Source organism: Oncorhynchus clarkii, chromosome 10 (genome assembly GCF_045791955.1).
Source record: "Oncorhynchus clarkii lewisi isolate Uvic-CL-2024 chromosome 10, UVic_Ocla_1.0, whole genome shotgun sequence".
NCBI lineage: Eukaryota > Metazoa > Chordata > Actinopteri > Salmoniformes > Salmonidae > Oncorhynchus > Oncorhynchus clarkii.
Genome location: NC_092156.1, coordinates 62,869,858 through 63,158,215, shown reverse-complemented (window position 1 = coordinate 63,158,215; position 288,358 = coordinate 62,869,858). Strand labels below are relative to the sequence as shown.

Below are 288,358 nucleotides of genomic sequence, written 5' to 3'. Positions count from 1 at the left end.
TTTGTTGCTTTGAAAACTACACATATGGCTGATCCCATTTAACTCCCTTTGTCTTCAAACTGTTTTTTCAAATCAGCACCCAGTTGTGTGTTACTGGTGGGGGAGGCGTCATGTTCTTAAATGTGTGGTGACACACACATGCATCTCTCCATCTCCCACGCTGTGTGATCCTATGAAACCCTTTTGAGAAAGTGAGAGAACGAGAGCGAGCGAGAGAGAGAATATCTATTTCACTTGCTTTGGCAATGGAAACATACTGTATGATTCCCATGCCAATAACGCCCTTTGAATTGAATTGAATGAGAGAGAGGTGCAAGCTCAGGCCAGGGTGCCCCACTCCCATAACACCCGCATCACCCCAGCCCTAACCCCCAGCACCATACACCTGCCCTAACACCATTTATCAATTCCAAACGACCACCATTACCAGATAAAAACCTGCCCTCGGTCCCGGCACCACGTAAATGAACATCCCAATGATCAAAAGCCTGTAATCAGGATAACAGGAGCAGCTGTGGTATCAACCCATTTAAACCCTGCTACATTTCCTTCAGATCACATTCTCACAGAGGTGAAAATCATCTGATAAATACAATATTCAAAGCCTGTATTAATTACACATTTTTGGTGAAATGCTAATGCTGTGTGTGTGTGTGTGTGTGTGTGTGTGTGTGTGTGTGTGTGTGTGTGTGTGTGTGTGTGTGTGTGTGTGTGTGTGTGTGTGTGTGTGTGTGTGTGTGTGTGTGTGTGTGTGTGTGTGTGTGTGTGTGTGTGTGTGTGTGTGTGTGTGTGTGTGTTAGTGTGTGCGGCGTTTAATTCTGCGAGAAGCGTGAATATGATTTTTTGTGGTCTAATTTTAAAGCATTGAGTGTTTATTTCCTGGCTGCAAAGCTGGTTAGCCTTGGGACGAGGATTAACAGGAAGTGGTGTTGAGTTAAACATGAAAAACAACATTGGCCTGAATTTGTTCTATGAAAGAGAGAGTGAAGAGAGTTTGTAACTCTTTGATTGGAGTTTCCTGTGGTGATCATCTGGTCAAGTGAAGCTCTTGGGCAGTACAAGCCATTCAGAGTGTTACGTTGATCCCTCAGCCACGTTTGCAACAACCCAAATCTTATTCCCTCCACATATAAGATGTTATTTGATAATACTTTGCAGTTTAAATATGCGCCACCTCCATTTTTGTCATTTTTGGCCAACCTACAAAGTTCATAACAAGACTGTAAAACATTTTCCAACACCTTGACCAACATGGAAGTTCAGAAATTACACAAATGTACAAACGGCTACGTGGATAAGCTTTATCCAACAACAGAAATGTGCTTCTTTTTCCGGCAATCTTCCACTCATCACAATGACACACGACTTTGACACAGCAACTAAACTAATCTCCCACCCTTCCCCCCCCTTCCCCCCCCCCCCCCATCCAGGCATCCTGTACAAGGGCAACGGGGAGAACGTGTTCATCTCCCAGCAGCCCCCAGTGATCAGCAGCATCATGGGTAACGGCCGGCGCCGCAGCATCTCGTGCCCCAGCTGTAACGGCCAGGCGGAGGGCAACAAGCTGCTGGCCCCCGTGGCGCTGGCCTGTGGCGCCGACGGGAGCCTCTTCGTCGGGGACTTCAACTACATCAGACGCATCTTCCCCTCTGGGAACGTCACCAGTGTCATGGAGCTCAGGTAAGGATGGAGAGAGAGGGGGAAAAACAGCCTATTTGTTGTACTTTTCTTTTAGTCTGAGGGAGGGAGGGAAGGAGGGAAGGAAGGAGGGATTGAAGCAGTGGAGCTCAGGTTGCCAGGCCCCCAAACAATGGTTTGGGGAAGGGAGATGGGCAGGAGAATTCAGTGATGGCTGGCTGAATGACACAAGAGCTACCACCTGATACACACACATTGATTTGTTTCACACTCACTACATGTGGAGTGTGATCAGTGGTATCTGGCCATTTACAATGATGGGATACAGAGATGTTATGGAAGGCAGACACACACACACACACAGCCTCTCCTCTAACCTGGTCTGTAGGACATTTTAGCCCTGTTATGAACACTCACTGCTCATAAATTACCTTCTCACATTTTCCCCTGATGAAATATATCCATTGTCTCTCTCAATCTCTCTCTAATTCAAATTCAAATTGAGACTTTATTGGCATGAAATACAGTTTGTTGATATTGCCAAAGCAGTATAGTGGTAGGCTACAGCATTTCAGTAAATACAGTACAATGCAATGAGGATAATGAAATACAGTTCATTTCAACAGTAATAATAACAATAGTACATATGATCATGTACAGAAGTACAACACTAGTGCTCTCTCTCTCTCTCTCTCTCTCTCTCTCTCTCTCTCTCACGCACTTTTTCTCTCTCTCTCTCTCTCTCTCACACACACACTTTCTCTCTCACACACTTTCTCTCTCTCTCTCTCTCTCTCTCTCACACTCTTTCTCTCGCTCTCTCACACACTCTCTCTCTCTCTCTCTCCCCTACTCTCTCTCTCTCTCTCCCCAACTCTCTCTCTCTCTCTGTCTCTCTCACTCACTCACCCACTCACTCACTCACTCACTCACTTACTCTCTCTCTCTCTCTCTCTCTCTCTCTCTCTCTCTCAGCACACAGTAATGTACCCAGGCTTAACTCAATTTCATTATTGGCTTGGTGGATAATGCCCAGTCCTGTAAATGAAATTTACTAATTCGAAAAAGTGTGTGTGTGTGTGCGCGCGTGCTTATGCACATGTGTATTATAAATGAAAAGTCACTCTGCAGCGTTGGCATATACAGTAATACCAGCCTCCTGGCTAGTCACCGGAGGTGCTAACGCTGTTGTTTAGGCCCTGCCTCTTCATTGTCTGGAACACAATCAATAGGCCATTATGAGCCTGTTACCCTGGAGCCTGTTACAAGTGTGGAACGCTAATGCTAGCTCCCAGGTGAATCATTCATGGTTTCCTTCTCTCTGGTTAAGACTTGTGGCAGGGGGGGGGGACTGCTGCTTAGAGCTGCCACTGCTCAACAACTGTGATGGCTGTGTGTGTGTGTGGGGGGGGGGGGGGGGGGGGTCTAACGCTCTGACTGTATATATGTACTGTATGTTAATGTGTCTTTGTGTATGAGTATTTGTGTACAGCTGTGTGTGTGTGTGTGTGTGTGTGTGTGTGTGTGTGTGTGTGTGTGTGTGTGTGTGTGTGTGTGTGTGTGTGTGTGTGTGTGTGTGTGTGTGTGTGTGTGTGTGTGTGTGTGTGTGTGTGTGTGTGTGTGTGTGTGTGTGTGTGTGTGTGTGTGTGTGTGTTCTCCATCCTGATTAATCAACACTCTTCTGTTAACTCTCTCTTTCTGTGTGTTCTCCGTCCTGACTAATCAACACTCTTCTGTTATCTCTCTCTTTCTGTGTGTTCTCCATGCTGACTAACCAACACTCTTCTGATATCTCTCTCTTTCTGTGTGTTCTCCATCCTGACTAATCAACACTCTTCTGTTATCTCTCTCTTTCTGTGTGTTCTCCATCCTGACTAATCAACACTCTTCTGTTATCTCTCTCTTTCTGTGTGTTCTCCATCCTGACTAATCAACACTCTTCTGTTATCTCTCTCTTTCTGTGTGTTCTCCATCCTGACTAATCAACACTCTTCTGTTATCTCTCTCTTTCTGTGTGTTCTCCATCCTGACTAATAAACACTCTTCTGTTATCTCTCTCTTTCTGTGTGTTCTCCATCCTGACTAACCAACACTCTTCTGTTATCTCTCTCTTTCTGTGTGTTCTCCATCCTGACTAATCAACACTCTTCTGTTATCTCTCTCTTTCTGTGTGTTCTCCATCCTGACTAATCAACACTCTTCTGTTATCTCTCTCTTTCTGTGTGTTCTCCATCCTGACTAATCAACACTTCTGTTATCTCTCTTTCTGTGTGTTCTCCATCCTGACTAATCAACACTCTTCTGTTATCTCTCTCTTTTTTCTCTCTTTCTTGTTCCCTTTTGCTTCTGCTCCTCTAAGAAATAAAGATTTCAGACATAGGTAAGCCTCAGTAACAATATAACCATGTACCACAGATCCATACCAGTCTTGTTTCCCTCTCTCTCTGTCCCCTGTGTAAACCCTAGTGGCAGCTCGTCCATAGAATACAGTCGCTCTCTTTACATAAAGGCTTTGGAGGGATTTCAGAATCATTCTAGCGGATTGGCCGACATCAGCTCTCAGCGAATCGGACTCCTTTATCTACCTACAAACCCGCTGGAACCATCCAGAACCCCCTAGTCATTTGTGAAGAACATTGTAAAAGACAACTTAACACTTTTTTAAAACCGCTAACTAACAACAACAACATTTTGAAGGGTTTTGAGTTCTGTATTGTACGGTTGGGGCCCTTTGAATCAACTGGAGTGAGGACAAGACCCAGGGTCAAGTCTAGATGGAAAGGAGAGGAGGAACTATGGTGCTGTTCACAGGAGAGAGGAGAGGAGGAACTATTGTGCTGTTCAGAGGAGAGGAGAGGGGCAACTATGGTGCTGTTCAGAGGAGAGGAGAGGGGGAACTATGGTGCTGTTCAGAGGAGGGAGGAGAGGAGGAACTATGGTACTGTTCAGAGGAGAGGAGAGGGGGAACTATGGTGCTGTTCAGAGGAGGGAGGAGAGGAGGAACTATGGTGCTGTTCACAGGAGAGAGGAGAGGAGGAACTATTGTGCTGTTCAGAGGAGAGGAGAGGGGGAACTATGGTGCTGTTCAGAGGAGAGGAGAGGGGGAACTATGGTGCTGTTCAGAGGAGGGAGGAGAGGAGGAACTATGGTGCTGTTCAGAGGAGAGGAGAGGGGCAACTATGGTGCTGTTCAGAGGAGGGAGGAGAGGAGGAACTATGGTGCTGTTCACAGGAGAGAGGAGAGGGGGAACTATGGTGCTGTTCAGAGGAGGGAGGAGAGGAGGAACTATGGTGCTGTTCACAGGAGAGAGGAGAGGAGGAACTATTGTGCTGTTCAGAGGAGAGGAGAGGGGCAACTATGGTGCTGTTCAGAGGAGAGGAGAGGGGGAACTATGGTGCTGTTCAGAGGAGGGAGGAGAGGAGGAACTATGGTGCTGTTCAGAGGAGAGGAGAGGGGCAACTATGGTGCTGTTCAGAGGAGGGAGGAGAGGAGGAACTATGGTGCTGTTCAGAGGAGAGGAGAGGGGCAACTATGGTGCTGTTCAGAGGAGGGAGGAGAGGAGGAACTATGGTGCTGTTCAGAGGAGAGGAGAGTGGGAACTATGGTGCTGTTCAGAGGAGAGGAGAGGAGAGGAGAGGAGAGGAGAGGAGAGGAGAGGAGAGGAGAGGTGCTCTCTGTGTTCCTAACTATAAAAAGGAGAGGGGTGGGATATCTGGAAAATGATCAGAGGGGATGAAGAACATTCCTTCATGATGATAATGTAGCCATGGGGAATAACTGGGCCTGGGAATATAGTTTCAGTAATGGTGAAAATAGAAACACATCCCCAGCACACTCCTTTAAAAAAAACAGTGGGTTAACTGCCTGTTCAGGGGCAGAACGACAGATTCGTACCTTGTCAGCTCGGGGGTTTGAACTTGCAACCTTCCGGTTACTAATCAAACGCTCTAACCACTAGGCTACCCTGCCGCGCCACACCCACACCCACACACGCACACGCCCCACATCCTTCATTCCTCAATACTTCAGGGTAACAATAATAATGTTACATTTGGGGCCATTCATTTGTGAGGCGTCCTAATGCATCATAGAGACTCCTTTAGTGTCAGACACACACACACACACACACACACACACGGTACAGACAGACACACACACACGGTACAGACAGACACACACACACACACACACACACACACACACACACACACACACACACACACACACGGTACAGACAGACACACACACACAGACGTCTCGCTCCGTTTGGGAGGGTTGTTAAGACTAGTGTTATTGCCCCTGTTCCGTCAAGCTTTGTAAACTGAAGGAGTATCCAAAAACACACACACATTAACACATACATTTTATATCATTCAATGTTGTTTGTCTTTTGAGGTGCAGCTTCTTATTATCTGTGTTTGCCTCTGTGTAAATCCTCCTGGTCTTTATCCCTCAGCAACAAAGAATCACCTGCCTCGTGTCATATTTGTTAAAGAAATGTAAAAATTCACCTCAATATGGAGGAGTGGGGGTGTCTGTCTCCCTGATGTTTTACTCCTGCTCAAAGCAACACTCTTTCGTAACCGTTCTCGCTCTGACTGAGGAATCGCTGACGTCAGATTCATATTCAAAGCCAAGCCTCTGCGTTCGCTACTTCCCAGAATGTTTTCCTGTCTACTTTTACCTGGAAGTGAAGTGGGCACTAGGAGAATAGTGGAGTGTCAGTGAGAGCAAAGTGCAAAGACAGTCAAATGCTCCAAAAGTAGACTTTCCTCCAATGTAAAAAAAAAATATATATATATATACATTCTTCTGTTTATCTTGGATCCCCTGGGCTGAAGCCTGAAGTGCACATGTTTTTTCCCTGGATAAACCAGACATATTGCTCTCTCTCAATTTAATTTTCAATTCAAAGCGCTTTATTGGCATGGGAAACAAATGTTTACATTGCCAAAGTAAGTGAAATAGATAGTAAACAAAAGTGAAATGAACAATAAAAATTGAACAGTAAACATTACACTCACAGACGTTCCAAAAGAAGAAAGACATTAAAAATGTCATATTATGTTTATATACCGTGTCTCTCTCTCTGTATCTCTCGGTCTCTCTCCCTCTCGATCTCTCTAGTGATGAGTGTGTCATTAGAAACAGCCAGCCTGTCCTTGGCGTGAGGTGTCTGGGTCCTTCCCCCTATTTTAAGCCGTCTTAATTGACGCCTGTTGATCAGTTGTTGACTTTCATCAACCCCTATGACAACCGCCGGCGCCCAGCTCACCAAGCAGGCGATGATGGAGCGAATGTGACAGGTTACTGGGCATCATTAGGAGCGCGTCAGACGATAGTGATCGGCAGTCGCATCGCGTTAGGTTCACCCCGGCTGAGGCCATATGCCACTGTGGAACCGTGTGCCCCCTCCTCTAACACCTCTAGTATGATGTGCCACAGGCACAAAATGGACGCTGCCCTCTCATCCTCCCTCTGGTCTTTCACAACACGACTGCAGCAGCCTGATCCCCTCTGTCATTTTCAGTGTCCTTTTGTGTTCATTTGTTTAATTTCCTTGTCGGGTGGTTCGGTATCTCTATGTGAAGTGTGGATGTCGAGTTCTGTGGGGTCACTATTTCACTGTCCCTAACTGTCGCCTCTTCCTCCACTTTGGTTTCCGTAGCAACAACCCGGCCCACCGGTACTACCTGGCGACGGACCCGGTTACGGGGCAGCTGTACGTGTCAGACACCAACTCCCGCCGTATCTACCGTCCCAAGGTCCTGACGGGCACCAAGGAGCTGATCCAGAACGGAGAGGTGGTGGCTGGTACCGGGGAGCAGTGTCCCCCCTTCGACGAGGCACGCTGCGGGGACGGGGGCAAGGCCACAGAGGCCCTCCTCATGGGACCCAAAGGTAGGATGACAGAGGAATAAACACACACACACACACTGCCAAAATTGGTGAAAATTGGTACAGACAAAATTATTGACGTAATACATTCACAGAGAAACACACAACTACACAGGACATTGATGCAGACACCAACAAAAACGCACACACACACACACACACACACATATTATATGGTCTGGTAATATAATTCATGCACAGTTCCCTGTAGAGAAAAACAGACCAACCCTTGGTAAAAGGCACTCTTCCCCCGCAAGCTTCCGTCCCCATTATACTTCCATTATGCTACCATTATGCTACCATTATGCTACCATTATGCTACCATGGCATTAGAACACAACCACACAGACTCAGACTGACAGAAACTTCCCACATACTGTTGGACTGTAGCATCGCTTAGTATGGCCTCCAACACTCTGCTTCAGACAGTCTGTCAGTCTGTCTGTCCCGCCGCACCAGCCAGCCCCCATAAAACCTGTCTGTAACCCACAGGTATGACTATCACACACACACACACCGGTGATAATGAGGTGAGAGGTGGCTGAGCAGTAGCTGGGAGATTTTGGCAGGCACAAGCTTTTAGTCTGGATTTTAATGGAGATACACACATTATCTCTCTCTCTCTCTCACACACACACACACACACACACACACACACACAGCTGCCTGTTAAACCGCAGTTAGAGAGCGAGTCGGAAGACCATTAGTAGGGCGGGAACGTGTGAGAGAGGGAAAGAGAGAGTAGAGAAATGCAAATAAATGTTAGCGAGCCATCGCTAGCAGCAGATGGCTTCGAGAGAGAGAGGGATGGAGAGAAGAGAGAGCGAGAGTGTTTTCATTTCCAACATGCCGCCTCTCAGCCTTGCCACTCCTCTCCTATTCTCCCTTCTTTTCATCCCACCCTCTCCACTCAGCATCTCTTAACACCTCCTCCCTCTCTTCTCTCATTCTTTCTCTCTTCTCTCCTACCTCCCTCTTCCTCCTCTCATCCATCCTCCTCCTCTCATCCCATCCTCCTCTCCTCTTCCTCCTCTCATCCCATCCTCCTCCCCTCTTCATCTGTCTCTCCTTTGATTAGCTTGCAGGTCATGATGGAATGCGGCAAGGGGTTTTAACACCCCTCCTCTCCCATTCCTTCTATCTGTCCTCCCCACCCCTCTTTCCCCCCTCCTCCTCCCCCTCCCTACAGGATCAGCAGTGCAGCAGGTACACACACCGCCTCAGGAGCTCGAACCCTCCTCAGATACACACACAGGAGAAAGGGGGAGAGAAGTTGCTTTTAGCCGCTGTTGTCGCAACCATAGCAACAGTCGGTTTCTCATCCATTTGGATGTGAAGTGAAGATGAACTAACCCCCCTGCTCCTCCCTCCCATCCCTCCTTCCATCCTTCCCACCCACCAGAAACATGGGTGCTTTCTTCCCTTCCTCCTCTCTTCTAGGCTCCCGTCCCCCAAATATTCTATTGTTCTTATTTTGGGGTGGTTTTAAAATGCAGAGGTGGCGCTGAAAATTGATTATTTTCCCTCCTCCCTTCCTCTTCTGCCCTGTGAAATAATTCACTACTAGACATCAAAATGTGAATTATTCACAGGGTGCTTCCTTCTGCAGTGACCTGAAAAATGCCCAAGCCACACTCATACACACACACTCATACACACGAACACGTTGTACATACACAGGCTGGTAGGTGCTGTGTGCGCGCGCATGCGTGTGCATGGGTGTGTGTGTGTATGTGCGTATAGTATGTCTGTGTGAATGTGCACGTTAACCCTGTTTGCTTCTACTCCAGGTATTACGGTAGATGGGAACAAGTACATCTACTTCTACTAAATCTCCTTCCTTTCCCTCTGTCCCGCTACTCCAGGTATTACGGTAGATAAGAACGGGTACATCTACTTCGTAGACGGGACCATGATCAGGAAGGTAGATCGTAACGGGATCATCTCCACCCTGTTGGGCTCCAACGACCTCACCTCAGCACGACCCCTGACCTGTGACACCAGCATGCACATCAGACAGGTGGGTCACATGCACACAGGGACATCCACCTGAACACGAACACACACCAAACCCCCAGTGTTTGCTGGACTCACTTTATCTTAATGGCGGCCCTGAGTCATCGTTCAGAGCCATACATATACCAACATGGTTCTGTCACCCTTACTATATAAAGCACTTTGAAACCATCAAAGTGCTAATTTGGCAATATATACTCAGTCCATATAGACTCTGTGTTGTAGACTGTAGTAGATGGTGTGACTGGCTAGTATTGACAGGGGTGTTGTCTCATCTGAGAGAACCAGCCAGTGTGTGTTGTGTTCTCCCCTACTGAGTGGCCGTGCCCCCTATTAAAGGCCTTAAGCTCCCCCTGCTGGCCGCTCGCTATACCCCAAACCTGCCCCCAGTCAACCGACACAGCTGAACTCTGCCCTATAGCGTAGGGTACAGGGCCAGGGTTGGGGACGATTCCATTTCAATTCAACCAATTCAGGAAGTAAACTGAAATTACACAATGAGAAAAGTTTCATTTTGACTATAAAACTTCAATTAATAGCCTGGGTGTTTATTTGCTTAAACAACTAAAAACAGCAGGTGCTTATTGGAGACAGGCTTTAATTTGAGTCTATTTCCTTAGTGCACACAGCTTTTATTTGACTCTATTTCCTTAGTGCACACAGCTTTTATTTGACTCTATTTCCTTAGTGCACACAGCTTTTATTTGAGTCTATTTCCTTAGTGCACACAGCTTTTATTTGACTCTATTTCCTTAGTGCACACAGCTTTTATTTGAGTCTATTTCCTTAGTGCACACAGCTTTTATTTGAGTCTATTTCCTTAGTGCACACAGCTTTTATTTGAGTCTATTTCCTTAGTGCACACAGCTTTTGCTCATTTGCACGTTTCCTGCACTAATGTGTTTTATCATTTACACACTATGTCACGTTTCTTTGGTCTCATTATACCTAAAAAAAAATAACGTTCAAGACTTTTCCTTGTGCATTTTCGTTGGTTCTGGCGATTTCTAGGGCTCTGTACTCTCGAAGCTCTTGTCTGTTTTTGTGCTTGCCAGTTAGCTAGCAGTTCTCAGCTGTTAGCAGCCAATGGCTAGCAGTTTCTTATTGGCAATATAAAGTGATGATTATCGTAATTTTTCAAGTCATTACTGAATTATTCAATGTAACAAATCAAACATTAAACCTTGTAAACAATTCATGGTAATTCATGGTAACCTCATAAACAATTCATGGTAATTCATGGTAACCTCATAAACAATTTATGGTAATTCATGGTAATTCATGGTAACCTCATAAACAATTCATGGTAATTCATGGTTATTCATGATAACCTCATAAACAATTCATGGTAATTCATGGTAACCTCATAAACAATTCATGGTAATTCATGGTAACCTCATAAACAATTCATTCAGACCCGGCGTTTATTTGAACCAGGCTTGTATTTGCTGAAATGTGTGCAGTTGCTCAGCTATTAAAAGGGACAGGTTATAATTTGAAACTCAGCGTCTAATTGAAGTTCTACAGTTGTTCACTTCCTGAATTGCCAAATTGAAATGGAACTGACCCCAACCCCAGACAGCACTATGGCCCTCAGCCTCAGCTCATTCTAAGGGCCAAATCCAACTCCAGATATTTCAGGGTCCGGTTTGGATCTCACTTTATTGTTGAAAGACAGGAATCATCTGAGGATTATGAGGGAATAGGATGTGTCAATCATAATACTGTTCCTGAAAGTGGCCTCCCCTATTGGAGGTTTTACTAGGCGCTTCTCCTGGATTATCCAATCAGAATGGGCTATTTTGAGCTTTAGGGAAGCACTGAAGTGGGTTATCTTGAGTGATAGGCTACTAATGGTGCTGTCTAGATGGTGGTAGTTTCGTTGATGTTTGTTGCCAAACTGAGAGCCCAAGAGAATGTCCGTTTTCTGACTGACAGTACATTGACAGTGTGCTGAACTAATGTAATGCATAACCAGTGTGGGCAAGTCAGGTATTTGTTGTGTTGTCTCTTGAGTCCCCTGTGCCTACCACTGCTAGCTAGATCAGTGTGTGTGTGTGTGTGTGTGTGTGTGTGTGTGTGTGTGTGTGTGTGTGTGTGTGTGTGTGTGTGTGTGTGTGTGTGTGTGTGTGTGTGTGTGTGTGTGTGTGTGTGTGTGTGTGTGTGTGTGTGTGTGTGTGTGTGCCCTGAGCTATCCCTATATCAGTCCTCGCTATACCTCACTTCCTCCGATTCCCCGACAGATTCGCTCAGATCATTCCTCTCCATCTCTCCATCCCTCTCTTCCTTTCTTCTTTGGACTCACTCCTCCTCCTTCCCATCCTCTTCTCCTCTGCACGGTCACAATCACAGAGCGAGGGAGAGAGTCCCCAGTGACAAAGAGAGAGAGAAACACAGAGTTGAGTTATTCAGAGAGGAACATATATGCAGTACCCATGGGTCCGGGGGGAAGAATGGGGAAGAGACACAGTGTAGCGCAGCCAGCCAGGGAGGGAGAAGAAGTATGGTTTCGTCCCAAATGGCACCTTATTCCCTAGATAGTGCACTAAATAGGGAACAGGGTGCCATTCGGGAAGCAGCCTGGGACTCAATGGAGCAAAAACAAACCGAAGACAGCTCTGTGTCAGTTAAAACAGGCAGCAGAAACACATCCACGCGTTACACTGCAACTTCCAACCACTGTCACCTCAACATGGCGGGGGTATGAAATAAAATGTTCCCATACACATACTGTACTGTAGAGAGGTGAGTCCCCGACATCTCTTGCCTCAGTGCTTTCAAGGCTATAACACTCTCTCTCTCTCCAGCTCTCTCTCTCTCCAGCTCTCTCTCTCCAGCTCTCTCTCTCCAACTCTCTCTCTCCAACTCTCTCTCTCCAACTCTCTCCCTCCAGCTCTCTCTCTCTCCAGCTCTCTCTCTCCAGCTCTCTCTCTCCAGCTCTCTCTCTCCAACTCTCTCTCTCCAGCTCTCTCTCTCTCTCCCTCCAGCTCTCTCTCTCTAACTCTCTCTCTCCAACTCTCTCTCTCCAGCTCTCTCTCTCAACTCTCTCTCTCCAACTCTCTCCCTCCAGGTCTCTCTCTAGCTCTCTCTCTCCAGCTCTCTCTCTCCAGCTCTCTCTCTCCAGATCTCTCTCTCCAACTCTCTCTATCCAACTCTCTCTCTCCAGCTCTCTCTCTCCAGCTCTCTCTCTCCAGCTCTCTCTCTCTAACTCTCTCTCTCCAGCTCTCTCTCTCTAGCTCTCTCTCTCCAGCTCTCTCTCTCTAACTCTCTCTCTCCAACTCTCTCTCTCCAGGAGCTATGTTGAGAAGTTGACGATTGAACTCCGCCATGCACTGCAGTGGCTTCCAACTGATGTTTTTGTGCATCTGAATAGACAGGAACGCTCTGTTGTCATTTCATTTTCCTCAACTTTCCTCCACTTCCATTTCCACAGGGGGGAAAAGCAGGGGTTAAGTATTTGTAGCACTTTGAGAGGTGAAGGAAGAAACACAGTCTGTCTTCCAGTCACTGCATGGTACCAAATAGTGGCTCTTTATAGTGCAGCTTTAGCCATGTATAATGTATGGCCTGTAACTGGCAGGGAAGAGCTTTCATGTGGTCAAGCAGAAGGCTAAAAGCGTCATTACCTTTTAATGGTCCTCTGCTGAGGTGCTTAACCTGCCAGGTCACTTAGGGTCGGGGGTGGGGTGAAGACGACAGGTCCCTAAACTACCGCTGTGCCCGGAGCTCTACAACACTAATGGTGCAGAAGTGTGTGTGTTTTGGGAGGGCGGGCTGGGGGGCGGGAGTGTGTATGTGTGTTCTCTTCATATCATCTGTACCATCACATTTTGTCCGCCTGCATACCCTGCTCCTCTACAGGTAGAAAGAGAATGAGAGAGAAGTCTCGTTTAGACAATAAAGCTTCAGCGTTTACGTCTCTCTTTCTCTCTCCTCTTTGTTTTGCCAGCAGAGAGTTGCTTCCCTCAGGCGATGAGCGAACGCATCAATTCGCAGTGTGTGTGTGTGTGTGTGTGTGTGTGTGTGTGTGTCTTAAAATATAGTAAATGACCCGGTGGCTGATTTAAATTGAATCAGAGTGAAGCACACAATGTATAAGTCCTGAGAAGTAAAGGATCCTTCTTCATCAGTGTCACAGCCAGACGCTCAGAGGGGGAGAGGGGGGTAGAGGAGTGGAAGGAGGGGGTAGAGGGGTGGAAGGAGGGGGGGTAGAGGAGTGGAAGGAGGAGGTAGAGGGGTGGAAGGAGGGGGTAGAGTGGTGGAAAGAGGGGGTAGAGGGGTGGAAGGAGGGGGTAGAGGAGTAGAAAGAGGGGGTAGAGGTGTGGAAGGACGGGGTAGAGGGGTGGAAGGAGGGGGTAGAGGGGTGGAAAGAGGTGGTAGAGGGGTGAAAGGACGGGGTAGAGGGGTGGAAGGAGGGGTAGAGGGGTGGAAAGAGGGGGTAGAGGGGTGGAAGGAGGGGGTAGAGGGGTGAAAGGACGGGGTAGAGGGGTGGAAGGAGGGGGTAGAGTGGTGGAAGGAGGGGGTAGAGTGGTGGAAAGAGGGGGTAGAGGGAGGGGGTAGAGGAGTAGAAGGAGGGGGTAGAGGGGTGGAAGGACGGGGTAGAGGGGTGGAAGGAGGGGGTAGAGGGGTGGAAGGAGGGGGTAGAGGGGTGGAAGGAGGGGGTAGAGGGTTGGAAGGAGGGGGTAGAGGGGTGGAAGGAGGGGGTAGAGGGTTGGAAGGAGGGGGTAGAGGGTTGGAAGGACGGGGTAGAGGGGGGTGGAAGGACGGGGTAGAGGGGGGTAGAGGAGTGGAAGGAGGGGGTAGAGGGGTGGAAGGAGGGGGTAGAGGGGAGAAAGGACGGGGTAGAGGGGGGTAGAGGGGTGGAAGGGGGGGGTAGAGGGGTGGATGGAAGGTGTAGAGGGGTGGAAGGAGGGGGTAGAGGAGTGGAAGGAGGGGGTAGAGTGGGGCCAGAGGGGTGCAAAGCAGCACTAGACTCACATCTCATCTGTTCTGTGTTTGTGGGTTGATTTGTTTGTTTCTGTCATCTTTACGGAACTTTTGCGGATAGTTTTCACCCCTTCAGGCTAATAAAGGTTCTGTTTTATTTATTTTTCTTCTCCTTTAAGTGGATGTAAATTGTTTACGGTACGCTCTACGTGGCCGACCTGGGCAACATCCGCATCCGCGCCGTCCGCCGCAACCAACCGCCGTCGGGCTCCGCCGTGTCCGGCCCGGGCTCCTTCGAGGTGGCCTCGCCGTCGTCCCAGGAGCTCTACGTGTTTGATTCCAACGGAACCCACCAGTTCACCATGTCTCTCGTCACCGGGGACTACAAGTACAACTTCAGCTATAGCAACGAGGAGGACGTTACAGCGGTGACGGATAGTAGTGGCAACACCTTGAGGATCCGCCGCGACCCCAACCGGATGCCGGTGCGGATCGTTGCCCCGGACAACCAGGTGATCTGGCTGACAATCGGGACCAATGGCGGGTTGAAGACACTGACGGCCCAGGGACAGGAGCTGGTGCTGTTCACCTACCACGGCAACAGTGGGCTGCTCGCCACCAAGACCATACAGATAGGATGGACCACCTTCTATGAGTAAGTAGTACTTACTGACCAGCAAAGACTTGGTGCTCCATTCTGACTGACTGACTGACTATCTGACTGACTATCTCACTAACTATCTGACTGACTATCTGACTGACTATCTGATTGACTATCTGACTGACTATTTGACTATCTGACTATTTGACTATCTGACTGACTATCTGACTGACTATCTAACTGACTATCTGACTGACTGACTGACTGACTATCTGACTGACTGACTATCTGACTGACTATCTGATTGACTGACTATCTGACTGATTATCTGATTGACTATCTGACTTGGCTATCTGAATGGCTATCTGACTGACTATCTGACTTGACCATCCGACTGGCTATCTGAATGGCTATCTGACTGACTATCTGACTGACTATCTGACTGACTATCTGATTGACTATTTGACTATTTGACTATCTGACTGACTATCTGATTGACTGACTATCTGATTGACTATCTGACTGACTATCTGACTAGCCGATTGACTATCTGACTGACGGGCTATCTGACTGACTATCTGACTTGGCTATCTGACTTGGCTATCTGACTTGGCTATCTGACTGGCTATCTGACTGACTATCTGACTGGCTATCTGACTGGCTATCTGACTGACTATCTGACTGACTATATGACTGACTATCTGACTGACTATCTGATTGACTATATGACTGACTATCTAACTGACTATATGACTGACTATATGACTGACTATCTAACTGACTATCTGACTGACTATATGACTGACTATATGACTGACTATCTGACTGATTCTATGACTGACTATCTAACTGACTATATGACTGACTATCTAACTGACTATATGACTGACTATCTGACTGACTATATGACTGACTATATGACTGACTATCTGACTGACTATATGACTGACTATCTGACTGACTATATGACTGACTATCTGACTGACTATATGACTGACTATATGACTGACTATATGACTGACTATATGACTGACTATCTAACTGACTATATGACTGACTATATGACTGACTATCTGACTGACTATATGACTGACTATCTGACTGACTATATGACTGACTATCTGACTGACTGACTATCTGATTGACTGACTATCTGATTGACTATCTGATTGACTGACTATCTGACTGATTATCTGATTGACTATCTGACTTGGCTATCTGAATGGCTATCTGACTGACTATCTGACTTGACCATCCGACTGGCTATCTGAATGGCTATCTGAATGAATATCTGATTGACTATCTGGCTATCTGACTGGCTATCTGACTGACTATCTGACTGACTATCTGACTGACTATCTGATTGACTATTTGACTATTTGACTATCTGACTGACTATCTGATTGACTGACTATCTGATTGACTATCTGACTGACTATCTGACTAGCCGATTGACTATCTGACTGACGGGCTATCTGACTGACTATCTGACTGACTATCTGACTTGGCTATCTGACTTGGCTATCTGACTTGGCTATCTGACTGGCTATCTGAATGACTATCTGACTGACTATTTGACTGGCTATCTGACTGGCTATCTGACTGACTATCTGACTGACTATATGACTGACTATCTGACTGACTATCTGATTGACTATATGACTGACTATCTAACTGACTATATGACTGACTATATGACTGACTATCTAACTGACTATCTGACTGACTATATGACTGACTATATGACTGACTATCTGACTGATTCTATGACTGACTATCTAACTGACTATATGACTGACTATCTAACTGACTATATGACTGACTATCTGACTGACTATATGACTGACTATATGACTGACTATCTGACTGACTATATGACTGACTATCTGACTGACTATATGACTGACTATCTGACTGACTATATGACTGACTATCTGACTGACTATATGACTGACTATATGACTGACTATCTAACTGACTATATGACTGACTATATGACTGACTATCTGACTGACTATATGACTGACTATATGACTGACTATATGACTGACTATCTGACTGACTGACTATCTGACTGACTATCTGATTGACTGACTATCTGATTGACTATCTGATTGACTGACTATCTGACTGATTATCTGATTGACTATCTGACTTGGCTATCTGAATGGCTATCTGACTGACTATCTGACTTGACCATCCGACTGGCTATCTGAATGGCTATCTGAATGAATATCTGATTGACTATCTGGCTATCTGACTGGCTATCTGACTGGCTATCTGACTGACTATCTGACTGACTATCTGACTGACTATCTGATTGACTATTTGACTATTTGACTATCTGACTGACTATCTGATTGACTATCTGACTGACTATCTGACTAGCCGATTGACTATCTGACTGACGGGCTATCTGACTGACTATCTGACTTACTATCTGACTTGGCTATCTGACTTGGCTATCTGACTTGGCTATCTGACTGGCTATCTGACTGGCTATCTGAATGACTATCTGACTGACTATCTGACTGGCTATCTGACTGGCTATCTGACTGACTATCTGACTGACTATATGACTGACTATCTGACTGACTATCTGATTGACTATATGACTGACTATCTAACTGACTATATGACTGACTATATGACTGACTATATGACTGACTATCTGACTGATTCTATGACTGACTATCTAACTGACTATCTAACTGACTATATGACTGACTATCTGACTGACTATATGACTGACTATATGACTGACTATATGACTGACTATATGACTGACTATCTGACTGACTATATGACTGACTATCTGACTGACTATATGACTGACTATATGACTGACTATCTGACTGACTATATGACTGACTATCTGACTGACTATATGACTGACTATCTGACTGACTATCTGACTGACTATATGACTGACTATCTGACTGACTATATGACTGACTATCTGACTGACTATATGACTGACTATATGACTGACTATATGACTGACTATCTAACTGACTATCTAACTGACTATATGACTGACTATCTGACTGACTATATGACTGACTATATGACTGACTATATGACTGACTATATGACTGACTATATGACTGACTATCTGACTGACTATATGACTGACTATATGACTGACTATCTGACTGACTATATGACTGACTATCTGACTGACTATATGACTGACTATCTGACTGACTATATGACTGACTATATGACTGACTATCTGACTGCCCCACTGTTTTTCTTTGAGAACGCTGCTATAAGAGAAGTCTATCTCCCTCTGATGTACCCTCAGACTGTGTAAGGAAGTGTCAGTGTCCCCATTGTTGTGAGTGTCCCTTGTCCCTTAAGTCCTAACTCTTACAACACGAAGATGTCCTTCATCATCCTATATCTTCTAGTGATTGGCTGTGTGTATACTATAGAGCCAGCAGCCATCTTTTCTGCACTTCCATCTGATCAGTATTAGTAAGGCAGGGGCTGAACAATGCCTGCTCAGCAAAACCCTGTGACACACACACATACACACACACACTCCCTCCCATACACACACATACACACACACCACACAACTCAGGGGAAATCTTTATATAAAACTTTCCGTTCCGTTTCACCTTGTGCTTGCACCACGTTCCAACACATGGAGGAATAGTTGTAAATTATGCAGTGTGTGTGTGTGTCATGCTTGGAGGGGAGCTCATCTGGGAGCCACACCCACTGTCACCATGGAGGAAATATGTAAAAATGGAGGGAGAGAGGGAAAGAGAGAACAGAGGGAGGAGAGAGAGAAGAGTGCGAGACAGAGAGAGTCATAAAGTGCTTGTTACTCCCAGAGCAGACATACACCAGCAGACACAGGGCTGTCACTACATCTCTCGCTAAATGTGATAGTAGGCTAGCACGCACGCACGCACGCACACACACACACACACACACACACACACACACACACACACACACACACACACACACACACACGCTGACACTGACACTGACTCCAGGCACCAAAATAGACTCCCAGCCATAATGGGACAGCAGAGGCCCTAGTCAGCTAGGCCAGTGTGATCATTCAGCTTCTATAGCCCCAAACTTTTACCACAGAGCCCTTGCCAAAAAGACTGCCTCTGAGTCTGAACCCAAACCCTGACCCCTATCCCCTCGTACAAACCAGCAGCCATTCATACATCGTCCCCACTGTAGAACTACAGTATCCTTAAATACATGTACAAAAACAAACAAATGTTTCCTGATCTTTCTCTCGGATATAGGAGAGACACTTCAAAACAAACAAATCTGTTCCATGTAGTGAATCTGTTATTCTCCCCTCTCTCTCTCTCCCTCTGTCTTCTCCCCTCTCTATCCCTCCCTCTGTATTCTCCTCTCTCTCTCTCTCTCTCCCCCTCTGTCTTCTCCCCTCTCTCTCTCTCTCCCTCTGTCTTCTCCCCTCTCGTTCCCTCTGTATTCTCCCCTCGCTCTCTTTCTCTGTATTCTCCCCTCGCTCTCTTTCTCTGTCTTCTCCCCTCTCTCTCCCTCTGTCTTCTCTCTCCCTCCCTCTCTCTCCTCTGTATTATCCCCTCACTCTCTTTCTCTGTCTTCTCCCCTCTCTCTCCCTCTGTCTTCTCTCTCCCTCCCTATGTCTCTCTCCCCTCTCTCTCCCTCTGTCTTCTCCCTTCTCTCTCTCTCTCTCCCTCTGCTTTCTCCCCTCTCTCTCCCTCTTTCTTCTCCCCTTCCTCTCCCTCTCTCTGTCTTCTCTCCTCTCCCTTTCTCTGTCTTCTCCCCTCTTTCTCTGTCTTCTCCCCTCTCTTTCACTCTCTCTGTCTTCTCTCCTCTCTCTCTCTTCTCCCCTCTCTCTCCCTTTCTCTGTCTTCTCTCCTCTCTCTCTCTTCTCCCCTCTCTATATCTCCCTCTCTCTGTCTTCTCTCCTCTCTCTCTTCTCCCCTCTCTCTCCCTCTCTCTGTCTTCTCCCCACTTTCTCTGTTTTCTCCCCTCTCTCTCCCTTTCTCTGTCTTCTCTCCTCTCTCTCTCTTCTCCCCTCTCTCTGTCTTCTCTCCTCTCTCTCTCTTCTCCCCTCTCTCTCTCTCCCTCTCTCTGTCTTCTCTCTCTCTTCTCCCCTCTCTCCCTCTCTCTGTCTTCTCTCCTCTCTCTATCTTCTCTCCTCTCTATCTCTCTGTCTTCTCTCCTCTCTCTATCTTCTCTCCTCTCTCTCTCTCTCTCTCTGTCTTCTCCCCTCTCTCTCCTTCTCTTCTTCCCCTATATTTTGTTCTTTCTTTCTTTCTCCCCTCCAGTTATGACAGTGAAGGTCGTCTAACCAACGTGACGTTCCCTACGGGGGTGGTGACCAACCTGCACGGGGACATGACCGGGGCCATCACGGTGGACATTGAGACGTCCGGCCGCGACGAGGACGTCAGCATCACCACTAACCTCTCCTCCATCGACTCCTTCTACACTCTGGTCCAGGGTAAGTAGAGGTGGGGAGGTGTGTGTGTGTGTGTGTGTCTGTGTGTGTGTCTGTGTGTCTGTGTGTGTGTCTGTGTGTGTGTGTGTGTGTGTCTCAACTTTGTGAATACCAGTCATGAATTTTAATGAGCCACATTGATAACCAACAGCATTGATTAGTTGAACGTCAACACAATACTAATGACTTCACCAATTACTCAATGGGCATTAATCCCTGATCCCCTTTCATTATTAAAGAGGTCATAAAATAAAGACAGCTCAGAGATCAATATACTTAATCATACAACAGTAACTGTCTGTTTGTAGACAGAGGAGTGGAGTGGAGAGGAGAAAAGAGGACAGGGGAGGAGAAGAGCAGAGGAGAAGAGAGGAGATAAAATAAGAGGAGAAGAGAGGATAGGAAATGATAGGAGAGGAAAGGAGAGGAAATGACAGGAGAGGTGGAGAGCAGAGGAGAGGAGAGGAGAGGAGTGCAGAGGAGAGGAGATGAGAGGAAAGGACAGGAGGAGAGCAGAGGAGAGGAAATTAGATTAGAGGAAAGGAGAGGAGAGGAGGAGAGCAGAGGATAGGAAAGGAGAAGAGAAAGGAGGAGAGAGGATAGGAGGAGAAAGGAGAGGAGGAGAGCAGAGGAGAGGAGAGGAGATGAGAGGAAAGGAGAGGAGAGGAAAGGACAGGAGAGGAGGAGAGGAAAGGATAGAATAGGAGCAGAAAGGAGAGGAGAGGAGGAGAGCAGAGGAGATGAGAGGAGGAGAGCAAAGGAGAGGAGAGGAAAGGACAGGAGAGGAGGAGAGAGGAGAGGATAGGAAAGGAGAGGATAGGAAAGGAAAGGATAGGAGGAGAAAGGAGAGGAGAGGATAGGAGGAGAAAGGAGAGGAGGAGTGCAGAGGAGAGGAGATGAGAGGAAAGGACAGGAGAGGAGGAGAGGAAATGAGATTAGAGGAAAGGAGAGGAGAGGAGGAGAGCAGATGATAGGAGAGGAGAAAGGAGAGGAGAGGATAGGATAGGAGGAGAAAGGAGAGGAGGAGAGCAGAGGAGAGGAGAGGAGATGAGAGGAAAGGAGAGGAGAGGAAAGGACAGGAGAGGAGGAGAGGAAAGGAGAGGAGAGGAAAGGATAGAATAGGAGGGGAGGGGAGAGGAGGAGAGCAAAGGAGAGGAGAGGAAAGGACAGGAAAGGAGGAGAGAGGACAGGAGAGGAGGGGAGCAGAGGAGATGAGGAGAGGAGAGGAAAGAAGAGGACTGGAGAAGAAAGGACAGGAGAGGAGGAGAGGAGAGGAGATGAGAGGAGAGGAGAGGAGAGGAGAGGAGAGGAGAGGAGAGGAGAGGAGAGGAGAGGAGAGGAGAGGAGAGGAAAGAAGAGGAGAGGAAAGAAGAGGAGAGGAGAAGAAAGGACAGGAGAGGAGAGGAGAGGAGAGGAGAGGAGATGAGAGGAGAGGGGCCTTGAAGGGTTCTATCAATGCAGACCCAACATAGGAATCTTCCATCCTTTATAAAACAGAAGGGGGAATGGGGTTCTCAAATCTGAAATCAGATGTTTCTTATTTAAGCAATAAGGTCCGAGGGGGTGTGGTATACGACCAATATACCACGGCTATACCACGCTGTTCTTATGCATGACGCAACGTGGAGTGCCTGGATACAACCCTTAGCCGTGGTATATTGGCAATGTACCACAAACCCCAAGGTGCCTTATTGCTATTGTAAACTGGTTACCAACGTAATTAGAGCAGTAAAAATACATGTTTTGTCGTACCCGTGGTATACGGTCTGATATACCTCGGCTGTCAGCCAATCAACATTCAACCACCCAGTTTCTATTCTTTATTATTGTCTTCATGGAATTAAACTTTCTCTCCACCACAGACCAACTAAGGAACAGCTACCAGGTGGGCTACGACCACTCTCTGAGGGTGATCTATGCCAACGGGATGGACACACACTACCAGACGGAGCCCCACATCCTGGCGGGCGCTGCCAACCCCACGGTGGCACGGAGGAACATGACGCTGCCCGGGGAGAACGGGCAGAACCTGGTGGAGTGGCGCTTCCGCAAAGAGCAGACCCGGGGGAAAGTCATCGTGTTCGGAAGGAAGCTCAGGGTGAGAAGGGAGTTTGATGGAGAGTGGCGGCCATTTTAGTTTGATTTTTGTTTTGTTTAAACTGCAAAGTCAATTAGCTATATCGTCAAAATATAAGCGGTAAATGAGGTATTTTGTCTTGATTTAGGGTTAGGCATAAGGCTTATGAGAGGAGCGGCCATTTTGTTTTGTAGGCAGATGTGGAGGTTGGGGGTTTCTTTTTTCCTTTTTTGGCTGTAGCAGCTTGGCACCTTTCACACACTTCCCAGCAGGCATAGCTGATTAAAACATCATTACTATCTGTCTAGGGCAGGGGTGTCAAAGTCAAATGGACGGAGGGCCAAATAAAAAAATCAGCTACAAGACGAGGGCCGGACTGTTCGAATGTTCATTGAAAAATTTTTAAATGACGCATATAGTCTAGTGAACCTAATTGAACCTACTGAAAACCTAACAAATATATTACAATATGATCAGATAAATAAAGCAATAATTTCTTATGGCTCTGTCAGTAATCTTTAATTTTCAACAGACACAAAAGACAAATTTCCTTTATATAAATATCCCCATAACATGAACATTAAATGAAAGAAACCGGTATTCAAGGCACCATCAGTAGACTATATTTTCTATTTTAGCAAAAGTGGGCTAAATTTACTTCAAAGAAAAAACAATAATAGCAATTTTCTATCATCCACTCAACTGAAATATTTTTAAAATATAATTGGATTGAAATACAAAAAAATAAAGTGCAAAAATCTATTAATCAAAAACAACACTTTGTTTAAGGAGAAGTAACATGCAGTGAAAACAAATATTACATTTTAACTTTTAAACTTGAACTGAGTAAAAACTCTAAATATGTGATTGCACAGTAATGTTCACTTGTTTGAGGTTGAGGGTGATACTTGGTGGTGTCCCATCTTTTCCACAAGTTCATCAATGTTCGGGGTAAGGCTCTGAGCTGAAGAAATCCTCAGAATTGAGTGGAGGTGTTCAGCAGTAAGTCGACTTCTGTGTGATGTTTTGTTCAGGTTCATCAAAGAAAACAGTTGTTCACACAGGTATGTGCTGCCAAACATAGACAACGTTTGAGCAGCCTGGATGCGCAGCTGGGGCATTGTGCCGGGGAGGAAACGGGCGAACTCCGCAGCACCCACTGCCGCATATTTTGCCCTCAGTGCATCATTGCATTGGAGGTCAATCAACTCCATTTGGAGGTTTGGTGGTGAGCTTTCCACGTCAACAGCAAATGGGTTACCGAGCAGTTCCAACCTGCTTTTTTGTGCTTCAAAGTCAGCAAATCGGCGTCGAAAGTCAGCGGCAAGCATACCTATTTTATCAGCCAACTGTGTGCTCGGGAACGCACTGGTAGAGAGCTTCTCTTTCATGGTCTGGCAGCTGGGAAAGTGGCTCAAATTTTCTTTCCGCATCTGCGTCTCCCACAGAGTCAGTTTGGTTTTAAATGCCTTCACTGTACTGTACATATCAGAGATGACACGATCCCGACCCTGCAGCTGCAAGTTTATTGCATTCAGATGACTCGTAATGTCACACAGAAAAGCCATTTCACACAGAAACATTTCGTCTCGGAGTTGTGTTGTGTCTTTCCCTTTGCTGTCCAAGAACAGACAAATCTCCTCACGAAGCTCGAAACATCTTTGAAGCACCTTTCCCTGGCTTAGCCATCGCACCTCTGTGTGATAAGGCAAATCACCATGCTCCGTTTCTAACTCCGTCAGAAATGCCTTGAACTGGCGGTGATTCAAACCTTTGGCTCTGATAAAGTTAACTGTGCGCGTGATGATGCTCATTACATGCTCCATTTTCAAGGCTTTACCGCACAACGCTTCCTGGTGTATGATACAATGATAAGCTGTCAGCTCACCTGTCGCGTTTTCCTCTTGCATCTTTTCCCGTATCTTCGCCACCAGTCCGCTCCTGTGTCCACACATCGCAGGTGCTCCGTCGGTTGTCAAACCCACGAGTTTTTCCCAAGGCAGCTCCATCTCATTTACACATCTTGACACCTCTTCATACAAATCATGCCCCGTAGTTGTGCCATGCATAGGACGTAAAGCCAAAAACTCCTCTGTCACGCTTAGGTTGGAGTCCACTCCGCGGATGAAAATTGACAACTGGGCAATGTCAGAAATGTCGGTGCTCTCATCCACAGCCAAGGAATATGCAATAAAATCTTTTCCCTTTTTCACAAGCTGCTCTTTTAGATTGATGGACAACTGGTCTACTCTCTCGGCAATGGTGTTTCTGCTCAGACTCACATTTAAAAAGAGTTGCCTTTTTTCTGGGCAAACTTCGTCACAAACTTTAATCATGCAGTTTTTGATGAAATCCCCCTCCGTAAATGGCCGGGCTGATTTAGCGATCTCTTCTGCCAAAATAAAACTGGCCTTGACAGTTGCGTCCGCGTGTGTGTCCGCGTGTTTCGTTTCATAATGTCGTCTCAGATTATACTCTTTCAGTACCGCCACACTTTCTCCACACAGAAGACACACAGGTTTTCCAGCTACCTTCGTGAACATATACTCCGACTCCCACCTTGTTTGAAACCCCCGGTTCTCAGTATCCACCTTCCGTTTTGCCATTTTTGATGGGTATCTGAAAGTTAATTTTACTGTGATGCTGACGACTGCTGTGCCAATAAATATTGAAATGAAGCAGCCTACTGCTCGGTGCGTCACCTTTGCATTGTGGGAAATGTAGTATTGGTGCGTGTAAAAGATCTGCGGGCTGCCGGCTTGCTGCGGGCCGGTTCTAATAATAAATCAAGATCATCCCAGGGGCCGTAAAAAACCTTCTTGCGGGCCGGATGTGGCCCGCGGGCCTTGACTCTGACATATGTGGTCTAGGGGTTTCTTATGTGGATTCTAACAGTTGGGGTTTCACAGCCTCTCTCTTCCCTCTGAGATGATTTAGTCAGATCTTTGGCTGCCACTTCCTTCTCGTTTTTACCATGACATCATTCAAACATAGGCTACAATATAGGACGGGTCTTGGTCGAGGTTTGGTGCTAACTACGATATGGATTTAACCACTGCAAGGGAGTGAGACAAATTAGTGACAGTTTGTCAGTGGTTAGCGAGGGACGACGATGCTTTATTGCCGCAACGTTTTGTCTCCTCCAACATCAAAGACAATATCTGAAAGTCATTACCATTTACCCAACACAGGAAAAGGTGTACTTTTGTTTCCCTGCTGACTCGTCAAGGGTTAATTCCCTAATTCCCATATCTGATGCCTCCTGTATGTGAACTAAAGCTGATGGGACACACACATGGATGGGACACACACGACACAAACACACACGTCCTGCTACATCTAATGGTGGGGTTGCATATTCTGAGCCGTTCCCTCTGTCAGAGAAGAGGGCTGGTCTCCAAGGTATTACCCACTCCTCCTTCCAGTGTCTGTCTTCATCTCTCTCTCCAAAGACTGCTCTCTGTATGTCCCAAATGGCACCCTATTCCCTATACAGTGCACTACTTTTGACCAAGACCCATAGGGACACTGTACATGCACTATGTAGAGAATAGGGTGGCATTTGGGACTCATCCCATTTCTGTCTGGATCTCAGCCTCCTCGTCTCATTACTGAAGAATGTCCAGGAGGAATCAGGGGCCTTCGCTTACAAAAAACACATGAAGGCCATATTGACATCCTTCCGCTGTTTTCTTTCCCTCTTTCTTATTTCTTGTTCCCTCTTTTTTCTCGCAACATGAAAACCTGAAGGGGGGGAGCGGGCAGGTAGGCTAGGTGGGTGTCCCCACGGCATCCATCCCAGCAGGAAATGACATGCTTTCTTATGGGAAATAAATTGAGGCCGGGGTCACGTTCTGTTGGCTAGTATTTCGGTGTGTCTCGGCGGCATTCCGAAGGCCCCTGTCATCTTCAAATGAGTCTCAGCTCCCAATAGGCTGAGAGAGAGACTCTGCATGGTTACCATCACCATATTATTCTTATTCTCACTCTCTCGCTCTCTCTCTCATTCTCTCTGTCTCTCCACCTCGCTGAATTCCTAGGGGGGGTAATTTATGAAAGCAGTCAAAAGCAAGAGTTTGAACACACGCCAGCCAGTCTCTCACTTTAATGAAACTCCCTTCACAAAAACGGCTAATCGAATGCTAATAATCCCTTAAATGAATTTAGTGTCGGTCTTGAGAATCGATCACGGTAAACAGCGGTTTAAACAAACAGTGGGGTCATTGGGAGGCGATAAATAGCGGTTCTGGGTCGGGAATTGACTTTGAAAGCCGGTTCAGTTCACAGTTTCATCATTTCTCCTCTTGTGTTTGTTAGCTTTTTGTTTTAAAAGTTCAACAATCTGTCCGCATGTAAATAAAGTGGAAATAATGTATTGTTAATAAACATTACTACTTAGACTGCAAACCTTTTTATTGGATTTGTACAATATTTAAGTTAAAACTGTCCAACCCTTCTTCTTTTCTTTCAAGGTGAACGGCAGAAACCTTCTCTCGGTGGATTACGACCGAACTCTCCGGACAGAAAAGATCTACGACGACCACAGGAAGTTCCTGCTGAAGATCGTGTATGACACCCAGGGCCACCCTACTCTGTGGGTCCCCAGCAGTAAGCTGCTGTCAGTCAACCTTACCTACTCCAGCACGGGGCAGGTGACCAGCCTACAGAGGGGTCCCACCACAGAGAGGGTGGAGTACGATGGTCAAGGGAGGATTGTGTCCCGAGTGTTCGCCGATGGAAAGACCTGGAGTTTTACATACCTGGATAAGGTAGGAACTAGAGGAAGGATGATCAGCTAGATTCAGCCGCGGGCCAATTATTTTCTGGACCGGATGGTCAGGGGGCCGGAACATAATTCCAAATGATTTGTCGACAAATTGATCGCAAGAAGCCCAAACAGATATAATGTTTGACTAAAACATAATCATTTCAAACCTTGCCTAGATTTATATACGAACACGCTCTCTATTATACGTGGGAATACTTGGGAACAGATTTCTTAAATTAAAATCACTTGGAGCCGATTTCCTGGTGTTTTTACTCTCTTTTATGTCCAACAATAAATAAAACAATTAGAAAATTGCTCAGAAAACGTGCTGCCAGTTGGGGAACGTGCTGCCAGTTGGGGAACGTGCTGCCAGTTGGGGAACGTGCTGCCAGTTGGGGAACGTGCTGCCAGTTGGGGAACGTGCTGCCAGTTGAAAAACTCACATCCACATACGCATACACACACTCTGGTGCCATGATCAGCAACACCAGCAAACACCCCATATTGACAATGCAAAAACATTGTGAAAAAGTAGTTGAGGACTTAGTGTGAATGCACTTGCATCACCGATCAATTGCATTCCAACTGGTGTTTTGGTGAGTAGCTGAACCGATATGGTCAATGTCAAACGCAGCGCCACTTTGTTTACTGTCAAAATGTCCCTCTTAAACTCCACTCCGCTGTGTGCTGAAGAGCAGTGTTCCTACACCCTGGCATTACAGCGTCAGCTGCTAACTACACCGTGAGTCTCCCCTATGAACGCCCAGTAAGCTTTACCCACACACACAAACACAACCACTTTCTGTCCCTCTTTAACCATAGACGAGCTGTTCAAATCTGTAAAGACCGGTGCATCTCCTGCTATAAAAGGATTAGTGGTGGGGATAGTCGTCTATTTTCATTGTCAGCACAAAAAACACAAGGTTATTTTCTGAAGATGAAAACAGTGGAAAATAAAAAAAGCCACTAAAGTCATTGAAGGCCCCCTTGAAAGCTATGAGTGTCAAAACAGAAAAGATGCTTTGAAAAATATACAAGGGAGTCTGCACAGGCTCTATAAAAGGACCATATTCCCTTTAGGTAGTAAGGGATATATAAAGAGAGGGGAGAGGAGGTGGTGGGGGGGGGGGAGAGAGAGAGAGAGAGAGAGAGAGAGAGAGAGCAACAGCAGGAAGATAAAATAGACATTGTTTGTGGATGCTAGTGTACAGAGTGATGGCTTAAGAGGGACTAGTGAAGACCAGAGTTATGGAAACGAGACCCAGGGGAGAGGAGGAGGCTGGAGCCGGGATTTAGACAGCATGGGGAGGCCACAGGGACACAACACAGAGAGAACAGAGAGAGAGAAAGATGGAGAGTACAGAAGGAGAGAGATAGAGAAAGAGTGATAGACGGTGGGACAGAGAGCGAGAGAGAGGGTGGGACAGAGAGAGAGATAGAGAAAGAGTGATAGACGGTGGGACAGAGAGAGAGAGAGAGGGTGGGACAGAGAGAGAGATAGAGATCCCAAGCTAATTCCCCAGAGTAGCAGAAACTTTTCTCCGTTCTCACTTCCAGGACAAGCTGTAGAGACGATCCCAGAGGTTACGTTTACATAATGACAAATAAACTACACTGAACAAAAATGTAAACGTAAAGTATTGGTCCCATGTTTCATCAGCTGAAATAAAGGATCCCAGAAATGTTGTCCCACAACACAATGCCACAGATGTCCCAATTCGAGGTAGCGTGCATTTGGCATTCTGACTTCAGGAATATCCACCTGAGCTGTTGCCAGGGAATTGAATGTTCATTTCTCTACCATAAGCTTCCTCTAACGTTGTTTTAGAGACTTTGGCAGTACGTTCAACCAGCCTCACAAACGCAGACCATGTGTGTGGCGTCGTGTGGGCTGGCGGTTTGCTGATGTTAACGTTGTGAACATAGTACCCCGTGGTGGCGGTGGGGTTATGCTATGGGCAGGCATAAACTAGATATAACGAACACAATTGCATTTTATCGATGCAAATTTGAATGCACAGAGATACCGTGATGAGATCCTGAGGCCCATTGTCGTGCCATTCATCTGCCGCCATCACCTCCATGTTTCAGCATGATAATGCACGGGCCCATGTCGCAAGGATCTGTACACAATTCCTGGAAGCTGAAAATGTCCCAGTTCGTCCATGGCCCGCATATTCACCAGACATGTGGGACAGCATTCCACAGGCCACAGTCAACAGCCTGATCAACTCTATGCGAAGGAGATGTGTCACGCTGCACGAGGCAAATGGTGGTCACAGCAGATACTGACTGGTTTTCTGATCTACGACCAAACATAATTTAGGTCGTAAGGTATTTGTGACCAACATATGCATATCTGTTTTCCCAGTCATGTAAAATCCATAGATTAGGGCCTAATTAATGTATTTCAATTGACTGATTTCCTCATATGACTGTAACTCAGTAAAATATTTCAGTTCAGTATAAGTTTGAAATAGGGCTGGACACCGCCCACCCACCCGGTGGTTGCCTGCCGGCCAAGAGCTCTGGTAGAGTGACCAGCAAGAGACATATCCCTGGCCAAACATATGTTGCCACAGTAGCCACACACACACACACACTCACACACACATAGACACAATCACACACACACACAGTGAAACAGACAGACAAACATACACAGGGACACAAACACAGTGCCTGGGGAGCTTGTGTTAATGTCTGTCCATGTATGACAGACAAGGTGAAGGATCCTCCAGGCAGACTCCCTCTTTAGAGAGAGAGAGAGAGATAGAGAGAGAGAGAGACATGCAAACAAACCAACACAGCCAGAGATGCATATCAGAATCCTGGAGGGACTGGAGTGAAGTTGTTGTTGTTATTGACTCACTAAGATGCTCTCTGCTCATCTATTCTGAGCCTTACCTTCCTACTTCCTACTTATGGGCCTCATTCTTCGGTAAAAAATGTTGTTGAAATCACGACCAACCATCCGCTAACTAGCATAGCGACTGCGTCCCAAATGGCAGCTGATTCCCTATGTAGTGCAGTACTTTTAGCCACAGCCCCATGGGCCCCGGTCAAAAGTATTGCACTACATAGGGAACAGGGTGCCATTTCAGACGTAACCATCCACTTCCACTCTCCCCCCCGCCGCTATGCAAAGTAGCTAATTACCTGCTGTTTGGCTAAGTGATTGTGACTTCCACTGGTGCCTACCTTTATGAGATTAGTAGGTAGACCCTACACTACTCCACACATACACACACACACACACACACACACATGGGCGGAGAAGAAAGGAGAGGAGTGCTAGTAAATGCCAATAATTACGGAACACTTTAGAATTAATGCAGTGAAGTGCATTTAACAGAGTTCTGCGTTTAGAGACTGGGAGGGAGGGAGGTCAAGGGTAACTCAATTAAAATAAAGAAAATCTTTCAGGAAAGGGAATGTTAATTCCTGGTTTAGCGCTCCATTTGAATTTGTAATGTACATTAGAGTTAATAAATTCTTATTTCTCTCATCCTTTTCTCCCATTCCTCTCCCTTCCCTTATTCTCCTTTCTTCTTCTCTCTTCCCTTTCTCCCATTCCTCTCCCATCCCTCATTCTCCTTTCTTCTTCTCTCTTCCCTTTCTCCCATTCCTCTCCCATCCCTCATTCTCCTTTCTTCTTCTCTCTTCCCTTTCTCCCATTCCTCTCCCATCTCTCATTCTCCTTTCTTCTTCTCTCTTCCTTTTCTCCCATTCCTCTCCCATCCCTCATTCTCTTTTCTTCTTCTCTCTTCCTTTTCTCCCATCACTCTCCCTCCACCTCCGTCCTCCTCCCTCCAGTCCATGGTGCTCCTGCTCCACAGCCAGCGTCAGTACATCTTTGACTACGACCTGTTGGACCGCCTGTCTGCTGTCACCATGCCTTCGGTGGCCCGTCACACCATGCAGACCATCCGCTCCCTGGGCTACTATCGCAACATTTACAACCCCCCGGAGAGCAACGCCTCGGTCACCGTCGACTACAGCGAAGACGGACAGCTCCTCAGAGTGGCCCACCTAGGGACAGGTCAGACCACTGTCAGAGCTGCTACGGTTGTGTTGTGTGTTGAGTGTGTCTAACGTCCTTGTCTCGTCTGTCATCAAGTACATTTTGTATTTTTTATTATCACAAAAAAAAGAGAACATTTTCAGAAAGTTTAGGAAAACTTCACCTGAAACTGTATTGCCATTCAACAAATATTGCTAGGAATTGATGTTGGTGTTGTACACAGAATAACCGCCCACTTCTACATCAACAGGTCGTAGAATTCTCTACAAGTACCGACGACAGAACAAAATGGCGGAGATCTTGTATGATTCTACGAGGGTTAGCTTCACCTACGACGAGACAGCCGGTGTGCTGAAGACGGTGAACCTCCAGAGCGAAGGGTTCATCTGTTCCATCCGGTACCGGCAGATTGGACCGTTGGTGGACCGGCAGATCTTCCGGTTCAGTGAGGACGGCATGGTGAACGCGCGGTTTGATTATACCTACGACAACAGCTTCCGGGTCACCAGCATGCAGGCTGTCATCAACGAGACGCCGCTGCCCATCGACCTCTACCAGTTTGACGACATCTCCGGGAAGGTGAGGTTCTTCAATTTCGTCTAAAACCTTATTTTTTTTTAAATGTATTTTATTATCCCTTTCTCTCTCCAATTTCGTGGTATTCAATTAGTAGTTACAGTCTTGTCTCATCACTGCAACACCCGTACGGACTCGGGTGAGGCCCGTTCATCCTCCGAAACATAACCTAACCAAACCGCGCTGCTTCTTGACGCAATGTCTGTCCACTTAACCCGGAAGCCAGCCGCACCAATGTGTCGGAAGAAACACCATGCACCTGGCAACCGTGTCAGCGTGCACTGCGCCCGGCCCGCCACAGGAGTCGCAAGTGCACGATTGGACAAAGACATCCCTGCCAAGGACATCCCTGACATCCCCTCTCCTAACCCAAACGACACTGGGCCACCCCATGGGTCTCCCGGTCGTGGCCGGCTGCGACAGAGCCTGGACTCAAACCTAGAATCTCTAGTGACACAGCTAGCACTGTGATGCAGTGTCTTAGGCCACTGCGCCACTTAGGAGGCCCAGTTAAAACCTTTTAAAACCTTTCTGATGGAGTAAGACATTGATAAGTTACATTTCTCAAGAATCAATGTCTATATTTAGTTTATATAAAAGTCCAAAAATGTATGTAGACATAATTTGATTTATATCTTTATTCTCTTTTATTCTCTCACACATTTCATTATTTTACTAAAAGTGTGTTTGTGATTTAAATGCTCTTTAATTAAATAAAATTTGATTTGATTTGAAGGTGGAACAATTCGGAAAGTTCGGTGTGATCTACTACGACATCAACCAGATCATCTCCACGGCCGTCATGACCTACACCAAGCACTTCGACGTCCATGGGCGGATCAAGGAGATCCAGTACGAGATCTTCAGATCCCTCATGTACTGGATCACCATCCAGTATGACAACATGGGCCGGGTAACCAAACGCGAGATCAAGATCGGACCGTTTGCCAACACGACCAAGTATGGTTACGAGTACGACGTGGACGGTCAGCTCCAGACGGTCTACCTCAACGAGAAGATGATGTGGCGCTACAACTACGACCTGAACGGCAACCTCCACCTGCTCAACCCGGGTAACAGCGCCCGGCTCACCCCGCTACGCTACGACCTCCGAGACCGCATCACGCGGCTCGGGGACGTCCAGTACCGGTTGGACGATGACGGGTTCCTGAGACAGAGAGGAGCTGAGATCTTTGAGTACAACTCCAAGGGCCTTCTGGAACGCGTCTACAGCAAAGGCAACAGGTTAGTTGGACGATTGGTGACCGTACCGGACTGTACCATCCATACCCCACTGTAAACATACACCCAACTTGGATTTAATTTGTATTGTGTTGTTTGCTGATAATTCTTGTATGTTTTAAATGTCTAAATTGCTTCAAATAATTCATCCTTCACTGCTATTAATACTCTGTAATGTTTCCTAATTGTAAAATCTCTCTCCCTCCCTCCCTCCCTCCCTCCCTCCCTCCCTCCCTCCCTCCCTCCCTCCCTCCCTCCCTCCCTCCCTCCCTCCCTCCCTCCCTTCCCCCAACAGTTGGACCATCCAGTACCGCTATGATGGGTTGGGCCGCCGTGTGGCCTCCAGAACCAGCCTAGGCCAGCACCTGCAGTTCTTCTATGCAGACCTGAACTACCCGACCAGGATCACTCACGTCTACAACCACAGCAGCTCAGAGATCACATCTCTCTACTACGACCTGCAGGGACACCTCTTCGCCATGGAGATCAGTAGCGGAGAGGAGTTCTATATCGCCTGTGACAACACCGGAACCCCTCTAGCAGTGTTCAGTAGTAATGGGCTTCTTCTGAAGCAGGTAAGGTTTCAGACCAGTTGGAAAGGCCTCATGTACAGTCCCCGATCCTCTATGTGTTGTTACTTGGATTAAATCGAATAAAAGCTAGTCTAAATCTAAAAGTATGTAAATCTACATATCCAGCGAGGTGATCGTTATTCAATGTGTTTCATGATTCTTTTCCAGGTGCAGTACACAGCCTACGGCGAGGTCTACTTTGACTCCAACCCTGACTTTGTCCTGGTGATCGGCTTCCACGGGGGTCTCTACGATCCTTTGACGCGCCTGCTGCATTTCGGGGACCGGGACTATGACATCCCGGCAGGGCGCTGGACCACCCCAGACATCGGGACGTGGACGAGAGTCGGGAAAGACCCGGCGCCGTTCAACCTGTACATGTTCCGGAACAACAACCCTGTCAGCAAAGTTCACGAGGTCAAGGAGTACGTCACAGGTGGGAGACGGTGAATTCACTCTAGTTGACTGCTTGTAGCTTTATGTAAGACATGAACCTTCTAGATGGTTTATAGGAGGACGAGTATGTCACAAATGGAGTACATCACAGATAAGAGGCTGTGATGCGACCTATAATGCACTCTGATTTACTCCCTATAGCTTAGCCAAGCAGATACAAACCAATGTACTGCAATGCACAGAACCATGGTCTCATTATATTTGTCTGGCACCTTGCCATGTAGAACGGTAAGGCCTGTTATGGCAATACAGTAGGGACACGTTGTCATTGCATGATGACCATAGATAAACAGTCTATTGTGAATAGACTATTAGTATGAATATTTTATGGCTGTGAACTTTAGTAATTGTCTAGCGGTGGCATATCACCTCATTGCTATGCATCACCATGATATTGCTATTGTTTTCAGCAGTTACCCTTTCCACATGATTATAGTTCTGGCTAAACATGAAAGGTATGACTCGAAATTACTATTTTCCCCTCGGGACATTCCAGTTTGTCCTATCCTAATCTGAAACATTGGGACATCAAATCAAATCAAATCAAATGTATTTATATAGCCCTTCGTACATCAGCTGATATCTCAAAGTGCTGTACAGAAACCCAGCCTAAAACCCCAAACAGCAAGCAATGCAGGTGTTGAAGCAGGTTGGCTAGGAAAAACTCCCTAGAAAAGCCAAAACCTAGGAAGAAACCTAGAGAGGAACCAGGCTAACAGGCAAAATTATTCAGCCCCCTTAAGTTAATACTTTGTAGCGCCACCTTTTGCTGCGATTACAGCTGTAAGTCGCTTGGGGTATGAGACTATCACAGTGCAGGTGCATTTATACGGAGACTTGATTACACACAGGTGGATTGTATTTATCATCATTAGTCATTTAGGTCAACATTGGATCATTCAGAGATCCTCACTGAACTTCTGGAGAGAGTTTGCTGCACTGAAAGTAAAGGGGCTTTATAATTTTGCACGCCCAATTTTTCAGTTTTTGATTTGTTAAAAAAGTTTGAAATATCCAATAAATGTCGTTCCACTTCATGATTGTGTCCCACTTGTTGTTGATTCTTCACAAAAAAATACAGTTTTATATCTTTATGTTTGAAGCCTGAAATGTGGCAAAAGGTCGCAAAGTTCAAGGGGGCCGAATACTTTCGCAAGGCACTGTAACAAAAGCATGGATTAATGTTTCTGCATCATTTTTGGACAGAAAGTTTCTAATTTTTGCAATGTTACGTAGATGGAAAAATGCTGTCCTTGAAACAGTCTTGATATGTTCGTCAAAAGAGAGATCAGGGACATAATATCCCTCAGGGGCCTATTCTCTCATGGTCACAATGTAATTCACTTTTCCATGGTTACAGATGTCAATATCTGGCTGGTGACGTTTGGGTTCCACCTTCACAACGCCATCCCCGGGTTCCCCATCCCCAAGTTTGATCTCACACAGCCGTCCCTGGAGATGAAGAAGAGCCAGCTCTGGGACGACCTGCCGGTATGTAGTATCCCTCCGCCTTCCTACCTCCCTTCTTCCACCCATCCATCCTCCCCTATCCCTCCCTTCCGCTTACTTACTCTATATCGCCGGTATCATACTATCTGCCTCTCTCTGGGGTTAATTTACCCTCTATCTCCACTGTCATATCCCTCCGCCTCATTCTGGTTTATTACAACATCCCGGTATGACGTATGCCTCCGCCTTCCTCCCTCTAGTCTAGTTTATTTACCCTATCTCTACTGTCATATCCCTCCACCTCTTTCTGGGATTTATTAACCTTAGCTTGTTATCTCCACTCTCATTTCCGTACTGTGGTTGTACTGAGAAACTGAACCTACGACCACAATCTCACAGCACAGCTGGCTGGAAGACCAACCAACCCACCGTGTTGATTTAGCTTGTTAAGACACACTGCCAGTGAAGAAGAGACAAACAATGTTCAGGGTGGTCCACAGTTCACCCATGGCTACAAAGTACAGAGAAGTCACAGACACACACACAGACACACACACATACACACCAATTATACCGCAGCTGAATCATCCTCTGGTTTGTCTTTAAATAAAGTCATTATACACACGTATTTGAAGTGCAAATGAGTCCCTTATTGGTTTAACTACGTTGCCATGACTGTCGCTTCTACTTCTTCTCTCTGTGTGAAATGAACAAGCTATGCTGTTGCTCCTCCCAAACCCAACAATCCCATATTTATTTTTTTTTAAACTAAGCTTGGATCTGGAAAAACTACTTTTTTGTTGTCGTTGCAATTGGGGTTTTTCTCATAACAAACTAACAAAGTTCTCCCTGTGATCCTTTTTCTTGCTAAAACAATATTCTGTTGTTTTGTCTCCATATAAATTGGAAATTTCTAGAAGAAAGGGAACCTTTGAATGACTGAAGCTGGAGCACTTCTTCACCCTGTCAGGCTGGGATTTGGTTTCATATTGTCCCTTGTTTTTTGGAGAATCATTTTGTTTTTATTGAGATAACACAGTACTAGGGGAATAGCCACCCACTGGGCACAGACGTCAATTCAACATCTATTCTACGTTGATTCAACGTAATTTCATTGAAATGACATGGAAACAATGTGGATTTAAACACAGTGTGCCCAGTGGGTAAATAAACACAACAGGCTTTACAAACTGAACAACCCCATAGAAGTGTTCGTTAAGGAGAGAGAGTTCTGATCTGTGTAACTTAGACGTTTCTCTCTCTCCTCCCTCTCTTCTCCCCCTTCTCTGACTCCTCCCTCTTTCCTTCCATCAGTCCATCTCGGGGGTGCAACAGGAAGTGACCCGGCAAGCCAAGGCTTTCCTGTCCTTTGAGAGGATGCCGGAGATCCAGCTGAGCCGCCGGCACTCCAACCGGGAGAAACCCTGGCTGTGGTTCGCCACTGCCAAGTCGCTGATCGGTAAGGGTGTCATGTTGGCGGTGACGCAGGGCCGTGTGGTCACCAACACTCTGAATATCGCCAACGAGGACTGCATCAAGGTCGCCGCCGTCCTCAACAATGCGTTCTACCTCGAGGACCTACACTTCACGGTGGAGGGACGCGACACGCACTACTTCATCAAGACCAGCCTCCCGGAGAGCGACCTGGGAGCGCTGAGGCTGACAAGTGGGAGGAAGTCGCTGGAGAACGGAGTCAACGTGACTGTGTCCCAGTCCACCACCGTGGTGAACGGCAGGACTCGGCGCTTCGCCGATGTGGAGCTGCAGTATGGCGCACTGGCGCTCCACGTGCGTTACGGCATGACTCTGGACGAGGAGAAGGCGCGTGTTCTGGAGCAGGCCAGGCAGAAGGCGTTGGCGAGTGCCTGGTCCAGGGAGCAACAACGGGTGAGGGAGGGGGAGGAGGGGGTGAGGCTGTGGACGGAGGGGGAGAAGAGGCAGCTGCTGAGCGGAGGGAAGGTGCTGGGCTACGATGGGTACTACGTCCTCTCCATAGAGCAGTACCCCGAGCTAGCAGACTCCGCTAACAACATCCAGTTCCTCAGGCAGAGCGAAATAGGGAAGAGGTAACAGACAGAATCCTCGGCACTGGCCGCCAAAGAGACTACCCCCTCCAAATCCTGCCCCCCAACCTCCCTCGCCTCCCCTCTTTTCTCTAAAAAGGGGGAAAGTCCAGGCTAGTGCTGTGTTTAGCGCCGCCTAGCTGAAACAAACACAGTAAAATGTAGAAATATCTCAAACTGAACTAAACCTAATACTACCACTGTGGGACGGCTCCAACTGACGCAGATGTTTGTCCCGTGCTATACAGCGTTGAATGGACTGTGGACTCGCTTGAAAAGAGAGGGAAAAAAAGTCAGAACTCTCAGTTTTGTGAAAGGAAAAAAAGTTTTTGTTTTTTAAATCGACTTACTGCTATTTGCTTTCGGAAAAAATATTTTAAAAAGGAAGAAAAAATGTGTTTACATACGCATACCACTACAACACGTCTGGACTAATAGAAAAAAAGCCTTCTGGTTTCTTACAAAGGACGACGTCTATAATCTGATTCTACATCCTGACGACTGACCTTTGATTGACCTTTGTGTACTGAAAAAGGTAGTATTGTTGTTCGCAGCAGGACCATGGTGGCATCAAAAGACAGTCAAAACAGTCACTTGTTGAAACCACTTGCTTGTTCTCCTGCTTTTCTTTCTAAAAGGGACAAAACAGCGCCCACCAAGTGACTTCTTTACCAATACTAGATCAAAGTGGGACGTTTTGGGAATCGGGAGGTTGTGTGTGTGTGTGTGTGTGTGTGTGTGTGTGTGTGTGTACAATGGAGACAATGTGTGTGTGTGTATGTATGGAGGAAGTTAATCAATGAAATGAAATGAAAGAATCATATCCAACCAATCTTTTGAAAAACAATGTGAGACAGTATCTTTATGGATTTTTTTATTAAGATGAAAAATTCCAAACTTATCCGTACATCAATATTAGCCTCTTAGAGAAAGTAATTTATGTACAGTGTTTATACATTTAAAAAAATAAAATCGTAAAAAATATGATTTTTTTTTTCCTTCGTCAAACGTTACTGTTTATGCTCTTCATGAAGTTTTCAATATTTTATCCTATTATAATTCATGGTAATGCTTATTGAAATAACATTTTAAAAAATCAACCCTACTGTATTATTGATTTCTGCATTGAGAATATTCCAAGTAGGGTTTTTATTTTGTTTTGTTTTGGCACTTATATTTTTTATTAGAAAAGTGTCAGTTGAATGGTCGATGTCAGTCAGACAACCATATGTCTTAGGAAATACTAGACTACTACTATCAAGAGCAGGAGAGTAGTTTGGCTGTGCGGTACGGTAGTATATCCTGCCTTGTGGAAATAGCCTTTGAACCTTAAGTCCTTTTGAGTAGGACACAAGGAAGGGCCACTTGTCCTTCTTCAGCTAGAGGGTTTGAAAGCAAAACCCCTTGGTTGTCTTACCTAGATATTATTTCTGCTTTTCCTATAACAAAACCATGCTCTTTCTTAGATCTCAGCTCAAACGAGAAGGCTTCTCGTAATCACTATTAAGGATGGAAAATTCCAGAAACTTGGAAGATCCAATTGGGATTTATGAAAAACCTGCTAATTTAGGGTTCGTTTCCAGAATTTTCCAGTCCTAACCACTATAGTTCTTTGCTCTTTCTCTACCTACTTTAGGAAGAGATTAACTCATCAATAAAATGTATTTATAAAGCCCTTCTTACATCAGCTGATGTCACAAAGTGCTGCACAGAAACCCAGTCTAAAACCCCAAACAGCAAGCAGTGCAGGTGGCTAGGAAAAACTCACGTTCCTTGTACCAGCACAGAGAGCACAGATATGACTGCAGCAGTGAGAACTGAACAGAACCAAATACGAGCCTCTTGACTTGAACAGAAACAACACCACCATAATCCAAGGGACCATTTAACATCATGCTCGTAAATGTATTCCTCCAACTTCACTTCTTTTCTCCTAAACATGGCTAAAATCAAGTGCAAACACAATCACATCAAACGGTTCATTAGATAGAGCAAAGGGCAGAGTTTAGCTCAACTTCCGGAGGGGAAAAGAGCGAGAGAATAAACCTGGGAAAAGCCTACAAACGGCTCTATGTGCACTCTGGGTAATCTTTCCGACATAACCTAAATGGCTAGTGAGTGTAATGTAAAGGAGTTGCCAGGGTGATGAACATGTCATCAGCACTATGAACTAACTCTCCCTACTCATCTCTCTGCCTGAGGGGGATAACACACATATTCACCCACAGAAAGAGAAAGAAACGTGTTTTTAACACCAAACTATGACCATTTCAACGATTTGAGTTGTTGTGATGATCTGAACCACACTTGAGGAAACTTAGCCAGTCACACGAACACTACATCCCCAGGAGCCCAAACGCGTTTTTCCTCGTGAATGTTGTTCTGGAGGCATCTCTGCAGAGTGGTCACTAAGCTGGCTCAGCCATGAAATCATAACATTAACACTAACCTTAACCCCACTACTAACCCTAATGCCTAATCCTATCCTTGAAGTAAGACCAAAAATCTAATTTTAGTTTTCATGGATTTTTCCAATATAGCCAACTTTGACTTTCCAGCTGGTCTAAGGGGAAATCGCTCAGTTCTGCCTCTAGGATAAGACTCATGAAAATAAGCGTCAGCCTGCTACCCAAACAGAAGATTACAGCACGCTTCCTCAGATGTTTCTCATGTTTCCATGTTGCTTTTTCAGTCAATGTGACCGCCTCATACAGTAGTTCAAATCTGTTTCTTTTGTAAACAGTTTGTAAAAAAGACTTAGCGAATGAGAAAGTATTGTTTTTTTGCTTTATGATTTTTTACACACACATATATATATATATATATATATCAATCATTGAATTGTATTGCCGAGCTTATTTTTCTATTCATGTGTGTGACAAGGTGGACAGAAGGTGGAAGGACTTATAGTCCCAGGTTGTTTGTGTGTTGATTTGACTATGTTGTTGTCGGATTTTCTCTGGTGTTATTGGTTGGTCTTGGTCTGTACCATGTGCCATTTATTCTGCAGGGGGAGTCAAAGTTGATCCTACCCCTGCTGTATCACATTGCTACTATGATGCCCCCCTCTCCCCCATCGTCAGCCGAAAGTGCAGTAGCCCAGCCACATACAGTGGCTGAAGACCAGGACTCAACATACTGAGTTTTCCTTTTGACTTTGCTGATCTCTCAAAATAACACTTCCCCCAAAATTAGACAAACATACACTTTTAGTGCTGTTCTGTTTTACTAAGTAGAATGTTCCAGTCTAGCAATGTGTCAGACACCTATTGGAGCGGACACACGAGTGCTAGAAGGAGGGGAGCATATGGTGTTTCGGGGTTGAAAAAGGGGTCATCCCACAAACATGCAGGAAGCAGTGTGTTCTGGGTATTGTTTGCATGCTTACAAAGTAAAACGCCCGTCCATCCGTCAGTCATTGTTTCCCATCCATGTTAGAACATACATTTACATATCTACATGGTTAAATGCTTCTGTATTATATTGCACTACAATGTAACAGCGTTATTGCTTAATGCGTAGTCCATACAATAACCTTAAAGTGCTGGTCGATGCCAGGCCATAGACCTTTATGTCTGTCCTCTAGGTAGAAGCTTCCCCTTAGGCACAGATCTAGGATCAGCCTCCAACTCCAATCCTACTTAACCATTATGGGGTAAAATACAAAACTGGCCTTAGATCAGTGTCTCTAAAGGCATCATACCTACCTTCCGCTTTGTCTGAAGATGGTGATTAGGTAGAGGAATTTCCTTTCTCAAAGAACTTCCTGACTTTAGCAGGAGAGGCTCATGGGATCGGTACCACTGCTGACCGTAACGCTGAGTCATGCACCAGCGTCGCTATAAATATTATATTACCGCCATTTTGGAGAATGATGTCTATAGTGATGTCACCACTAGCACCACCACAGCCACCTCTCTCACCCTATCACAAAAAACACACATCTGTTCTGCGGTGTCACACAGTTTACAGACCTGAAGGGACAGCAAACACGGCGACGTTGAGACAACGTCGTGTGGTGGTTGTGTGTTAGCTGGGCGTCTTCTGTATTGTGTGGTGATGTGAATTTGAGCAAAGAAAATGTGTATTTTTATTTTTGTTAAGACCCTGTTGTCCAGAGTCACAGGTTAGCTGATGTTTTGGGTTTGGAGATTGAGGGAATTTGATAAAGATTTTTCTATGTATTTTGTCATTTGTTTTCGTTCTCTGAAAATGAAACAGATGGGCGAAAAGGGATTTTAATTGTTCAGTCAGTCCTCTCTTTGTAAAGGTACAACATATCTTTTTAATTTATTCAGAGATTTGTTCATTTTTTAAAATTTTTTCACTTTCTTTCAATCGACATCCTCCGCGAAAGTTTCATCATAACGATGTTGTTTTTATATAAACAAACATTGCTGTTTTAGAGTGCAATTAAAGTGCAATTTTAATGTAAGTTCCCGAAAGGTCATTTCCGGGGATGCAATCCCTTTTATCTCCCAGATGTTAAAGATCCAACAGAGATCAATCATGGTAACAATAAACATGTCATACTGTAAAGGTTTCTGAAGCTCGGCTTGAACTGCTCTTTATTTACTCTCAACGTACTGGATCGACACACACACACACACACACACACACACACACACACACACACACACACACACACACACGCACGCGCGCGCACCTATCCCACTCTGTTCCTCGTGCTTTTAGCACCTGCTAATCAACAGATGCAAATGCTTGCTCCATGAATCGCCTTCCCTATTACCGAACGTGATGGGCCGACCGGATCAATCTATCCAACTGTGTTTTAATGTATTTGTTGTATGCTTGATTATTATATCTCTTTGAAGGACGCTTTCAAAAAGAGAATTAGTGTATGATAGCGTAAACGTAATACATAAAGGTATTTTATTTTAACACCCTCACTCAGATCTTGAAATACACATACAGTGGCCAGTTTATTAGGTACATCTAGTAACCCTTCAAAACAGCCTGAATTCTTCAAGGTGTGGCGTTCAAACGTTGCTCAATTGGTATCAAGAGACCTAACGTGTGCCGGGAAAACCTTCCCCACGCCATTTTCCACTCCTCAGTTGTGCAGGGTCGGTGATCGTGTGCCCGCAGGAGCCCCTTCTTTGTGTTTTTAGCTGATATGAGTGGAATCCGGTGTGGTCATCTGCTGCAATAGCCCATCCGAAACGAGGACCGGCGAGTTGTGCGTTCCGAGATGCCGTTCTGCCCACCACTGTTGTCCTGCACCGTTACAGTATTTGCCTGTTCGTGGCCCGCCTGTTAGCTTGCACAATTCTTGCCATTCTCCCTTCCACCTCTCTCATCAACAAGCAGTTTTGGCCCACAGGACTGCCGCTGACTGGGTGTTTTTTGTTTGACGCACCATTCTCTGTAAAAAAAAAAAACTAGACACTGTCGTGCGTGAAGAGCCCAGAAGGCCGGACGTTTCGGAGGTACTGGAACCGGCGTGCCTGCTTTATATAGCAAGCCACGGTCACATGACTCAATGTCTGTAGGAGCGAACCATTTTGATGAACGGGAGGGTGTACCTAATAAACTGGCCACTGAGTGTATATATTCATCAGTGTTATATAATTTACTGTTGGTTGCACAACATTTATTTCTAGTGTTGGTGGTACCACTGAGACAAAGCTCTTTCTCAATGGCGAACGTGCATAAAGATGGCAGAACTCAGATTTGACGTTTGGCACTATCCACTGAGTTGTTAAAACTACAGTGTGTAATATGGTTCAATGTGCCAATTAATCAACAGTGTTTTATCAATTTTGGGGTGTTGAAGCTGAAATTTGAGTCATGTATGCTGTGTTAAATACCGTACAAAAAAATTATAACAGAGAGCAATGTACAGTATGGTGAACTTAGCAGAACGAGGAACTTGTAAGTAGTGCATGGGGGCCGTCTTTATGCACCTCCTGTAATGGATCTCGTCCTCCTCTTCTGAGGAGGAGTAGCGAGAAGGATCGGAGGACCAATGCACAGCGTGGTAAGTGCCCATAATGTTTAATCAAACAAAACAGAACACTGGAACAACAATAAACGTGAATAAACTAAACAGTCCCGTGTGGTAACAAACACTGACACGGAAGACAAACACCCACAACTCAAAAGTGAAACCAGGCTACCAAAGTATGATTCTCAATCAGGGACAACGATTGACAGCTGCCTCTGATTGAGAACCATACTAGGCCGAACACAGAAATCCCAAATGATAGAAAAACTAACATAGACAACCCACCCAACTCACGCCCTGACCATACTAAAACAAAGACATAACAAAGGAACTAAGGTCAGAACGTGACACCTCCGCTATTGCCTAAAAAGTCCTCTTCTGATTTTGAAAAACAAAAAATTGATCAGGTGAAAGCCAACCTAATGATGAGATTCCACCATATTGTTTTCACCTGTCAAGTCTCTTTCAATCAGTGCAGATGAACTGAAGATGGGCGAAGAGGACATATTTTTAAGCAATTGAGCCGTGTCTATTTATATGCATGATCTCCACCTAATCCTTAGCAAATGCATATACAAAGGTTTTATAAATGAGGCCCCTGGTGTGTGTGCGCATTCTCCAGCTGACCAGTAACATTCACTGAGGAAGTAAGTTCCCAGGACAAGCAACAACCTGCGGAGAGCCTGGGGTGCGTTCAGCAGGACCAAACGTTTCAAAACATTCAGATAGAAAAATGCTATGTTGAGCAAATATGCCTCTCTGACATGTAGAATGAAAGGAATCACGTCGGCTCAACGTTCGACAACGTCTGGCTACTGAACGGGATCCTGAGCTGTGTAGCCCTGATAGGTGAAGATGCCTTGGATCAATCATACACTTTTAGAAAAAAGGTTATTCGGCTGTCCCCATAGGAAAACTATTTTGGTTACTGGTAGAACCCTTTTGGAAAGGGTTCTTCATGGAACCCAAAAGGGTTCTACCTGGAACCAAAAAGGGTTCTCTATGGGGACAGCTTTAAAAACGTTTTTAGGTTCTAGATAGCACCTTTTCTTTCCTAAGAGCGTACAGTATGCCTTGGGACCTCAAGAAGAAGAGAAAGCCGGACAACCCTACCGGGTAGGAAACCTTATGACCAAGCAAGCAAACGCACTATAGGAACCCTTGACACCGATAAAACAGTAACTAAGGACTTTTTTTAAGGACTACGAAGGCCTAATGGTCTTGGAGGGATCATAATACAGAGTTGGAAGACAACCCTTCCAGGTAAGAGAGGGAACATTCTAGTAGATGAAACATAAATACTAGTTTCCCCATTGACAACCATACAACCACCAAAACTGACTGCCCCACTGACATAGGTGAAGTTGTCTTGACTTGGAGCAGTCATATGCCTTGGGACCCCAAGAAGAAGGGGAAGAGTTTAGGCAACTGCCAGGTAAGAGAGAAGACTGCAGATTGATTAGATGAATGATGAATATAGATTTTCCCCACTGTAGCTACTGAGGGAACCTGACAACCAAGGGACAAAAACTCTATAGCAACATACTCCTGGCAACTTCAGCCAGTAACTAAGCCAGCAACTTAGCCTCTCTGACAAGATCGTGTTTACTTGATAGCTACCTACACAAATAGCTAGCTAGAACAAAGTGTTAATAGGATAAAAAAATGCATTTAAAAAAAAAAAGTTGTCAAGCTGTCTGTCAACTGATTTAACTTGTAATATATGCTGGCTCCTTTCCTGTTACCAAATGTGTTACGGGGAACGTATACATTTCCCAAATGGACCTTCTCCAGTAACATACAGTATACATATGGAACACATGTAACCGTTTACTATTGCCCTTCCAGTTAGCCAGCAGCTAAGGACCTTTGTGTAGCTTTCTCTTTCGTTTCTCCTCCTGTTATTCGTATGCTAAAAGCTCTGACAAAGTGAACGCCTGTCTGTGAGAGAACCGCGGCCAACGACCTCTTAGCTCACGTCTGAGACAGAGCTAGGCTGAATCCCAAATGGCACCCTATTCCCTATAATAAAGGGCCTATATGGTGTACTACTTTTGACCAGATCTCTATAGGTCCTGGTCTAAAGTGATGCACTAAATAGGATGCCATTTAGGATGCAGGCTCACAGCCCCAGGAGCCTCCAGTCCACATCACTAGCACGGTCTCTGGTTTCACGGGTGTTTTTACGTCGCGTAGCGGAGCGATGCGCTCCGGTGACTTTGTTTTCAAAAGGCGAAAGCAGAGACGCCGACCGAGCGGCGTCCCCTGACCACCGTGAAGCAACCGGTTGTACTGTGCTAGAGAGACACAGTGGTGCAGTACAGGCCACTGGTGTTGTAGTCACACACACTAGCTTTCCCGTGCACACACACACACACACACACACTGACACTCTCTCTCAGACATGCAAGTCAGAGAGGTACACTCTTACTCTCTCTCCCACTCATTATCTCTCGCAAAACACAACGCACGCACGCACGCACACACACACGGACACACACACATACTGTCCCTCTGTTGTAGTCTCTCAGTGCTGTAGAGAATATAATAGGTACTACTGGGAGGAAACAGACCCAACTCCAAGGCCGACGTGAACCTCATTAAACAATCCAACCCTGGTGAAATGGCTTTTCCAGACCTGGCCGTGTGTGTCATACCTCATAGCGCGCATCCCAATTGGCATCCTATTCCCTATTGTGACCAGAGCACTGTAGGCCCTGGTCTAAAGTAGTGTACTATAAGGGAATAGGGTGCCATTTGGGACACAGGCATAGTGCAGCGATCCCCCAGCCGTCATGTGAAACTACATCCATCTACCTTGTCATTTATTAGCCGGCTGTGAAGCATAAACCAAACCCACATGTTATTGTGTGTGTTAGACGCTTAGGGACGTTGGACGGGTTGGATGTTATGTTCCCCTCTCACCTGGTGTGTGTGTGTGTGTGTGTGTCTGACAGAAGAGCTATATTGTATTGACGACATGTACGACATACTTTCTCTTGTGGCTGAGCGTGGAGCCTCAAGGCTTCATATCAGCCAGGTTCAAGTGCCATTTGTTCTGTTTCTTTTCAAATAGTTTCCGCCCGTTTGATTGAGCTTATCACGAACACAAGATGTGCAGGGTTTGCACTAGGGGTTATTCCATTGGTTCTTTGAGACAGCACAGCGCAGTGAAGACCGGAGGAAACGGACGATCAATCTGTATCTGCATGGGAAGTAGAGTGTGACTGAAAGAAAGAAAGAAAGAAAGAAAGAAAGAAAGAAAGAAAGAAAGAAAAAAAGGGACTTGGCTGGTCTGGTCTCGGGAGGGAGATGGAGGGATGGACAGAGTGAAGGAGGGAGGTAGAGAGTCACAGACAGAAATAAAAGGATGAGGGAGAAAGGGAGAGAAAAGAAAACAGATTAGCATAATGCAGTCACAATTGTTTATTCCAGCTCAAGGGGACTGACTGGAGCCCAGCCAGGTACACTGAGTCAATAGAAACAGACCTGACACACGCACACACACACACACACACATACACACACACACACACTAGGATGTGACTCAAAGATAGACACAAGCTAGCACAAACACACATACACACTAGATTAGAATATTCAGTTTGAGAGGTATTCAGACACACACTAGTATTGACACTTAGAGAGATTATGTAAAACACAAATCAGCATATGTATGTCTGAGGATACTCACTGTCTGCCTCTGCACTGCATAGAGAAACGCGGGTACAGACACATTAACACCCATGGTAGCTCTAGAGGACTTCAGGTTAATAGCCCTGCTGTGACACACACACACATACACACACACGTTCTCTCACAAAGATAGGCGTACACACAAACACACACAGCACAAGCTTTATTTAGACTGTCAGACTGCTAGTGAGGCGTTTTGCTTGATCTCCATAATTCAATTTCACAAGTGTCACGTTGTGTCACTTTTATGTGGCTCTGCTACACACACACACACACACACACAGGACCTGGTTGGGTTTAATCATTGTTGTGGACTGTCTGTGGCATTTTCTAAATCACAACCGTACTGTAGCGGAGAAGAGGAGGAGAGGAAGAGCAGGAAACAGGCATGTCTGATTCACCTCTGTGCTCTGAGCTGTAATTGATTAAATGTCACCGGTCTCTTTAGGTGATGCATATTTATTTTAATTTATGTGCAAAAACCACGACTGCTTCTTCTTCTACCTCAGTAATAATATTCTATCTCCTGTTCATCTCTCCAGGTGGGTGGTTCTGTGATGGAAATATTTATCTCTTGATATGTGCTCACATCAGCAGTTCATCAGAGGTCTGTTCAATACGGTTCCAGGTAGGTTTTTTTGATGAAATCATGAGTTACTTAAATAAATTCTGAGCGGGTGTTGAATAGGACTTAAACATAATTCATTATTTCGAGTCTAAGACGTTGGAGGAGAGGGGGGTTCTGAGCTGACATTTGGAAAGGTTTTAAGATGCTCATGCTATGGATCATTTAGCTATTTTATTTAGATTTTTAGGACCCCGATAGGTATAAAAATGAAAATAATGTTTTTCAATAAATATTAAGTTTGACATTTACTACTAAACCCAATAGAAACATATTGAATAACACATTCATAAGGCCTCCCGGGTGGCGCAGTGGTTAAGGGCGCTGTACTGCAGCGCCAGCTGTGCCATCAGAGTCCTGGGTTCGCGCCCAGGCTCTGTCGTAACCGGCCGCGACCGGGAGGTCCGTGGGGCGACGCACAATTGGCCTAGCGTCGCCCGGGTTAGGGAGGGCTTGGTCGGTAGGGGTGTCCTTGTCTCATTGCGCACCAGCGACTCCTGTGGCGGGCTGGGCGCAGTGTGCGCTAACCAAGGTGGCCAGGTGCACGGTGTTTCCTCCGGCGCATTGGTGCGGCTGGCTTCCGGGTTGGATGTGCGCTGTGTTAAAGAAGCAGCGGCTTGGTTGGTTGTGTATCGGAGGAATAACACATTCATCAATGGCAAACAGGACAGTCAAAAAATCAATCATGAGCAACAAGGATTTTATGTGTCTGTCCTAAATCTAGGACATGTAAAACAAAAACTCAGGAATCTGTTTTTTTTTTTTTTTATACATATTTAACCACTTTTTTTTTATTTAAGCACAAACAGATAGAGCAAAACAGATAACACCACCGTGTTCGTGGGAATTTCCTCTTTCCACATTTGGGGTCCCATTAGTGTGTAGCCAAAATGGTTCAGACGCTACTGTACCAAACAGAAGTTGGCACATCAACGGTACCGACTTCACACGTGTCTCCTGACACCTGTAGAGCAAAACAGAGAACACCACCGTGTTCGTGAGAGTCTCCCCTTTCCATAGAGTGGTCACAATAGTGGTATGACAAACACAGCTCTGCCACCTTTCACTGCAGATGCAGTGCGACACAGACGGATGCAGTGCGACACAGACGGATGCAGTGCGACACAGACGGATGCAGTGCGACACAGACGGATGCAGTGCGACACAGACAGATGCAGTGCGACACAGACAGATGCAGTGCGACACAGACAGATGCAGTGCGACACAGATGGATGTGGTGGATTGAGACGTGTCCATTGCAAAAAAACAGCTCTAGTTTAAACTGGCAGATTTTGATGTGGATTTCTGTATTATGTAACTAAGATTGACGCAGCGGTGTGTCAATCGACTCTAGGGGGTTAAACCATCAAACCTTGGTATTGGGTATAAATAGATTAATTCTGTGAGGCAATATGCTGGCATTGGTGACTGTTCAACAACAAATCCATCAGCTCCCTGTTCTGGCTTTGAACCGAGCCAAGGAGGGACTTTGCTCGCATTTACCCGAGACAAAGTCACTCTATTTGTCACAGAAGAATACTTGTCCCCCTCTTTGTCACGTTTCGTCTACCATTTGAATGTTTTGCTAGCTTGGATAAGCTAGACTGAACGCTGTGCTCACAATGGCTTGAGTCAAAATAGTTTAACCTGGCTAGCCTTTAACATCTCTATCGAGAAACTCGGCTCTCTTTGTCTATGAAGTGTTGCTGATAAATGCACCCTTGCTTGTGGAGGGAGACTGGGGTGAGTCGATCATTTAAAAAAGGCAAAGGTAATGACTCGGCAGTCCTTTTCATTATCCTCCCCAGTCTCCTTGGAGTTGGCAACAAGCCAGAGTCGATGGGTGGCGGGTGGTGCTCTTGTCCAGAAACTCTTAGTTTGTGACACCAGGAAGATGAAAGTGTTTTTCTTGTAAGGCTCAGACCGGCTAAGCTTGATGATGTTTGCGCCGGCACGGACAACCCATTTCAGAGGCCTGGCAGTGAAGCTTGGGCTTTTTTGGCTGGCCGTAATGTTCTGTTCTATTCTTCCGTCTGTCTCTCACTCTCCCCTTCTTTGGCCCTCTCTCTCGGTCTCTCTCTCGGTCCCTCTGTCTCTTTCTCTCAAAGTCCCCCTTGCTCTCTCTCTCTCTCGCTCTGTCCCTCTCTCTCAAATCCTGGTCATCGTTATATTGATGTATTTGTTTGGGCTTGTAGTTTAGATACATATAACCACATCTTGGGGGTGATTCTGTCTGTTCATGTGTGTTCATTGTCAGTCCACACCTAACCTGCTTCCAATCAGCAACCTCAGCAACCTTTTAGTCTACACGTGGAGTAAATGGGCTGAGGCCTTCAAGGCCCAATAGATCTCTTTCGCTCGGAAACGGCCACAGCCACAGTAGCATCTAGCCATGACTTTGATTGAATTGACTAATTAAGTCGTAAAACACATACTTAGCAGTGATTTATCGATGCGTCTCACACTACATTGAGTAAACTGCCTGTCTGTGGTGGGGTGGGGTGGGGGGGGGGGGGCGGGCCACGGTAACGTTCTACATGGCTCATTCTAGAACCATTAGTTACCATGAGAAATTAGATCCCTAGAGCTACAGTATATAGAGGAGGACTGCTGAGTAAGGCTGTACTGCTACTGTTACGGCTGCTGAGAATAGAGACACACGCAGGCACGTTCAAGCACACCATTTGATCAGGTTATCATGTTAAAAGAGAGGGGCCACATTTGTCATAGTGTTAAAGCACTAGTTTAAAGCAAGTGGGGCATTAATAAAATGAGAAATCTAAATGGCTATACAACACATAGGCCTTTTTCCTCTCTGTCTCTCTCTCGCTCACAATTCAATTCAAGGGGCTTTATTGGCATGAGAAATATATGTTTACATTGGCAAAGCAAGTGAAATAGATCATAAAAAGTGAACAGTAAACATTACACTCACAAAAAGTTCCAAAAGAATAAAGACATTTCAAATGTCATTATGTCTATAGACAGTTGAAGTCAGAAGTGCACAACACTTTAGCCAAATACATTTAAACTCAGTTTTTCCCAATTCCTGAATTTAATCCTAATAAAAATGTCCCTGTCTTAGGTCAGTTAGGATCACCACTTTATTTGAAGAATGTGAAATGTCAGAATAATAGTGATTTATTTCAGCTTTTATTTCTTTCATCACATTCCCAGTGGGCCAGACATTTACATACACTCAATTAGTATTTGGTAGCATTGCCATTAAATTGTTTAACTTGGGTCAAACGTTTCGGGTAGCCTTGCACAAGCTTCCCACAATAAGTTGGGTGAATTTTGGCCCATTCCTCCTGACAGAGCTGGTGTAACGGAGTCAGGTTTGTAGGCCTCCTTGCTAGCACACGCCTTTTCAGTTCTGCCCACAAATGTTCTATGGGATTGAGGTCAGGGCTTTGTGATGGCCACTCCAATACCTTGACTTTGTTGTCCTTAAGCCATTTTGCAACAACTTTGGAAGTATACGTGGGGTCATTGTCCATTTGGAAGAGCCATTTGCGACCAAGCTTCAACTTCCTGGCTGATATCTTGAGATGTTGCTTCAGTATATCCACATAATTTTCCTACCTCATGTTGCAATCTATTTTGTGAAGTGCACCAGTCCCTCCTGCAGCAAAGCACCCCCACAACATGATGTTGCCACCACTGTGCTTCACGGTTGAGATGGTGTTCTTCGGCTTGCAGGCATCCCCCTTTTTCCTCCAAACATAACGATGGTCATTATGGTCAAACAGTTCTATTTTTGTTTCATCAGACCAGAGGACATTTCTCCAAAAAGTACAATCTTTGTTCCCATGTGCAGTTGCAAACCATAGTCTGGCTTTTTATGGCGGTTTGGAGCAGTGGCTTCTTCCTTGCTGAGCGACCTTTCAGGTTATGTCGATGTAGGACTCGTTTTACTGCGGATATAGATACTTTTGTACCTGTTTCCTCCAGCATCTTCACAAGGTCCTTTGCTGTTGCTCTGGGATTGATTTGCACTTTTCGCACCAAGGTACGTTCATCTCTAGGAGACAGCATCTCTTCCTGAGTGGTATGACGGCTGCGTGTTCCCACTGTGTTTATACTTGCGTACTATTGTTTGTACAGATGAACGTGGTACCTTCAGGCATTTGGAAATTGCTCCCAAGGATAAACCAGATTTGTGGTCTACAATTATCTTTCTGAGGTCTTGGCTGATTTCTTTGGATTTTCCCATGATGTCAAGCAAAGTGGCACTGAGTTTGAAGGTAGGCCTTGAAATACATCCACAGGTACACCTCCAATTGACTCAAATGATGTCAATTAGCCTATCAGAAGCTTCTAAAGCCATGACATCATTTTCTGGAATTTTCTAAGCTGTTTAAAAGTGAAATAATCTGTCTGTAAACAATTGTTGGAATAATTACTTGTCTCATGGACAAAGTAGATGTCCTAACCGACTTGCCAAAACTATAGTTTGTTAAACAAGAAATGTGTGGAGTGGTTGAAAAACGAGTTTTAATGACTCCAACCTAAGTGTATGTAAACTTCTGACTTCAACTGTACATATAATTTCTCTCGCTTTCTCTCTCTCTGTCACTCTCACTTTTTCTCTGTCTTTCGCTCTCTCTCTCTCTTTCTCATTCCCCTTCTCTCTCTCTTTCTGTTTTATTGACTATGCGTCTGGGCCTGCCAACTGGGATCTCTCACCATCACTCTCCCTTGTCAGGTCAATCTTAGCTGGTACAAATGTAGAACTTTCTCCGTTTTGTGTGTGTGTGTGTGTGTTGTATCACTTTCATTAGGAAACCCAGAACGGGGAAAACAATCATAACACAACCGTTAGACTAAAAAACATCTTAATGGCTATGATTCCAGTCCGTAGGGGGAAATAGACTAACAACAATGACAAAAAGAACTATAGGATCTGACTGTATTGATGCATGATGTTTGCTCTTATTTCCCCGTGGGTTGTCCCGACTGGAAGTTTTTTTTATAGTTTGAAGCAATTTTAAGGGAATCAATATGATATACAACATTGGGTCCCTTGTTTCGTTTTTAACACCCCTGTGTCCCTCTGTGCGGTTTGGTTGCCTTGCTAGACTGGTGGAGGGGGATTATAGGTACATTAGCATTGATTTCAGAGGATGAGAAGAAACTATGTTACAGTTATCTGGGGATATTTTTTGCAGTGTTTGGAAGAGTTTAGGTTTGGCGTCCATCTTGCTTTGTTTGTTTACCATTCATTGATAGTTTACCATCCATGGGGTCTTGTCCTCTGAGGTGCTCTCTTTAATCTTTTAATGAGGGTGATGATTAGTAAAGCCAAGGCAACAGTGGAACACCGGACAATGTTTTTCCTGAGGCCAATTGGCAGGCCCTACTGATGTGTGAATTGATTCCAACATTGCCGTCTCATAATGAGCCGCTACTGGCATTGACCAAACAGGGTTCTAGGTTTGAGTGGCATGTCTTGATTTTTGGGACTAACTTTAACCCACAAATGTCCATGGTTCCTTATAATGTTTAATTAGGCTGTGGGCCCCAGTCAATCCCCAGCCAAAACCCATAGTGGCTTCCTCGTTTACCTCGTTAGAGTCAAATAGGTAGTGGGGTGTGTCAGGAAGGAAGGGGGACAACTAGGAGAAATGCATCATAAATGCATGTGGTGTTATATTCACAGTTTATTCATCTGGACATCATGTTTAGACTCAGGCTGTTTTCTGAGGATGACTGGATTACTTGGGGTATCTTTTTCAGATAACATCCCTCTTTCGTGAATTTACTTTTATTTTGATGACTTTACTGACTGAGTAGAACTAAACAGGTAAGCTCAATCTTGTATGGTTCTTTGCTTCTGGTTTGTGCTTATTTGGGGGGAAACGGAGCCCCAGATTTGGCATTGTCTCTATCAGAGGCCTCTGGTCTTTAACTACAGCGTAATGTCACATACAGCACCTCCTCAGTCTAATGGGTAACTCTCAATGTAACGACAGACCACTGTTCTAGCCCTGTAGGGGCATGTAATACAGCTCTGTGTGTGTGTGTGTGTGTGTGTGTGTGTGTGAGAGATGACCAACGCACTAACCCTGTGAAGGCATGAAGTGCAGCGAGGCGATGATGGGTCTGGACAAATAGGTTTATCATTAGGTTTAGGAAGAGGGAAGTTCTAGGAGGGGACCATATTTCTACATTGTACTGTATGTGGCGGTGGTTCAGTGAAATGACCATTGAGTATGGATTTAATTGATGTACTCCATGTCTACTGCATTGCCTATGGAGTTGATATTATTAGAATAGAATCAACTGAGAGAAATGAATAGCTAGAAGAATCTTGGGACAGCATCTCCATCTGTATCCTCTCACACATCCCACTGTGACGTTAGAGCCAAAATGGCCGCCACTCCACAGACAGACCATGTCCACTTAACTTATAGTAGAGCAGATGAATGGTCACTGATGTCCATTGGCTGAACATGAGAGAGGCTCTGTGTTCAGCCAACTGAGTGAGTGATCTCAGTGGCAAACATTAGAGACAAAATGGCCACCACAGACATGCCAAGGACTCATCCTACAGTCCAGCTGCCCAGTTTCACTACTGTAATCCTGCATCTGTCATTTCCTTCTGACTGAGCTTAGGCCAGAGCTGGAGTTCTAGTCACACAGACGTTTCATAGAACTCCAGACACTGTTTTATAGAACGCTGTCTGAGGTTGTGATTGATGGACTGATTGGTTGATTGATTTTATTTGAGATATGCCAGAATGTGTTAGGTCCCAGGGGACATCAAAGCACTAAAACAAGTTTCCCTATGTGGTTCTCAGTTGTAAAGAATACAAAATCTCACAATCATTACCTATGGACTTGCTGTGTTGACAGTGGATAACTATGTATGCGTATGGGGCCCGATTCCAATCAGATTTTCAGTTAATTTGCCATCCCTTTTAAATTCGTTGTACGATTTAGTTCACATTTTCTCGACAGACTCACTAGAATATATGGAGAGAATTTCAGAACATTGGGAATGAAACCATGTAGGCCTACATTAGAAATATTTCACCTTTTCTTTAACTAGGCAAGTCAGTAGACTATCCTACCGATCCTCGACTTCAGCGACGTCATCTACAAAATAGCTTCCAATACTCAGCAAACTGGATGCAGTTTATCACAGTGCCATCCGTTTTGTTACTAAAGCACCTTATACCACCCACCACTGCGACCTGTATGCTCTAGTCGGCTGGCCCTCGCTACATATTCGTCGCCAGACCCACTGGCTCCAGGTCATCTACAAGTCCATGCTAGGTAAAGCTCCACCTTATCTCAGTTCACTGGTCACGATGGCAACACCCACCCGTAGCACGCGCTCCAGCGGGTGTATCTCACTGATCATCAATAAAGCCAACACCTCATTTGGCTGCCTTTCCTTCCAGTTCTCTGCTGCCTGTGACTGGAACGAATTGCAAAAATCGCTGAAGTTGGAGACTTTTATCTCCCTCACCAACTTTAAACATCTGCTATCTGAGCAGCTAACCGATCGCTGCAGCTGTACATAGTCCATTGGTAAATAGCCCACCCAATTCACCTACCTCATCCCCATACTGTTTTTATTTATTTACTTTTCTGCTCTTTTGCACACCAGAATCTCTACCTGCACATGACCATCTGTCCATTTATCACTCCAGTGTTAATCTGCTAAATTGTAATTATTTGCCTACCTCCTCATGCCTTTTGCACACAATGTATATAGACACTTTCTTTTTTTTCTACTGTGTTATTGACTTGTTTATCGTTTACTCCATGTGTAACTCTGTGTTATCTGTTCACACTGCTATGCTTTATCTTGGCCAGGTCGCAGTTGTAAATTAGAACTTGTTCTCAACTAGCCTACCTGGTTAAATAAAGGTGAAATTAAATTTAAACAAATAAAAGTTAAGAACAAATTCTTATTTACAATGACGGCCTACCCTGGCCAAACCCGGACGACACTGGCCGATTGTGCGCCGCTCTATGGGACTCCCAATCCCGGCCGGTTGTGATACAGCCTGGAATCGAACCAGGGTCTGTAGTGATGGGTTTCCAAATATCATCCTTGCAAGTTATATAGTCAGCGTTTCGTAACGTCACTGTGGGAAAGGTGATATGTTCATATGCCTCAGTTTGCTGCCATGTGACTGGTTTTAAAAAAAAATTATCCAGTAATCATAAGGTAAAATAGATCTTAAACAATCGTCATTTATATTTACAATCCCCTTATCCAAACGGCATACTCATTTACCTTTCTCTTATCAATAACTCTTTATCAATTTGTAAATTACAGAGCATGGAGAATGGCGCTATTTCTATTGGGGTAAACGGAAGTAGATGTTGTTTCACTAGGAACTGACAGGCTGCTTGACCTTGTTCGTGATGTCATCGCGCCTAAAGGTGGTAGAAGTATGATGGAACTAAGCCGAGGTCAGAATACTGCAAATCTGTAGACACACCTCCGCCACACCTTCATACAGTATCTTTGATCTCCATCCCAAATGAATAGTGGGTGTATAACATGCTATTCTCCTGCTTAAGTTCAAGGTCAGAAATCGTGTAAAGGGGAAAATGGAATAAAAAGGGAATTATGTCCCATTAACTCAAGCTTAACTCGGGTCGGAAATTCCACCCATGATGCACGTTTACGCTGGATTGGTAGTCAGGCACCTCATGTAGATAGACGCCTTTTCATATCAACATCACAGCACTAAATCTCCAGGTATTTTCAGCATCACTCATCTAGCCTCTGGCAGGTGACATTGTGATTTAGCCATAGGGAGAGAATCCACATCATGGACTGTAAGGCAACAATGATCATATCATGTACTCTCAGTCAGTGCTGCATCAATGGCTGCCTCTGTAAAGTGTAGTTTGTTGCAATTAAATCACTCACATATTTCCGAATTGCATAATCAAATAGTAAATGTACATAAATGGTTCCTCTTCTAACTGCAGCACGTTCTTTGAACTAATTTATAATGTATATATGATGAGGATAAACAAACTAGTAGATCACATCGCTTTCCATACAAAATGGCTGCTGTCTTCCCTTTTTAACAAACTGTTGACATTGATCATCCATCCAAGTTTCTCTGATGGCTTTTCCCCGTCCCATCACTCTGCATTGTCACGCGTCTAAGACCGGGAGGGAGGGAGGGAGTGAGAGAGCGAGGGAGACGGGAGAGAGGGACAGAATGTTTTTGATTAATCAGCCAGACTTTTAATCGTTGTTTACCGCCACTTCCTCTGAACGCAAAGATCAATCAGAAATCTATGTCTCTGTTTGTGACGATGCTCCTTAGTCAAAACCTTTCCAAGAGTGTGGAGTCGATCAGAAAACACCACATTTTACATCCCAACTAAGAAGGTACAAAAGCAGCAAAGATTCTTGTTTTCCCAGTGGCTGGGTTTTATTGTAGCCTTGAATGAAGCCATACTATAGCGTATGTGCTGAGGCCAACTCTATTCTTCTATCGTAATAGTGCATGGCGATGGCACATCATATTTGCCTTCAAAATAGAATCTCCACTTGAAATTAGCTCAGTAAGCCTCTATCACGAATCCCTAACTTTTCAGGCTGTGTGAGAAAAGTTCCGATTCTTGTGAAGAGTGCTGCAACAGCGAGATGTATGAGTTTGTCAGGGATCATGGTAGCTGTATTCGGTCATAGAGCTGCTAGGGGAGCAATTTAAACTCCCGAGCCCCCTGCCGCTGTCCAGCTGTCCAGATGCATTACAATGGACAGGACCATAGAGAGACTGGCTGGAGAGGAGTAATGACGAATGGACACACACACAATCACACACACACACATATGTCCAGACCCAGACTCACCATTACCCCCAGAGAGGTGAGAGACAGCAGATTGGTATGAAAGACAACAGCAGGTCCTTTCAGTCAGTTCCCACTGGGCACAGACATCAGTTCAACGTCTAGTTTGGATTTACATTTGATTGAGTGGTCAACTAACGTGAAATCGACAAGAAGTGTCAACATGTCATTGGACACAGGTTACTTTTTGCAAATCCAATCGGTTTTCCACGTTGATTCAATGTCATCGTATAGATTTTTAAGGTTGAAATAACGTGGTAACAACGTTGATTCAGCCAGTTTTTGCCCAGTGGCTTGTACTGATGCTGGAGGAACAAAATTAATGCCTTTGGCCCAGCAAACAGCAAGAAGAATGCTTTACCCAGACAGATGTCCCACTGGGCACAGACATCAATTCTATTACACTTTGGTTCAAAATCATTTAATTGAAATGGCGTGGAAACAATGTTGATTCAACCAGTGTGTTATGCCTGATTCACGTTATAAGTCCGACCCGAACTGTACTGGCTCTGATATTTTCTTTTCACATTGTTCTTTCCAGTAACTATGGTGGATGTGTAAACAGGCCAACACCAGTACAGCTCGGCACAGCTCAGCTTGGTTTGGCTCAGTTGTGTTACAGTATTACTCTATTATAGGAATACTAAATGGCTAATTTTAATGGAGCCTTCACAAAACAATTATGCCCATTTTTCAAGGTCTAATGCTAATGACTAACGTTTAGATTTAGTGTTGGTACAGTGTGTACTGTGTGTTCTCAGTGTGCTGGAAGAAGAAGTTGTTTCTCCGAGCGTTTTTGTCAGAGCTTTTTGTCAAAGCTGTGTCTTAATGTCGGATTAGAAAAATAACCGCCACTCAGGGCAGGTTCAGTGCCAAAATGTCTGATATCTCCCAAACGGGGTTTAGGCTTTCAGCCTTCAATGAGGTGCAGAGAAGTTTTGGCTTCAAGTGAAGAGAAAGAGAAAGGGGGGGAAGAGAGAAAGAGATTGGAACCGAAAAAATAGCTAGAGAGAGGAAAAAAAACAGAGAAAAGAGATTGAGTGCAGATTATAACTCCCCTAGGGACACACAACTGCATTATGGGGACATTTAAACCCCTGTTTCATTTATATTTCACTGGGTTTTTGGGTGACAGTTTCTATTATAATAATAATAATAATAATAATAATAATAATAATAATAATTAAACACTGGGTGATCTAACTGACTGTATACAGTCTAAAATCTACACACCGAGATTACGAAGGAAACAGCTATTCATTTTGTTCTTCCATTTTTCCATGGTTTTAAGCTGTCAATCAAAGTCACTACACTAAGAGGAAGAGGATGCCAAGATACACATTCTTAACTTTCCTCTTCCATTCTTTTCTCCTGTGTCTATCTGGGCCCGTATTCAGAAACCGTCTCAGTGGGAGTGCTGATCTAGGATCAGTGTTTGCCTTTTAGATCATGATGAATAAGATTATATGGAAAGGAGAGGACCTGATCCTAGATCGGTACTCTTCTGAGACGTTTTATGAATACAGACCCTGGTTTCTAATCTGTCAGTCACAGACACTATAAAAGGATGCCAAGCAACACAGTCTGAAAGCTAGAGAGACTGTCAAGAATGTTATTTTAATGTTTTGCTTTGTCGTCCCCGTTTAGTTCTCGTGACGGGGGGGGGGGGGGGGGGCGTGGCCTTACGTCTACATTGTGTTCAAACCAACGTCAGTCAAACCCGGCAGATGTAGGCCCAACTATCCCAATCCAATAAAGGAGTACCCACTGGGAACACCACGTCATTTCAACGTGGATAATTGGGTAATATTCGGTTGAGACGTTGATCAATGAGGTTACCACCTATATTCATCCACTCAAAAAGACAGCCAAAAGTTAGTTGAATTTCCATTGTGTTATCACGATGTTATCACGATGGTTTTCAACCAGCTAAAAGCACAACCAAATTCCAGTGGACTTTTTTTTTTTTTCTTCTTGATTTTTGGTTTAGTTGTCACCCAAATATCTGTCACTGTGCTTTCAACCGTTTTAAAACCACCACAGCAAAGTTAAAATGGGAATAGAATGTCAGATATTTTGTTTAGTTGTACAACAGATGAACATGTTATCACTGTGATAGCATCAAAAAAATGACCTGGATTGTAGTTGAGATTACATTAAAAAAAATAGATGGCACAGATTATTACAGCAAGTGTGAAGATCTCCACAGACCTGCAATGACCTACGCATATTATCTTAAACATACAGGCTTTATATGATTACATATAAGAAGACATGTATAGTTATAGGAACCTCCAAATGTTAAGGTTGGATGTTCCAATAGTTTGTAACATACAATAAATCACCTACAGTTAATGCTATTACAAAAGTAATATTCAATTGTGTTTGGTTGACAATGCAACCAAATATCAACATTTTAAAGGAGATCTACTGCTTGGGTATTTCCATGAGCTGAGACATTGGCTTAATCACATTTCACTTTTATTTGTAGTTGAGTTGGTGAAGAGAATCCAACTTCTCATTTTGTTAACTTGTCGACCAGGTAATATACAATCAAATGTTTACTAAACAAAATATATACACAACATGTTGGTCCCATGATTCATGAGCTGAAATAAAATATCCCAGAAATGTACCATACACACAGAAAGCGTATTTCTCTCAAATGTGGTGCACAAATGTATTTACATCCCTGTAAGTGAGCATTTCTCCTTTGCCTAGATAACCCAGACACCTGACAGATGTGGCATGTCAAGAAGATGATTAAAAAGCATGATCATTACACAAGTACACCTTGTTTTTATTTATTTATTTAACCCTTATTTAACTAGGCAAGTCAGTTAAAAGCAAATTCTTATTTTCAATGACGATCTAGGAACAGGCAATCTTCCGGTTACTAGTGCAACGCTCTAACCACTAGGCAACCCATTTGAGCAGGACAATAAAAGGCCACTCTAAAATGTGCAGGTTTGTTACACAACACAATGCCACAAATGTCTCATGTTTTGAGGAAGTGTGCAACTGGCATGCTGACTGCAGGAATGTCCACCAGAGCTGTTGCCAGGGAATTGAATGTTCATTTCTCCACCATAAACTGCGTCCAACATCGTTTTAGAGAATTTGGCAGAATGTCCAATCGGCCTCACAACCACAGACCACGTGTAACCACGCCAGCCCAGGACCTCCACATCCGACTTCTTCGCCTGCAGGATTGTCTGGGACCAGCCACCGGACAGCTGATAATTGAGTTAAAAGAATAGTCTAAGTTAAAGAATAGGAATAAATTAAATAAAACTTTAAATGCACTTTAAATAAAGTTTGATTTAATTATATTCACTAACTTAGATTTTTGGTTAAGATGGAGACGTGAATCCAACCTATCAATTTGTAGACAAACTGGAATTAAAGCCAGACTAAGTCAGTGGCTCAAATGGAACTATCCAAGCAGAAGATTAATCTCCTTTAAATGTTGCTATTTGGTTGTGTTGACAACTAAACACAATTAGACCACTAAATATCATTACATTTGAAATCCTACCGAGCTTGAAACCCGAGGACTATTGTCTATTTTTAGTTGAATTCCTTGTTGAGTTGAAACATTAGCTGTGAATGCTATACAGGCCCAAATAGTATATTTGATTACATAAGTGATAAAGTATGGATACATTTAATTTGCTCTGTTTAACCTTCCCTTTGGAATGTCTTCGATAGCAACAGTGAATATATTTCACGTTTAAGTGGAGATCTCTCAACAATCATTCTGATGATAGCGCATTGGTTAGTCAGTGACATATAGCAGGGCTGGGATTGGTTAAAAAAACCCTGGATGGGAGATCAAAGGGTAGCTGTACATAGATACATTCTCCAGTAGGAGGCCCTGCCCAGCATATCGTTTTTTTTCCTTCTGATCTTGGGTATAACGTGGACAATCTGACGTTGTTTTAGAGGTTAATCTCTATTGACATTTGGTTACCATGATCCCATGGTTGGAATTTCCCCCTCAAAAAAACATTTTACGTTGATGTATTCTTTCAAATCCAATTATTTTCCACATCACAATACGTTGAGAAATGATGTTAAAACAACATTGATTCAACCAATGGGTAAGTGCCAGTTTCCCAGACACAGATTTTGGCTAGTCCTGGACTAAAAAGTATGCTCAATGGGGAAATCTTAATTTAAATAGCTATTTAGTCCTACATTTAGGCTTATTTTGTGTCAGGGAAACTGGCCCATACAGAACTACTTGGTTTACCAGACCAATATACCTTGTGTTTTTCTTACTTCTCAGAAGATGGACCTAGTTAAGGCTGTATGGTTTCAAGAGGTGTAGTAATGTATTAATGATAATGGTTTGGAGCAGTGTTGTAGCCTAATGAAGATATGGTCAACAAGAAGCACTTCGCGATTCGAAGTTAATTATTTCAAGCAATTTCACCATCTGGACCTGACAGTACAGATTAAGACCTTTTATTTTCCAGTTGATTTTAGTTTCTTAATTCACACTAATTAGAGAAGCCGCTGAAAAACCCTTGCTTTTTTTCCTTCTATTAGCCTAAACCTACATGAATTGGCAGTCTCCAAATAACCCCTCCCAAAAGTTGATGACATCTTCAAAAGACACTACATAAAATGAAATATATATCAAGGAGCTGTCTATAAAAATGATCAACTTTTAAGTGTGACACTATTGACTTCAATTCATCTTTGAGAAGGTCAAGCGCTGCTTGCTGAATGATTCTTTAATCCAAATGTCACAGCAGATAAGCATGAGCCACGGTACGCACATTAGCAGGAGAGCGTCCTGAGTGTTCCAAGCAAGAGACCCACACGAACACATGGACACACACACCGCACATTAGCAGGATAGCATCCTGAGTCTGCCAAAAGATTACCAGCAGGCCTCTTGGGTCAAGCTTTTAAACCCTCTCATTTCCTGACGTCGGCCTAGAGCGAGCGTATGTGTGTGTGTGTGTGCCGTCTTACTTAGAATCTAATTTACCAGCTTCCTTCTCGTGTGTCTCCATCCTGCAGCAATAAAGCAACTCATGTACTTGCTTTTAAGCCCATGGCAATATTCAATCTGCATGACGTTTTCTGGCTGGTCAGTTGTCAAGCTATCCTGAGGGACGATCTCTTTAAGGACATTTCAAGGTGACCCTTAACTAAAACCCTCTGAAGGTCACTCCGGGGTTAGGATGTGGTGACACCAAGTCCTTGGTGTCTAGTGTCATCGCCCATCTGTCTTATACACTGTGGACTCTTGTGGACTGACTGACAGAAAAGGCAGTGAGACTGACAGGTTTATAAAAGTATTATACAGTAGGCCTTCAGTCAGGCATATGTCAGGATTCTACATGGGGGGGGGGGGGTATATCTCCAGACTGACCATAAGATAAACTGACGGTGTGGTGTACTGTAGTTTAGTCACAGTGGGAATGTGTGTGGCCTCCCCAGGCCTCCTCCCCCGAGGCGTGTTTTGAGAAGGCAGAAAGGAGTGAAATAACAAAGGCTTGGACACAAGCCATTCCACTTCAGAGCTCAAAAACTAAGACTAGCTCTCCTCTTTTAACAGCTCGTCTGTAGGAATTGACCAGGAAGGAACAAAATGTAACAACAAACGCCCACCCTGCCTAACAACAAGATGACAGCCAGGCGGGCGAGGAGGAAGTTAAGGAAGGGCGGCTCGGCCAATAATTGACGACTATCACAATGCAATAAGTGGGAGATTGTGGCACGTGTGTGGTGCGCGTGTGTTCATTCTCGCTGTGAACGGCATCGTGAAAAGCTTCTCTCATCGCAATGAACTTCGCTGTGCATAAACTGTATCGAGAGAACAACTCAAGATTCCATCCCCATTGAATAACATTGGAAAAGAAGTCAGCGAGAATGACTGCTTTTTACAAGTATTATACAGTAGGCCTCAGTGGAGGCTGCTGAGGGGATGAATAACATTCCATTCACTCCATTCAGGGCATTACTATGAGCCGTCCTCTCCTCAGCAGCCTCCACTGGTAGGCCTTTAGTCCGGCACATGTCAGGATTCTACGTGGGGGAACAAAATGTATTTCACCCAACACCTCCAGTCAGTGTAGCCACAGTGGGAATGTGTGTGCTGTTTCCCCCTGAGGGGTGTTGAGAAAAAGCCTGATTAAAATGCAGTTGACTCTCTTTTCATCTTCTAAATGAAAACAGAAATTTGTGAAATAACAAAGACTTGGACACGAGCCATTCCACTTCAGAGCTAGTGCTCTCCCCTTGCCGAACAGCAACAAACGCCCACCCTGCCTAACAACAAGATGACAGCCGGGCGAGGAGGAAGTGAACGAAGTACCAATAATTGGCGACTAGCGCGATGCAATAAGTGGGAGATTCTGCTGCGTGTTCTATCTCTGCCGCTGAAAATTACCTGTGTGTGTGTGTGTGTGTGTGTGTGTGTGTGTGTGTGTGTGTGTGTGTGTGTGTGTGTGTGTGTGTTCTCGGTGTGAATGGCATCGGGGAAAAACGTATTTCACCACCATGAACTACGTTGTGCATAAAGTGTATCACTAGAACACTCAAGATTCCATCCCCATTGAATTATATTGGAAAAGAAGTCAGCCAGCATTGCTCCTTCCCGCGGATAATAGGAAAGCTATTTAGCTTGACATTGTGCTGGAGCCCACTGTGTATGCATAGGCCATTACTCATTTGGGAGATGGACCAAACATAATGTGAAGAATTGGGCTTTATTTTCCCTTTTACTGTTGCATGGTGTAACTATTAACTGTACCCTGGATTTGTCCCAAATGGTACCCTATTCCCTATATAGTGCGCTACTTTTGAAGGAGTTGGAGCTTCTGTAGTGCAGGGGAGGTTAAGGGAGGACATGATAAATCTGTGTACAGTACACACACACACGCACACAGAGAGAGTTGTCAGAAAGAGAAAGAGTGTGTGGGTGTGTAGGCCTTTGCACACGTGTGTGTGTGTGTGTGTGTGTGTGTGTATTTAGGAGTTACTTATTATTTAGCCCATGGCCAGCTCAGTCTTTCATTAGTAAAACGCACACCCATCACTGCTTCTGACCAGCTCCCACAGCAATTAGAGAAGCTCCCAGGACAACTGTGTGTGTGTGTGTGTGTGTGTGGCGGAGCAGGAAATCCAAAATCCCGGACCTGGGGGCTCTGCTGGCCGACTGTGACACATCCTGATTCCTACAACCTGTAATATAGAAGGGATACATAGATAGCCCTTCTCTCTCTGTTTCTCGCTTTATTTCTCTCCCTCTGTCACTCTAATTGTCTTTCCTATTCTTAGCTGAAACAACTCTTCCCCTCGACTAGATTACCAATAATGAATTACACGGTGCAGCGAGGAGAACACTGATTATTAAAGAAAAGCAACTCTATCTTTCTTCCTGTGTGTGTTGTGCGTGAGAGGTCATTGAACCTCTCCACAATTGTTTTCTTGAGATAAGATGTTATCCCGGGAATCTTCACAGGAATGTTATATTATTCCCAGGTGGGAGTGTTGAGACCCTATTTTTACACAGGCACTGTGACAGGACAGCTCTGTGAAGTCAATTACATCTGCTCAGGTAGAGAGAGCAAATTGTTACTTTGATAGATTTATCCTGTGAGATATCATTAGGACCCCACAGAAAGATGGATCTCATCATGTCTCTCATTCATCTCTATTCATTTCCTGAGTATTAGATGGAGTCGGCTGTCTATTACCGGTGGGAATAGGTTTGTAATGTAGGAAGGGGGATATTCTCTACAACAGCGATGTTGACGTCCCACCGACACCAACCATGCATACCTCTGTTCTCTGACCATGAACACAAAGATGTCTTCCAGCGTGCTTCAGCACTCTGTTTCTCCCCAAAACGCCTGATTGACATCTACAGAACAGTGAAGAAACTTCCTGTCTCTGTCTAATTGGCGTGCAATCACATACCATTTCCACAGCCACCCAGGATATTTGTCAGCTAGCTAGGAGACCGGCGTGACCCTCCTTGTCGGAGAGAAGCAGTAGCAGGTTGACTTCAAACAATCACATGCGTTTTCCTTCGGGGCAGAGCTGCCTCCAGAACATGATTCATCCCAAAAAATGTCAACCTGCGAAGCAGTAGTTATTTCCGCAGCGGTTATTAGTCTAACACACTGACTTAATGGGAAGAGACAAGTGTGTAATGATTATTATTTGGCCACACTCTCCTGTCCTGTCTTTCAGCAGAGGAGACAGCTATGGAGTGTGTCACAAATTGCCCGTCCGTCCTAGTCGGAATGTAAGGAGGGCGGTGGATGGATGAGTCTGCGTTTGTGCGTATGTGCGTTTGTGTCTGCTACAGATTGCCTGGATCATCTTTTCCTACACTCTTTGAAGAAAGGTGTTATCTAGAACCTAAAAGGGTTCTTCGGCTGTCCCCATATGATAACCCTTTGAAGAACCCCTTTGGTTCCAGGTAGGAACCCTTTCCCCAGAGGGTTATAAATGGAACACAAAATATTTCTACCTGGAACCAAAAAGGGTTATCCTATACAGACAACCAAAGAACCCCCTTTGTGTAAGGTAGATCTTTTTGAACACCATCAGTGCTTTGCCTTGCCCTTTCTGAATTTCTAGATAAGATGGGTAAATTGATAAATAGATGGGTAAATTGATAAATAGATGGGTAAATAGATAAGGAGAGTGTGAATGTTTGGCGGATGAAAAAGGTTTACATTGCAGTTTGAGATTAGATTTGGTTTTACCTGTTTGAAATGGAATAAATATAAGAAGACCGTGGGAAAAAGTTAATGTCTAAACATAAATTGAAACTCATCTCTTTGTTCTATATTCAAATCGGGTAAACAGAATGAATGTGATATCTTTAAATATAGTCCGTTTTCATTAAGCTGTCAAAACTATCCTCTTTGAAATTAAACGTAAAACTACTTAAACATATGACACATTCAGCACACAGCTGAAGATGTCTTTTGTTTCTAGCCATGTTCAGTACACTCCATCTGCTGTAGTATACACTGTAAATCAATTTCAAGGTGCGCGCAAATCGTCTCACAAAACTATCAGCGTTTGCGCTCTCGTGTGTTGACATACAGTGGAGTGAATATTAAACAAGACGCCAATACACGTATTGTCTTCTGTCGTTCTCCACCCTAGCTCTTATTTTCGTTGTTCTTAATCAAAGATAGTATGTCCAGCTGTGAACTATTTAGCTCGTTTCCCACTCGGGAATAGCAGATGGGATGTGAGGCATCGGGATCAGTAATATGCTATTTCCCAGAAATCCACTTCACATCCCTAGCTGTGATTTGTCGTGAAGTATCACGTCTTTTAGACGTTTGTGGATGATCTGTTCTTTCCAATCAGAGGCTTCGGTGGTGATCTGTAGAAAGCGAATGCAATCAAAGGCCTGTCGAGGTAGCTTTTGTTGATTATGTGTGGGCGCTTGCTTGCATGTTTTTCCATCAACGGCTTCTGTTACCCATCTACCAGTCTCTTAGCATGTGTGTATAGCTAATTTATAACCGAGCATCTATGTCAAGCAGGAGGCTCATTCTACACTGAATTTCCTGTTTCTGTCCCTATCGCCAAGGCGACAATTTCACACGTTGTTGACAAGCCCCTGCATATCTGTCCTTTCACATCGGATTCCATCGTCCCAGACTGGCATGCACACGGATAGGAAAATAATGGCTGATATGCCAGTGAAGAGGTGACTCCGGGATGCTGGCCTTCTAGGCAGAGTTGCGAAGAAAAAGCCATATCTCAGACTGACCAATAAAAAGAACAGATTAAGATGGGCAAAATAACAGACACTGGACAGAGGAACTGTCTAGATGGCCAGCATCCCGGAGTCGCCTCTTCACTGTTGACGTTGAGACTGGTGTTTTGCGGGTACTATTTAATGAAGCTGCCAGTTGAGGACTTGTGAGGCGTCTGTTTCTCAAACTTGGATTAGCTAACACGTGTTATTGGAACATTGGATTGATGGTTTTTGATAATAGGCCTCTGAACGCCTATCAGCCGTTTCAGGCTACAATAGTCATTTACAACATTAACAATGTCTACACTATATTTCTGATCAATTTGATGTTATTTTAATGGAAAGAAAATGTATTTTTTTTTAAAGAAATGCACATTTCTTAGTGACCCCAGACTTGAACAGTAGTGTATTACAAATACATTTACAAATGTATATTTTTGTATCCTAAAATGCATCCCCCTAAATATATTTTTCTTTAGTCAGATAAAGTGAGACAGGAAATGACAACCAGAGTGATGGCTTGTCCACCTGTACCTCCACATGGGGCCAGCTATAAATGTGGGTCCACTACGCACCATGCTCTCTCTCTCCTCCCCCCCAGCCCTGGCTGGCCGGTGTGTCATTTTTATACGATGACTGCAGCAATCACTCATGCCGTCCACGCTGGTTGGCAAACCTAAGACACTCATGTCAAAATCAGATGTGAGCATGCAGGACAAAAGCAGTTCAGGTAATACTAGTAAGGCGATTCGGGGAAGATGAGATGTAGACATGAGAGGGTTTATTGGCCAACAGAGGCCCTGACAAGCTGGAGGTAGAGAGGGAACCAGGGTAAGATGTGCATGCACTGCCTTGCTCCTTTCCAAAGCTCTTGAACTCACAGGAGTCTCTCCCCTTGTTAATCTGTGGAGGATAGAGCACCTCAGAGGATGACACCTATTAAAGAGCATGAAGGGTAGGGAGGAAAAGAGGTCGGGGGAGAAGAGAACGGAAAAAAAGAGTGTGGTGTCCCACAGACCTCTCCGAACCCTCTCCTGAGACTCACCATATCAACACCCTCTAGATCAGACGCAGGCTAATCAATTACTTTCTCATTCTACCTTCCTCTTCATTCACACACACTTGTTTCAAGGCTGGGGAAAGATGGAAATGCCAGGTTATTTTATTACCACTTCACTCGCTGCCTTTTTTTGTCAGGTGTGAGTGGGAACGATTTCAAATTCTGTCTACATGGAGGCTGTTTTGAGCAGCGCATCTAATATGGAGTTATCCTTCTATTCCATTTCTCTCCCACTTTGTCTGGGTCCAACCACCAGCTCAATTTTTTTTAACTAGGCAAGTCCGTTAACGTAAATAAGAATTTGTTCTTGACGGCCAAACCCGGATGACGCTGGGATAATTGTTCGCCACCCTATGGGACTCCCAATCACGGCCGGATGTGATGCATCCAGGATTCGAACCAGGGACTGCAGTGACGCCTCTTGCACTGGGATGCAGTACCTTAGACCGCTGCGCCACTTGGGAGAACGTGGGGTCCAGTGAAATTGAACAGCATAGTTTAGTGTGGGGTATTGAATTGACCTGCATATTGCATATTCACAGTATTACACACATGCACCACTTCATGTCCAGCAGATCTATGCTCGGATATCACCCAAAATATTATGTCTGTACTTTGACAAAATCTCCAATTCCTCAAAGTAGAGAGTACTTCTACCAGCTGATTGCTCTTCTATTCAAAGTTATGAGACAAAGCTACAGCAGTTTCTATAATTTTGCATAAACAGACTGTACACTTGAATGATTTTAAAACATTTCTCAGTTTTATTTGGTTGACATTGCATGTGCAGCACACAATATGATATGGTTTAGTGTTTCAGTAACCCAACATTTGTGACCTAATATGGTACTAATACATTTAGTCTAACACTTAGAACTACAAAATCAGTAGTTGGTCTAAAACCGTAAAACTCAGTGGAAGAGTATCCTGATTGATTTTTTTTTTTTTAAATAAATGTTTAACGAGACCACAGTAAAAGTAACTCCATGAGACCCAATGTAAATTTTCACAATTTCACAACTCAAATCACTTTTTGCACTGTAAAAAAACAAAAGCAAAACCTTTCCAATGAATGTTTCTATATGATTTTCAACATTTACAGTAGACATACTTGAGTTCCTCTAGGTGTGGTAGATTGAGGGGAGGAGTAGACATCAAAGCACCCACTCTTTCCCTCTCCTCTTTCTCAAGGTGAGTGTATTCAGCCTGTTCCGTTGAACATCCCAGAGTTAATAGAATTAAAATCGATGACAAACTTGCTTCGCTTGGGCTTGAACTGCCTGGGAACAGACAAACAGCGTGATGAGAAAAGGAGAAAAAGCAAGTCACTCTTTTTGTGAAGCTATGAACTTTTCCTGGAACTTTTTCAGCACAGGGACTGGTTTTGAGTGAGAGACAATAGGGTGAGAGGAAGCAGGGACAAAGATGAAGGGGAGACAGTTAAGAAGAAACTCATAGCTTTCAGATGATTTCTCCCCACACTTCAACTTAATATCCTCCTGCGCCCAGGAAGGAGCTCTGGGGGGGTTCAATTACCCACAAGCCCGTTGGGGAGAAGGAGAGGGGGTGTAGGTTGGAGCAGCCGCCCACTCTAGGAGGTAATGACCAGGACCAGGGGCTCATTCTGCCCCCCTATCGCCCCCTGCCAAGGTCCCCAAAGCAGACTCCTCCTGTCCTAATCACTCTTATGCCTCTGTGGGTCAAGCGCAATAGAGTATCACAGGCTACATCCCAAATGGCACCCTGTTCTCTATGTGGTGCATTACTTTTGACCAGTGCCTAGGGTACCATTCAGGACGTAAACAAAGTTTTGTATCATAACAGCTACCATTACTGCAGTGAAATGGCAAGCCACTAACCTTTCTATAAAGCAGTTTCTTAACACCTTGTCGTGGCGTACGTGCCCAAGCAGAAGAGAAGAGGCACTGTAGCGTCACAGTCCACCACTGCACGACACACTAAAAGCCTTGCTGCCTTTTAAAATGCCATCAATAATAGCATTCCAGGACACCTTTCTTTCTGAAGACAGACCCACCGTCCTGCACAGACACACCCTTAGCCTGTTCAGTCGCGCACACACACGGAATGAATGCTGCTTGCAAACCTGCTTTTAAATCCCAAGGCCAAAGATGTTCTCACTCAAATGTCATTTGTCACATGCGCCAAAATACAACAGGTGCAGACCTTACCGTGAAATGCTTACTTACAAGCCCTTAACCAACAACGCAGATTTTTTTTTTAAAGAAAGAATTACCTCCTAAAAAATATGAGGCTATATACAGGGGGTACCGGTACCGTGCCAATGTGCAGGGGTACAGGTTAGTCGAGGTAATATGTACAGTACCAATCAAAAGTTTGGACGCACCAAACAAGAGTTTCTTTATTTGTACTATTTTCTATATTGTAGAATAGTGAAGACAAACTATAAAATCATGTAACCAAAACAAATTGTTAAACGAATTAAAATATATTTGAGATTCTTCAAAGTAGCCCCCCTTTGGCTTGCCGACAGCTTTGCACACTCAGCTGTCAAGGCAAAGGGTGGCTACTTTGAAGAATCTAAAATATATTTTAATTTGTTTAACAATTTGTTTTGGTTACTTTAGCTATTTTATAGTTTGTCTTCACTATTCTACAATATAGAAAATAGTACAAATAAAGAAAAACCCTTGAATGAGTAGGTGCATCCAAACTGACTGATACTGTACATGTAGGTAGGGGCTATGTAGGTAGTGACTATGCATAGATAAAAAAATGGGGGGGGGGGGGTCAATGCAAATAGTCCGGGTAGACATTTAATTACCTGTCTAATTACTTGCTGTGTGGTAGCAGAGAGGACAGTCTGACTAGGGTGGCAGGAGCATTTGACAATTTAGGGCCTTCCTCTGACACCGCCTGGTATAGAGGTCCTGGATGACAGGAAGCTTGGCCCCGGTGATGTACTGGGCTGTATGTAATAACTTCTGTAGCACCTTGCGGTTGGATGCAGTGATGCATGATGGTGCAGCTGTATAACTGAGGACCCATGCCAAATCTTTTCACTCCTGAGAGGGAATAGGCATGGTCTTCCCCTCTTCCTGACGTGTTTGGACCATGATAATTTGTTGGTGATATGGACGCCAACGAACTTGAAGCACTCAACCTGCTCCACTACAGCCTCATCAATGAGAATGGGGGTGTGCCCGGCCCCACTTTTCCTGTAGTTCACAATCAGCTCGTCTTGCTCACGCTGAGGGAGAAGTTGTCCTGGCAGTCTGACCTCCTCCCTGTAGGCTGCCTCATTGTTGTCGGTGATCAGGCCGACCACCGTTGTTGTTGGCAAACAATGATAGTGTTGGAGTTGTGCATGGCCACGCAGTCGTGGGTGAACAGGGAGTACAACAGGGCACTAAGCATGCACCTGAGGGGCCCCCGTGTTGAGGATCAGCGTGGCAGATGTGTTGTTGCCTACTCTTACCACCTGGGGGGGGCCCGTCAGGAAGTCAAGGATCCAGTTGCAGAGGGAGGTGTTTAGGGCACTTTGGTGTTAAATGCTGAGCTGTAGTCAACGAACAGCATGCTCACATAGGTGTTCCTTTTGTCCAGGTGGGAAAGGGCAGTTTGGAGTGCAATGGAGATTGCGTCATCTGTGGATCTATTGGGGTGGTACGCAAATTGTAGTGGGTCTAGGGTTTCTGGGATGGTGTTAATGTGAGCTATGTCCAACCTTTCAAAGCACTTCATGGCTACAGACGTGAGTGCTACAGGGCTGTAGTCATTTAGGCAGGCCACCTTGGCGTTCTTGGGCACAGGGAATATGGTGTTCTGCTTGAAACATGTAGTTATTACAAACTCGGTCAGGGAGAAGTTGAAAATGTCAGTGAAGACACTTGCCAGTTGGTCAGTGCATGCTCTGAGTACGAGTCCTGGTAGGCCGCAGGGCTTGTGAATGTTTAACCTGTTTAAAGGTCTTACATCGGCTACAGAGAACGTGATCACACCGTCGTCCGGAACAGCTGGTGCTCTAATGTATGGTTCAGTGTTGCTTGCCTCAAAGCAAGCATAGAATACATTTAAATCGTCTGGTAGGCTCGCGTCACTGGGCAGCTTGCAGTTGGGATTCTCTTCTTTATTCCGTAATAGTTTGCAAGCTCCACCACATCCGACGAGCGTCAGAGCCGGTGTCGTAGGATTCCATCTTAGTCCCATATTGACGCTTATTTATGCCTGTTTGATGGTTTGTCGGAGGGCATAGTGGGAAAACAGTCTTGTAGCTTAGTATCTGCATCAGACCACTTCCGTAATGAGCTAGTCACTGGTACTTTCTGCCTGAGTTCTTGCTTGTAAGCAAAAATCAGGAGGATAGAATCATGGTCAGATTTGCCAAATTCAGGGAGAGGGAGAGCTTTGTATTTGTCTCTGTGTGTGGAGTAAAGGTGTTCTAGAGTTGTCCTCTGGTTGCACATTTAACATGCTGGTAGAAATTAGGTCAAAAGGATTTAAGATTTCCTGCATTAAAGTCCCCGGCCACTAGGAGCACCGTTTCTTGGTGAGCATTCTCGTTTGCTTATGGCCTTATACAGCTCGTCGAGTGCGGTCTTAGTTCCTGCATCGGTTTATGATAAACACTCTTGGTAAATAGTGTTGTCTACAGCTTATCATGAGGTACTCTACCTCAGGCGAACAAAACCTTGAAACTTAATATTAGAGATCACGCGCATCAGCCGTTGTTGACAAATTTGAAAAACCACCATCCCTCGTCTTACCGGAGGTTGCTATTGTCTTGCCAATGCACAGAAAACCCAGCCAACTGTATATTATCCATATCCTTGTTTAGCCATGACTCGGTAAAACATAAGATATTACAGTTAATGTCCCATTGGTAGGATAGTCTCGAACGGAGCTCATCCACTTTATTCTCCTGGGATTGCGCGTTAGCCAGTAGGAGATGATAAAGGCGGATTATCCATTCGCAGAAGAATTCTCAAAGGCTACAGTTCAGTCCACAACATTTGACAAATTACAGTAAATTGTATTTCTCTAATTCCTATCTATGGCAATGGGACGGCGCTCAACCAACGTGAGTCGAGGTTCTACCAAAAAAAGTAATCATAAGGAAGGATAAGGCGTAACACTTGCTCAACACAAAAATGTGTTTTATTTAAGTGGAGTTAAGATAAACGTTTCAGCCTTCAACGAAGGCAATAATTCCTATCTGCAAATACTAAGGGCAATTCAACTGGTTATACTGCGTCAACACTGATTCAGACATTCGTTCATTGATTTTCCTCAAGGTCAAAAATGTCCCTTGAAACTTCTATTGAGTATGAGATCCAGTTAACAGTCCAATTTAATACACGCTTTCGGTCCAAACGCCAACGGACAGAGAAGATGGATAGAGACGGAAAGAAAAAGGAGGTCTGAAAGGAGAGGAATAAAATAGTCATTGCAAACGTGTAGGAGGAAGTACATGATCAGCTCAGGGATTTGGCCTTGTTTCCCAAACTCGGTCCTGGGGACCCCCTGGGTGCACATGTTTTTTTGCCCTAGCACTATACAGCTGATTAAAATAATCAAAGCTTGAGTATGGGAAACCCTGAGCTAGAGGACAACCTGAATAGGTGTGTGTGCGCATGTAGAGGACATCCTCAAACCAGCTAGTGGCGTTAACCTCTACACCTCCATAGACTGGTAGCCCATTTGAACAAATCTTCAAATATTGCTATATTAATTTAAAAAAATAATTGAATCAGTGTAAGTACATCCCAAATGGCACCCTATTCCTTGTAGAGTGCACTACTTTTGACCAGAGCCCTATGGGTAGTGCCATAAAGTAGTGCACTACATAAGGAATAGGGTGCCATTTGGAACACAGCCTATTTCTTGTCTCCTCTGGCTTCCTGTCTCCAACAGTAAAAGTCTTAGTTGATCTGTCGAGGATGAAGTATTAAGACTGTATTTAAATACCTGAGCTGCAACCCTGTGTGTTTAATGTGGCTCAGTGGGAGATTTCTGTGTGTGTGTGTGTGTTAAGTAGCAAAGGACATTTCAATGGGAATCAATGATAAAGTTCTGTTTATTCATGTACCTGCAGATAGACGTTTGTGGGTGAATTTCTATTTTTCCCAGTGTGTATATGTGTATCTAGAGAGTATGTATGTGTTGTTCAGTGTGTTAAAGTCCTGCAACAGGGTCGGATACCTACGGTTCCGCAAAAAAACATACTAATTTGTCGATGTGCAGAGCTTGCGTTTCCTTCTGCCACGTGACATTACGCTGCAAAGTTTATTTTCCCTGACTCCTAGCTCACGTGAAAATGGTTAACATAACAGGAGAAATAAAAACAAAGGTTACGATGGTGAAATACACCTGGTGCTGCTCGACTGAAATCGGCAGTTTGGAGTCATTGTGGACAAGGAGGACAACCCAGTAGATGGAAGCACAGCCTGGTTCAATTCGACCGTTCACAGCCAGTTTAAACCTGTGCATTTTTGCAGCCTATAGCCTATTTGATTCTGGGAATTATTTAGGTTTCAATTCAACTATTTGATTATCTAAACAACATTGAATGTAAAGGTTTTCTCCGCACTATTGGTTAGAGCCTGTAAGTAAGCATTTCACTGTAAGGTCGAATACCTGTTGTATTCGGCGCATGTGATGAACTTTGATTTGATTTGTCGGCTATAGGCTTTCATTTGGTAATAAGAAAGCCTGTAGAAGGATCTTTGGCAATGTGCCGCATCGCATTGTAAAAATATGAAGATATAATTCTTAAAGGGGGGCTGAACTTCATGATTTGGCCTAGTTTTGGGGCTTGGTCATTAAGAAATGCTGCAGCCATGACTGATGCCAAACGAGAGTTGTACATTTGTCTCATTAAATGCTTCCAATGTTTGTATATGAACTTCTAAAATGTATACACTGAACAAAAACATAAATGCAACATGGAACAATTTAAGATTTGACTGAGTTACAGTTCATATAAGGAAATCAGTCAATTGAAAAACATTTTAGGCCCTAATCTATGGACTTCACATGACTGGGAATACAGATATACATAAAAGGTAGGGGCATGGCTCAGAAAACCAGTCGGTATCTGGTGTGACCATTTGCCTCGTGCAGTGCAACACATCTCCTTCTCATAGACTTGATCAGGTTGTTGACTGTGGCCTGTGGAATGTTGTCCCACTCTTCTTCAATGGCTGTGCGAAGATGCTGGATATTGGGCGGGAACTGGAACACGCTGTCGTACACATCAATCCAGAGCATTGCTGGATATTGTCGGGAACTGGAACACGCTGTCGTACACATCAATCCAGAGCATTGCTGGATATTGTCGGGAACTGGAACACGCTGTCGTACACATCAATCCAGAGCATTGCTGGATATTGGCGGGAACTGGAACACACTGCTTCACATCAATCCAGAGCATCCCAAACATGCTCAGTGTCCAAGTATGCAGGCCATGGAAGAACTGGGACATTTTCACTTCCAGGAATTGTGTACAGATTTTAGCAATATGGGGCTGTGCATTATCATTCTGATACATTGAGGTGATGGCGGTTGGTGAATGGCACGACAATAAACCTCAGGATCTCATCACGACATCACTGTGCATTCAAATTGCCATCAATAAAATTCAATTGTGTTTTAATCTCGTTTATGCCTGCCCACACCATAACCCCACCACCACGGGGCACTCTGTTCACAACGTTGTCATCAGCAAACCACTTCCCGATAAAAGACCTGTTGGACTTACTGACAAATTATCTAAAACAGAGGCGGTTCATGGTAGAGAAATTCTGGCAACAGCTCTGGAGGACATTCCTGCAGTCAGCATGCCAATTGCCTGCTCCCTCAAAACTTGAGACATCTATGGAATTGTGTTGTGTGACAAAACTGCACATTTTAGAGTGACCTTTTATTGTCCCCAGCACAAGGTGCACCTGTGTAATGACCATGCTGGTTAATAAGCTTCTTGATATGCCACAACTGTCAGGTGGATGGGTTATTTTGGCAAAGGATTAATGCTCACTAACAGGGATGTAAACAAATTTGTGCACAGAATGAGAGAAATAAGCTTTCGTTAATATGGAACATTTCTGGGATATTTTATTTCCACTCATGAAACCAACACTACATGTTGTGTTTATATTTTTGTTCAGTATAGAATATGTAGACACATAGACAAGACGACATTACCAAAATATCTACCTGCTCCTTCCATCACACCGCCCCTTCTCATCCCCTCCCCTAAAAGCCATCTCTCCACCCCTTAATCTCACTCTCCACTGCTGACCCCCCAGTAGTCCCAGGGCAGGTAGTTAGTGGGTAGGTTTACACCCCTATCCAGGCACTAACCCCACCCCGCAAACCCTCTGAAATACAGGTTCAAAGACACATGTAACTCTGAGGGGAGCGCCATCTAAACCCCAACCCTGTTTGTTTGGAAACCTCTTCACACAAAACTGTCAGATGTCAATTAAGTCATCATAACATCCTCGTCCCTCCATCCAGGGGCAACACACACGGCGGCTCAGAAGACTCACTTGTATTGGATCCCTGCCAAGTTAAGCAGCCGTCTGGAGGCAGTCATTTCAGGGATGTCGTGGTACTTGTCTGACAAATAAATCACGTCCTTTATACCTGTAGGTAAGAGACAGCGAGGGGAAAGAGGGAGGGGAAAATAAAGGGAGAGAGAGAGAGAGAGTCAATTATCTATCGGACAGGCTCGGGATGATGGTGAGCGGTGACTAAGGGAGGGAGGGAGGCCTCAGTAAACCCTGCGGAGTGATGAGGGGTGCAATTTTGTGTGTTCACACACACACACACACACGTGTACTGTATGGGGGCGGTCGATAAACCCTCAACAGCAGGCTGAGTCCAATACCGAGAACTAAAGACGAAACAGGAAATCTACCAACCCCAGCTGTCATCTTTAAAAGCACCCCCTTCCAACTTAATGGAGGTGTGTGTCTGTGTGTGTGTGTGAGAGAGACACTAAGCACTATAAAAGGGCCTGGCTCGATTAGTATATCTACCGTACCATCATGCTTGGGAGGTCTGCAGCTCTCTACACAAACACACAATTTCACTCTGGCAAAAGGTCACATACAGCGGGTGCCCGCCTTATCTGCCAACACCCCCTGAAACCCCCCTAAACTGCAGAGATAGGATTGGTTGTCCCCCATGGCTCTGTGCTGAGCCCGCCTGATATCTTCCCCGCATCATCAGAGCTTTAGGAGCCGCTGGCTCAATCCGGCTCAGCTTTACCCAGCATGGCTTCCCAGTCTCACCTGCCCTGTATTATCGGACAGTTTCATCTGCGGGAAACTGTGAAAGAGCTGGTATTTATTCTGTGATCCGCTGAGGGGAGACCACGCAGAGTGAATTCTATTCACCACAGTAGATAAAGAGCGACTGACTATAGGGCTGGCTGGTGGTGTTACTGTTAGCAGCACCAGCTCTACAGGGAGTGAAAGACAGGCTAGCCTCTAGCATAGTGGTTTACCCCTTCTAGTAGACAAACGGTGGTGATAATATCCACTCACCTGGTATGGACTGGACTGTTATGCTCATCATATTCTCTTCACTTCGTATCACACCAGTAATTGTACAGTTACTACTCCGATCGCTGATGTTAATATAAAAGGGTGAGAAATGCCAGCATGTGGAGCTACTGAAATCCAACTGTAATCACAGTAAAGCAACAGCCTGATCCAGTGGTTCTTAATTCTGGTAATCCAGGGTGCATGTGTGTTTTTTTGCCCTAACACAACACACCCGAATCTACTCAACTCATCGTCAAACCTTTTACTAGTGGAATCAGGTGTGTAGTGCAGAAATGTGCACCCCTTTGAGTCCCAAGGATCTTAAAAAAAAAAATTACAAGAGTTTAGCCTACTTCACAACAACTATACAGACGACTATTCAAAAGAAACATTAGCAGCGAATAAATATGTACGAAAACAACAAAGCATATCTGAATGTGTGCAGCGGCGCTGCCTGGGCTAACAATGGATCAGATAAATAACTAAAACGCACAAAGCGTCACTTCTCCCAAGTGGAAGTAACAAAGAGCTTTATGGTCGGATTGTTTGCAGCCGTAGAAGGCCACAGAGTGCAGAGACAGTACGTGGGGCGAGCTCATAAATCACCCGCTGAAAATAATTTCTCTGATATTTAGATTTGCATACAAGGTATTATCCTTATTCCTAGGTGTATTGGTTTTGAAAAGCACAGATGCAATGAGCGTGAATCTACATACATTAACACACACAACCTATGACTTTCTGGGGAAGAAAAGTGTTCCCCGCAAAAATAAATAACTGCAAATAAACACATTTAATCAAACTTGCTTACTTATTGAAGTAATGTCCGGGTGTGAGTTTACATATGGTAGCAGTCTGAAAGGGGATAATGACAGTGTTCCAAATGTATAGCCAATAAACAAACCATGAATAAAAATGCATTGTCAATATTTCCTGGTGGGGGCTCTGCAGGATTTGGCATTAGCGCTTGGCTGAACTCCAAGGGATATAATGATTGGTTGTGAAGATGGTCAAGGCGGGGCTCCAGCAGTAGGTGGTGCTCATGCTGTCAGACCAAAATGAGTCTTAGTAGCACAGAGGGGGAATCGGGGAGATGGCTTGAAATTACACTGGTTTATTTTGGCACAGAATCGTGTGTGTGAATAATGTCCTTACTATGTAATTGGGCAACTGGGCATTTCGTTTTGATGTGTGTAAGGAAGGCGCGGGTTGTGTGTGAGAGTGGGATTGTGTGTCGTTTGGGGGGTGCAGTGGTTATGAAGTGGGGCTTCACTGCCTCACAGCTCTAATAAGAAGGAAAAGCATGTAGAGGATCCAAGATCAGCCCAATCAACGGCCTTGAGTTAACAGGCTGTAGCACGGAGAAGTGGTGTGTTTCTGTTCGAAAGCGCGGCTTCCAAGAGAGAAAAAGACTCAACATCCCCACTGCTTGAGACAGTTTCAGATAACCTTCTGCATCAAACGGGGAGCTTTACAAGTCGCCAAGGACAAGACCTTTAGTCTAGTGTACGATAGCCGACACACACAATTTAAAAGCAAATGGGATGAAATTAAACTAGTCCGTCTAAAACACATCCTTCAGAGCCAAGTTGGGGGGGGGGGTTGCTTAACGACCATAGAGATGGGGATCTGAGTGTCAGAATCTGGTCAAGCAGTAGTGGTCTTGACTCAAAAACCACAACCCCCCCCCAGCGAGCCAGCCCAGTCTCAGCCACCTTCTGCCTATGCTTCTACTATCAGTCTCCCTTTCCCCAGGTACTGTCCAAAAACAGACAAGAAAACCTGAAGTTCCTAGATGGGGTTCTGAGTCTGACCACTTGAGACGCCAGTAGTAGTCATGTTAAAAAAAGGTGCAGAATTGAAGAAATGTACTATTGAAAATCACCCACAACGACTTCTCTTTCCACTGATCTTATAGTGAAGCAACAGAGGAAAACAGATCCATATTTTATATATAAAAACGTTAAAAGGAAAATCTTTAAATAAAGCATTGTTTTCTCTCTGCGTCTGGAAGATATCTATTTATTGTGAAGTATACTGAAGGTGATATGCACATCCCAACCTTTTAGAAAACCGATGCCTCTGTAGATACTGTCAAAAGAAAAGGCCTGCACGGCACACTGTGTAATTTATCATGTCTCTAGCCGTTGCCAAGACAACACTCGCAAAAAAGAAAAAACATTTTGTAGCTTGAAGACTGAGAAACAATACATTTGAACTGCTAACCGACCGCAAAGCGCTACAGAAGGTTGTGCGGACTGCCCAGTACATCACTGGGGCCGAGCTCCCTGCCATCCAGGACTTCTAGATCAGGCGGTGTAAAACGAAGGCCTGAAATTGCCAAAGACTAAAGTCATAAACTGTTCACTCTGGAAAATGTCACCGGATCATCGGATCTCAGACCAAAAGGCTCCGAGACAGCTTCAATCCCCAAGCGTTAAGAACGCTAAATAGTTACCCGGACTATCTGCATTATTTTCTACATTGTAGAATAATAGTGAAGACAACACATATGGAATCATGTAGTAACCAAAAAAAGTGTTAAATCAAAATATATTTCATTTTAGAGATTCTTCAAAGTAGCCACCCTATGCCTTAACAGCTTTGCACACTTATTTTTAACTCTGCATTGTTGGGAAGGGTTCGCAAACAAGCATTTCAGTGTAAAGTCTAGACCCGTTGTATTTGGCGCATGTGACAAATCAAATATTATTTTATATTGTTATCAAACTAACCAGAAACACTGGAAAACTAGTAAACAGTCATGCTGGGATGGAAAACTAGTTGGAATCAGAGAGACCGTTTGAGTAGTTAAAAAACGCACCATTCTGGAACGTTCCACAACAGTGACTTGTCCACTGAGGACAGCTTAACTTTATGACTGCAGGGGCAGTATTGAGTAGCTTGGATGAAAAGGTGCCCATTGTAAACGGCCAGCTCCTTAGTCTCATGCATATTATTAGTAATATTGGATAGAAAATACTCTGAAGTTTCTAAAAACTGTTTGAATTATGTCTGAGTATAACAGAACTCCTATTGCAGGCAAAAACCTGAGAAATTCCACTTCCTGTTTGGATTTTTTCTGGGGGTGGCAGATCTTCAACCAAGCTCTCATTGAAATTACAGCGAGATATGGATGAGTTTTCACTTCCAACGCCTTCCACTAGATGTCAACAGTCAATAGAACTTTGTCTGATGACTAATGTGAAGGGGGGGGGGGGGGGGGGGTGTCGAATGACACAGGAAATAGTCACCACTGCCATGAGTTGACCATGCATTCACAATTCTCCGGTTGGAACGTTATTCATGATATGTAAACAACATTCTAAAGATTGATTCAGTACATCGTTTGACATGTTTCTACTGACGGAACTTTTGGACATTGTCACGTTATAGTGGACAGGCTTTGACTTTGGAATTGTTTACCAAACGCCCTAACCAAAGTAGCTAATTGGACATAAATAACAGGCATTTTCGAACAAATCAAGCATTTATTGTGGACCTGGGATTCCTAGGACTGCATTCTGATGAAGTTCATCAAAGGTAAGGAAACATCATGTATTTTCTGGTTTCTGATGAATCCAACATGGTGGCTAATTTGGCTTCTGTTCTGAGCGCCGTCTCAGATTATTGCATGTGTTGCTTTTTCCGTAAACTTTTTTTGAAATCTAACACAGCCGTTGCATTAAGGAGAGGTATATCTATAATTCTACATTTAGGATGAGTATTTCTGTTGAAACGATGTGGCTATGCAAAATCACTTGATGTTTTTGGAACTAGTGAATCTAATAAACCAATGTAAACTGTAAAAAAAAAAAAAAAAAAAATATAAATATGAACTTTATCAAACAAAACATGCATGTATTGTGTAACATGAAGTCCTATGAGTGTCATCTGATGAAGAAAATTCAAGGTTAGTGATTCATTTTCTTTACTTCTGCTTTTTGTGAATGCTATATTTCGCTGGAAAATGGCTGTGCTTATTATGGTTTGGTGGAGACCTAACATAATCGTTTGTAGTGCTTTCGCTGAAAAGCCTATTTGAAATCGGACACATTGGGATTAACAACAAGAGTACCTTTAAAATGATATAAGACACATACATGTATGTTTTAGGAATTGTAATTATGAGATTTGTGGTTTGAATTTGGCGCCCTCTATTTTCACTGGTAGTTGTCATATCGATCCCGGTATTGGGATTGCAGGCATAACAAGTTAAGTAATTCAGAAGAGAGGAAGGAGGGGGTAGGGTAGCTAGCCATTTGGGACCAGACTAAAACTTTAGAACATTTCAAATCATCCCACTCTCACAAGAGTGGTAGTGGAAGTTGGTGTGTGTGTGTGTGTGTGTGTGTGCATGCCTGTGAGAGCATGTGCCTGTGACAGACACATCCCAAAGTGACAAGATGGCAGAGATGGATGGCAGGCAGGCGCTGGGGAGTCAGTCCAAGCCCAGTAGACTGAGGAGGCTCCCATGAATCCATGTTTTAAGCATCCGTTTGACCAGCTACGACGGAGAGGAAAGAGACCAATATCAGGCGAGGAAAGCAAAAGGAAAAAAGGAGAGGGGAGACTAATACGTGGCAGTCGAGAGACCGAATGAGAAAGAGTAGTGAGAAGGCAAGGGAAATCTGAGGTGAGGAAGAAAGCAACCTCTCGTTATTTATGGGATGAAATTAAACTAGTCCGTCTAAAACACATCCTTCAGAGGGGGTTTGCTTAACGACCATATAAGGTCAGGGCTCTGTGCAGGAAAGTCAAGTTCCTCCACACCGATCTTTGACAAACCATTTCTGTATGGACCTTGCGTTCTGCACAGGGACATTGTCATGCTGAAACAGGAAAGGGCCTTCCTCAAACTGTTGCCACAAAGTTGGAAGCACAGAATCGTCTAGAATGTATGTTGCAGCGTTAAGATTTCCCTTCACTTGAACTAAGGGGCCTAGCCCAAACCATGAAACAGCCCCAGACCATTATTCCTCATCCACCAAACTTTACAGTTGGCACTATGCATTTGGGCCATGGAAGCCCATTTCATTAAACTCTCAAAAAGTTGTGTGCTGACGTTGCTTCCAGAGGCAGTTTGGAACTCTGTAGTGAGTGTTACAACCAAGGATAGACAATATTTACACACTACGAGCTTCAGACGTTTCCACTCCACAATAACAGCACTGTATATATAGTGCATCTACCTCAAATACCTCCTATATCTGCACATTAATCTGGTACTGGGCCTCCCTGTATATAGCTCCATTCTTGTATTTTATTCCTCGTGTGTTACCATTTAATGTTTCAACTCTGCATTGTTGTGAGGGGTTGTAAACAAGCATTTCACAGTTAAATCTACAAGAGTTGTATTTGGCAAATAAAATGTTAGATTTTTTATTTGAAGTGACTTACAATAGCAGGTCTTGTAATGGGCCAGTGATAAACAGGAGAGGGAGAAACTATGGAGGAGCATTCCAATGGGATTAGGAAAGCAACAAAAGTCCTCCAGATTAGCTAACGGGAATACAATGGGAGCGGGGCCACTGGGAGGAGAGGGGTGAAGAGGGGCAACCAGTGAATTAGCTACGTAGACTCAGAGGACGGATAACCTGCTAGATTGTAATTACATTGTTAGGACAGTGCCGTCCGCTTGTCAACATAAATATTCTTCATTTTCTGTACAACGACCTTAAGATGGATAATGATTCCTCAATTCAAAGTCCATACTGAGGCGTTAAGGCTAAATGCACCAACGCATAACTGAACTGAGGATTGAGAAGAGATAGTTTGGCGCACTTCACCAAGACAGCGCTCAGGACTAAAGACATAACACTACCGGCGCGGGAGTCAGGCCAGGCTACAGCACTACCGGCGCGGGAGTCAGGCCAGGCTACAGCACTACCGGCGCGGGAGTCAGGCCAGGCTACAGCAGCAGCTTCCTCACATTAGAACTGAGACTGGCTGAGAATATAATAGATGAGGCTGATTTGGGAGGATTTATACTGAAAATAGTTACGTACCATTAACTGTCTGGTAACGGAGGGGTGGAGGAGAGAGGGGTGAGTAAAAGTAAATAATTGGGTGAATAAAAGAGCCAGTGAAAATGGGAGAAAAACAGGATAGAAAAAAGCCAAAGATAAAAAGGTAGAAAGAGATTGGAGAGAGAGTTCTGGGTGGCTCCACACGAATTGTGCTGCTTCTCAGTAACCATTTGAACTCCAGTCCAAAAATAAGCCAACAGAGATTTGTTCAAACGTTGATTGAATGGGTGTCCTGCTGGAGACTGAGAGAAAAGGAGGGGGAGCGGTGAGAATGATAAGACCACAGTGCCCCCTAAAGCCAAAAGAGTACACCTCTTTTTCCCCTCCATCTCTCATCTGAAGAGCCTGTGTATTGAGGCCAAGAGGGTTTCGTTCAAGGCGCACACCAACACACGTTGAGGGGCCGAGAGGCTAACGTTCAAGGCCTTGCAAACGTTACTTAAAAAAGGACTCGGAGGATCCCTTACCGTTCTTAGAGAGCTGAGCTATTCGTCGGTACGTGAGGCGCATTTATTAAAACACACAAACGACCCAACGGCCAGGCAGAATGGCGCACAAACACACAGAGAGCAGCCCACGCTGTAGTTTAACATATTCCCTAGGTTTCAGAGGTTGAAACGCACTCTCTTTGACACCACACATGGAGAAGTTCTAATCAAGGCTGAATGGAAATAAGCCCATTTCTAGAGTGAGAGATTAAAACCAGACGAACAGGTGCAGCGCTAAGGAGCGCTGTGGAATTGAGCCCAACTGCCTTCCGTAGGCCTATCGGATTCACTGACACGTTTCACGGTAAATAGCAAACACATCTAAACACATCTATTGCTAAATCCTCTGATTCTCCTCATGCTGTTATAACAGTGAGACAGATAGATAGGAGAGAGAGAGTTGGGGAGAAAAAGGGAAAGAAAGAGAATTAGTAAGAGATCCAGAGAGGGAAAAAGCTTTTTCTAGTGGCGGGGCGAACAGTCATCACACGCCACCTTTGTGAAGCACGGCACTTGTTGCCGTTAAGTTCTCCTCTTGAAGGTGCAGGTGAACGGGAAGTGGTGTATAAACTCCCTCCTTAATGAAGTAGGAGCCTGGAGAAGGAGCTTACACCCCACTGTGCCGGGGAGAGGAGAAGGCCTGGCAAGGTAATCAGAGTGAAATAGTGTGAGTAGGAGAGTGTCGGAGCTATGAGTATGCATGCCTGCATACATGTCAGTATATATAGCTCTGTGTGTGTGTGTAGGAGTTGTGTGTGTGTGTGTGTGTGTGTGCCTGTGTGTCTCACTTCCTTCCGTATGCAGCTCCAGGAGGGCCTCTCGCCTAAGGAGCAACAGCAGGGGTTTGTGGGAAGATAACGGGGGAGGGAAAGTTTTTCGAGCAAGGGCAGAAAGCGGTAGAGAGGGTGCGAAGGAGAAAGAGGAAAAAGAAGCTCCGCTTGCTGTTTGTGTTGTTGTTTGAAAAAGGCGGAGGCTGTGGAGTATAATCATCTCGCTTTCTATCGTAGGTGGGAGGGAGCAAACGAGGGGTAGGGGTACGGGTTGTACCCCCCCCCCCCCCCCTTGAAACCTTGTGCTCCGTTAGGGGTCGTCCCCAATCCCCCGTGTGACGTCGCTCCCTCGCCGAGCATACTGTCGGAATCACCTTGACACACAGACTGTACCACGGCACATGCACAAGGGGCGTCGATGATCAAACGCACCCAACACACTCTGCTGACAATCTGTTGAGATTGCTCTCGGGACAATCACCGCAGTTGAATTAGTATTCAAAAAAATAAAAATAGGACTGCCATTTGGTAAACAAACACCGGTACAGGAGGAAGCTAAATCAAAAAAGACTAGCAGATACTAGCAGGCTGTTGTGTGTCTGCCCATCCATCAAAGCTATCCCGTCAGCGTTAGTCTAACACCTGCATAACTGATACTGTACAGAGTGAATACTGTATGGTACTTCGGCTAAATACAATGTCAGGGAAGCTAAACAGCTATGCATTGTGGTTGTCAACTGGGATGTATAGAGAGAAAAGATAAAGGATGTGTTTGGTGGAAGGAGGAGAGGTGTCTCGCTGTGAATAGCTGAGTCAAGGACGAGAGAGGGAGGAGTGTGTGTGTCCGAGAGAAGAGGTATAGAAAGATAGGAGAAGTGTGTTCATCTGCGCATGTGGTCATCTGCACATGTGTGTGCGTTCATCTGCGTGTGGGGTCTCACCTGCTTGGATGATGAGCTTGGCACACTCATTGCAGGGGAACAGAGCCACGTACATGGAACAGCCCTTCACATCCGCTGAGTTCTTATTCATGATCGCATTCAGCTCCGCATGGCACACTGGAGGAGAGAGGGGGAGGAAGAGAGGGGGATAGAGAGTAAACCCACCAGGGGTGGCAGTGAATCAAAAACAGACGTATTAATATGCAGATAGAGGTTTCCTAGTTCCAACAGCTACATACAACTAATCAACTGGTCTAGGATCAGTTCCCCCCCCTGTCCATATAATCTCATTCATTCATTGATCTAAAAAGGCTAAACTGATCCTAGTTCAGAAATTCCACTTTGGAAAGTAATGTGCTGAGTTGAACAGATGCCTCCACTCTCTCCTCCACCATGGCAGACATAAAATGACTCATTCCTAACGTTAATTATGGGAAATTGATTGCCCCATCAGCGACGGTGGCCGATTATGGAGCACCACCACCACCCCACAACTGTAGTGTGATTACCATATCCCCTCACTAGCCCCATGCCAGCCAGCCAACCTTGTCGATTTGCTTTGGCACAACAGAGCACGGCACGACATGCACGTTGGTCCTCTGTTCTCACAGCAAGCAGGCAGAACTCATACGATCAGGCCCATTCGAGAGAAAGAGCCATGGGATGGTTCACTTGGAGAATTTGTGCAATCGGTTGTCATGGCAACATGTATTTGTTGGGGAACATAAGATATTATCCTGAGCACTGTTTAATGTTAGTCACTGGTCTCAGTTACTATTAGAGCAGTGGTAGTTACCATTACCACCACTGGTCTCAGTTACTATTAGAGCAGTGGTAGTTACCATTACCACCACTGGTCTCAGTTACTATTAGAGCAGTGGTAGTTACCATTACCACCACTGGTCTCAGTTACTATTAGAGCAGTGGTAGTTACCATTACCACCACTGGTCTCAGTTACTATTAGAGCAGTGGTAGTTACCATTACCACCACTGGTCTCAGTTACTATTAGAGCAGTGGTAGTTACCATTACCACCACTGGTCTCAGTTACTATTAGAGCAGTGGTAGTTACCATTACCACCACTGGTGAATAGCGTTAATGAACACTGATCCGCACTGTGACCCAACAGCCAACCCCCCTTTAAAACTGCTCCTGAAACTGACTAATAATGTGGACCTCACAAAAGCCTTCTCTGGTCCCAATTAGCTGCAGAGTCAGTTACTTGAAAACAGGTAATTAAATGACCCATTTGTGCTCGTAAAAAAAATAAAATCAGCTGAGGTTTACCAGAATGGCCTTCCCAGGTAGAGGGCAATTATACCCAGTAACCATGAGACCTTCTGGACAAGAGGGATGTTAAGAAAGTGTGTTAGTGTGTGTGGTCTTGGCTAACAAGACTGCTGTTCCTTGTAATTGCATATTACAGCCTTTATTACAGCCAATTATCTCCCTTTGAAGATGATTAGACATCTTCTACAAGGTCCCCCACCCCCTTTACCCAGTTTCACAAAGAAATGGCTATATAAATGTTTTTTTTTAAAAACGTTATGCTATGACCTGGGCAGAAAATTTCCACAAGGACCTGGATAGTGGCAACCCTAAGAGGGCTTTTAGGATACCCCTGGATGGGGTGAAGAATATATCCTGTGTTTGAAGATAAAATATAATGAGATTCTTCCTTCTAACGAGAAGAGGATACAGAGCAGAGAGCGAGTGCATGAAAGAGCGAGGAAGAGGGGAGAGAGACACCCATTGGCCAGAAAGAGTGGGTGAGAAATAGATTAGGGGAAATAAGTGATTCTTCACCAAGCTTTGCTAACAGCACGAGAAGACTTGGGCACAACTAAGCATGTTGCCCAATATATTCCATCTGCAAAAACGTAAACATATCTTTATAAAAGAGATTGAGATAGGTAGGGAGAAACTAGACAGGAAAGACTAGGGTGTTTCTCTAAACCCTTCTAAAATTATTCTGAAGTGGACTGGAGGAAGAAATAGGCCTACATCCTTTGAATGTAAAAAAGGGCTGTCTGGATATTCGCCAACTCATTTACTTTCGGCGGTTCGCTCTCCCTCTGTCCTCAACTAAGCAACCCCCCCTAACCTCTGCATATTAACTGGAGACATCCTTAAAGCGTCAGGTATCTCTCCACACACACACACACACACACAAAGCTTCAGGTCTTAACTCAAACTGCTTTCAATTACCGATGAGACAAAGAACTCAAACTGCTTTCAATAACTCCTTCAAAAATTAACTGGGCAGTTAGTTTGACTTTCCATATTTTTCGTGGAACCCTCTCTCCTGAACTCAGGAGATTAATTATCTGGTTCCCGTGGCGATTAGAAACGGCTGTGATGAAACAGTGACGCGTCTTACGTACAGTCTGTCTGGGAATGTTGGAATGGAATATTCTGGAACACCTGTAGCCAATTGCATGTGGATGTTAGGCTGCCTGTGACCCAATAGAATAGTGTATAGGGTTTCTGTAGGAAGACAGAGGGAGGGGTCTGGAATTGAAAGGATAGACTGGAGTGCACTGAAGGGTTAGGACTGTACATTGTCAACCTATAAAGCCCTGCAGAAGTTTCTATAAGGCTACAATTGTATTATCTGTAGTAGTAGTAGGCCTTGGGCTATTAGGTAAGAGAAACTGTACACATGCAAAGTGTGTGTGTGTTTGTGTGTTCTGGCAGATGGTCAGTTAGGTGCCCTCTGACCACTGTAGCCAATTAAAGAAGCTATTGAGAGGTCAGAGGTAAAGATTGGCCACCTGTCAACTGACATGGAGTCTTGTATTTGCATGCACCTTAAAAAAAAAAAAATTAAAACGCACCATGTCCGAATACCTATACTAGCGTACTACATACTTAAACTGCATACAATACATGTACTCATCGTCAAAAACTATTTAGCGCAAACAGTTTAGTAAAAAGTATGCAGTCTGCAAAAAATTAAAAATAAATAAAAATGCCACGACCGCAACGCAGTAGCAGACTGGTTGTAGTAGGTGGGGTGGGGCCGAGTGCGGGTGGATTTGAAACAATTCAACAAACATGCATCACATTAACCAGCCTGATAATAGCTCACTTCCAATTTGATTAATTTCTCTAAACTCTGAATGGAATAGGTATGGAGTTATAGGTCTACTCAGGCTGGTTATAAGCAGAGCATCACATTCAACCTATACCGTAGGTAAATATTTTCCACTTGAACATATTTATTAGTGTAACCAAAGTGCTGTAACATATTAAATCAAACAGCCTAGTATAGCTTACATTTGAAAACCGCCACAGAAGCTTCGCTATTCGGCATCTTCCCAATTAAGTTGCTTAGTTTTGTTGTTTGGCTACTGAAAGAGAACGGGGCCCATCACTCGCATCTCACCTCTTCCAATGCATTGTGGAAAAGTGTGCATCTAATTTTACTAGATAAAGAGCTGAGATGAGTATAACATCCTGACATTTAAACCATCAAAATGTTTAAAAAATGCACATACTATAAAACATTTAATTTGTGTGTCTTTGCGTCTTTTGCGTCTTTGCGCTGTTTCACGCTATTCGGTTTCAGGTAGCGCATCCCCTTATCTAATTGATCAGCGGTTGTCAAAGCCAATACGAGTATCTGGACATTTAAAGTATACTCGATTTTCAAAATGTCCCATAGTATTAAACTTTTTTTTCCTGCATACTCAAAACAGACAAATATTTAGGACACAACTATGGGTATTCAGACTCTCTCCCAGAGTCAACACACTCACACAAAAAAACAAATGTGCTAATATAACCACTGCAGCACAAATAGAATATTGCGGCACTACAGCCTATGGCCTATACAGCCAGTCACTCTGATTGAGACGCATGTCTTTCCTGATTCCCACAGGCTTGTCGAGTCATGTGACTTCTAAAGCTCCTCTAGATTCTGTCTACGTCTCAAACTGCACGCTATTCCCTATAGGTCCTGGTCAAAAGTAATGCACTAAAATAGGGACTAGGGAGTCATTTGGAACAGATTCTGTCTCGGCTGCCAGGGAACACCAGAGAGAGTGCCTGGCCCCTAGCCAGAGATATCACAACCCTGAGGAGACTAGAGATAGGGAGGGGGGAGATGGAGAGGGCATAGGGAGGGAAGGCAGAGAAAAGAGATTGAGGGAGAGAGAAAGAAAGAGGGAGATCAAAAGCAAAAGAAGAGTGTGCCCAGTGGGAAAGAGGCTGTAGAGCCAACCGACACAGCAGACAAATAGAGGGCTGTTAACTTTGCTACATCGGCTCAAGCAATTACATGGCTATTCCTGTGTGTTAGTAGGGAATGAATGGGTTGGAATAAGGCATTAGGAATGAACCGGGTCGGGAGCAGGACAGGGCTACGGGCTGAGGACCGAGTTTCTATTATTCCTGGATAGTTTTGCTGAGGGAGGGAGTGTGTATGTCACTGCCAAGGGAGCGGTTTAACTTCCTCTCCTCTCATTCTCACAGTCTCTTTATTAACAGTACTTAAAGAACGACTCATCTACAGAACAGAGGCAATAGTTACTGAGGAAGAAAAGGGTTTTCTGAATGAGCTGTTAGAAAAGGTAGAAAGGGTGGACGCAGTATTAGTCTTTAAATATACTGTCTTTCTCTGTATATTACAGTATGATCATACATTCCCTCTAGTTAAACAAAGTGGGACAATGCAACATATTGTGATATTATAAAAGGTAGAAAGTCATTTCTGAGAGACACTATTTGTAAGGGGGGGGGGGGGGTCAGGAAGAGTTTAAAAGATCAACCCCCCCCCCAAAAAAATTGACAAAATGCTTAGTGCTTTGCCTCTTCACACCCTCACCATGGCAACCGCTGATAGTCTCCCACGCTGGCATCTGCTGCCCACAGTCTGCCAGCTGTGCCCTCAGCCCTCTCGATCACTCTTCCCCCACCCCCCTTCTCTCTTCTAAACTCCATACCTAAACCCATTCAGAATAGTCTAGCTTTTCCCCCCCAGAGTGGCCTACACTGTATATAAACAATTCAATGTGTCAGTGTCCTACTGTATGCGATTGCAGTAAAAAGTAGGACTCTGAAAAGCCCTAGGTAAAGAGACCGGATTTAGGAAATGAAAATCTGGGAATGTAATTATTTATTTTTACGGGAGGGTGTTGGGTATAGCTGCGCAAAAATAATTTTGAAAAAAAAGTGGCATGCCCTGGAACTATATTTAACTATAAATTTTTGCTGTAGTTCTTTCCAATACTTGTATTAATTATAAGACACAGGATTATCCCTCCAGTTCTCTTAATTTTAGCCCATCTAGTAATTCAAAAACCACCCAAGTCTGGTAGCCTATGCTGTTGGAGATACTTTCTAGCCATGGTTATTCATGAGATGGTTACAGTGCATCACCAATCAAACGTTATAAAAAGGTCCAACAAGGACATTTTTCGTGGACAGGCCACCAAAACCGGGGACTGGCTGTGGAAAACGGGGACGTCTAGTCACCCTAGGTATCTCTAATAGGTTATAATTGCATTTGATTAGTAAGTACTTATGTACTAGGGATGTACTTGTTTCACTTCAAACTAACTGCCCCCATTGGTCCTATTACCTATCATGAGCTCTCAAGGCTTACAAGTCAAACTTTGAAAATACGCCAGTCATGGCTGGCAGAGTCGGGTCTAATATCATCAATATCAGAAGTTGGAAGAGAAAACACTACTAGCAAGTTCCCTCTAGGTTGTGTGTGTACATTCACTGAGTTTTGAGAGGACAAGGAGACTAACTGGAAGTTGGTGTCCAGCGCCCTCTTCAGGTGAAACTGTGTCACTTCTAGTTCAGACTTCCAAGGACTGAGACAAGAATCAAGATGTCCTTGTAGAACAGAGGTATAGCTACTGAATCATTTCACTGTAAAAGCTCTTTCTCTCACAAGGACACGCTCTCTCTCAGAAGTAGAAACCGATAGTACAAGCAAGCAGTTGGAGACAGGAGAGCATTCCACCTTCCATCCAGCTATTCTATCGTTTTCCCAGAAATGCATTTATTTTCCAGTGTGCCACCTGCTCTCATTTCACCCTCAAACTACCTGGTTTCCATGACAACTGCACAAAAACATCTCTTCTTTCCTTTCCCGTTCGTTGGGGTTAAGAGCACATGGCCTCCATCTTCGGTGTTACATTAAAACCCCATCTGTGCTGCTGAGTAGTCCCTCTCTTCTTTGTTGGCCTCAGCTGTGTTGTCTGCGCGGGTGATGCTTGTTTCGACGTTAAACAACTGCCTTAGCAACAACAGGGGATTGACTACTGCTTATTGTTAAGGGCTTGTCTGGTTTGAAAGAGGTTGTGCACTGTAACGAGAGGCAGCTATGAGGTGAGGCGAGAGAGAGAAATGAGGATGAGTGTGAAAAAGAGCACCATGTGGTCTTGAGAGGAAAAAGCAGGCCCAGACAGATGGAGCCTAGCGTCTGTGAGTGCGAGAGAGACCGGGCATCGGGGGGGTGAGAAAGCAGGAGTCAATCCCCGCACACACTTCACATGTTGGACTGGCTAGTACTGTTCAAGTGGCTAGTGCGATTATGGCCTAGCAGCATGTCAGTTGGGGTTCACAGTTCACGAGCTGCTGAAATGTCCGGCATGTTGCCCAGGCCTGGGTTCAACCCTTCAAATGCTTTAGTTAAGATTGATTGACCTTGTTTGGATCATTGGAACCAATGGAATAGACCCCAAAATGCTAACATCGCTCATATGGCACTCCAGAAAGGCTCAATCAAATGCTCCAAGTATTTCAAAGAAAGCTCATGCTGTTTTAACCTAGTTCCAACTTACATCAAGTTATGGAACCAGCATACACTGAGTATACAAAACATTAAGAACACCTGCTCTTTCCATGACAGACTGAGCAGGTGAAAGCTATGATCCCGTATTGATGTCACTTGCTAAGTCCACTTCAAAAATCTGTGTAGAGGAAGAATGGGGGACACATTATAGAAGGATTGTTAAGACTTGAGACATGGATTGTATGTGTGTGCCATTCATAGAGTTAAATGGGGAAGACAAAAGATTGAAGTGCCTTTGAACAGGGTACGGTAGTAGGTGCCAGACGCACCTGTTTGTGGGAAGCATTAGAGTCAATATGGGCCAACATCCGTGTGGAATGCTTTCAACACCTTGTAGAGTCTATGCCTCAACTAATTGGGTGGGGGTGCAACCCAATATTAGGAAGTTGTTCCTATCATAAGGATACTTGGTAGTGGACTGTGGTACTATAGTGATGTTCCTAGGTAGATCCTACCATAAGGATACTTGATAGTGGACTGTGGTACTATAGTGATGTCCCTAGGGAGATCCTACCATAAGGATATTTGGTATCCAGTCTGTCGTCAGCAGAGCGGGACCAGGGCAGCAGGTCATCATCACAGCCGTTGGGCATGCCGTTGTAGCCGATGCCCACTATCTTATTCTCCTGGTTAACAATACATGCTCCAACCTAGCAGAGAGAGAGATCATTTAAAGTTCAGACAGTGTGCGCATATTATTTCTCAACTGTGTTGCATCTAGACTAGAAGATGTGACTTGGCGTATCATTGGTCACCCTCAAAAACAAATGGCAAAACATTATGTATTTGGGTAAGAAGATATTTTTATACCCTAGCATGTAGGCCTAAGAGTTTAACATTTATGCAAGTATACAGTGGGCTCCAAAATTACTGGCACCCCTGGCTGGCAATGCACAAACAATACTTTAAAAAAAATATATATATAATTAGAGATACTCAAAATACCAACGTGAGAAATACTGTACTTTAATGTTTCAATGGAACCAACCAAAATCATACAATTATTTAATACAAAATGGCCATGGTGGAACATTGATTTTGTTGTCACAGAACCATTTCTGTGTGGATCTTGAGGTACGTTTTGGGTCATTGCCTTGTTGGAAAGTCCACCTACGGCCAAGTCCCAGCCTTCTGGCAGAGGCAACCAGATTGTCAGCCAGAATTGCCTGATACTTGGTGGAATTCATTATGCCATCAAATCTTAACCAGTGCCCCTGGACCTCTGGAATTAAAACAGCCCTAAAACATCACTGACCCACCACCATATTTCACCGTGAGTATGAGGTGCCTCTCCTTGTATGCATCTCTGTTGACGCAAAACATGCCGATGCTGTATCTGATCAAAACATTTTATTTTGGTCTCATCTGACCAGAGCACCTTCTTCCGGTCATAACTTAAATGACATTTGGCAAACTCCAAGCGTTTGTGTCTGTGTCTTGGGGTCAGAAAGGGCTTTCTTCTGGCAACCCTTCCAAAGAGCCTGTGGATGTGGATGTGGCGTTTTTGAAACCTGGTGACCCCCAAGACGCCACCAAGGCCCGCAATTCTTTCACAGTGATTCTGGGGGTTTTGTTGCTTCTCTCGCCATCCTCCTCCCTATCCTGGGGGGGCAAAATGCATTTGCGTCCTCTACCCGTGAGGTTTTCAACTGTTCCATATCTTCTGATTTTTTACATTTTTATAACTGCCCTGACAGTGCTCAGTAGTTTGTGGATCTTCTTGTAGCCATTACCAGATTTATGAAGGTCTACGACCATCTGTCTCTCTTGAACTGACAGTTATTTTCTTTTCTTCATGGTGTTGGATGACAAAGGGATATTGCATGCGTGTTACCTCATTATACCCTAGTGAAACAAGTGATGTAATGGCTCAATATAGTTCCTTGAGACTTAAATGAATTCAATTAAATTTCTGGTTCAATTTTGGTAGATGCAATTTACAATCATCTTTAAGGGTGCCATTAATTGTGAAACCTTGATTTGGAGGACATTGATTTTTAACTAAATCAATAAATTATTTTGGTGGGTTCCATTGAAACATTAATAAAGTACAGTATTTCTCACATGTTGGTATTTTGAGTTTCTATAATTATATTGTTTTTGCATTGCGGGTAATTTTGGAGCTCACTGTGTATGTAAGTAGAGGCAGAGCAACTTGGCATGAAGGGTGGAGGTCAATGTTCAGTGGTTTAGAGAGTTGGGAAAGAGAAGAGAGGGCTCTCCAGCTGAGAGCTAGGCCAATTAGAGATGGAGCGAGAGAGATGAGAGTGGGGGGGGGGGGGGGGGGGACGGACGGACATCAACTTATCAGGAATCACATGAAAGCACAAAACCTCTACTCCACCATAACGAACACAGTGGAACAACCAATCAGGAGGGATTCTAATCTAACTCACAAAAACATTGAAGTTTTCTAACCACTTCTTGGCTAATAATGATCGGTCATCTAACCAATGAGGGTGCGGCGGTGGAACCGTACCGTATGCCCTTCACTGTACTGTTAGTTTTCTCCAGGTGAACTGGCATAGCTCCAACACATCAAACGACCTAGAGAGCCCACCCCCCGCCATGGCTCTCCCCAGGACGCTGTGCTTTGATCAGGGCTAGAAACGCTCCGCCAGGCCCCTTATCACTTTAAAAAGACCCCCCCCCCCCCCTAGCCTCACCCCATCCATCAATACATAAACCCCCCACCCCCCCCTCCACCCAGCTCCATCACTCATATGTTAGAATGATAAAAGTGTGTCAGAGAAATGTGTGAAAGACGAAGACAGCCAGAGAGACCGAGAGGGAGAGACAAAAAGACGAGCGAGAGAGAGCGAAATGATAGAGGGTCCTTCTCGGTGTCATAGGACTGACTAAGACAAAGTCAGACGAAGCTTGAAGATGATACGTAGTGTAGCTGTTCAGATCACAGATCAAATTAAGTTCAGTCTCGACTCGCGTCCCCTTGGATTTGTGCTGTGTGCACACATGCGCCTGTCTAGAGAGCATTGCTGAATTAATGTAGGGGGCTTATTTGAAGGATACATCTGACGAGGGAAGAGGGTAGAGACTAGAGAGCTGAGCTGAGCCTTAAAACAGAGGCTGTAGCGTACACACGACCACATTGACAGAGGGAACTAAAAGGGGGGGGGGGGGAACTAAGAAACAGTGGCTTCTTGAGAGAGAGCCCACTGAGGGACAAGCTACCATCCTTTCTTGTTGGTGGACTGCGTCAACTAAGGTGGTCAGATATCAATGGGGGAATTGTGGCAAAAGCGGAAGGCGGAAGCTTCGTCCTTCGGCCCCCCGTGGCGGTCTGTAAACAGAGGCCTCGCGAGGACCCGTCGCTGAGACATGAAACGGCGCCAGATATCCCTTTCTTCCGAGAGGGAAAAAAAGAGGAGAAAATAAAGGATAGACGACTAAAGCTCCAAACCCTCTGTTTCATCCTCACACTGTTTTGATCAGGGAAGGCTTAGCTGGTTTAAAAACTTCTGTCATTCTTCTAATCCCCATCGCCTCCACCTCTCTCTCTCTCTCCCCCGAGGTGGAGACAAGACAACATCCTGAACTAGTTTAGAAAGGAGAGGTCATTAGAGAAGACTTGTTGAAATTTCCTCCCTTTCTCGCTCTCATTCCCGCTGTCTCTTGATCTCCATCATCCCCCCCCCCCCCCGTTCTTTCTGGGCTGGTTGGTAACTAGTGCCAAAAGAAAGTATTCCCACCTCCTGACTTTTTCCATATTTGTGTTACAGCCAGAATTTAAAATAGATTATATTTAGATTCTCGGTCACTGGCCCACACACACAATAATCCATATTGTCAAAGTAGAATTCCAAATCATTAAAAAATGAAAAGCTGAAATGTCTTGAGTCAATAAGTATTCAACCCCTTTGTTATGGCAAAGTTAAATAAGTTCAGGAGTAAAATGTTGCTTAACAAATCACAAATGTTGCATGGACTCACTGTGTGCAATCACGGTGTGCAATAATTGTGTTTAACGTGATTTCTGAATGACTGCCTCATCTCTGTACCCCACACATGCAATTATCTGTAAATTCCCTCAATCGAGCAGAGAATTTCAAACACAGATTCAACCACAAAGACCAGACACGCATCTCATGTGCACTCACACACACACACACAGAACAAAGCCAAGGGGACTTTAAAACAGTTAGAGTTAAATGGCTGTGATAGGAGAAAACTGAAGATGGATCCACAACATTGTGGCAAAGAGATATACTTTGGGTCCGGAATACAAATTTAGGGCAAATTCAACATCTCTGAGTACCACTTCATATTTTCAAGCATGGTGGTGGTGGCATCATGTTATTGGTATGCTTGTCATTGGCAAGGACTATGGAGTTTTTTGGGATGAAAAGAAATTGAATGGGTGAGTGAAAAAAATCTATTTAATCCAGTTTGAATTCAGGCTGTAACACAATAAAATGTGGAACAAGTCAACAGGTGTGAATAGTTTCTAAAGGCACTAACTCCCAGCAGCAGGTGTGGAGTCAGAAGGAGGGAGGGATGGAGGATTACTGGATCCGTAGACCCCCTGCTGTGCCCAACTGGCCTCTCCCCCCTCTGTCCCCCTTCCTTCCCCTGGGGTTGAGCTTATCACAGAGGAGCAGAGTCAGCTCTCATCGAGGGCTGGACGATATGGCCAGCATATCATGGTATTTTTCTAATGTTTGACGGTATATTTTAGTATTTGGTATTTTATTAGGATTCCCATTGTTGCAAAAGCAGCAGCTACTCTTCCTGGGGTCCACACAAAACATGACATAATACAGAACATTAGTCGACAAGAACAGCTCAAGGATAGAACATGTAAAAAATGTATAGGCACACGTGGCCTAAATATCAATACATACAACTATCTACGTCAAATAGGGGAGAGATGAGTGAGGTGTTGCTTTCTGTTTTTTGAAACCAGGTTTGCTCTTAATTTGAGCAATATGAGATGGACCGGAGTTCCACTCAATAATGGCTCTATATAATACTGTACGCTTTCTTGAATTTGGAGACTGTGAAAAGACCCCTGGTGGCATGTCTGGTGGGGTAAGTGTGTATGTGTGTCAGAGCTGTGCGTAAATTGACTATGCAAACAATTTGGGATTTTCAACAATGTTTTTTTATAAAAAGAAGTGATTCAATTCGTAGCCAAGAAAGACTGGCATGCATAGTATTTATATAAGCCTTCTGATTACAACGAAGAGCAAGGCGTGCCACTCCCTTACAGCACTCGACTGGACAATAATTAAGATTAGATAAAACTGGAGCCTGCAGGACATCTCTATCACGTACAAACCTCTCCCCATCTTTACAACCATTACAATCACGGTCAAAACATATAGATTCAAACTATCTAAGGTAACACCAAGTAATTTAGTCAACTTCTTCAACAGCCACACCATTCATTACCAGATTCAGATCTAGAACTTAGGGAATGATTTGTACCAAATACAATGCTGTTAGTTTTAGAGAAGTTCAGGGCCAGTTTATTACTGGCCACCCATTCCAGAACAGACTGCAACTCTTTAAGGGTTTCAGTGATTTCATTAGCTGTGGTTCATATGTTGACATTATTTTATGGTTTTGAATAATATAAATATTTGTATTTATTTATGAGTAGTGCGTGACCCTAGGGTGGAAACACAAGTGATTTCAATGGGTCTCTCCATTCTGATTGTTTTATACTGTTCAATTAAACTTCATAAATGTCTGCCTTTCCTGCACTAATTTGAGATCATATCCACACTCCACATAGCGCTGCACACTATTGGCAAATGTTGCAATTGCGTTTAACCAAATGTTGCAATTTGACATGCGATTTAAACACTTGGGTGAACTGTTGGAATCATAGAAATATTATTATTATTTTAATTCAATAGTTAGAATATAATAGTGGGCATAGAGTGTTTGACATGACAACGAATGAAAATGCCAGGGAGGAGTCATTGTGATAGGGTAGGAACCAAAGTTACTACATTAAAAATTCTCTTCGCTACTTCATGTAGCTTACACTCATGCTTTGTCTAATACTCTTTGGTTTAGAAGCATGTTGCACAAACATGCTGATTTAGGCCTAAACTGTCACTGGTATCAGGCTTGTATAGCTAGCTAGTTTTGCTCTGACTCAGTACATTTATTAGCTAGCTATAACTAGCAATTAGCATTAGCGGTTAACATGATTTAGTGACAACTTGCTAAGAAGAGACTAGCTGTTTGCAGATTTCTATTACTGAACGAAAGTGTCGTGGTCGAGCAACAACAAAAGCGCTCCTTGAGTGACAGGGGGCGGAGCTAGGGCGAGAGAGACTTTTATATTTACTCACACACTAAAGTGCACATACACACTTCCATACATCTGGATCAAATCTTTTATTGATTTAAATTCCCTAATAAACCCTGCATAGTCCAGACTTCCCTCAAGACATCTCTTTTTGACCAAATATTTTTAGGATTGAAAACCTGTAGCCATTCCCCCCCCCTCCATTTCACTGATATCCCTCACTCCATCCATCCACTTCTGTGGGTCAGAAATCCATTTCAAAACAAGCTCTAGGTTGATCATCAAACTAGACAGCGCAGTGCAGACAGGGGGTATAGGTGTCGAAACAAATCAAAACAGACATCCAACTTGGCGCTTACAGGCCTACACCAGAAAACCAATCCCTGACTAAGGCAGACAAGGGCTAAGGCCTCCAACTGCTTGAAACACCCCCCAAACCAGGTGCTCGCCCCACAGCCGAGAACTCTGGGAACTCAATCAAATACCCGCCGCCGCCTTGACCGGCAGTGTCAAAGAGAGGCGTCCGTGCCAGGGCCTGATCAGAAAAGCAGGGAGGCCTTATTGAGGGCGAAGGGCCTGACATCTGGATTAATATTTAACAACAGGTGGGGCTGTGGACGCCTTACACAGCCGTGGTAGAGAGAGAAATGGAGAGAAAGGTGGTTGGAGGGCCAGGATCAATGAAGAGGGGGTTAGGGGGTGGTGATGTTACCTAGGATCTTGAATGCTTCTTTGAGTTGTGTGTGTGTTATATATATACACGTTTACCTGTGAGCTGGGATCCTTGCTTCTCTGAGCTGAAAGGAAAGCTACAGCCATGAAATATTCAGGCCACTCCAGGTAGTCCTCACGCTTTTTCGTCTGAGCAGGATCAGAGGCCGGGGTCCTGATGGAGGGGAAAAGAGGAGAGGGAGAAAGGACAGAGAGAAAAGAAAATGGAGAAAGGTCAGAACGGGAGGATAGAAGGAGAGAGACAAACATGAAGACAAAAGAAAATGGAGGTCAGAAAAATGGGCAAAAGAATAGTGAGAAAGAGAAGAGGAGAAGGGGGAAAGAGAAAAGGAGGGTAGCGTTAAAGGTTGAGGAGGGAAGGAGAACGGGGGAGTCAGAGGGATAAGACAGAATAGAAGGAAAGTGACAAGGTAGTGAGGGATGGCGTAAAAACAAAAATAGAACCTTCAAAAGGCTTGTTTGTCAAAAAGGAGCAGTCAGTGGCATTGGTCGCGTGTTTCACTTGAGGTCAGCATGATGTAGTCTCGGTCTCCGTCCTCTTGCTTTACAAAGGAAAACACGTGCTGGCGTGAACGCAAACACAAGTTCAGTCGGACACTTCACACACACATCCTCACAAGGCCACCAGTGCGACGATTCAAAGGGCTTCAAACCTGGGTCTTAACCCCACTGAGAACAGACGCCCACTCCCTATAATTACAACACCCCTGTCTAGAGACCTCACTATCTCAGCGTACATTCTTTGTGTTTTGAAAACCATTATATCCTCTCTTTACTGCTGTGCTCCAGGCCACTCACCCACCATTACAGATCCAGACACAGGAACCGGGAGCTATTATGGGTACAGTCGCAGAAAGTCCCACTGGGTCAGGCTGGAGCACCTTGGAAACTGAAGCAGCAGTACCCAGCAATTAAATCCTACCCATCTGGCTGTCACACCAACCTAGGGCGGATCGTGCCATAGATCTAGGCCTAGATGCCACGTCTGCCTGTCTACAAAGCACTCTCTAAAGTGGATCCAAAGACACAGTGACGGCAGAAGAGGAAGGGATACTTTGAACTCCTCCACAGTTTGGAGTGTGATCTCTCGGCCGTGCGTTTTGACCTTTCAATTAAACCCTACCCACCTGGCTGTCACATGACAAAGAAATTAAAGAGTGGCCCTATTGCCCTAGGTTGGCAACCGAGACCCATTGTTGTCCGGCAATGCACGACATCTGCCTGTCTACAAAGACAAGATTGGTGATGTCTTTCGCCTATACCCCCGCAGACACGACTGGACTAGAAAGAAATGAAGGGATCAAAGAGAGAGGGAGAAAGAGAGATGCGTTTGGAGTCCGACACTTTGAACTCCTTCACAGCTCGGACTGTGAGATCTCTCGTCCCTACGTTTCAAAATTGGCTAATGGTTGACAGCATGCGGAGCAAGACTGCCAAACGGGGACAAACTTTAAAGTGAAGTGACATTTCCAGGCGTTCGGACGCATTAAGTGGCGCACATCATAGGGCAGAGGGGCCGTCGTTGTGCAAAAGACAAAGAAACTGCTCGTTTGTTTTTCATTGTGGCTTGATCAAATGTGGCATATTGCATTTAATTAGGCCTAAATAATCTAGTTAGAGAGGCTGTTGTAAAATAATTTACAGTTGATGTAGAGATTTGATTTGTTCAAACTGTTTAATAACACAAGATGAGAGGAATAAAACATTCGGTTGAGTAGGCCTCCACCTTCCAATACAGACCTTCAATTTGATCCAGCTTTTTAGGGAGTGTCTGACTCTTCCTTGATACATCTAATTAAGCATTGGTCTCCGGGGAAGCTTTGGTAGCTTAAACGTCTTCTGTTATCAATTTGTGCAGAAGGGCCTTCCTTCTCATTATTCATTAAAGCATCACTGAACCGGCCGCAAACCTTAATATCTCCCCACCGGAGACCTGACACCTGGTGGTGTTCACACGGTCATTCAGAAGCCTGGAATCTTCCTGCTGTCATATGTTCAAATGCTGACATAGAATTACAATGACTAGGACAGTGAGACATCCCATTCCCCAATTGCATGCCGCTCAAGTTCAATTCATTGTAATTATATGGTTCTCCTATACTGCTCCAATGCCAGCTGCTGCTGTGGTCTCAGTGTCACCCAGGACATTAGTCCTTTAATGAGACGCAGATGAGTGTGTTCGCTCCCCTGGGCTCTACAGGCTTTCCCAGGCACCAGATTGTCATAGAGGTCCTACACTCTGCAGAACGGTGGTTGGCCTTCCAAAACAGGATTTTCAACCGTACAGCTGCTGGGAGAAGAGATAACATGACATGGGGTAATTCTTCCTGGGCGTTCTCCCTTCTGGGGTTTATTATTCCCGCAAATGCCTATTCCTTATTGGCTTAATGAGCTGGAGGATTAGGCTATCATCACACTTCCAAGCAGCACATCAAAATAGGACTTTTCCTGGCTATACTCGGCCCTATATCGTAGGCTCTATCTGGGAACAGAATGTAGAAAATTAAGGCATTAGGCTACCTAGTTTAGTGAAAGTGCACAAAGCCGGTCAGAAAGGGACGCTCGACATAGTGAGTGGTATTAGGGAAGGCAGGAAGGCCCTTCAGAATGCCAAGTTTGCCAACATGCATGTTGCGTGGGGATGGAAATGTCAGAGGTACGCGACCTAACTCAATACATGTACCCTATTGTTGCTACCATAGAATTAGGAATTTAATAGGACATTTATGGTTGCAACCAGTTCAGAGTTGATATGGAATAGACAGGCCTATATGCCTAGACTTCAGCACCAGCATTCTTCACAGCAATGATGAGAATGCAAACTCAGAGCTTGGTCAGAAGAACATGACCAAACTGTCAACTCGATGGCAAGCAACAGTTACTCTGAAGGCAGCCTAAAGAGTTCAGGCTGAGGGTTGACATGGAAAAGGTATAGGCCTTCAGCCAAAGCATTCTTCACATCAATGAAGGTGATACAAGTGTAAGCAGAGCAGAGAGCCGAATACATTTGAAGGCTGAACTAGTAAAAAGAGAACAGCTGTGTGCCGTACACTAAAAAATATTTATGATGAAGGCTAAACATGATGCAACCAGTCTCAAAATGTCATCCAGATTTCAGTCAACCACATCCGGAACTCAAGCCTTCATAACAGCGTGAAATCACGGTGGAAAGAGACTGTTATCGAGCTAGGCCCTGGGAGGCACCGGCTCATTTTGGGGGATCAAAACAGCCAAAGTGGGCCCTCAGCCAGCTTAAAGTGGTGGTGAAGAGGGCCAGGGGCCACAGGGGTTGGCCCAGGTCCTCTTCACCATTCTGGGCTCCTGGCACTCTGCTGGGTGTCAGGAATCCCTCCAGGTGTGTGCGAGACGATTGAGGGCATGTTACGGGTGGAGCTAGAGTGCTCCTTGTGTTTGACATTTGACACAGAGTCAGAGTGACAGTGTGGTTGGGACTAGGAGTAGTGTGTGTGGGATGTGTGTTTGTGTCCTCATTGCCCTCCTGCGCGTTAGCTTATTCCCTGTGCCAACACTGCTGCCATTCCATGGGCACACACTCAAGGGTGGGGGGAGACACGTCCTCCCTTTTTGAGGGCCACGGATTCATATTGCACTCGTTTCAGCTGAAGAGAAACTGTGTGTGTGTCACAGCTTATGCAGTATCCATATTCTACATCTTACACATCCCACCCCCATGTCTTTCACCAAGATGGCATAGGGAACTAAGGGGAGTAGATAGAATATTACCTGAGCTAAATACAAAACAGACACAGGAGGGGAGGGGGGCTAAGTGATAATCATGTCTGAAGAGGATAGGATGATATTTTATCCTGAGAATGGCTACGGTGGTTTCTAAGGTGTGAAGTCCTTTTCTGACTTTGCGTCGAGACACACACACGGAATGTGATGACTGTTGAAGTTGCCAACCCTCCCCAGTACACACACACACACACACACACACACACACACACACACACACACACACACACACACACACGTTCCCAATGCAGTTAGTAGTTTTTTGGCAGGCATACATTAAGTGCCTAGCTTTAATGTGACCTTATTTCAATACACTGTACAGTAACTTAGCTAGCTATCTATCTTACATGTCTAATGACTTTCTGAAAATGCTGCTAACAACAAACGCGAGCTATGTTTATATAATGACGTTGTAGCGTTGTGTGTTATCAAAGAACTGAAAGAGTTGGCTAGCTAGATACTACTACTTAGCCTAGCTAGCTAGTCCTACCGTGAAACGCACGCAACCAAACAACTGACAATTCGCTGCTAACTTCAAAATGAAAAGTAAAAACAAAACAAAAAAAGTTACCCATTCAGTTGAGATGTCTCGTTCTTCATTTCATGGCTCATCTTTGCTTCTGTGCTGGCAAGCTGCAGGTGATGTGTCGCCTAGCTGATACTGGCATACCGCGTCACAGATAGGACCTAGGACAAGACACAAGGCATGAAAATCTCCCGCGCTTGAAAATGTCACGTGGTCCAACCACCAGCCTATATTAGGGAATGTGTAAATCCACGTAGTTGTCTTGTTGAACGAACATCTGTAGAGCGCGTCAAACTACAGTTAGCCTTCCAATGTGGACTTCTGTGAACAATATGTAAAACCTGCGGAATGTGTGTGCTCTCTGCCACTGTAAACTGAAGCTGAAGCTGCATAGGACCAAAAACAGTAAAGTGAGTGACAGAATATATCCTCCTCCCCGCCACTACGTGGCAGTCATGTGTTTTACTAAAACCACAGATTAAAATAAAGGAGATTATACCATAATTCTGTTACCGAATTGTACATCTGCATCAGGGAAGAACAGTTACAGTAACACCTCTGACTAACTGTGACGACACACACAGCCACACACCTCTGACTCTCTGTGAGGACACACACAGCCACACACCTCTGACTTTCAGTGAAGACACACACAGCCACACACCTCTGACTCTCTGTGAGGACACACACAGCCACACACCTGACCACACACACAGCCACACACCTCACACACACACAACCACACACCTCTGACTCTCTGTGACCACACACACAGTCACACAGCTAGCTCCTTGTTCTATGTGGCTAAGTTTTCCAAAAACTATGTTAAATATCTGCCCTGAATTAAGATTCAATGATGTCTGCAGAAAGAATGGGGTGTCAGCTATGACATGACACCTTGAGTTTGAAAAAATATATTTTGGTTATTGAACTGATTCATCTTACCTGGTAAAATACCGGGTAAAGTAAGTGAAGTGGATTTCACTTGGTAACTGAATTACGGTAACATAATTACATCATGGGTCCCAGATCTGTACTACACAGAAATTCCTAATTATAGAATTCTCTGCATTTTATTTTACCCTTATTTTACCAGGTAAGTTGACTGAAAACACGTTCTCATTTACAGCAACGACCTGGGGAATAGTTACAGGGGAGAGGAAGGGGGATGAATCAGCAAATTGTAAACTGGGGATGATTAGGTGGCTTGATGGTACAGTATGAAGACCAGATTGGGAATTTAGAGTAGTGATGTATCCTGAATAGGTACACAAAGGGAGAAATATGCAATATCTTCCTTTGCATATATGGGTATTATTCTACAAACATGCTATTGTTCTAATGAGTTCTGCCCCCAAACAAGACCACATTTGTTTTATTTTATTGAACCTTTATTTAACCAGGTAGGCTAGTTGAGAACAATTTCTTAATTTGCAACTTCGAAATGGCCAAGATAAAGCAAAGCAATGTGACACAGACAATAACACAGAGTTACACATGGAGTAAACAATAAACAAGCCAATAACACAATAAAGTAGAAAAAAGAAAGTATATATACAGTGTGTGCAAAAGGCATGAGGAGGTAGGCAATAAATAGGCCATAGGAGCGAATAGTTACAATTTAGCAGATTAACACTGGAGTGATAAATGAGCAGATGATGATGTGCAAGTAGAGATACTGGTGTGCAAAAGAGCAGAAAAGTAAATCAAATAAAAACAGCATGGGGATGAGGTAGATAGATTGGGTGGTCTATTTACAGATGGACTATGTACAGCTGTAGCGATCGGTTAGCTGCTCAGATAGTTGATGTTTAAAGCTACTGTGCTGTGCTGTGATGTCCAAACTTGTGAAACATAGACGTCTATGATTGGTTCAGATTTGATCTGGTCCGGACCAACCAAATCTGTGTGCCGTCATGGTAAAAAATGATTTGTTCTTAACTGACTTGCCTAGTTAAATAAAGGTGAAGTAAAAAAATTAAAACAATATAGTAGAATTCAGTACAGGACAGTAGAGTAGAGCAGTGGTTCCCAACCTTTTCGGTTACTGTACCACCAACTATTTTGCTCTGCCTGGAGTACCCCTTATTTACCCCCTCATGTGCATTTTACCAGTAGGCCTATGGTCTCATGAGTCTTCTCAAGTACCCCCTGTGGATAGGTCAAGTCCCCTTAGGGGTCCTAGTACCCCTGGTTGGGAACCACTGAAGTAGAGTATAGTACAATACATTATGCTGTACTCTATTGTACTGTACTCTACTTTACTGTAGGCCTACTGCACTGAACTACTTTACTGTAGGCCTACTGCACTGAACTACACTCTACTTTACTGTAGGCCTACTGCACTGAACTACACTCTACTTTACTGTAGGCCTACTGCACTGAACTACACTCTACTTTACTGTAGGCCTACTGTAATGAACTCTACTTTACTGTAGGCCTACTGCACTGAACTACACTCTACTTTACTGTAGGCCTACTGCACTGAACTACACTCTACTTTTCTTTACTTTACTGTATTGCACTCTACTGTACTCCACTGTGCTTCCCTGTACTGTACTGTATTGTGCTTTCCAAACTTATGAAACATAGAAGTACATGATTGGTTCAGATTTGGTCTATACCAATCTACGTCTGTGGACGTTGAAATCAAGGCGGGTCCGGACCAAGACAATTATGTCGAAATGAAATTAAGGCCAGGGTGGACTGACCAAATTTCACCTACTTTTCAACGTCCATAGATGTCCATGTCGGTCGGTGCTCAGTGGGTGCAGATGCTGGTTACAGTAACTGGAAAGCGAGGGTAAGTGTTGGTAAGTTCCAGGAGAGGTCGAATGAACTGGATCTGAACATAACAGTATGCCAGTGGAAGGGAAGACAGTAGCAAGTGACCTAGCTATGGTTTGTGACTACTATGATTCCTCATTGTAGCCAATTCAATAATTACAAGTTTTAATCACTTAATAATTCATAAACAAAAATGTATATCAGTAAAAACACTAACTAATTGGTATGTCTATCTTTACTTGTTACTTCTGTGAACTTTGTATTTACAATGATTTTTGTTCTTCACTGGTTGCCATTTTCTTGTGGCAACAGGTCACACATCTTCCTGCTGTAGTAGGCACACTCTCTCTCACTCTCTCTCTCTCTCTCTCTCCGCCCCTCTCTCTCCCTCCCCCTTCTGCCACTTTCAGGAGGAATGGATCTCCAAGAGATATTGGCCAGATGCATTGAATTCCACTGTTGCTAAACCAATTAAGATTAAAATGGCTTTTTCCTACGGAATGCATCAGTCATGCTGTTGTTGATTACGTAAATATGTATATCAGTAGTTTGTTTAGGTGTTTGTTTGAGTTGAATAGGGAGTGTATTGACAACTAACGTTTTCTCTCTCCTCCTCTCTCCTCTCTCTCTCTCTCTCTTTGATGCAGGCTCTATTTTCACCAAAGATGTTTCCCTCTGCCTCGTGTTGACCATGTCAAACTCATGATGGTGCCCTTCTCAAAATGGTGTTTGACTGACTGGTCCGAAAAGGTAGTCTCACTTGGCCAGACTTACACACAGGCATCGGATGGGAACGAGACTTCTAGAAGGGTAACAAAGGTATTAACTTCAGTCCAATTACATCATACCTTAACCCCTGACATCATGTCTTAGCGCCGTACCATAGGTGTCCGTATCTGTAAAAGTGCTCGAGCGATATCCTATGTCAATGTATAGTGTGACAGATTACTGCTAAAATAGACGTCATCATTATGCAACTTACTGTTGTATTCTAGTACGTTTGAGTACGTTCAAGCTAATTCTGCTGTAGTAGAATTGTTCAATGGATTGTTTACAGTTAAAGTGAGTTTAGGGGATAAAACAGGTAACTTTGAGATGACTTTGGCTTTGAAGGGGTCGCTGGGGGAGGGGGGGGGGGAAGATGGGTGGAACTGCTCTCAGCAACATCAAAGCTCTACTTACAATTAGAGCAATTTTAGCAGCTTAGCTAATAGCGGTAGAGGACTGAACCAGAGGTAGCATCTGAAGAAAGCCATGTCTGAGTGTCAAATGGCACCCTATTCCCTATATAGTGCACTACTTTTGACCAGGGGCCCAATCATTATCTCACCATGTAGGGAATAGGGTTCTATTTGGGATGTAGCACATGACTACCAACGACAAGAATGCTGCGGAATTCTCGTGTTAAACCACAAGTAGAGCGGAGAGCCCACTGACCTAACTCTCCAGAAATGTGCTTAGCAGCTAAAGCTTCACCACCACCACACAATGAAGTCTATGGAGAACTCAGAGAAAACTGATGAACAAGTGTTTATCTGTATTTTCCTGGAAATATTGAAATGAATGGAAGATACTGTATTTCTCTGTCTTGGTGGTTTAAAATGAAATTCTTGAAAGGGTTTTGTTTGACCCTTAAAGAAGTGTCTGTTGGTTCATTAGAATGTACAGGTAATTGCCAAATTAAAGGAAACACCAACATAGAGTGTCTTACTAGGGTGTTGGGCCACCACAGGCATTGGCTTAGATTCTACAAGTGTCTGGAACTCTATTAGAGGGATGCGACACCATTCTCCCACGAGAAATTACATCATTAGGTGTTTTGTTGATGGTGCTGGGAAACGCTGTCTCAGGTGCCGCTCCAGAATCTACCATAAGTGTTCAATTGTGTTGAGATCTGGTGACTGAGACGGCCATGGCATAGGGTTTATATCTTTTTTATGTTCATCAAACTATTCAGTGACCACTCGCACCCTGTGGATGGGGGAATATTTATGTCATGTACTGTCATGTTGTGTCTTGTCTCTGTCCTTTCCCTTCACCCTGTCTCCCTCTGCTGGTCGTTGTTAGGTTACCTTCTCCCCCGCTTTCCCCCAGCTGTTCCTTGTCTCCTCTGACTACCCATTCACCCCGTTTCCCACCTGTTCCCTTTTTCCCTCTGATTAGGTCCCTATATCTCTCTCTGTTTCTGTTCCTGTCCTTGTCGGATTCGTGTTTGTTGTGTTTCATGCCTGAGCCAGACTATCGTCATGTTTGCTGTAACCTTGTCCTGTCCTGTCGGAATCTGCCGGTCTATCTGAGCCTACCTATGTTTGGTTATTAAAGAAGCTCTGTTTAAGTTAGTTCGCTTTTGGGTCCTCATTCACTCACCATAACAGAAGAATCCGACCAAGAATGGACCCAGCGACTTCGGATCCTCTCCACTCAGCCGTCGGGATCCAGGGAGCGATGCTAGGCAGACACGAGCAGGAAGTGTCTGCTGCTCGACATGCCGTTGAGACCCTGGCCACCCAAGTCTCCAACCTCACAGAACAGGTTCACCATCTCCGCCTCGATCCACCGGCCACTTCCAGGGCTTGCGAATCTCCGGAGCCCAGAATCAATAACCCGCCGTGTTACTCTGGGGAGCCCACTGAATGCCGCTCGTTCCTCACCCAGTGTGATATTGTGTTTTCTCTCCAGCCCAACACTTACTCCAGGAGCACTGCTCGTGTCGCCTACGTCATATCTCTCCTTATTGGACGGGCTCGTGAGTGGGGCACGGCAATCTGGGAGGCAAGGGCTGAGTGTACTAACCAGTATCAGGACTTTAAGGAGGAGATGATACGGGTTTTTGATCGATCTGTTTTTGGGGAGGAGGCTTCTTCCCTATGTCAAGGCAATCGATCCATAACAGACTACTCTATTGAGTTTCGCACTCTTGCTGTCTCCAGTGGCTGGAACGAGCCGGCCTTGCTCGCTCGTCTTCTGGAGGGTTTCCGCGCAGAGGTAAAGGATGAGATTCTCTCCCGGGAGGTTCCTTCCAGCGTGGATTCCTTGATTGAACTCGCTATTCGCATTGAGCGACGGGTTGATCTTCGTCACCGAGCTCGTGGAAAGGAGCTCGCGCTCTCCGTCGCCTCCCTCTCCGCATCACTACCATCTTCCTCTGCCGGCTCGGGTGCTGAGCCCATGCAGCTGGGAGGTATCCGCATCTCGACTAAGGAGAGGGAACGGAGAATCACCAACCGCCTCTGTCTCTATTGCGGTTCTGCTGGTCATTTTGTCACTTCATGTCCAGTAAAAGGCCAGAGCTCGTCAGTAAGCGGAGGGCTACTGGTGAGCGCTACTACTCCTGTCTCTCCTTCAAGATCCTGCACTACCTTGTCGGTCCATCTACGCTGGACCGGTTCGTCAGCTTCCTGCAGTGCCTTAATAGACTCTGGGGCGGAGGGCTGTTTTATGGACGAGACCTGGGCTCGGGAACATGACATTCCTCTCAGACAGTTAAAGGAGCCCACGGCCTTGTTCGCCCTGGATGGTAGTCCTCTCCCCAGGATTCAGCGTGAGACGCTACCTTTAACCCTCACTGTTTCTGGTAATCATAGTGAAACCATTTCTTTTTTAATTTTTCGTTCACCTTTTACACCTGTTGTTTTGGGCCATCCCTGGCTAGTTTGTCATAATCCTTCCATTAATTGGTCTAGTAATTCTATCCTCTCCTGGAACGTCTCTTGTCATGTGAAATGTTTAATGTCTGCTATCCCTCCTGTTTCCTCTGTCTCTTCTTCACAGGAGGAGCCTGGTGATTTGACAGGGGTGCCGGAGGAATATCACGATCTGCGCACGGTGTTCAGTCGGTCCAGGGCCACCTCTCTTCCTCCACACCGGTCGTATGATTGTAGTATTGATCTCCTTCCGGGAACCACCCCCCCCCCGGGGTAGACTATACTCTCTGTCGGCTCCCGAACGTAAGGCTCTCGAAGATTATTTGTCTGTAGCTCTTGACGCCGGTACCATAGTCCCCTCCTCCTCTCCCGCCGGAGCGGGGTTTTTTTTTGTCAAGAAGAAGGACGGGTCTCTGCGCCCCTGCATAGATTATCGAGGGCTGAATGACATAACAGTGAAGAATCGTTATCCGCTTCCTCTTATGTCTTCAGCCTTCGAGATCCTGCAGGGAGCCAGGTTTTTCACTAAGTTGGACCTTCGTAACGCTTACCATCTCGTGCGCATCAGGGAGGGGGACGAGTGGAAGACGGCGTTTAACACTCCGTTAGGGCACTTTGAATACCGGGTTCTTCCTTTCGGCCTCGCTAACGCTCCAGCTGTCTTTCAGGCATTAGTCAATGATGTCCTGAGAGACATGCTGAACATCTTTGTTTTCGTTTACCTTGACGATATCCTGATTTTTTCACCGTCACTCCAGATTCATGTTCAGCACGTTCGACGTGTCCTCCAGCGCCTTTTAGAGAATTGTCTTTTTGTGAAGGCTGAGAAGTGCACTTTTCATGCCTCCTCCGTCACATTTCTCGGTTCTGTTATTTCCGCTGAAGGCATTAAGATGGATCCCGCTAAGGTCCAAGCTGTCATTGATTGGCCCGTCCCTAAGTCACGCGTCGAGCTGCAGCGCTTTCTCGGCTTCGCGAACTTCTATCGTCGTTTCATCCGTAATTTCGGTCAGGTGGCAGCTCCTCTCACAGCCCTTACTTCTGTCAAGACGTGCTTTAAGTGGTCCGTTTCCGCCCAGGGAGCTTTTGATCTCCTCAAGAATCGTTTTACATCCGCTCCTATCCTTGTTACACCTGACGTCTCTAGACAGTTCGTTGTCGAGGTTGACGCGTCAGAGGTGGGCGTGGGAGCCATCCTTTCTCAGCGCTCCCTCTCTGACGACAAGGTCCACCCATGCGCGTATTTTTCTCATCGCCTGTCGCCGTCGGAACGTAACTATGATGTGGGTAACCGCGAACTGCTCGCCATCCGGTTAGCCCTAGGCGAATGGCGACAGTGGTTGGAGGGGGCGACCGTTCCTTTTGTCGTTTGGACTGACCATAGGAACCTTGAGTACATCCGTTCTGCCAAACGACTTAATGCGCGTCAGGCGCGTTGGGCGCTGTTTTTCGCTCGTTTCGAGTTCGTGATTTCTTATCGTCCGGGCTCTAAGAACACCAAGCCTGATGCTTTGTCTCGTCTCTTCAGTTCTTCAGTAGCCTCCACTGACCCCGAGGGGATTCTCCCTGAGGGGCGTGTTGTCGGGTTGACTGTCTGGGGAATTGAGAGGCAGGTAAAACAAGCGCTCACTCACACTCCGTCGCCGCGCGCTTGTCCTAGGAACCTTCTTTTCGTTCCCGTTCCTACTCGTCTGGCCGTTCTTCAGTGGGCTCACTCTGCCAAGTTAGCCGGCCACCCTGGCGTTCGGGGTACGCTTGCTTCCATTCGCCAGCGTTTTTGGTGGCCCACCCGGGAGCATGACACGCGTCGTTTCGTGGCTGCTTGTTCGGTCTGCGCGCAGACTAAGTCCGGTAACTCTCCTCCTGCCGGCCGTCTCAGGCCGCTTCCTATTCCCTCTCGACCGTGGTCTCACATCGCCTTAGATTTTGTCACCGGACTGCCTTCGTCAGCGGGGAAGACTGTTATTCTTACGGTTGTCGATAGGTTCTCTAAGGCGGCTCATTTCATTCCCCTTGCTAAGCTTCCTTCTGCTAAAGAGACGGCACAAATCATCATCGAGAATGTTTTCAGAATTCATGGCCTTCCGTCAGACGTCGTTTCGGACAGAGGTCCGCAATTCACGTCTCAATTTTGGAGGGAGTTTTGCCGTTTGATTGGGGCTTCCGTCAGTCTCTCTTCCGGCTTTCACCCCCAGTCTAACGGTCAAGCAGAACGGGCCAATCAGACTATTGGTCGCATCTTACGCAGTCTTTCTTTTCGTAACCCTGCGTCTTGGTCAGAACAGCTCCCCTGGGCAGAATACGCCCACAACTCGCTTCCTTCGTCTGCGACCGGGCTATCTCCTTTTCAGAGTAGCCTCGGGTACCAGCCTCCGCTGTTCTCATCTCAGTTCGCCGAGTCCAGCGTCCCCTCCGCTCAGGCTTTTGTCCAACGTTGCGAGCGCACCTGGAAGAGGGTCAGGTCTGCACTTTGCCGTTATAGGACGCAGACTGTGAGGGCTGCTAATAAGCGTAGAACTAAGAGTCCTAGATATTGTCGCGGTCAGAGAGTTTGGCTCTCCACTCAGAACCTTCCCCTTAAGACGGCTTCTCGCAAGTTGACCCCGCGGTTCATTGGTCCGTTCCGTATTTCTCGGGTCATTAATCCTGTCGCAGTTCGACTTCTTCTTCCGCGATACCTTCGTCGCGTCCACCCGGTCTTCCATGTCTCCTGCATCAAGCCCGTCCTTCGCGCCCCCGCTCGTCTTCCCCCCCCCCCCCCCATCCTTGTCGAGGGCGCACCCATCTACAGGGTCCGTAGAATTTTGGACATGCGTCCTCGGGGCCGTGGTCACCAGTACCTCGTAGATTGGGAGGGGTACGGTCCTGAGGAGAGGAGTTGGGTTCCCTCTCGGGACGTGCTGGACCGTGCGCTGATCGAGGATTTCCTCCGTTGCCGCCAGGTTTCCTCCTCGAGTGCGCCAGGAGGCGCTCGGTGAGTGGGGGGGTACTGTCATGTACTGTCATGTTGTGTCTTGTCTCTGTCCTTTCCCTTCACCCTGTCTCCCTCTGCTGGTCGTTGTTAGGTTACCTTCTCCCCCGCTTTCCCCCAGCTGTTCCTTGTCTCCTCTGACTACCCATTCACCCCGTTTCCCACCTGTTCCCTTTTTCCCTCTGATTAGGTCCCTATATCTCTCTCTGTTTCTGTTCCTGTCCTTGTCGGATTCTTGTTTGTTGTGTTTCATGCCTGAGCCAGACTATCGTCATGTTTGCTGTAACCTTGTCCTGTCCTGTCGGAATCTGCCGGTCTATCTGAGCCTACCTATGTTTGGTTATTAAAGAAGCTCTGTTTAAGTTAGTTCGCTTTTGGGTCCTCATTCACTCACCATAACAATTTAATCCTATGAGGGCATAGCCATGGTAGCCAAATAATGGACCAAATCAAATCACATTTTACTGGTCACATACACATGGTTTGCAGATGTTAATGCGAGTGTAGAGAAATGCTTGTGAATAATAATAATAGTCTGCACAGCATTTTTATACATGACCCTAAGCATGATGGGATATTCATTGCTTGATTAACTCAAGAACCACGCCTGTGTGGAACTACATGCTTTCAATATACTTTGTATCCCTCATTTACTCAAGTGTTTCCATTACTTTGGCAGTTACCTGTATATCTGAATCAGTGTTCTGGCATGCTGTAGCTGTATGACACAAAAAGAGGCTACAAATAAAGTATCATCATCATCATCATTTGTTTATGGGAGTAGATCTCATTGATGACATTCTCCCCTCTCTAGAGAGTACCCAGCTAGAGGACCCCCGGGCGGAGTGGAGGAAGGAGCAGGAGAGGATGTTGAAGGAGTACCTGACAGTAGCCCAGGATGCCTTGGTCACCCAGAAAGAGCTGTACCAGGTGAAATGGATGGATTAGTGAATGGATGGATGGAAGGATATATGGATGGATTGATAGGTGAATGAAATAATGACTGAATGGGTGGGTGGGTGAAAGGATGGATGAATTAACAAATAGGATGAGTGAATGGATGAACAAAGGAACACATGAACAAGACTTATTTCCATTGTGATCCTCGTTACCAGGTCAAAGAGCCGTGTTTAATTGGGAGATCTGGTGACTAAGACACACACCCCCCCTATGCTCCTTTGAGATCCCTCTTTCAATGTCACTGATACCTCTTCTTCCAGCCATGGTGGCCAAAATAATGGGCAACTAGGCATTTTTATACATGACCCTAAGCATGATGGAATGTTAATTGTTTAATTAACTCAGGAACCACACCTGTGTGGCAGCACCTGTTTCAATATACTTTGTATCCCTCATTTACTCAAGTGTTTACTTGATTTACTTGTAGGGCGTTGCTATTCCACCCAAAACTACGATGGCAGCCAGTCACCATCCCTGAAGTATCCATCAGCGGAGGCTGGCGAGGGGAGGACAGCTCATAATAATGGCTGGATTGAGCCATCCTGTTCTCAGCAGCATCCACTGGTATCCATTTATCAAATGTGACAGAAGATATGGAAGGAAAGTAGAAGCTTGATTCCTGCCTCGGTCAGCAAATCAGATCAAAAGGTCGGGAATGTCCCTGATCTACCAAATTGAGTTTGGAGATAGTCGGAAAAAAATAAAAAGACAAAGATGTTTACCAGCAGCGATGTGAGAATGATTTATTTCATCATATTGCGTAGTCAGCAGCACTGCAGAAATGGCAGTCTTTCCTGAGCTATTCTCTCCTCTCCTCCTCCCTCGCTCTCTCTCTCTTCCTCCCTCTTTCTTCTCCAACTCTTCTTGATCTATTTCTTGCTTTCATCATCTATCAAACTTCCTCTCTTATTTACCACCCCACTGGGCTCACCACGTCATGGATGGACATTTTTGGTTGAGACGTTGATCAATGAGCCTTTATTCACCCCCTCGAAAAGACTGCCATAAGTTTGTTGAATTCCCAATGTGTTATGACTGTGCTTTCAACTATCTGAAAGCACAACCAAATGACCTGGATTGTAGTTGACAATACATTGAAAGGTCATTTGCAAGTCATCAGTGCTGTTTGAGATTCTGCGACAGATGTTTATAGTGTGAAGCTCTCCAAAGACCTGCGACCTACGCATGCTATCTTGAACATACATGCTTTCATAGTTACAGTAACCTCAAAATGTGGCCATGGTTTAGTTACTCGTTTTGAGGTTGAATAAAAACTGTTACATTAGTTTGTAAGATAGTCTTAACTTTACAAGTCATATCGAATTGAGTTTGGTTGACAACACAACCAAATATCAACGTTAAAGGAGATGTATCTAATGCCTGGATAGTTTCATCTGAGCCACTGGATTAATCCTATTCTTAAACTTTTTTATTTTCTATTTAGTCGGAGATGTGAATCCAACATATCATGTGTTAACAAGTTAATAGGTAAGTTAAGATTACATTTGACATCAACCAAAGCTTGACTCTACGTATATGTATTGTCTATGTTTAGTTTAACCCTGGGTTGAATTGAAGCAATAGCTGTTGAGGACTTTGCAAATGTTACAAAGGCCTAAATGACTTATAGAGTAATGGTTAGATTTCATTTTCCCTATTAAGCCTACCCTTTGGAGTGACTTCGATAGCAACAGTGCATCTATTTAGTTATGAAGAGATCTCTCAATAATAATTCTCATGATTGCACATTGGTTGTAGTCAGTGACAAATATCACAGCTAAGCAGTGGACTGGTTAAAACCCTGGATGGGAGACCAAATGGATAGCTGTAGATAGATTAACTCTCCTGTAGGAGGTGCTGCCTAGCCTATTGTTTTTTTCTGATCGTGTTAGATCTTCAAAGTTATATCCACTATTTCAGAGGTACAAATTCAACATATTATATAAGGGTTGTCTGGAATTGAGGTTACCATGATGACGTAATTCTGTGTTGGAAATTTCACCCTCAAAACAACAGATTACTTTTTGCAAATCCAATGTATTATCCACATAGATTCCAAGTCACAATACGTTGACAAATTACATTGAAACAACATTGATTCAAACAGTTTGTGCCCACTGGGACCTCTCATCCATCTCCTCTCCTCCCTCTCTGTCTCTAAACTTCCCTTTTGTTCATGTCCTCTCTTGAATGTCATATCAACAACATCTCCAGCCCTGCCCTACACTAACCCGTCTTCCATCTATTCTCCTCCCCTCTGTCTGTCTCTCTATCTACCTCTCTGTATTACTCCACTGCTCTCTTGAATTTCAAACAATATTTCCAGCTCTCCCCTTCTGACCTGACTGCCCTCTCCATCTCCTCCCTGGTCTGAATGAGCAGCCTGCGAGGCTGATGAGATGAGGAGGGGAAAGAGAACGGTGCTGTGTACCTCACATCCGAAAACTACATCACACAGACTCTGAGATAGACATATCCCAGCTTTGTTCAGAGAATGAAGTTTTTATCACAAATCTGTTTCTGAAAAGGCCCACCTACAGGGGGATCAAAGGTTCTCTCATAAAGTAAAAAGGATTCATATTGCCATGGACAGAAGTTAACAAAAAGGCAACAATTAGTTGAGAATGGTTGGGAAAAGTTTGAAAAAGAAAAGAACATCCACAGTCTGTGTATTCCTAGAAATAGATTATCTCACTATAGTTCCTTTTGAAGGGGAGACGTTTTCCGATTATTTGTCCAGAAAATGTGTCAAATTGCATCCTAGCCCAAAGAGAACAGACGAGCAATTGAAATTGTATGAATAAAACTGGTGTTTTTCCCCCTGGCCCAGAGTTCACTCAAGGCAATGTCTTGTAGCCTACGTACCCTGTAGTGTGACTCCATAATGCCTTGCAGGATTACAGCTGATGTTTAACCGCAGGAGTGAAGAGCAATGTGATTATTTCACTAGCCACAAAAACAATGCTGTTAGTCTGTTACTTTTATTATTGATCTATGCGTGAGAATCAGCAGGTCTCTAGATAATCACGTGTATATCTGTCAGGGCTATATACAAAGCTGAAATATGCACTGATTCACCCATAACAGTCAGAAATAGAAAATATAATTATATAACATATGCTTTAACGCTGATATATACTGAGTGTACAAAACATTAAGAACACCTTCCTAATATTGACCTGGTCAGACTATGTCATTGAAAGAGCAGGTGTTCATAATGTTTTGTACACCCAGTGTATAGGTCTATAGGTTTATAAGATGCCCTTTACAAAAAGTTCAGGCACCACACCCTAATGGACTAATTTCTCCCCCTTATTCGTATCACAATTACCTTTTACCAGTTCAGTATAGTCACTAATAAAATACTTTTTTGTATTACAGCAATCACAGATTGTCCCTTTAAAGTTATGCAGTGCTGTTAAACTTTCTCTATTATTATGTTTAAGAATTATTTCCCCCAAGTTTATGTAGATATTGAATTATATGCGGACATATCATATTTTATCCCTGTCACTGTCCCATCATCCTATCTGCCTATATTTTGCAATGGTGCATATTTCACCATTCCAAAACGTTTTCTCCCAGTTCTCGCATAGAGCGACAGTGGCCGATAACACAACTATTTAACGCGGCGGTGCAACGTGTCCCGCTTGTCTGGAATGGGGAATGGGACCGTGGGTATGGGACCAAATACTTCGATTGAACCAGTGTAACAAGTCGACAACACACATATTCCACTGGTGATGTGTTGGAAAGGGTTAAGCCACAGGAATGCAACACTCAGGAATGTGCATGCAAATAGATTTATGCTAATGATATGCTAATGTACCGTTTGCTGGGAACGGAGTCAAGTCTGTCTGTCCCGGTCTGTCCAGGCCTATGTGTTCAGCTAGGAACCCAAGATGGAGGACAGGGGAACGCAAAACATGGATCTTTACTGAGTTTTTCCGTCGCTTTTTAGTATTCCACTGGATTTTTTTTCTTCTACCGTACTTATGGCGGAACTTATAGAAGATGAACATGCCTAGAAAAGGGAATGGCCAGCTGCCGTTACCCGACGGCTGGGAAGAAGCGAGGGACTTTGACGGCAAAGTGTTTTATATCGACCACAACACTAAACAAACAAGTTGGATAGACCCGAGGGACAGGTAACGAGCAAGAGTGGCTGTTTGCGAAATTTTGCGAAGTTGACAGGGGGCAGCGTTTGTAAACAGTTCATAAACAGTTTATAAACAGTTTATACAAACCTTTACGTATCGAAACAAAAGGGGTTCGAACAAGTGAATGCCTTGAACAGTAACGTTAACTGTTAACTATTACAGTACGTTAGCTATATGTATTATTATAGTGTGAAACTATCAACACGCCTTTGCTAAGTTAGCTAGCATATCTATTGGTATTGCAAGAACGTGCAGAACGTGTCATTTGAACATATCTAACGTTAGCTATTGCAAAAACGGTGGTAAGTGATAGCTAGTTGCATAGTTTATAGAAATAGAATTTCAGCTGGCTATGCCGGATGTAGCTAGCAGCTAGCTATAGTTTGCTAACTGGATAGCTAACTTTCTCATGCCATGGTTTGGAATAAATTCCTTACGATGCTAACTTTAGCTAGCTAACTGTTTCACAATTTCAAATGAGGATTCAACAAGTCATAGCTAGCTTACGAAGCTAGCACCATTATTCTTATGAGCTAGAAAACCAACGTGCTCATTTTATGCAACTACAGCAAACTCGTGAGCTCTGTTGTTGCTGAGATTCTAGAACTTCTACTGCGTATGATTCCAACAGAGAAGCAAATAGGTACCAAATAAAAGCAATACTAAATTTATTACAGTAAAATAAGCTATAACGTTACATCCATTATCCCAGAGAAGCAAATATGTACAAAATAAAAGCAATACTAAAGTTATTACAGTAAAATAAGCTATAACGTTACATCCATTATCCCAGAGAAGCAAATATGTACAAAATAAAAGCAATACTAAAGTTATTACAGTAAAATAAGCTATTTCATTACTGATGGCTACACTTACTATTTAGTGGTCTATGAAAAAGGCAATTAAAATGCTAAGCAGAAACGCTAGTGAAGACAGTGGAGTCTCCTGCAGTCCCTGAAAGGACCCTGATAATTCATCACTCACTCTGAAATGGTAAAATCTATGGCACTTTTTTTAAAGCTCCAGCTTTCCTAAATTACAATTTTGACTTTTGTACATGTGTCATTAAATTGTCATGAAAAATTGGGAATCTGAGATCCACCAAATTTAGGGGCTCCCAAGTGGCACAGCTGTCTAATGCACTGCATCGCAGTGCTAGAGGCATCACTACAGACCCTGGTTAGATTCCAGGCTGTATCACAACCGGCCGTGATTGGGAGTCCCATAGTGCGGCGCGCGATTGGCCCAGCGTCGCCCGGGTTAGGGTTTGGACGGGGTAGGCCATCATTGTATATAAGAAGTTGTTCTTAAGCCTAGTTAAATAAAATGAAACGTTTCCTCTGGAGAAGTGAAGGCCTCTGGTGCAGATGTATGTTGACTCCTATGATCAAGTCTGCTCTAGCCCACTAATCAATGATATGCTGTGCCTTGGTATTGGATAAATAAAAAACATTTAACACGTAAAACACAATCATCTTAAACTGTAGCATATTTGATTGGCATATTATTACGGGCTAATTTCATGGGGAGGAAGAAACCTAACAGCCCATTGCTTTGAATAATAGGCTAATTCTGTACATTAGCCGGTATTGACACGCACACTTAATTCAATTGAGGCCTTTCTTACCAGGGTTTTATTACATAGGGTTCACCACATGCCACTTATGACAAACCATTAAGCTCTAATTATGAGGATAATTCGTCAGAAAGTCTGGCCGTAATGGAAGGATAATGCCTAGCTGCCCTATGGAATTGCGGGATTCGTTAATGCTAATTTAGTTGTACGTTACAGTGTTGAGTCATGCATAGATAGAACATGGGTAGCTTGATTAAACGCTCAATGACTGAATAATTCTAGTCATTAGCCTAAGTTCTATAGTTTAAATAAACTTGCTTCATATCAATCGCAACAGTAGTCCTATATTGTTGTCATATTGACGCCTCATATGTATGTCAGATGTGTGTTGCTGATTGAAACCTGAGGAGTCGAAAGAGAAGGCCATGTGACACTGTGCTGAAAACGGATGTTCCAGTCTGTGCTCACTCAGACCCCCCTAAGCTGAACGTGCAAGGGTATAATTGAAGCCAAATGCTGCTATAGTGTGTCTTAATGCCTTATACTGTTAGAAAACTGCTAGCCTATAATAGGTGGCATGCCAGCCATTCCTATGAGACCACTACCAGGCATTGTGAATGATATTCATCAAGTTGCTCCCACTTAGAAACAAGCCAAATCATCATTATCCACGGTTCCCTCCCTCCACCTGAACTGCGTCTAGATTCGACACATTCTAGAATGATATGAACTTCCTAGAATGATAGGCTAATACCTCTAATTCTAGAACAGTGTTAATCGGCAAGAACGCTAGGATGCCGTGTCAGGGTGGAAGGGAATCATACTCAGCCCCTTTTCACAATCTCAATCTTGGCCCAGGCTCAGAAATGCTAACGGTATTTACGACCCTAAGGACCTATGTTCAGAGGGGAAGAAATCATATATTGTAAAAACATATTTGACCCGTGGGGGTATGTAGGTCCACTATTAGGCTACTATTGGTCCTGGCCCTGTATTGTCTGTCGATACATTGTTGTGAAGAACATAAATGTTATAAAGATTGTGTGTTCTGAGATAAGAGGGTTCGCTTGACTAATTACCGGCGGCCGTAGCTTTGGCGGCATGCCCTGCTCTTTCCACCTCTGCTACACCTCACATTCCTGTTCAGGAGAGAAGTTGCAGGTAGGCACAGATCTAGGATCAGCTTACTCATCCGACCTACTATGCATTTTGAGATAGTGATGCACCGATATGACATTTTTGGCCGATACCGGTATCCAATATTTTCCTTGCCCCCCAAAAACGATAACGATAACCGATATTTAAAATTTAAGTGTCCTTTTAAGCATTCTAGTACAGTCAAATAGTTAACACACATGGACGCAGCGGTCTAATGCACTGCATCTCAGTGCAAGAAGCGTCACTATAGTCCCTGGTTTGACTCCAGGCTGTATCACATCCGGCTGTGACTGGGAGTCCCATAGGGCGGAGCACAATTGTTCTCAGCGTCGTCTGGGTTTGGCCGGGGTAGGCCTTCGTTGTAAATAAGATTTTTTTCTTAACTGACTTGTCTAGTTAATAAAGGTTACACACACTCACACACACCACACTGACATTTACGTATGTCCCCACTACCAGTAAAACATAATCAAAACATATTTATTTCACTTACTTGCTGTGCTGTTTCATTGTTCATTTGTTCAGTCGTTTAATTTTCAACCAGGATTTCTGTGGAATGCCGTTTGGGTCTTTGCATGTCAAAAAAGATACACGTCAAATAACACTATTTGATGTGTCAAATAGGCTTGTTGACCAATCAGGACCTGATTATGACTGCACGTCGCATAATAATTTAACGCGTTCATACATTTTTTAATGTAGTTATTACACATTGATTACACTGTCACTCGTATTTCATATGTCACAACGATTCATCGATACGTATGCTATGATGCTGGTAAAGTTGTCTCGCTCACCTACAGTGCTGGTCATAAAAAAAGCTAGCTAGTTCATGGATCCAAACAATGTTCTTCCCCAAAAACATAGCAAAACGACATAATCTGTTTCAGTAACTATTTGATTAATGGTGGCCGGACCCATCTATATGAAGCTAGCCACAATAAGGATTAGCCATAATAGTGGATTTTGCCTTCAAAATAAAAGTATGTCATTGACAGCGATGCAAATGCATACAAATTGTAGAATTATGCCATAATTGAATTGATCATCCTAAACTAGGCTGGAATGTTGTTATATGAAATCAACAAAAGACAATCATTTGTTAATTTGACAAAAAATCTGTTGAAATCACACTGGATGTATTATACTTGGGGAGGCAGGTAGCCTAATGGTTAGAGTGATGGTCCAGTAACCAAAAGGTTGCTAGATCAAATCCCCGAGCTGACAAGGTAAAAAATCTGTTCCTCTGCCACTGAACAAGGCAGTTAACCTGCTGTTCCTGAGCTGTCATTGTAAATAAGAATGTGTTCTTAACTGACTTGCCTGGTTAAATAAGTACTTTAGAATTGCATTGGGGGCATACTTATTTCACTCTATGGATTGTGGATCAATGACATGGTGTATCAGTCTACTCAGTGACACCCAGAGAACGTTAGCATTGTAGTTCTTATTGCGGGACTGAAACAGATGTGAATTGAGCCACATTTATTGTCAACCTATGTGTATTCAACACTATTCCAGAGGAAAAACAATACTGCGTGGATGTTTTGGAGTCTGATAACTCTGAGGGGGATGTTGGGAAAAATATATTGGGTATTGAGTAGACTGTTACCCCATTTCATTGATCCCTATCCGTAGGTAAAGCTGTACAGTGCCATATGAGGTGATTTCACGCGATAAGAGCTACAACGCTAATCTTTGCGTAAACTCTTCACAGTTGTGTTCTGTGTGTGTCACCGAGTCGACTGATATCCCATTTCATTGCTTAACATTCCAACCTTGTTTAACATGATCTAGTCTAAATATGACATGATTCCACTAATTGTAACCTTCTGCATCAAAGTGGTACTATTATTTTGAAGGCTAACCGCAAATTCCACTATTGTGGCTAATTCTTATTGTGGATAGCTTCACAACACATAACCTGGTCAGGTCGAGCCTCACAAGCCAGGTGAAGATAGCTGGATGCTTATGACGTTAGCTTTGGGCAACAGGTTTAAGTAGCTGGCTAGATATTTATTTTCATGAACTGAAGTTCAATTTCAGTAGGCGAACAACAAGTGGTTATCTAGCTAATAATTACTCACAAGGATTCCTAAATCATTGCTAAGAATAGTGAAAATGACTGCAGTTTCTACTGGTCATTGTTTTCAGGCTGGTTGTATTGGTGCTAGCTAGGTACCAAGCTAAATCTAGCTAGCTACCCCAGAAGTTGCGGTCGAACAAATAATGCTTTATTACCAACGCGGTATTGTAAACACATCGTTCCTGGCGCCGGTGTTTGCTTGTTTGTAGACTTTTTTGTACAGATTTGACAGTGCTATTGATAGTAGTGGTGGCACTTGGCTTGCACATGCAAATTCAGAACACACAACATTCTATAATAGAACTATGTTATTTAACGTGTCAAATTAAAAGCTTATTTAACGTGCCAAATAGTGTTATTTGACGTGTATCTTTTTTGACACGCAAAGACCCAAACGGCGTTCCATAGTATGTCGTGAAGCTAATAGCAGTGACTCTTTTACTGTGGTACTCCAGTAGGGCAACATCTGAACAATAGCGCACTTGGTAACGTTAGTGTGTACCGGTGCTCGACCAGTCGTAAAAGCCAACATCACCCACGACAGAGGGTTGATTGTCAAGGGCAATGAATTCCGTTATCTTGGTGTTAATGGATTTCGCCTTTGAGTTGAACTTTTCTTACTCTTTCAAATGACTGCTCAATGTGTTGACTGCTCGATCCACACTGCAGACATTGTGGGCTAGGTTAGGAATGCTGTGTTGTAGGTGTAGTGCAACATTTTATGTGGCGTCATTAAGTCATTTACCTACGTTATATAGGTACAAAGTTAGTTCAGGGCCTGTATTAAAAAATATTCTCATGTTAGCAGTGCTGAACCAGGATCAGTTTAGCCTTTTAGATCATAATCAATAAGATTACATGGACAGAGTCGACCTGTTCCTAGATCAGTAGTCCTACTCTGAGACTTTATGAATATGGGCCCAGGAGAGATTGTACTGTCTGGCTTGTAGGGCTGGGAATTGCCAGGGACCTCAAGATACGATATTATCAGGATAGTTAGATGTCGATAACATATGTATTGCGATTCTATATGTACTACGATTTGATTCTGTGATTTAATTTTGATTTGATGTTCCAAACATATTGCTCGCTATAATGTATGCTGCAGAGACACAAGAGAGACCATGAGAAAACGAGTTTATCAGTCAGGGAAATAAAAGTGATGAAAACATGTTGGCTCACTGTTTAAAAAGTAGTTGGAGAACAAGCTATAGGATGAAAAATACTGGAATTCTGATGAAAAATACTGGAATTCTGGCGCAGGTACAAATGACTTAGTCTAATATCAATATAACATCATCCCAAAGTAATATTGTGATGTGTAACTGTATCGACCCCTCCCTCCATCACTACTGGCTGGTAGGAATCTAATGCCACTGTAGGCCTATGTACTTAATGGTGTTAATTGCGACCGCTTGTTGGCGGCTTGGAAACATTAGAGCGTTTGCCATTTGACTGCACAATGCAAGGACGGCGACTTGATATATTTTGCTGACATGTTCTATGATTTGGTGAATTTTGCCATCATATTGTTTGGTTTGGTTGCGTGTAGGGTTGCAAAGGGTCAGAAACTTTCCGTAAAATTTCCAGAATTTTTCCATGGGAATTTAAGCCCGGGAATTTTGCTTAAATTCATCAATAAAGTTAGTTAATCACAGTGAACCTTTTTTGTGGGATAACACATAAGGCAATTCTAGGTCTTGTGGCATATTTTGGTTAAACTATCCCCAATTCAATGGAATTGCAACCCTCTGCATGCACAGTGTATTCTTCCATCACATGTGCAGTGCACGCTTCCATCACATGTACAGCTGATTCTCAAGATCTTGCACACTAATTAAACGCTATTGTGCCCACACTACTACACTGTCTGAGCTAAGGACTACATGCTTTCTGGTAAGTTTTGATTACAATACTGGGTGGGGTGAATATATTTTATATGACATACATTATTTTTTGTTAACTAGTAGAGTAGCCTACAGCAAAGTGTGTTTAAATCATGTCTAACTTGTTAACAATTTCTGCTAGTAAGTTTTTGCTACCATGTGGGTTTTAGCTTGCTTGAGCCTGCTAACTGAGGAGTGTTAATTCACCTGTTTCCATATATGTTTCATTTGAAAACATTTATCTTACAAAGGAGTTGTTTAATCTAACTGCTTAACTATTTATCTGTACATGGAATTGTATTTGTTTTTTTTTTACTAATTGTTTTCTAATCTTTACAGGAAAATGCCACGGGCACTATCTGATGTGTGGAGACATTTCACTGCATCTAATGTAGAAGGAAAAGCTGTGTACATTTACAAATACTGTGCCAAATCATATGTGAAGAATGCAACAAAATGATGAATCATCTGGCCAAGTGCATAAAGTTCCCTCAGGGCTCACAACAAGCAACCTCTGACAAAAGTCCTTCTACTTCTATTTGAGGTGAAAATGATGAATCAGACACCTTATCGATAACATAGCTCATGGTCCTCCTGGAATCAGAAGTTTTTTTGACTCAATGGAGGAACGTAGTCAGAGAAATGCTGATGAATGTCTTGCTTGAGCTGTGTATGCAGCTGGTTCACCTCTGATACTCACAGGCAATGTGTATTGGAAGATATTTCTGAATGTTTTTTGTCCAGCATACTCCAACCAGACATTCTTTATCTACTAATTTGCTGGATGCAGAGTTCAACAGAGTTCAAGTGAAGGTTAACCAAATCATAGAGAAAGCAGACTGTATTGCAATCATCTCTGTTGGGTGGTCGAATGTTCGTGGGCAAGGAATAATGAACTACATCATCTCCACCCCTCAACCAGTATTCTACAAGAGCACAGACACAAGGGACAACAGACACACCGGTCTCTACATTGCAGATGAGCTGAAGGCAGTCATCAATGACCATGGAACACAGAAGGTATTTGCACTGGTGACAGACAATGCTGTGAACTTGAAGGCAGCTTGGTCTAAAGTGGAGGAGTCCTACCCTCACAACACACCCATTGGCTGTGCTGCTCATGCATTGAATCTGCTCCTCAAGGACATCATGGCACTGAAAATAATGGATACATTCTACAAGAGAGCCAAGGAAATGGTTATCTACTGTATGTAAAGGGTCATCAAGTTATAGCAGCAATCTACCTCACCAAGCAAAGTGAGAAGAATAAGAGCACCGCATTGAAGCTCATCATTTTTGACAGTCTTCTGCAGGAGAAGGAGTCTCTCCAAGAAATAGCCATATCACAGTCTGCCGATATGGACAACCCCATAAAAAGTATCCTCCTGGATGATGTATTTTGGAAGAGAGTGGTAAGCAACCTGAAACTCCTGAAACCTATAGCATTTGCCATTGCACAGATTGAGGGAGACAATGCCATCCTGTCTGATGTTCAGACTCTACTTGCAGATGTAAGATAAGAAATCCGTACTGCCCTGCCCACTTCACTGTTGCTCCAAGCAGAGTAAACTGCAGTTCTGAAATACATCAAAAAGCGTGAAGACCTCTGCCTGAAGCCCATACATGTTGGACCCAAAGTATGCTGGCAAGAGCATCCTGTCTGGTGCAGAGATCAACAAGGCCTATGGTGTTATCAGTACCGTGTCTCGCCACCTTGGCCTGGATGAGGGCAAGGTTCTTGGCAGTCTGGTGAAGTACACTTCCAAGCAAGGGCTTTGGGATGGAAATTCAATATGGCTGTCATGCCAACATATCTCATCAGCCACCTGGGGGAAGAGACTTTGTGGATCTGAGGCTCTTTCCCCTGTTGCCTCCATCATCCTCCAAATCCAACCAACATCAGCCGCCTCAGAGCGCAACTGGTCCTTGTTTGGGAACATACACACCAAAACACGCAACAGGCTGACCAATACAAGGGTTGAAAAATTGGTGGCCATCCAGGCAAATTTGAGGCTTTTTGAGCCTGACAACGAGCCATCCTCAACAAGGTTGGAAAGTGACAGTGAAGATGAGGCCTCAGAGTCCGATGTTCAAGAGGTGGACATTGAGGAGGTCCAGGGAGAAGACATGGAAGCTTGAGAGGAAGACAACCAAAGCTTTAGTTTCTAGACTATCATTTAACAGATGTATGTTGAATAAATTTTTGGGAGATGCGATGGATCATTGGGGATCATTCAATATTCCCTTCCTTTTGTTGTTCAGTGAAATCATCCCATGTGAAGAGTCAATTCATTTAATTAAAGTACAATTCGTAACTAAATTGTTTTAAAAATGTCTATCGGAAGGATTTAATCATTTGCAATTATGTCTACTGATGATAAGGTAAAATGTTAATGCTTCTGTCTCCATATGATATGGTAAATATATCCAATGCAAAAAAAATCTACATTTAAAAATGGTATTAATATTAATTTGCATATTTCCATGATTTCCCATATATTCCCATTAATTCCCATATATTCCCGTTAATTGCCACGGAAAGTTTCCACCTCTGAATAGTCCCCAAAATGTGCAACCCTAGTTGCGAGGTATCGGTTCAGTGCATCATAATAACCATGACGTGATGGATAGATGGAACAGAGACATGCAGTGTGCCACAAAGAATAACTCACTTCATCCGTATAATTTGTCCAGAAATGATTCTCCATCGACATAGGATGGAACTTTTTGTGTATGGGAATTGGGAAAACTTCCATTGCCAGATAGCAACAGGTGTTTCATATTTACAAATGATTCACCCCTGTACTCTGGTATTATGAAGTAAAGTTGGAAAGCACGAACCCTGTCAACGCAATATCCCCCAATTCATCCCAAAAGGATGCGTTTTGAAAAGATTTTGGTGTGTGCGTGGGTGTGTTATACTTGGAATCCAAGTGGACCCTCCCACCTTTAGCATCCCGCCAAGCTTCGCCAAGACTGTCTCATGCTTCATCTGCACGTCATCCCCTCTCATCTCTATGGTTACAGTCAGGCCAGGGACTAGACCTGTTCTGTTCAGTCAAGCAGAGGGGACCCTGGCTGTCCAGTGGAGGAATACACATTTTTGGCAGAAAAAAGGAATCCCTCTTTTTCCCCCACCTTTCTCCCTTGCTTTCCCTCGCCTCTCAAATTCACATTTAAATGAGCTTCATTGGCCAAGGCCTAACTGACAGGAGTGATTTAACGTTGTGAAAACAATGTAGGTTCTACAATATGGTTGACAAATTATTTCAATCTCTCTCGCTCTCCATCCTTCTCTCTTCTTTCTCACTCCCCCTCTCACTCCTCCCCCTCTGCCTCCCCCTTTCTATTTCCCTCCTTCTTTCGCTCTCCTCCCCCTGACGTCTGACAGGCCCAGCCATCCAGATCTCGGATTTATGAGAGGGGCTGAGAATAAGAGGCAGTGTCAGAGTGCTGCACCACATTCCTGAGCCCTCCCTCCCTCCCTGTCTAAATCCCTCAGAAAAAAGAGAGAAATGTAAATGCCTCCCTCCTCACTGCTCCAGCCCCAAAAATGTTTATTTCCAGAATAGGAGGCATAGATAAGACTCCAGCCCAGGTTTCTCCCCTCCCATACACACACACAGTCCCGCGTTCACATGCAGACACACACGCACAAATTCTCTTGGCCCTCTCAGTTTGGAGCTTGACCCGTTTAATTGGGGCGAATTTGTAAAAGCATGGCCTCTGCCACAAAAGTCTTCCCTCTCGCTCTTTTTTGGCACTTTGTATGACGTGGTTGGCACGGTAGGGGGGAAAGAGACAGGAGAAGACCGATAATAAAAGAAGTGATGTAAATCGTGGCTTTTCACAGCTGCTGGCGTCTGTGCTTGAGTCTGAACGAGAGGGAGAAGGGAGAGGAACGGGGAAATAGAGGGAAGACAAAAACAAGAGTGTGTGGTAGCCTTGGAGACCAGAAAACATGGCCGCGTCCTGTAATGTGCGCCACACATGGCCGTCCACAGGCCACGGTTTCCTGCTCCTCCGCTGGCCGGCCAACATATTCCTAGGGGCTATGCTGAATGCTTTCAATGTGTCTCTATCTAGAAGCCTGCCACTGTATGTTTTCACTTGTATTCAGCTAACCAGGGTTGTAGCGTTCAGTTGTATTATGTGTCAGTGCTGGGCTGGAACAAAAGCCTGCTCGCCTGTCACGCCTCTTCTGTAGAGCATCTCTTGACACAGGGGTCAGCGCTCTAGTGTGAAAGTGAATTTCAGCAAAGTAGGCCCGTCTCCCCAGACGTAGCAGCTAGTTTGTATTGTTATGGTCTGATAGGCTAATTGCTTAGGTGCAAAATTAGCTTTGGCCAGAAAACAAAGCGCTAACTCACATTGTTTACATTGTTAGGACGGTTACAGGTTGTTTCTCACATCCATTCAACCCTTCAACAATCAGCCTGTTCTGTTCTGGAGATGCTGTCAGAGACAGTGACTAATGGGAGTCTCTTTTAGTCTCTTTATGTCCCCTCAGCCGACCGCTGTGGTGAGAAATAGGCCCAGGCCTAGAGACATTGGATCATTGTTACCATGACGACAGTGGACAGTACCGCCCAATCATCCCATCCCACCTCCCCTGTTGTCTTCCTCTTATCTCTCCCTCACATATCTCCTCTTCACACACACGCACACCCACTCCTCTCTGTAGTGGTGATGTTTGGCTCCTCTTCTGTTGGTCGGGACGCATCAAAAGGTGCTAGTCAGTCAGATATCTTATCTCAGCCACAGCAACAAGCTCCAGTCCAGGTCTTTGTGTCCCACTGCTGACTGTGTGGCTGGGAACCTTAATGATTTGTCCTCAGATGTGTGAAGGGCCAGATTTAACACTTTTCTCTCTTTTGGACATGATGTCATTTGTAGCAGTCTTGGTTATTGTGCAGGGGAAAGAGGTGATGTATGGGGCTGATGAAGGTGTTGGGCTGGCCATTTGTGTGTGTGTGTGTGTGTGTGAGAGAGGGTTCAGAGCACAATGATGTGTGTGAGGTGATACAGAATGTGTGACATGGCAGTTGGGTGAGGTGAGGACATGTCATTGCGGGGTGGGTAGCCAAGGTGTGAGTGAGTTATCAATTTCTGGAATGTGGTACACACACACACACACACACACACACACACACACACTGAGGGGCAGACTACTAGTCAGAAGATTTCTCAATAGTCACGCCATAGTGGAGAGGGAGGAGGGCGGTCCCTGTCCTGTCACTTCAGTTCGGCCTCTATTTTCACATTGCTTAGTGTTGCTGCTGACCTGACTGAGTGTTGTATGAGGACATTTCTCGGTTATGGGCCTGTGTCCAAACAGTAAAGTGTTGGTTTGATCAGTGTGATGTTAGTGATTGGTCTACTGATAATGTAGAGGTTTTTAGCTTGTCAAACGCTTGGTTCATGCATTCGTTCTTCAGTTGAACAGCCACTCTGATGCTAAACTGATAGCATAGTAATAACTGTAGATAATAGTCATGGTAGGCCAATACCTATAGTAGGACAGTGCGAGGACAGCAGACCAGTCCAGAGACTGGCTTCTGAGTTCAAAGGTCGTCGTGGTGTACGGAGTGCGATAGTCGGCCGACCCAGCCGAGGGGGCATACCAGGAATACCGCCTGTCTAATTTTTAACGTTTACAGCCGAGGGAGCGTGCATACCAGACTGACAGCCGCCCAGGCCAAGAGAGTTGGCCTGTGTGTGTGTGTGCACCTGTTTGTTAGCATTAGCGTTTGTGTGTCTTAGAGTGCACTGAATAAACATAGTGAAGTACGCCGGGCGGCATGCTGGCTTGGCTTAAACTGCTACGTTAATACCCATTGCCCACATTCTTAGACTTATTCAATATAGATTCTGTCCCAGTTTCTCAAACATTCTTTGGAGTTTCAAAGATACAACACAATCTTCCAAAACCGCTCTCTCCCTCTCACTCCTACACCCGTTCTCCACCTCCATCTTGTCATGACCCCGCCAGTGAACTTGGTTGTCTCTCGTCTACTGTCTACATGGGCCAAGTCATCCAAAATACCAGTAGAAAGGAGAGCGGGAACAATGTTCAGGCAGCCACCCAGCCAGTCCTTGGACAACGCATCCCAAATAGATGGAACAGTGGTTTAGTGTCCCTTCTCTCTCCCTGTCTAGCCAGACTTCCCCCAGCCCACAGCCAGCCACACTGAGCTGAGTGAGTGGTACCACGATGCCAGTTTTAGACTTTGGTCCCTCAGGAATGTGTCACTGTTACTGCTGGATGCTCCAGTGGTGTTGTTGTTGTTTAGTGGCTTGTCTTTCTGAACTCTAGTTTCTAAGGTCACTAGGTCTTTCACATGGAACGTTCTAGACAGTCAATGGCCTCTGACGGAGGTCACTGTAAACCAGCGTTGTAGTAATGGATGATTCCTTTATGGCTTTTCTTTTTACTAATCTTTTTATATGAATGAACCACCTTATGTAGTTTATATATTGGTTACGATATGCACTAGCTTTACGTTTCATGTGTTTCTGTGTACAGATACTGTATGTTTCTGTGTACAGATACTGTATGCTTCTGTGTACAGATACTGTATGCTTCTGTGTACAGATACTGTATGTTTCTCTCTCTCTCTCTCTCAGGTTGACGAAGCCCCTGTCGTTTGCGGACTGTGTGGGAGACGAGTTACCGTGGGGATGGGAGGCCTCATACGACCCTCAGATTGGTATCTACTACATCGACCACATCAACAGTAAGTTGACAGGTTTACCTCAGTGTTACCCCAGTAACATTATGTCTGTGCCAAAACCATCTGGGCCTTCCACCCGGGCAATCACTGTTCTGTCCATCCTAAACAAAGGACCACAGGCTGTTTAATTCAAGATTACATCTCAGATGTTTTGGCAGGGGTATTTCCCGACACTGGATTTGATTTTCTCAAACACAACACAGAGAAATGAGTAGAACGGCAGAAACTGTAAGGATGTCGATTTATTTTGGTTTTCTTTCTCTGAATTACCTATTGGTATTTAGGAACTTAATCCACTGGAACTTATTTTATTATTTATAGTCAGAGCGCCATATTGTTTGATATTGATGAGACGTATGATCATTCGCCAAGTGTCTCCATCGAATGATGAATGTATTATTTGTATTGACTGAACTTTGAGAAATAATCGAGTTAAAGTCGAGTCAAAATCCTTACTGTGGCCAAAATCTTTACCCGGCCCTTTCTTTGCTCGGTAGTCTTTAGCTGAGTTTTATGCTTTTCATTTGTCAAGAGTTTTCAGTTGTGAAAACCTGTTTTCTAACTGATATGGGCTAAATAACACTAATCTGATGATATCCAGAGATATTATGAGTGTGGTGGTTGATTGCCAGCAGTCTTATCAGTGACATTAAGTAAGCATGTTAAAGCTAAACATGTTGCAAACTCACAGATGTCATTCTTGGACAAGTGTCAGGCCAAGACAATAAGCTATGTTGAATTTATCAAAATTGTCAGCAGATTCATCTTGATATTAATATTGTCAAGGAGTTTTTCATATGAATTTTACATATTGATATGGTATTCCCTCACCTTTGCAACTTATTATGCCACATCATTTCCATGAATCAGAATAGGCAAACAGAAGAAAAACTGAATACGTAGAGAGAGAGGGAGGGAGAGAGAGAGAAAAGTTTTCAAACTCATCTCCACTAAATTAAATAATTTTATGACTCAATTAGTCACGTTCATTTCAAAATGAGCAGATTAAATTCCACACGGACCGTCTGTCTCCTGCTGATCCCTTAGGAAAACACTCATATTAAAAATACTTCTATTAACTCCATTCAATTAAATCAGATGTTTGTTTTCTCCCAATACAGATTAAATCCATTTCCCAAATGTTTTTCCATTGTGCTGCCTGGCTGTAGCCGCAGGGTTGAGATGTGAGCTAGCTGCTGCTGCTGCTGCTGCTGCTGCTGTTGTTGTTGTTGTTGTGTGGGCTAGAGATTCTATTTATCTGTTGCTCTCACACACATTTCTACTGCGATTTAGCTTTGTTTGTTTGTTTGTCTAACACCGGTGGGTAAACAAACCCAGTCAGCTGTCAGTCAGGATTGGATGATTGTGTGGAGACTCCTTAGCTTCGGTGTATTAAGGCTGGCCCTCCTGTGGGTGTTTGGATACAGTGTATTTCTGCACTTCTGAGCTATAGCTTGAATCAGAGTTTGGCTTGTTGCATTGTATTTTTTTCATTTGGTCTGGTTGGTTTCACATTAGCGAATGTCAAACAAACTAAAATGCCTAAACAAAACCATAAATAATTTGTTTATTGGAGGTAAATGCTTATGTTAAATCCATCTATGATGAGGAAGAGGCGTAACTTGTGTCCCAAACTTCATATTACTTTCGCTTTGGTCTTCCAACAACATGCAGGAGGAAACAGCTCAATATCCCCTCTGACTGCGAGGTGAATAGGCTATATTCAGTAGCCTATTAGTGTTGTCACGATACCAGAATTTGGACATCGATACCAGGTTAAGTATCACGATTCTCGATACCGTCACAATACTCAATACCAAAACGATAACACTGCAAAAAAAGAAGGAATTTGAACCTAGGTCACAGAATGGCACTTGATCCAGACAGATAAACACAGCTACTGCTCTGTTCAATCGTTGGGCATCTTTTGAGTTCAATATCATTCCATTTGACATTTTTTGCATCAACATTTTTCAGAGACAGCCATGCATCCATTAATGAATCAATTATACAATCATACAATCAATTTGACTTTGTTTTTACAATCTAACTACATAACAACCTAATGGTAATTTTTCATTTGAATGGTACATCTCTATTGATAAACTGGGTAAATCAAGATGTAGCCTAGGCCTATTCACACGGATGCATATAATCAATAGGAGTGTGTGCGTGCATTGAGTTATTGAGCTTGTTTTGGCCGATTTCACGGGGATACAGATGAACAGAACGATCTGTTTCCTTTCCGTTTTTATTTTATTGTACTGACAGACAACATTCGCATAGGAGTTGATCGTTTGATAAAAGTGTGCACTGTCTCTTTAACCAGTAATGACCTCATTCACGAGGCAAGAAGGGGGTGGCCTGGGGTCAGTTCACTGAGGAAATAGATCATCTTTGGGAGAGATGCGAGAGAGAGACTGATTAAGTGAATTAATAAAGTTTTGGTGGCAATCAGTGTTAAAAATCGGCATATTTTGCATTATGGTTTGCATATTAAAACAAACAAAGCTGTTAGCTAGCAAGAAAAGTTAGCCTACGAAGCTGGAAGCTCCCGGTATCGGCATGCATTGTAAATTGTTCTATCCTTTATGGACATCGTTTTGCGAACAGTAACGACATTGACAGTAACGACACGGCATGTAGTTTCAACATTTCTACATGCCGTGTCGTATTATTCAAGTGTGTTAACCTCTGTGCAGCATGAGTGGGGAGCTAACATGGTGCAGCCCAGACGCTGAGATCAGGCTAAGTGGACCACACACAGTACTTTCGTACTATAAGGGGGACGTTGGCTGCGCTGACAGAGTTGATCTGTGAGGTAAATTTGACAGAAGTGCCGAAAGGACAGAAAAAATCCGGTACTGAACCATTTTTCATGTTCTAGTATAGAAAAAGTTCTGAACTAAGGAGGAAAATGCACCAGAGCTGGAAAAACCTCTCCAAACCAATTTGGTGTGAAAGCCTCCTTATCGAAGTGATACACTTTCCTTTCTCAACAAACAACCCAATGACAATTTGTCAATGTACACTACCGTTCAAACGTTTGGGGTCACTTAGAAATGTCCTTGTTTTTGAAAGAAAAGAAAGAAAAGCAAACATTTTGTCCATTAAAATAACATAAAATGTATCAGAAATATGGTGTAGACAATGTTAATGTTGTAAATTACTATTGTAGCTGGAAACAGATGATTTTTAATGGAATATCTACTTAGGCGTACAGAGGCCCATTATCAGCAGGCCAGCATCCCGGAGTCGCCTCTTCACTGTTGACGTTAAAACGGGTGTTTTGCAGGTAATATTTAATGAAACTGCCAGTTGAGGCCTTGTGAGGCATCTGTTTCTCAAACGAGACACTCTAATGTACTTTGTCCTCTTGCGCAGTTGTGCACCGGGGCCTCCCACTCCTCTTTCTATTCTGGTTAGAGCCAATTTGTGCTGTTCTGTGAAGGGAGTAGTACACAGCGTTGTATGAGATGTTCAGTTTTTTGGCAATTTCTTTCATGGAATATACATAATTTCTCAGAACAAGAATAGACTGACGAGTTTCAGAAGAAAGTTCTTTGTTTCTAGCCATTTTGAGCCCGTAATCGAACCCACAAATGCTGATGCTCCAGATACTCAACTAGTCTAAAGAAGGCCAGTTTTATTGCTTCTTTAATGAGCACAACAGTTTTCAGCTGTGCTAACATAATTGCAAAAGGGTTTTCTAATGATCAATTAGCCTTTTAAAATGACTAACTTGGATTAGCTAACACAACGTGCCATTGGAACACAGGAGTGATGGTTGCTGATAATGGGCCTCTACGCCTATGTAGATATTCCATTAAAAAAATCTGCCGTTTCCAGCTACAATAGTCATTTACAACATTAACAATGTCTACACTGTATTTCTGATCAATTTGATGTTTTTTTAATGGGCAAAAAAATGTGCCTTTCTTTCAAAAACAAACAACAAACTTTTGAACGGTACTGTATATTTCATGTCTAGCTCAAGGCCATCATACTCTCTTCAGACTAAACCTCCCATCACCTGTCTAGGCTGTATCCCAGATACCTGTGAGGTGACTGGAGAATGTGGACTGATTGATAAGGCCCCAGAGTCTATCCTATGCAGGTCAGGTGGTCTGGGGAAAAAACTCCTGGCCCTAGTCTAGGCTGTATCCCAGATACCTGTGAGGTGAGTGGAGAATGTGGACTGATTGACAAGGGCCCAGAGTCTATCCTCTGCAGGTCTGGTGTTCTGGGGGGAAAAAAACTCCTGGCCCTAGTTATGGCAAGACAGGGCGGCTGGGGGGTTAGTCTGGGTGGGTACCTACTTCTCCCTGTCGGTCCTGTCCTAGCTTCTCCCTCCCTGCCCAGGCTGTCCCCCGCCCAGCAGGCCTCACTTCCTTATTATGTAAACCCTGCTGCTGCCCTGTGGCCTCCCTGCATTGTTGGAGTGGAGGGAGGGACGGGACGGGGGTTGATAAGGGTCTGTTATGTGTGGTGATTTGCCTTCTTTTATGTGGCGTAGATCGGCCCAGAGAAGCGTGGTTGCCTAACCTAGTGGGAACTTACCCTGACTTCACATACTTTGGGTTCCCCTGTCTTAGTGGAGGTCCTGTTGAAATCCTGGGTTTATTATGCATAGAGGTAGACAGACACATGCTCTCCCTCGCACTCTTATAAGCTCTCATAAAATGGCATTGTAGGCTATAGGTGGACACACGCGTGTGTGTTCTGTATATCAGGCGTGTGTGTGCCAGTCAGGCATTCATTCAGTCAGATATTCAGTCACATCCTGAGAGTTGAGGTGGGTGTGTTCTGCCCGTGCAGGCAGGAGTGTGCTGTCAGATACTAATGACGAAACAATAGACTGACTGTGTCAACACTGTCCATTGTGCTCTAGCCACTACCTCATACCTTTTAGGGTTGCTCATCAGCATGTGGCTTTGTGTTCCCAAGTGTGTGTATATGTGTGTGTGAGACTCAAATAATTTATCGTATCATACAACCACTTCTGTAGGACATCGATACAGTGTCTAGCCAACATGATTCACATTGATTCACATTGATTCATTCGATTTGTAGGGAACCGTTACCAACCTCAGAGCACAAGAGCAACTTCCAACATTGACCACAAGTTATATAGCAGATCAGAAACAAAACATTACTTAGGGCCTAGCCGAGGATTATCCTACCCAGCAAACTGGGAACGTTCCCAGTACATTAGCTAAGATTCTCAGTTCTCGTTAAGGTTTTTTATATAACATTAGGATGATAGCAAATTATTGTAATATTTTTTTTATGGTTTAAATTAAATATATTTGGAATGTTCTCCTAACATTTACTAAAATGTTGTGCACATCTGTAACAACCACATTCCCCAAACTTTCTCATTAGGTTTCCAGGCAATGTAATAACACAATGTACGAGTAATGTTTTTCCAGCAAACCAAAATTGGTTCTGTGGAAGTTCCCAGAACATTCGTTAGGTTTTGTCAAACATTCTCATAACACAGATACTGCCCAGTCGTGCTGATGATTATACAATGTTTGTATCAAATATTTTGTTTTTGCGTTATTAGAACTAACGAATGTTCTGGGAAATTTCACATAACCAATTTTGGTTTGCTGGGTAGCCTACACCCTCAGCAGAAGAATACACAGGGCTGAGAGCTCCATAGAGAGAGGGAGACAGAGAGAGCGGGAGAGTGGAGACACAGGCACAGTCACAAGCACGTACACACACACACACACAAATCCTGCTGGAGTGAAATCCGGTTATTCCTCATAGCAGCCAGTCTCTGCATTGCTGACATACTTAGTGTGGCACGGAGGGGGCCGTGCTCTTAGTGTAGAGACTTGTTGTTTTCCACACAAAGGCTGTGTGTCTCCCAAATGGCACGCTATTCCCTATATAGTGCACTACTTTTGACCAAAGCCCTAAGGGCCCTACTCTACATAGGGAATTGGGTGGCATTTGGGACACAGTCAAAGTACAGTAAGGAATGAAGGATTAACCCTTTCCTTCCCTGCCACCGGACAGAGTTGTGGGCTAACCCAGAAGAGAGGGTAAGAGACAAACAAAAGAGGGCAGAGACAGAGAACGAGAGAGGGAAAGGAGTGAGAGAGAGTGGGACCAAGAGTGAGAGAGGAAGAGAGCGAGCGAGTAGTGTTGTGATTGATTCAGATGGATTGCTTCCTCTGCTCTCCCACTGTGTCTTTTTCTTTCCTCAAAACAACCCACTGTTAGATGTGGGTGTAGGCCTTCTTCGCTTGCAGTATACAGTTCCTTCAGAAAGTATTCACACCCCTTGACTTTTTCCAATTTTTGTTGTGTTAACAGCCTGAATTTAAAATGGATTAAATTGCAATGTTGTGTCACTGGCCGACCCACAATACCCCATAATGTCAAAGTGGAATTATTATAATACATTTTTTAAACAAATTAATTAAGAATGAAAAGCTGAAATTACTTGAGTCAATAAGTGTTCAACCCCTTTGTTATGGCAAGAATAAAAAAGTTCAGGAGTAAAAATTTGCTTAACAAGTCACATAATAACACGGACTCTGTGTACAATAATAGTGTTTAACCTTTCTAGGGCAGGCTCGACAATATTCCGCTGAAAAGGCAGCGCGCGAAATTCAAAAATATTTTTGGGAAATATGTAACTTTCACACATTAACAAGTCCAATACAGCAAATGAAAGATAAATATCTTGTTAATCTACCCATCGTGTCCAATTTAAAAAATGCTTTACAGCAAAAGCACAACATATGATTATGTTAGGTCAGAGTCAAGTCACAAAAACACACACAGCCATTTTCCAGCCAAAGATAGGAGTCACAAAAAGCAGAAATATAGATAAAATGAATCACTAACCTTTGATGATCTTCATCAGATGACACTCATAGGACAGACATCATGTTACACAATACATGTATGTTTTGTTTTGTAATGTGCATATTTATATCCAAAACGGTTTACATTGGCGCGTTACCTACAGTAATGTTATGATTTCAAAACATCCGGTGATTTTGCAGAAATACTCATAATAAACATTGATAAAATATGCAAATGTTATTCACAGAATTAAAGATAGACTTATCCTCTATGCAACCGCTGTGTCAGATTTCAAAAAAAGTTTGCGGAAAAAGCATAATCTGAGAACGGCGCTCAGAACCCAAAACAGCCAGAGGAATATCCGCCATTTTGGCGTCAACAGAAGCTAGAAAAAAACACTATAAATATTCACTCACCTTTGATGATCTTCATCAGAAGGCACTCCCAGCAATCCCAGTTCGACAATAAATGACTGATTTCTTCCATAAAGTTCCATAAAGCCCATCATTTAGCCACTTGTTGTTAGCATGTTCAGCCCAGTAATCCATCTTCATGAGGCGCGAGCACTTCCTCCAGACAAAAACTTGAAAAGTTCCGTTACAGTCCGTAGAAACAAGTCAAATGATGTATGCAATCAATCTTTAGGATGTTTTTAACATAAATCATCAATAAGGTTCCAACCGGAGAATTTCATTGTCTGAAGAAAAGCATTGGAACGAGTGCAAACTCTGTCGGGAGCGCGCATCATGAGACCGAGTCTCTCTGCCAGCCCCTCACTCAAAGAGCTATTATGAGCCCCTCCTTTATAGTAGAATCCTCAAACCAGTTTCTAAAGACGGTGACATCTAGTGGAAGCCCTAGGAAGTGCATTGTCATTCATATCTCACTGGGATTTCAGTAGGCACTGTTTTGAAAATCGATTTCTCACTTCCTGTTTGGATTTCTTCTCAGGTTTTTGCCTGCCATATGAGTTCTGTTATACTCACAGAGATCATTCAAACCGTTTTAGAAACTTCAGAGTGTTTTCTATCCAATACTAATAATAATATACATATATTAGCATCTGGGACAGAGCAGGAGGCAGTTCAGTCTGGGCACGCTTATTCATCCAAAAGTGAAAATGCTGCCCCCTATCCCAAAAAGGTTAACATGATTTTTTAACGACTACCCCATCTCCAATTATATGTAAGGTCCCTCAGTCGAGCAGTGAATTTCAAAGAGAAGGAGAAGAAAACAGGATGGATCAAGAACATTGTAGTTACTCCACAATACTAACCTAAATGACAGAGTGAAAAGAAAGAAGCCTGTACAAAATAAAAAAGATTCCAAAACATTGATCACAAGGCACTAAAGTAAAACTGCAAATAATTTGCCAGAGAAATTAACCTTATGTCCCGAATACAAAGCGCTATTTTTCGGACAACTCCAACACATCACTGAGTACCACTCTTCATAATTTCAAGCATGGTGGGGGCTGCATCATGTTTTATTTTTAAAAAAAATGTGAATTTTTACCCCGTTTTTCTCCCCAATTTCGTGGTATCCAATTGTTTTTTAGTAGCTACTATCTTGTCTCATCGCTACAACTCCCGTACAGGCTCGGGAGAGACGAAGGTTGAAAGTCATGCATCCTCCGATACACAACCCAACCAAGCCGCACTGCTTCTTAACACAGCGCGCATCCAACCCGGAAGCCAGCCGCACCAATGGTCGGAGGAAACACCGTGCCCCTGGCAACCTTGGTTAGCACGCACTGCGCCCAGCCCGCCACAGGTGTCGCTGGTGCGCGATGAGACATGGATATCCCGACCGGCTAACCCCTCCCTAACCCGGACGATGCTAGGCCAATTGTGCGTCGCCCCACGGACCTCCCGGTCGCGGCCGGTTACGACAGAGCCTGGGCGCGAACCCAGAGTCTCTGGTGGCACAGCTGGCGCTGCAGTACAGCGCCCTTAATCACTGCGCCACCCGGGAGGCCGGGCTGCATCATGTTATGGTATGCTTGCCATCGGCAAGGATTAGGGAGCTTTTTAGGATAAAAAGAAACGGAATAGAGCTAAGCACAGGCAAAATCCTAGAGGGAAACCTGATTCAGTCTGCTTTTCAACAGATACTGGGACACAAATTCAGCAATAACCCAAGGTTGTTTACCAAGATGACATTGAATGTTCCTGACTGGCCTAGTTACAGTTTTGACAAATCGGCTTGAGAATCTATGTCAAGACTTGAAATGGCTGTCTAGCAATGATCAACAACCAACTTGACAGAGCTTGAATAATTTTTCAAATAATAATATTGTACAATCCAGGTGTGCAAAGCTCTTAGAGACTTACTCAGTAAGACTCACAGCTGGAATTGCTGCCAAAGGTGATTCTAACATGTATTGATTGACTCAGTGGTGTAAATACTTATGTAAATGAGATATTTCTGTATGGATTTTTAATCAAAATGGAGACAAATTGAGTGTGTTGTATTTTAGAGAGTCTGACTGGTGTCTGATGTGCTAACCTTTTGTGACTAGGGGGCAGTATTTTCATTTTTGGAAAAATAACGTTCCCGTAGTAAACGGGATATTTTGTCAGGACAAGATGCTAGAATATGCATATAATTGACAGCTTAGGATAGAAAACACTCTAAAGTTTCCAAAACTGTAAAAAATATTGTCTGTGAGTATAACAGAACTGATATTGCAGGCGAAAGCCTGAGAAAAATCCAATCCGGAAGTGACTCATCTTTTGAAAGCTCTGCGTTCCAATGCGTCCCTATTGAGCAGTGAATGGGCTATCAACCAGATTACTTTGCTCTGTATTCCCCAAGGTGTCTACAGCATTGTGACGTAGTTTTACGCATTTATGTTGAAGAATACCCGTAAGCCGCTACATTGCGCAAGTGGTCACCTGATGGCTCTCAGAGTGATTCTCGCGTAAAATACAGAGGTAGCCATTATTCCAATCGGTTCTACTGAAAAAACAATTGTCCCGGTGGATATATTATCGAATAGATGTTTGAAAAACACCTTGAGGATTGATTATAAACAACGTTTGCCATGTTTCTGTCGATATTATGGAGATAATTTTGAATATTGTTTGCCGTTTTCGTGACTGCAATTTCCGGGCGATTTCTCAGCCAAACGTGAAGAACAAACTGAGATATTTCGCCTACAAAAATAATATTTTGGGAAAAAAGGAAATTGGCTATCTAACTGGGAGTCTCGTGAGTGAAAACATCTGAAGCTCATCAAAGGTAAACGATTTAATTTGGTAATTTCGATTTAATTTCTTGCTTTTCTGATTTCCGTGACCAAGTTACCTGCTGCTAGCTGGACAAAATGCTATGCTAGGCTATCGATAAACTTACGCAAATGCTTGTCTAGCTTTGGCTGTAAAGCATATTTTGAAAATCTGAGATGAAAGGGTGATTAACAAAAGGCTAAGCCGTGTCTCAATATATTTCACTTGTGATTTTCATGAATAGGAATATTTTCTAGGAATATTTATGTCCGTTGCGTTATGCTAATTAGTGTCAGTCGATGATTATGCTCCCGAACCCGGGGTGGGGAGTTACTAGAGGTTTTAAAGGAATAGGAACATTGTGTAAAACACACAGTGAAATGCCATTGTTGTTTGTGTCGATTTTCTTTGGATAGGATTGACCTGATGAAAACGTCAACCATGAAAAAATGTACATGTAACTGCCAAAATAAAGGAACACAACATGTCTTAATCTCTGATCTCCCCATCCCGGATCCGGTATCAGGAATACAGACTCAAGCTCATTACCATAACGCAACGTTAACTATTCATGAAAATCGCAAATGAAATGAAATAAATATGCCATCTCTCAAGCTTAGCCTTTTGTAAACAACACTGTCATCTCAGATTTTCAAAATATGCTTCTCAACCATAGGAAAACAATAATTTGTGTAAAAGTAGCTAGCTAGCGTAGCATTTAGCGTTAGCATTAGCGTTAGCATCCAGCACGCAACATTTCAACAAAAACATAAAAGCCTTCAAATAAAATCATTTACCTTTGAAGAACTTCTGATGTTTTCAATGAGGATACTCTCAGTTAGATAGCAGATGCTCAGTTTTTCCAAAAAGATTCTTTGTGTATTAGAAATAGCTCCGTTTTATACATCACATTTGGCTACCAAAAAAAACCGAAAATTCAGTCCTCAAAACGCGAACTTTTTTCCAAATTAACTCCATAATATCGACTGAAAACATGGCAAACGTTGTTTAGAATCAATCCTCAAGGTGTTTTTCACATATCTCTTCATTGATATATCGTTCTTGGACGCATGGTTTCTCCCCTGAATCAAATGGAAAAGTACAAGCAGCTGGCAATTGCGCACCGAATTCCACGCAGGACACCAGGCGGACACTTGGAAAATGTAGTCTCTTATGGTCAATCTTCCAATGATATGCCTACAAATACGTCACAATGCTGCTAAGACCTTGGGGGAACGACAGAAAGTGTAGGCTCATTCCTTGCGCAATCACAGCCATATAAGGAGACAATGGAAAGCAGAGCTTCAGAAATTCTGCTAATTTCCTGGTTGATGCATCATCTTGGTTTCGCCTGTAGAATGAGTTCTGGGGCACTTACAGACAATATCTTTGCAGATTCTGAAACTTCAGAGTGTTTTCTTTCAAAAACTGTCAAGAATATGCATAGCCGAGCATCTTTTCGTGACAAAATATCGCGCTTAAAACGGGAACGTTTTTTATCCAAAAATGAAATAGCGCCCCTAGAGATCCAAGAGGTTAATAGGATGTTGATAGGAGCTTCAATACACCGTGGCATGGATTCTACAAGTGTCTGGAACTATTAGAGGGATGTGACACCATTCTTCAAGAAACACAAGAAATTCCATTATTAGATGTTTTGTTGATGGTGCTGGAAAACGCAGTCTCAGGTGCCGCTCTAGAATCTACCATAAGTTTTCAATTGTGTTGAGATCTGGTGACTGAGATGGCCATGGCATAGGGTTTATATCTTTTTTATGTTCATCAAACTATTCAGTGACCACTCGCACCCTGTGGATGAGGGCATTGTCATCATGTGGGGGCATAGCCACGGTAGCCAAAATAATGGCCAAAATAATAGCCTTCACAGCATTTTTATACATGACCCTAAGCATGATGGGATATTCATTGCTTGATTAACTCAGGAACCACGCCTGTGTGGAACTACATGCTTTCAATATACTTTGTATCCCTCATTTACTCAAGTGTTTCCATTACAATCAGTGTTCTGGCATGCTGTAGCTAGCTGTATGACACAAAAAGAGGCTACAAATAAAGTATTATCATCATCATCATTTGTTTATGGGAGTAGATCTCATTGATGACATTCTCCCCTCTCTAGAGAGTACCCAGCTAGAGGACCCCCGGGCGGAGTGGAGGAAGGAGCAGGAGAGGATGTTGAAGGAGTACCTGACAGTAGCCCAGGATGCCTTGGTCACCCAGAAAGAGCTGTACCAGGTGAAATGGATGAGTGAATGCATGGATGGATATATGGATGGATTGATGGGTAAATAAAATAATGACTGAATGGGTGGGTGGAAGGATGGATGAATGAATTAACAACTATGATGAGTGAATGGATGAACAAAGGACCTCATGAATGAATGAACGAACAAGACTTATTTCCGTTGTGATCTTCGATACCAGGTCAAAGAGCAGCGGCTGGCCTTGGCCCTGGATCAGTACACGCGCCTCAACGACGCATACAAGGACAAGTCCAGCTCACGCACCAGCCGTGAGTAGTGAACCTGACCCGAACCTAGTTCTAAACCCATTGTCACACACAAGCGCGTCTGTCCTTCACACACTAACGGTCCAGGCGGCTCTCTCTCCTCCAGTGTTCTCGGGGTCTTCGTCCAGCACTAAGTATGACCCAGACATCCTCAAGGCTGAGATCTCCACCACCAAAGTCAGGGTAAGATGCATGTCTCTCTTTCTCTCTCTCGCTCGCACTCACACCTCTTCCTAACTAGTGTCTTCTTATTTATTTTTTGTTTTGTTGTATTTTACCCCCTTTTTCTCCACAATTTCGATCTTGTCTCATCGCTGCAACTCCCCAACGGGCTCAGGAGGCGAAGGTTGGGTCATGCGTCCCCCAAAACATTACCCACCAAACCTTGCTTCTTAACACCCGCCCTCTTAACCAGGAAGCTAGCTGCACCAATGTGTCGGAGGAAACACCGTTCAACTGAAGTCAGCCTGCAGGCGCCCGGCCCACCACAAGGAGTTGCTAGAGCGAGATGAGCCAAGTAAAGCCCCCCCGGCCAAACCCTTCTCTAACCCGGACGACACTGGGCCAATTGTGCGTCGCCCTATTGGACTCCCGATCATATGACACAGCCTGGGATCGAACCCGGGTCTGTAGTGATGCAGTGCCTTAGAACGCTGCGCTACTCGGGAGGGCAACTAGTGTCTTCTTGACTGTCTGCGTTTATGTCGTTCTCAATCTTCGTTCTTTTTCTCCCTCTACCTCTTTCTCGTACTCTCTCTCTCTTTCTCTCTCTCTCTCTCTCTCTCTTTCTTTCTCTCTCAATTCAAAGGGGCTTTAATGGCATGGGAAACGTATGTTTACATTGCCAAAGCAAGTGAAATAAACAAGAATAAACAAGAACAAAACACACCTCTCTTCTCAATGAAAGTGCATTCCTCTGTGTCTCTGTTAATGTGTGTCTGTACTCTGGTTTTAACATTTGTATTTTTCCGCTACTGTAGGTGAATAAGCTGAAGAGAGAGCTCTCCCAGATGAAACAGGAGCTCATCTACAAAGAACAAGGCTTTGAAACCTTGCAGCAGTAAGTCCCCTTTTCACATTGATTACACCTGTCTGTCACACGTCTGTCTATTAAACACACGCACACATACAGCTGTGTATTGTCTGTTGCTCTGTGAATGTTGTGATTTTACAACTTTAGTGTTATGTGTCTGTTGGACTTGGTAGTGCCTGGGGGTGATCGTAGAACAGGTTGATTACATTACTCTGGTGCAGGAGCACTAAACTACAAAAATTGCAATGAATCATATTCCACATAATAATTCACTCTTCCTGTTGCTATAGGGTTATTTTCCTGCTGTAGCAAACTGGCTCAAATTAAGATCCGACATCTGTAGGAACCTCTACAGTCTACTAATGGGAATTCACGTTTGTAGGGAGAGAGATAATGACCATGAGATAGGAGGTAAAGAGAGAGGGGGGAGAGAGAGAGGGAGAGAATGAAGGGGGAAGGGGGGTTGATAGAAGGAGAGACAGAATGAAAGAGGAAGAAGGAGAATGGGGGATTGGGAGATGTAGGGAGAGAGAAAGAGAGGGGTTATGTTGCTCACATGGCAGGCTCTGGATTAAGCCCTGTCCAAAGCAGCCACTTTTTATTACAATAATTGAAACAATGAAGCATTGTCGTTCACCCTTCACACACACTCCATCCGCTCAGGAGGCACACACAATAAAGGAAAAGAGCGAAAAGGGGGCAGGAACACACACGCACACAAACTGCACGTTAGGAAGGTCAGAAATCATGCATGGCAGCTTAACTAAGGCTGCTTGATATGTCATTTTCTCATACTACGCTATTAGACAAACACTCAACACACATCGCTCAACAAAGAGCTAGATCGTGTGTAAGTGAAAATGCGTGTAGACGTACGTATATATCTGAACTTTAACGCCCATATAGACATCGATGTGTTCACATTCAAATTGATCTATCCAGAATCCAGATCATTGGAGATTCTGATATTTGTGAACAAAACTTGTCTTTCTTTGGACTCAGTGTGTTCTTCTCTCTTTGGTGTTGTGTCAAAAATAAAAAATAAATGTGTGTGTGCGCTCCCTTCTGCAGGATTGACCAAAAACTGTGTGGCGAGCAGAGTGGATACCGTCTGAAGGAGGCCAAGGCCATCGTGACGGAGCTTAAGTCTCTCCGCAGGGCCATCAGCTCTGGAGAGAAGGAGAAACAGGACCTCATGCAGGTACGTGTGTGTGTGGGAAATATTTTGGTCTGTGTGTGGGTTCCTATATCTGCTTTTTGAGAGCTCCTGGCAAGGTCATGTTCATTAGGAACCCAACAGAAGGAAACAGACTGAAACAGGAAGGGACTGGCTGAACTTATCCGATTTAGAAATGCCAATTTTCGTTTTTAAGTTTTGGTGTGGTGTGCCTTTCAACCCTGAACTTCCCTCTAGACCCACCCCACCCCTAGAGTCTAGACCCACCCCATGTTCTCCTCTCTCCCATAGTCTCTGGCTAAGCTAAAGGAGAGGTTCCACACGGAACACAACATGGGCCGTTCGGAACCAGACCTCCGGAACCCAGTGGGCTCCAGACAGACGCTAGAAGCCGGCTCCCAGACAGACGTCTCTGGAGAGGTGAGCACCACCTCTCATTCTCTCCTCTCTTTCACTCTCACTTTCTCTCCCCTTATTCTCTCCAACACTCTATCTTGCTTCTACTCTCACTCAACAATTTGTGCCTCCCCTCTCTCTCTCTTGCTTTCTCTCCTCTCTCTCTCTCTCTCTCTCTCGCTCTCTTACTTTCTCTCCTCTCTCTCTCTCTCTCTCTCTCTTGCTTTCTCTCCTCTCTCTCTCGCTTTCTCTCCTTTCTCTCGCTTTCTCTCCTCTCTCTCGCTCTCTCTCTTGCTTTCTCTCCTCTCTCTCTCTCCCCCCTTCTCTCCCATGTCCCTTTGTCTTAATAAAATGCCTGTGTGTTTCTGAGAGGAATGTCCCCGCCCCCTTCTGTGGGCCTTCCCTAGTGGGACTGGATTCCTCTGTACACACACACACACACACACACACACACACACACACTGGATTCCTCTGGTTCCTCGGAGCAGATGATAGCTGCTAGGGGCCCGGCCGGGCAGACTGGGCTCAGGGTTAGAGGTAGAGAGGCAAAGCAGCTTACTACACGGGGGCTTTTCTCCCTCCCTACACACACACACACACACACACACACACACACAGAGCGAGACATTCACCGATGGAATGCTAAATGGAGGGAGGGCAGAATGAGGGATGGAGAGGTGGAGGTCTCTCTAATGATATTAAACCCAGTCACTTGAACTTCAAGCAGGTACATGTGATGTTTTTGTTCTCTCTGTCTCTCTCGCTCGCTTGTTCTCCCTCTGTTTCTCAGGCTGGTTTGAGGAGCAGATCGTCCTTGGCTGAGAAGGTTAGACTTAGTCTCCAATATGAAGAGGCCAAAAGAAGGTAATCTCTCTCTCCATCTCTCTCTCTCTCTGTTTTTTTTACTGCAGACATTCCTTATGTGAATATGCATATCACCTGACCACAGAACTGCAACAGTAAACTCAACTCAATAGAGATGGATAGAGGGCGCACTTGACCGAAAGCCTGAAAGCACTTTAACATGGGCCTTAGATCACTTTTAACGTGGGCCTTAGATCACTTTTAACGTGGGCCTTAGATCACTTTTAACATGGGCCTTAGATCACTTTAACATGGGCTTTAGATGACTTTAACATGGGCCTGAGATGACTTTAGCGTGGGCCTTAGATCACTTTAACATGGGCCTTAGATGACTTTAGCATGGGCCTTAGATCACTTTAACATGGGCCTTAGATCACTTTAACATGGGCCTTAGATGACTTTAGCATGGGCCTTAGATGACTTTAGCATGGGCCTTAGATCACTTTAGCATGGGCCTTAGATCACTTTAACATGGGCCTTAGATGACTTTAGCATGGGCCTGAGATCACTTTAACATGGGCCTTAGATAACTTTAGCGTGGGCCTTAGATCACTTTAACATGGGCCTTAGATCACTTTAACATGGGCCTTAGATCACTTTAGCGTGGGCTTTAGATCACTTTAACATGGGCCTTAGATCACTTTAACATGGGCCTTAGATGACTTTAGCATGGGCCTTAGATCACTTTAACATGGGCCTTAGATCACTTTAACATGGGCCTTAGATCACTTTAACATGGGCCTTAGATCACTTTAACATGGGCCTTAGATCACTAACATGGGCCTGAGATCACTTTAACATGGGCCTTAGATCGCTTTAACATGGGCCTTAGATCGCTTTAACATGGGCCTTAGATCGCTTTAACATATGGGCCTTAGATCGCTTTAACGTGGGCCTGAGATCACTTTAACATGGGGTTCAGATCACTTTAACATGGGTCTTAGATCACTTCATCATGGGCCTTAAGTCCCATCCGATCTGACTTCAGATCAGAGCAATCAATGTCCAGCCATTAAATGGTTATGCATTATCAGTCACAGGCGGTGACTTGGACGGCTGTCAGTTTCACACATTAGCGATGTGATCTGGGTCCACCGTGGGCAGTTTTAGGCTCAGTGAATAAAAGGCAGGTAAACCCCTCCCCTTATGGACGGTAATCCCTGACATTTGGGCTTTGAAACGTTTTCTAATCCGCCGGTATAGAACAGGTGTTTCTACAGAGAGCCGGCGGTAGAGTGTGGCAGCATGACAACTCCCCTGTTACCCCTCCTCCTTTCGGAGATGTGGGCTTGCTGCTGGCTTTAGACCCCTGAGAGTGTGTGCCAGGAGAAAGGAGTTCAAGACAAGCATTTTCACTGTATTCCCTTATGAGCGCATGTGTATTTATATAAGGGTTAAAATAGACTACATGGCCAAAAGTATGTGGACACATGCTCGTCAAAAAATCATGGGCATTAATATGGAGTTGGTCCCCCCCGTTGCTGCTATAACAGCCTCCACTCTTCTGGGAAGACTTTCCACTAGATGTTGGAACATTGCTGCGGTGACTTGCTTCTATTCAGCCACAAGAGCATTAGTGAGGTTGGGCACTGATGTTGGGCGATTAGGCCTGGCTCGCAGTCGACGATCCTATTCATCCCAAAGGTGTTCGATGGGGTTGAGGTCAGGGCTCTGTGCAGGCCAGTCAAGTTGTCTATGGAGATTGATGGCTGTGTGCTCGATTTTATACACCTGTCAGCACCGGGAGTGGCTGAAATAGCCGAATGCACTAATTTGAAGGCGTGTCCACATACTTTTGGTGTATATAGCATCCCTACCCTCTGTTTCTGTTTCTCTCCTTCCTCCCACAGTATGGCCAACGTGCAGGTGGAGCTGGCCAAGCTGGAGAGCGAGGCGTGGCCGGGGGCGGTGGACGTGGAGCGGGAACGTCTCCTCCTAGTCTCGGAGAAGGAGGAGCTCCTCAAGGAGCTGCAGTTCGTATCGCCACGGCGACGCACCCCGCAGGACCTCCAACGTCTGGAGGCCCAGAGGCTGCAGCTGGAGCAGGACCTACAGGCCGTCAGGAACACCCCCAGCCACGCCCTGGCCCAGAGGTGAGACCCACAATCCCTGGCACCTTCGCTTTAAAAACCTGGTGGTTGCCTCGCAGCTATTCGTAGCCGTGCAGTTCCAGAAGTTTAGACAGAGGGAAGTCTAAAAAGTCCCCCGGACATAGGCGATACATGAGGCCGTGTGTATGTAGTGTTTATGTGTGAGTGCCCCATGTGTTCCTCATTGACATCCATCAGATAACAAACAAATTGATTTGCCCGCCCACGCGGTTACGGCCTTTTGTTTTCCTAATGAACGACGCAAACGTTCCAAAGGGTAAACATTGTGGGTAAACATTGTAAGGTGCCTTTAATTACCGTTCATTAGCATACCAATTGTTACTCACCCACACACTGAACACACACACACTGTGTGGTAATTGTCTTGTTTTGGAAGCAGACTGTGCCGCTGCAACATCGCGTCACATTAGAAGGCAGAGCGACTGCCGTAATTGGAAACATGGCGCTTGTATGGGTTGTAATTGTAATTACATATTGTCACACACACACACACACACACACACACACACACACACACACACACACACACACACACACACACACACACACACACACACACACACACACACACACACACCCAACATTTGAAGAAGCCCAATAATTGTGTCTTGAGCTAATTAGGCTCTGTGTAATTGCTCGATAAATGAAGACAGTAATTAAGGTTAGTGTTCTTGAAGCTTAGTTAGCAGAATAGAGGGGATTCCTACCAGAGGGAAGGGGGCATGTTGTCTATTTAGTATTTATTAGATCAAGACGTTTCATTGAGGTCAGAAGACCACTTTCCCAAAGGAGACCGAGATATGTGTTCTGTCCCAGACATAGATATGTGTTCTGTACCAGACATAGATATGTGTTCTGTCCCAGACATGGATATGTGTTCTGTTCCAGACATGGATATGTGTTCTGTTCCAGACATAGATATGTGTTCTGTACCAGACATAGATATGTGTTCTGTTCCAGACATAGATATGTGTTCTGTACCAGACATAGATATGTGTTCTGTACCAGACATAGATATGTGTTCTGTTCCAGACATAGACATGTGTTCTGTCCCAGACATGGATATGTGTTCTGTACCAGACATAGATATGTGTTCTGTTCCAGACATGGATATGTGTTCTGTTCCAGACATAGATATGTGTTCTGTTCCAGACATGGATATGTGTTCTGTTCCAGACATGGATATGTGTTCTGTACCAGACATAGATATGTGTTCTGTTCCAGACATGGATATGTGTTCTGTTCCAGACATAGATATGTGTTCTGTACCAGACATGGATATGTGTTCTGTACCAGACATAGATATGTGTTCTGTTCCAGACATGGATATGTGTTCTGTTCCAGACATAGATATGTGTTCTGTTCCAGACATAGATATGTGTTCTGTACCAGACATGTTGTACCAGTAATTTAATTATTTAAAAAAAGATGTTACCTTTATTTAACTAGGCAAGTCAGTTAAGAACAAATTCTTATTTTCAATGACGGCTTAGGAACAGTGGGTTAACTGCCTGTTCAGGGGCAGAACGACCTTGTCAGCTCGGGGGTTTGAACTTGCAACCTTCCAGTTACTAATCCAACGCTCTAACCACTAGGCTACCCTGCCACCCCAGTAATGATTTGTCTCTCTAGGTTGAAGGTGCAGGAGAGGAGACGAGTCCTGGTGCAGAAACTGGAGGAATCAACCAGACTGACCACACTGCTCCACTCTCAGCTCAAGAGGTGTGTGTGTGTGTGTGTGTGTGTGTGTGTGTGTGTGTGTGTTTCACACTTGTATCCCCATACTCAAATACACTCTTGCTCTAAGGCTGCAGTTACAAAGGCAGCCATATTCTGATCTTTTTTTCACTAATTGGGTTTTGACAAATTATATCAGTTCTGAGAAAGATCTGATTTCAAAAAATCTGATGTGATTGGTCCAAAGAACATTTAGTGGGGAAAAAGATCAGAATTGGGCTGCCTGTCTAAACTCAGCCGAAGTGTTCCTCTGATACACATACATACATACTTGTTCATGGTGCGTGTGGCTGTGTGTTTAATGAGTGTTCTCTCTCTCTCTCCCTTACAGTTTGTCGGCCAGTACCCTGTCCGTCTCATCAGGCAGCAGCCTGGGTTCTCTGGCCTCCAGCCGTGGCTCCCTCAACACATCCTCCTCCCGTGGCTCCCTCAACTCCCTCTCCTCTGGAGACCTCTACTACACCCCTGCAGAACCCCCCTCTCCCCTGGACCTGGACTACCAGTGTAAACTGGACCTGCTCCTCCAGGAGCCCTTGACCCCCTCTGGGATAACCTACAGACGGGGAGACCCCCCAGGAACTATCACCACCATCCACGAACATGAGGTGGAGAACCCACACCCACACAACACGTCGCTTCACACACACGCAGTCGGAACCGGTACCACCGACCTGGCCCCATTAGCGCCGCTGGTTGCGGTGTCCTCGAAGCCGGCCGAGCCGTCCAAGTCGGTGACGTCGCTTTCCTCGAGGTCGTCGTTGTCTTCTCTCTCGCCGCCGAGCTCGCCACTGGTGCTGGAGGGGGTCGGTGCGTTCCCGTCGGTGGGCCCACAGGACTTTGGGGACGGTGACGTCGGCCTGGTGGTGTCGGACTTTGGCGGTCTCAGCCTGGGGTTCTACGACGGCCAGGGGATGGGGATGTTTGAGCCAGAGACGGGGGAGAGGGACAGAGGAGGGGAGGGGGGGAGGGAAGGGAGAGGGGCACTGGCTACCCTCAGAGAGAGTATTACAGGTGAGACGTTTGCTCTGTTCAAATTCTCCCTTTCTTTTTTTTGTGAACAATGTTTTTTTATTGGGTCACAAGGGCAATACAATCATACAAATAAACTATTACACTTCCCCCCCCCCTTTTTATAGATTTTTTTACTTTTTTTTTACAATTCCAAACATACCCCTGGTGGACCCACCCACCCAAAACAACCCATTATATTTATATATATATATATATATATATATATATATATATATATATATATATATATATATAAGTTATTAAAATTAACAACCTGTACTACACTAGAATGTTCTTGAGTCATTTGCTAATACAACACCGTCAAGTAAACATTTGACATCACACACCTACATCATATCCATCAGTTTAGAGATTTCTGAGGTGGCTACTTTCCGTGTTTCCAGAGAGCTAGGACTGGCTTTATTCATACGGGAAATTCTTCCTTTCTTCCTTCCTCCCTTCATTGGAATTTACCACTGATTAGAAATGCCTTGCGCTGCATGGTGCAACGCTGCCACCTAGCAGCTCAAAATGGAGCTGCACTGAAACAGCACACATTCCCATCGCCAGTCCTCCGGTTCCCCGAACACCACACATTTGTATTGTATCCCCGAACAAATACTCTGCATTCAACTCAAGGGCTTGATGATTAGTTGACAAGTTGAATCAGGTGTGCTTGTCCAGAGTTACAGCTAAAAGGTGTACTGGTGGAGGGACTGGAGGAGTGGAGTTAGGAAACGCTGAATCACTCATGCTGGGTTTATAGGCTCCCATCACATCTATGGCTTACGCAGATATACGTATATATACGTAGATATACGAAAACACTTTTTTCCTTTTTTTAAAATTTAATGAATGAACCGATGCTCATTGACAACACTTTTCTCTTTGCAATCAGAGCTGCAGCCACCCGCGCATATCAACTCTGGTGTCTTACTTCATGTCTTCGTCTGTGTTGTTGTCAGACGTGGACCTCCAGAGGCCGGGGGAGGACAGGCCCACCTGTGTGTCAGCAGCCGTGTCAGACGAGTCTGTGGCCGGGGACAGTGGGGTGTACGAGGCCTCTAATGTCAAACGGTGGGTCACACTCACTTCCAGCTCTTTTCATTATTTCGATCGATCGCACTCGCTCTCTCTCTTAAGCACTCTCCATCTCTCCCTTCGCCTGCCTTTCATTTTCAACCTCTGCCCCTCTCGTCCTCAACCTCTTCCCCACCTCTCCTCCCTCTCTCCTTTATCTTGAGGTACTGCTGTTCCCAATAGTGTTGGTTCACTCGAAGGGTCATGATGGATCTTTTAACCTCCTATTCCTCTCATTTTTCTCCATTTAACTGAATGCCTGCGATGTTTGGTGCAAGATGTGATAAGAAAATCACAAGACCTCAATTAAAACACCAATCTGAAGGCTCCTCAACTCACCAGACACACACACACACACACACACACACACACACAATTAGCTTCGTCTCTTTTGTATCACACAGTTGGAGAGAAAGCTAAATCTGATCTTTAATGACTGAATGTAAGGAACCCTGTCTGTTTCTCAAACGAGAGAGATGTTTGAGATGCAGACACAGAGTTCTGATGCCCAGTTGTGTCTTCCTAATTAGAGTGCATGGGCTCTGTTGCCCAGTTGTCTCCCTAATTAGAGTGCATGGGCTCTGTTGCCCAGTTTGGCTGTTCGTGATTAGAATGGCCTCATTGATGTCTGTTTTTCCACACAAAAAATGCTCCTATGGTCAAACTCTTTCATCTCTTGCCCCCTAAAGGGGTGCTTTGATGCTGATCCCTTCAACCAGTGTGGTGTGGACTGTCTCTCTCAGCTAGCTTTTTCCCTCCTTCCCTCGCTCCCCTTTTCTCTCTTTTTTCCTCTCTGTCACTTGCTCTCTGTCTCTGCTTGCTCTTTTTTTTCATACCCTCTTCTCCTCCTGTCCTCCCTTGCTCTCCCCTTGATTTGATTTAATTAGACGATGAGCCAAGGACACCTTTTCCACTCTCTCTCTCGCTCTCTCCTCTGCTCCCTCCTGTCTCTCTCCTCTCATCTGCTCCCTCCTGTCTCTCTCCCCTCATACCTATGTGAGAATGCTGTTCATCGACTACAGCTCGGCATTTAACACCATAGTACCCTCCAAGCTCGTCATCAAGCTCGAGACCCTGGGTCTCGACCCCGCCCTGTGCAACTGGGTACTGGACTTCCTGACGGGCCTCCCCCAGGTGGTGAGGGTAGGCAACAACATCTCCACCCCGCTGATCCTGAACACTGGGGCCCCACAAGGGTGCGTTCTGAGCCCTCTCCTGTACTCCCTGTTCACCCACGACTGCGTGGCCACGCACGCCTCCAACTCAATCATCAAGTTTGCGGACGACACAACAGTGGTAGGCTTGATTACCAACAACGACGAGACGGCCTACAGGGAGGAGGTGAGGGCCCTCGGAGTGTGGTGTCAGGAAAATAACCTCACACTCAACGTCAACAAAACTAAGGAGATGATTGACAGCAGAGGGAACACCCCCCTATCCACATTGATGGAACAGTAGTGGAGAGGGTAGCAAGTTTTAAGTTCCTCGGCGTACACATCACAGACAAACTGAATTGGTCCACCCACACAGACAGCATCGTGAAGAAGGCGCAGCAGCGCCTCTTCAACCTCAGGAGGCTGAAGAAATTTGGCTTGTCACCAAAAGCACTCACAAACTTCTACAGATGCACAATCGAGAGCATCCTGGCGGGCTGTATCACCGCCTGGTACGGCAACTGCTCCGCCCACAACCGTAAGGCTCTCCAGAGGGTAGTGAGGTCTGCACAACGCATCACCGGGGGCAAACTACCTGCCCTCCAGGACACCTACACCACCCGATGTTACAGGAAGGCCATTAAGATCATCAAGGACAACAACCACCCGAGCCACTGCCTGTTCACCCCGCTATCATCCAGAAGGCGAGGTCAGTACAGGTGCATCAAAGCTGGGACCGAGAGACTGAAAAACAGCTTCTATCTCAAGGCCATCAGACTGTTAAACAGCCACCACTAACATTGAGTGGCTGCTGCCAACACACTGACTCAACTCCAGCCACTTTAATAATGGGAATTGATGGGAAATGATGTAAAATATATCACTAGCCACTTTAAACAATGCTACCTAATATAATGTTTACATACCTTACATTATTCATCTCATATGTATACGTATATACTGTACTCTATATCATCTACTGCATATTTATGTAATACATGTATCACTAGCCACTTTAACTATGCCACTTTGTTTACATACTCATCTCATATGTATATACTGTACTCGATACCATCTACTGTATCTTGCCTATGCCGCTCTGTACCATCACTCATTCATATATCTTTATGTACATATTCTTTATCCCCTTACACTTGTGTGTATAAGACAGTAGTTTTGGAATTGTTAGTTAGATTACTTGTTGGTTATTACTGCATTGTCGGAACTAGAAGCACAAGCATTTCGCTACCCTCGCATTAACATCTGCTAAACATGTGTATGTGACAAATAACATTTGATTTGATTTTCTCCCTCCTGTCTCTCTCCTCTGCTCCCTCCTGTCTCCTCTTCTCTGCTCTCTCCTGTCTCCTCTTCTCTGCTCCCTCCTGTCTCTCTCCTCTCCTCTGCTCCCTCCTGTCTCCCTCCTCTTCTCTGCTCCCTCCTCTCCTCTGCTCCCTCCTGTCTCTCTCCTCTCCTCTGCTCCCTCCTCTGCTCTGCTCCCTCCTGTCTCTCTCCTCTCCTCTGCTCCCTCTTGTCTCTCTCCTATGCTCCCTCGTGTCTCTCTCCTCTGCTCTCTCCTCTGCTCCTCTCTGCTCCCTCTTGTCTCTCTCCTCTGCTCCCTCTTGTCTCTCTCCTGTCTCTCTCCTCTGCTCCTCTCTGCTCCCTCCTGTCTCCCTCCTCTGCTCCCTCCTGTCTCTCCTGTGCCCTTCCTGTGTGCTTCCTCTCCTCTGCTCTCCTCTCCTCTGCTCTCCTCTGCTCCCTCCTCTCCTCTGCTCCCTCCCGTCTCTCTCCTCTGCTCCCTCCTGTCTCTCTCCTGTGTCCTTCCTCTCCTCTGCTCCCTCTTGTCTCGCTCCTCTCCTCTGCTCCCTCCTGTCGGTCTCCTCTGCTCCCTCCTGTCTCTCCTGTGTCCTTCCTCTGCTCCCTCTTGTCTCTCTCCTCTGCTCCCTCCTGTCTCTCTCCTGTGTCCTTCCTGTGTCCCTCCTCTCCTCTACTCCCTCCTGTCTGTCTCCTCTGCTCACTCTTGTCTCTCTCCTCTGCTCCCTCCTGTCTTCCCTGTGTCCTTCCTCTCCTCTGCTCCCTCCTGTCTCTCCTGTGTCCTTCCTGTGTCCTTCCTCTCCTCTGCTCCCTCTTGTCCCTCTCTTCTGCTCCCTCTTGTCTCTCTCCTCTGCTCCCTCCTGTCTCTCTCCTCTGCTCCCTCTTGTCTCTCTCCTCTGCTCCCTCTCGTCTCTCTCCTCTGCTCCCTCTCCTCTGCTCCCTCCTGTCTCTCTCCTCTGCTCCCTCCTGTCTCTCTCCTCTGCTCCCTCTTGTCTCTCTCCTCTGCTCCCTCCTGTCTCTCTCCTCTGCTCCCTCCTGTCTTTCCTGTGTCCTTCCTCTCCTCTGCTCCCTCCTGTCTCTCTCCTCTGCTCCCTCTTGTCTCTCTCCTCTGCTCCCTCCTGTCTCTCTCCTCTGCTCCCTCCTGTCTCTCTCCTCTGCTCCCTCCTGTCTCTCTCCTCTGCTCCCTCCTGTCTCTCTCCTCTGCTCCCTCCTGTCTCTCTCCTCTGCTCCCTCCTGTCTCTCTCCTCTGCTCCCTCCTGTCTCTCTCCTCTGCTCCCTCTGTCTCTCTCCTCTGCTCCCTCCTGTCTCTCTCTTCTGCTCCCTCCTGTCTCTCTCTTCTGCTCCCTCTTGTCTCTCTCCTCTGCTCCCTCCTCTCTCCTCTGCTCCCTCTGTCTCTCTCCTCTGCTCCCTCCTGTCTCTCTCCTCTGCTCCCTCTTGTCTCTCTCCTCTGCTCCCTCTTGTCTCTCTCCTCTGCTCCCTCTTGTCTCTCTCCTCTGCTCTCTCCTGTCTCTCTCCTCTGCTCCCTCTTGTCTCTCTCCTCTGCTCCCTCCTGTCTCTCTCCTCTGCTCCCTCCTGTCTCTCTCCTCTGCTCCCTCCTGTCTCTCTCCTCTGCTCCCTCCTGTCTCTCTCCTCTGCTCCCTCTTGTCTCTCTCCTCTGCTCCCTCCTGTCTCTCTCCTCTGCTCCCTCCTGTCTCTCTCCTCTGCTCCCTCCTGTCTCTCTCCTCTGCTCCCTCCTGTCTCTCTCCTCTGCTCCCTCCTGTCTCTCTCTTCTGCTCCCTCTTGTCTCTCTCCTCTGCTCCCTCCTGTCTCTCTCCTCTGCTCCCTCCTGTCTCTCTCCTCTGCTCCCTCCTGTCTCTCTCCTCTGCTCCCTCCTGTCTCTCTCTTCTGCTCCCTCTTGTCTCTCTCCTCTGCTCCCTCCTGTCTCTCTCCTCTGCTCCCTCCTGTCTCTCTCCTCTGCTCCCTCCTGTCTCTCTCCTATGCTCCCTCCTGTCTCTCTCCTCTGCTCCCTCCTGTCTCTCTCCTCTGCTCCCTCCTGTCTCTCTCCTCTGCTCCCTCCTGTCTCTCTCCTCTGCTCCCTCCTGTCTCTCTCCTCTGTTCCCTCCTGTCTCTCTCCTCTGCTCCCTCTTGTCTCTCTCCTCTGCTCCCTCTTGTCTCTCTCCTCTGCTCCCTCTTGTCTCTCTCCTCTGCTCCCTCCTGTCTCTCTCCTCTGCTCCCTCCTGTCTCTCTCCTCTGTTCCCTTCTGTCTCTCTCCTCTGCTCCCTCTTGTCTCTCTCCTCTGCTCCCTCTTGTCTCTCTCCTCTGCTCCCTCCTGTCTCTCTCCTCTGCTCCCTCCTGTCTCTCTCCTCTGTTCCCTCCTGTCTCTCTCCTCTGCTCCCTCCTGTCTCTCTCCTCTGCTCCCTCCAGTCTCTCTCCTCTGCTCCCTCTTGTCTCTCTCTCTCTGCTCCCTCCTGTCTCTCTCCTCTGCTCCCTCCTGTCTCTCTCCTCTGCTCCCTCTTGTCTCTCTCCTCTGCTCCCTCCTGTCTCTCTCCTCTGCTCCCTCCTGTCTCTCTCCTCTGCTCCCTCCTGTCTCTCTCCTCTGCTCCCTCCTGTCTCTCTCCTCTGCTCCCTCTGTCTCTCTCCTCTGCTCCCTCCTGTCTCTCTCCTCTGTTCCCTCCTGTCTCTCTCCTCTGCTCTCCTCTCTCTCCTCTGCTCCCTCCTGTCTCTCTCCTCTGTTCCCTCCTGTCTCTCTCCTCTGCTCCCTCCTGTCTCTCTCCTCTGCTCCCTCTTGTCTCTCTCCTCTGCTCCCTCCTGTCTCTCTCCTCTGCTCCCTCTTGTCTCTCTCCTCTGCTCCCTCCTGTCTCTCTCCTCTGCTCCCTCTTGTCTCTCTCCTCTGCTCCCTCTTGTCTCTCTCCTCTGCTCCCTCCTGTCTCTCTCCTCTGTTCCCTCCTGTCTCTCTCCTCTGCTCCCTCCTGTCTCTCTCCTCTGCTCCCTCCTGTCTTTCCTGTGTCCTTCCTCTCCTCTGCTCCCTCCTGTCTCTCTCTTCTGCTCCCTCTTGTCTCTCTCCTCTGCTCCCTCCTGTCTCTCTCCTCTGCTCCCTCTTGTCTCTCTCCTCTGCTCCCTCCTGTCTCTCTCCTCTGCTCCCTCCTGTCTCTCTCCTCTGCTCCCTCCTGTCTCTCTCCTCTGCTCCCTCCTGTCTCTCTCCTCTGCTCCCTCCTGTCTCTCTCTTCTGCTCCCTCTTGTCTCTCTCCTCTGCTCCCTCCTGTCTCTCTCCTCTGCTCCCTCCTGTCTCTCTCCTCTGCTCCCTCCTGTCTCTCTCCTCTGCTCCCTCTTGTCTCTCTCCTCTGCTCCCTCCTGTCTCTCTCCTCTGTTCCCTCCTGTCTCTCTCCTCTGCTCCCTCCTGTCTCTCTCCTCTGCTCCCTCCTGTCTTTCCTGTGTCCTTCCTCTCCTCTGCTCCCTCCTGTCTCTCTCTTCTGCTCCCTCTTGTCTCTCTCCTCTGCTCCCTCCTGTCTCTCTCCTCTGCTCCCTCCTGTCTCTCTCCTCTGCTCCCTCCTGTCTCTCTCCTCTGCTCCCTCCTGTCTCTCTCCTCTGCTCCCTCCTGTCTCTCTCCTCTGCTCCCTCCTGTCTCTCTCCTCGGCTCCCTCCTGTCTCTCTCCTCTGCTCCCTCCTGTCTCTCTCCTCTGCTCCCTCCTGTCTCTCTCTTCTGCTCCCTCTTGTCTCTCTCCTCTGCTCCCTCCTGTCTCTCTCCTCTGCTCCCTCCTGTCTCTCTCCTCTGCTCCCTCCTGTCTCTCTCCTCTGCTCCCTCTTGTCTCTCTCCTCTGCTCCCTCCTGTCTCTCTCTTCTGCTCCCTCTTGTCTCTCTCCTCTGCTCCCTCCTGTCTCTCTCCTCTGCTCCCTCTTGTCTCTCTCCTCTGTTCCCTCTTGTCTCTCTCCTCTGCTCCCTCTTGTCTCTCTCCTCTGCTCCCTCTTGTCTCTCTCCTCTGCTCCCTCCTGTCTCTCTCCTCTGCTCCCTCCTGTCTCTCTCCTCTGTTCCCTCCTGTCTCTCTCCTCTGCTCCCTCTTGTCTCTCTCCTCTGCTCCCTCCAGTCTCTCTCCTCTGCTCCCTCCTGTCTCTCTCCTCTGTTCCCTCCTGTCTCTCTCCTCTGCTCCCTCCTGTCTCTCTCCTCTGTTCCCTCCTGTCTCTCTCCTCTGCTCCCTCTTGTCTCTCTCCTCTGCTCCCTCCTGTCTCTCTCCTCTGCTCCCTCTTGTCTCTCTCCTCTGCTCCCTCCTGTCTCTCTCCTCTGCTCCCTCCTGTCTCTCTCCTCTGTTCCCTCCTGTCTCTCTCCTCTGCTCCCTCCTGTCTCTCTCCTCTGCTCCCTCCTGTCTCTCTCCTCTGCTCCCTCCTGTCTCTCTCCTCTGCTCCCTTCTGTCTCTCTCCTCTGCTCCCTCCTGTCTCTCTCCTCTGCTCCCTCCTGTCTCTCTCCTCTGCTCCCTCCTGTCTCTCTCCTCTGCTCCCTCCAGTCTCTCTCCTCTGCTCTACCTCCGTTCTCTGTTTTATATTCCAGACGTTCTTTTTGATTGGTAATAATGAAAAACCTGCTGTGTATGTCAGTAGGTCAATGGAGTCTGATGAACCGGTGGTGTACCTGGAGGATGAGCCTGTCCTTCCTGAGTCTGCCCAGGTCCAGATAGGCCTGAAGTAAGAATACAAACACACACACACACATTAAGCTACGCAATGTCTATAACTCCATACTACCCTGCTGTCGGACAACTGAAAGATAGTGTTGTTGTTTACAGGTATGATGCTGCCAACTCCAGTTTTGTCATGGTGATCATGCAGCTGCAAAACCCTGCTGCTCTGTCAGTCCCCTCCACTACCAGAGTGTGAGTATTCACCCATTCATTCGTCCAGTCACTCATTCATTCCATCTTTCCTTTCATTCATTCATACATGTGTGTGTGTACTAACTAGACTCTGTCAGTGTTGCGCTGACACAGACAGCATCGCAGCGTGTTACAGACCACGTGGACTTTGAGGGTGCCGCTGTGCTCAGCCTGTCAGTGTTGAGTTGACACAGACAGCATCGCAGCGTGTTATAGACCACGTGGACTTTGAGAGTGCCGCTGTGCTCAGCCTGTCAGTGTTGAGTTGACTTGGCACCTGGAGGCGTTAGAGCTGCTCTGGGTACGTGTGTCAATGTTGAATCTAGAGAGCTCAATACTGAGCTGGCTTTATTTATTTCATTTCAACTTTATTTAACTAGGCAAGTCAGTTAAGAACAAATTCTTATTTACAATGACGGCCTACCAAAAGGCAAAAGGCCTCCTGCGGGGACGGGGGCCTGAGATAAAAAATAAATAACATAAAAATATAGGACAAAACACACATCACGACAAGAGAGACAACACAACATAACTGGTGTGATGTCCTCTCACAAACACACACACACACACTCTGTCTCTCTCGCTCTCAGAGAAGTATGAGACTGACTGAGATGAGGATAGGAGGGACAGCCTCACACACACCTCTGTGTGAAACACAAACGCTCTCTCTCACTCACACACACACACACACACCTCTGAGAAACACAAACGCTCTCTCTCACACACACACACCTCTGAGAAACACAAACGCTCTCTCTCTCTCACACCCACACACACACCTCTGAGAAACACAAACGCTCTCTCTCACACACACACACACACCTCTGAGAAACACAAACGCTCTCTCTCTCACACACACACACACACACACACACTGAGAAACACAAACGCTCTCTCTCTCACACACACACACACACACACACTCACACACTCACACACACACCTCTGTGAAACACAAACTCTTTCTCACACACACCTCTGTGAAACACAAACTTTCTCACACACACACACATATACACACACACACCTCTGTGAAACACACTCTCTCTCACATACACAACAACATACACACACACACACCTCTGTGAAACACAAACTCTATTTCTCACACACACCTCTGTGAAACACAAACTTTCTCACACACACGCACACATACACACACACACACACACCTCTGTGAAACACACTCTCTCTCACATACACAACAACATACACACACACACACCTCTGTGAAACACAAGCTCTCTTTCTCACACACACCTCTCTGTGAAACACAAACTCTCTTTCTCACACACACCTCTGTGAAACACAAACTTTCTCACACACACACACATACACACACACACCTCTGTGAAACACACTCTCTCTCACATACACAACAACATACACACACACACACCTCTGTGAAACACAAACTCTCTCTCACACACACACTCACACACACACACACCTCTCTGCGAAACACAAACTCTCTCACACACACACACACCTCTCTGTGAAACACAACTCTCTCTCACACACACACACCTCTCTGTGAAACACAAACTTTCTCTCTCTCTCTCTCACTCACACACACACACACACACACACAAACTCTCTCTCACACACACACCTCTCTGTGAAACACAAACTCTCTCACTCACACACACACACCTTTCTGTGAAACACAACTCTATCTCACACACACCCACACACACACACACTTCTCTGTGAAACACAAACTCTCTCACACACACACACACCTCTCTGTGAAACACAAACTCTCTCTCTTACACACACACACCTCTCTGTGAAACACAAACTCTCTCTCTTACACACACACACCTCTCTGTGAAACACACTCTCTCTCACATACACAACAACATACACACACACACACCTCTGTGAAACACAAACTCTATTTCTCACACACACCTCTGTGAAACACAAACTTTCTCACACACACGCACACATACACACACACACCTCTGTGAAACACACTCTCTCTCACATACACAACAACATACACACACACACACCTCTGTGAAACACAAGCTCTCTTTCTCACACACACCTCTCTGTGAAACACAAACTCTCTTTCTCACACACACCTCTGTGAAACACAAACTTTCTCACACACACACACATACACACACACACCTCTGTGAAACACACTCTCTCTCACATACACAACAACATACACACACACACACACACACCTCTGTGAAACACAAACTCTCTCTCACACACACACTCACACACAAACACACCTCTCTGCGAAACACAAACTCTCTCACACACACACACACCTCTCTGTGAAACACAACTCTCTCTCACACACACACACCTCTCTGTGAAACACAAACTTTCTCTCTCTCTCTCTCACTCACACACACACACACACACACACAAACCCTCTCTCACACACACACCTCTCTGTGAAACACAAACTCTCTCACTCACACACACACACCTTTCTGTGAAACACAACTCTATCTCACACACACACACACACACACACTTCTCTGTGAAACACAAACTCTCTCACACACACACACACCTCTCTGTGAAACACAAACTCTCTCTCTTACACACACACACACACGCTGCACCCAAATACTACCACTGTCGAGAGCGTCCTGACCGGTTGCATCACAGCCTGGTACGGGAATTGGTCCATCCTCCAGCGGGTGGTGCAGATGGCCCGGTACACTGGGACCGTGCTTTCACCCATCTAGGACATCTACTGGAAACGGTGCCTGAGGATGGCCCGCAGCATCATCAAGGACCCCACACAACCCGGCCACAAGCTGTTCACTCACCGTCGGGCAGACGGTATCGGAGAATGTCTGATACCAACAGGCTCAGAGACAGTTTCTATCTACAAACCATCATACTGCTGAACACTTGAACTGGACTGACCACCTGCTCTGATTCTTTGTACCTTGACACACATTCACACCCATACACACATCTACACACACACATATCCACACACACATCACAACTGCTGCTACCAGACTCCTATTATGATTGCTAAATACCGCACAATTTAAACACTTGCCCCCCCCCCCCCCCCCCCCAAATCAAATTTATCAGCTGATATCTCAAAGTGCTGTACAGAAACCCAGCCTAAAACCCCAAACAGCAAGCAATGCAGGTGTAGAAGCATGGTGGCTAGGAAAAACTCCCTAGAAAGGCCAAAACCTAGGAAGAAACCTAGAGAGGAACCAGGCTATGTGGGGTGGCCAGTCCTGTTCTGGCTGTGCCGGGTGGAGATTATAACAGAACATGGCCAAGATGTTCAAATGTTCATAAATGACCAGCATGGTCCAATAATAATAAGGCAGAACAGTTGAAACTGGAGCAGCAGCACGGCCAGGTGGACTGGGGACAGCAAGGAGTCATCATGTCAGGTAGTCCTGAGGCATGGTCCTAGGGCTCAGGTCCTCCGAGAGAGAGAAAGAAAGAGAGAGAATTAGAGAGAGCACACTTAAATTCACAGAGGACACCGAATAGGACAGGAGAAGTACTCCAGATATAACAAACTGACCCTAGCCCCCCGACACATAAACTACTGCAGCATAAATACTGGAGGCTGAGACAGGAGGGGTCAGGAGACACTGTGGCCCCATCCGAGGACACCCCCGGACAGGGCCAAACAGGAAGGATATAACCCCACCCACTTTGCCAAAGCACAGCCCCCACACCACTAGAGGGATATCTTCAAACACCAACTTACCATCCTGAGACAAGGCAGAGTATAGCCCACAAAGATCTCCGCCACAGCACAACCCAGGGGGGGCGCCAACCCAGACAGGAAGATCACATCAGTGACTCGACCCATTCAAGTGACGCACCCCTCCTAGGGACGGTATGAAAGAGCCCCAGTAAGCCAGTGACTCAGCCCCTGTAATAGGGTTAGAGGCAGAGAATCCCAATGGAAAGAGGGGAACCGGCCAGGCAGAGACAGCAAGGGCGGTTCGTTGCTCCAGAGCCTTTCCGTTCACCTTCCCACTCCTGGGCCAGACTACACTCAATCATATGACCCACTGAAGAGATTAGTCTTCAGTAAAGACTTAAAGGTTGAGACCGAGTTTGCGTCTCACACATGGGTAGGCAGACTATTCCATAAAAATGGAGCTCTATAGGAGAAAGCCCTGCCTCCAGCTGTTTGCTTAGAAATTCTAGGGACAATTAGGAGGCCTGCGTCTTGTGACCGTAGCGTACGTGTAGGTATGTACGGCAGGACCAAATCAGAGAGATAGGTAGGAGCAAGCCGATGTAATGCTTTGTAGGTTAGCAGTAAAACCTTGAAATCAGCCCTTGCCTTGACAGGAAGCCAGTGTCAGGTTAGCACTGGAGTAATATGATCAAATTTCTTTGGTTCTAGTCAGGATTCTAGCAGCCGTATTTAGCAATAACTGAAGTTTATTTAGTGCTTTATCCGGGTAGCCGGAAAGTAGAGCATTGCAGTAGTCTAACCTGGAAGTGACAAAAGCATGGATAAATTTTTCTGCATCATTTTTGGACAGAAGGTTTCTGATTTTTGCAATGTTACGTAGATGGAAAAAAGCTGTCCTTGAAATGGTCTTGATATGTTCTTCAAAAGAGAGATCAGGGTCCAGAGTAACGCCGAGGTCCTTCACAGTTTTATTTGAGACGACTGTACAACCATTAAGATTAATTGTCAGATTCAACAGAAGATCTCTTTATTTCTTGGGACCTAGAACAAGCATCTCTGTTTTGTCCGAGTTTAAAGGTAGAAAGTTTGCAGCCATCCACTTCCTTATGTCTGAAACACATGCTTCTAGCGAGGGCAATTTTGGGGCTTCACCATGTTTCATTGAAATGTACAGCTGTGTGTCATCCGCATAGCAGTGAAAGTTAACATTATGTTTTCGAATGACATCCCCAAGAGGTAAAATATATAGTGAAAACAAAAGTGATCCTAAAACGGAACCTTGAGGAACACCGAAGTTTACAGTTGATTTGTCAGAGGACAAACCATTCACAGAGACAAACTGATATCTTTCCGACAGATAAGATCTAAACCAGGCCAGAACTTGTCCGTGTAGACCAATTTGGGTTTCCAATCTCTCCAAAAGGATGTGGTGATCGATGGTATCAAAAGCAGCACTAAGGTCTAGGAGCACGAGGACAGATGCAGAGCCTCGGTCTGATGCCATTAAAAGGTCATTTACCACCTTCACAAGTGCAGTCTCAGTGCTTTGATAGGGTCTAAAACCAGACTGAAGCAACCAGACTGACCTCCCGCCTTCCCCTAAACACGTGTAAATATCGGACAATATATTGTGCCTTCCCGTATTATACTGATGCAAAAATGTCTATTATATTCTACTGAGCCTTTGACCTTATGTTCCTATTCTTATCTTGTATTATTTCTTATTGTTGTTGCATTGTCCAGAAGGAACCTGCAAGTTAGCATTTCATTGGACCTCGAAGCCAGTTCCACTGCATTTTTCATTGTTCCCCTCTAATCAGGGACTGATTTAGACCTGGGACACCAGGTGGACGCAATTAATTATCTGGTAGAACAGAAAACCAGCAGGTTTCGGACCTCGTAGGGTAAGAGCTGAATAGCGCTGGTGTATACCATGTGTATCCTGTACACACGACTAATAAAGCTTGAGACACACACACACACACTTGCCCTTACATCACACAGGTGTGTCTTGTCTACTCTCTGCAGGGGTGAGTGGGCTCTGTCATGTTATTATTTATCGAGACCCCTCGCGGCTTTCTCTCCCGCCAGCAGCCCCTTTTTCTGTTTCTTTTATGGCCGACAAAAATGAAAAATGAAGTTAATCCACCCTCTCATGTTCCCAGGCTTGAAAAGGCATTCGTGTCCAATCGAACAGCGGGGAAACGCCTTTGAATCCCTCGCACAACATTCAGCTGGAATATCTCCCCCCAAAATATGATACAACTTAGCAGGTGGTATCTAGGCGTTTTAACTCCGTTTTTTTTTTCTTTTTTTTTTTTCTTCAACCAAACTTCCTTCATCGTATTCATTTGAGTGAAAATTTGGGCTCCTTTGTAGTTTGTGAAATATGCATATGCAGATGAGTCTGCTGCGTGGGGGTTCGTTTGCGGGTGAGAGGAAAGGAGTCTTGCAGAGAGCAGAGAGGGTTTTTTTTCCGGGAAGTGTTTGAGTCAATGTTAACTGGAGCAGAGAGAGAAATCCTCAAAGATGCTCGAGGCGCTCTGGCCGGAAGCTACAGAACAGCAGGCAGAAAGGGAAGAGCACACATCTCAATAACACAACACACCAGAGGTAACCAGCCTTTATCCCAACAGTCCCCAGGCCACGTTCACTTTTCCAACCTACTGCCTCTGTCTCCACATTAACTCTCTGAGTTTAAGAATATTATGTTGTTACTGGACGACATGACCTCAACAACATTGAAATGTCTTCTTCTAGAACTCAAAGTTGCTTGTGAAAATGTCTTGTTTTCTTTTGAAAGTTTTTTGTATAACTCTCTTTTCTCTCTCCCTCCTGCTCCCCCCCTCAAAAGATACATCCGGGTGGCGCTCCTCCCATCTTCCAGTGACATCAGCAGTCTGTTCAGGACCCGCGTGGTGCCCGTGGCGCTGCCCGACAGCGTGACGTTCAACGAGGTGTTCAGGGCGGCCGCGCCGCACGGCGTCCTCCGGCACAAGACGCTCCGCGTCGACGCCTGCACCGTGGGTCCCGGACGCACCGAGGACTGCCTGGTACGTACACAACGCACAGCACAAACACACTTACCAACAAGCTTTGAGCACCTACCAACACTCAGTTAACTAAATACAGAGCTGACACTACACCTCCACTGTAGAATTACCACACAACAACATATTGCTTGCTTATAACAACGTCACCCATTACGACTGGGACAGGGTCAAGAATGTGACCAAAGATGGGCAGACGAACTGACAGACACTTTCTCGCGCACACTCTGTCACTATTTGTCATTATCTTTCTCCTGACCCTCTCTCTCTCTCTCTCTCTCTCTCTCTCTCTCTCTCTCTCTCTCTCTCTCTCTCTCTCTCTCTCTCTCTCTCTCTCTCTCTCTCTCTCTCTCTCTCTCTCTCTCTCTCTCTCTCTCTCTCTCTCTCTCTCTCTCTCGCGCGCGCTAGGCTGGAGCCCATGTGAGTCTGGGAGAGCTTCCAGTGAGTGGGGATATGACCCGTGTGTGGTACAACCTGTTGACCAGTGAGAGGACCAGAGAGATAGAAGAGGCCAGCCAGGAGAGACCCGGCCCTGGGCCAGAGCAGCACCCTGCAGGGCCCGTGGACATGGTGAGTCCTCCTCCACCACTTCAGACCACTTGACACTGCCTGCCTCAGTCTACATGTTTCTGGATATGCCCACTTCACTCTGATTGGAGATCAGTTCAAATTCACTGCTGCATGCAGGTTATGTTATACAGAATATGCATTCTATTCTACTGAAGGGGAAATGACTAGTGGAGGCCTCAATCGCCAAGCTGTATCGGCCTCAGATGGCAGCACACGAAAGTCAAATGGAAAGTTGTTGTTGTAATTTGACCCCCTTTTCTCCCTAATTTCATGATATCCAATTGGTAGTTACGATCTGGTCTCATTGCTGCATCTCCCCAACGGGCTCGGGAGAGGCGAAGGTCGAGTCATGTGTCCTCCGAAACAGGACCTTCCAGGCCGCGCTGCTTCTCAACACACTGTTCGCTTAACCCGGAAGGCAGCCGCACCAGTGTGTTGGAGGAAACACCGTTCAACTGACGACTGAAGTCAGCTTGCAGGCGCCTGGCACGCTACAAGGAGTCGCTAGAGTGCGATGAGCCAAGGAAAGCCCCCCGGGCCAAACCCCGCCGGACCGCTGAGGCAAATTGTGCGCCGCCCTATGGGGCTCCTGTGAGACAGCCGGCCGAACCCCAGGCTGGGATCGAACCCCAGGCTGAAGTGGCGCCTCGTTCCAATATTGTGTTGTGTGTATGTTGTCAGGATGCGGTGTCGGCCCTGCTGCAGAGGACCTCCAGCGAGTTGGAGGCTGTGGAACAGGAACTGGCCTTGGAGGAGAAGGAGAGAGCGAGCCAGCTGGACATGGACGGACACCAATGGTACTGACCCACTGTCCCTCACAGCCTACTCTTTTTACTACCATTACAAACACCATTACTTTCAGTACACACACATATCACAGTTGGAGAGGCAGGGCCACCTGGGGATGGACAGAGACCAATTTGTACTGACAGCTCCCTCACAGATGACACTTTATAACCATTACAAACACCTTTTGACTTGGTGGGAGGTCTGTCGACGTGACCTTGGGCAGGGCACTTGGTCCTGGTGGCTCCTGTGGGTCACTCTGGATGGGAGACGGTTAGATGACTGAATGGAATGTAAATGTTGAGTGGCTTCACTGCAGGTAGATTGTATGTTTTAATATTCAATTAAACATTTAAAATACTTTTTTTTAAAACACCTTAGGGGGACATTTTCCTCTCGTAAAAACACATGTCCGTCTTACTTTCAAAACGTACAACATGGCTACATCAACATTTGACTCAAATATACCAGCCAGGCAGGTTGTATTGCATGTAACAATATGGCTGACCCCTGACCTCTCCTCTCATGACAGGCTGAGCATGCTGGGAGAGGACAGCCCTCAACTGGTCCTCGGACTGGAGGAGGAAGAAGAGGGGGAGGAGGAGAGGAAGGATTCTGTCAAGGCAGAGAAGAGGTTTGCTGGCTCTGGGCCGGCGTACGGAGGGGAGGAGAGGGAGGAGACGTGTCGAGAAGAGCCAGCCAGAGAGGAAGAGGAGGAGAAGGAAGAGGAGGAGAGGAGATGTAAAGAGAGACGCCCTCAGGCAAATAAAGGACCAACGCTGGTAAGCCACGTGTGCTCTGACACACACACACACACACACACACACACACGCACACACACACACACGCACACACACACACACACACACACACACACACACACACACACACACACACACACACTCATCTGGCTGAATGAAGAAATCTGGCCTCAAAGAGGTGTGTTTAATGTGGAACCCAGAGCCGTTAGATCTAGACACACACACACACACACACACACTTCAAAAAGTCCACTTTTATTCGGTGAACCCACATCTCTGTAGCTGTAATATACTCTAACCTTCTCCAGGTGGATGCGGAGACGAACACAGAGATGTGTGGTGTGGCGGTGAGGCCTAAAGACAGACCCAGCCTGGGACCAGGACCACGCAGCGCTCAGAGAGGCTTCGTACGGAACAGTATGATCATGAGGTCTCAAACCTTCTCCCCTGGGGAGCGCAACCAGTACATCTGCAGGGTGAGTGGGTTGTATACACACAGTGAGCACCATAATTCATTGGACAGTGACCCTTTTTTTTGTTATTTTGGTTCTGTACTCTAGCACTTTGAGTTTGAAATAATATAATGACAATGAGGGTGAAGTGCAGACTGTCAGCTTTAATTTGAGGGTATTTTCATACATATTGGATGAACCGATTAGAAATTACAGCACCTTTTGTACATGGTCTCCCCATTTTAAGGTTCTACAAGTATTTGTTGAATTGGCTTCTTAGAAGTGTGTCGTTAGGCAGGTGTATTCCTTTGTGTCGTTACTAAATGCAGGAGAGCTGTTAATGAATAGTATTGATTCTAGACTTTGCTATTGCCTTTGGAGGTTGTTGTTGGGGTGTGACAACATGAGGAAGACAGCAGTGTCGATGCAAATGAAGCTGGCCGTCATAAAGCTCAGAAATGAAAATCAATCAATCAGGAACATTGCAAAAACCCTGGGCATGCCTGAGTCAACAGTTTGGTTCATCATTAACAAGAAAACAACTGGTGAACTCAATTATGTCAAAAGATCCGGTAGACTGAGGAAGACCACTGTAGTGGATGACCGGAGAATACTCTCTATGGTGAAGAACCCCCCCTGACAACAGCCCAAAAGATCAAAAACAGTCTCCTGGATGCAGGTGTAGATGTGTCAAAGTCTACCATACTACACCAGCAGGACTACAGAGGGTACACTACAAGATGCAAACTACAGATAAGCCTGAAGAACAGAAAGGCCAGATTACAGTTTGCTAAAAAAGCACCTGAAAGAGCCCCAAGAGTTCTGGGGAAAAAAGTATTGTGGACAGATGAGACAAAGATTAACATGTACCAGAGTGATGGAAAGAGGAAAGTGTGGAGGAAAAAAAGACATTCCCATGATCCAAAGCATACCACCTCATCCGTGAAACATGGTGGAGGGGGTGTTATGGCTTGGGCCTGTATGGCTGCCAGTGGAACAGGCTCACTTGTCTTCATAGATGATGTGACTGCAGACAGAAGTAGAACAATGAATTCTGAAGTCTACAGAAATATTTTATCTACTCAGATAAACTCATTGGACGGCACTTCATCGTGCAACAAGACAATGACCCTAAAAATACTGCTAGAGCAATGAAGGGGTTTTTGATGGCCAAAAAGTGGAACATCCTTGACTGGCCGAGTCAATCACCGGATCTGAATCCAACTGAACATGCTTTTTACATGCTGAAGAGGAGACTGAAGGCAATAAGTCCCTGAAACAAGCAGGAACTGAAGATGGCTGCAGTACAGGCCTGGCAGAGCATCACCAGGGAAGATACCCAGCATGCTAAGGATATGCGACCAAATATTAACAATGATTACTTTATTCTACATTATGTTAAAGTGTCCAATGTTTTTTGATGCCCGAAAATGGGGAGGGACTATGTACAAAAGCTTCTATAATTTCTAAACGGTTCATTCGATATGTATGAAAATACCCTCAAATTAAAGCTGACAGTCTGCACTTCACCCTCATTGTCATTGTATCCTTTCACACTCAAAGTGCTAGAGTACAGAACCAAAATACCAGTTGGAACCTAGTTAAAACCACAGTTGGAACCCAGTTAAAACCCCAGTTGGAACCTAGTTAAAACCCCAGTTGGAACCCAGTTAAAACCACAGTTGGAACCCAGTTAAAACCACAGTTGGAACCTAGTTAAAACCCCAGTTGGAACCTAGTTAAAACCCCAGTTGGAACCCAGTTAAAACCCCAGTTGGAACCTAGTTAAAACCCCAGTTGGAACCCAGTTAAAACCACAGTTGGAACCTAGTTAAAACCACAGTTGGAACCTAGTTAAAACCACAGTTGGAACCCAGTTAAAACCCCAGTTGGAACCCAGTAGGAACCCCAGTTGGAACCTAGTTAAAACCCCAGTTGGAACCCAGTTAAAACCACAGTTGGAACCTAGTTAAAACCCCAGTTGGAACCCAGTTAAAACCCCAGTTGGAACCTAGTTAAAACCCCAGTTGGAACCCAGTTAAAACCCCAGTTGGAACCCAGTTAAAACCCCAGTTGGAACCCAGTTAAAACCCCAGTTGGAACCCAGTTAAAACCCCAGTTGGAACCCAGTTAAAACCCCAGTTGGAACCCAGTAGGAACCCCAGTTGGAACCTAGTTAAAACCCCAGTTGGAACCCAGTAGGAACCCCAGTTGGAACCCAGTTAAAACCCCAGTTGGAACCTAGTTAAAACCACAGTTGGAACCTAGTTAAAACCCCAGTTGGAACCCAGTTAAAACCCCAGTTGGAACCTAGTTAAACCCCCAGTTGGAACCTAGTTAAAACCCCAGTTGGAACCCAGTTAAAACCCCAGTTGGAACCTAGTTAAAACCCCAGTTGGAACCCAGTTAAAACCCCAGTTGGAACCCAGTTAAAACCACAGTTGGAACCTAGTTAAAACCACAGTTGGAACCTAGTTAAAAGCCCAGTTGGAACCTAGTTAAAACCACAGTTGGAACCCAGTTAAAACCCCAGTTGGAACCTAGTTAAAACCCCAGTTGGAACCTAGTTAAAACCACAGTTGGAACCTAGTTAAAACCACAGTTGGAACCCAGTTAAAACCCCAGTTGGAACCCAGTAGGAACCCCAGTTGGAACCTAGTTAAAACCCCAGTTGGAACCCAGTAGGAACCCCAGTTGGAACCCAGTTAAAACCCCAGTTGGAACCTAGTTAAAACCACAGTTGGAACCTAGTTAAAACCCCAGTTGGAACCCAGTTAAAACCACAGTTGGAACCTAGTTAAAACCCCAGTTGGAACCTAGTTAAAACCCCAGTTGGAACCCAGTTAAAACCCCAGTTGGAACCTAGTTAAAACCCCAGTTGGAACCCAGTTAAAACCCCAGTTGGAACCCAGTTAAAACCACAGTTGGAACCTAGTTAAAACCACAGTTGGAACCTAGTTAAAACCACAGTTGGAACCTAGTTAAAAGCCCAGTTGGAACCTAGTTAAAACCACAGTTGGAACCCAGTTAAAACCCCAGTTGGAACCCAGTTAAAACCACAGTTGGAACCCAGTTAAAACCACAGTTGGAACCTAGTTAAAACCCCAGTTGGAACCTAGTTAAAACCCCAGTTGGAACCTAGTTAAAACCACAGTTGGAACCCAGTTAAAACCCCAGTTGGAACCCAGTTAAAACCCCAGTTGGAACCTAGTTAAAACCCCAGTTGGAACCTAGTTAAAACCACAGTTGGAACCTAGTTAAAACCACAGTTGGAACCCAGTTAAAACCCCAGTTGGAACCTAGTTAAAACCCCAGTTGGAACCTAGTTAAAACCACAGTTGGAACCTAGTTAAAACCACAGTTGGAACCCAGTAGGAACCCCAGTTGGAACCTAGTTAAAACCCCAGTTGGAACCTAGTTAAAACCCCAGTTGGAACCTAGTTAAAACCCCAGTTGGAACCTAGTTAAAACCCCAGTTGGAACCTAGTTAAAACCCCAGTTGGAACCTAGTTAAAACCCCAGTTGGAACCCAGTTAAAACCACAGTTGGAACCTAGTTAAAACCACAGTTGGAACCCAGTTAAAACCCTAATTTGGAACCAATGGGTAGAGGTGTCATTTTTTAGATACAGAAACACACACACCCTCACACACCCCAATCCCAGACCAAAGACCAAACTACCACAGAGCTTTCCCAGACTAACAGCAGTGGATGTTTCTGTTCTCTACTCTTCCCTCTCTCTTCCCACTCTCTTCATCTCTCCTTCTTCTTACAGTTGAACCGGAGCGATAGCGACAGCTCCACATTATCCAAAAAGTGCCCGTTTGTCCGGAACACCTCGGAGAGACGCAGCCTAAGGGTTAAGAGGGTGAGTTTAACATGTGTCCTCTCTTTATCTTGCATTCGGTTTCGGTTAACTTCATGGTGGTGATTTGGTCAATAAAGGGGGCCATTTACATCAGGCAAAAAAGCACAGATCTTTGCAATAAATACCATGAAACTCATCATAATCTGAAGAGCAATGTTGAGAATGTTCTTCAACAATGTGCAATATATTCCATACAATACCTCCAATAGAAGTCCAATGTTTTACAAAATATGGCAGCCGATACTGGATAAAATGGTCTAGTCCCGCTTCATAACTGGGCTGATGATCTGCTGCTACCCTGCGCTGTACTCCACTCCATATTTATTTTGGGTTTAGCTAGACTGATTGTAATTTCTATATGCTGTCTTCTTAACAGCATTTACATTTTCTGGGATATATGAGTTAAGTTTTGTTATGTCCTCTAAATATGCCATTCCAGTCAACAGTACCGTACACTGAATGTCAATGTATCTTTGTCTTCTTTTTTTTATTGGAAAATAATAAACATATTATAAAAAACAAAAAACTATGTGTAGTATAAGGAACTAACTATTTAGGCATTGCTCTTTCATTCTCTCTCCCTCCAAGACCCTGTGCCAGCCGGTGGTGGTGCGGAGGCGTGGCGGAGCCGGGGAGACAAACACCCGGACCTCCCTGGACTTGGAGCTGGCCCTCCAGGCTTCGCGAACGCGTCAGAGCCGTCTGAACGACGAGCTCCAGGCCCTTAGGGACCTGAGGGCCCACCTGGAAGCCTTGAAGGCCCGTGGAGAGACGGAGCTGCCCGAGTCCGTGCTGCATGACCACCGGTTTCACAGGCTGCTGGAGCAGGCCGAGAAACAGGCACGTGGCTGGATAGACATATGATAGATACAGTATGCACATGCATAAACACTGCTAATGTCCAGCTGTGATAGAAGGACTAGGCCAAGGCCATTCGACATCACCATGTTTTGGAATGGTTTGAATGGCACTCAGGATCTGATGGCTTGTGTAAGGATACCCTCTACCCCCTTATGCCCCTCCAGGCACTCTACCATGCCATGATGCCATCAGCCACTCTCACTAATAGCAGCTAACGGCGGTCAATGCCAGGTCTGGCCCCAGGTTCTCTCAAGCTTGATTAGGCACTGAAGAGACTTAATGGCTGTATAATCTGGTGCTGTTCGCTTTCACCTGAAGTGACCCTTTTAAAATAAATAAAACGTTGCCCAGGTCGCAACTTGAATAGTAAGATTTGGCATAAAGAATGAAACCATTAGATTGCAGAATCCACATCAGTCGGAAGACACTGTATCCTGCATTTCAGAGCAACTGAAGTAAAAATGCTTTCTTGCTCTCACTTTTATGAAATTCTCTCTCCAATCTATCAGTCTCTCTCATTCAATGAACACTTTCTCTGTCTCCCTCCCTCCCTCCGTCTCAGGCGGAGCAGTCTAAGGAGCAACAGCGTCAGGAGCAGCGGGCTGAGAAGCTGATGAGGAGGGCCTCCAAAGACGTGTGTCGGCTGAGAGAGCAGAGCCAGAAGGTCCCCCTGCAGGTCCAGTCTTTCAGGTGAGACAGACATTCCTCTGTCCAGCCCTTATTCCTTTATGGACAACTATTTGACCATAGGGTTTGAACTGTTTGTATCTTGTCTCGCCAACTTGGATAACTGACCCTACTGGTCATGTAAGCCCTGTTTATACCTGCCGCTAACATGCGTCCTGATCTTGTCCTGATCTTGTCTGTTTACACTTAGAAGATCTGATCACAATCAGAACACAATACGTATTTTAATCGTTTATACCTGTCAAAAAATGTGGGCACAATCAGAATGTGAACAAGAACATGTTAGAACCAGGTATAAACCGGCTATAGTCTCTGAACTTGTTATGCTCCATCCTGATAGGCCTTGATGGTCAGGTTACTGTAAAAGCACTTTGTGAACAACTGCTGGTGTAAAAAGGGTTTTATAAATACATTTGCTTGATTGATAGCCATTTCTTCTCTCTTTGCAGGGAGAAGATGGCCTACTTCACACGAGCTAAGATCAATATACCATCCCTACCAGCTGATGATGTATGATTACATAGTGACACAATGAAGTATTTTTCCAACTTTTATAGCAGAGTATTTTAATAGTGTAGTTACTTTGAATGAAACCAATCGAATAGTTTGTACACTATAGTTTATGCATTTGTATAATAAGTTGTAATTGAATACTATCTTGTAAAAAAACAACAAAAAAAAACTAAATAATGGCTTTCTTATATCAGGAGAAGGGGGCCCCTAACTGCACCATGGGGCAGGGTGCGGGGTAGATTGAGTGAGTCTCACTCCCAGTCCCAAATCAACCCCGATCCCCTACCCCCTATGCACTTATGGAGATCTAACAGGATTGGATAGGTGTAAGTTATATGGTAATAACGACACTTTGCCTTCTGCTAGTCTAGATGGAATGTTCACTGTATTTCTTCCATGTATCCAATCCTCTCTGATCTCCAGAGGTGTATAGTGGGTAGGGGCTAGGGGTTGATTTGGTATTGGGCATCAGTGTTAGCTAAGTGTGCGTATGTGAGAGAGAGAAGGCGACCTACTACAGTATATCATATATAATGTCTTCTGTCCAAAGCTGGGCCCTATGGCACCCTATTCTCTATGTAGTCCACTACTTTTGACCAGAGCCCTATGAGCCTTGGTCAAAAGCACAGAGCCCTATAGCCTTGGTCAAAGTACAGACAGACCCCTATAGCCTTGGCCAAAGCACAGAGCCTTATGGGCCCTATGGGCCCTGGTCAAAGCACAGAGCCCTATGGGCCCTGGTCAAAGCACAGAGCCCTATGGGCCCTGGTCAAAAGCACAGAGCCCTATGGGCCCTGGTCAAAAGCACAGAGCCCTATGGGCCCTGGTCAAAAGCACAGAGCCCTATGGGCCCTGGTCAAAAGCACAGAGCCCTATGGGCCCTGGTCAAAAGCACAGAGCCTTATGGGCCCTATGAGCCCTGGTCAAAAGCACAGGGGTAAAAAGCACAGAGCCCTATGGGCCCTGGTCAAAAGCACAGAGCCTTATGGGTCCTATGAGCCCTGGTCAAAAGTACAGGGGTAAAAAGCACAGAGCCCTGTGGGCTCTGGTCAAAAGCAGTGGGCTATATAGAAAAAGTCAAATCAATACTTTTTTGGTTTTACCATAGACATGCAAGCTATAATATTCAGTATACATCAGTTTCTTTGTATAATAATGGGTTGTTATACTCCAGTAATTCATTATATTTATTATTTCCTGCTCTATTTTTCTGAATAATAGGACAACGATTGACCTTTGTGGTTTCTTCTCTTTATTTTGTATCTAATGTTTTGTTTGTGTGTCTGTAAACCAGAGAACAAACAGTATTGTTTTTACTTTGCCTTTGTAACAGCTAATAGCTAAGGAACAATAAGGCTTGTATTCAAAACGCTTCTCAGAGTAGGAGTGGTGATCTAGAATTAGTTTAGACTTTTAATACATAATGAATAAGAAGGGGGATCTGATTCTAGATCAGCACTCTTACGCTTGAACAGGAGCTAACATCTGATTGAACTGTGAGCATAAACAGTATCTGTGGTATCGTACTTAGTGTGTATAGCTACACCTGGACTCGACATATATATGGCACTTCCAATCAAATTTGTTCACATCCGTTTAGTTTACCAATACAATGTTGCTTCACAATATCGACAACGAAGATGAAAACATGGATTTGAATTGTGGGTAGGCGGAAAAGTTTGGACTTTATTTTTTCTGTGTATTTATTTTTTGTGTTTGTATTATTTATGTTTTGGTTCTGTACAGACATACCCCCTCCGGACCTTTTTAATTAGCAACTTATGGATGGTTCAAATGTTAACTCTCTGTTTCCCCGCTGATAATCAACTAGTTTAGAGACGCACACCGATATCAAATATGTTTTATACAACTGACCTACAGTGCCTTCAGAAAGTATTCACACCCCTTGGCTTTTTCCACATTTTGTTGTGTTACAGCCTGAATTTAAAATGGGTTCACTTGAGATTTTGTGTCACTGGCCTACAGACAAACACCCCGTAATATCAAAGTGGAATTATGTTTTTCGATCAATTTTTTACAAATTAATTAAAAATGAAAAGCTGAAATGTCAATAAGTATTCAACCCCTTTTGTTATGGCAAGCCTAAATAAGTTCAGGAGTATGTGTTTAACAAGTCACATAATAAGCATGGACTCACTCTGTGTGCAATAAGTGTTTAACATGATTTCTGAATGACTACCTAATCTCTGTACCCCACACATACAATTATCTGTAAGGTCCATCAGTCGAGCAGTGATTTTCAAACACCGATTCAACCACAAAGACCTGGGAGGTTTTCCAGTGCCTTGCAAATAAGGACACCTATTGGTAGATGGTTACCAAAAAAAGCAGACATTGAATATCTCTTTGAGCATGGTGAAGTTATTAATTACACTTTGGATCGTGTTTCCATACACCCAGTCACTACAAAGATACAGGCGTCTTTCCTAACTCAGTTGCCAGAGAGGAAGGAAACCGCTCAGGGATTTCACCATGAGGCCATTGGTGACTTTAAAACAGTTCCAGAGTTTAGTGGCTGTGATAGGAGAAAACTGAGGATGGATCAACAATATTATAGTTACACCACAATACTAACCTAATTGACAGAGTGAAAAGAAGGAAGCCTGTACAGCAGTGAAGGCTGCTGAGGGAAGGACGGCTCATAATAATGGCTGGGATGGAGTGGTATCAACCACATGGAAACCAAATATCTGATGTGTTTGATACCATTGATGCCATTCCAGGCATTATTATGAGCCATCCTCCCCTCAGCAGCCTCCACTGCTGTACAGAATAAATATATTCCAAAACATGCAGCCTGTTTGCAACAAGGCGCTAAAGTAATACTGCAAAAAAAAAAAAAAACTTTTACCTGTATGTATGTAGTGCCTTCAGAAAGTGTTCATACCCTTTGACTTATTACACATTTTGTGTTACAGCCTGAATTCAAAATAAAATAGAATTCTCACCCATCTACACAAAATACCCCATAATGACAAAGTTTAGACAAGTTCCCTAATTTAGTAAATGAAATAAAGAAATATCAAATTTATGTAAGTATTCCACCCTCAATACATGGGAAAATCACCTTTAGCAGCGATTACAGCTGTGAGTCTTTCTGGCAAAAGTCTCTAAGAGCTTTGATTGTGCATCATTTGCCCATTTATTCTTTTAAAAATTCTTCAAGCTCTGTCAAATGTGTTGTTGATTATTGCTAGACAACCATTTTCAGGTCTTGTCTTAGATTTTCAAGAAGATTTAAGTCAAATCTAACTCGGCCACAAAGGAACATTCATTGTCTTCTTGGTAAGCAACTCCAGGGTAGATTTAGCCTTGAATTAACCTTTCAGCAGGGCAATAACCTAAAACACATCTCTCAGTGTCTGGTGGAAAGCAGACTGAACCAGATTTTCCTCGATTTTGCCTGTGCTTAGCTCCATTATGTAAATGTTTTTTTATCCAAAAAAACTATCCAGTCCTTAACAATTACAAGCATACCCATAACATGATGCAGCCACCACTAGGCTCGAAAATATGGAGAGTGATACTCAGTAATGTGTTATTTGGATTTGCCCCAAACATAACACTTTGTATTCATGACAAAATTTATAATATATATAAATAAAATATTGATAACTGAAACAAACAACCTTGTCAGAGTATTTTTGATTTCACATTTATCAAGTACAGTATTGGTATTAATTCAAATCATAGGAACATTGGGCTTATATCACATCCAGCTTTGAAGAGCCCATAGAGCAAGACTATATGGACAAAAAAGGAAAGTCATCTGGATAAACACCATCTCCATTAGCCTGGCCTAAAAGTACACCACATGACTACAATCCTCTCTTCTATCATTAGCCACCTAGATATGTACGCTAGAGGGCGCCACGGAGGAATGAACATAACGGCACTTGTCGTGCTTACTCGTGATTGGCTCATTCCTGCTCAAAACAGATGACATTACACCCGGGATTTGTGGTTTCATCAGTCGAGTAAACTTATCTATTTTTCTTTCCCAGGATATGATTCAAATGAGCATTTATAACTGACTACACACCACAACGCCTGAAGGATTTGGTGGAAGAATACCAACAATGAATGGATTGCTTCGAATCATTTTGCTTTTCCTCTTTGTAGCATCAGAAGTTGGAATGAAGGCCAGTGTTTATTTCCGCATAATAGCTATTCACTTTCTAGAATCTAGTTCTCTTGCAAAAACGTTTAGGCTACACGATTATAGCTAAAATATCTCTGGTTCTTGCTTATTGTACCAATTTCAGAAATGGCTAGCTAGGCAGGTGGATATTAGTGTTCCTGATCAAGAATAGCTGCGGACCTTATGCTTTTGTGCCGTAAAGATCAAAGATCAGGCAACATCATATTATAAACATATTCTACACATAATAACTAAATTGTTGAGGATTGCCAATTTGCCATACGTTTTTCATCAGTATCCTATTTGCTCCGCCTTATAATGCCTGAAATGGAGAATAATTATTCTTCTCTATACCGCTCCAGGTAGTGTTTTGCTCCGAGACGTGCAGGTACTCACCCTGTATAAAGGCAAGCAAGTACAGTCGTGGCCAAAAGTTTTGAGAATGACACAAATATTAATTTTCACAAAGTCTACTGCCTCAGTTTGTATGATGGCAATTTTCATATACTCCAGAATGTTATGAAGAGTGATCAGATGAAGTCCCGAATCCCCCAAAATATTTCCATTTCAGCATTTCAGCCCTGCCACAAAAGGACCAGCTGACATCATGTCAGTGATTCTTTCGTTAACACAGGTGTGAGTGTTGATGAGGACAAGGCTGGAGATCACTCTGTCATGCTGATTGAGTTCGAATAACAGTCTGGAAGATTCAAAAAGAGGGTGGTGCATGGAATCATTGTTCTTCCTTTGTCAACAATGGTTACCTGCAAGGAAACACATGCCGATGTGCAATCATTGGGGTGGCAGGGTAGCCTAGTGGTTAGAGTGTTGGACTAGGAACCAAAAGGTTGCAAGTTTGAATCCCCGAGCTGTCGTTCTGCCCCTGAACAGGCAGGCAGTGCCCACTGCTGTCATAGGCTGTCATTGAAAATTAGAATTAGTTCTTAACTGACTTTCCTAGTTAAATAAAGGGCTTCAAAGGGCTTCAAAGGCAAGGATATTGCTGCCAGTAAGATTGCACCTAAATCAACCATTTATCGGATCATCAAGAACTTCAAGGAGAGCGGTTCAATTGTAGTGAAGAAGGCTTCAGGGCGCCCAAGAAAGTCCAGCAAGCGCCAGGACTGTCTCTTAAAGTTGATTCAGCTGTGTGTTTGGGGCACCACCAGTACAGAGCTCGCTCAGGAATGGCAGCAGGCAGGTGTGAGTGCATCGGCACGCACAGTGAGGCGAAGACTTTTGGAGGATGGCCTGGTGTCAAAAAGGGCAGTAAAGAAGCCACTTCTCTCCAGGAAAGACATCAGGGACAGACTGATATTCTGCAAAGGGTACAGGGATTGGACTGCTGAGGACTGGGGTAAAGTCATTTTCTCTGATGAATCCCCTTTCTGATTGTTTGGGGCATCCGGAAAAAAGCTTGTCCGGAGAAGACAAGGTGAGCGCTACCATCAGTCCTGTGTCATGCCAACAGTAAAGCATCCTGAGACCATTCATGTGTGGGGTTGCTTCTCAGCCAAGGGAGTGGGCTCACTCATTATTTGGCCTAAGAACACAGACATGAATAAAGAATGTTACCAATACATCCTCCTAGAGCAACTTCTCCCAACCATCCAGGAACCGTTTGGTGATGAACAATGCCTTTTCCAGCATGATGGAGCACCTTGCCATAAGGCAAAAGTGATAACTAAGTGGCTCAGGGAACAAACATTAATAGTTTGGGTCCATGGCCAGGAAACTCCCCAGACCTTAATCCCATTGAGAACTTGTGGTCAATCCTGAAGAGGCGGGTGGACAAACAAAAACACACAAATTCTGACAAACTCCAAGCATTGATTATGCAAGAATGGGCTGCCATCAGTCAGGATGTGGCCCAGAAGTTAATTGACAGCATGCCAGGGCGGATTGCAGAGGTCTTGAAAAAGAAGGGTCAACACTGCAAATATTGACTCTTTGCATTAACTTCATGTAATTGTCATTAAAAGCCTTTGACACTTATGAAGTGCTTGTAATTATACTTCAGTGTTCCATAGTAACATCTGGCAAAAATATCTAAAGACACTGAAGCAGCAAACTTTGTGGAAATTAATATTTGTATCATTCTCAAAACATTTGGCCACGACTGTACGCCACTGCCAGGCGCAGAAGCGCTGTACCTCAGCTGCAGTGTGTTGGAGGCTCAGCCAGCTGTGAGTCAACGCACAGGTAAGACTAAACACTTGCAGATAGAGGAAAAAGGGTGTAGAGATACATTTTAGCCTGCTCCCAGATCTATCACAATGACCGTTGGCAAGATGGCACAGATCCTTGTTTCACTTTCATTGGGAGTGCAAAACTGACATGGACAGCGCCTACAAATTTGGACGGATAGAGGTCAGCTGTGAGGGATTCAGCCATCCAGATGACGCCTACATACTGAAGGGCTCGTGTGGACTGGAGTACTCACTGGAGCTGACTGAGGAAGGCAAGAGGAGGCACAAGGGGGGCTCAACAGGTGGGTCATTAGTACACGCCGTTGTGAAATGTTTCAAAGCGTTATAGGACGGAAAACAATAACGATTGTCTTATTCGACAAGTTCCCTCCCTGGTTCAGTACGTTTTCTTCCGTTTGATGCCATTGAACAAAACCATGATTTCTCAGGTGGCTTCAGTGACTTCGCGTCCAGCTTCAAGGGTTCCTCCGACAACAACAACCAGCATCACCATTGCAACAACAGACAACAAGAGTTCTACCGGGAAAGATTCCAGTGGGTTAGTGATAGTCGCTCTGCTATTGTTTCTGGCCTATGGTATGTACAAGCTTTTCCTGAGTGGACCGACGAATCCAGTACAAGACTGGCAGTTCCCTGATAACGGCTACAATCCCCATGGGCCACCACCTCCTGGATTCAAGCCAGACTTCACAGGTGGGCTAAAGTCTACACCTACGCCGTCTGCTTTCACACCCTTGTGTATATTTATGGTTCAGGTATGTAGCCTGGTCCTAGATCAGTTTTGTGCTATATTGCCAATTGGCATGACCATAGGAATTGGCAAGATGGCACAAACTGATCTGGGACCAGGCTGTCACCGGTCATAAATGGTATCTTTCTCTATCCTAGGTTCCTCTTCAGGTTCCACTTCCAGATTCCCCGGTTCTGCCGGAGGATATGTTGGTTCTGCTGGCTACGGTGCCAGCCATGGGTACGGGTTCCACAGTGACTACAGCTGACAGCAGCACTTTGCAGGGGCCCGTGCTGCTGGGGGAACTTGGAATGGGATTCTGGACTGAGATAGGGACTGGAGGAGTCCTCGGTTATCTGTTTGGGAGCCAAAGGTCAGTGGTGTAATCCAGTATTTCTGAACTCCAGTCCTCCCAACAGCATACAATCTGTGGAAAGAACTGAAAACTGCTGTTCACAAATGCTCTCCATCCAACCTCACTGAGCTCGAGCTGTTTTGCAAGGAGGAATGGGGAAAATTTTCAGTCTCTCGATGTGCAAAACTGATAGAGACATACCCCAAGCGACTTACAGCTGTAATCGCAGCAAAAGGTGGCGCTACAAAGTATTAACTTAAGGGGGCTGAATAATTTTGCACGCCCAATTTTTCAGTTTTTGATTTGTTAAAAAGGTTTGAAATATCCAATAAATGTCGTTCCACTTCATGATTGTGTCCCACTTGTTGTTGATTCTTCACAAAAAAATACAGTTTTATATCTTTATCTTTGAAGCCTGAAATGTGGCATAAGGTCGCAAAGTTCAAGGGGGCCGAATACTTTCGCAAGGCACTGTATGTTGTAGCCCTGGACAGATGCAACTAATTGAGGGCTTGATGATTAGTTGACAAGTTGAATCAGGTGTGCTTGTCTGGGGCTACAAAAATGTGTACTGTTGGGGGAACTCAAGGACTGGAGTTGGGAAACACTGGTGTGTGCATACCTTTCGGTTTGGCATGATACAGTGTCTTTCTGACCCAACGTCAGGATGGATCTGTCATACAGGGATGGGCAGGTAGTGTGGGCTTAGAGAAAGGGGAGGACATTTTTATGTAAACTTTATTTAACTAGGCAAGTCAGTTAAGAACAAATTCTTATTTACATTGACGGCCTACACCGGCCAAACCTGGACGACGCTGGGCCAATTGTGCGCCGCCCTATGGGACTCCCAATCACAGCTGGATGCGACATAGCCTGGATTTGAGTTTCTATAAACTGTCAAATTGAGTCAAATCAGTCAAGTCATCTTGCTAAATTATCATCTAAAATATGAATGTTTGTGTGGATACAGTATAACATATGTTTGTATAACTCATTCATTAAGTTATTCTCAGTTCCACACAGAGTTACTCTGTCCCACATCCTGCCGCTACGTGAGTTTTTCTTAGGGTGACTTTTTGATTCCTTTGTCGTGTCTTTACTATCATTAAATTGAAGACATAGTTTTACCAAAGATTCCCTATAATTAGTATAACGTGATCAAAGTCATCAATCGTGTAACTGTAATTAACTAAGAAATAGGGGGCACCAAAGAAAGTATTCAGATTACAAAGTTATAATTTCCCAATATAACCTTTCGGATATTTTCATATCTGATCAATAGTCTTCTGATTAATGATTTATTTATTTTACCGCACGTTGGTCTCATTCCAAACGTCATAAATGATTGGCTATCTGCACAAACCCAGTCTTGACTATGAGTAATCCATACATCAATTGTCTTAAATCATTTATTTATTACTAACTAAGTAATTCACATAAATGCATAAACAAACAGTAAATATGGTTACATGAAATGATAGAATGTGCCCTAGTGTGCTGAACCGACATGGCAGCTTGTTAGACAAAGGGGCAATGGGGGGTCGACTAAGAAGTCCCTACAGAGTTAATTATAACAATTAAAATGCTAATCCCTTACACACGAACGCTCACTCATTCGGGAACAATTGCAATCAATATATATATTTACGCTCAGTGTGCCGTCTTGATCGCTGGTGAAAAGTTCATTTCTTTTGCAGAATTGTCTGTTTCGCTCCCTCTCTCGGTTGTGGTTAGAGGGGATTGTTCAGAGTCACATTCGTTATAGGATGGATGTTTCGGCGGTTGTCGTTCTTCTCGTTCAATGATGCCGAATTCCTAGCTGCAGACTAGTAATTAGTATCAAAGACTTATTCTTATTCTGCCGGTATCGATAGTCTAAGAGTTTTAACCACGTGGTATGGTTAAGATTCAGCAATGGTCTACACCTTCAGTCCCTCTCCTACTGGAGAAAAACATGGTCTGCCTGATAATTTCTCAAAGTGGGGTTTTATTCAGAGTGGCAGAAGAGGGCTGTCTCAGGATGTCTGGCCCTAACTGGGCTCAGGGGCGGTCCTCTGATTTAGTTCAAATCAAAAGGGAATTGTATTTTTCTTCATTAAACAGTCCACAATCATATTGCACCATTATTCAAACAGTATCATCCTCACTCATTCATCTTATACAACAATTAGATGTAAACCTCATATCTGAGGGTATCATATAAACAGTGTTATGGTAATGTGGCCACACCGTCTCTCTTGAGCTTCCCAAGTTGTTTCAAACGCACCAGTTCGTAGCTGGATTCTTCACCGATCTTTTACACTGTCTTAGGGCCATTGTTCGTACCTCAAGTTCTGTGAGGTGGAAGGATTTCCTTTTTCTCCATGAAAACTACTCTCAAAACTGTGTGTCCATGAGGCAGGGTCTTCCTTAGGAATTGGCGACCTCACTCTGCCCACAGCAGTCTGGTTGTAGAAGAAGAAAGCGGGGGATGGTGCTCGATGTACTCAAGGAGGACAACATCATGACACCTTTTTGTCAGGCTTTGGAAGGACCAAGAGAAGATAGATGTTGAAGATGGCCAGGAAGCCATTGGTAGCTTTCCATGATGCCAGAAGAATGCCAAGTGATGTCATCAGGGATCTGGGACAAGTATAGGTGGAGGTCTGTACTAAATGTGGTAGGGTTGATGTGGAATTGTCAGTATTACAAGATTTGAATGACTCAAGAACTCTGAAATGTTACATGTCTGCGAGATAGGAATGTATAATTGTTTAAGAAAATGCAATTAACACTAACAGTTGAAACTTCTTACCTGTATGGTCGCCCGTGTCCTTAAAACCACTGGAACATTTGCAGTTGAACTTGTTTTAGTATGCGTTTGGATTTAACACATTTCCTTGATGCTTTTTTTGATAAGGCAATTTCTAAAATTCCTTCAGAAGGAATGATGTATATAACAACATTTGTTCAGGTTTATTTATCAGGTTGCTGTGAATGTGTTCTTCAATGGCAGAGTAATACAAGTTGAGACACATGTTGTTACTGTTTAAATTGTAGGACAACCTCGTGGTGCTGAATTTCTCAGCTGGTCGTATGTATAAGGCTTTTCTTTCTAGTATAAAAACAAACAAAACAAAAACATTTACTGTATAAATGATTTTGATCAAATGTATTGAGCTTTTGAGGATTGTGTTTGATCGTGTTGTCTCTTATTCATGACTATTTTAGAAGTTTGGTACATTAATATCCCACTGCACAATTTAGATTAAAGCTAAAGGTGTGGCCTTATTGTCTAGTTTGACTGTTTGCATTGTGATTTGATTCTGCCCAGTGTCTGAGGGAGAGCAGTCTGGCCCATATGAATGGGCTAGAGAGGCCATGTATCCAACCTCGAACTGAAGCTGGGGGACAACTATGGGCTCGAGTCAAATCAATTCGGCGTTAACCAGGGATAACCGACACCTGCATAGCAGATCGGATTACTTATTTTACGCGATATGTCGGAGGTGTAACTGCGTTGGAGCTGTCAAATGGGTGAGCGGCTGCTCGTGTAGTCATTGTCACGAAGCCACACCCGTCCCACTCGCTTTAAAAGTTCATTACGAGAAATAAAGTGTAGACTATATGGAAATTACACTTAAATTGAACAAAATAATGTCGATTTCTATCAGCTTAATTGAGGTGTAGATGACATCACACATTCCAGTGTTCACACATCCCCTCAAACACACACACAAGGTGGGAAATTATCTGTAAAAATAGGAGAAAGGAGCCACGCGAATCTGCCATGCAGCCAATAGCAATGTCCGTGATATGTGTAATGTCGTGAGCCGCTTGTGGATTTTACTTCTTACACAGCGCCACCGCCAAAAACAACCACTATGCGGGTGTCGGTTAGCGCATCTGGTAGAATCTAGTTCTTGGATAGGCTAGCGACGACGACTCTCCCACAGAGCCCTCTGTATCAGTCTTCTCCAGCTAGTTCCACCCCATGCCGGTTGTCTTAGGGCCAGTTGTCTGTTCAAGCTCCCGCACCTGGGTTGTGTTCAAGTCTTGCGAAACCATTTGAGAACCAAACGTAACAAAAACAGAAAGGAAACTAACTAAATTTGCTAAACGCTTTTGAGTAAATGGTTTCTGTTGCAAAAAAAACAAGTTTTGCAACAGAATCGGTGTAATTAATACACCCTAGGTGTTCATGGACCTGAACAGTAGAGGTCACTAACAGACTGTTATTTCCAGCTCCCATGTTGCCACTTATTGACTTCTTAGTATACTCTTCTATTTTTTGTTACCCCTTTTTTTCTACCCAATTGTCCCATCGCTGCAACTCCCGTACGCACTCAGGGAGAGGCGACGGTTGAGAGCCGTGCGTCCTCCGAAACACAACCCAAGCAAGTCGCACCAATGTGTCAGAGGAAACACCATACACCTGACCACCGTGTCCGCGTGTATTGCGCCTGGTCCGCCACAGGAGTCGCTAGTGGCACAGCTAGCACTGTGATGCAGTGCCTTAGACCACTGCGCCACTCGGGAGGCTTTCTTAGTGTACTCTTGGATTATACGTGCAGGTTGTAGGTTCTATCCCAGGCAGAGCCTGTGAGTGTGGTTGCATTGACACTGTGAGTGTGGTTGCATTGACACTGTGAGTGTGGTTGCATTGACTGATGGTTGGTGGACCGTGACCACTAATGGGGGTTAAGTCCTGAGGTTCCCCCTCTTGTAAAAAGCAGTGTTTATAGAGGGGAAACCTCTAGATTTTAAAAACACTAAGTGACAACTTTTTCCAGAGATTTCCCTCCATAACCACTGCTGGTTACTGTTCTGCAACCACATACCGCTGCAGAATGCTGTGGTAGCCATGCTGGTTAAGTGTGCCTTGAATTCTAAATAAATCACAGACAGTGTCACCAGCAAAGCACCCACACATGTGGAGATCATCCGTTCACCTACTCTGCGTCTCTCAAAGACAAGGCAGTTGGAACCAAAAATCTCAAATTTGGACTCAACACACCAAAGGACAGATTTCTACCGGTCTAATGTCCATTGCTTGTGTTTCTTGGCCCAAGCAAGTCTCTTCTTCTTATTGGTGTCCTTTTAGTAGTGGTTTCTTTGCAGCAATTTGACCATGAAGGCCTGATTCACTCAGTCTCCTCTGAACAGTTGATGTTGAGATGTGTCTGTTACTTTACATTTATTTGTGCTGCAATCTGAGGCTGGTAACTCTAATGAACTTATCCTCTGCAGCAGAGGTAACTCTGGGTCTTCCTTTCCTGTGGCGGTCCTTATGAGAGCCAGTTTCATCATAGCGCTTGATGGTTTTTGCGACTGCACTTGAAGAAGCGTTCAAAGTTCTTGAAATTTTCCGTATTGACTGACCATAAAAGTAGTCTTAAAGTAATGATGGACTGTTGTTTCTCTTTGCTTATTTGAGCTGTTCTTGCCATAATATGGACTTGGTCTTTTACCAAATAGGGCTATCTTCTGTATATCACAGCTACCTTGTCACACAACACAACTGACTGGCTCAAATGCATTAAGAAGGAAAGAAATTCCACAACTTAACTTTTTACAAGGCACACCTGTTAATTGAAATGCATTACAGGTGACTGAAGCTGGTTGAGAGAATGCCAAGAGTGTGCAAAACTGTCAATGGGTAGCTACAATGGGTAGCTACTTTAAAGAATCTCAAATATACTACATGATTCCATATGTGTTATTTCATAGTTTTGATGTCTTCACTATTATTCTACAATGTAGAAAATAGTAAAAATAAAGAACAACCCTGGAATGAGTAGGTGTGTCAAATTTTGACTGGTACAATATATATACAGTGCCTTGCGAAAGTATTCGGCCCCCTTGAACTTTGCGACCTTTTGCCACATTTCAGGCTTCAAACATAAAGATATAAAACTGTATTTTTTTGTGAAGAATCAACAACAAGTGGGACACAGTCATGAAGTGGAACGACATTTATTGGATATTTCAAACTTTTTTAACAAATCAAAAACTGAAAAATTGGGCGTGCAAAATTATTCAGCCCCCTTAAGTTAATACTTTGTAGCGCCACCTTTTGCTGCGATTACAGCTGTAAGTCGCTTGGGGTATGTCTCTATCAGTTTTGCACATCGAGAGACTGACATTTTTTCCCATTCCTCCTTGCAAAACAGCTCGAGCTCAGTGAGGTTGGATGGAGAGCATTTGTGAACAGCAGTTTTCAGTTCTTTCCAGATTCTCGATTGGATTCAGGTCTGGACTTTGACTTGGCCATTCTAAAACCTGGATATGTTTATTTTTGAACCATTCCATTGTAGATTTTGCTTTATGTTTTGGATCATTGTCTTGTTGGAAGACAAATCTCCGTCCCAGTCTCAGGTCTTTTGCAGACTCCATCAGGTTTTCTTCCAGAATGGTCCTGTATTTGGCTCCATCCATCTTCCCATCAATTTTAACCATCTTCCCTGTCCCTGCTGAAGAAAAGCAGGCCCAAACCATGATGCTGCCACCACCATGTTTGACAGTGGGGATGGTGTGTTCAGCTGTGTTGCTTTTACGCCAAACATAACGTTTTGCATTGTTGCCAAAAAGTTCAATTTTGGTTTCATCTGACCAGAGCACCTTCTTCCATATGTTTGGTGTGTCTCCCAGGTGGCTTGTGGCAAACTTTAAACAACACTTTTTATGGATATCTTTAAGAAATGGCTTTCTTCCATAAAGGCCAGATTTGTGCAATATACAACTGATTGTTGTCCTATGGACAGAGTCTCCCACCTCAGCTGTAGATCTATGCAGTTCATCCAGAGTGATCATGGGCCTCTTGGCTGCATCTCTGATCAGTCTTCTCCTTGTATGAGCTGAAAGTTTAGAGGGACGGCCAGGTCTTGGTAGATTTGCAGTGGTCTGATACTCCTTCCATTTCAATATTATCGCTTGCACAGTGCTCCTTGGGATGTTTAAAGCTTGGGAAATCTTTTTGTATCCAAATCCGGCTTTAAACTTCTTCACAACAGTATCTCGGACCTGCCTGGTGTGTTCCTTGTTCTTCATGATGCTCTCTGCGCTTTTAACGGACCTCTGAGACTATCACAGTGCAGGTGCATTTATACGGAGAATTGATTACACACAGGTGGATTGTATTTATCGTCATTAGTCATTTAGGTCAACATTGGATCATTCAGAGATCCTCACTGAACTTCTGGAGAGAGTTTGCTGCACTGAAAGTAAAGGGGCTGAATAATTTTGCACGCCCAATTTTTCAGTTTTTGATTTGTTAAAAAGTTTGAAATATCCAATAAATGTCGTTCCACTTCATGATTGTGTCCCACTTGTTGTTGATTCTTCACAAACAAATACAGTTTTATATCTTTATGTTTGAAGCCTGAAATGTGGCAAAAGGTCGCAAAGTTCAAGGGGGCCGAATACTTTCGCAAGGCACTGTATATGGTTGTATACCATAGTTGAAAGGACATCCTAGGGACTCATCTGGACTAAGTTAAAATGTGAGTTGTCTCACATCTACTCTGTTGTCTGAACGACCTCTTTGGTACAGCCTCTCCCATAGGTTGTTTGGCGACCGTTACGAAAATAAAAGATAACTTTGGGTTCGGGTGTAACCTTGGTTCTACTGAGTAGAATCCTTTCATGGCGTTCCTACACCTAATTCATTAGTTGTGGTACGTTGCCACATTCCGGTAGCATTTAATATTACACAATGACTGTAGACCCACTAACAAAAACTGGTTTTCAAACCAACCTGCTGGTCTCACAGAATTCTTTCTTTGAAAATTTCAGAGCAGAATATAACCCAGACATTTTCTGAGTGTACCAACAATTGAACCTACAACCAACCAGAGACAGCACCACTACGAAGAATTTACCAAGAATTGGCCAATTTGAATAGAGCTACATAACCCAGATATTTTATATTACACCTGCTACATTAGCAAGGTTACCCAGGTGTGGCTGGATCGAAACCATCCTCTGCTAATATTTTCACCATCATGTAATTGTGGTGTAGTTATACATCGTATGTTATATTCATGATATTTGTAAGGGAATGATAGAAAAATGTCTGTATTGAACCTAGCTACCTGATGTGATTAATGTATTACATACAAAATCAGTCGTTAAGCAACCCGTTAATGCCAAATGGTTAGATTACAATGATGTTCCAAAGGTTAAATGAAAAAATAGCGCCCAACGTGGGGCTCGAACCCACGACCCTGAGATTAAGAGTCTCATGCTCTACCGACTGAGCTAGCCAATTACTACCTTATTGTGTTAAGAAAATATGTTTATTTTGATGTCACTGTCTATGGCCACATTACTTGCTATTGCATGATTGACACATATTTAGTACATGTTAAATCTTGCAAATAAAAAAAAGGTCTACTCTAATAATATAAAAAATACATGTCTTGGAACACATTTGTTCATATAATATGCACATGATATTCGATATTAATTCCACATTTCAGTTTCAAATAAAGATACTTTATCTAATAATCGCCTAACATAGTGTGTCGGCCATACAATTACAAGCCCCTTACTTTAACAACGATCTGGAGTTGAACAAAGGGAAAAGTGTCACCTGTAAAGGCAACTTTCCGCTAATCCCTTTACATTTCCTTTGTATTGTAGTGTTTGTTTTGGAGGTTTGGGGGATTGTCGTCTCACATTATTACAATTAGAAGGAATTCCCATTGATGTCTGTGTCAGCAATATTCTATTGTAGATTTTATAACCATGTCCATCCAGTCTACTGATTCTAATTCTATGCCTCACACCCCTCCTCCTCCATCTCCACAGACTGACTGCTGGTGCGTCTTGAGGTTGCATATCCAGGCGAAGCGCTTCCCACAGTGGCTACAGGCAAAGGGTTTCTCCCCCGTATGGACCCTCTGGTGCTTCTTCAGGTTGCCAGCCTCTGAGAACATCTTCCCACAGGTGGCACACCTGAACGGCTTCTCCCCTGTGTGTACCCTCTGGTGAGCCTCCAGGTTGGACTGACCGGTGAAGGCCTTACCGCAGGCTCGGCACACGTAGCTCTTTCTCCTTCCGGCCGCATCACAGTGCTGCTGGGCCAGCTGGGCTGCCTGCTGCCCAGCCAGTGTCACCTCGATGTGGGCAAAGCCTTTGGCCGTGGCCCCTCTCCCTGGCGGTAGACCTACCAGGGAGTGAAGGGATTGGGAAGACATACCAGGACTACTAGTGTTGGTGGTGGAGGTAGTTGGGTTTTCTGGGTGAGTCTGTGGTAGCTGCTGTGCTCTGAGGCGTCGTTGAAGCTGCCGCTGATGTGCTTGTTGAGATGCTCTCAAAATGGCTGCCCTGCTCCATGTGGGATGCCCCTGGATGCCCCCACCCACACCCAGAGTGGCTGCTTGAACTCCCTGATGCCCAGAGAAAGACACACCCTCCCCTGTGGGCCTGACAGTCGCTGAGGGGAGCTGGGGCTGAAGCTCTGGGTCGACAATGAGGCAGTCTGGGTCAGTGTCTGTAGTGTTGTCGGTGTAGGAGCACGAGGGACCACCGGAGGGCGATGTTGATGCCGATGTGTCTGGGGCCCAGCGCGTGAAGAAGGTCTCCAGCTCAAACATTGAGTACTCAGAGCCTAGCGTGTTGGCTGCTCTCTGCTTGCTGAGCTGCTGTGTGGTCTGGGTTGGGGTTGTGTTGTCTGGCGCTCCCTTGGGCATATTGGCTTTATTACCTAGGCTCGCTGCGGGACTGGTGGTTCCAATACATTTTTGTGAGGCAGGGGCGGGAAGTGTGGGTCTTGAGGACTCCCCAGTACCTGGATAAGGATCATAGAAAAGGTGCATGGTAAAGGATGATAAGCTAGAGAAGCCTTTTACATGTACATTTGAGGAATGGTTTCCCAAACTCACCCAAACCCCGGATGCACGTTCTGGTTTTTGCCCTTGATTCAAATAACCAACTCATCATCAAGCGTTGACTATTTGAAACAGCTGTGTAGTGCTTGGGGAAAACCAAAAAGTGCACCCAAGGGACCCTGATCAGGACCCTGATTTAGCAGACACTCTTTATCCAAGGCGACTTACAGTTAGTGCATTCAACTTAACAGGGGTCAGAACTGGCCTCGTTTCCCTCATTAAGAAAATAGCTTTTAGTAAACTAATATAAGTGAGTAGCTCAGTGACACTGTCTGGTGGGCGCCGACACGGTTGTCATGCATTCCTGGTTTATTTTCATTCTCCACTTACATTCTGCTGCCAGGTCAGGTCCTCCTGTTGCTGTGATACTTCCCAGGTTCTGTCCCAGTCTTAGTGTTGATGGAGTTGATTCAGGAGCTGCAGGCTAGGACGAAGAGAGGAGAAAGAGCCTATGAGATTAACTAGCAAGCCACTGTATCTCCAGGCCATCAGACTGTTAGTCTTATTGTCACCACTAACCGGCCTTCGCCCAGTACCCTGCCCTGAACATTAGTCACTGTAACTAGCCGGCTACCACCCAGTACTCTACCCTGCAACTTAGAGACTGCTGCCCTATGTAAATACTCATTGAATACTGGTCACTTTAATCATATTTACATACTGTTTTACCCACTTCATATGTACATACTATATTCTAGTCAAGGCTCATCCTATATAACTACTGCTGTACACACCTTTTCTATTCATATACTGTCCATAATGTCTATACACACCATCATATACATTTATATTTATATTTATAATAATATATTATTATATATTTCTTAATCCCTTTCTTTTTCTTTTGGGGAATTGTACATGATTTGTTTTGTATTGTTAGGTATTACCATACTGTTGGAGCTAGAAACACAAGCATTTCACTACACCCACGATAACATCTGCTAAATATGTGTACGAGAGCAATACAATTGGATTTGATTTAGAGGTGTTACTGTAATGTTCTGTTGCACCACCTTTTGCCTTCAGAACAACCTCAATATGTCAAGGCATGGACTCTACTAGGTGTGGAAAGCATTCCACAAGGATGCTGGCCCATGTTGACTCAATGCTTCCCACAGTTGTGTCAAGTTGGCTGGTAGTTGATCTCTACTCTGAATAGCTTGTTCCATCTCATCCCACAGATCCTCACTTGGATTGAGATCTGGTGACTGGGCAGGCCACTGCGGTAAGCTGAATTCACTGTCATGTTCGTGGAACCATTCCTGGACAATCTTAGCCCTGTGGCAATTCGCAGATGGATGCATTGCTGCCATGAATGGATGAGCCTGATTGGTAATGATGTTCAGATTTCCATTCCTGTGACATCACCCTCTGAATGACATACATACACAATCCATGTCTCAATTATCTCAAGGCTTAAAAATAATTATTTAACCTGTCTCCTCCCCTTCAGCTACACCGATGGAAGTGGATTTGACAGGTGTCAACAATAAGGGATCATAGCCTTCACCTGGTCAGTCTGTCATGGAAAGAGCTGCTGTTCCTAATTTGTTGTATACTCAGCGTACTGTAAATCAAACATATATTTAGGAAAGTCTAATTCACCGTTTTGACTTCCGTGGCAATAAATAATAATTCATTAAAATTAGTAAATTTGTTAAAGACATGCTCTGGTACTGGCGGGTACATAGTAAGTATTTTTTTAACCTTCCGCTTTGGGCTGGATGTGTCAATGTGTAGTTCATACATGCATAATCTATGAGCAGAATTACTATTTTACCTCAATTATCCACAAAATCCCTAGTTTGAAAGCGGCCGTTTTCTGGAAGCTGGGTGGCGCCATTTTCCCTACATTTACCCCCACGTGGGCCAGCCCCCAAGCAATTTGAATTTTAACCAATAAGATTCAGTCCCTCGCCATTTGAGTGACAGCTAGCGAGACGCACACAAAGTAAAGCGAAAGAGAGCAATGACATGGGTGCACACATCTGCACATTTGTGATGTAGAACGCAATTTTCCCGGGACCACTTTTGGCTCGTGGGTGCTACTTTCAGAACTACTGGTTAAAAACTATACAAAAGTACCGGAGAAAGTCTTTAAGTAGTAATTATTTGATTTCCATTTCAGGCATATATTGTGGCTGTGATGAATGCTCTTTAAGATATTGATATTGTGTCACAGTTGAGGAAATTGAATGTCCTGTGATGGAGTAATGTAATGTTAATAACCACATTAATTCATTCATCGTTTTTGCAAAAAAACACTTTAATCTTCTTTTAACATTACAAGATAAGGACATCGATCAAAGTTTCACAGAATTGTGACACAATAGACTTATCCCTACAAGCGTAGAGCATTTTGGACTCCCCCCAAAAATGTGTACCATCACCTAACAAAATATTTACATGTTTACTGCTAACAAATATGGTTACTTCAACCCATTTACTGGTTTTTGGTGTATGCTGAACCTCTACCTTGGTGCTACAAGGGGAATCAAACATGAACTATTCTCACCACATATCATTTTCATACAGCTTTGTGAGTAGAAAACAAATACAGTTCAAGTCAGACGTTAACATACACCTTAGCCAAATACATTTAAACTCAGTTTTTCACAATTCCTGAATTTAATCCTAGTACAAATTCCCTGTCTTAGTTCAGTTAGGATCGCCACTTTATTATAAAGAATGTGACATGTCATAATAATAGTAGAGAGAATGATTTATTTCAGCTTTGATTTCTTCATCACATTCCCAGTGGGTCAGAAGTTTACATACACTCAATTATTATTTGGTAGCATTGCCTTTAAATTGTTTAACTTGGGTCTAACGTTTCGGGTAGCCTTCCACAAGCTTCCCACAATAAGTTGGGTGAATTTTGGCCCATTCCTCCTGACAGAGCTGATGTAACTGACTTAGGTTAGTAGGCCTCCTTGCTCGCACACGCTTTTTCCGTTCTGCCCACACATTTTCTATAGGATTGAGGTCAGGGCTTTGTGATGGCCACTCCAATACCTTGACTTCGTTGTCCTTAAGCGATTTTGCCACAACATTGGGAGTATGCTTGGGGTCATTGTCCATTTGGAAGACCCATTTGCGACCAAGCTTAAACTTCCTGACTGATGTCTTGAGATGTTGCTTCAATATCTCAACATAATTGTCCTCCCTCATGATGCCATCTATTTTGTGAAGTGCACCAGTCCCTCCTGCAGCAAAGCACCCCCACAATATGATGCTGCCACCCCCGTGCTTCACGGTTGGGATGGTGATCTTCGGCTTGCAAGCCTCCCCCTTTTTCCTCCAAACATAACGATGGTCATTATGGCCAAACAGTTCTATTTTTGTTTCATCAGACCAGAGGACATTTCTCCAAAAAGTAAAATCTTTGTCTCCATGTGCAGTTGCAAACCGTAGTCTGGCTTTTTTATGGCGGTTTCGGAGTAGTGGCTTCTTCCTTGCTGAGCGGCCTTTCAAGTTATATGTCTCGTTTTACTGTGGATATAAATACTTTTGTACATGTTTCCTCCAGCATCTTCACAAGGTCCTTTGCTGTTGTTCTGGGATTGATTTGCACTTTTCGCACCAAAATACGTTCATCTCTAGGAGACAGAACGTGTCTCCTTCCTGAGCAGTACAACAGCTGCCTGGGCCCATGGTGTTTATACTTGCGTACTATTGTTTGTACAGATGAACGTGGTACCTTCAGACATTTGGAAATTGCTCCCAAGGATGAACCAGACTTGTGGAGGTCTACAATTTTTTTTCTGAGGTCTTGGCTTATTTATTTTGATTTTCCCATGATGTAAAGCAAAGAGGCAGAGTTTGAAGGTAGGTCTTGAAATACATCCACAGGTACACCTCCAATTGACTCAAATGATGTCAATTAGCCTATCAGAAGCTTCTAAAGCCATGACATAATTTTCTGGAATTTTCCAAGCTGTTTAAAGGCACAGTCAACTGTGCCTTTATGTAAACTTCTGACCCATTGGAATTGTGATAGTGAAATAATCTGTAAACAATTGTTGGAAAAATTACTTGTGTCATGCACAAAGTAGATGTCCCAACCGACTTGCCAAAACTATAGTTTGTTAACAAGACATTTGTGGAGTGGTTGAAAAATTAGTTTTAATGACTCCAACCTAAGTGTATGTAAACTTCCGACTTCAACTGTAAATATGCCTATTACCATCACCAGCTCCCGGAAGGAGCTCCCGGAAAAAAAGAATCAAATTACCAAAAGGACTGTCTTGATCAGATAAGAAAGAAAATACAAAATTACCCTAACTACACTAATCTCGGACACCCAGAATTAAAATATTGCGTAATTGCTTCAGACGCTCGAACATCTGTCCACGAGAAATTTCACTAACAACCCTTCCCTAAGCCCCTTTACTAATACTAAGTGTCTATATTAACGGCCAAGAGTTAATCCTGATCATGTGACCTGACCAGAGGAAAAACTCTGGGTCCTATTTTTATCCTATAACCATCAGTTGTCATGTGATCAGGGACAACTCCTGGCCCTAGTTAAAATCTATAACCATTGAGTTTTCAGGGGAAAAAAACCTGGTCATCCTCATATTGAAATAGATGGTTGATATAATATCCCGGTCACATCTAGTACTAGTATTGATGAAGATGGTGTTGTAGTAAAGGTTATTTTTTCTCTCTCCCCTGTAGTACTACTGCTGAGGATGATGTCGTAGTACTACTGCTGAGGATGATGTCGTTTCTGGTGTTTCTTTAGGTTGCTAGGGTCGGCAAAGCGTTCCCCACAGAGCGGGCAGGCGTATGGCCTCTCCCCCGTGTGAACGTTCTTGTGGATCTTAAGGTTCCAGTACTGAGAGAAGTGCTTCCCGCACACCATGCACCCAAACGGCCTCTCGCCCGTGTGGGTTCTAAGGTGCGGTTCTAGATTAGCCGGCGAGGAGAACCCTTTACCGCAGAACTTGCAGAGGTATGCCTTCTTTCTTACCACTTTCTTCCTACCGCATTTGTACGTCTCCTGACCTCCCTGTGCCCCGTCCGACCCCCCCATTCCGACATCATAACCAGCCATGTCTGACCCCTCTCTAGAACCCATAGAACCTGAGAAGCTTCCGGAGCTTTCTACAGTGAAACCCCTGTGCTGACCTATCTCAGAGCCAGCAGGCCCCATCCTCCCTCCCATGATCAGCATGCCTGGGCCTGCTGGGTAGGAGAGGTTGAGGGAGGACGGTCCTGGGACACTAGCGTCACCACAACCACCACTGCCCCCATTGGTCCACAGCGGAAGGGGGTGGTTCTCGTACGACACACGGCCATAGCTGACCTCCGTGGTGTGGTGCCTGGTCGTCCCGGGGTGGTGTTGGGTGTGGTCTGGGGGTGAGTTGTGGTGGGTGGCCTCCAGGGGTAATGCTCCTCCTCTGTAGTTGTCTCTGCTGGACTCCTCCGGCCCTTGAGAAGAGAACACAGTGTCACAATCACACCACTGGCTGTTGTTGAAATCAATGGGAGATCTCACGATGGAGCTACATTTGGGGAATGTCAATGCCATGATAACATGTTTTCAAAGCGTTATGCTCTGGAACAGGCAGGGATGGATGCAACAGCGTAGTCTTTACATGGGATCTAAGTAGCCTTGTGTCATTGGTCTAACCCCTTGATTACCAAGTCCTGCTGTTAGCACCACTACCACCGCACCCAGCCCTCCACCCCTGTAGTCTCCACTCACCCTCCTGGATGCTGAGTCCTCCACCCCGTGGGTCCAGATCCTCCACCTTGATCAGCAGGATGTCAGGGTCTCTGTCCTCCACCGCTGCAGACTGGAAACACAGGGACGGATCAGGAATTAGATATCACAATTACTATTATGCAATGAATCGTATTCATTTCTAAATCACACACTGTGTGACTGGACTAAATGTATGGACCAATGATTATAAATTGTGTACATCTTACATGTATGCAACAAGTATTTTATGTAGCTATAGATGTTTGATATTTATCTTGTTGCATCATCTGATTAGCGAATGGATGTCTGTTACTCAGAACCTTTTAATATTGGACCTCTTCAATTAACTATTGAACTAGTGACCTTATGGGTTTGAGTGAGTCGATATAATTTATTTAAAATATTAAGTGACATTAAGAATTTATTGGAAGATTAACAAACGTGTCTTGCTCAATATGGATTAAACAAATATGAACTATTTATGAGTGTTCTTGCAGGTGGTGGGAGATGTTTCTGTGTGACACTTTCAAGCAGCTCCAGTACAGCTTTTCGTATCGGTCAATCGTTTGAATCCATTCAACTTTCCTTTGTCCTCCATATAAACCACTATTGCTTATTCATTTCAATAATGACAGAAACCTCAGTGTAAGGAATGTATTTTATTCATAATGGTTCCATATGTAGAAAAACATAGAAGAGGCATTGTAATACATGTTGACTCTTAAGGGGAAAGATTGTTATAGTAAAACTGCCACTCATTCATAAACTGGCATTAAATAACTTATTTACAAAGTGAATTTGTCCAATGTCAAAAATCCCCTTTAGTGTTAGATATACAGTACAATTTTAGATATGTACACAAAGCTAACCAGCATCATTCACTCCAGATTTACTCTTTAAGGTTGACATTTACCACTAACTTATCGGTAGATTATTTTGGGTCAGATATTCACCCTTCCTTAGTCCACTGATATGAAATGTCCTATGTACATAATCAAAACCACCCATCATACCCAGGAACATTTCCACGCGTACCCATCTATCGGGGCCTCCATCATGACTTCATGATGACTGACCTGAGAGCAGTGTTAAGTTTGTTAGTTTGTCAAATTATTCATAAGGTTGAATCCTCCTGGCTAGAAACATTAGGCTGGTTTCTAAAACACAGCGGAAACTTGATTCGCTTAATGAGTAAGAAAAACTAAATGAGTAAGTTAGGGCCCCCGCCCCACCCTACGTGAAGCTAATTTATATTCGTATTTATTAGGATCTCCACTAGCTGCTGCCCGGGGGGGGCCAAACAGGGTTAAAACAATTAAAATCACAAAATATAATAACACATCTACAATATTACAATGCATGTCTGAGTAGAGTGCGCGTGTTAGCATATGCGCTCGTCTCTTCACAGTCTGCGTTGTGCCATAAGGTGTTGTTTAATCCGTTTTTTAAATTATTTTTTTTTATCAGATTTTACTGCTCGCTTGAGTTACATAGAGAGTTCCATCTATGTAGTACTGAGCATTTCCCAGAGTGTGTTCTGGACTTGGGGACTGTGAAGAGACCCCTGGTGGCATGTCTTTTGGGGTATGTATGCGTGTCTGTGCTGTGTTAGCTGTCTGAATGGACAGTTTGGTGCTTTCAACATGTCAATACCGCTCACAAAGACAAGTAGTGATGCAGTAAATCTCTCTACTTTGAACCAGTAGAGATTGACATGCATGTTTTTGATATTAGCCCTCAGTGTACATTTAAGGGCCAGCCGTGCTGCTCTGTTCTGGGCCAACCGTAATTTTCCTATGTTCTTCTTTGTGGCACTTGACCATATGAGTGGGCAGTAGTGCAGGTTGGATAAAACTAGGGCTCATGTCCGGGGGATATACATCTGGATGGTTCCTCTCGTGGTGGGTCTTGAGGTTGCGTATCCAGGCGAATCCTTTCCCACAGAGCTCACAGTGGAAGGGTTTCTCCCCTGTATGGACCCTCTGGTGCTTCTTCAGGTTGCCAGCCTCGGAGAACATCTTCCCACAGGTGTTGCATCTGAACGGCCTCTCCCCCGTGTGGGTCCTCAGGTGGATCTCTACTTTCTTGGGCCGGTTGAACGCCTTGCCGCAGAAGTTGCAGATGAACAGTTTCTCCCGGGCACTGGTCCTGTGGGGGACCTTGCCGTCCCTTGTCAGGGGGAAGCCAGTGTTGCCACTGCCAGTGTTTCTGCCCCCGCCGCCGTGTGCCCACCCGTTCGCGTCAGAAGTCGACGGCATCGCAATGTCACTGATGGAGCGAGATTGTGACGGGGCGGCCATGTTGCCATGGTTACCCTGGAACCTTCCTCCTCCCCCAAACATTGCAGACATTCCACTGTCGCGGCCCCACTTCTCCAGAGGCGCCTTCCCTTCCTCCTCCTCCGAGTCAATGTTCAGAACCTCCTCTCGGTTCCCCGGGAGATGGCGGTGGATGGTGACCGAAGCAGGAAGTGGGCGGCGGTGCCCGGACTGAAACGACGCGGCAGCCTCGGCGACAGTGCTGTAAGAACAAGATGGCTGCCCGGCCCCAGGCGTCTCTGCCTGGCTGCTCTCATTAAAGAACGACACAAGCGGCCCCAGACCGTCCCCTCTGTCGTCATCACCACTGTACATATCAAGCTCAGCAGGGTGGGGTTGGTGCAGCAGTCCTGCGTGTTGGGGTTCACTGTCAGACTTAAGGAGAGGTGCCGAGCCACTGACCTCCACACGGTGCCTGTTCCTGGGGCCCTGCTGCTGCTGCTCGGGGTGCTGAGGTTGGCTGACCTGCTCTGGGCCATGGGCTGAAGCAGGTGGATGGGATGTGGTGTCCCCAGGGCCGGTTCTACCGCTGCCTCCACGAGGTCCACACTCCACCAGTCCTGGAAGAGAGAGGAAGGGAATGAAAGCAGGTTAATGTTTAAATCAAGTTAAAGGTATGGCCAGGTTGAGTAGTGTGAGAATGGAGCCTTGATGTTGATCAAATGTATGGGGTGAGTAATTACAGTATCTGCAACACAGCAACCAAAGTTGAGACGGACTAACACACTCACCGTCCTCTCCAATCAGTGGTATGTCGTCTGCCTCTGTGTCTCCAAGGGGATCCTCCATCCTCTCCTCTTTGACCAGCAGAGACTCAGGCTCCACAAGCTGCAGATCTGGCGACTGGAAGATCGAAAAGTCAGGAATTAACCGCGTAAATATACACCACAACATGGTTGATAATGACCTACTGGTGACTGATGCTGCCAAGTGCTCAAAATTGTTCAAATGGGCCAGTGTGTACTGTAGGACTATGCTATAATGGAATATAACAGTTAGCCACCAAGTATATTTGTTTTCTTGAACTGTGTAAGACATTGACAACCAGTATTACAGGATAGGTTTCTTGAACTCACCTTGTCTCGGATGGGGTTGGGATGCATCTGGGAACTGTTGTGATCATTATTGGCTCCAGGGCCTCCTGACCACATCCCCATGGGATCTAGCTGTATGTCGTAGACACCACCTACGATAAAAAAATCAAGTTTATTTTTTTAAACTTACTTGTAACAAAAATTGCAGGTTGACGCTAGGTCACATTGACCTAGATGTGCTTTGTCAGATTTTAATGACCAAAACAAAGGTGGGTCCCAATGACTGTATACAGTGAGTGTACAAAACATTAGGAACATGCTCTTTCCATGACAGACTGACCAGGTGAAAGCTATGATCCCTAATTAATGACTCCTGTTAAATCCACTTCAATCAGTGTAGATGAAGGTAAGGAGACCGGTTAAAAAATAATTTTTATAAGCCTTCAGACAATTGAGACATGGATTGTGTATATGTGCCATTCAGAGGATGAATGAGCAAGACAAAATATTGAAGTGTCTTTAATGGGGTATGGTAGCAGGTGCCAGGAGCAACGACTTGAGTGTGTCAAGAACTGCAACGTTGCTGGGTTCTCTCACACAACAGTTTCCCGTGTGTGTCAAGAATGGTCCACCACCCAAAGGACATCCAGCCAAAGGCATGCCAGTGGTCAAAGATGAAAGAGGACAAAGGAGGCTGACACAAATTGTGCAGAGAAACAGACGGGCTACAGTTAGTCAACTGACAGTCCACTACAACATCGGTGCCCAAAGACCGATAAAAGAATGCGCAACTCGTTGGTCCGTGACACGAATGGGGTATGGCAGCTGACGACCTTATAGAGTTCCACTTCTCTCAGCAAAATACAAGAAACTGTGGTTGCAGTGGGCTAAGGGACAAAAACACTGGACACTGGAGAAGTGGAAAAACATTGCCTGGTCTGATGAATCCCAGGTTCCTGCTGCTTTACATTGATGAGAAGACTAGGGTATGGGAAAAAAAACACGAGTTCATGCATCCATCATACCGCGTGTCAACATTGCAGACTGGTGGTGGTGGTGTGATAGTATGGGGTGTGTTTTCATGGCACACATTGGGTCCCTTGATAAAAGCGTAGCAACATTTGAATGCCACAGGATATCTGAACATCATTGCCAATCAGGTGCATCCCTTCATTGCAGCAGTGTATCCATCTGTGAATATTTTTTCCCAGCAGGATAATGCCCCATACCACAAGAATAAGATCGTCCAGGAATGGTTCCACGAACATGACAGTGAATTCAGCTTCCTGTTTTGTACACTCCGTGTAGGTGGCCCCAAAGACTCTATATGTAGCCCCAATGGGGGGGAAAAAATGTCAATATCACACAAGTTGATTGTTTTCCAGTCGGGCTGGGCAGTAAAATGTAAAAAAATGTTGACTAACTTTTATAATGCTATTTTAATGTTTTATTTGTTGCATTAAATAATTCAGTAATGACTCGAAAAAATTATGGCAATCAGCAATTTTCTAACTGGCGATAAAAAATGGATAACTGAAAACTGCTAGCTAACTTTCTAGCACAACAAGTCAACAACTACGGGTGGACAAGAGTTTTGTCTAGAAGGGATACAGCTTGTCAACATTTTTAGGAGAACTTACCCAGCAGGTTAGGAGAATTAGGTTAAGGTTAGGAAAAGGGTAAGCCCGGGGGTCTCCAACCTTTTTTAGCCCTGAATGCTGATTAGCTGAAAGCTGTGATATCAGACCGTATTCCACAGGTACGACAAAACATTTATTTTTACTCATCTAATAACATTGGTAACCAGTTTATAATAGCAATAAGGCACCTTGGGGGTTTGTGGTATATGACGGCTAAGGGCTGTATCCAGGCACTCTGCATTGTGTCATGCAGAACACAGCCCTCATCTGCGGTATATTGGCCATATACCACAGACCCTCAGTTGTTTATCTAAGCAATAAGTCCTAAGAAACTGTCTTTTGTATTTTCCCGAATTCAGAATTTTTTTTCCCCCTGGTTTGATTTTTTAATATTCTCAATATTATTATTCATAGAGGAACAACGAAAATGTATGTTCTGAGTCCATGTCAATGCTTAAATCCCACCAGAAGACACATTTTGAGGTCTGGAAAACAATCAAATAGGTTTTGATTTGAGTGCACATGAATTTACTGTTTCACAAAATAGAGGCATACTAAGACAAGAAACGTTACACAATTATAAGTTGGTGCAGGAAATGAATTGATTAAAATGCTGGAAATTAACAAATAACTATACAAATGGAAACAATTGGTCGAGTACCAGAGTTTGAGGCTACAAAATAGGACTTTGATTCCTATGTAATGTTCTACAAAAATGACTACTTTACTATCAGTTGTCCTTCTATTATTTTGGGCTAAAGTTTGATTTAACAGTATAAAACAATAAGAATGGACAAAGTCCATTATAAACATGTTTTTTTTTTATGTTCCTCCCAGAAAGTATATTTAGAACTTGTATTATTCAGAACCGTCAAATATCGTCATACCGTCAAAAATAAAATAACGTATATTTTGGCCATGTCACCCAGACTTATTTTCCAGGGGTGTTTTTTTAAATTGACTTTATCAGCAGGGTAATCAAATAAACTAGTATCCGATCAGATATGGTATGGCATTACAGTCTTCTTACCAGTTGATGAAGACGACCCTCTGAATTTCTCATTGGTGTTGATATGAACTCTGCTGTTGGGACGGCTGTTCATTGCGCTTTCCCGTAGTCTTCGTTCGGCGTAACCACGGGCCATCTTCAACTCGAGAAGATTCAGCTTTCGCTTCAAACCTTTGTTCTCCCTTTGGCATTGTGACATTTGCAAACTTACAACCGCATAATCGTCGTCTACTAGTTTACAGATTTCTGCCACGGCTGCATTGGCCAATACCTCCATAATGGAAGCTAGCTGTGTCTGGAACGCAAGGCGACTCGACATTTTTGAACGACTGGCTCGCGAGCACTAAAAGTCGATAAATACAGTCTCATGCGATGTATATTGGATATATTGAATCACGTTCACTTCAAATATCGACAACGACTAAGTTGGACGAAGTGATTCAACATAAATAGTGGCCTAAAAGCAGTAGTTGACTAGCTCTGTAGCTGCAGTTTCTTCTTCTCTACTACCAGCCTCTCGTCAGCAACACAAAAACAAATTATTTCCGGGTCAGGGAATTTAGGAAACGTTCTAAATAAAAGTTCCTCACGTAATAGTAGAAAAGTGTCATTAACCTGTATTTACTCATGATATATGAAACATAATGAGTCAATTTGTTTATATTTAAGTGACATTTGTATTAAATGTGTGTTTTAAAAGATGTTCCAATTTCAAATCCCCCCGATACAATACATTGTATATGAAATACATATTGGTTTAGACTCTAAACTTTAGAGAGAACTATTCTAGATGCCGACGTAAAGGTGGGGTTGCAATTACTCACTAGTGTCTGTAGAATATATATGAGTGTAATTTCTATATGCCCAGAAACACTCTACTCCACTGGTCCCAATGCAATACACTAAAGGCATACAAATTACATATTGGTTTATAGAGAGAAAACTATTCTATGTGCCAAAGTAAAAGTGGGGTTGGGATAACTCACCATGGTCTGTAGAATGTATATATGGTGTTATTTTATGGGGCACTGAGGTGTAAATACCCAGTAACACTTTCTACTTTCCCCACTCCATTCACTGCAGTGCAATACACTGTAGGCCTATAGGTGAGAATAGTTTAACACAATGTAAACTTGGTCTGGCATTCCTGTAAGCCAGGGTTTCTCAAACTCAGTTCTGGGGTTCCCCCTGGGTGCACATTCTTGTTTTTTTCCATAGCACTACACAGCTGATTCAAATAATCAAGGCTTGATAATGAGTTGGTTATTTGAATCAGCTGTGTAGTGTTAGGGGGAGAAAAACAAAACATGCACCCAGGGGGGCACAGGGCCAAGTTTGGGAAATCCAGCTGTAACCAACCTATATAGATTAACCTAATGATGATGAGCCAGTTGCACCTTTTACACATGTAAATCAGCCCAAGGCCAGCCTTGACCTGTGCCAAACAAATGCATATGGCCTGCCTGACAAATAATGTCAAATTACTTTAAATGGAGCCATTGGACACTATATGCTACAAATATAAAATCAATTCAAATATTGCACTGTACAGGCAGAACAATTGTGTCCATAAAACTGGGGTCCAGTCTATTCACTAGAGTCCCTAGAATACAAAACAGCCAATTGTCTCTTCAAGCCTCATCCTTCAAGTAAACAGATGAGGTTCACCAAGGCCAGATGAGCAACAGCCAGTGTTGATTTTAGCATGTAATGAAGCAATTTGTAATCAAGTTATGATTGTGTGTATGTGTAATTCTGTGTGATTAGTTAGGTATTTAGCAAATAAATAATAAAACCCAATTTTTGTATTGCTGATTCAACTTGTTAGCCAGGGTTCGTGCAGATAAAATAATTTACAACTTTCAGATGAGACTGAATTAAGGTGACGATTGATATTGACTGCTATTGATGTAAAATATTACTAGGTCTTTAAGAGTTTATTCGGAAGATAACAGCTCTATAAATATTATTTCGTGGTGTCCGACTCTCTAGTTAATTAAATTTACATGATTAGCTCAATCAGGTGATATTAATATTAATTATTTTATAGAATAGCATGTCATATCACTTAATCCGGCATAGCCAAAGACATGACAGATGCATACCAGCAAAGCCACAACACAACACTAAACAATACATTAATTGCACTATAACGGTGACAAACGGTGCCCACAAACTGTTAGAGACTACATAAAGCTGTCACAACACCTTACCACTGCTACACCTGGCTATCAGCTGAGCCTTGTCTGGCAGCAAAGCTGTTAATTCAGCCTCATTTACTGCCTTTTAAAAAAACAGTTGAAATTTGAGATGTAATTGAGATGTACAAACTATGGCATAAGGATAAGAGGCAATCCGTAATTTCGATTAAGACATTAATGAGTGAGCTAGTACGGACGTAGTCAATGTAACTTTGTTCAGTGCTTTGAAATGTACAGCGACAGAATTCAGAACATGGGCCGTTCTTACAGTGTTCTCCCTGTACACCAAGTCAGAACCGTAGGATGAATAAAGGGGGCATATAAGCAGACAATGAAAGTTCTTACAATATTCAAAGATTACATTTCTCAAAAACAGGTTATAGGCTACATATGCACCACCAAGTCAGAACAGTAGGTGAAATTAAGAGGTGAAAATAGACCAAATTATTAGGGTGAGGCACATGGGTTACTACACAACATACATTTAGTATTACTTCCTTGGCTACAGTATACATATCTCCCTGGCATATTAGATGCAGCAGCATACAATACATTGTTGGACTCACCTTGTTGTGTTGTGCTCACTTGAACAGGAAGGTGGCACGGTGGCCCTTCGTGGGCAAATTTTGTCATCAAACTTTGTCATCAAAGTCTGCCATTCTCTGGATTTATGGTGCTTTCAAGACAACTGGGAAAAAAAAGTTAAATCATGATGACGTCAGTGATCTTCAGGTCGTTGCCCTAGAAAGAGGCCAGAGTTCACTATTTACAATTCCGAGTAGGATGAAAGTTCAAAATGTATATTCCCAGTTGTAGTTCGTTTTTTCCCAAGTTCCCAGTTGTCTTGAACTCACTAAAGTCCGAGTTTTTCAGTTCCTGAGTTAACAGTTGTTTTGAGCGCGGCACAAATTATGCTTCATTGACAGCATGGCCAATGTTGAATGTTTAGAATTTTAAACCAGGAAAAGAGACGTTAATATTAGACTTGGGACCATACAGCCACTCCACTGCATAGCAGGCTAATGATTGCTTTGCAATGCTTGCAGTTAGCCACTGATTCCTTCCAAACCACTCTTTGTTGAATTTGCGATTTCCAACTTGATGTGTAATGTTTATGTCCAATGGCCGATGAGGATCGATAGGTTTTATCTATAATTTCTCTTCATTATTTCTCTTCATATGACAAGGATTAAAAAGGAAACAGAATGCGAAATTAACAAATATACAGAAAGATCTGTGCAAAGGCCAAATTACAGAGGAAGAACTTTTTGAGGCTATTAAATCCTTTCAGTTTGGAAAAACCCCAGGGCTTGATGGCCTACCGGTAGAGGCATATCAAGTCTCTTTTGATATACTAAAAGATCCATTGTTAGATTGCTTTAACTACTCCTATAGAAATGGTAGTCTGTCAGGTACTCAGCAGGAAGGTCTGATTTCTCTATTATTAAAACAAGACCCAGATGTCAAATATGAAGACCCAGTATATCTAAAAAAAAAACTGTAGGCCCCTTACACTTCAATGTTGTTGTCACGACTTCCGCCGAAGTCGGTCCCTCTCCTTGTTCGGGCGGCGGTCGACGTCACCGGCCTTCTAGCCATCGCCGATCCACTTTTCATTTTGCATTTGTTTTGTCTTTGTCTTACACACCTGGTTTCAATTCCCCAATTACCTGTTCATTATTTAACCCTCTGTTCCCCCATGTTTGTTTGTTTGAGTGATTGTTTGATGTATTTCGGTCCTGTGTGTGGGCTTAGTATTTACTTCATGTATTTTGATTATTTGAGTAATATTACTTTTATTACTCATCTCTGCTGTCCTGCGCCTGACTCCTCTGCACCAGCTACACACAGACGCCTTACAGTTGTGATGCAAAACTACTAGTGAAATGCATAGCACTAAGAATTAAAAGGGTTTTACCAGGTATTGTTCATCCTGATCAGACAGGTTTTTTACATGGACGATACATTGGAGATAATATATGACAACTACTAGAAATAATAGAACATCATGAAACATCTAAGAAGCCAGGCCTGGTATTTATAGCAGATTTTGAAAAGGTATTTGATAAAGTAAGACTGGATTTAATTTATAAATGCCTGGAATTTTTTCAATTTCGGGTTATTCTCTCATAAAATGGGTAAAAATAATGTATAGCAACCCCAGGTGTAAAATAGTAAATAACGGCTACTTCTCAGAGTTTTGAATTGTCAAGAGGAGTTAAACAAGGGTGTCCGCTGTCACAATATCTATTCGTTATGGCAATCGAAATGCTAGCTATTGAAATCAGATCCAATAACAACATTAGAGGATTAGAAATCCAAGGCTTAAAAACAAAGGTGTCCATGTATACCGATGACTCCAGTTTTATATTAAGTCCGCAAGCTAGATCCCTACAATATCTCATTGAAGATCTAGATAGGTTTTAGTCCAGAGAGTACAGAAAAGTTCATTATGATAAGTGTACAATATTACGTATTGGATCTTTAAAAAATACAACCTTTACATTACCCTGCAGTTTACCTATAAAACGGGCTGATGGTGAAGTAGACATACTGGGTATTCATATCACAAAATATATAAATAAGCTCTCCACAATGAATTTCAATAGAAAACTTGCAAAAATAGACAAGAACCTGCAACCATGGAGAGGTAAATACCTGTCTATTTATGGAAAAATTGCCCTGATTAACTCCTTAGTCATATCTGTTTACTCACTTACTTATGGCGCTGCCTACTCCTGATTCGTTTTTCAAATCATATGAGCAAAACATATTTCGCTTTAATGAGGACGCTAAACCAGACAAAATTAAGCATGCTTATCTATATAATGAATATGAATTGGGTGGATTCATATTATTAAATATAAAAGCACTAAACCTCTCCAAAAGTTTGACTTGAACCCTAAATGGTTCTCAAGTAGATTACTAAGAAAAGCTCATCCATTGTTTAAAATTGGCCTTTTGACCTTTGTGCAGATTGCCATATCTCATTTTCTATTCATTGAAAATATTTGTTTCAAAGTATCTCTCTTTTTCAAACAAGCATTGCAGAGCTGGCTACAATTTCATCCCCTGAAAAGATAGAACAAATACTATGGCTGAACTCAAATGTGCTGGTTGATAAAATACCTGTATTTATGGGAAAGATGTTTTGAAAAGGGTATTTTGTTCTTAAATTATATTGTAAATTGGAATGGTAAAGTTATGTCCTTCATGGAGCTTTCAGAATTGTACGGGAAAGTCTGCTCAATCCAAGAGTACAACCAATTGATTACAGCATTACCCCCAAAATGGAGGAGGCAGGTGGCAGCGGGAGGAGGTAGGGAGCTGGTCTGTCTGCCCAATATAAAGGATCAAAACTGGCGGAAGAATAAAAATAGCATAAATAGGAAAGTATGCCAGTTTCATTTGAGGACCAGGATGTTGACAACTGTGCCATACAGATTGCAAAATAGTTGGGAAGAGATTTTTGATGTACAGATTCCATGGTACAGGGTGTATGAGTTTATACATAAAACACAAGATTCAAGACTTCATGCTTTTCAGCTTAAATATTATATATAATTCTTGCCACCAACAAAATTGAGTATTTCGGGCATAAAATCATCGAAGCTCTGCAAATTTTGTTGTGAGGATGCAGAATCAATAGACTATTTATTTTGGTATTGCCCTCAGGTAGCCTGTTTCTGGTCTCAGGTTCAGGAATGTCTGAAAATGCATAGCATTGATCTAAAATTGACCCTAGAAATAGTACTGTTAGGAGATCTGGAGAGACCGGGTCAGTCAATTACTAATATACCAATACTCTTAGTAAAAGTATTTATCTTCAACTCGCCATCTGAGGATTCTATTAGATTAGATTAAAATGGTACGTTAAACATCACAGCATAGTTGAAAGATATATGTTGCGTAGAAATCCGAAGAGGGTGGCCAGCAGAGATAGGTGGGATGGGCTGAGGGAAGCTGTGAGGGTCGAGATCTGTCAACGTGCTCTTGAGCAGGGCATTTACCCTAGATGCTTCTGTGTGTCGATCTGAATGGGAGTCTGTTGGATGACTGGTATGGTGTAGTTATTGAGCGGCTTCACTGCAAGTACATTGTAGGTTTCGGGATATTCAATAATAATTTTTAAAAAGAAGTAAAAAAAAAAAGGATTTGCCAGTAGATTGTCGACTTGATTCATGATGATCAGTCCAATCAAAGCTACTGTAGATAACGTGATTTGACATCATTTTATCTGTGGCCAATGACCTTGAGCCTTCTTGGATGGGCACTTCTAATGTTAGTCTATGGCCATAGGGCTAAAATTTTCGAGCTCTACCCTTAGACTTGGCGGTCACTTAGTGTCCCCATGAGTGACAGAACACTGAGCCAATCACGGTGCAATAATCCGTATTTTCTGCTGGCTTGCCCCACCACCACACTGAAACACTTGCATTTTGGAGCTCCCTTGGTTGAGAACACAAAAAAGGGTCCATGTTTGTATGCGGCTTTATTGACTCAATTCTATATATTTTTTGACATTGTTTGCAAACTGATATGTGACCGGTATTAATTCCAAAATAACATGTAAAACAGGCAAGCCCCCCCCCCCCCCTTTTTTTTCACTCTAAAGCTATGAGTTCAGTGTACTCATGTTGGTTCAGTATAAATCACAGATCTGCACTATTGTACTGGCACTTTAACTCTCTGCTGACTGACTAATTCATGTCCAAATAACAGAACAATGAATGAACAAATTTAGCTTAGTCTTTGTTTGACACCAGTGTGAAATAAAACACCATTCCATACCAGACTTGTACTCTTGGCTTGCACTATAATTTAGGCGCAGAATTCCTACTAGCATAAGCAGGTGATTTGGTAAGATGCTAACTCCTTCAAATAAACAATAGAAACAATGTGACCAGTAGAAGGGGTGTTAATTAACTGACTGGCATACCTGTAAATTACCTACATTCCTCTAATGATGATGAGCAGGCTGCAGACTTTACATTTAAATCAGCCCAAGGCCAGCCTTGTGTCAAAACGTGCATCAGGTCAAGCGTTTTGGCTAGACAACAATTATTTTGTATTTTTTTGAGGCAGTACCCAAGTATGCCGATGCTGCTATAGGTTAGTATAACCCCAATTATGCCTATAGCCTATCAACAGTTATCAGGATCTAGTGAATAGACTGGACCCTGCTTTTATGGGCATTGCTTTTCCTGTACAGTGCAATTTGTTTGTGAAATACAACAGAAATACATGAATACTTTTCTTAAACTCTACATTTCAAAAGTGCACCCTTAAACAATAGCACCAGTAAATTAACAATCATACCAGCAAAATAATTCTTTATTTTTCTATATTGTCATTGTATTTTTTACCAGTAGGCTATTATGTTCTTTACATTAATTCACTTAAGCTCCAACTATTTTTCAATGTGCTCGACCTTATAGGATTTTTAAAATCTTAATTAAAGTAGTAATTATCTTTAGTTAAGATTATCCCCTATGTAGTAAACCATTTTCATGCACTATGCAAAGCTGCTGTTGGTGACGCTCAGCAGTCTTGAATAAAATGGGAAAAAGTACTTCCGGGTCACGGAAATTCGGAAAATTGTCAAATAAAAGTCCCCCACGTAATAGAAGTGTAATTACCTTTTATTTATTCATGATATATGAAACATGATTGTCTAAACATTAATGATCCATATTTTTCATATTTAAGTGACATTTGCATTAAATGTTGATTTCAAAATACGGTCAAATAAATGCCCCCGATACAATATATTGTAAAATACATATGGGCTTATAGAGAACTATTCGAGGTGCCGATGTAAAAGAGGGTTGGGATTACTCAGTAGGGTCTGTAGAATATATATATTTTCTGCAAGAGTAGAATGTGTTGCTGACTATTTAGACCAGAGACCTCCATTAAATAGCACCATATATACACTCAGTGTACATGACATGACTGGGTGTATATGACATAGAATGTAGAATGACCAGGTGAAAGCTATGATCCCTTGCTGATGTCACTTCTTAAATCCATTTCAATCAGTGTAGATGAAGGCGAGAAGACGGGTAAAAAAATATATTTTTAAGCTTTGAGAAAATGTAGACATGGATTGTGTATGTGTGTCATTCAGAGGGTGAATGGGCAAGACAAAATATTTAAGTACCTTTGAACAGGGTATGGTAGTAGGTGCCAGTTTCCAATGTATATCAAGAATAGCGCACCACCCAAAGGACATTCAGCCAACTTAACACAACTGTTAGAAGCATTGAAGTCAACATAGGCCAGCATCCCTGTGGAACACTTTTGACACCTTGTAGATTCCATTGAAACTGTTCTGAAGGCAAAAGGGGGAGGGTGCAACTCAACATTAGGAAGGTGTTCTTAATGTTTTGTAAACTCAGTGTAGATTCTAAAGACTCTACTCTGCACTGGTGGTCATTTCCAGTGGTGGAAAAATTACAGTAAATTATCTCAAATAATTGCTGAGCCGGTTGGCTTAGATCGAAGGAAGCCAAGGAAACTAAGGCCAATTTTAATTAAGCAATAGTGCCCGAGGGGTGTGGTATATGGTCAATATACCATGACTAATTCTGTGTTCATAAGTAAGTGGAAGGTGGGAATTTACCAGTTGTGAAGTCGTAAATACCAGTTGGATGCATTCACGTGCTTTGAACTCGTTGAGAAAGGCAGATTGGCTAATGGCCAACAAGCTGTGTAAACTATAAAATACATAAAGTACGGCTTGTAAACAAATTATAGTGTTGAAAACCCATATTAATAGATTGCTTTTTATAAATAATGTTTTGCATTTACCATTTACCTGTTGCATTTACCAGCCCAGAATGCTATTACCAAGGTAATTTCCTTTGTAGATGTCAGAGGTCAGCATGTGGGGGAAGTGGGAACTCATGATGATAGACTAGTAATTACCAGTAGTTGCCAGCTCAAATTGATTTTCTCCAGTCGTATGTGGTAAATTCCCACTTGGTTACGAACGCAACATAAGGGCTGTTCTTAAGCACGATACAATGAGGAGTGCTGTGGTATATTGGCCATATACCACAAACTTCCAAGGTGTAATATTGGTATTATAAACTGGTTACCAACGTAATTAGATCAGTAAAAATAAATGTTTTGATATAACTGTGGTATATAGTCTGATATACCACGACTGTCAGCTAAATCAGCATTCAGGGCTCGAACCACCCAGTTTATAATACTATATAACAACCAAGTAAGTAAAAAGTATATATATATATACTTTTATGTGTGTGTGGACACTCCTTCAAATTATAATCTATTTCAGCCACACCCGTTGCTGACAGGTGTATAAAATCGAGCATACAGCCATGCGATCTCCATAGACAAACATTGGCAGTAGAATGGCCTTACTGAAGAGCTCAGTAACTTTCAACGAGGCACCGTCATAGGATGCCACCTTTACAACAAGTCAGTTCATCAAATATCTGCCCTGCTAGTTGCCCCGGTCAACTCTAAGTGCAGTTATTGTGAAATGGAGACGTCTAGGAGCAACAACGGCTCAGCCGCAAAGTGGTAGGCCACACAAGCTCACAGAACGGGGCCGCTGAGTGCTGAAGCGTGTAAAAATCGTCTGTCCTCAGTTGCAACACTCACTACCGAGTTCCAAACTGCCTCTGGAAGGCCCTTTCCTGTTTCAGCATGACAATGCCCCCGTGGACCAAGCGAGGTCCACACAGATATGGTTTGTCGAAGAACTTGACTGACCTGCACAGAGCCCTCGCCTCAATCATATCAAACACCTTTGGGATGAATTGGAACGCCAACTGCGAGTCAGCCCTAATCGCCCAACATCAGTGTTCGACCTCACTAATGGTCTTGCGGCTGAATGGAAGCAAGACCCTGCAGCAATGTTCCAACATCTAGTGGAAAGCCTTCCCAGAACAGTGGAGGCTGTTATAACAGCGAAGGGGGGGGATCAACTCCATATTAATGCCCATGATTTTGGAATGAGATGTTGGACGTGTCCACATACTTTTGGTCATGTAGTGTATCAAAAGGACAACATGGTTCAAAATGTATTAACAGATTTGATCACATTGTTTCAGTACATAAAGGAACAGGTACCACCTGATTATGCCCAATAACATTAGGTGTTATAAATATATTATAAAAAAGAGGGTATAGAAGGTAGACAAAACCAAATTCAGAGGGGAGATATAGTTACACTTCAATAAAATGACTGTTTTGGCTATGCCTGCACACCAAACAACAAGTCTGTATCATCAGAGATGGTGAGCATACTCCGATGCTCAACTGAGACACTTCACATGATAATTATAATTCAGTATGTCAGCTTAAGAATAGTTCCCAGATATCCCCTGTGTACATCTCAAGCCACACTGCTACGATTTCTCCCCTTTGTGGACACTCCTATGTCTGATCAGGTTAGTCAGGAAGGAAAAGCTCTTGTAACATAGTTTGCACTTGAAGGGCCTCTCATTGGTGTGAACTGTCTGGTGCCTCTTCACATAGTTTGCCTCAGCGAAGCGCTTTCCACAGGTGGGGCAGGCGTACGGCTTGTCGGCGTCCGACCTATTGCTCGGCCTCCCACGTTGTGACTCAATGACACCAGAGGAGGTAGAAGCAGGAGCCACCACCCTCAAGTGGTTAGAATTTGAGCTCCCTCCTTGACCTCTAGCCATTGTGTGGGTGTTGTTGGGATTGTGTGCTGTGTTATAGGCTAGGTAACTCTCGTGGTGAATGCCAATCCTGACCCGGTCTGTATTGGTGGGGTAACCATGAGGTAGATGAGGAAGGCTAGACCCAGGCCCAGGCTTTCTATGAACCCAGTCACCAGGCATTAGACAAGACCCTGAAGGAGAAGACAGACTTCCTGTTAGACTCCCACCAGATGGGTCTCCCACCACTCTCTGTGAAGGCTGAAGCCCAGGGTGACCTGCTCTGTTTATCATGGATACTGTGGTGTTTGTATCATAGGAACAGGAGGGTCTATCTCTTTCAGCCCCAGGCCCTGCTCCATCCCTGCACTGAGAATGTGAAGAGAAGGGTCTGGGCTGCTGGCTGGAGCCTCTGTCTCTCTGATGACCACCAGGACTGAGGTTGTTCAGTCCACCTGTCCACTGGTTGTGTTCTGCGTGGTGCTGGAGTCGCTGTCCCTCGTGGTTGGGTCCTGGTTCCGACTCGGGAAGGAAGAGCGACGGCTCCTGATCCAGGGTTCTGATCCGGTGCCAGGGTTTGTGACCAGCCGCTTCAGAGGTCCAGTCTCTCCCTCTAGCAACACCGGATATCAGCAGGTCTTCATGGACTGCAGACTGTAAACACACATTGAACAGAAAAGCATAAAGGTTTATAAAAGAAACTCTTTGCTGTACACACAGAAACATGACTTTATAAAATGTTAACCACAGTCAAACACATCTCTAACACTGTGATTCAAGTACCTAACAATATGGAGCCATTGGAGTGTATTAGAAAAACCTTTCCATGTGTTGATTCAAGAATGAAATATGTTTTGGTTCGACTGAGAAGGATGATACAATGATACAAAAATGACTGCTGACACCCTTGTTATTTTTATACACTCACATAACCTGAAGTAAAGTACTTTTCTTGCACAAAATGATATGTGACAAGTACAATACCTTTTCTCACTATGGTAACACTTTACCCTTTCGGTAAATCTGGTACCCCCGATTTGATAAAATGTATTTTAGAATACTTTGGAAAAGGTTCAACATTACACACAGCTTCACTGGTTTATGTGAAGTAAACATGAATTAAGGCACAATCATTTCATCATTATAAAACACCTGTATCAAACTACAAGACGTAGTTGTCACTTCATCAGTGACGCATTTTTACAGACACCATCACACCAACAATCACCATATCATCTACTCTGCCTCATCATACTCATTCTTTCCTCAGTTCACCTCATCCAGTTCCCTAGAACATTCAAAACCAACAGAATTAACATCAAACTAACACTACATTACATGTCACTACACTCTATACATGGGCCCTGTGCGTTTTCTACTGGTGTATCCGGAGGTAGCTCCTCTCGGAGAATCTCTTCTTGCAGTGCGAACAGGCGTACAGGCTCTCTCCCGTGTGGACCTTCAGGTGCATCTTCAGCTGGTCCTGGCATGAGAACCTCTTCTCAAACTGGGGTCAGCTGTAGGATTTCTCCCCTGTGTGGACCCTCTGGTGCCTTTGCAGGTGGTGCTGGTGGGAGAACCTCTTCTCACACTGGTGGCAATCAAAAGGTTTCTCCCCTGTGTGCATCCTCAGGGGGATCTCCACCTGCTTGAGGTAATTGAAGGCTTTCCCACAGAATGAACACGGGAAGTGCTTCTCTTTGCCACCGGATCTACTGATAGCGTCACTACTGCTATCATTTGTCAATGGGATTGTGTAGCCATTTACTGTTGAGGCACTGGCATTGTGTGAGGTCTTGTTTAACATTAGGATGGTGTGAGGAGGATGGATGAAGGCCAGGGAGTGTTTGTGTTGTCGCAGGGTCCATTTTCCAGGTGTTAGATCCTATAGAAGGCAGGCTGAAGGCAGCACCTGTTAGGAGGTTAACCTGAGGCACCATCAGTCTCTCTGAATCACAACTATAGGAGCAGGACAGATCATCGCTGTCTGTCTGTTCTCTTCAGCCGCATACGGACACCTCCGTTTCCCCGTGGACCGATTCTACACCTTTCCCTGGTCACAGCCAGCCTGTTGTCATGGAGACTAAGTTCAGTTGTTTTGTGTTCGACTGTTTGTTTCTGTTTGTGGTTAACAATGTTGTTCCCCAGCCCATAGTTGAGGAAGATGTCCCATCCACTGACCTCCACTATGTCACCTCTGGTCCTGGCCTGCTCAGTGATGTTGCCCTTGGCTGCACTGGTCTGGGAATCCAAGATGTTCACCCAGTCTCCTCTGTTAGCCTCCAGCCAACCACCTGCAGGAAGAGGTTACAAAATAGACTTTACAAACATCAACTCTACCTATGAATTACCAATTACCTGGTGAAGTTCATACATATATATATGTTTTTGTATGTAAATATCAGTTGTATTGATTTCATTTTGTGAATGAAGAAATTATAATAACCAGGTGCATCACTATTCCCATTAAAGATCTATTACCGTATGTAGGCTATATGTATTTCTCCCTTACCTTGCTCCCCCATCTTTAGTCCACTCAGCAGATCAATGCTGTCTGGTTCATCCTCAATTGTCTCCTCTTTGACTATCAGCAGATCAGGCTTCCCATCCTCCATGTCTACTGACTGTAAGAGATACAGAGTGAGAGGATGTTGGATCAAGAAATCTGATATGAGCACCCTGCTATGGAGCATCTTCTGGTTGGGCAATGAGGGATTGCTATGAGTACTATGCAAACATGTTAGTTGATTTGATACTATGCAAACGTGCTGATCGAATATCTTTCCATATAATCTTATTCATTATGATTTAAAAAGCAAACCTGATCCTAGATCAGCACTCCAACTCTGAGAGGCTTTGTGGATACGGCCCTGAACTAAAACCATTCAGACCGTAGTTCACAGTGGGCTCACCTCAGTGAGACTGTATGTGGGCCTGTGCTGCTCAGCTGGTTCCTCTGTGGGTTCAGGAGGTGTAATCTGGTTGTCCTCAATGACCACGGTCCCCTCAGGGTTTCCCAGACCCTCCTCCTTCATCATCAGCACCTCTGGACCCTCCTCCTCCTCCTGGAAGAGATAGGTGATACAGATTACACAGACATACACTCCCTCAGGTATGTACACACAGATAATAAACACACGTTCAACATGGAGTGTTTACCCATCCCCACTATGTTTGAGTCCTATAATGTAGTTACAGAATGACTTCAACGTTGTTAAACCCATCATAATGGGCATAAATATGTTGTAGTTCAAATTTGTCTGTTAAAAGTCAAAAGTCATCATCAGTCAAACCCGACTAAACTATTTTGACATGTACAGTAGGTGTTTGTTAGTGTGTGGGTATGTGTAGGTGTATTTACTAAGTGTTTATTGGTTATAAAGTGCTGTTTGATGTATACAGAACAGGGTGAGATCAGATGTGATGTATACAAAAGAGAGTCTCAGTGAAAGTCTTAGAATGAAAAGTCCCATTGTGTTTATTAAACATCCATATCAAAATCCCACATACATGTATGTCTCAAACAATAAATCTGCATGAACTTGATAAACTGCATACATTTTCTCATTAAAAGTGTCTTGGGGAAAAAAAAAGAAAGTAGCTGAACAGAAGTAATGAAACAGGCATTTGTGAACATCATTTAGGCAGTACAATACAAACACGATATGTAACAGACAGAAATATAAAATGCATCATGCAACTACTTCAAAGATTTCACTGAGTTACAGTCATATAAGGAAATCAGTCAATTGAAATACATTTATTAGGCCCTAATCTATGGATTTAAAATGAATGGCCTGTCTCAAGACGATCCCGCAGGTGAATTAGACGGATGTGGAGGTCCTGGGCTGGCGTGGTTACACATGGTCTGCGGTTGTGAGGCCAGTTGTACTGCCAAATTCTCTAAAACGACGTTTGAGACAGCTTATGGTAGAGAAATGAACATTAAATTCTCTGGCAACAGTTGGGGTGGACATTCCTGCAATCAGCATGCCAATTGCATGCTACCTCAACGTGGGACATCTGTGGCATTGTGTTGTGTGACAAAACTGCACAGATTAGAGTGGCCTTTTTTTGTGTGTCCCCAGCACAAGGTGCACATGTGTAATGATCATGCTGTTTAATCAGCTTCTTGATATGCCACACCTGCCAAGTGGATGGATTATCTTGGCAAAGGAGAAATGCCCACTAACAGGGATGTAAACAAATGTGTGCACAAAATTTCAGCTCATAAAACATAAACCAACATTTTATATGTTGCGTTTATATTTTTGTTCAGTATATATGCCTTGTATCACACAATGTCTGGATGCAAAATTTTACCCAGGAATATTCAACACTGAAATCTGTTACTCTCATTATTCCAAATGCATCTGTGGATATTTTCTGCTGACAACAATGACAATTAATCTCTGTCTTTACTGCAAGGTTTGAACTAAATGTCAAAAGCTATTGAGTGGGATGGTTGCTTTCCATTTTATGGAGTGGAAAGGTTTTTCTGCTGGTGCATCCTGAGGAAGCTCCTCGCTGAGAACCTCTTTCCGCAATGAGTACAGGCAAACAGCCTCTCTCACGTGTGGACCTTTAGGTGCATCTTCAGCTGGTGTTGGCGGGAGAACCTCTTCTCACACTGGGGGCAGCTGTATGATTTCTCCCCTGTGTGGACCCTCTGGTGCCTCTTCAGGTTGCCAGCCTGGGCGAAGCGCATATGACAGTGGGTACAGCTGAATAATTTCTCCCCTGTGTGGACCCTCTGGTGCCTCTTCAGGCTGCCAGCCTCAGCGAAGTGCATGTGACACTGGGTACAGCTGAAGGGCTTCTCTCCTGTGTGAACCCTCTGGTGGATCTTTAGGTTGCCAGCCTGGGCAAAGTGCATGTGACACTGGGTACAGCTGAAGGGTTTCTTCCCTGTGTGGACCCTCTGGTGGATCTCCAAATTCTGGGGGCAGCTGAAGCCTTTGTTACAGAACATGCAGAGGAACCGTTTCTCTTTACTATTGCCTGATGTTGCTCCCCCTCCCTGAGTCTGGGCTCTAGCCTCGTCATTTGAGTTCAATACCTGATCTAAAAGTACATCAGAAAATGCCATCGACGTTGACACTGAGTCACGATCCCAGAACCTGTGTAAAGGGGAGTGGGTCACAAAATGTGTATTTGTCTCTAAGCATCCCCTGTAATCTAAGAAATCTCTGCCCTGGGAGTGTCCATCTCCTAGGTGACGATCTGCATTCAATGTGGGAGGAGCGTCGCCCTCCACTTTCACAGTCACCTCATCCACCACTATAACCTCCCCTTTCTTATCTAGGCACCCTTCAGAGTATACACTACTACTGTACCGGTTCCAGTCGCCTCTAGACAGATCAGTCTGGGTCTCTAAACCAAAGGGCATGTTTCCAGGGTCCATCTCTATAGCGTAAGAACAAGACGGATCATCACCGCCAGTTTCTAACGAATCACCATCACCATCTCCATGGGAATGAACCACCCTCTGCCTTTGGTGAAATACCGGTAAGTATTCCGAGGCAGGAGCAGGAGGACAGACCAGTCTCTCTGGGTCTGATCTGTGGTCAGATCCTGTGTGTAAGAGCCTCTGTGTTACAGTTAAAGTCTCTGACTTGATGATGGCGTTTGGAGTTCCACTGACCTCCGTGATGCTGGGTTGAGTCTTGGCCTGGGGCGTGGAGGCAGTTGCGATGTCCTCCTTGGCTACAGGGGGCGCCACTCCAGCCGTTGCTTCAGTCTGAATGTCTCTACTGTGCCGTGGGTCCTCCTCTCCTTCTGTCCTCTCATGCTTGACCCCAGGACCTGGAGCCTCTGCATCTGCTGACTGACACAAAAAGAGAGGTTACTGAATTCAACAACAATGTCGTAGGGAAGTCTCACAAGTTGGGTTGTTGCGGTGACCGTATTACTGCCACACCGGCGGTCACAAGTCACAAAGGCAGTCAAATAGGCTTCTCCAAGCTCTGATGCTGCTGATGGTCTTTAGTAGCCTACTAAACTTGCTAACTGCCTGGTACTCAGCACTCTATTGTCCCTCTAATCACTCTGACATCAATGCAAATGTAATCAAAAATCTAATCAAATACTTCATGAGAACCCATGAGCTCATGTTGTGCAACATTTCCATAAGCTATGAAATTGTGTGAAATAAAACAGAGTGATGGCCTCTTTTTAATAGAGGAGGATCCCATCAGCTTTCTATAGGCTAGGCCTACAATATTTATTTCTCAACATTCCTAATATTAGGCACATTGCTTATCTTTACAACAGCCTACCTTGCTAGCATGAAAATTAACCAAGGGAAGAGCACTATTTAAGTGCATAGATGACATGTATTTTTTCAGCTGCCCCTGTTTCGAGACGGGTGCATGATAATGGTCCATTCTAAATCAAAATAAATTTCACACATACAGTGCCTTCAGAAAGTATTCAGACCCCGTGACATTTTCCACATTTTGTTAGGTTACAAGACTTATTCTAAAATTGATTAAATAGTTTCCCCCCCCTCATCAATCTATACACAACAGACCCATAATGACAAATCAAAAACAGGTTTAGAATTATTATATATATATTTTTTAAATGTCACATTTACATATGTATTCAGACCCTTTACTCTGTACTTTGTTGAAGCACCTTTAGCATTAATTACTGCCTCAAGTCTTCTTGGGTATGAAGCTACAAGCTTGGCACACCTGTATTTGAGTCTCTCCCATTCTTCTCTGCAGATCCTCTTAAGCTCTGTCAGGTTGGATGGGGAGCGTTGCTGGACAGCTATTTTCAGGTCTCTCCAGAGATGTTTGATCGGGTTCAAGTCCGGGCTCTGGCTTGGCCACTCAAGGATATTCAGAGACTTGTCCCGAAGTCACTCCTGTGTTGACTTGGTTGTGTGCTTAAGGTTGTTGTCCTGTTGGAAGGTGAAACTTCACCCCAGTCTGAGGTCCTGAGCGCTCTGTAGCAGGTTTTCATTAAGGATCTCTCTGTACTTTGCTCCGTTCATCTTTGCCTTGATCCTGACTAGTCTCTCAGTCCCTGGCGCTGAAACACACCCCATTCTTCACTGTAGGGATGGTGCCCGCTTTCTTCCAGATGTGACGCTTGGCATTCAGGCCAACGAGTTCAATCTTGGTTTCATCTGATCAGAAAATCTTGTTTCTCATGGTCTGCGAGTCTTTAGATGCCTTTTGGCAAACTCCAAGAGGTCTGTGAAGAAATACCCTAACAGTTATTCAACATTTTAAGCTAAACGTTCTGATCTGTTGCATCAGCCACATAACGTAAAACCGTTTTTTTTATGCTAGTGGTTGTATTAATTTGGGATCTATCGCTTCCCACAACTGTCCCAGACTATGTTTGGAATATTTATTTCTCGCACAGAATAGAATAGGTCGACGTTTGTACTATTGGTGATAGTAGATTGACATAGGCTAGTGCTTTTGCTGTTTGTTTGGCCTATTTATCTTGTTGGCTGACGAAAAGTAAATGTGGACAGTTCTTCCAAAATCTTTAACATGCACCTCGGAATTGGATAAGAACGCACACAGTTGCGTCCCCGATGTGTGGGTCTTCATTTGTAGTCTGTGACAAAGATACGATCACGTGATGCAGAGCCATGGGAATGAGAGGTGCTGCGGAGTGAGGCGAAGGGCACAACGCAGCACTTCGGGCCAAGGGGACAACGGCCTCAAAATATATGGATTTTTTTAGGGTGCATTACTGGCACAAAGGGGATGCCGCCGGGAAATTCGAGGCATTATCAAGTGCTTGTCAAATTGTGAATGAGAGACTGAAAGTGTGTAATGCACAAAAAACTAAGCAGAGCTCATGCCTTTCAAGTGACTTAAAACAAAATACATCAATAGTCACATCATGAAGCCTTACAATGTATTCAAAATCAAAACATATAGCCCAATGTTTGTGGAACAACTAAAGTTACATTAATAACTCTAAATTAAACATATAGGAGTACCTATTTATTTGTTAACGTAAATCGCCGTGAGAGTGACAGTTATTTGCTTGACAATCCCCCGCTGGTGAAATTTCTCCACAGCCCTACTCACAATGCAGATAAATAAGGATGTACTTGTAAGCAAAATTAATAGCTGTCGACATGGAGCACCCCCACTTTCAAAATAGGGGTGCAAACTGATGTTTTTGCACACCCACTTTTTTACCAGAAAATGATCATGACCCATTAGGTAATTTGTCATTTTCAATGATTAGTAATGTTTTGAGCTAGTCTGTATTCAAATAGATACACTATATATACAACAGTACGTGGACACCCCTTCAAATTAGTAGATTCGGATAGTTCAGCCACACCCGTTGCTGACAGGTGTATAGAATTGAGCACACAGCCATGCAATGTCCATCAACAAACATTGGCAGTGGAATGGCCTTACTGAAGAGCTCAGTGACCTTCAACGTGACACCGTCATAGGATGCCCCCTTTCCCACAAGTCAGTTTGTCAAATTTCTGCCCTGCTGCCCCAGTCAACTGTAAATCCTGATATTGTGACATGGAAATGTCTAGGAGCAACAACTGCTCAGCCGCAAAGTGGTAGGCCACACAAGCTCACAGAACAGGACCGCCGAGTGCTGAAGCTCGTAGCGCATAAAAATCATCTGTCCTCGGTTCCAACACTCACTACCGAGTTCCAAACTGCCTCTGGAAGCAACGTGAGCACAATAACGGTTTGTCAGGAGCTTAATGAAATGGGTTTCCATGGCCGAATAGCTGCACACAAGCCTAAGATCCCCATGCACAATGCCAAGCGTCGGCTGGAGTGGTGTAAAGCTCGCGGCCATTGGACTCTGGAGCAGTGGAAACTCGTTCTCTGGAGTGATGAATCATGAGTCACCATCTGGTGGATGAATCGGTGTTTGGCGGATGCCAGGAGAAGGGTGGCGGAGGAATAAAGGGGTGGGGCTGTTTTTTATGGTTCGGGCTAGGCCCCTTAGTTCCAGTGAAGGGAAATCTTAACCCTACAGCATACAATGACATTCTAGATGATTCTGTGCCTCCAGCTTTGTGGCAACAATTTGGGAAATGCCCTTTCCTGTTTCAGCAGGACAATGCCTAAGTGCACAAAGTGAGGTCCATACAGAAATGGTTTGTTGAGATCTGTGTGGAAGAACTTGACTGTCCTGCAGAGAGCCCTAACCTCAACCCCATCTAACACATTTAGGATGAATTACAACGCCAACTACGAGCCAGGCCTAATCGCCAAACATCAGTGTCTGATTTTACTAATAATCATGGCTGAATGGAAGCAAGTCAACGTATCAATGTTCCAACATCTAGTGGAAAGCCTTCGTAGAAGAGTGGAGGCTGTTATAGAAGCAAAGGTGGGGACCAACTCCATATTAATGCCCATGATTTCGGAATGAGATGTTCGACAAGCAGGTGTCCACATACCTTTGGTCATGTAGTTCATGTCCATGTTAAATATGATATAATAGCTAACAGATTGCATTTTGCACCCCCTCCTCAAGATGAATTGTTTTGACCACTAAAGTTGCTTCTGCAGCTGTACTTAACCCATCTATAAATAGCCCACCCAATCTACCTACCTCATCCCCATATTGTTTTTATTTACTTTTCTGCTCTTTTGCACACCAGTATTTCTACTTGCACATCATCATCTGCTCATCTATCACTCCAGTGTAAATTTGCTAAACTGTAATTACTTCGCTACTATGGCTTATTTATTGCCTTACCACCTCACGCCATTTGCACACTGTATATAGACTTTCTTTTTTTTCTATTGTGTTATTGACTGTACACTTGCTTATTCCATGTGCAACTGTGTTGTTTGTGTCGTACTGCTTTGCTTTATCTAGGCCTACATAATGACAAAATATGCAGGCTGTATATGAGTACACTTCTTTTTGTATGAAGTAGTGTTTATAAAAGAAAAGGTTGGAGACCCTTGCTCTGGCTCAAACTGTTGAAATATGACCCATATTACAGGAGCTACATTTTTCTTTCATTTGCAGATTCAGGGCCGCAATTTATGGACATATAGCTGACCAAAAAAAAACAAACATTTCATGATAAATTAATAATACGTTTGGAATATCATTTTTTATGTGAAAATAATTAATGACCAAATGTAAACGCAAAACTCTAGTTTGCATTTTCAAGTTGACAGTTCTTGTTCAATGTCCTACCAGATAACACTGCCATATTGAGAAAGAACATTGTTAAAAGATCACAGTTAACATATGTAATTGTACTACATTATTGTGATCGCATTATTTGTGACAAAAAGAAGATGACAACTTAATTGCATTTGAACAATGTTTTTTATTAACCTGTAAATCTTTTCTGAGTAAAACAATATTATTCCTCCCATTTTTGATTTCATTATCAGTTTGGCCTGTCAATCGATCACTGTGGCTGGGATTGTCAGGGGAGGAGCAGAACATGTGAGAGTCACAGGCTTGTTAGGGTTTCAGACCTGTCAATGAATTATTAGGGGTGGGATTTTCAGGGAAGGGAGAAGATTAGTACTCTAGTAATTAAAACACTTTTTCAATTTAATTTATAGTGGGAAAACCTAAGACAAAATGTTGTGTTCTGTTCATAAATATGGATTCCCCCTGTTAAAAAGAGTAGAATTGCAGGAAAATTGTTTTTGGGAGAGGTCCCCCAGACCCGAAAGCTTTTGCACCCCCCCTTTCAGAAAAAGTCAGGCGCCCATGGCTGACAGGAGCCTTTCTGAAATAAACGGGCCACATTTGATGATCTGTCATTTTTTATGTCACACTATGACACTAACCTCTATCACGATAACCTGCTGGATTAAGGCTCCACTCCCCTCATCTATAGCTAAGGGTTGGTTATCTCTCCACGCTGGCTTCACAAAGCTCCTGTGGCCTCCAGTGAGATGTCCTTCACCTGAGAGAGAGTGATTGAGGAAAAAGGGGTGGTTAAGTTAGGTACTGTCAATGCTCAACGTTATATTGCACACTAGCTATAATTGGGAAGAATGTAAGGAAACACCTTGTAACTTTTTGATACACTATTCATTGATTGATTTACTATGTTCCATGCATCACATTATCTTGAGTATAACAATAGCAAATTCAGTAAATCAAGAATCTTGTTAGATTGTATTGTCTTTGTGCAAGAATAATTCGTTCTTAATTGACCTGCCTGGTAAAATGAAGGTCAAATAAAAAAATTGTGTAAGATAGACAATCAGCGGAAGTGACCAAAAACTGACCAAGACCCGATTCTGGGTAACGCATCTGAACACGTGGTGAGGGTAACACTGCAACAGCCCCAGCACTCTACAAAATCTAAATGTACCTCTTGCCATTCCTCTGTATCGGTCGAGGATCTTGACACTACTGGGACGACTGGCGAGGACGCGCTCTCGCATTGTCCTCTCTGCGCGCTCCCGTGCCACCTTGAGTTCCACGAGCTGTAGTTTCCTCCGTAATCCCCTGTTTTCTTTCTGGCTTTGAGTAATTTCCAAACGAAACACTGCATAGTCGTCGTCTACGAGTTTACAGATCTCTGCAACGGCTGAATTCGCTAGCACCTCAATGATGGAGGCAATTTGAGTGTGAAAAACCATACAGTTAGCCATTGTTAGCAGATACTAGCTAGCTTTACTTAAATAACATCAACCAAGTCGAAAGCGAATTAAACACTATCTGGGGTAAGTATGTGATGCTGTGCAGTTACATTAGTCATATGATGAGTTCCAGGGGGTTAATAAACGTCTAAATAAAAACGCTAACGTGGAAACTGTTCTTGGTCACAGGTCGCTTCCGTTTACACTGAAGAGAAAGGATATTATTGGTTGGCGTCATGGCTCAAAGGGTGTGGTTAAATAAATAAAAATATGTGTGTTGTAATTTGAAATACGCTACTGCTTAAAATGGTAATTAAGTATGTTAAAGCATATTTAGTGTGTTGGAATGGTGTGGGCATATACCGGTCGTTAAACATATACAAGTAGCTCATCCTCTATAAGGAAATAGCAAGCATTTTTTTTTAAACCTTTGAGATAAAGGTTTAAGGTGGGGTTTTGAAGTGTTTCTCCAATTTATGCTTTAGCCACAAATACAGCTATTGTGGATGTGCACGGTTATTCGAATATCCATAGTATGCGAATAGTTGTGCGAGTACAATTTTTTTTGCAAGAAAAAATACATGAATTAAAACATCTGACAATCATTTGAAACAAACTTTTTAATGTAGTTATGACCTGCGCCACGCAAAGACTAGTAGCCTTCACATGTGTAGCTTTATGTTGGAGTGGGCTACAACCAGGAACCAACAGTTGTTTACAGAATGGGGTTGAAGAGAGTGCCTCAATAAGCCTACCCAGTTTAGCTTCTCTAGGATACTCCAGTGAAGACAGGCACTGTTATGTGGGATGATACATACCATTGTGGCTGTAACAAGGTAGCTAGTTTTGGCTGCTGCCAAGCTGTCTTGGCTATCTCATTCCAAACATTGTAAATTGTTGGTTATCTGCAAGAACCCAGTCTTCACTATGAGTCATCCATACATCAATTGTCTTAAATCATTTATTTATTACTAACTACGTAATTCACAGAAATGCATAAACAAACAGTAAATATGGTTACAAGAACTGATAGGAGAATGTGCCCTAGTGGGCTAAACCGGCATGGCGGCTTGTCAGACAAAAGGGAAGTGGGGTCGACTGAGAAGACACTACAAAGTTGATAATTATAACAATTGAAATGCTAATCCTTTGCACATGAACGCTCAATCATTCAGGAACAATTGCAATCAATATATATATTTACGCTCAGTGTGTCGTCTTGATCGCTGGTGAAAAGTTATGTTGGAGAGTTTCGTCCTCTCTCTCTGTCTTGGTTAGAGGGGATAGTTCAGAGTGACATTCATTCAGTTGTTATAGAATGGATGTTTCGGCGATTGTCGTTCTTCGCGTTCAATGATGCCGAATTCCTAGCTGCAGACTAGTTATTAATATCAAAGACTTGTTCTTATTCTGTCGGTATCGATAGTCTAAGAGTTTAACCACGTGGTATGGTTAAAAGATTCAGCAATGGTCTACAACCTTTGTCCCCTCCTAATGGAGAAAAACATGGTCTGGTGATAATTTCTCAATGTTGGGTTTTATTCGGAATTACAGAAAAGGGGCTGTCCCAGGACGCCTGACCCTAACTGGGCTCAGCGGCGGTCCTCTGATTTAGTTAACTCCAATTCCCTTTTTGAGTTTTCCTTCATTAAACAGTCCAAAATCACAATGTAAAATTGTGTAAACAGTATCATACTCACTCATTCATCTTATACAACAATTAGATGTAAACGTCATATCTGAGGCTATTATATAAACAGCGTTATGGTAATGTGGCCACACCGTCTCCCATGAGCTTCCCCAAGTTGTAACAAACGGACCAGTTCGTAGCTGGAATCTTCACCGATATTTTATACTTTCTCTGGAACATAAAATTTGTTCGTACCTCAAGTTCTGTGAGGTGGAAGGAATTCCTTTGTTCTCTATGAAAATTTACTCTCTCTATACTGTGTGTCCATGAGGAGATCCTCAGGAATTTACCATGTCTCTCTGGCCACAGCAGCCTAGTTGAAGGAGGAAAGGGGGGGGCAGGTAGAGGGGGATGGGGCTCGCCACACCCAAAGAGGCAACGTCATGGCACTGTCTTAGGTAAGTTAGGATCACCACTTTATTTTAAGAACGTGAAATGTCAGAATAATAGTAGAGAATTATTTATTAAAGCTTTTATTTCTTTCATCACATTCCCAGTGAGTCAGAAGTTTACATACACTCAATTAGTATTTGGTAGCATTGCCTTTAAATTGTTTAACTTGGAGTCAAAGGTTTCAGGTAGCCTTCCACAAGCTTCCCACATAAGTTGGGTGAATTTTGGCCCATTCCTCCTGACAGAGCTGGTGTAACAGAGTCAGGTTTGTAGGCCTCTTTGCTCGTACACTCTTTTTCAGTTCTGCCCACAATTGTTTTATAGGATTGAGGTCAGGGCTTTGTGATGGTCACTCCAATACTTTGACTTTGTTGTCCTTAAGCCATTTTGCCACCAATTTGGAAGTATGCTTGGGGTCATTGTGCATTTGGAAGACCCATTTGCGACCAAGCTTTAACTTCCTGACTGATGTCTTGAGATGTTGCTTCAATATATCCACGTAATTTTCCTACCTCATGATGCCATCTATTTTGTGAAGTGCACCAGTCCCTCCTGCAGCAAAGCACCCCCACAACATGATGCTGCCACCCCGTGTTTCACGGTTGGGATGGTGTTCTTCGGCTTGCAAGCATCCCCCTTTTTCTTCCAAACATAACAATGGTCATTATTTTGTTTCATCAGACCAGAGGACATTTCTCCAAAAAGTATGATCTTTGTCCCCATGTGCAGTTGCAAACCATAGTCTGGCTTTTTTATGGTGGTTTTGAAGCAGTGGCTTCTTCCTTGCTGAGTGGCCTTTCAGGTTGACCAAATAGGACTCGTTTTACTGTGGATATAGATACTTTTGTACTTGTTTCCTTCAGCATCTTCACAAGGTTCTTTGCTGCTGAGACAGAACGTGTCGCCTTCCTGAGAGGTATGATGGCTGCGTGGTCCCATGGTGTTTGTACAGATGAACGTGGTACCTTCAGGAATTTGGAAATTGCTCCCAAGGATTAACCAGACTTGTGGAGGTCCACTATGTTTTTTCTGAGGTCTTGGCTGATTTCTTTTGATTCCCCCATGATGTCAAGAAAAGAGGCACTGAGTTTGAAGGTAGGCCTTGAAATACATCCACAGGTACACCTCCAATTGACTCAAATTATGTCAATTAGCCTATCAGAAGCTTCTAAAGCCATGAAATCATTTTCTGGAATTTTCCAAGCTGTTTAAAGGCACAGTCAACTTACTGTATGTACATTTCTGACCCACTGGAATTGTGATACAGTGAAATAATCTCTCTGTAAACAATTGTTGGAAAAATTACTTGTGTCATGCACAAAGTAGATGTCCTAACCTACTTGCCAAAACTATAGTTTGTTAACAAGACATTTTTGGAGTAGTTTAAAAACGAGTTTTAATGACTCCAACCTAAGTGTATGTAAACTTCCAACTTCAACTGTAATTGCAAAAGGGTTTTCTAATGATCAATTAGCCTTTTAAAATTATAAACTTGGATTAGCTAACACAATGTGCCATTGGAACACAGGACTGATGGTTGCTGATAATGGGCCTTTGTAGACATTCCATTTTAAAAAAATCAGCTGTTTCCAGCTACAATAGTCATTTACAACATTAACAATGTCTACACTGTATTTCTGATCAATTTGATGTTATTTTAATTGTCAAAAAAATTACTTTTCTTTCAAAAACAAGGACATTTCTAAGTGACCCCAAACTTTTGAAAGGTATTGTATATATTTGGGAGCAGTGTAAAGGTTAGTTGACATTCCCCCTTTCTCTTTTATACTGGATATTTTTCCAGCTCGTGTGAAAAGTTTGGATGCGCGTAAAACCCCCCTTCGTTTTTATAATATTATATGCCCAAGGGGAGCAATTATGGTGCCTGTAACTATTTAAAACAAGTTCCTGTTTTGTCTTATAAATTTTTTATTAGAATTATTCGCTGACTTTTCTGGTCCTGGCCAATCAAAAACAGCACATGTAGAAATGACCTGAATTGCGTGCTGCAGTTGCACACTTCTACAATGTATCTTATTAAAATCTAACATTAACCACTGCTAACCTTATGCCTAACCTTAAAATTAAGACCAAAAAGCAAAACAAGAAAAATTAATGAGTGTTTACGACATGGCCATTTTGACTTTGTGGCTGTGGTAACTATTGACAAACGGGGTCATAGCTTCGACACACCTACAACTTTATTCATCAAAACCCATCCGTTTTGCGCCACCACCGGCTACTGCGCCCATAATTCGGGTTGTAAAAATAGCTCTATTTCTGATACTGCAAGCACTAAGATTTACCATTGCATTAGATCTGTAAAAAAATGAAACCCTGAATCTCAGTATCAGTATATTTCATGCTGAGAACAGACTTCCCCTGAAAGAACATTGTTGGCAAGAATAAAATATAAAATAATGAATTACTTTATTCCATTTATATCAATTCGGTAAGGTAATATTCAATTGTCTTTGTTCTAGCATAGGTTTGCTGTCTCTATAAAAACAGGAATTTACACAAGACTGTTTCAAATGACAAGTTAATGAGGGGTAGGTGGTTAATTACCCTCTTAAACTCTTACTACAAGACACTTCACATGATAACTATACTATGTCAGCTAAAGAATGGTTCTCAGACATCCCCTGTATACATCTCAAGCCACACTGCTACGATTTCTCCCCATTGTGGACACTCCTATGTCTGATAAGGTTACTCAGGAAGGAGAAGCTCTTGTAACATAGTTTACACTTGGAAGGGCCTCTCATTGGTGTGAACGGTCTGGTGCTTCTTCACCTAGTCTGCTTCAGTAAAGAGCTTTCCATACGTGGGGTAGGCGTACGGCTTGTCGGCGTCGGAACTAATGCCCGGCCTCCCACGTTGTAACCCAATGACACCAGAGGAGGTAGAAGCAGGAGCCACCCCCCTAAGGTGGTTAGTCTTTGAGCTCCCTCTAGCCATTGTTTGGGTGTTGTTGGGATTGTATGATAGGAATGCCCATACTGACCCTCTGTATTGGTAGGGTAACCATGAGGTAACCGAGGAAGGCTAGAACCAGGTCCAGGCCTTCTATGAACCCAGTCAACAGGCATTAGACAATACTCTGAAGGAAAATACATATTTGCTGACTACCACTCTCTGTGAAGTTTGAAGCCCAGGGCGACCTGCTCTGTTCATCATGGATACTGTGGTGTTTATCATAGGAACAGAAGGGTCTATCTCCATCAGCCCCAAGCCCTGCTCCATCCTTGCACTGAGACTGGAGCCTCTGTCCACTGGTTGTGTTCCGTGTGGTGGTGGAGTTGTAGGGCAGCTCAGCCACGAAGTGACAATTCTTATCAACTGCATGCAAGAATTTCCTCTGTGTTGATCTCACCAACCCCCATTGTCTCACCTCTGAGAAGCAGAGGTTACATCCTGTAGGTCTGATATCTGATTGGAGGTTCAATTTACAGTAATACTATTGGTCAACAACTTCATTTTTGAATCCAAACAAGTCAGAAGCTTATAAAAGGGTCTTAGAACAATGAATCTTTCTCTTATGTTCCTGAATTGCTGTGGTGAGATACCTATACTAATGCGTTGTTTAATGCGTTGTAATGTGTACTTAATGCGTACTAATGCGTTGTTATACTAATGCTTGTTGATGCTTTGTTACTTAAGCTTTATGCCTTGTAGGTAAATCCATTCAAGTGAAGTAATACTTGAATTTAGAACTCCATTCTCATGACCATTCCTTGAGCTTAGTCAGCTAAAGGCATAATACTTGATTGCACATGGTGAACATTTTAATAGGCTAACTTATTAGTCTTATTACGAGTCGCATGTGAGGTATTTATCATAAATACTCTATATACACGTCAAATATTACTGCCCACTACACAGTCTCTGTCCATCGTGGTTCAGTCCCAGTTACGACCCGGGAAGGAACGGCTCCTGATCCAGGGTCCTGATCTGGGGCCAGGGTTTGTGACCAGCTGCTTCAGAGGTCCAGTCTCTCCTACCAGCAACACCGGATATCAGCAGGTTCTCATGGACTGCAGACTGTAAACACAAATTGTACAGAAGAACATAAAGGTTTATATAATAAACTTTACTGTAGACACAAACATGATATTTTAAAATGTTAACCACTGTCAAGCCCATCTCTAACACTGTGATTCCTAACAATATGGAGCCATCTGAGTTTTTTATTTATTTTTTAAACAATCCATATGTGTTGATTGAAGAATTAAGTATAATGTTTTGGTTACACTCATTAGGAAAACCCAGTCATGCAATGATATAAAAATAACCAAGTCAGTCAGCATGAAGTCAATTTTGTATTTAATTTCAACAAAATGGTCATACACTCACATAACGTGAAGTACAGTGCTTTTATTTCACAAAACAATACGTGATAAGTAGAATAACTTCTCACACACTTGACCTTTTCTGTAAATCTGGTACCCTACTTTGATAAAAATTAAGTTCAGAATAGGAAAAGGTTCATCATTACATTACACACACCTTCACTCGTTTATGTCAAGTAAACATGAATTAAGGCACGATCATTTCCTCATTATAAAACACCATCAAACAGGGCAAGGTTGTCACTTCATCAGTGAAGCATTTTTACAGACACCATCACATCAACCATCACCATATCATCTACTCTGCCTCATCATACTCATTCTTTCCTCAGTTCACCCTGCCCAGTTCCCTCTATATCCAAAACCAACAGAATTAACTATAAACAAACTATATAGTTCTACATTACATATACATGGTCCCTGTGCATTTTCTGCTGGTGTATCCTGAGGTAGCTCCTCTCTGAGAACCTCTTCTCGCAGTGTATACAGGCGAATGGCCTCTCTCCCGTGTGGATCTTCAGGTGCATCTTTAGCTGGTGCTGGTGGGAGAACCTCTTCTCACACTGGGGGCAGCTGTAGGGTTTCTCCCCTGTGTGGACTCTCTGGTGCCTCTTCAGGTGGGACGATCGGGAAAAACAGGCCCGGCACAGTTGGCAGCCGAACGGTTTCTCTCCCGTGTGTATCCTCTGGTGGATCTCCACCTGTTGGGGGAAACTAAAGGCTTTCCCACAGAACGAACACCGGAAGCGCTTCTCTTTGGCGCTGCCACCTTTACTGATTCTGTCTCTACTACGGTCATTTGTCAATGGGCTTGTGTAGCCATTTATTGTTGAGGAACTTGCATTGTCTGAGGTCTGGTTTAACATTAGGAGAGTGTGAGGAGGATGAAGGCCAGGAAGTGTCTGTGTTGTCGCAGGGTCCATATTCCAGTTGATAGATCCTATAGAAGACAGGCTGAAGGCAGCACCTGTTAGTGGGGTAACCTGAGGCGCCATCAGTCTCTCTGAATCACAACTATAGGAGCAGGACGGATCATTGCTAGCCAAGTCAATGTCTGTTCTCTCTAGCCGCATACGGACACCTCCCCGTCCATGCAGACCAACTCTACGCATTGCCCTGATCTCAGCCAGTCTGTTGTCATGGAGACTAAGTTCAGTTGTTGTTTTGTGTTCGACTGTTTGTTTCTGGTTAACAGTGTTGATCCCCAGCCCAGAGTTGAGGATGCTGTTCCATCCACTGACCTCCACTATGTCACCTCTGGTCCTGGCCTGCTCGGTGGTGATGTCCCCCGGGTCCCTGGCTGCATCGGTCTGGGAATCCAAGATGTCCACCCAGTCTCCTCTGTTAGCCTCCAGCCAACCACCTGCAGGAAGAGTTTACAAAATACTTTTCAAACATGGCAGAGAAAATGTAACGTTATTACTATAGCTACGGTTCTTGGTAACAGAGCTCAAACACTTGCCACTTATACGCATACAGCCCTCTCGTGGAAGGCGCCCTTGTAAACGATGGCAGCAAAACATTCTGCGGTAAACCTCTAGCCATCAGATTGGCCCTCTCAGGGGCCAGGCCCATAGGACCCAAATCTCCGGCCAAACGTGCCTGGTACTTCCCACCAAACCTTGATGTCTTCTGACGCGGGGGTGAACACGGCCACTTCACCTCCAAACGCATAGCCACCTTGCGGCACAGTTCTATGAACAATGCGTTGGATACCAGGGTTTCCCCCGCTACTCCCGTAGCGTGAGGTGGCTGTCCTGGAACTAAGTCCTTTTCGTCACCCGAGAAACCCCCGGAGCTGTCCAGAGACACCAAGTCATCATCCGAACCTGGGCACTGTATGTCACCGTAGTAGACTGAACCAGCTGGCATACCATCTCCCTGCTGGGAGGCTAGTTCCACCTGTTTCCGACAACAGCCTAAAGTGCCTCTCCGCTTCCTGCACCTCATTTCCAACAGATGCCAGAATACTGGAAAGGAAAGTTGCCATTAGAAACGCCAAGCTTCCTCAAGAATGCTACACGTCTTTCCAGGGAGTTTGCATGCAGTATGTGGCAATGCGCACACAGACTGTTCCGAGCAAGGGCCGCCAGTTCCATGCCGAGACAAACTATACTATAACCGCATGATCACGACCCCGGCTAAGCCATCGTCATCTTGATCGATTTCTTACTCATTACTCCAGCAAACTGAAGAATAAGGAACTGTTTGATTAGGAAACTTATGATAACAAATAACTTCCGTACACAACGTCCAGGGGGTGAGCACGCTCTGCCACTATGGGACAGTTTAGTTGGCGCAACGTAAGAGTCTCGTTTTCCAATTATTTGTTTTAGTAGCTTGAATCATTCCTGTACACAAGATGAAGAGCGGGATAGTTGAAGGAATGCCTTGTCAGGGCTGATTGTAGATCCTTCAACCGAAGTCGCAAGAGTGCGACTCCACCATAGTGTGTTGAACCGAAGTTGACTGACTAAGGGGACTCCTTAAATGTTTTGAGTCAATTACCTGGTTAAGGTTATACATTGTGTTTTTGTATGTAAACATAAGTCGAGGACATTATCACATTTATACAACGGGTTACCAACATATTCAAATAACAATTAACATATTTTCATAAGGATCAATTTATTCATACATTTCATCCTTCCACAAGACATAGTCCCGACACATCTGGGGTTGCTATCCAAGCCGGCTGGTCGTTCGTTCTATTGGTTCGGTTGCTAGAGACGTGACCCACTCGTTTGTTCTAAATGTTCCATTGCCATACTGGCTGGCAACGTTGTTATCCCTTGCTTGCTAGCTAGCCAACTATGGCTAATAGTCAAGTCAAACAGTGCAGGCAGGATAACAACAGTAGTTGTATTTGCAGTTGTTTATGCTGTCTTTTAGTGACATTTATTTGGATACATCCATAACAATGAGCTAATGAGGCACGATTTCGCCTGGCATAGAAAATGTGCTCACTCTAGTTAAAAAAGTATTCATGATTTCGACTAGCTGAGAAACGCTGCCTTGCCTGTCTCTCGTCCCGACTCGTTCATTACTATGGGACAGTTGGTGATAGAATTTGAATATTGAAACAATATTCAAGGTTTATACAAATCTCCGCTGTTGAAAACTAAATGTTAGTCTAAAATAAATGTGAGATCATGTCTAGATGCTTTTATAGTGGAGATCAACTTTATAACTTCCCTGCCTGGGCTGAGGAGACAGTGGATTGGGCAGTCAGATGGAACAGACTAAATAGGTATTTTAACGTCATAGATTTAGCCGGTAGTAACTTGTGGAATGGACACCGGCTAGAAGAAAGAATAATAACCAGGTGCATCACTATTCCCATTGAAGATCTATTACTGTATGTAGGCTATATGTATTTCTCTCTTACCTTGCTCCCCCATCTTTAGTCCACTCAGCAGATCAATGCTCTCTGGTCCGTCTTCTATTGTCTCCTCTTTGACCAGCAGCAGATCAGGCTTCCCATCCTCCATGTCTACTGACTGTAAGAGATACAGAGTGAGAGGATGTTGGATCAATAAATCTGATATGAGCACCCTGCTATGGAACATCTACTGATTGGGTAATGAGGGATTGCTATGAGTACTATACAAACATGTTAGTTGATTTTATACTAAGCAAATATGTTAATTGATTTGATTACTTGACACTCTTTAAAATGGTTTGATAATTGAATAGGCATGGTCCCAAACCTCAGACAAAATTAACTAAGACCTGGGCATGTATCCACAAAGAGTAGAAGTGTTGATCTAGGATCAGGTCCCGTATCCACAAAGAGTAGAAGTGTTGATCTAGGATCAGGTCCCGTATCCACAAAGCATCTCAGAACAGGTCCTAGGAATTCTGCTAAAACCAGTTTAAGACAAAAATAACTCCCAGCTCAGAGTAGGTTTTAGGATGATGTTCAGACACTGCCCAGACAAACTGTGAGCCAGGAGTAAAATCAACTCTGAAAAGTTTCTCAGCTGGTGATCACAACAGTTTGAGGCAGTGATGAGGCCCATTGACATTGGTTATTCCCCATCATTTGCAACAATCACAATGAGGCATCGCCAGCTGTGAACTCTATAGCACGCCTCAGACAACCATGTTGAATGTGACTGTGCATCTTAATGTTGCCATGGTAAAACGTTTGATACTGTATAATTTCGCCTGACACGATCAATTCTCTTAATTAATCGGCATGCATACACTTTTTTTAAAAACCAATTCTGATGGTTGTTAAAGGCAGAATTTTGACAATATTACCGTTATCAACACACTCTTCACTCCCGTTTAACAACTTCAAATCGTTTGAAAGGTCTGTCATTTTCATCAAACACATTCATAGGCAGGTCCAATTTAGGCATCTTTTTGAACAACGTGATATTGCGCTCCAAAATGATAACTTGAAATGGCATAATGTAGGTCATTAAAAAAATCGATAGAAAAACATGTTTATTTATTTGCCTATTTGTCATAAGTATTTAGGCATATCATGTGAAATAGGAACTCATGTGAAATCATTGTCAAAGGCACAAGAGATACTGCTGCATGTAGATTTAGATTATTTATGGATCATATAGAATTATCAAAACATTTGAACAAAGCAATTGCATGTGACGCAGGAACCACCGACTCGCTGCATTTTTCTATTATCAAGACAATTGCTAGTAACTCTTAACGGGTTAGGACAGCTCATGAGGTGTTCTAAATATCTGTCTACTAGGTGTGACTAAAGAGGCTTCATGCATAGATTTAATTTTTACCCATAAGAGTAGAACGTTTCTATTCTCAGCACTTACGACCAATTTTCTCCTCTGAGATGCTTTGTGAATACGGGCCCAGGTCACCTGTCTACATAGTCCTATTCATTATGATCGAAAACTGATCCTAGATCAGCACTCCTACTCTGAGAGGCTTTGTGGATACGGGCCCTGACCTAATACCATTCAGACAGTAGTTTACAGTGGACTCACCTCAGTGAGACTGTGTGTGTTCCTGTGCTGCTCAGCTGGTGCCTCTTTAGGTGCAGGAGAAGGTGTAGTCTGGTTGTCCATGACCATGTTCCCCTCAGGGTTCCCCAGACTCTCCCCAGACCCCTCCTCCTTCACCAGCAGCACATCTGGACCCTCCTCCTCCTGGAAGTGAGAGGTGATACAGATTACACAGACACACTCCTTCAGGTACGTGCGCACACAGATAATAAACACTTTAAGCAGAGTGTTTACCCCTCCTTATGCTTATAAAGTGCTGTCGGTGTATGCAGAATAGGGTGAGATCAGATGTGATGTATGCTAAAAGAATCAATGAAACTCCTAGAATGCCCAAGAACACAAAGGTAACTTGCCTAAATGACTACAGACCCGAAGCACTCACGTCCGTAGCCATGAAGTGCTTTGAAAGGTTGGTAATGGCTCACATCAACACCATTATCCCAGAAACCCTAGACCCACTCCAATTTGCATACCGCCCAAACAGATCCACAGATGATGCAATCTCTATTGCACTCCACACTGTCCTTTCCCACCTGGACAAAAGAAACACCTATGTGAGAATGCTATTCATTGACTACAGCTCAGCGTTCAACACCATAGTACCCTCAAAGCTCATCACTAAGCTAAGGAACCTGGGACTAAACACCTCCCTCTGCAACTGGATCCTGGACTTCCTGACGGGCCACCCCCAGGTGGTGAGGGTAGGTAGCAACACATCTGCCACGCTGATCCTCAACACTGGAGCTCCCCAGGGGTGCGTGCTCAGTCCCCTCCTGTACACCCTGTTCACCCACGACTGCATGGCCAGGCACGACTTCAACACCATCATTAAGTTTGCAGACGACACAACAGTGGTAGGCCTGATTACCGACAACGACGAGACTGCCTAGGGAGGGAGGTCAGACACCTGGCCAGGTGGTGCCATAATAACAACCTATCACTCAACATACCCAAGACTAAGGAGATGATTGTGGACTACAGGAAAAGGAGGACCGAGCACGCCCCCATTCTCATCGACGGCGCTGTAGTGCAGCAGGTTGAGAGCTTCAAGTTCCTTGGTGTCCACATCAACAACAAACTAGAATGGTCCAAACACACCAAGACAGTTGTGAAGAGGGCACGACAACAAAGCCTATTTTCCCCCTCAGGAAACTAAAAAGATTTGGCATGGGTCCTGAGATCCTCAAAAGGTTCTACAGCTGCAACATCGAGAGCATCCTGACTGGTTGCATCACTGCCTGGTACGGAAATTGCTCGGCCTCTGACCGCAAGGCACTACAGAGGGTAGTGAGTACGGCCCAGTACATCACTGGGGCTAAGCTGCCTGCCATCCAGGACCTCTACATCAGGCGGTGTCAGAGGAAGGCCCTAAAAATTGTCAAAGACCCCAGCCACCCCAGTCATGACTGTTCTCTATACTACCACATGACAAGCGGTACCGGAGTGCCAAGTCTAGGACAAAAAGGCTTCTCAACAGTTTTTACCCCCAAGCCATAAGACTCCTGAACAGGTAATCAAATGGCTACCCGGGCTATCTGCATTGTATCCCACCCGCCAACCCCTCTTTTACGCTACTGCTACTCTCTGTTCATCATATATGCATAGTCACTTTAACCATATCTACATGTACATACTACCTCAACCAGCCTGACTAACCGGTGTCTGTATGTAGCCTCGCTACTGTATATAGCCTGTCTTTTTACTGTTGTTTTAAATCTTTACCTATTGTTCACCTAATACCTTTTTTGCTCTATTGGTTAGAGCCTGTAAGTAAGCATTTCACTGTAAGGTCTACTACACCTGTTGTATTCAGCACACGTGACAAACTTTGATTTGATTTGACAACATTTTGTTGTGTTACAGCCTGAATTCAAAATGGAGTAAATATTTTTTCCCTCAACCATCTACACACAATACCCCATTAGTACTGCACGGTACACCGAAATCTCAGAACTTTTTTGACACACACAAAAAAATAAATAAACAGTCCGGCACTACAATTTGTTACGTCCGGTACTTCTGTCCAATGTGTCTCACGTGATTGAGAGGATCAAGTCAGCACAGCCTCATTATAGCGCAAAGAGCCTCGTCCACTTATTCATTGCTAAAGTGCATTAACCTATGCTGCACAGAAGTTAACACACTTGAATAATGCACCATGGCATGTAGAAATGTTGAAACTGTTCATTACAGTTCACAAAAATGTCTAAACACGTTTACAATGCAAGACGATACTTACACTCGTTTCTAACATGGAAGTTCAGCATTCCTGAACAGTACCATCACAAAAGTCAGAATAAATGTATATTTAACTTACTTTACCTGTTGTCCTCTGATTTTGTCCTTATGTAGGAGGTAATCTGAGACAAAATATCCACAGGGAAGAGTTATTAGCCCAACTTTCAGTATGCTGGTTTATGGTTGGTATTACCGCTTTTTCATTTCAATACAGATGCAAATTTGCACATGACAAACACTTGCACAATATGGCCGAGCATAACCGAACCACATCTGATTGCGAGGAGACTGTTCGGTTACATTCAGCTATTGTTGACATATTGTTCATCAGGTGCAATGTGTTAAGAGATTGAAAATACAATTGATTTTATTCAATATTCTGGCTTGTAGAGACTACTGCATCTTTTGTAGGGCGACTTCAGTCAGACTGATAAGCCATGGAGTAACCATGGTAACAACCTGATGTTTAGACAAGGTAGCGTCCAGCTTTAATTAAGCTACATTTCCTTGCTAGCTTACAGCTGAATTCACTACCCTAGTTCTTTGTTTGTGATATGCAAACCATGATGCAAAATATGCTGATTTCAAAGATGATTGTCACCAAAAACGTTATTAAATGCACTTTGTCTCCCTCGCCAACAAAAACAAATGAACTTGTCTTCCGTCCTTTGCCTCCCATCTGGTTTTCACTCGATTTCATAGCAACAAACTCAGATTCCAGCCACATTCAGCCTCACGAATGACATTAATTCCTTAGACAGTGCACACTTTTATAAAAGAAGAGTGCTTCTTCTATGCAAATGTTGTTAATCAGTACAATAAAATAATTATCTTAGCAGTTGCCAATAAAATAAGTCCTAAATGGAAAGGAAAATACAGGCATTCACCTATATTGTGAATAGACTTAGGCTACATCTTGATTAACCCAGTGTATCAATACAGATTCTCCATTCAAATAAATTATTACCATTATGTTGTTTTCTAGTTAGATTGGTATTTTTTTTAATTTATATTATACAATTTGAATATAATTGTATAATTGATTCAATTAATGCATACATGGCTCTCTCTAAAAACAAATACGTAAAAATGTAATGATATCGAACTCAAAAGATGCCCAAAGATTGAACAGAGCAGTATCTAAATTGATCTGACTGGATCATGTGCCATTCTGTGACTTTGGCAAATACACCTTTTTTTGTGGTATCGTTTTGGTGTCAAGTATCGTGATACTAAACCTGATATCAATATCAAAGTCAAAATTCAGGTATCGTGACAACACTCTACCCCATAATGACAAAGTGAACACAAATTTTTTGAAATTTTTGCACATTTATTGAAAGTGAAATACAGATATCTAATTTAAATAAGTATGCACATCCCTGAGTCAATACATGTTAAAATAATGTACCGAGTCTCACACCTGGACTGTACAATACTTCCACATTTATTTTAAAATGTCTTCAAGCTCTGTTAAGTTCATTGTTAATCATTAATCAACAGGTGGGTCTAATCCTGGACGCTGATTGTTTAAAACCGCATTCCAGGCTGTGTCTATTTCACAAATTACCACCAGCTAAAACTATGACGTTTAAAATGGCTATTTACGCTGTTCCATCTCACTGCGCAATCCACTGTCTCATCAGCCCAGCCAGACAATTTAGAAACTTGATCTCCACTGTAAAAAGCATCTAGACATTACCTTCCATTTCTTTTAGACTAGCAATTGGTTTTCAATAGCGGAGATTTTTATAAACCTTGCTGTCTGTCTCTGACATTTGCAACATTGTTTCAGTATTGAAATTCGATCTCCAGCCGTCCCATAGTAATGAACAAGTAGGGATCGGGAGTCAAGATGAGACAGGCAGGGAGCTTTACTCAGCCAGTCGAAATCATGAATCAGCATATTTCTTATGGATATATAGTGTACAAAGAAATGCCAATAGAAAACAGGTAAAACTAAACAAGGTGCATCTAGTTTGCAGTCTTTCCAGCTTCAGTTTGAAATGATTGTGTTAGCTGTGTTGCTGGCTAGCTCCTCTGAACAAGTGAGCACATTTTCTATGCCAGGTGAAATCGCGCATTATGAGCTCATTGTTATGGATGATTCCAAATAAATGTCACCAAAAGACAGCTTATGCAAATGAAGCTACTTTGTTGTTATGCTGGCTGCATGTGTTTGATGTGACTAAGTTAGCCGTAGTTGGCTAGCTAGCAAGCAAGAGATGATAACGTTGAAAATATGAAGAGTGGTAGGTGATGTGGTATTGGATTTGCCACAAACATAACGCTTTGTAGTAAGGGCATAAAGTTTTAAAAAATTGCCACATTTTTTGCAGTTTTAATTTAGTCCCTTATTGGAAACAGGATGCATGTTTTGGAAAATATTTGGATTCTGTACAGGATTTTTTATTTTTACTCTGTCATTTAAGTTAGTATTGTGGAATAACTACAATGTTGTTAATCCATCCTCAGTTCTCCTATCCCAGCCATTAAACTATAACTGTATTAAAGTCACCATTGGCCTCATGATGAAATCCCTAAGAGGTTTCCTTCCTCTCCGGCAACTGAGTTAGGAAGGATGCATGTATCTTTGCAGTGACTGGGTGTATTGATACATCATCCAAACTTCACCACGCTCAAAGGGATATTCAATGTTTTTTACCCTTCTACCAATAGATGCCCTTCTTTGCGAGGCATGGCAAACCTCCCAGGTTTTTGTGGTTGAATCTGTGTTTGAAGTTCACTGCTCGACTGAGTGACCTTACAGAAAATTGTACTGGGTACAGAGAAGAGGTAGTCATTCAAAAACCATGTTAAAATCTATTATTGAGCATAGAGTGAGCATGCAACTTACATGTCTTGTTAAGGTTTACTCCTGAATGTATTTAGGCTTGCCATAAGAAAGGGTTTGAATACTTATTGAATCAAGACATTTCAGCTTTTCATTTTTAATTCATTTGTATAAATGTCAACATAATTCCACTTTGACATTATGGAGTATTGTGTGTAGGCCAGTGACACAATCTCAATTTAAGCAATTTTAAATTCAATCTAACACAACAAAATGAGGAAAAAGTTAAGGGGTGCGAATACTGAAGGCATTGTACCTGTCTCAACAAAAACTCTGCATGAACTTGATAAACTGCATTCATTTTCTCATAAAGTGTTTTGGGAAAAAATTAAGTAGTTGAATTGAAATAATGAAATAGGCATTTGTGACCATCATATAGCCTACACAGTACAAACACTATGTAACAGACTTTTTAGGCTTTTATATATATATATCTCACACAATGTTTGGATGCAATATTCTACCCAGGAATATTCAACACTGAAATATGTTACCCTTGTTATTACAAATGCACCTGTGGATCTTTTCTGCTGACAACACTGAAAAGTAATCTTTGCGTTTAATGCAGGGCTTGATCTAAAGGTCAGAAGCTTGTGGAACGGTTACTTTCTATGTTATAGAGTGAATGGTTTTTCAACTGGTGTCTCCTGAGGTAGCTCCTCTCTGAGAACCTCTTGCTGCCGTGTGTACATGTGAACAACCTTTCTCTCATGTGGACCTTCAGGTGTATCTTCAGCGGGTTCTGGTGGGAGAACCTCTTCTCACACTACGGCAGCTGTAGAGTTCTTCCCTGTGTGGACCCTCTGGTGCCTCTTCAGGCTGTACGAGTGGGAGAAGCGCATATGACACTGGGTACAGCAGAAGGGTTTCACCCCTGTGTGGACCCTCTGGTGGATCTTAAGGTTGCCAGCCTGGGCGAATCGCATGTGACACTGGGTACAGCTGAAGGGTTTCTCCCCTGTATGGACCCTCTGGTGGGTCTCCACGTTCTGGAGGCAGCTGAAGCCTTTGTTACAGGACATGCAGAGGAACCGTTTCTCTTTACCGTTGCCTGATGTTGCTCCCCCTCCCTGAGCCTTGGCTCTTTGGTCCTTTGAGTTCAATACTTGATCGAAAACAAAGCGGCCGTGTGAATCGGAAGGCCCCATCGACGTGGACACTCTGTCGCGATCTCTGAGAATGTGTAAAGGGGACTGGGTCGCAACATTTGGATTAGTCTCTAAGCTTTCCCTGTAATCTAAGACATCTCTACCTTGTGAGTGTCCTTCTCCTAATTGAGTCTTGTCTCCATTCAGTGTCAGAGAAACATCGTCCTCCATTTTCACAGTCACTTCATCTACGACTATAACTACCCCTTTCTTATCTAGGCACCCTTCAGAGTATACACTACTACTGTACTGGTTCCAGTCCCCTTTAGACAGATCAGTCTGTGTCTCTAAACCCAAGTGTATGTTGACAGGTTCCATCTCTGTAGTGTAAAAACAAGACAGATCATCAACACCAGTGTCTAACGTATCACCATCTCCACGGGAATTAACCGTCCTCTGGCTCTGGTGAAATACCGGTAAATACTCTGAGTCATTAGCAGGAGGACAGCCCAGTCTCCCCCGCCCTAGTCTCTCTGGGTCTGATCTGTGGTCAGATCCTGTGTGTAAGAGCCTGTGTGTTAAAGTCTTGGTGTCTGTCTCTGACTTGAGGAATGCGTTCGGCGTTCCACTGACCTCCATGATGCTATGTTGGGTATTGGGCGGTGCTGGGGCGGTGGTGGTAGGGACCTCCGTGGCTACATGTGGCTCTCCAGTCTGGATCTCTCTGCTGTGTCGTGGGTCCTCCTCTCTTTCAGATCTCTCCTGCTTGACCCCAGGACCAGCAGCCTCTGCATCTACAGACTGACACAAGAAGAGAGGTTAATTACCTGTGCATGAGTTGAATTGGATAACAATGTCATAGGGAAGTCTCACAAGCTCTACTTTCGTCCCTTCGCTATATCGGCATTGAACATGTCACCCTCCCTAGGAGAGGGGGTGACCTTGACAATTTATTATTAAAATGAGAGGCCGCCTGGATCGTTTTTGCTATCCATTGTAAATAATGTTTGTAAGCCTATGTCGCCAAATTACACTACATGGTCAAAAGTATGTGAACACCCCTTCAAATTTGTGATTTGGCTATTTCAGCCAAACCCGTTGCTGATAGGTGTATAGAATCAAGCACAAGGCCATACAATCTCTATAGGCAAACATTGGCAGTAGAATGGCCCGTACTGAACTCAGTGACTTTCAACGTGGCACCGTCATAGGATACCACTTTCCAACAAATCAGTTTGTAAACTTTCTGCCCTGCTATAGCTGCCCCGGGTCAACTGTAAGTGCTGTTATTGTGAAGTGGAAATGTCTAGGAGCAACAACGGCTCAGCCGCGAAGTGGTAGGCCACAAAAGCTCACAGAACTGGACCGCCGAGTGCTCAAACTCGTTGCGCGTAATAATCGTCTGTTCTCGGCTGTAACACTCAATACCAAGTTTCAAACTGCATCTGGAAGCAACGTCGGCACAATAACTGTTTGTCGGGAGCTCCATGAAATGGGTTTCCACACAAGCCTAAGATCACAATGCTGAATGCCAAGCGTCAGCTGGAGTGGTGTAAGGCTCACCACCATTGGACTCTGGAGCAGTAGAAAAGCGTTCTTTGGAGTGATGAATCACGCTTCACCATCTGGCAGTCAAACGGAAGAATCTGGGTTTGGCGGATGCCAGCAGAATGCTACCTGCCCGAGTGCATAGTGCCAACTGTAAAGTTTGGTGGAGGAGTAATAATTGGTCTGGGGCTGTTTTTCATGGTTCGGGCTAGGCCCCTTAGTTCTGGTGAAGGGAAATCTTAACGCTACAGTATACAATGACATTCTACATTATTCTTTGCTTCCAACTTTTGTGGCAACAGTTTGGGGAAGGCCCTTTCCTGATTCAGCATGACAATGCCCCTGTGCACAAAGCGTAGTCCATGGGGAAATGGTTTGTTGAGATTGGTGTGGAAGAACTCGACTGGCCTGCACAGAGCCCTGACCTCAATACCATTTTACACCTTTGAAATTAAACGTCACAAAATTATTGCATCTGAGCTCCTAGTGTGTGCGGCAGTCCTTTTCTTTTTCAAGTCTCACAATCTCCCTCCGCTATGACAGATAAATTAAGATGTACATGTGAGTAGTCTTTCTGAAATAAACTGGCTACATTTGTTGGACTGTCATTTTTATGTAACACTATTACACTAACCTCTATCACAATAATGTTCTTGGTTGAGGTTTCACTCCCCTCATCATCAGTGATTGGTTGGTCATCTCGCCATGTATTGTGTCCCACTGGCTTCACAAAGGTCCTGTGGCCTTCAGTGAGATGTCCTTCACCTGAGAGAGTCACTGGGGGAAAAGAGGTGGTTAGGTTAGCTACTGTCAATGATCAGTGGTATATTGTACACTATTGACACTGTCTAGAATTGACAAGGATGTAAGGTAACACTTTACATAACTTCTTAATATACTATTTATAGATCGATTGATTATGTTCCATGCATCATATTGTTTTCAATTAGTACATAATAGGAAATGCTGTAAATTAAGAATCTGATTAGAATATGATATTTTATCTTTATGATAGATAGTTAAGAAATCAGGGGAATTATTGCATCCTATGCAAAAACTGACCAAGACCCAATTTTGGTTAACACGTCTAAAGTCACACATGACAGATGGGAACGGGGCGACAGGCTGCGTCTTCTGCAAAATGTACCTCTTGCCATTCCTTTGTATTGGTCGAGGATCTTGACACTACTGGGACGACTGGCGAGGACGCGCTCTTGCGTTGTCCTCTCTGCGCGCTCCCGTGCCACCTTCAGTTCTTGTAGCTGTAGTTTCCTCCGCAATGCCCTGTTTTCTTTCTGGCTTTGAGTAATTTCCAAACGAAACACTGCATAGTCGTCGTCTACGAGTTTACAGATTTCTGCTACGGCTGCATTCGCTAGCACCTCCATGATGGAGGCTATTTGCGTGTGAAAAACCATACAGTTAGCCATCGTTAGCTAGCAGCTAGCTAACAGTAGATAACATATATCAAACAAGTCCCGTCTCCAACGCGAACTAAACACTGCCTGAGGAAATAATGTGATACTATGCAGTAAAATTAATCATATTTTGAGTTACATGATGTTAATAAACGTCTAAATAACGACAATAAAACGCTAACGTGGAAATTATTATAGGTCAATGTTCATTTCCGTATAAACTGAAGAGAAAGGATCTTATTTGTTGTCGTCATAGCTCATAGGGTGTGGTTAAATGAAACATTTGTGTACTGTTTGAATTACGGTACAACTTATATTATATAAATCTCCTATGATCAATATCTTTCAAGATGACCGCAGACTTGTTTAGAAAGAACAGTGTGTTAGCAATAATAGAGTATAATAATAAGGTCATTATTTATTTACAACACCTCAGTAAGGTAAATATTCAACTATACTTGCCAAGATCCTTATGGTAATTATTACAATGCAATGCCTTGCATAATCATTCAACCCTCCTTAAACTTCTAAATGTTGTGTTACAACCTGGAATTGAAATGGATTTAATTGTAATCTGTCAACAGTTTATTGAAAATACTCTGTTAAAGTGGAACCAAAATTCTAAAATAGTTTGAAGATGAATGAAAACTAAAACACTAATATACCTTGATTACATAAGTATTCACCCCCCTGAGTAAATACTTGTTAGAAACACCTTTGGTAGTGATTACCGTGTTGAGTCTTCTTGGGCAAGTCTCTTGAGAGCTTTGCACACCTGTAGGCTATTGTGCAATATTTGCACAATATTCTTTTAAATTCTTCAACCTCTGTCAAAGTGTTGGGGATCATGGCTAGACAGCAATTTACAGATCTTGACCTCGATTTTCAAGCTGATTTAGGTAAAAAATGTAACTTGGCCACTCAGGAACGAACATCTTGGTAAGCAACTTAGATTTGGCTTTGTGTCGTATGTTATTATCCTGCTGAAAGGTGAATTCCTCTGAGTGTCTGGTGTAAAGCAGACTGAAGCAGGTTTTCCTCTAGAATTTTGTCTGTGCTAGCTCCATCCTTTTTCTTTTCATCCTGAAAAATCCCAGCGTTTTCCGATGTCAATCATACCCATACCATGATGCAGCCACCACCATGCTTGAAAATAAGGAGGCAGTTACTCAGTCATGTGTTCTGTTGTATTTGCCCCAAACATAAGGCTTTGCATTTAGGCAAAAAAGTGTATTCCTTTGCTGTGTTTTTTTGCATTATTACTTTAGTGCGTTGTTGCATACAAGATGCATGTTTTGGAATATTTGTATTATTTTCATTCTGTCATTTAGGTGGAGTCAGTACAGTGTTGATCCATCCTCAATTCTCCCATCTCAGCCATTAAACTCACCAATGAGTTTTAAAATCACTGATGGCCTCATGGTAACATCCCTTAGCAGTTTCATTCCTGTCCTACAGTTCAGTTCAGAAGGATGACAATCTTTGATGTGTCTGGGTGGTTTAATACATAAACCACAGCATAATTATTAACTTGACCATGCATAAAGAGACATTCCATTTCGGATATGTTATTGTTACCCATCTACCAATCTCTGCCCTTCTTTGAGTCTTTTCGAAAAGCTCCCTGGTCTTCATAATTGAATCTGTGCTTGAAATGCAATACTTGACTGAGGGACCTTACATATGTTGTATGTATGGGGGACAGGGGAAGTGTACTGGGCAGCGTTGTCAACCCCTATTATTTTACAGAGTGAGTCCTTGTAACTTATGTGATTTGTCTAACGAAATTTTACTCCTGAACTAATTTCGGCTTGCCTAAACAAAAGGTGTGAATAATTATGCAATGATTACTGTATATTTTAGTATCCAATTTTTATATATAAAATGTTATATATAAAATCTATATAAAATCTTCCACGTTGACAGAGTATTTTGATTAGATTGTTGATGAAAAATGATTATTAAATCCATTTAAATTGGTTCGTAGCAAAATTAGGAAAAGCCTAAAGGGGGGTGAATGTTTAGTTGACCCCTTACATCGCTACAAGTTACCACAAAAATATGCAGAACATTTGATGGTATTGTTAAATTCTGATATTAAAATACCAACACAACAGGGTAGAAGGAAGCATAACAGGGTAGAACTAACACCAATAATGAATACATTATATGAAGTAAAAAGTTATTTAATATCTTTACTGAACAAAAATAAATGCAACATGCAACAGTTTCAAAGATTTTACTGAGTTGTAGTTGATATAAGGAAATCATGGATCAGAAAACCAGTCAGTATCTGTTGTGACCACCATTTGCCTCATGCAGCGCAACACATCTCCTTTGCATAGAGTTGTTCAAGCTGTTGATTGTGGCCTGTGGAATGTTGTCCTACTCCTCTTTAATGGCTGTGCGAAGTTGCTAGATATTGGCAGAAACTGGAACACGCTGTCGTACATGTTGATCCTGAGCATCCCAAACATGCTCAATGGGTGATGTCTGGTGAGTATACAGGCCATGGAAGAACTGGGACATTTTCAGGTTCCAAGAATTGTGTACAGATCCTTACGACATGGGGCCGTGCATTATGATGCTGAAACATGGAGGTGATGGCGGCAGATGAATGGCACGACAATGGGCCTCAGGATCTCATCACGGTATCTCTGTGCATTCAAATTGCCACAGATAAAATACAATTGTGTTCTTTGTCCGTAGCATATGCCTACCACCACCATGGGGTACTCTGTTCACAACGTTGACATCAGCAAACCACTCACCCACACGATGCCATAAACGTGGTCGGCGGTTGTGAGGCCGGTTGGACGTACTTCCAAATTCTCAGAAACAACGTTGGAAGTGGTTTATGGTAGAGAAATGAACATTCAATTCTATGGCAACAGCTCTGGTGGACATTCCATCAAAAATTGTGACATCTGTGGCATTGTGTTGAGTGACAAAACTGTACATTTCAGAGTGGCCTTTTATTGTCCCCAGCACAAGGTGCAGCTGTGTAATGATCATGCTGATTATCTTGGAAAAGGAGAAATGGTCAATAACTGGGATGTAAACATTTGTGCACAACATTTGTGCAAAATAAGCTTTTTGGGTGAATGGAACATTTCTGGGATCTTTTATTTCAGCTGATGAAACATGGGACAAACACTAAAGGTTGCATTATATATTTTTGTTCCATGTATGAAATAGTTGAAAAACATAACACCTATAATAAGAATGAATATTGTGCATTAGTTTACTTTCTATTTATTTGATCATATAATTTTTTTTTTTTTTTTTAAAACATTGTCAACCGGAGTTTGTAAAACATGAAAATAGATTATATATTGTTGCTAGCCAATTACATTACTAATTACAATTATTTATTCACATTTCATTTCATGACAATTACTTACATGATGCTATGTAACTGTAATTAGTAACAAATGTATCTAAATATACATAAAATATATTCAAAGATAAATAAATATTGACAGTCTTATTTGCCAACTTTTCTAACAACATTTAACAACCATTAGGTGCATAATCCTAACAGGGTGGAACCTTTACACCATTTTTTCCCCAACAACAAATGATGACACTTCCTGAACGTGGTGCCATTGTGGGAAGGGGCTGTTTTTTTAAAGGGGAATTCAGTGTTTCCTCTATATTAATTTAGCCATCTCCGCAAAAGATATGTACATTTGTTTTTATATTTTTGCAGAGACAAGCTTTTAAATGGATAGTTGTTGGCTCAATGACTGGAAGTTTACGGGAACAGCTAGCATGTATTTGCGCTAACACTTATTGATGCATTCCCCCCATCTAGGTTTACTGTCTCTCTAAAAACAGGCATTTACACAAGCCTGTTTCAAATGACAAGTTAACAAAGGGTTATTGAGGGGTATGTGGTTAATTACCCTCTTACCTCAAGACACGTCACATGATAACTATATTTAATCTAAATAACAGTTTCCCCTAAGTAGCTCAAGTGATACGATTTCTCCCAATTGACAACTTTGTCAGATAAGGCTACTCCTGCTGTGCATACAGGGAAACTGCTTCTCCTGTGTGGACCTTCAGGTGCACCTTCATATTGTGGTGGTGGGAGAACCTCTTTGCACACTGGGGGCAGCTGTAGGGTTTCTCCCCTGTGTGGACCCTCTGGTGCCTCTTCAGGTTGGACGATCGGGAGAAACTGGCTGGGCACAGGTGGCAGCTGAACGCTTTCTCCCCCGTGTGCATCCTCTGGTGGATCTCCACCTGTTTGGGGAAACTGAAGGATATCCCACAGAACGAACACGGGAAGCGCTTCTCTTTGGCGCTGCCACCTTTACTGATTCCATCTCTACTATTTTCATTTGTCAATGAGCTTGTGTAGCCATTTAGTGTTGAGGCACTGACATTATCTGAGGTCTGGTTTAACATTAGGAGAGTGTGAGGAGGATGAAGGCCAGGAAGTGTCTGTGTTGTCGCAGGGTCCATATTCCAGTTGATAGATCCTATAGAAGGCAGGCTGAAGGAAGCCCCTGTTGGAGGGTTAACCTGAGGCGCCATCAGTCTCTCTGAATCACAACTATAGGAGCAAGATGGAGCATCGCTAGCCGAGTCTGTGTCTGTTCTCTTCAGCCGCATACGGACACCTCCCAGTCCCCGCAGACCAATTCTACGCCTTACCCTGGTCTCAGCCAGTCCTGGTCTCAGTTCAGTTGTTGTTTTGTGTTCCATTGTCTGTTTCTGGTTGTGATTCCCCAGCCCAGAGTTGAGGACACTGTCCCATCCACAGACCTCCACTATGTCGCCTCTGGTCCTAGCCTGCTCAGTGATGTTGTCCCCTGGGCCCTTGGTGGCACCGGTCTGGGTCTGGGAATCCAAGATGTTCACCCAGTCTCCTCTATTAGCCTCCAGCCAACCTGCAAGAAGTGGTTACAAAATACTTTCCAAACATTGCAGAGAAAACGTAACGTTATAACTAATGTTCCCTGAAGGAGGGAAACAAGGTACAACGTACTATGGGGAGTCACACCCTTGCAACTTCGGTTGATCTACAATCACGCCTGGCAAGGTCAATGAAATCCACGCCTCGCTGGACACGCCGTCTTCCACAGGATTAATTCCTTCAATTTAATACCGCTTTCAGGGCTTGACATTAACTTTTTTAGCCACAAGTAGGACAGATTATTTACTTGGCCGAAAGCGCAAGTAACTTGTCCCCCACCCAGACCAACGGGAGTTGCCAGGGTCCCCCCCCTAAAGGGCAAATGATCTCCCCGAACCAAGGCAGCCTGGGCCAACGGAAAGCCCCAAGAATCAATGATTAAACCCTCCCAGCGCACCCTCGCCAACGTGGGCTGAATCAGAACCACTGGTGAAAATGCATACAGGAAGGTCAAAGGCCACTGGTCCGCCAGAGTCCGTTCCCAACGGGGCACTTGGGTCCCTCATGCAGAAAAAAAGACAATTTGCAAAGATCTATGTCGGCATTGCCGAACCGCTCCCATATCTGGGAAACCACCCAAGGGTATAGCAGTTGAGGTAACCAGGAACATGCTACACCTGAAGTGAGAGCAAATGTGCACTGCTCCACCACAACAGGGAGCGAGCCGAGGTGAGGAGGGTCCGCCCATGCCTGTTATTTACATTTTTGTCATTTAGAACACGCTCTTATCCAGAGTGACTTACAAGAGTGAAAGCACACATTTGTGTACTGTTTTCGTATTGGTCCCCCTTGGGAATCAAACCAACAACCCTGGCATTGCAAGCACCTTACTCTACCAACTGAGGCACCGTCCTTAGATATGACCAGCACACAGTGGTGTAAAGTACCTAAGTAAAAATACTTTAAAGTACTGCTTAAGTATTTTTGGGGGTATCTGTACTTTACTATTTATATTTTGGCCTACTTTTACTTTACTACATTCCTAAAGAGAATAATGTACTTTTTACTCCATACATTTTCCTTGACACACAAAAGAAAAGGAGAATTGTCATTCACACACTTATCAAGAGAACATCCCTGGTCATCCCTACTGAGTCACTAAACACATACTTAGTTTGTAATTTATGTCTGAGTGTTGGAGTGTGCCCTTGGCTATCCGTCAATAAAAATAAAATTGTGCCGTTTAATTAATATAAGACATTTGAAATGGTTTATACTTATACTTAAGTATCAAAAGTAAATTTAAAAGTAAATACTCTTTTACTCCAGTAGTATTTTACTGGGTGAGTTTTACTTGAGTAATTTGTATTAAGGTACAGTGGCTTGCGAAAGTATTCACCCCCTTGAGATGTTTCCTATTTTGTTGCCTTACATCCTGGAATTAAATTTGTATCATTGGATTTACACAACATGCAAAATATTTTTGATTGTGAAACAAATAAGACAAAAAACAAAACTTGAGCGTGCATAACTATTCACCCCTCAAAGTCAATACTTTGTAGAGACACCTTTTGCAGCAATTACAGTTGCAAGTCTCTTGGGGTATGTCTCTATAAGCTTGGCACATCTAGCCACTGGGATTTTTGCCCATTCTTCAAGGCAAAACTGTTCCAGCTCCTTCAATTTGAATGGGTTCCGCTGGTGTACAGCAATCTTTAAGTCATACCAGAGATTCTCAATTGGATTGAGGTCTGGGCTATGAGTAGGCCATTCCAAAACAGTTAAATGTTTCGCCTTTAACTACTTGAGTTTTGTATTAGCAGTATGCTTAGGGTCATTGTCCTGCTGGAAGGTGAACCTCCGTCCCAGTCTCAAATCTCTCGAAGACTGAAACAGGTTTCCTTCAAGAATTTCCCTGTATTTAGCGCCATCCATCATTCCTTCAATTCTGACCAGTTTCTCAGTCCCTGCCGGTGCTGCCGCCACCATGCTTCACTCCTGGGATGGTGATGAGAGGTGTTGGGTTTGCGCCAGATATAGTGTTTTCCTTGATGGCCAAAAAGCTCAATTTTAGTCTCATCTGACCAGAGTACCTTCTTCCATATGTTTGGGGAGTCTCCCACATGCCTTTTGGCGAACACCAAACGTGTTTGCTTATTTGTTTCTTTAAGCAATGGCATTTTTTCTGGCCACTCTTCTGTAAAGCCCAGCTCTGTGGAGTTTACGGCTTAAAGTGGTCCTATGGACAGATACTCCAATCTCCGCTGTGGAGCTTTGCAGCTCCTTCAGGGTTATCTTTGGTCTCTTTTAGCTCTGATTAATGCCCTCCTTGTCTGGTCTGTGAGTTTTGGTGGGCGGCCCTCTCTTGGCAGGTTTGTTGTGGTGCCATATTCTTTCCATTTTTAATAATGAATTTAATGGTGCTCCGTGGGATGTTCAAAGTTTCTGATATTTTTTTTATAGCTCAACCTTGATCTGTACCTTTCCACAACTTTGTCCCTGACCTGTTTGGAGAGCTCCTTGGTCTTCATGGTGCCGCTTGCTTGGTGGTGCCCCTTGCTTTGTGTTGCAGACTCAGGGGCCTTTCAGAACAAGTGTTTATATACTGAAATCATGTGACAGATCATGTGACACTTAGATTGCACACAGGTGGACTTTAACTAATTATGTGACTTCTGAAGGTAATTGGTTGCATCAGATTTAGGGGCTTCATAGCAAAGGGGGTTAATGCATATGCACGCACCACTTTTACGTTTCATTTTTTTTTTTTAAACAAGTTATTTTTTCAATTTCAATTCACCAATTTGGACTATTTTGTGTATGTCCATTACATGAAATCCAAATAATAGTCCATTTAAATTACAGATTGTAATCCAACAAAATAGGAAAAACGCCAAGGGAAAATAATAATTTTGCAAGGCACTGTATCTTTAATTTTACTCAAGTATGACAATTGAGTACTTTTTACACCACTGACAGCACATGCCGGCCCAACAAACACAGGAGGGCCTGAGCGCCAGTACACCATCAGAAGTTCCAGGTAATTGATAAGCCGGGCACTCTGTGACACCATCCATACTCCCCAAATTCAGTAACCCTCGCAGTCTGTCGTGATCACCTTGCTGGACAACACCTGGCCCATGAGAACCCTCCACTGGGACAGTGCCTGAAGGCATGTCGGGGACACCTGAATTGACTGGTTTAGGTAACGAAATGCATCCAAGCGTGTTGCTAGCACCCAGCACTGGAACAGCCCCAGGGTACTGACCCCCATCATAGAAGCATCATCATCATCCCCAGTAGGCGCAGGAACTGGTGAAAATGTACTGTGTGCCCCAGACGAAAATTGGGCCAAGCAGAGCTGGAAACCTGACAACCTCTGCAGGGGTAGAAAAGTGCAATTTAAGGATGAGTCTAACTCGAGACCCAGGAATGGAATGTGCTGCAATAGACAGCTCCTTTTTCTGGTTTACAATAAAACTTAGAGAAGGAACATGGAGCACTAGCCTCGATGTGGGTAACACTGCTTGATCCTTTGACTGCTATCAGCCAATCGTTCAGATAGGCCAACACCCTCAGCCCCTGGCCCCTCTTGGAGTACCAAAAAATGATGCTACTCTCGTTGCGTGAGGAGGTGGCTGTCCCCAAATAAAGTCCTCTTCATCACCCGGGGAAACCCCCTGAGCTGTCCAGGGACACCATGTCGTCATCCGAACATGGGCCCTGTATGTCACCAAACCCACCGGCTCACCATCTTCCTGCTGGGAAGCTAGTTCCACCTTTTCCGACAACAGCCTCAAGTCCCTCTCCACTTCCTGTACCTCGGTCCCAGCCAAGTTGCCAAATTCTTGGAAAGGAAAGTCACAAAGAATGCTACAAGAATGCTACACGTCTTTCCAGGAAGTTTTCACACAGTATGTGGCAATGCCCACACGGTTCGACATAGTATAACCCGCATGACTGGGGGCATGATCGTGACCTCGAACCCGGCTTAGCCATCGTCATCTTGGTCGCTTTCTTAGCCATCTTAACCATTGATCCAGCAAACTGAAGAATAATTAATGATACCAAATACAAACTTCAGCACACAATGTCCAGGGGGTGAGCACGCTCTACCACTATGAGACAGTTTAGTTGGCACAACGTAAGACAGTCACGTTTTGTAATTGCTTGTTTCAGTAGCGTGAATTGTTCCTGTTCACATCCAGGTGAAGAGTGGAATAGTTGAAGGAATGAATCTGAGCCTCATGATTATCACCTTTGGAAGGCGGGGCTTCCAGCAAGGTGCAGATTTCATTGGCCTTGTCAGGTGTGATTGTGGATCCTTCAACCGGTCACGAGAGTGCGACTTCGGTATGTTGTACCGAAGTTGAGTGACTGAGGGGGAACTCGTATACATTTTTATGTCAATTACCTGGTGAAGTTCATACATTGTGTTTTTGTATATGTCAACATAAGTTGTATTCATTTAATTTTATGATTTTTTTAACTTTATTTAACTAGGCAAGTCAGTTAAGAACAAATTCTTATTTTCAATGACGGCCTAGGAACAGCCTTGTCAGCTCGGGGATTTGAACTTGCGTTTCGGTTACTAGTCCAACACTAACCACTAGGCTACCCTGCCGCCCCAACGAATGAAGAAAATAATATCCAAGCACATCACTATTCCCATTGAAGAGGGCTCTATGCTGACTTTTTTTTTTACAAGGAGTAAGTATAAGTAAAATGTAGGCACACAAATAAATTTAGGAGCACAATTAAAAATATTTCAGGTATTAAAGCTAGAATCTTTAATTTTTCTAGGCACACTGACGCTCCTAAATTAAAATTCCACATTGCACAACAAAATATTTAGATGCATATGTGAGTAAAATGGTAGCACTGTAGAACCCTGTTGAGGATCTATGGGTTATATGTATTTCTCCCTCACCTTGCTCCCCCATCTTTATTCCACTCAGCAGATCAATGTTCTCTGGTCCGTCTTCTATTGTCTCTTCTTTGACCAGCAGCAGATCAGGCTTCCCATCCTCCATGTCTACTGACTGTAAGAGATACAGAGTGAGAGGATGTTGGATCAAGAAATCTCATATGAGCATATTCTGATTGGGCAATGAAGGATTGCGAAGAGTACTATGCAAACATGTTAGTTGATTTGATTACTTGACACTCTTTGAAATGGTTTGATAATTCAAAGACATGGTCCCACCCTTCTGAAAAAATAAATCAAGACCTGGGCCCGTATCCACAAAGAATCTGAGTAGAAGTGCTGATCAATGATCAGGTCCCCTGTCTACATAGTCTTATTCATTATGATTTAAAAGGCTAAACTGATCGTAGATCAGCACTCCTACTCTGAGACTCTTTGTGGATACGGGACCTAACATAACCATTCAGACAGTAGTTTACAGTGGGCTCACCTCAGTGAGACTGTATGTGGTCCTGTGCTGCTCAGCTAATTCCTCTGTGGGTTCAGAAGGAGGTGTAGTCTGGTTGTCCTCCATGACCATGTTCCCCTCAGGGTTCGCCAGACCCTCCTCACAGCCCTCCTCCTTCACAAACAGCACCTCTGGACCCTCCTCCTCCTAGAAGAGACAGGTGATACAGATACAGTGAGGCAAAAAAATATTTAGTCAGCCACCAATTGTGCACGTTCTCCCACTTAAAAAGATGAGAGAGGCCTGTAATATACATCATAGGTACACTTCAACTATGACAGACAAAATGAGGAAAAAAATCCAGAAAATCACATTGTTGGATTTTTTTATGAATTTATTTGCAAATTATGGTGGAAAATAAGTATTTGGTAATAACAAAAGTTTATCTCAATACTTTGTTATATACCCTTTGTTGGCAATGACAGAGGTCAAACGTTTTCTGTAAGTCTTCACAAGGTTTTCATACACTGTTGCTGGTATTTTGGCCCATTCCTCCATGCAGATCTCCTCTAGAGCAGTGACGTTTTGGGGCTGTTGCTGGGCAACATGGACTTTCAACTCCCTCCAAAGATTTTCTATGGGATTGAGATCTGGAGACTGGCTAGGCCACTCCAGGACCTTGAAATGCTTCTTCTGAAGCCACTCCTTCGTTGCTCGGGCGATGTGTTTGGGATCATTGTCATGCTGAAAGACCCAGCCACGTTTCATCTTCAATGCCCTTGCTGATGGAAGGAGGTTTTCACTCAAAATCTCACGACACATGGCCCCATTCATTCTTTCCTTTACACGGATCAGTCGTCCTGGTCCCTTTGCAGAAAAACAGCCCCAAAGCATGATGTTTCCACCCCCATGCTTCACAGTAGGTATGGTGTTCTTTGGATGCAACTCAGCATTCTTTGTCCTCCAAACACGACGAGTTGAGTTTTTACCAAAAGGTTATATTTTGCTTTCATTATTTTGTCAATCTTCTTCTGGATCATCCAAATGCTCTCTAGCAAACTTCAGACGGGCCTGGACATGTACTGGCTTAAGCAGGGGCACACGTCTGGCACTGCAGGATTTGAGTCCCTGGCGGCGTAGTGTGCTACTGATGGTAGGCTTTGTTACTTTGGTCCCAGCTCTCTGCAGGTCATTCACTAGGTCCCCCCGTGTGGTTCTGAGATTTTTGCTCACTGTTCTTGTGATCATTTTGACCCCACAGGGTGAGATCTTGCATGGAGCCCCAGATCGAGGGAGATTATCAGTGGTCTTGTATGTCTTCCATTTCCTAATAATTGCTCCCACAGTTGATTTCTTCAAACCAAGCTGCTTACCTATTGCAGATTCAGTCTTCCCAGCCTGGTGCAGGTCTCCAATTTTGTTTCTGGTGTCCTTTGACAGCTCTTTGGTCTTGGCCATAGTGGAGTTTGGAGTGTGACTGTTTGAGGTTGTGGACAAGTGTTTTTTTATACTGATAACAAGTTCAAACAGGTGCCATTAATACAGGTAACGAGTGGAGGACAGAGGAGCCTCTTAAAGAAGAATTTACAGGTCTGTGAGAGCCAGAAATCTTGCTTGTTTGTAGGTGACCAAATACTTATTTCCACCATAATTTTAAAATAAATTCATTAAAAATCCTCTCATCTTTTTAAGTGGGAGAACTTGCACAATTGGTGGCTGACTAAATACTTTTTTGCCCCACTGTATATACTCCCTCAGGTACACACACACAGATAATAAATAGACTTTCAACATGGAGTATTTACCCATCCCCAATACAATTGAGTGCTATACTGTAGTTACACAATTACTTCATTGTGGTTAAACTCAACATGGAGGACATCAATATGATGTGAGTAAAAATGTCAGCTATGAAAAGTCATCAGACAAACCTTAAACTATTTTGAGTAGGTATTTTACCTTCATTTAACTAGGCAAGTCAGTTAAGAACAAATTCTTATTTTCAATGACGGCCTAGGAACAGTGGATTAACTGCCTGTTCAGGGGCAGAATGACAGATGTGTACCTTGTCAGCTCAGGGATTTGAACTTGCAACCTTACTAGTCCAATGCTCTAACCACTACGCTACCCTGCTGCCCCAGGTACAGTTGAAGTTGGAAGTTTACATACACCAAATATATTTTAACTCAGTTTTTCACAACTCCTGACATTTAATCCTAGTAAAAGTTGCCTGTTTTAGGTCAGTTAGGATCACCACTTTATTTTAAGAATGTGAAATGTCAGAATAATAGTGGAGAGAATTATTTATTGAAGCTTTTATTTCTTTCAACACATTCCCAGTGAGTCAGAAGTTTACATACACTCAATTAGTATTCGGTAGCATTGCCTTTAAATTGTTTAACTTGGGTCAAACATTTAATTCAGGTAGCCTTCCACAAGCTTCTCACAATGAGTTGGGTGAATTTTGTCCCATTCCTCCTGACAGAGCTGATGTAACTGACTTAGGTTTGTAGGCCTCCTTGCTCGCACACACTTTTTCAGTTTTGCCCACACATTTTCTATAGGATTGAGGTCAGGGCTTTGGGATGGCCACTCCAATACCTTGACTTTGTTGTCCTTAAGCCATTTTGCCACAACTTTGGAAGTATGCTTGGGGGGTCATTGTCCATTTTGAAGGCCCATTTGCGACTAAGCTTTAACTTCCTGACTGATGTCTTGAGATGTTGCTTCAATATATCAACATAATTTTCATCCCTCATGATGCCATCTATTTTGTGAAGTACACCAGTCCCTCCTGCAGCAAAGCACCCCCACAACATGATGCTGCCACCCCTGTGCTTCACGGTTGGAATGGTGTTCTTCGGCTTGCAAGCATCCCCCATTTTCCTCCACACATAACGATGGTCATTATGGCCAAACAGTTCTATTTTTGTTTCATCAGACCAGAGGACATTTCTCCAAAAAGTAAGATCTTTGTCCCCATGTGCAGTTGCAAACTATACTCTGGCTTTTGGAGCAGTGGCTTCTTCCTTGCTGAGTGGCCTTTCAGGTTGACCATATAGGACTAATTTTACTGTGGATATAGATACTTTTGTACCTGTTTCCTCCAGCATCTTCACAAGGTCCATTGCTGTTCTGGGATTATTTTGCACTTTTCGCACCAAAGTACGTTCATCTCTAGGAGACAGAACACGTCTCCTTCCTGAGCGGTGTGATGGCTATGTGGTCCCATGGTGTTTATACTTGCATACTTTAGTTTGTACAGATGAACGTGGTACCTTTAGACATTTGGAAATTGCTCCCAATGATGAACCAGACTTGTGGAGGTCTACAATTGTTTTTCTTTGAGGTCTTGGCTGATTTCTTTTGATTTTCCCATGATGTCAAGCAAAGAGGCACTGAGTTTGAAGGTAGGGCTTGAAATACAGCCACAGGTACACCAACAATAGACTCAAATGATGTCAATTAGCCTATCAGAAGCTTCTAAAGCCATGACATTTTCTGGAATTTTCCAAGCTGTTTGAAGGCACAGTCAACTTAGTGTATGTAAACTTCTGACCCACTGGAATTGTGATACAGTGAATGATAAGTGAAATAATCTGTCTGTAAACAATTGTTGGAAAAATGACTTGTATCATGCACAAAGATGTCCTAACCAACTTGCCAAAACTATAGTTTGTTAACAAGAAATTTGTGGAGTGGTTGAAAAATGAGTTTTAATGATTCCAACCTAAGTGTATGTAAACCTCCAACTTAGTGTGTAGGTATATTTAGTGTGTGTATTGATTATAAAGCACTCGAGTGTATACAGTCAATAAAAGTCTTAGAATGAGAAGTCACATTTAGTTTTTATTAAACAGAAACAAGTGTTAAATACACCATATGAAAACCACACATATATATGTCTCAACAACAAATCAGCATGAACTTGAGAAACTGCATTAATTTTCAAATGAAAAGTGTATTGGGGAAAAAAATTAAGTAGTTGAATGGAGGTAATGAAATAGGCATTTGTGAACATCACACATATATATATATATATATATACTACCGTTCAAACGTTTGGGGTCACTTAGAAATGTCCTTGTTTTTGAAATAAAAGCCCATTTTGTCCATTAAAATAACATCAAATTGATCAGAAATACAGTGCTCTTCTTTCAAAAACAAGGACATTTCTAAGTGACCCCAAACTTTTGAAAAGGTAGTGTAGATATATATATATATTTTAAATAGTAAAAAGAAAAAAACCCTTGAATGAGTAGGTGTGTCCAAACTTTTGACTGGTATTGTTGTATATATACACACACACACACGCACATGTATATGCCTTATATACTGATTCACACAATATCTGGATGAAATATTATATTCAGGAACATTCAACACTGAAATCTGCAGATATTTTTGCTGAGAATAATGAAAATGAATCTTTGACTTTAATGCAGGGCTTGCTCTAAACCATTCCTGAGTGGATTGGTTACTATCTATGTTATGGAGTGGAATGTTTTTTCAGTTGGTGCATCCTGAGGGAGCTCCTCTCGGAGAAGCTCTTCCCGCGAACGGCCTTTCTCCTGTGTGGACCTTCAGGTGCATCTTTAGATGGTTCTGGTGGGAGAATCTCTTCTCACACTGAGGGCAACTGTAGGATTTCTCCCGTGTGGACCCTCTGGTGCCTATTCAGGCTGGATGAGTGGGAGAAGCGCATATGACACTGGCTACAGCTGAAGGGTTTCACTCCTGTGTGGACTCTCTGGTGGATCTTCAGGTTGCCAGCTTGGGCGAAACGCATGTGACATTGGGTACAGCTGAAGGGTTTCACCCCTGTGTGTACCCTCTGGTGGATTTTCAGGTTACCAGCCTGGGCAAAGCGCATGTGACACTGGGTACAGCTGAAGGGTTTCTCCCCTGTATGGACCCTCTGGTGGATCTCCATCTTCTGGAGGCAGCTGAAGCTTTTCTTACAGAACATGCAGAGGAACTGTTTCTCTTTACTATTGCCTGATGTTTCTCCCCCTCCCAGAGCCTTGGCCTTTTGGTCCTTTGAGTTCAATACCTGATTGAAAAGGATGTGTGAATCGGGAGGCCCCATCAACGTGGACACTGGGTCGCGATCCCTGAGCGTGCGTAAAGGGGAGTTGGTCGCGACATTTGGATTTGTCTCTACGCTTTCCCTGTAATCTAAGAAATCTCCGCTTTGTAAGTGTCCATCTCTTAGGTGACTATCTGCATTCCATGTGGGAGAAGCGTCGGCCTCCACTTTCACCTCATCTAGAATCAGACCCTCCCCTTTCTTATCTAGGCACCCTTCAGAGTATACACTACTACTGTACCGGTTCCAGTCCCCTCTAGACAGATCAGTCTGGGTCTCTAAACCCAAGGGCATGTTGCCACGGTCCACGTCTGTAGCGTAAGAACAAGACTGATCACCACCAGTGTGTAACGTGTCACCATCTCCACGGTAATGATCCGTTCTTTGGCTTTGGTGACATACCGGAAAGTACTCTGAGCCGGAAGCAGGAGGACAGCCCAGTAGCCCCAGCCTCTCCGGGTCTAAACTGTGGTCAGATCCTGTATGGAGGAGCCTGTGTGTTACAGTTAAAGTCTCTGTGTCTGTCTCTGACTTGAGGACGGTGTTCGGCGTTCCACTGACCTCCGTGATGCTGCGTTGGGTCCTGGGCGGCACTGGGGCAGTGGTGGAGTCCTCAGTGGCTTCATGGGCCACTCCAGTCTGGATGTCACTACTGTGCCGTGGGTCCTCTTCTCCTTCAGACCTCTCCAGCTTCACCCCAGGACCTGCAGCCTCTGCATCTGCAGACTGACACAAGAAGAGAGGAGGTGATTACAGGTACATGAGTCTAATTGGATAACAGTGTTGTAGGGAAGTCTCACAAGCTCCCCTATGGCAGCTAAATGAAGATGTACATGTAAGTAAGTGAATAGCTGAGGGGAGCCTTTCTGAAGTAAACTGGACACATTTGACATACTGTATTTTTTATGTAATACTATTACACTAACCTCTATAACAATAACATGCTGGGTTGAGGTTCCACTCCCCTCATCAACAGTGATTGGTTGGTCATCTCGCCATGTATTGTCTCTCGCTGGCTTCACAAAACTCCTGTGGCCTCCAGTGAGATGTCCTTCACCTGAGAGTGATTGGTGGAAAAGAGATGGTTAGGTTAGCAACTGTCAATTCTCAATGGTATATTGTACACTATTGTTACTGTCTAGAATTGGCAAGGATGTAAGGTAATCTCATAACTTCTTGATGTACTATTTGTTGATTAATGTATTATGTTTAATGCATCACATTGTTTTAATTGAGTAAATAATAGGAAATGCAGTAAATAGAAGAATCTGGTTAGAATACATAGGGTATTATAGAGGTTAGAGGTTAATTAAATATAATTATTTTAAATCAGGGGGATTATTGCATAGAATTCAAAAACTGACCAAGACCCAATTATGGTTAAGACAGTTTCCATGACTCGGTCCTCGGGACCCTAAGGTGTGCACTTTTTGTTTTGTTGCCCTAACACTACAAAGCTTGATGATTAGTTGACTTTTTGAATCAGATGTGTAGTGCTAGGGCAAAAAAACAAAACGGTCTGGAGGACCGAGTTTGGGAAATGCTGAGTTAAAACATCTAAAGTCACACATGCGCATAGGAGAACGGGGAGACAGGCCCCGCAGCCTCGGTCTTCTGCAAAATGTACCTCTTGCCATTCCTCTGTTTCGGTCGAGGATCTTGACACTACTGGGACGGCTGGCGAGGACGCGCTCTCGCATTGTCCTTTCTGCGCGCTCCCGTGCCACCTTCAGTTCTTGAAGCTGTAGTTTCCTCCGCAATGAGCCGTTTTCTTTCCGGCTTTGAGTTATTTCCAAACGAAACACTGCATAGTCGTCGTCTACGAGTTTACAGATCTCTGCAACGGCTGCATTCGCTAGCACCTCCATAATGGAGGCTATTTGAGCGTGAAAAACCATACAGTTAGCCATTGTTAGCAGCTAGCTAGCGTTACCTAGATAACATCTATCAACAAAGTCCTGTCTCCAACGAAAATTAAACACTACCTGGGATAATTATGTGACGCTATGCATTTAAATGTCATATTTTGAGTTCCATGGTGTTAGTAAACGTCCTAATACAAACGCAAACGTGGAAATTGCTCTTAGTCACTGTTCACTTCCGTTTAAACTGAAGAGGAATTATCTTATTGGTTGTCGTCAATGCTCAAAGGGTGTGGTTAAATAAAACATTTTGGCGCCCTGTTTCATTAACTGTTTTGACGTTACATATCAAATCTCATGATAAGTATCTTTCAAGCTGAGAGCAGAATTGTTTAGAAAGAAGTGTGTTAGCAAAAATATAGTAGAAAATAATAGAATCACCCCAGTAAGGTAAATATTCTGGGTAAATAGGCTGGATTTGTGTACAGCACTTTGAGATATCAGCTGATGTAAGAAGGGCTATATAAATACATTTGATTTGATATTCAACTGTCCGAGTTCTAGCCTAGATCCGTCCTAATATCATTGTGTACAAATGTTTGTTTAGTTATCCGCGTCTATCTCTACAAGTTACCACAAAATATACACAACATTTGGAATTGTTAAATTATGATTTTGAAATACCTACTCAGGTAGCTAGCTAGCCCTCACTCACATGGCTAACGTTAGTGCTGTCATGAAAAGGGGCATGAGGGAAGTCCTACAATAATATTTTTTTCTAGTTTTGGGAACGCTTGGGAGCAGGAACATATACCCACCCACAAGCCATCTTCTCATTGGTTTTTAGGAGCCGATACCCACGTGGGTGATTGAAAGATGAACTGAGGTCCAGACTCCAGTCCAGTTGGTTGTGGTAATGCACCTTAAAGTTGACCTTGTGCATTTAAGGTAAAATAACAACCCAATGTTTATATCCCAGGACAAATTAGGTAGCAACAGCAAGCTAGCTAGCCAAATGCCCATAAATATGTAATGTTTTTCGACCTATCCCCAAATTAATATAGTTGGTTCAGAGTTTGTTTTGGTATTTCAACATGGTGTCCTGATCGTGTCTGGGGGACATGATATTATAAAATATTAACCACAGCCAAGTCCATCTCTAACACAGTGAGTGATTCAAGAACCTAAAAATATGGATCCATTGTAGTGTATTATAATTCGATTCCATATGTGTTGATTCAAGAAGTGCGGTTGCACTTCCTGATTTGGCCTCGTTTTTCATCAATGTTCATTAAGAAATGCTAGCGGCCATAACTGAAGACAAAACAATAATTTTATTGGGGTGTCCTTCCTCCGTCTCCTAAGCTAAGGTTAGGCCGTATGAATTACTAGACAGTTTATTAAACTGTTTATGAGAGGCACATGTATTTATTTGATTAGCAATGCATTTCGATGTTTTGATTGTTGATCACCTAGTATAAAGGGATGCCAGTTGACGTACGACGCCTCCTTAACACAGTGCCCATCAGTGACATCTGCTGGTCAGCATGTTTGATGTTTATATGCAGTATACTTGTTTTCCGATGCATCCAACAAAACATCGTGGTGCAGTAGATGTGGGCGTTGATTTAATACATTCAATTAGAATGTGGGGTTCACATCCTATTTATCATTTTTTCCGCCAGTTTATTAAAAATTTGTATTATTTAGGATCCCGAAGACAAAAGATTACCATAGGTTACACAAAAAGTTTTATTTTAACTATAGGAAGAAACTACATTTTCAACCATAGCCAGGATTATATATTGTGCCTATGCTAGTGTCTGATCCCAAATCACTGCCCCTACCTGCACTAGCGTTGATGTATTAGAAGATTTAAAAATCTAAGTAAATTGGAAAATAAGGTGTCCAGTAGAGGTCGGTGTATGACAGAAACATTGTATTGAATAAATTCCGTGGGATCAATAATTTTGCAAATCATGGTTCGAAAAAGCACACTAGCTCAGTGTTTGAAACGAACAACTTTACAAAAGATGGTGGTTACATGGCATGATTTAGGATGTTACATTTTTAAAAACTGAGCAGCCTATGCTTATCTAAACTCAGAATGTAAAAGTTAGAAATACAATGTAGCTAGTTTAATCTTGTGCTATATTATAAGTCGACTGACTTGCGCTGCTCTACAGGCTGAGCCACCTGTCAGGCGAGAAAAGCAGAAGAATATCTAGAATAAATCGAAGTACTGTCCAGCATAGGTCGTTGTTTTGGAATCTACTGACTTGGATCAAACAAAGCTTTTTACCTCATTTATCACGAGGTAACTGCTTGTCAACTTTGCCTTGGGTTTTAATTTAAAAAATTCCACTCACTTTTACATATTAACAAACTTTGGATAAATCATTTGATAATTATCAATAAAAACTACTATAGTTGTTTCATTTACAATCACTGTTCTGAAAAATAAAAAGTATTGAGATTCGATGCTGTGTTTTGGTTTTAGGATAGATTAATTCGCCATTTGGCTGTACGCCCTGAACTATCTTTCACCTGCTAAAACTGAATTATCTAGACAAAATTCAAAGATTCTTGAAAGCTCCCAGCAGAGCTGGAATGAGATCGGCACTCTCATGCCTTCTTCAGAGCAACTGGAAACTCGAAAATCTCCGACTTAAGTGCGTTCAAAATAACTGGGAAATATGAGCTCCGACTGGAAATCCAAGTCGAGAACTTGGGCCTCTTTCTACAGCTCCGACCTGAAGATCACTGACGTCCTGATTAGACTGTGTTTTTTTCTTCCCTTCTCTGAGTTCCCAGTGGTCTTGAAAGCACAACCAGTTCCGATTTCCGACACCTGTCAGATGGTACTGGGACGTCCGAAGCTTCGAACGTCATCCTCACGTGGTATTGTTACTTTGACGCAAGCATTGAAACGTTGTCGAATCAGTAGTGCTTTGAAAACTGCATCGGAGCTTCTGTATTAATCATCCCGTCACTACCTTCTGAGATCTCCAGACCTTCCTCACACCCCTCTTCCTTCACCAGCAGCACCTCTAGACCCCCCTGGAAAAGACAGGTGATACAAATTACACAGACATACACTACCCTAAGGTACATACATGGATAATACACGGACATTGCAAAAATCAGAAACTTTCTGTCCAAAAATGATGCAGAAAAATGTATTCATGCTTTTGTTACTTCTAGGTTAGACTACTGCAATGCTCTACTTTCCGGCTACCTGGATAAAGCACTAATAAACTTCAGTTAGTGCTAAATACGGCTGCTAGAATCCTGACTAGAACCCAAGAAATTGATCATATTACTCCAGTGCTAGCCTCCCTACACTGGCTTCCTGTCAAGGCAAGGGCTGATTTCAAGGTTTTACTGCTAACCTACAAAGCATTACATGGGCTTGCTCCTACCTATCTCTCTGATTTGGTCCTGCCGTACATACCTACACGTATGCTACGGTCACAAGACGCAGGCCTCCTAATTGTCCCTAGAATTTCTAAGCAAACAGCTGGAGGCAGGGCTTTCTCCTATAGAGCTCCATTTTTATGGAATGGTCTGCCTACCCATGTGTGAGACGAAAACTCTGTCTCAACCTTTAAGTCTTTACTGAAGACTCATCTCTTCAGTGGGTCATATGATTGAGTGTAGTCTGGCCCAGGGGTGTGAAGGTGAACGGAAAGGCTCTGGAGCAACGAACCGCCCTTGCTGTCTCTGCCTGGCCGGTTCCGCTCTTTCCATTAGGATTCTCTGCCTCTAACCGTATTACAGGGGCTGAGTCACTGGCTTACTGGTGCTCTTTCATGCCGTCCCTAGGAGGGGTTCGTCACTTGAGTGGGTTGAGTCACTGATGTGATCCCCCCCCCCCTTGGGTTGTGCCATGGTAGAGATCTTTGTGGGCTATACTCGGCCTTGTCTCAGGATGGTAAGTTGGTGGTTGAAGATATCCCTCTAGTGGTGTGGGAGCTGTGCTTTGGCAAAGTGGGTGGGGTTATATCCTTCCTGTTTGGCCCTGTCCGGGGGTGTCATCGGATGGGGCCACAGTGTCTCCTGACCCCTCCTGTCTCAGCCTCCAGTATTTATGCTGCAGTAGTTTATGTGTCGGGGGGCTAGGGTCAGTTTGTAATCTGGAGTACTTCTCCTGTCTTATTCGGTGTCCTGTGTGAATTTAAGTATGCTCTCTCTAATTCTCTCTTTCTCTCGGAGGACCTGAGCCCTAGGACCATGCCTCAGGACTACCTGGCATGATGACTCCTTGCTGTCCCCAGTCCACCTGGCCGTGCTGCTGCTCCAGTTTCAACTGTTCTGCCTGTGATTATTATTTGACCATGCTGGTTATTTATGAACATTTGAACATCTTGGCCATGTTCTGTTATAATCTCCACCCGGCACAGCCAGAAGAGGACTGGCCACCCCTCATAGCCTGGTTCCTCTCTAGGTTTCTTCCTAGGTTCTGGCCTTTCTAGGGAATTTTTCCTAGCCACCGTGCTTATACACCTGCATTGCTTGCTGTTTGGGGTTTTAGGCTGGGTTTCTGTACAGCACTTTGAGATATCAGCTGATGTATGAAGGGCTTTATAAATACATTTGATAAAACACACTTTCAACATGGAGTATTAACCCATCCTCACTACATTTGAGTCCTATACTCTAGTCACAGAATGACTTCATTGTTGTTAAACCCATCATGGTGGAAAAATGTTGTGGGTAAAAATAACTTAGAAATCAAGTCATCAGACAAACCTGACTAAACTATTTTGACATGTACAGTAGGTGTTTGTTAGTGTGTGGGTATGTGTATGTATATTTAGTAAGTCTAATGGTTAAAGTGCTGTTGGGTGTATGCAGAATAGGGTGAGATCCGAAGTGATATATACTAAAGTGTCTCAATGAAAGTCTTAGAATGAAAAGTCCCATTTTGTGTTTATTAAACATAAACAAGTGTTAAACACACCATATGAAAACCACACATACACGCATCTCTGTGTGCTTAGCAGACATCTCAGCTTGGATGTCGGCCCACCACCTCAAGCTCAACCTCGACATGACATAACTGCTCTTTCTCTCGGGGAAGGTCTGCCCACTCCAAGACTTCTCCATCATGGTTGACATCTCCACTGTGTCCCCCTACCAGAGTGCAAAGACCCTTGGCGTGACCTTGGACAACACCCTGTCGTTCTCTGCAAACATTAAAGCAGTGACTTTCCTGCAGGTTCATGCTCTACAACAGTAGAGTACGACCCTTCCTCACACAGGAAGTGGTGCCGGTCCTAATCCAGGCTCTTGTCATCTCCAGTCTAGACTACTGCAACTCTGTTGGATGGGCTCCCTGCTTGTGCCATCAAACCCCTGCAACTTATCTAGAACGCTGCAGTCCGCCTGGTGTTCAACCTTCCCAAAGTGTTCAACTGCTCTTTGGCACACTACTGGTTTTCAGTCGAAGCTCACATCCACGACAAGACCATGGTGCTTGCCTACAGAGCAGCAAGGGGAACTGCCCCTCCCTACCTTCAGGCTATGCTCAAACCCAACACCCCAACCCAAGCACTATGTTCTGCCTCCTCAGGTCTCTTGGCCGTCCCACCCCTACGGGGTACAGCCCCCACTCAGCCCAGTCAAAGCGCTTCTCTGTCCTGGCACCCAAATGGTGGAACCAGCTTCCCACTGATGTGTAGACAGAAGAGCCCCCCCCCCTGTTATGTCAAATTTTGAAGAAAAGTACACTGAATGCGCGATTGCGTTGACTCCCACCATGCTTTCATTTTGATACAGCGCATCAATTTCTTGGATTATCAGCTGTTATCAAACACGTGAGTCGGAAAACATTAGTGAATTCTACTAGATCAAATGCCAAAATGAATATGCAGTTTAAGTATGAAGTACGCTAGTATGGGTATTCGGACAATATTCTACACAGGAATATTCAACACTGAAATCTGTTACTCTTCTAATTCTAAACCGGAATGTATCTTTGTCTTCAATGCAAGGTTTGATCTAAACTCAGAAACTATCAGATGGAATGGTTACTTTCTACGTTATATAGTGAAATGTTTTTTCTGCTGGTGTATCCTGAGGTAGCTCCTATGAGAACCTCTTCCCGCAGTGCTCACAGGCAAACGGCCTTTCTCCCATGTGAAGCTTCAGGTGCATCTTCAGCTGGTTCTGGTGGGGGAAAAGTATTTCCAAACTAGTGGCAGCTGTACATTTTCTTCCCCGTGTGGACCCTCTGGTGCCTCTTCAGGCTGGACGAGTGGGAGAAGCTCATGTGACACTGGGGACAGCTGAAGGGTTTCTCACCTGAGTGGACCCTCTGGTGGCTCTTCAGGTTCCAAGCCTGGGAGAAGCACATGTGACACTGGGTACAGCTGAAGGGTTTCACCCCTATGTGGACCCTCTGGTGGATCTTCAGGTTGCCAGACTGTGTGAAGCGCATGTGACACTGGGTACAGCTGAAGGGTTTCTCCCCTGTGTGGACCCTCTGGTGTCTCTTCAGGGTGCCAGCCTGGGTGAAGCGCATGTGACACTGGGTACAACTGAATAATTTTTCCCCTGTATGGACCCTCTGGTGGATCTCCACCTTCTGGGGGCAGCTGAAGCCTTTCTTACAGAACATGCAGAGGAACCGTTTCTCTTTACTGTTGCCTGATGTTGCTCCCCCTCCTCGAGTCTTGGACCTTACATCCTTTGAATTCAATACCTGATCGAAAAGGACACAGCCGTGTGAATTGGAAGGTGCCATCGATGTGGACTCTGGGTCTGAATCCCTGAACGCGTGTAAAGGGGAGTGGGTTGCGATATTTGGATTTGGCTCTAAGCTTTCCCTGTAGTCTAAGAAGTCACTAGTGTTGCCCTGTGACTGTCCTTCTCCTAAGTGAGTATCGTCTGCATTCCATGTCAGAGGAGGGTCGCCCTCCTCCTTCACAGTCACCTGATCTACAACCATACCCTCCCCTTTCTTATCTAGGGACCCTTCAGAGTATATACTACTGCTGTACTGGTTCCAGTCCCCTCTCATTGGATTAGTCTGTGTATCTAAGCCCACAGGCATGTCATCAGGTATCGTCTCTGTAGTGTATGAATAGGACGGATCATTGCTATTCTGTAACGTGTCACTTGAGTCCTGATGGGACAGAACCTTCCTCGGGCTCCCGTAAAGTAAATACTCAGAGTGGCGACCAGGAGGACTGCCCAGTCGCTCCAGCACTGTTAGAGTCGTAGTGTCCGTCTCTGACTTTAGGACAGCATTCAGCGTTCCACTGACGTCCGTGATGCTGTGTCGGGTCTTGGGCAGCGCTGGTGTGGTGGTGGGGTCCTCCATGGCTACAGGGGGTGCCACTCCAGACGCTGCACCATCCTGGATGTCTCTGCTGTGCCGTGGGTCCTCTCCTTCAGACCTCTCCAGCTTGACCACAGGACCTGCAGCCTCTGCAGACTGAGACAAGAAGAGGGGAGGTCATTACCGGTACATGAGTAGAATTGGATAACAATGTCATAGGGAAGTCTCACAAGCTCCCTTATGGCAAATAAATAAGGATGTACATGTAAGCAAGTGAATAGCTGAGGGGAGCCTTTCTGAAATAAACTGTCCACATTTGATGTACTGTAATTTGTTACACTATGACACTAACCTCTTTCACTGTAACATGCTGGGGTGAGGTTCCACTCCCCTCATCTATAGCTATGGGTTGGTCATCTCTCCACACGTTGTGTCCCACTGGCTTCATAAAGCTCCTGTGGCCTTCACCTAAAAGAGTGATTAGGGGAAAAGGGATGGTGAAATTAGGTACTGTCAATGCGCAACTCTATATTGTACACTATTGACACTGTCTACATTTGGCAAGGAGGATGTAAGGTAACACTTCTTATTGATATACTATTTATTGGTGGATTGATTATGCTCCTTGCATCACATTAGTTTAATTGAGCATGACAATAGGAAATTCAGCAAATCAAGAATCTGCTTAGAATATGGTATTGTGTCTTTGTGCAAGAAGAATTTGTTCTTAATTGACCTGCCTGGTAAAATACATAAAAATGAACAAGATAGTGAAGTATTGCATACTATCCAAACACTGACCAAGACCCAATTATGGGTAACACATCTGAACACATGTGCAGAGGGGAACGGGGCGAAATGCCCCACAGCCTCGGCCTTCTGCAAAATAAAAATGTACCTCTTGCCATTCCTCTGTATCGGTCGAGGATCTTGACACTACTGGGACGAGTAGCTAGGGCGCGCTCTCGCGCTGTCTTCTCTGCGCGCTCCCGTGCCACTTTCAGTTCTGTCCGCAATGTCATGTTTTCTTTCTGGCTTTGAGTTATTTCCAAACAAAACACTGCATAGTCGTCGTCGACGAGTTTACAGATCTCTGCCACGGCTGCATTCGCTAGCACCTCCATAATGGAGGCTATTTGAGTGTGAAAAACCATACGTTTAGCCATTGTTAGCAGCTACTAGCTAGCTTTACTTAAATAACATCTATCAACCAAATCCCGTCTCCAACGCGAATTAAATACTACCTGGGGTATGTGATTCTTTGCAGATAAATTTGTCATATGTTGAGTTCCAGGGTGTTAATAAACGTCTAAATAACAACAATCAAAAACACTAACGTACAAAATTGTTCTTGATTTAATGTTCACTTCCGTTAACACTGACGAAAAAGGATCTAATTGGTCGGCGTCATAGCTCAAATGGTGTGGTTAAATGAAAAAAAGAATGCGCGCTGTTCTTTGAATTACGGTACTTACTTATCAAATCTATTCATGATCAGTATCTATCTTTCAAGCTTAGAGCCGACTTGTTTCAGAAAGAATAGTGTGTTAGCAAGAATACAGTACAACATATTAGAAATACTTTATTCCATCTACATCACCCCAGTAATGACAAGTTAATGAGGGATATGTGGTTAATTACCCTCTTAGCCCTAGTGTTAGATGGGTACCTTTTGTGGTGAACGCCCATCCTGACCCTGTCTGCATTCATGGGGTAACCATGAGGTAGCTAAGGAAGGCTAGACCCAGGTCCAGGCCTTCTACCAACCCAGTCCCCAGGCATTAAACAAGACCCTGAAGGAGAAGACAGACTTGCTGATAGACTACCACCAGTTGGATCTCCCACCACTATGTGAAGGCTGAAGCCCAGCGTGACCTGCTCTGTTCATCATGGATACTGTGGTGTTTGTATCATAGAGAGAGACCCTCCTGTTCCTATCAGCCCCAGGTCCTGCTCCATCCCTGCACTGAGACTGTGAAGATAAGGGTCTGGGCTGCAGACTGGATCCCTGACTGGAGCCTCTGTCTCTCTGATGACCACCAGGACTGAAGTTATTCAGTCCACCTGTCCACTGGTTGTGTTCTGTGTAGTGGTGGAGTCTCTGTCCCTCGTGGTTCGTTCCCGGTTTCTACTCTGGAATAAACAGCGACGGCTCCTGATCTGGGGCCATGGTTGTGACCAGCCGCTTCAGAGGTCCAGTCTCTCCTACCAGCAACACTGCATATCAGCAGGTCCTCATGGACTGCAGACTGTGTAAACACAAATTGTACAGAAGAGCATATAAAGGTTTATATAATAAATTATTTGCTGTACAAACAGAAACATGATATTATAAAATGTTAACCACAGTTAAGCCCACCTCTAACACCATGATTTGAGTACCTAACAATATGGAGCCATTGGAGTTAATTATTTAAAAAATGTCCTTATGTGAATGAAGTATTATGTTTTGCTCGACTGTGACAAGGGAAACTCAGTCCTTGCAATGATACAAAAATAACCAAGTCAGTCAGCACAGAGTGTGGGAAATGTGGGGGTCAAGCAGGCTACACGTAGCCAGCTACAGTATGTGTGTGGAAAACATTTAATCACAGGTAATGTATTAAATGGAGCTATACACCTTTAATGCTAGTCCATAACTCCATTGTGTTTAACAGGCAATCAGTATCACTCTTGAGGTTTAAGGTCAAGGGGATATGTGTGTTAGTGTTATTAATAGTGTTAATAGTTACCATGCTTCAGTCCATGTAATTGCAGCAGCCACCAAAGAAGAGCATGACCACATTCTACAGCAGGTGATGGGCAGAGCTATCCCTCTGAATATGAAGTTCTATGCTGACAAGATGCAATACATGATGAGTGAAGTGCATGGGACACATCAGCGCAGACAACTCCAAGGTGACAGCAGTCGCACAGATGCCCCCACCAGAAGACAGAGTTTACTGGGTGTGACACGTTTCCTAACCCAGTATATCCAAGATGAAGCCACGCTCACTGCACCACTCAGAATGCTCCTCAGGGAGGACATGGCACGGCAGTGGCACACAGAACAACAAGCAGCACTGGAGTGTTAATCGTTACTATTCTTCAGATATAAAGCTAAAAGTAATAGTACTTCAGTCCCCACTGTCAAGTTTATTTTACAGTGCCACCTAGAGCACGAGTGTTACGACGTTTAACGTTTGTATAGACCATTTGTTACTCCAGTCACTCATTACTTGTATCTGTTAGTTTTGCGTTGTTGGTCTTTGCTAGTTTAATGGTCCAGCTGATAGGTAGGATTCACTCACTCACATGGCTGGTATCACCGTCATGAAAAGGGGTATGAGGGAATCCCTACAATATGATGTTTTTCTAAGTAGTGAGAACACTCTGGAGCAGACAATGTTGAAAAGTAATTTTTAGACGTACTTTTCTTAAATGTGGTTTTGCAATTCACTAAAACAAGCAGACAAGATTTGCATTTGTACCTGGGTAACCACAGGGTGTTTTCCCTACAGGCAGGCATTCTATCTAATACTGACTGGAACTATACGCTATACATGGGTTTGGATCTTCAGGTGCCTCTTCAGCTGGTGCTGGTGGGAGAACCTCTTCTCACACTGGTGGCAGCTGTAGGGTTTCTCCCCTGTGTAAGAAATCCTATGGCGCCTCTTTAGGTTGATCGAATGTGAGAAACTGGCCGGGAACAGGTGGCAGCCAAACACTTGTCTATTAATGTTCTGTGGGGACCCCAGGAAGAGTAACTGCTGATTTTGCAACAGCTAATGGGGATCCTAATAAAATACCAAATACCACAGCTGGTTGTAGAAGTTGTCCAGAGAGAGAGCCTAATGTTGCAGAAACTTGGTTCAGGATCTCTGGAGGTATTTCAGCATTCCCTGGCGTTCAATCAAATGTCAAATGTTCTGTTATATAACAATCCTAAATTGTAGCCTATACATTGACAATGTACATGTTTTCATTTAGAAATCTACATCATGCATGTTTTTGTTTACATTTACAAAGCTCATATCTCCCTCTGATTGTATTATTATCTTTTGTGTTAATGATTTAAAGTAAATATTTCTCATGACATTTCACAAATGTCCCATTTCGAATCAATCATCAACACTGGATGAATTGGATAAATAGCTAGGTTTAGCCTAAAACATTGGAAACATAATATATGTTTAATGACCAGTCTTTTATCAACATTTGTTTTTTCTTGTATTTCCACAAGTGCATTTCTTAGAAAACCACAATGATTGGGTTTAGATCGTCTGTTAAATCTGTGTTTCCATTGTGTGAAAGTGACTAGAGTAAGCAAGTTCAATGGTAGAAATGATGGCTATGCTTCTTGCTGGACATATGGTTGAAGTGGTCAGTTGGTTTTGAGATCTGATTTGGCCTATTAAATTAACACATTATTGGTGAGTGAAAAGAACAGTTTCCAACAATGGTTTTCACACATACTGTATAGACAGTATGTAGGCCTAATAGTACACAACAATAATACATCACTAATAGTTACTTTCCAGGTAATGACCCGCAGCTAATCAGTGTCTTCCTCCTCTTTAATCAAGCCCACATACACACAGGTGCGACTCAAATCATTAGTATTGTAACATTAGTAAGGCTAAATTATTCATATCCGTCTACTTCAGTGGTCACCAACCAGTCAATCGCCAAACATTTCTGTAAAAAACAACAACGATAAAGGCGATAAAGTTCCTTTAAAAACATTTTTTTATTAGTCTCGGGCTGTTGTTGGTAGGTGCAGACAATTCAGCTGCCCTGCGCGCTGGGTAGGAAAACTGTTGCCATTTCATGTGTCTGAAGGTACAAACTCTGCCTTCCCCGTGGGCCTGGAGAGGAATTCAAGTGCACTATTACTTTATATATATTTTTAATTTATTTAACCAGATAGGCTAGTTGAGAACAAGTTCTCATTTACAACTGCGACCTGGCCAAGATAAAGCAAAGCAAACAACAACACAGAGTTACACATGGAATTACACATGAAACAGTCAATAATACAATAGAAAAAGTCTATATACATACAGTGTGTGCAAATGAGGTAGGATAAGGGAGGTAAGACAATAAATAGGCCATAGTGGCAAAATAATTACAACAAAGCAATTAAACACTGGAGTGATGAGTGTGCAAGTAGAGATACTGTGGTGCAAAGGAGCAAAATTAATAACAGTATGGGGATGAGGTAGTTGGTCTATTTACAGATGGGCTATGTACAGGTGCAGTGATCTGTGAGCTGCTCTGACAGCTGGTGCTTAAAGTTAGTGAGGGAGACATGAGTCTCCAGTTTCAGTGATTTTTGCAGTTCGTTCCAGTCATTGGCAGCAGAGAACTGGAAGGAAAGGTGGCCAAAGTAGGAATTGGCCGTGCTATGCCTCCGCTTGTCAATCAGATTGATCAGATGACCGAGTCTGCAGTAACTTAGGAGGCATAAAAGAAAGCTATGGCAAAATTGATGCTGTGAGATTTCAAAACGTTTAAAACCATGACTAGAGAGAGACTGTCAACGAATACAGCAAATACCTGCTGTTTTTATGAGTGAGTCACGTGCTAATGGTAAAGCCCTGTCTACGGTCATCTCGTCACGCAGACAGCTTTGGCTCTTACAGACAAAGGTGTTGGCCTCTGTGAAGAAACCCTTTATGGAGCTCCCCATCTCACCAGGCCAAGTTTTTTTTTTTGGGGGGGGGGGGGGGGGGGTCCTGGTGTGGAGACCATTTTGGACCAAATGGCGAAGCTGCGGAAAGACAAAGAGACCCTTCAGTCTTTCATGGGTCCCCCCTGCCCCGCGTTACCCTACCCAGAGACCATTGAAGTCTAGACCTCAGCTCTCCCCTACCTTGTGAGGCCGCTTGGGCCCTCCCCCAAGCCAGCCACACCCTGATCAGCCACGTCAACAGGCTCTGGCTCAGCAGTGGCGCCACCACCAGCACAGGCAGCGGCATAACAAGCACCATCCCTCTGCTCCGAAGAAGGACGTGCCCCCTCAGTCATCCTGATGGGTGTGGCCCCGGCATCAGCCGCTTCTCCCATGCCCCCCGGGCAAAGTGGGAGCTTGTGGTGTCCTCCTTGGTGCTGGATACAGTACCTAGACGGGTACAAACTGCAGTTCCATTGCCGGCCACCACCTTTCAGAGAAGTTTGGTCAACTACAACAGCCAACCCACTGAAAAGAGAAGCTCTCCAACTGTAGATTACCTCCCTGTTGGTAAAGAATGCAATCAGACAAATCAAAGCATCAGAACACCACAGTGGGTTCTATGGAGTATATTTCCTAGTCACCAATCCTGGACTTGATGTCTCTCAACCGGTGCTTGAAAACCCTGCCCTTCAAGATGTTATCAGCCCAGGCCAGTGGTTCACCACTGTCAACCTACAATATGTTTCCTTCCACGTACCGATCCACCCGGCTCACAGGACGTTCCTGCACTTTGCATTCAACGGCATAGCGTACAAGTACCAAGTGTTACCTTTCAGCCTCTCCCTGGCACCAAGAACATTCACAAAATGCATGGATGTCGCTCTAGCACCGCTAACATCACAAGGGATGATTGTACTCAATTACCTAGACGATTGGCTAATCTGTGCTCAGTCACAAGAACAGGCAGCAGCAGTCACGACATCTCTCCTGAAGCACATCTCAGAGCTAGTCCTCAGGTTGAACACACAAAAAAAAGCCACCTGGTCCCCATACGCACTGTGACCATCGTGGGCATGAGGATTGACTCGTCTCTAATGAGGGCTCACCTCACTGAAGTGTGAGTCCAGAAAATAGTAGATCAGCTCAATCCTTTTGTCCAAGACCAGAAGGTGACTTCGTCAGTGTCAGAGACTGATGGATCTCTTCTCCGCAACCTCTCTTTTTACCCCACTGGGCCTTCTACACTTGAGAACCCTGCAGAGGTGGTGCAATGCTCAAGGTTTACGTTCCAAGGAACACAGGTATTGTCGCCTGACTGTGTCCAAGGAATGCACGCGAGCACTGGCAAGATGCAGATCCCTGAAATTCCTTTCGGGCGGGATATGCTTGTGCAGAGTCCCTTGGAGGGAACTGAGGGGGAGGACAGCCAGCGGGACTTGGAGCCCCAGCTGGTCCAAACTCCACATCAACATGCTGGAGTTGAGAGCAGTCCAACTAGCTCTGCTCAACTTACTCCCACAACTGAGGGACATACGTGCTGGTACAGACAGACAGCACCACAGTGGTAGTGTACATAAACCACCAAGGGGTTCTGGGTTCCATCCGCCTCCACCAGATGGTACATACTCTTCTGCTGTGTTCATAGAAGAATCTGGCCTCACTCAGAGCTGTACACCTCTCAGTGAAGCTGAACATTGTGGTATCCGAATTCTTCCCACCTGCAGCTGTGGGCCTGGCCACTGAACACCGAATATGGTCTGGTTTAGATCTTGAGCCCTCTGTTGTTAACATCTTACAGAGTGCCAGAGCCCCCTCCACCACGTCAACCTATGACACAAGGTGGCGCGTGTTCTGCCAGTGGTGTGGGGAGCCGGGGGTTGCTCCAGAATCTTGCGGCATAAGAACTGTACTCTTGAGGTGTTTGTTAGATGCTGGCAGGGCTGCATCTACATTTAAGGTATACGCAGCAGCTATTTCAGCATGTCATAATGAAAAGCAGGATGGCCTCTTGGTAGCCACCGGCTCATGACTAAGTTTCTTAAGGGTGTGCTACAGTTTCAGGATACATTCATCTGCCATATAGCTCTACGCCCTGAGCTATCTTTCCACCTACTAAGAGTGTGAAATATCTAGACTAAGATTTTTTTTAAGGCTGCCAACAGAGGTCTGCGTTCACATGCTAGTCTGAACTTAGAAACTCGGAAATTGACACGGCACGCATATAACTACAGCCAGTTGGCAAGTCAGAAATGTCAGTTTCCTAGATCTGACTAGCACCTCAACGCGGCACCAGTTCCGACAGTTCCGTTTGTTAGTGTGTGGGTATGTGTAGGTATACAGCGCATTCGGAAAGTATTCAGACCCCTTTACTTTTTCCATATTTTGTTATGTTACAGCTTTATTCTGAAATGTATTAAATACTTTTTTCCCTCATCAATCTACACACAATACACCATAATGACCAAGCAAAAACTGGTTTAGAAATATTTGCTAATGTATTCAAATTTTAAAAAATAAATACTTAGTTACATAAGTATTCAGACCGTTTGCAATGAGACTTGAAATTGAGCTTAGGTGCATCCTGCCAAAAGTGCTTCAACAAACTACTGAGAAAAGTGTCTGAATACTTATGTAAATGTGTAATTTCCTGTTTAAAAAAAAAAATGTTTTAATACTTTTGCAAAAATTTCTAAAAACCTGTTTTTGCTTTGTCATCATGGGGTTGTGTGTGTAGATTGAGGGGGGTGGAAACAATGATCTATTTTAGAATAAGGCTGTAACATAACAAAATATGGAAAAAGTCAAGAGGTCTGAATACTTTCCAAATGCACTGTATTTTGTGTGTACAGTAAGTGTACAGTATATAGGTATAAAGCACTGTTGGGTGTATGCAAAATAGAGTGAGATAAGATGTGATGTATACTAAAGAGTCTCAATGAAAGTCTTAGAATGTCCCATTTTATGTTTATTAAACATAAATGAGAGTTAAATACAACATATATGAAAACCACACATACACACGCATCTGTGTGTCTGGCAGAAATCTCAACTTGGATGTCGGCCCACCACCTCAAGCTCAACAAGATGTTGATGCTCTTCCTGCCGTGGAAAGCCTGCCCGCTCCAAGACCTCTCCATCATGGTTGACATCTCCACTGTGTCCCCCTCCCAGAGTGCAAAGAACCTTGGAGTGACCCTGGACAACACCCTGTCATTTTCGGCAAAAATCAAAGCAGTGACTCACACCAGCCGGTAGAGTACGGCCCTTCCTCAGACAGGAAGTGGCGCAGGTCCTAATCCAGGTCTAGTCTACAGCAACTCTCTGTTGACTAGGTTCCCTGTTTGTGCCATCAAACCCCTGCAACTTATTCAAAATGCCGCAGCAGAGGGGACAAAATGGCGCCGTAGAGAGAACACTGTGTTTCAGCGAGCTCCCGTGGCATTCGTAAATTTATATTTTTACATGAATCTCCTAGCTTGAAAAAGTGGTAGAATTGGCTAAAGAAGTTATCCTACAATGATTCTTGACGGCTATTTCGCAAAAATCTCCAACAACATGCCCAACAGAACTACTAAGAACTCGACCAAAACCACCACCCCTGTAGATGTGCATGAGGAGCTAGCTAACGTTAGCGAAGCTAACACCATTGCGGATCCAGGCACAATGGACCTGGTGATTCAAAAGATGACTGATAACATTACTAAAGTTTTCGATGTTAAGATAAGAACGGTCTTGGAAGCAATAGCAGGCCATTCAGCTGAACTACAGAGGGTTGTGAAACGTGTTGTTGAGGCGGAAGGAAGAATTGCTGCAGTGGAAATGTCAACTACATCTCTGGACGCTAAGATAAAAGCACTTGAGAAACAGGTGCGCAAAATGGCGGAGCACATTGACGACTTGGATAATCGAGGACGCAGATGCAATATTCGTGTTGTGGGACTCCCGGAAAATTCTGAAGGGACACGTTCAGTAAAATTTTGAGGAATGGATCCCTGGCTACCTACAAATGGACACTAAGGCTGGTCGTGTGAAGCTGGACAGAGCCCATCGCTCTCAAGCACCGATACCCGGTCCCAACCAGCGCCCACGACCAGTGGTAATAAAGTTGATTGACTCTCTCGGGTAAATAACTTTAAGCTGCACCTCCGCAGCATTGGATAACTTTGTTTATTTTTGGTTGAATCTGATCATGAAACAGTGGTGTGAGTCCTCACGTACTCCGGTTCAGTAATATTCGTATTTTTATTATTTTTCTTGCTAAAGTAATAGCCACTATAGCTCAGGCTGAGATATGTGTGAATCCATATTGGTGCCCAGGCTTGGTTTTAGGTGGAAGAGCCTCAATCTTCTTCTATTGATTTTCTTTTCCATATATATAAAGGATGAGGCTATTGAGTGGCAATGCGGACATAAGAGTCTACATTGGAAAGTTGAAATCCCCTGCATGTTAGCTAGTGGGAAAACCCCATTTTGGATCTTTACATGTTTAATTTTTGGGTTTAGTATAGTTCGAGTTCAAGGGTTCATATCGTTTGTTTATGCTCGGTGAGATAGAAGAGAGTTCAACACATGGAAAAAGGTACCACCCCACTTTTACAGTAGGATCCAGTCTGGATATTGAATGGTCAAGACACAATGGCAGGTAACAGACTGTGTGTATGTACATGGAACATTAGAGGGAGCCATAACCCCATTAAAAGGAAGAAGGTACTGTCTTTTTTGAAAAAAGAAAATATTCATATGCCCTGTTGCAAGAAACTCATTTGGATGATAAGGAGCACCTGAAATTACAACAAGGGGGTTTGGTCAAGTGTTTTTCTCATCATTTACATCCAGAAGTAGAGGTGTAGCAATTCTGGTGAAAAAGAACTTACCACTTAAGGTCTTGAATTGTGTGAAAGATACATTTGTTCGCTTTGTTATAATTAATGGTACTTTACAAGGGAAGAACATTTCCATAATGAATACTTACTTCCCCCCTGCTCACCCCCCTGATTTCCGCACTAAGGTATTTCTAGACTTTTCAGAATTAAACTCGGACACTGCAGTGGTTGGAGGAGATTTTAACTGCTTGTTGAACCCCCTTATTGATAAGTTTCCAAGCGGTATAGCTTCACTCTCTCCACAAGCTAAGTCACTTAAAGCTATTTGTGATGATCTGGGGTATGCAGATGTCTGGAGAGCTTTTCATCCCTCCAACAGAGTTCACTTTTTTCTCTGCACCTCATGGATGTCAGACTAGAATAGATTACCTTTTTATGCCCAGGACGTCTTTGCAGTCTGTTTTATCCGCTAGGATAGGAAGCATAGTCATATCTGATCATGCTGGGGTGATCCTGGACATAAAACTCAACGGGGCATTCAATCGGTCAAGACATTAGAGGTTGAATACAACCATTCTTAAAGACCATACATTCACATCATATTTTATTACAGAGTTTAAAGCATTTTTATCTATTAACTCTCAATCAAAAGATAACCCCTCGCTCCTTTGGGAGACCGTATGCCAGGGGTCTGATTATGTCATACACAGCTACTAAGAGACGGAAAAAGCATGAAAAGCAAAGAATGTTAGAGTGTGAATTAGGAACTAAAGAGAAGGACTACATTAAAACTCCCACTCCTGCCCTATTAAAGGAAATATCAGTCATTAGATCAATGTTATACTCTCTCCTAACACAGGACGCTGAAAAGAAAATGAGATTTGTCAGGCAAAAGCTATATGAACATGGCGATAAGCCAGGAAAGTACTTGGCATACCTAGCTAAAAAGAGAGCTGACTCTCAGTCAATTGCTACTATTACTGATTCTGATGGTAATCATTTATATGAAAATAAATTGATAAGTGACTAATTTAAGAAATTTTATACAAACCTTTATGCCTCAGAACTGCCAAAGGATGCACCCAAATTAATGGAGAACTTATTTTGTAAGATTGAGCTCCCTACTATCTCCGAAGAACAGAGGTCTCTCCTTAATGCCCCTATTACCAAGGAAGAGATAATGTTCGCAATTAAGAATCTGCAAAATGGTAAGGCCCCAGGACCAGATGGGTTTTGTAGTGAGTTCTATATAGAGTTCCATGGCCTGATCCTTGAGCCATTGCGTGATATGTTTAACCACTCATTTTCAAATGACCAGCTCCCTCAAACACTGAGAGAAGCCAACATTTAACTTATTCTCAAAAAGGGAAAATGTCCAGAATCTTGTTCCTCGTACAGACCAATTTCCCTTCTGAATGTGGATAGAAAATTGCTTTCTAAAATCACTGCCACTAATTGTGAAAGGAGACCAAACTGGCTTCATTAAGGGCCGTAAGTCATGCAACAATGTCAGGCGGCTTCTTAATGTAATTTAAGCCTACCAACAAAGTGCTATGGATGGTCTTGTGCTCTCCCTAGATGCTGAGAAAGCATTTGATCGTGTGGAGTGCTCTTAACTATTATTTGCTCTAAATAAATTTGGTCTAGGGGACAACTTTATAAAATGGGTGAAAGTTTTATATGATGATCCTCAGGCTGCTGTCCTTACTAATGGGCTAAGGTCAAATAGCTTCTCTATACACAGAGGTACCAGACAGGGCTGTTCTTTATCCCCTCTCCTCTTTGCACTCGTTATGGAACCACTGGCCGAGGCCATCAGGGTAACGCCTGCTATACAGGGGCTGCTCATTGGTGATGTTCACCATAAAATAAGCTTGTATGCTGATGATGTCCTGATATTCATCTCTAGTCCCGAGACTTCAATTACATCTCTTATTAATATTAATATGCCACTTGGTAGCCTACACTCTGTACCTAATACTTCTCCCCCCTCCCTTTTAAATGGTCTCCCTCAGGTTTCATGTATCTGGGTATATTTGTAACTCCTAAATTCCAGAAAATGTACAAAGCCAATTTTGTTCCCTTGTTTGATACAATAAGACAGGATCTGGAGCGCTGGAACTCTCTCCCGATTTCTTGGTTGGGTAGAATATCCCTCTTGAAAATGAACGTTTTACCTAGACTACTTTACCCAATCCAAATGATCCCAGTATTACTCTCCAATAAGGTAATAAAGGATGTACATGGATGGCTAAGTTCCTTTATATGGAGTAAACGCAAGCCAAGACTTAAGATGGCAATATTGCAGCTGCCAAGTTCTATGGGCGGCTTGGACCTGCCCAATATCAGGTTCTATCAATGGTGTGCCCACCTTTGTTATATTTCTGACTGGATCACAAATGATGACTCCTCTATTTGGTTAGACATTGAGACTTCTCTTTCAAAATACCCCTTACAGGATTTTTTTATTTTTCAGAAGTTTCAAGTCTGTAGAAGATCACTGCAATAATCCTGTTACACTTAACACACTCAAAGTATGGAGGTCAGTTCAACGCTTCCTGGGAAGGTCCAAACTAACCTCTGCTCTTACCCCAATTCTTAACAACCCAGATTTCAGTCCAGGATTGCTGGATGCTGGCTTTAACTTTTGGCTTAATAAGGGCATACGCAGGCTAAATTACTTATTTGCTTATAAGATTTTATTGTCATTTGAGCAGATGGTCGAGAAATATCAACTCCCAAAGCAGGACTTTTTCCGCTTTCTACAAGTAAGACATTATATTCTGAAGAGCACCACCTTAATTGGTAACCCTGATGTGTCTGTCATTGAAAGAATGCTTTTTTTCCCACAAAGGAAAATGTCTAAGTCTGTTTTATGATACTTTAAGGTCCTTTTCTGCTGTCAACACACAGAGGGTGAAACAAGTGTGGGAGAAAGAATTGTCTGTTACTATTGACGAAGAGATGTGGGAGGACATTTGGAGATATGCAAAAACAATATCTATATGTAATTGTACTAGAGCAATCCAATTAAGAATAATACACAGATTGCATATATCCCCAAATCGCAGACATGCTTTTAGCCCCACTTCCTCTTCCCCTCAGTGTCTTAAATGCAAAACTGATGCAGGCACCCTAACACATTGTTTATGGTCATGTACCAAAATACAAAGATACTGGTCTGGTGTTCTGCAAGAAATTGAAAAGATCCTAGGGGTTGATCTAGAATTGGACCCAGTTTCTTTACTGTTAGGTCTCCCTAGTAGGCATGTTACTTCTGTGGGTAAAAGGAGGCTTTACAACATCCTTACCTTCGCAGCGAGGAAAAACATCCTTTTACAGTGGATTAGTGATAAGGTTCCTTCTATTAAAGATTGGCATAAGATAATATTTGAATGGGTGCCTCTGGAATATCTGACATGTACATTGCATTCTAAAACAGACCAGTTCTACAAAGTATGGGAACCTTATCTAAATTACCTAGAACCTGAGGTATCAGCTATTATGCTGCAAGGATTCTCTTAGAATGGCGGGGATCTATGTGTTTCAGAACTACACTGTACGTTCCATGTGTGGAACCTAACTTCTTGGTTTAAACTGAGCTTTTTTGTTTAATTTCTGTTTGTAAGTTTGTTTAAAATGTATGTATTGAGAGACGCAACGATGGGGATGGGGTGAGAGAAGCACCGAGCGGGAAGAGGAAAATGGTGTACGTATGTATGGGTGTGTGTGGTATGTACGTGTATATATGTGTATATGCATGTATGTATGTATGTATGTATGTATGTGTATATATATATATATATATGCGTAGGTATGTGTAAGTGAGTGCTGTTTTTTGTTGTTTTTTTGTGTGCTTTGTCTCTGTTGTTGTATCTCTTAATATGGGTGAGAAGTGTGAAATTCCAATAAAAATACTGTTACAAAATGCCGCAGCACACCTGGTGTTCAACCTTCCTAAACTCTTCCATGTCACCACACTCCTCAGCATACTCCACTGGCTTCCAGTCAAAGCTTGCATCCACTACAAGACCATGGTGCTTGCCTACAGAGGGGGGGAACTGCCCTTTCCTACCTTCAGGCTATGCTCAAACCCAACACCCAAACCTGAGCATTCTGTTCTGCCTCCTCTTGTTTCTTGGCCGTCCCACCCCTATGAGGGATCAGCCCCCACTCAGACCAGTCAAAGCTCTTCTCTGTCCTGGCACCCCAATGGTGGAACCAGCTTCCCCCTGAAGCTAAGACAGAAGAGTCCCTGCCCGAACGTTG

General features: G+C 43.9%; 9 protein-coding genes and 1 pseudogene across 11 annotated transcripts in view; 3 read left to right on the top strand and 7 right to left on the bottom strand.

Moving 5' to 3' along the window:
- LOC139419314 (teneurin-3-like) overlaps positions 1-38,699 on the top strand; it is a 405,690-nt gene extending 366,991 nt beyond the window's left edge. Inside the window, exons 22-35 of the mRNA XM_071169258.1 lie at positions 1,431-1,680; positions 7,307-7,539; positions 9,402-9,556; positions 14,676-15,133; positions 20,377-20,552; positions 22,412-22,647; positions 27,099-27,395; positions 31,211-31,436; positions 31,669-31,997; positions 32,731-33,239; positions 33,532-33,811; positions 33,977-34,244; positions 35,625-35,755; positions 37,028-38,699. Of these exons, the coding sequence (XP_071025359.1) occupies positions 1,431-1,680; positions 7,307-7,539; positions 9,402-9,556; positions 14,676-15,133; positions 20,377-20,552; positions 22,412-22,647; positions 27,099-27,395; positions 31,211-31,436; positions 31,669-31,997; positions 32,731-33,239; positions 33,532-33,811; positions 33,977-34,244; positions 35,625-35,755; positions 37,028-37,783 (4,304 nt within the window). The 3' untranslated portion in view covers positions 37,784-38,699. The remainder of the gene's footprint in view (positions 1-1,430; positions 1,681-7,306; positions 7,540-9,401; positions 9,557-14,675; positions 15,134-20,376; positions 20,553-22,411; positions 22,648-27,098; positions 27,396-31,210; positions 31,437-31,668; positions 31,998-32,730; positions 33,240-33,531; positions 33,812-33,976; positions 34,245-35,624; positions 35,756-37,027) is intronic.
- Positions 38,700-69,457: 30,758 nt separating this feature from the next.
- LOC139419709 (deoxycytidylate deaminase-like) lies at positions 69,458-104,858 on the bottom strand. Its single transcript, XM_071169694.1, has 6 exons — positions 104,629-104,858; positions 100,338-100,455; positions 93,801-93,936; positions 86,475-86,591; positions 77,245-77,341; positions 69,458-69,996 (listed from the first exon to the last, which is right to left on the bottom strand). Exons 1-6 carry the CDS (start codon positions 104,667-104,669, stop codon positions 69,918-69,920), a joined length of 588 nt encoding a protein of 195 aa, XP_071025795.1. The 5' UTR covers positions 104,670-104,858; the 3' UTR covers positions 69,458-69,917.
- A 13,739-nt stretch (positions 104,859-118,597) lies between these two features.
- Positions 118,598-177,235, top strand: LOC139418990 (protein WWC2-like). Of its 2 annotated transcripts, none has more exons than XM_071168790.1 (24): positions 118,598-119,093; positions 132,439-132,548; positions 144,744-144,859; positions 145,049-145,136; positions 145,240-145,316; positions 146,114-146,193; positions 147,238-147,367; positions 147,635-147,763; positions 148,530-148,603; positions 150,454-150,696; positions 152,347-152,436; positions 152,783-153,462; positions 154,428-154,539; positions 161,579-161,662; positions 161,764-161,850; positions 168,369-168,567; positions 168,973-169,134; positions 169,816-169,931; positions 170,453-170,702; positions 170,990-171,157; positions 174,909-175,001; positions 175,590-175,841; positions 176,425-176,552; positions 176,999-177,235. In XM_071168790.1, the coding sequence occupies exons 1-24, from the start codon at positions 118,960-118,962 to the stop codon at positions 177,063-177,065; spliced, it is 3,669 nt and encodes a 1,222-aa protein (XP_071024891.1). In that variant the 5' UTR covers positions 118,598-118,959; the 3' UTR covers positions 177,066-177,235. The 2 variants fall into 2 exon arrangements, with proteins under 2 accessions (XP_071024891.1, XP_071024889.1); XM_071168788.1 differs by having other exon boundaries at positions 118,829-119,093; positions 161,576-161,662.
- On the top strand, positions 177,081-184,550 carry LOC139419313 (store-operated calcium entry-associated regulatory factor-like; annotated as a pseudogene).
- Positions 184,551-192,776: 8,226 nt separating this feature from the next.
- LOC139418965 (uncharacterized) lies at positions 192,777-206,618 on the bottom strand. The gene is made up of 8 exons (XM_071168760.1): positions 206,127-206,618; positions 203,499-203,608; positions 203,154-203,265; positions 202,825-202,982; positions 200,105-200,195; positions 199,703-199,827; positions 194,722-194,815; positions 192,777-194,291 (listed from the first exon to the last, which is right to left on the bottom strand). The coding sequence occupies exons 1-8, from the start codon at positions 206,422-206,424 to the stop codon at positions 193,282-193,284; spliced, it is 1,998 nt and encodes a 665-aa protein (XP_071024861.1). The 5' UTR covers positions 206,425-206,618; the 3' UTR covers positions 192,777-193,281.
- A 7,312-nt stretch (positions 206,619-213,930) lies between these two features.
- Positions 213,931-228,764, bottom strand: LOC139418969 (uncharacterized). Its single transcript, XM_071168763.1, has 7 exons — positions 228,287-228,764; positions 227,754-227,872; positions 222,611-222,793; positions 219,879-220,031; positions 219,479-219,590; positions 219,148-219,260; positions 213,931-217,620 (listed from the first exon to the last, which is right to left on the bottom strand). The coding sequence occupies exons 1-7, from the start codon at positions 228,567-228,569 to the stop codon at positions 216,691-216,693; spliced, it is 1,893 nt and encodes a 630-aa protein (XP_071024864.1). The 5' UTR covers positions 228,570-228,764; the 3' UTR covers positions 213,931-216,690.
- Positions 228,765-234,949: 6,185 nt separating this feature from the next.
- On the bottom strand, positions 234,950-249,365 carry LOC139418973 (uncharacterized). 2 transcript variants are annotated; one of them, XM_071168772.1, is made up of 6 exons: positions 248,862-249,365; positions 248,349-248,491; positions 246,800-246,967; positions 239,969-240,130; positions 238,381-238,492; positions 234,950-236,355 (listed from the first exon to the last, which is right to left on the bottom strand). In XM_071168772.1, exons 1-6 carry the CDS (start codon positions 249,142-249,144, stop codon positions 235,391-235,393), a joined length of 1,833 nt encoding a protein of 610 aa, XP_071024873.1. In that variant the 5' UTR covers positions 249,145-249,365; the 3' UTR covers positions 234,950-235,390. The 2 variants fall into 2 exon arrangements, with proteins under 2 accessions (XP_071024873.1, XP_071024874.1); XM_071168773.1 differs by lacking the exons at positions 234,950-236,355; positions 238,381-238,492; positions 239,969-240,130 and having other exon boundaries at positions 245,684-246,967; positions 248,349-248,479; positions 248,862-249,266.
- Positions 249,366-252,088: 2,723 nt separating this feature from the next.
- On the bottom strand, positions 252,089-266,563 carry LOC139418980 (uncharacterized). Its single transcript, XM_071168779.1, has 6 exons — positions 266,091-266,563; positions 265,390-265,520; positions 265,025-265,189; positions 259,417-259,581; positions 258,930-259,041; positions 252,089-254,033 (listed from the first exon to the last, which is right to left on the bottom strand). Exons 1-6 carry the CDS (start codon positions 266,371-266,373, stop codon positions 253,153-253,155), a joined length of 1,737 nt encoding a protein of 578 aa, XP_071024880.1. The 5' UTR covers positions 266,374-266,563; the 3' UTR covers positions 252,089-253,152.
- A 4,675-nt stretch (positions 266,564-271,238) lies between these two features.
- On the bottom strand, positions 271,239-274,993 carry LOC139418981 (uncharacterized). Its single transcript, XM_071168780.1, has 3 exons — positions 274,509-274,993; positions 273,963-274,078; positions 271,239-273,766 (listed from the first exon to the last, which is right to left on the bottom strand). The coding sequence occupies exons 1-3, from the start codon at positions 274,774-274,776 to the stop codon at positions 272,522-272,524; spliced, it is 1,629 nt and encodes a 542-aa protein (XP_071024881.1). The 5' UTR covers positions 274,777-274,993; the 3' UTR covers positions 271,239-272,521.
- Positions 274,994-286,766: 11,773 nt separating this feature from the next.
- LOC139418988 (uncharacterized) overlaps positions 286,767-288,358 on the bottom strand; it is a 4,857-nt gene continuing 3,265 nt past the window's right edge. The window contains exon 3 of the mRNA XM_071168786.1: positions 286,767-288,358. This exon is cut by the window's right edge and continues 1,983 nt beyond it. The gene's annotated coding sequence lies outside the window, so the exon portion shown is untranslated.

Bases quoted from the DNA above. Each gene is read 5' to 3' on its own strand.
- LOC139418980 (XM_071168779.1), bottom strand. From the start codon at position 266,373: ATGGCTAACTGTATGGTTTTTCACGCTCAAATAGCCTCCATTATGGAG. The intron at 265,190-265,389 runs GTTAGTGTAATA...TTCTTGTGTCAG, and splicing joins AGCATGTTATTGTTATAGAG to TCTGCAGATGCAGAGGCTGC. The intron at 259,042-259,416 runs GTGAGCCCACTG...TATCTCTTACAG, and splicing joins CCACATACAGTCTCACTGAG to TCAGTAGACATGGAGGATGG.
- LOC139418981 (XM_071168780.1), bottom strand. From the start codon at position 274,776: ATGGCTAAACGTATGGTTTTTCACACTCAAATAGCCTCCATTATGGAG. The intron at 274,079-274,508 runs GTACATTTTTAT...TCACTCTTTTAG, and splicing joins ATACAGAGGAATGGCAAGAG to GTGAAGGCCACAGGAGCTTT. The intron at 273,767-273,962 runs GTTAGTGTCATA...TTCTTGTCTCAG, and splicing joins AGCATGTTACAGTGAAAGAG to TCTGCAGAGGCTGCAGGTCC.
- LOC139418965 (XM_071168760.1), bottom strand. From the start codon at position 206,424: ATGTCGAGTCGCCTTGCGTTCCAGACACAGCTAGCTTCCATTATGGAG. The intron at 203,266-203,498 runs GTGAGTTCAAGA...TCGATCTTCCAG, and splicing joins CCAACCCCATCCGAGACAAG to TCGCCAGATCTGCAGCTTGT. The intron at 194,816-199,702 runs GTCAGCTATGGC...TCTTCGTCCTAG, and splicing joins CCAGGCACCACACCACGGAG to CCTGCAGCTCCTGAATCAAC.
- LOC139418973 (XM_071168772.1), bottom strand. From the start codon at position 249,144: ATGGCTAACTGTATGGTTTTTCACACGCAAATAGCCTCCATCATGGAG. The intron at 246,968-248,348 runs GTTAGTGTAATA...TTCTTGTGTCAG, and splicing joins AGAACATTATTGTGATAGAG to TCTGTAGATGCAGAGGCTGC. The intron at 236,356-238,380 runs GTAAGAGAGAAA...CTCTTCCTGCAG, and splicing joins ACTAAAGATGGGGGAGCAAG to GTGGTTGGCTGGAGGCTAAC.
- LOC139419709 (XM_071169694.1), bottom strand. From the start codon at position 104,669: ATGAGCCATGAAATGAAGAACGAGACATCTCAACTGAATGG. The intron at 100,456-104,628 runs GTAACTTTTTTT...CCCCTCCATCAG, and splicing joins GAGACATCTCAACTGAATGG to GACCCCGGCCTCTGATCCTG. The intron at 86,592-93,800 runs GTAGGATCTCCC...TCTCTCCTCCAG, and splicing joins GGATACCAAATATCCTTATG to TGTGCCATGCGGAGCTGAAT.
- LOC139418990 (XM_071168788.1), top strand. From the start codon at position 118,960: ATGAACATGCCTAGAAAAGGGAATGGCCAGCTGCCGTTACCCGACGGC. The intron at 145,317-146,113 runs GTAAGATGCATG...CCGCTACTGTAG, and splicing joins TCTCCACCACCAAAGTCAGG to GTGAATAAGCTGAAGAGAGA. The intron at 152,437-152,782 runs GTGTGTGTGTGT...TCTCCCTTACAG, and splicing joins CTCCACTCTCAGCTCAAGAG to TTTGTCGGCCAGTACCCTGT.
- LOC139418969 (XM_071168763.1), bottom strand. From the start codon at position 228,569: ATGGCTAACTGTATGGTTTTTCACACTCAAATTGCCTCCATCATTGAG. The intron at 227,873-228,286 runs GTACATTTAGAT...ACTCTCTCTCAG, and splicing joins ATACAGAGGAATGGCAAGAG to GTGAAGGACATCTCACTGGA. The intron at 222,794-227,753 runs GTTAGTGTCATA...TTTTTGTGTCAG, and splicing joins AGCAGGTTATCGTGATAGAG to TCAGCAGATGCAGAGGCTCC.